This window comes from Rhinoraja longicauda, chromosome 9 (genome assembly GCF_053455715.1).
Source record: "Rhinoraja longicauda isolate Sanriku21f chromosome 9, sRhiLon1.1, whole genome shotgun sequence".
Taxonomy (NCBI): domain Eukaryota; kingdom Metazoa; phylum Chordata; class Chondrichthyes; order Rajiformes; family Arhynchobatidae; genus Rhinoraja; species Rhinoraja longicauda.
Window position 1 is genome coordinate 55,889,548 of NC_135961.1, and position 222,796 is coordinate 56,112,343.

At 44.5% G+C, this 222,796-nt stretch overlaps 1 protein-coding gene across 5 annotated transcripts; it reads left to right on the forward strand.

The window, feature by feature from the left end:
• The first annotated feature begins 29,881 nt into the window (after positions 1–29,881).
• Positions 29,882–211,045, forward strand: LOC144596773 (pleckstrin homology domain-containing family G member 1). Of its 5 annotated transcripts, none has more exons than XM_078405543.1 (19): positions 29,954–30,015; positions 79,552–79,626; positions 92,210–92,367; positions 150,947–151,482; positions 168,813–168,913; positions 171,866–171,935; positions 173,355–173,401; positions 176,039–176,189; positions 177,462–177,593; positions 180,326–180,508; positions 181,774–181,869; positions 183,906–183,992; positions 186,813–186,846; positions 194,477–194,566; positions 195,593–195,628; positions 195,777–195,793; positions 198,244–198,465; positions 203,477–204,812; positions 209,726–211,045. In XM_078405543.1, the coding sequence occupies exons 3-19, from the start codon at positions 92,313–92,315 to the stop codon at positions 210,670–210,672; spliced, it is 4,140 nt and encodes a 1,379-aa protein (XP_078261669.1). In that variant the 5' UTR covers positions 29,954–30,015; positions 79,552–79,626; positions 92,210–92,312; the 3' UTR covers positions 210,673–211,045. The 5 variants fall into 5 exon arrangements, with proteins under 5 accessions (XP_078261671.1, XP_078261669.1, XP_078261670.1 ...); XM_078405544.1 differs by lacking the exon at positions 29,954–30,015 and adding an exon at positions 32,751–32,780; XM_078405545.1 differs by lacking the exon at positions 92,210–92,367 and having other exon boundaries at positions 29,882–30,015.
• The last annotated feature ends 11,751 nt before the right edge of the window (positions 211,046–222,796 follow it).

Sequence of the window (222,796 nt, forward strand, 5' to 3'; positions counted from 1 at the left end):
CGTCAGGTCTCCCCTCAACCGTTGAAATTCCAGAAAAAACTATACAAGTTTGTCCAACATCTCCTCCTAATTGATACACTCTAAACCAGCAACATTCTGGTAAACCTGTGCCTTCTCAAAGCCTCTACATCCTTCCTGTTATGAGTCAAACAGAACTTTATATTCAATGCCCTGACCTATGAAGATAAGCATACTGTAAGCCATCTTTACCACTATCTGTGTTACCACTTTCAGGGAACTATGGACTTGGACCCTAAGATCCCTCTGAGCATCAATACTATGAGGGGTTTTGCCATTAACTGTATGCTTTTCCCCTTCCATTCAACCTCCCAAAGTGCAATGCCTCACACATGCTTGGACTAAACTCCATCTGCCACTCCTGTAGCCAATCTCTTATCCCTTTGACAACCTTCCTCACTGACTGCAGCTTCACCAATTGTGTCTACAAACGTACCAACCAACCCACCTACATATATTTAAGTTCAGTTTAGAGATACATCACGGAGACTGGCCCTTTGTTCCACTGAGTCCGCACCGACCCCACATATTAAGACTACCCTTCACATAGTAGGGACAATTTTACATTTATACCAAGCCAATTAACCCACGAACCTGTATGCCTTTGGAGTGTGGGAGGACATCGAAGATCTCTAAGAAAACCGATGCAGATCACGGGGAGAATGTACCCGTTGTCAGGATCGAACCTGGGTCTCTTGCGCTGTAAGGCAGTCGCTTTCCGGTCTCGCCCGTGTCGCTTATATATCCCCCACTACAGGAGTCCCACCACAGTTCCCAGCGGAACTCCATTGGTCACAGACATCCAGCCAGAATAAGCCCAGTATACAAGCCTAGTCGCTCCAATCTTTCAACATATGACAGTCCCGCCATTCCGGGAATTAACCTAGTAAACCTACGCTGCACGCCCTCAATAGCAAGAATATCCTTCCTCAAATTTGGAGACCAAAACTGCACACAGTACTCCAGGTGCGGTCTCACTGGGGCCCTGTACAACTGCAGAAGGACCTCTTTGCTCCTATACTCAACTCCTCTTGTTATGAAGGCCAACATTCCATTGGCTTTCTTCACTGCCTGCACCCACCATTCAATGTGATCATGGCTGATCATTCTCAATCAGTACCCCGTTCCTGCCTTCTCCCCATACCCCCTGACTGCAATCCTTAAGAGCTCTATCTAGACAGATAACAAAGATCATTCAAGTATCAGCATTAAATAGTAGCACAGGTTTGAGGAGCTGAGTTCCTAGATTCTCAATTTATGGAAAAATTCCAAGTCATGATGCTGTTAGGAAATATTCTAGGGAGAATTCCTCATGCCTTAATGTTTTTTGTATGAATTAGTGCATATGGAATGTAGAACAGTACAGCACTGAACTGAACAGGCCCTTTGTCCCACAATGTCTGCGTCAAACACGATGTTAATTAAATTAATCCCAATTGCCTGCAGATGAACCATATCCTTAACTCCCCACATATTCATGTGCCTAGTTAAAAGCCTCTTTAATGCGTCGATGGTAGCACATTTCAGGCGCCCACCAGTCTCTGTATTTAAAGAACTTACCCTGCACATTCCCCTTCTCACTTTAAAGCTATACCCTCTGGTATTTGACATTTTCACACTCGGAAAAGACTCTGACTGTCCACCCTACCTATGTCTCTTAATTTTACATAATTTGATCAGGTCTCCCCTCAGTCTTCGGTCTTCTAGAGAAAACCAAGTTTGTCCAACCTCTTCTTATAACTAATACCCTCTAATCCAAGCAGCATCCTAGTAAGACCTCTTCTACACTCTCTCCAAAGCCACCACAAAGCCTTCCTGCAATTGGGGTGACCAGAACTGCACACAACAGTCCAAATGTGGTCTAACCAAAGGTGCAACATGACTTTCTGACATGTATACTCAATGCCCCGATGATGGCAAGCATACCATACGTCTTCTTCATCATTCTATCTACTTGTGTTGCTACTTTTAGAGGGATATGGACCTGGACCCCAAGATCTCTTTGTACATAGATACTGCTCAGGCTCTTGCTATGAACTGAATACTTTCACCTTACATTTGACTTACCAAACGCAATACCTTGCACGTGGCTGAATTTAACTCCGTCTTCCATTTCACTGCCAATATTTGCAACTAATCCCTATCCTGCTGTATATTTTAACAGCCTCTTTACTGTCCAGAACTCCACCAATCTTTGTGTCATCTGCATATTTACTAACCAATCCATCTCCATTTTTGTCCAAGTTATTGATTCTCAAATAACATAGGTCCCAGGACAGATCCCTGCCGGCACCAGTGGCTGCCACCACTAACTTCAACCACTACCCTCTATCTTCTATGGTTAAGTTAAGAATCCAAAACATCGGGAATAAAGTTGCTTCCATGTACGGTATGATACAGCAGTTTGAGCAGTGGAATCCTCACTTCCAGAACCGTAGATTCCAGAACATAGGCAGGATTCTGCTGTGTCAATGTGTAATGTCTGAAACGATACACTCCCCTCCAGATGGCATCTAACCAGGCTTTTTTTTAAAAATGTATCAAAACTTACCCTTTTGTTTATTTTCACTCCCATGGAAAATATGGATAGGTGACGTTTCAGGTCAAGACTCTACTTCAGTCTGAGGAAGAGTCTCAACCCAAAACTTCACCTATCCGTGTTCTTCAGGGATGCTGCCTGACCTGCTGAGTTACTCCAGCACTTTGTGTCTTTTGTGTATTAACCAGAATCTGCCGTTCTTTGTTTCTAACATTGCTAACTGTTTCCTGCCCTCAATTTTTTTTTCTTTTAAAGGAAACTATGCTTGACCTCCTATCTATACAAAGTACTGCACTATGTTTGATCTCTCTTTTCTCACTTGTCTTTCCATTTACTCCTAATGCTTTTAACTGTTTGAAATACAACTCACTAGGATGTTCCTCCTCATCTGTCTAAGCCTGTCATTAGTCTTGAAGCAGCTGACCACAGCATCCATCTCCAGTGCCTCCCCACCATTGTTCAGCTACTCATCTGATTCCATTCTATTCTATAAGATTAGGCCAGAGAATCACCTGCATTGTACTTTTTCTACTCCCATATAGAACATAGAACGGCACAGGAACAGGCCCTTCAGCCCACAATGTCTGTGCCAAACATGATGCCACCAAGCTACACTAATCTCTGCATGTATCTAGACACAAAATGCTGGAGTAACTCAGCGGGTCAGATAGCATCTCTGGAGAGAAGGAATGGGTCTGAGTTACCACAGCATTGTGTGTCTACCTTCGATTTAAATCAGCATCTGCAGTTTTTCCTGCACTCTGCCTGTATATGATCGAGATCCCTCAATTCTCTGCATATCCATGTGCCTTCCTGAAGAAGGACCCTGACCCGAAATGTCACCTATCCATGTTCCCCCGGCGATGCTGCCTGACCTACTCCAGCACTCTGTATCTTTTGCCTATCTAAAAGCCTCTTAAATGCCACTATCGTATCTGCCTTCACTAGCACCCCTGGCAATGTGTTCCAGACACCCACCAACCTCTGTGTAAAAAAACCTGCCCTGCACATCTCTTCTAAACTTTCCCCGTTTCACCTTAAAGCTATGCCTTCGACTTTGAAATCTGTCTATCCAACCTCTCCCTCTAGCTGAAACCCTCTAATCCAGGCAGTGTTCTGGTAAACTTCTGCACTCTCTCCAAAGCCTCCATATCCTTTCCTGTAATGGGGTGACCACAACTGCACACAATAGACAATAGACAGTAGGTGCAGGAGGAGGCCATTCGGTCCTTCGAGCCAGTACCGCCATTCAATGTGATCATGGCTGATTATTCTCAATCAGTACCCCGTTCCTGCCTTCTCCCCATACCCCCTGACTCCACTATCCTTAAGAGCTCTATCTAGCTCTCTCTTGAATGCATTCAGAGAATTGGCCTCCACTGCCTTCTGAGGCAGAGAATTCCACAGATTCACAACTCTGACTGAAAAGGTTTTTCCTCATCTCAGTTCTAAATGGCCTACCCCTTATTCTTAAACTGTGGCCCCTTGTTCTGGACTCCCCCAGCATTGGCAACATGTTTCCTGCCTCTAATGTGTCCAACCCCTTAATAATCTTATACGTTTCGATAAGATCTCTCATCCTTCTAAATTCCAGTGTATACAAGCCTAGTCGCTCCAGTCTTTCAACATATGACAGTCCCGCCATTCCGGGAATTAACCTAGTAAACCTACGCTGCACGCCCTCGATAGCAAGAATATCCTTCCTCAAATTTGGAGACCAAAACTGCACACAGTACTCCAGGTGCGGTCTCACTAGAGCCCTGTACAACTGCAGAAGGACCTCTTTGCTCCTATACTCAACTCCTCTTGTTATGAAGGCCAACATTCCATTGGCTTTCTTCACTGCCTGCTGTACCTGCATGCTTCCTTTCAGTGACTGATGCACTAGGACCAAATCTCGTTGTACGTCCCCTTTTCCTAACTAGTTCCAAATGAGGTCTAACCAAAGTCCTATAGAGTTGCATCATGACTTCTTGGGCCCAAATTCTCTTACAGGTCAGGTTATGAATTCGTGTACATCCATCTCAGTGGGCTTGTTTGGTGCATAATCTGAAAGAAAGCATTTTAGGTCTTAACATACATTCAACGATGGTGCTAGGTGCTAGTTGAAGGCAACCTCATCAACACTAGTAAGGGAGGTAAGATGTGCAGGAAAAAGAAACTGCAGATGCTGGTGATCATTCTGAAGAAGAGTCTAGACCCAAAATATCTCCCATTCCTTCTCTCCAGAGATGCTGCCTGACCCGCGGAGTTACTCCAACGTTTTGTGTCTACCTAGTAAGGGAGGCTGTCAGAATGTAGGTGGGCGATGGAGTTACCCTTTGTATTCCAGCTTCCCACAACCTCGACCAAATGTGCAAAAAAATGTCTTCCATGACTTCACAGCAAGCATGCTAAACCACTGTTGGAGCCAAGTTCTTTTCTTGTGAAGTATAGCCAGCGTTGCAACATAGGAAATGTGGCAGTCAACCTGAACTCTGCAAGTTCTTGGAAAGGATACACAACGAGATAATCCATTTTAGTGATATTAAGAGATTAATACAAGATACTGTGGTATCAGGCCTGCTCTTCTTTGAAATATTATCACTGAATCTTTTATGCCCAGATGAGAGAATTGACGAGGTGTAGTTTAAATGAATCACCTTAACGGTTATCTTTGTGGTTGTTGCATCCCTTCAGTATTGCACTGGAGTGTCAGCCTAAATTTTAGGCTTACTTAACTCTTTGGAATGGAAAATCAAATACACTTCAGATGTTGGAAATTTAAAACAAAATGCAGGAAAAACTTCTCCAGTCAGGCAGTATCATGGCAAGAGTATTTGAAGAAGAGATTTTTTATCTTAAACCAACTCAGTTCCGCTTTCCACAGATGCTGCCTGGCTACCTGAGTATTTCCATGATTTTTTGTTTTTCATCTATGGAAGGGAATTTAAAACTCAGGATCATAATCTATCTACACATGAAACAAAAAAAACTCAAACTGAATCACAGATGTAAAGGTTAAAAAAAACTTCCCTGAGATTAGTGCGTCAAATAATTATTGATTGCTGGTGTTTTCTGGAAATGTAGTCCTAATATGTGGCAAGCGAAAGACGAGGGTTTTTGGACTTGAACTGAACACATTTTCTCTAGTCCTGGCAACGAGGATGTTACCAGGACTAGAGGGTCTGAGCTATAGGGAAAGGTTGAGTAGGTTGGGACTCTATTCCTTGGAGCTCAGGAGGATTAGGGATGAGCTTCTTTAGATGTATAAAATCATGAGAGGAATAGATCGGGTAGACGCACAGGGTCTCTTTCCCAGAGTAGAGGAATTGAGAACCAGACGACATAGGTTTAAGGCGAAGGGGGGAAGATTTAATAGGAATCTGTGGGGTAACTTTTTCACACAAAGGGTGGTAGGGTGTATGGAATAAGGTGCCAAAGGAGGTCGTTGAGGCAGGACTATCCCAACATTTCAGAAACAGTTAGACAGGTATATGGATAGGACAGGTTTGGAGGGATATGGACCAAATACGGGCAGGTGGGACTAGTGTAGCAGGGACATGTAGGCCAGTGTGGGCAAGTTGGGCCAAAGGGCCTGTTTCCACACTGTATCACTCAATGACTATAAAGATCCCAAGCAAGGTTTGAAAGTTTATGAAGTTTGCATAGACAATTTTAAAATATTTTTTCTAAATGACTTAAGCAGCCAAATAAAGGAGGAAAGTTTTTTTTCTGGCTTCAGATCAAGAAATAAAAAAGACTGGATTAAGTAAAATACCTTGTGTTTAAAATGTCTTAGATTTTCTTTCTGACCAACATCCCATGATGATCAAGGCACCAGTTTGATACCCTTGCAGCTTGCAGTTTCACCACCATGGTCATGAATGATGTGATGGAAGGTTTCAACAGCATTTGAGCCAAGGCAGAGATAGACCACATTGTGGATGGTAATGGGGGGGGGGTCTTCTTAACGTTGGGAATATATGGCGAGTAGTTTGCCTTGATCAAATAAAAATATTGTTTGCAAAGTGAGTCTGTTTGAGCAATGAGGGAGAAGAACAAAGTCAGTGGCTTGGGAAAGAGTTTGTGGAAGGGGCTGAAGACAATAGCTCCTTGTCTTTCTCCTATTTAGTTGGGAACGTTTTTGGTCACCTAGTACAGGATGCTGGATATGTAACATGACAATTTAGAGGGGTAGTGGGGAGATATTTCTAGGCACCGTTAGTGCACAAGAGATTGTGACACCGTGGTTAGGTCGCTGTTGGTGAGTGCAACATTCACAGGCAATGATAGGTCCGGAGGTTGAGGGAAAACTTGGTAGAAGTATATAACATTTATCGGGTACACATTCAGAACCTTTTCCCAGGGTGGAAATGCCCAACACTAGAAGGCATAGTTAGGTATAGATGAGAGAGGGAAAGTTTAATGGAAATATGCAGGACACATTTTTTATACAGAGAGTGGTGGGGGTCTGGAACGCATTGCCAGGGGTGGCAGGGGATACAGATATGATAGTGGCGTTTAAGAGGCGCTTAGATTGGCACATAGAAGTGCATGGAATAGAGGGATATGGATCATGTACAGGCAGATGAGTCCAGTTTAACTTGGCATCTTGTTCGGCACAAACATTGTGGGCTGCAGGGCATGTTCCTGTTCCTTGTTCTATGGCACTCTTTCAAAGAAAAGGAGAGTTCCCTGGCGACATGAGGGACTTGTTTTCAAGAGAGTTCAATTTAGCTCTTGGGGCTAAGGGAATCAAGGGATATGGGGGAAAAGCCAGAACGCGGTACTGATTTTGGATGAACAGCCATGATCATATTGAATGGCGTTACTGGCTCGAGGGCCGAATGGCCTACTCCTGCACTTATTTTCTATGTTTCTCTGAGAGACTTCAGATGCTGGAATCTTGAGTAAAAAAAACAAAATGCTGAAGGATCTGAGGAGAGAAATGGACAGACGATGTTTCTAGTCGGGATTTTTTATTCTGAAGAAGGCTCCCAACCCCAAACCTCGTCTGTCCATTTCCCTCCACAGATATTGCCTGATCCACTGAGTTCCTCCAACACTGTTTTTCACTCACGAGTTCCCTGCTGTCAGGGTCAATATTTATCCCTCAACCATCACCACCAGAAAACACAAGAATTAACTCAAGCTTCATGTCACCTGTTACTTCAAGGATTATATCACCTTTGAACTGGTCTCACTGTTCACCTGCACCACTTTGTCCCAAGTCTCCCATTGTTCCAACAGATCTCAATCAAAACTCAAGGAATGACACCTAATCTTCAGACAATCACATTGTAGCTTCTAGACTCAACAATGAGGGTAATCTTGAATGTTTTTAGTATTTTTATATCTGATTTTCAACAATGACTCCACATTTTTCTGGAACTGTTATAATTATACTCCACTTACACCATCTCCAAAAAAGCCTTTTGTATTCTTAAACCACTGTTTTTAATTTTTTTTTAAACTTACTCTATATCAAATTTCTGTTCAGATTGAATGTTTCTGCCATTTGCTATTTTATTTTGCTTTTGTACCACCAGAAAACAGTTGATCTGGTCATTAACTGATTGTTATCTGTGGGAGCCTTTGTGCACATATTAGTTGCTACACTACAAGAATAACCTAAGAAAATTGTTGCAACAGCAGTCCTGGGGAAATTTCTGGTAACTTTGCAGCTGTATTCGCCTAGAATAACTGCAGGCACCGTATGCCAGGTTTCAACTGGTGCACAATGGATGTGGCATTTGTGACACTGGATTCTGAGGGAAGGCAAAACTTTTTTGGTCAAAGTGTGGATCATTTTGTTGTTTTCCTCTGTATACAATACCCTGTGAGTCCTGCGGGTGGCAGTGTGTGCCTGATGTTGGCTGCTTCCTGTCTAGTTTTCCCTTTGGTAATGGCAGTGAGAAATAGTTGAATCTTGTTCGGAATGAGGTTGAATTTGGGATATGAGTAACAGCAGCAAGCCTGGCATTTTGTTATACAAACGTTAACACGCTTAAGATAATGTGCCACTTTTCTGATGCTGCATTTTATACACACACCATGCGATTTTAGTATAGTTTTTTCAGTTTTTAGATACAGCATGGAAACAGGCCCTTCGGCCCACCGAGTCCACACTGGCCTTCGATAACCTGTTCACGCGAATTCTATGTTGTTCCACTTTCTCATCCACTTCCTACACATTTGGGGCATTTTTTTGTACAGAGACAAATGGACCACACGGTCTCAGGCACAGCATGCAAACTCCACACACTCAGCATTCAAGGTCAGATTTGAACCAGGGTCTCTGACGCTGTGGGGGCAAAGCTCTACCAGCTGTGCCATTGTGCCACCCTTTGTACTGTGCCGGTTTGGTAGCAAGATCCAACAAGTTTGAGACTGATTGCTCTGGTCTGCAAAGAATTATAAAGCCATGCAGAACAGTAATAGGTCATTCGGCCCACCATGTCCATGACCATGACCATGAATTATTCATCTGCACTAAAACTATCTACCAGCACGTGGTCCGTAGGCTTCAATGCCTTGGCAATTCAGATGCTCATCTAGATATTTCTTAAATGTTATGAAAGTACTGCTTTCACCACCCAGTTAGAACTGAAAGTTAAAGTTGTCATCCTTGTTATTTAACAGATGGTAGCTCAAATCAGTATCCAAGATGTGTTGGCCATCAAATGTATTGATTTTAATGCCCATTCTTTGCTCCTGGTCCATTTACACTAGCCTTCACTTCCTCCTCCCCCATTCCTACTCCACCACATACCGTGGACATTTTAAATATTGCCTGGAGAAACAAGGAACTGCAGATGCTGGTTTACAAAAGAAAACAGTGCTGGAGTAAATCATTGGATTAGGCAGCAAAGTCTGGCAAGCAAGATGGATACAGGTGAGGGAGCCTCCTTTGGCAATGTATTTCACAAGGTCCCATGTGATAGACTGGTCTGGAAGGTGAAATTGCATGGGTGTGGGGCCAGGGAGGTTTCTCGACTCTGACAGTCTTTTCAGGTTAGGCAGAGGTTCACTTGCACCTCCTCCAACCTCATCTACTGCATCCATTGTTCAAGTTGTGTGGACCCTTATACATCGGCGAGACCAAACTTAGACTGGGCAATCATTTCGCTGAACACCTTCGTTCAGTCCGTCTGGACCTACCTGATCTCCCAGTTGCCAAACATTTTAATTACCCTTCCCATTCCCATACTGACCTTTCTGTCCTGGGCCTCCTCTATTGTCAGAGTGAGGCCAAATGCAAATTGGAAGAGTAGCACCTGATATTTTGCTTGGGCAGCTTACAGCCCAGTGGTATGAATATTGATTTCCCTAACTTCAAATAACCCTTGCATCGCCCCTCTTTCCATCCCTCCCCCACCCGTCATACTAGCTTCAAAGTCATCTTGTTGAGTCTCATTGTCTGTAACTCATTTTCACCTTTCCCCTCGCTAACAATGGGGTGTTTCCTTTATCATTGTTACTTTTTTGCATAACTTTCATTCATTTATTCTATAACTCTCTATATCACCATCTGTATCTCATTTCCCCTTTCCTCTGATTCTCAGTCTAAAGAAGGATCTCGACCCAAAACGTCATCTATTCCTTTTTTCCAGAGACGCTGTCTGACCCGCTGAATTACTCCAGCTCTTTGTGTCTATCTTAGGTTTGTTTTCAGATTGGAAGCATGTGACCAGTTATCGCTACAGGTATCAGTATTGGATTACCTGTTACTAAATTTGTGGATGACACCAAAATTTAATTTGTGGTGAATAGTGAAGAAGTTATCAAAGATTACAACAGGATCTCAATCAATTGGACAAAAGAATGACAAATAGAAATTAACTTGGACAAGTGCGAAGTGATGTATTTTTGATTGCTTGATTGAAAGATACGGCATGGAAACAGGCCCTACGGCCTATTGAGTCCACACCAATCATCAATCACCCGTTCAAACTAGTTCTATGTTCTCTCATTTTCTCATTCACTCCCTGATCATCAGGGGCGATTTATGGAAGCTAATTAACCTACAAACCTGCATGTCTTTGGGATGTGAACGGAAACCGGAGCACCCGGAGGAAACCCATGCAGTCACAGGGAAAATGTGCAAACCCCACACAGACAGCACCGGAGGTCAGGATCGAACTTGGGTCTCTGACGCTGTGAGGCAGCAGCTCTGTAAGCTGTGCCACTGTGCCGCCCTTTTGGGAACTTAAATCAGGGCAAAAGCAACAGTAAATTAGAGGGCCTTGGGGAATGATGTAGAACAATGACACCCAGGGCACAGGTTGCCTGAAACAGCTAATACAGATGGTGGTAAAGAAGGCATTTGACACACTTAATCAGTGGGACATTGAGTACAAGAGTTGTGATGTCATGTTACAGCTGTACAAGACGTTGATGAGATTGCACCCGGAGTGTTTTGTGATGTTTTGGTCATCGTACCACAGGAAAGTTATTATTAAGTTAGAAAGAGTGCAAAAAAGATTCACAGGAATTGACTCGAGTTACTGAATAAGGAGCAACTGGGTAGGTTGGGAATGTGTTCCGTGCAGGGTAACCTCATACAGTTTTATAAAATCACTAGACCAAGTGGACCCGTTGGGCCCAAACCTCTCCTGCATTGGTGCAGCACCCTCTCCTCCCGCCCTCCCTCCTCCCCCCCCCCCACTCCCATTTCCCCTCCCCCCGCACTCCATCCCTCTCCCTCCCTCCCGAGGAGATGGATTTAAACTTTAAAATGTGAATAACTTGAAAAATATAACACCAATTTCAATAAAACTACCATTTTTACCATTAAAGTGACGACGCTGAGTAAGGTGGGCCTAAAATTGTCGCGCTATCGTGTACCGTTTTGGCTGAAGTTCAGTCACAAACAAGATAACAAACGAGAGTTTTAGTATATTGGACTAACTTGGGAAGGCACTTTGGTCGGCATGGGTCAGTTGGGCCGAAGGTCCTGTTCCCAGGCTGGATGATGCTATGATTTTAGCTCAGGTTTCCAGCTGCTGCAGCTTTATCAATTCCATATTAATAAATATCTCTCACCCATTATTTGTTGTTTGCTATCCCTATGATAAGCCCAACTGCAATATTTCCATTCTCCAATTTTAGGTAACTACAAACAACCCCCCATTTCTTCTCTCACACCCCTTTCTTCAACCTCTCCCCTCTACCCCTCCTGGACTTGCACCTATTTCTCCCCTCCCGCTTCCATTCCACCTAGCCACCTACATTCCTTCCTCCAGCCTCACAATTTGTAACTTTTCAATCCTTTTGTGTCATACATTTCATCTTCTCATCTCTGGCCCTTGTCCAACCATCTGCCTATCAAACTTCACCCCACCTATTACCTGCCAGGTTCTGTGCTGCCCCTCCTCGCTTCCTTCCATCTTTCACTCCCCTCACTACAATCAGTCTGACGAAGGGTCCCGACCCGAAACGTCACCTATCTATGTTCTACAGAGATGCTGCTTGACCCACTGTTACTCCAGCACTTTGTTTCTTTTTTGTTTGTTTTTTAACAAATTTTCCTCCTTTTGAGGTGCTGTTTTCAGCAGCACTGCCTACCCCTACACTCCACAGAGCAGGATTTTATAACCCTGCATTTCTCTCTGGAGCAAATACTTGGCAATCCTCCCTCTTCCCTCTACCATAATGAACAAGATTTCCAACCCAATGCCTTGCTGGCTGCTAATTATTTCCCCCTGACTGCCATTCACTCCAACACTTTACTTTTGCTCTCAAGTTCTGCTTTACTAAACCCAGTTCCATTTCTTATCTGAATATGTCATGGGTGGCACAGTGGCGCAGCGGTAGAGTTGCTGCCTTACAGCGCCAGAGGCCCGGGTTCTATCCTGACTATGGGTGCTTCTCTGTATGGAGTTTGTACATTCTCCCCGTGACCTGTGTGGATTTTCTCCAGGAAGCTCTGGAATCCTCACACACTCCAAAGACGTACAGATTTGTTGGCTTATTGACCACACTCAAGTTAAAACCTTTAATAACCTAAAGTTGTAACTCTCTGAACTAACATTTTAAGATCTGGCAACTCCTCTGGTCCAACATCTTGTGAGTCTGTGGTACAGATCTGTACTAATTAACTAATTCAAATTAAAGATCTAAAGTTAACTGAGACCTGTACTAACCTGTAGCTAATTAACCTACCAGTACAGTTTTTGCAATCTCAGACGACAGTATTTCTGACTTTGGGTTATGGACAGGTGTGGAACCCTTGCATCACCCCAGGGAGTGTCTGTACTTAGAAAGAACAGTTCTGTTGCTCAGAGGAAGATGATAAGGGAACAATTTCTCTAGTCTAGATTTTCTGTGGTCCGGTAAGTGCCATGAATAAGTACCAGGCTAGTACTCATATTGTTCCTGTCAACAAGCTTTTGTACATTGGTGATGACATGGCTGTGGGAAGATATATCTGATTATGGCAGTATGAAAGTCTTCACGAGTGAAATGATGTCAGTGTTTACAATGCAAGTCTGTGAGAGGTTTGATCACAGTATTTGTAAGTTCAGCATTGAAGATGTGTGGGAATGATGATGGACTTTTGGAGGTGTGGTTTGATAGTTGTGTGCTTTCCCTGTGAGAGTGTTTCCCTCTTTTCACTGTGATGTTTAACAGCTTTGAGAGTTGAAGTGAATTAATAATAGTTTTTTGTTAGCTTGAAGGTATGTGTGGTTCATTGATGATGTTTCCAGCTGTTAATTAGTGTATCATTTGTGGTGCTATGTTTTGTAGGTTTTGTTTTGTGTGTGTTTCATTGATAAATTTAACCGTGCCTGTGCCTGTGCACGTGATGTGGGATTTTGTGTTGCACCAATGCTGTGTACGACTGTGTATGCGCGTGTGTATTATTTCATGGAGGTTTTTTTAGCAGTATAAATATAAGGTTCCCAGGATGGTATCTTCCGCAGTATTTAAGTTGCAGTGTTTAGCTTAGTTTAGAGATGCAGCATGGAAACAGACCCTTTAGTCCATTGAGTCCACACCGACCATCAATCACCCATTCACATTAGTTCTATGTTATGCCACTTTCTCATTCACTCTCAGCACACTCTGGGCAATTTTACAAAGGCTAATTAACCTACAAACCTGCACGTCTTCGGAATGTGGGAGGGAATGGAACCCCCCCCCCCAGAGGAAACCAACACGGTCACAGGGAGAATGTGCAAACTCCACTCAGACAGCACCCAAGGTCAGGGTTGAACACTGGTCTCTGGTGCTGCACCACTGTGCCGCCCTTGTTCTGTTGGTGCCTTGCGGTGTGAGTATATGTGTGCCCTGCAGTGCAAGATTCTCAGGATCGTACCTTTGACTGCTTGAAGATTTGCACTGATGATGGCTTGGCTTATGATATTGGGCAGGGAGGAACTGCAGATGCTGGTTCAAACCGATGATAGACACAAAATGCTGGAGTAACTCAGCGGGACAGGCAGCATCTCTGGAGAGAAGGAATGTGTGACGTTTTGGGTCAAGACCCTTCTTCAGATGCTGCCTGTCCAGCTGTGTTACTCCAGCATTTTGTGTCTATCTTTATGATATTTGGCAATAGCTTCTAAAGATCCAGTGAGATCATAGTTTTAACACAATGGTAGCTTTTTACAGTCAAAGGGAGTGTTTATCCCAAGTAGTCAACGGTCTTCAGATCGGCCTTGAATAGGTTGCACGGCTACTTTTGTGAAAGAGAGAGAGAAGTCACACCTGACATGGTCAAAATAAAGTTCTCAGTTTTAGCTTCATTGAAATATTCTCCCTTGTTTCAGAAGGTCACAAGTTCATCAACTGCAAAATTCTTTGGAATATTGTGAAAGGTGCCAGGTAAATGCATGTTCTTGTGCCTTTTATTTGGTCCAGTATATATACATACATCTTTGGGTAGCCACTCATAGGCACTTTCTACAGTAGCTGCTGAAGAAGTCCAAAGAGACCAAAAGAATCATGAACTTCATTAAGGCGGCATGGAAAGGCACAGGGCATATTCAGAAAGGCTGATGAAAATGTTGCCTTTATATAGAAAGAACTGTTCCTGGAGATAAAAAGCTATAGAGCTGAACTTCCTGAGATCCTGCAGTTTGGATGAGATATTACATTGTCGTTTTGTCTGCTTCTGTCATGTTGGGTAAAGAATCCCCGGTGCAATTTCCTCGTCAATATTTATTCCCCCACGAATGCCTTTGATTTGCTGACTTGGTGGCATTTTACATTGCAGTCTGCGGGAACTTGTCGTGTGCTATTTTACTACCATCTTTTCACGTAACAACAGTAACCACACCTCCAAATACAGTAAACGCTTGTTACAATGGACCATAGGAGGTGAGGGAAGGAAATGATGTCCGTTATTGACGATTGTCCGCTACAATCGAGTAAGGGGGGGTAAATATTAACTAGTTTAACCCAAGGGTGGGTGGGAAGAAGTGCGGCATGGTGGTTGGTGGTGCTTAAACCAGAGGGAATTCACAAATTCACAGGCAGGGAATGTGGTGTTCTACCCTACATATGGTGTTCCAGGGATGGGTCTGGAACTCACACCGCCTTCATGCTGCTTGCTCTCTCCACTCCCGCAACCGGAAGCACGCCAGAAGGCGCCAGCTCATTGGGTAACCAGGTGGAAGCGGGGTCGGTGCAACGGGAGCCTTGCGCCGCTACCAGGCAACCGAGGTATACGTTGCCAGGGCGACGCCGGTGCAGTGGCGCACGCTGTGTCTGCATCCAGCAGCCGGGGACCCCTCGTTGTTGCAGCCGCTGCGAACCTGTGCCCAGTTCAACGCTCTTCAAGAATGTTTTACTGCTCACTCTCGCCCACCTGCCACCTTTCCTCTGCCCAACACCGCATGCGCTGTGTGCTGTCGGCTAACCACCACCATGAACAGGCCCCTCAGTCCGCAATAACCAAAATCCATTATAAACAGGTCCACAATAACGAGGGTAGACTGTATTGCTTTGTTCGCTGCAAAGTGTATCAAGATATTCCAAAGTTGTGAAAATTGCGATGTAAATGTAAGATGCAGGCAAGGTCATTGATTTTTCATCAACCTGAAACATTAATTCTCTTTGTCTCACCTCAGATACCGCCTGACCTGCTGGGTATTTCCACTGTTTCCTGTTTTAATTCACGTTTCCAGTAGTTTATTTTCCTTTTCAATATAAATGTAAGTACATCTTGTTTTTGACAAGAAGAATTTGTTCTCCATTTTCCCTCTCTTTATCGCTTTCTAGATCTTGTTTTTGCCTTTAAGGTCAGGCATCTTGAAAGATGAGGAAGTTTTGGGGTCTATTTGTTTTATGTTTACGAGCTGCTTATCTTTCTTTAGTACACAAGTGTTGTCTTTCCTGTAATGCAACTGGGCCGGCACTACTTGTACGAGCCAGATGGGAAACAAGTGAGTGGTGTCTTGCGATAACATATGGTGAGGAAAAGGAAGCATCTGAGGCTCTTACTATGATTGTTATTATTCTAATTACATCTGCAGGCTGTGAATGGATCGAACTTCCCTTCATCCCCCTTCCTTGTCACGGAGCCCCCATCAGCATTTCTGTCTTCATAATTTGTTTTGTTCAGGCCAATTCAGCTCCTATCTTCATCTCTCAGGATGATTGATTCCATGAGGCATTTCGCTGGGTATTTCTTTTGTCCCCTGCTCTCCTCTTTGTTGCGCACTCTTCAGACACAACCACTGTGAATGGGAGGAACAGAGGCTTGGCCCTCGCTTTGTGTTTGACTGAGGCAGCCATTCGCCTTGACATAAATCAGGGCTGGACTACGGAACGGGAGTTTGGGAGGGGTGAGGGAAAGGAAGCATCTGGCTCTCAATCAGCGCCAAATTGAGAAAAGCAAGCCATGCGTGAACCGAGGAAAGAATAGGTAATTGTTCTGGGATAGATGGATATTTGAAAGCTGGTGCAGCCTTAAGCAAGGACCCTTAAACAAAAATGCTTCTCTGAAGATAAGAATCGGTAAACTCGCTTCTGTGGTGGAAACAAGTTCCCCGTCAATTTCCAGGTCCAATTCTCACCACGAACATCAGTCATTTAACTCTTGCTGGTTCCTATTGTTCTGTACTGTGGCTTAAGGTTTCTTTGCTAAGTCTGCGGTCTGTTAATTGGAGCTGTTTCCAGCTTCATGCTTCTGATTAGCAAAGTATAAATCAATCTAATCTGGAGGGTCTCAGCAGAAGGCAGAAATTGTTTCCATTGGCAGAAGGGTCGGTAGCTAAAGGCTGCCGATTAAGATAAATGGCAAAAGAACCAGAGGGAAGATAGGGTTTTATTTTGTATTAAACATGTTATAACAATCTGGCATGGGCTGCCTGAAAAGTTTGTGAAAGGGGATTTCATAACTTTCAAAACTGACTGTTACAGAGTCTAACAAGGAAAATTGTGATGGCTCAGAGGAATAACTGCGGGATTGAGGCTTATTGGGTTGCACTTTCAAAGAGGCAAAATCAGGTAGATGGGCCAAATATTTGGCCTCTGGTTTAGGAGCACAGGAACAGTTTGAAGAGGAACCGGTGTATAAGTAGGTCATTTAGTTAGAAAATAAATATGCCAGTAACTTTAGAAATATATTGACAATTGACAAAGGAAATCCTTGATGGCACAATACACCTATCACAAGTAAGCAAGGCCTTGTAAATAATCTGCAGCTCTACATAGTCATAGTCTATGTGGTCTACAGCCTCTTGAGGGTCTATCTGAATACTTCAAGAGTCAAGAGTGTTTTATTACCATATGTCCCGAAACAGAACAATGAAATTCTTCTTTGCAGCAGCAAAACAGACATGTAAATGTAGTTCTCTGTAAATGTTGTAAAAATATTTCCCTCATTATCCATTCTGAACCTAGAGATGTGAACTTAGAACTTCACAGACTAATAGAGATGGAATAACAACTGAATGCTGTTCACGGCAGCCACCACTTAACTCAATCTAGTCTTCCCTAGTGAGGAAGAAAGTTCAACACCAAATTCACCTCTTGGCCTCGGAGATTGTGGAGGACAGATATCCTTTGGTAATTGTTGATTATCCTGGTAATTAAAGTGACATCTAGGATTCCTCGCCTCCACAATTGACTGCATTCATCCCCATTAAGTGTTTGGTTTAATTAACCTGGTAGTTATCTTTTGTCCAAGTCAGAAGATTGTGGGTTCCCAGCTAGTTGTGGGACACGAGTCCACATCATCCAGACTAACAGTCTGCAGTACTGAGAATGTTCTGCACTGCCAGAGCAACAGTCCTATTGATGAAGCTTTAAATTGTCTGTGTGCTGAGGTTGAAGCTGAAGATCCCATGGCAGTATTCAACAAAAGATCAGAAGTTTAGATGTCCTGACAATGTTTCAATGGTTCAATGGTTCTTTTATTGTCACGTGTACCATTTTTTGCCTATAGATCAGGGAGATTATTGCGATACATGAAGGCAATCCCCGATTAAGTTCCCCATGCATGGAAACAGCCCACTGAGTCCACATGCATTAGGTGCCAGCTTTTGACGCCATTTTACACAGTGCAAGCTGCAGTTGTCCGGAAAGGCCTGTTGCACCCATCACCTCATTCGGATCACCAGCAAGCCATCCTTCTCATCTCTCCAGGCCTTCAGCCTTTGTGCCCTGGGATTAATTAACAGTTTCAATCCTGAGGTGGATAGATTTTGTTAGGTGGTGGGATCAAACTTTACAGCAGTGGTGGATAAATCGGGTTGAGTCTTAATTGTCTATGATCCACTACTAGAAGAGGCACTGAATGTTTAAGGTTGCCAACAATGCACAAATCCTAAGAATGAATTTTAAAATTTGCATGTGCTTAATTGGAGTTTTCACTGCGCTAATCCCATGCTGGTACATCCCTAACTGGTAATTTAGTTTAGTTTAGTTTGGAGACACATTGTGGAAACAGACCCTTTGGTCGACCGAGTTCATGGTGACTAACAATCACCCGTACACAAGTTCTATCCTACACACTAGAGACAATTTACAGAAGCCAATTAACCTATAAACCTGCACGTCTTTGGAATGTGGGTGGAAAAGGGAGCACCCAGAGGAAACCCACACGGTCACAGAGAGAACATACAATCTCCTGACAGATAGCACCCATAGTCTGGATTGATCCTGAGCCTCTGGTGCTGTAAGGCAGCAACTTTACCGCTGTGCCATTGTGCTGCCCCTGCACCACCATGCCAATTGGAAAACATAATCATAGAGTGAGAAATGCACCCTTTGTCCCACTGCTGCTGTGGTGGCCATCATCTGTACTATTACCATTTCTCAACAATCGGCCCATGATGTGCTCTGCCATTGCATTTTAATGTATTGCATTGTAAAAAAAATTTTTTTTTAATTTAATTGCATTGTAAATACTTAAATGATATGAGAGTACCTGCCTCCACTATCCCCGCAGGCAGTGTGTTACAGGTTTCAACCAACTGCTGGATGAAAATAAATTATTCCTCTCATCCCTTTTAAAACTCCTCCTCCTTATCTTAAACCTTCACCCTCTGGTCACAGATACCTCCATGAATTTCCTCATTATCTGTCCTACCCATGCCCTCAAATTTTGTATACCTCATTGGTCTCTTTTCAGCCTGCTCCACCCGAAGGAAAATAAACCCAGTCGCTTTGTAACTGAAACATTCCATCTCAGGCAACATGCTGGTGAATCTCTTCTGCACGCTCTCCAATGGAATCATGTTTCTCATCTAATGTGGTAACCAGAACTACATGCAGTATTCCAGCGATAGTCTACCGAAGTTGTACCATAGCCTTTTATTCACAAAATGCTGGAGTAACTCAGCAGGTCAGGCAGCATCTCGGGAGAGAAGGAATGGGTGACGTTTCGGGTCGAGACCCTTCTTCAGACTGATGTCGGGGGTGGGACAAAGGAAGGATATAGGTGGAGACAGGAAGATAGAGGGAGATCTGGGAAGGAGGAGGGGAAGGGAGGGACAGAGGAGCTATCTGAAGTTGGAGAAGTCGACGTTCATACCACCGGGCCGCAAACTGCCCAGGCGAAATATGAGGTGCTGCTCCTCCAATTTCCGGCGGGCCTCACTATGGCACTGGAGGAGGCCCATGACAGAGAGGTCAGACTGGGAATGGGAGGGGGAGTTGAAGTGCTGGGCCACCGGGAGATCAGTGGCGTTAATGCGGACCGAGCGCAGGTGTTCAGCGAAGCGATCGCCGAGCCTGCGCTTGGTTTCGCCGATATAGATGAGTTGACATCTAGAGCAGCGGATGCAATAGATGAGGTTGGAGGAGGTGCAGGTGAACCTCTGTCTCACCTGGAAAGAATGTTTGGGTCCTTTGATGGAGTTGAGGGGGGAGGTAAAGGGACAGGTGTTGCATCTCGTGCGGTTGCAAGGGAAAGTGCCCGGGGTTAGGGTGGTTTGGGTAGGAAGGGACGAGTGGACCAGGGAGTTGCGGAGGGAACGGTCTCTGCGGAATGCAGAGAGGGGAGGGGATGGGAAGATATGGCCAGTGGTGGGGTCCTGTTGTAGGTGACGGAAATGTTGGTGGATGATATGTTGGATCCGCTGGCTGGTGGGGTGGAAGGTGAGAACGAGGGGGATCCTGTCCTTGTTGCGAGTGGGGGGATGGGGAGCAAGAGCGGAGCTGCGGGATGTAGAAGAGACCCTAGTGAGAGCCTCATCTATAATGGAGGAGGGGAAGCCCCGTTTTCTGAAAAACGAGGACATCTCGGAAGCCCTAGTCTGAAACACCTCATCCCGGGCACAGATGCGGCGTAGACGGAGGAATTGGGAGTAGGGGATAGACTTTTTGCAGGGGACCGGGTGGGAAGAAGTGTAGTCCAGATAGCTGTGCGAGTCGGTGGGCTTGTAATAAATGTCCGTCACTAATTTTTCTCCTGTGATGGAGATGGTGAGGTCCAGAAACGGGAGGGAGATGTCAGAGATAGTCCAGGTATATTTAAGGGCAGGATGGAAATTGGAGGTGAAGTGTATAAAGTCAGTGAGTTCTGCATGGGTGCAAGAGGTAGCACCAATGCAGTCGTCGATGTAGCGGAGGTAGAGTTCGGGGATGGGGCCAGTGTACGTCTGGAACAGGGATTGTTCGACGTACCCGACAAAGAGGCAGGCGTAGCTAGGGCCCATGCGAGTGCCCATAGCTACGCCTCTGGTTTGGAGGAAGTGGGAGGAGTCAAAGGAGAAGTTGTTGAGGGTAAGAACCAGCTCTTATATACCTGGACTATCTCTGACATCTCCCTCCCGTTTCTGGACCTCACCATCTCCATCACAGGAGAAAAATTAGTGACGGACATTTATTACAAGCCCACCGACTCGCACAGCTATCTGGACTACACTTCTTCCCACCCGGTCCCCTGCAAAAAGTCTATCCCCTACTCCCAATTCCTCCGTCTACGCCGCATCTGTGCCCGGGATGAGGTGTTTCAGACTAGGGCTTCCGAGATGTCCTCGTTTTTCAGAAAACGGGGCTTCCCCTCCTCCATTATAGATGAGGCTCTCACTAGGGTCTCTTCTACATCCCGCAGCTCCGCTCTTGCTCCCCATCCCCCCACTCGCAACAAGGACAGGATCCCCCTCGTTCTCACCTTCCACCCCACCAGCCAGCGGATCCAACATATCATCCACCAACATTTCCGTCACCTACAACAGGACCCCACCACTGGCCATATCTTCCCATCCCCTCCCCTCTCTGCATTCCGCAGAGACCGTTCCCTCCGCAACTCCCTGGTCCACTCGTCCCTTCCTACCCAAACCACCCTAACCCCGGGCACTTTCCCTTGCAACCGCACGAGATGCAACACCTGTCCCTTTACCTCCCCCCTCAACTCCATCAAAGGACCCAAACATTCTTTCCAGGTGAGACAGAGGTTCACCTGCACCTCCTCCAACCTCATCTATTGCATCCGCTGCTCTAGATGTCAACTCATCTATATCGGCGAAACCAAGCGCAGGCTCGGCGATCGCTTCGCTGAACACCTGCGCTCGGTCCGCATTAACGCCACTGATCTCCCGGTGGCCCAGCACTTCAACTCCCCCTCCCATTCCCAGTCTGACCTCTCTGTCATGGGCCTCCTCCAGTGCCATAGTGAGGCCCGCCGGAAATTGGAGGAGCAGCACCTCATATTTCGCCTGGGCAGTTTGCGGCCCGGTGGTATGAACGTCGACTTCTCCAACTTCAGATAGCTCCTCTGTCCCTCCCTTCCCCTCCTCCTTCCCAGATCTCCCTCTATCTTCCTGTCTCCACCTATATCCTTCCTTTGTCCCACCCCCGACATCAGTCTGAAGAAGGGTCTCGACCCGAAACGTCACCCATTCCTTCTCTCCCGAGATGCTGCCTGACCTGCTGAGTTACTCCAGCATTTTGTGAATAAATCGATTTGTACCAGCATCTGCAGTTATTTTCTTATTGTACCATAGCCTTCTTGATTATCTGCTTTGCCCAAGCTAATGAAAGCTTGTCTGGCCAAAATTATCACTGCTACTTGTGATGAGCAGTCAGTAACATTGCTAAATATTAAAACATAGAAACATAGAAAATAGGTGCAGGAGGAGGCCATTTGGCCCTTCGAGCCAGCACCGCCATTCATTGTGATCATACATGACTGATCATCCACTATCAGTAACCTGTGCCTGCCTTCTCCCCATATCCCTTGATTCCACTAGCCCCGAGAGCTCTATCTAAGTCTCTCTTAAATTCATCCAGTGAATTGGCCTCCACTGCCTTCTGTGGCAGAGAATTCCACAAATTCACAACTCTCTGGGTGAAAAAGTTTCTTCTCACATCAGTTTTAAATGGCCTCCCCTTTATTCTTAGACTGTGTCCCCTGGTTCTGGAAGTCTTACCTATATCTGACAGCACTAATAACTTCAGGTTTTATAAGATATTATGCAGCCGCTTCACTTAAGCTGCCTTCCAGGTCTGACATCAGAGGTTATATTCTGTGATTATTTAATGGTGGTTTAGTTTGAAATTTGTGTTGTCTTCTCTACTTTGAGGTGGGAAAGAATTTAAGAAGACACAAACAAATTCCACAATCTCAGGATATCCCAAGGTGCGTCGGAACCAGTGAAATACTGTATTCTTCAAAGAATAAACTACTGGCAGGTCTCAATGGGCTCAAAGCATCTGTAGACGCAGATGGATGGTGGATACTCCAGGTTAATGCAGGGCTTTGATCTGAAATGTCCATCATCCTCTCTCTTCATAAACGTTGTTTGACCCGCTAAGTTTCTCCTGTTTGTATGTTTGCTCCAGAGTACAGGATCTGTAGTCTTTTGAGTATCAAGTATTTTTCAAATGTATTTACTTATATTGTAATGTTGGAAATACAGCAGCCAGTTTGTGCATTGCAAGGTCCAACAGATAATGTGATAATGATCAGACAATCTGGTTTAACTGCGTTGATTAAATATTGGCCAGGACACAGCATAATTCCCTTCCTCTTTGTTGAAACAGTGCCATTGGATCTTTTACTCCAACTGACTGGCAGACAAAGCTTTGGTTTACTGTATCATCCACAACACAACGTCACCCATTCCTTCTCTCCCGAGATGCTGCATGACCCGCTGAGTTACTCCAGCATTGTGTGTCTACCTAGTATCACACTCTCTCTGTACTGTACTCATTCTAGCTTGGGTTATCTGCTCGGGTCCCTGGAGTGGACCTTGTTCCTGAGACCTAGAGTCAAAGAGAATGGAAACAGGCACTTCGGCCCAACTTTCCCACACTGACCAACATGTTCCAGCTACACGAGTCCCATCATTTGGCCCATATCCCATTAAACATGTCATGTACCAATCTAAATGTTTCTTAAACATTGCGATAGTGCCTGCTAAATGTTGCGATAGTACCTGCTAAATGTTGCGATAGTATCTGCAAAATGTTGCGATAGTACCTGCTAAACGTTGTGATAGTACCTGCTAAATGTTGCGATAGTGTATGCAAAATGTCGTGATAGTACCTGCTAAACGTTGCGATAGTGCCTGCTAAATGTTGCGATAGTATCTGCAAAATGTTGCGATAGTACCCGCTAAACGTTGCGATAGTACCTGCTAAATGTTGCGATAGTGTATGCAAAATGTCATGATAGTACCTGCTAAACGTTGCGATAGTATCTGAAAAATGTTGCGATTGTATCTGCGAAATGTTGCCATAGTATCTGCAAAATGTTGCAATAGTACCTGCTAAAATAGTATCTGCAAAGCCAGGGGAGCAACAAGTGACCCATCACTGACATTTGAGTTTCTTGCAGAAGTACCTCATTGTTGAAATTATAATTGAAAGATCTTGGGTTTGAAATTGTAGCAGGAGACTCCAATGATTCCATCAAATTATGAGGTGCATTGTAGGCACAAGGTGGGTCTTAGGATCATTGCAATGTCCAAGTAGCTCACAGACACAGAACATGGTCCAATTTCCAAGCATTTCGTTCATAAATCTGGAAAATGTAAACTTCTGACAGTCCATATTCCATCTCTTAATAGGTTAAAAACTTCGGAGAAATCCTGCTTTTAGCTGCAGTCCAGGAGCTGGGAAGTTTGTTACATGAGCATATTCCGGTACAGTTGCTGCTTCATTGTCCCAGGGGCATTACTAGGATGCAGCTTTTCCAGTTCCCTTAATACACGTGGCCCTGTGCACATCCTTCAGCACTTTGTCAAGGCAAGGTTGACAGGCATACTTGATTCAAGCAGCAGCGATTTGGCTGGAATTTTGTTCAGTGGGATGGGTGGTCATTGGAACTAAAAATGACTCACTCTCTACTGCTGGTGTACGATGACTAAAACTCATGTGCAAAATGCTACGTAATATATAAATTTGGGGACAATCCATCAAAGTATACAGTGCATGCCAGCAACATCCTGGACAAGTTGGCTTTCTCATCCTCAAAGCAGACAACAATTGCCTGTGTTGTAATTGCTCCGGTTATTATCCATTTCAACCATCGTGAATTTACCTTAAACACGAAGCAGATTCTCAAAGAATCGTAGAGCAATACAGCATGGAAACTAGCCCTTGAGCCCAATGAGTTGGCATCAATTATCAAGCACCATTTACACAACTCCTACACTAATTCCAATTTATTCTCGCCATATTCCTACTAACTCTACCACTCACCTACACGGTAGACAATTTACAGTGGTTAATTAACCTACCAACCCACTCACCTTTGGGATGTGAGAGGAAACTGAAGCACCCAGAGAAAATCTACACAGTAGCAGGGAACGTGTGCAAGCTCCACACAGGCGGCACCCAAGATTAGGCTTGAACCCACGTCTCTGCTGCTGTGGGACAGAGGCTTGACTAATGCACCACTGTGCTGCACAACTGAATCACCTGCCATGCCAGATTTATATAACAGCACACAGTGTCCTATTTTCTATGAGATGATACAGTTTGGAATGTATTGGCAGAAAAAGTGTTTGTCATGTTCAAAAGGGATTGCATATTTAGTTGGAAAGTAAAAGATCTTTAAGTCTATGGGGAAACTAAGAAAGGGCTTCTCTTTCAAAAAGCTGCACTCTAAATAATAGATTTTAAAAAATATTTTCTTCCTAATCTTATTCCACAATATAGTAAGAGAGTTTCATTTTATTTTTCGTTGTTGGTATGTATCAAGTCATTGATGAGCCGAAGATGAATCTATAATTGACAAGTCTATAATTGTTGAGAAGTCTCTGGGCTTCATGTTCTTCCCAATCACCTTATACTGGGCATTCATAACATGCACTGGCGAGCAAAGAGCAACAATGGTATCAACCATTCGTGAATGATCATGATGTGTGGGACAAGATAACAGATTTTAAATTTAACATTTCACACTTCACAAAATGACTGCTCCACAATTATGACATTCCCAACAGCACAACGATCCATCATTGCTGCACCGGCAGTGCCAGGAGTCAGTTCTCTCGGTCATGGGAACTGGTTGAAATGCTGCAGCTCCCAGGGCATAGAAACATAGGTGCAGGAGTAGGCCATTCGGCCCTTCGAGCCAGCACTGCTATTCCATATGATCATGGCTGATTATCTAAAATCAGTACCCCGTTCCTGCTTTTTCCCCATATCCCTTGACTCCTTTAGCCCTAAGAGCTAAATCTAACTATGTGCTACTTGTGTCTCAGAGGAGGTAAGTGTGGGGTTGTTGACAATAAGATTGGAGATGGAGAGGTGAGAGGGGCAAGATTTAATATGAACCTGAGGGGAAACTTTTTCACACAGAGGGTGGTGGTATACAGAATGAGCTGGCAAAGGAGGTAGTTGGGACAAGTACTATAAAAGCATTTAAAAGACACTTGGACAGGTACATAGATAGGAAAGGTTTTGAGGGGTATGGGCCAAACGGGGGTAAATAGGACTGGCTTAGATGGGGCATCTTGGTCAGCATGGATGTATTAGGTGGAACTGTCACTGTGAAGGCCACTGAAATTTAAGTAAGGGAATGGGAAGGCACAAGAAAGTGATACTTCAGTTCCACGGTGTGATTTGGATTCTGTATTCAGCTCTGCATACCACAACTCAGGAAGAGAATAGAAATGAAAACAAGGAACTGCAGGTGCTGGTTTACAAAAAAAGGCACAAAGTGCTGGAGAAATTCAGCAGGTCAGGCAGCATCCCTGGAGAACATGGACAGGTGACGTTTCGGGTTGGGACTCTTTGATGGGTCCCGACCCAAAATTTGCCTGTCTGTGTTCTCCTGGGATGCTGACTGACCTGCTGTTACACCAGTATTCTGTCCTTTTTTTCAGGAAGGATATATTGGTCTTCGGAAGTGCAATAATGATTCCTGGACTGATATCAGGACTCAAAGGGTTAAGTTGTGAATAGAGATACCATAAGCGTGGAATTTATTCCCATGAGTTTATAAGGTCAAGGAGGAATATGATTTTGGTGCTCAAAATTATAAAAAGATTGATCAGGGGAAGTGCAGCGGAATTATTTTCTCTCGTGGGGAAATATCCAGGGCAAGATGTCACGATCCTAAAATTAGAGCCAGTCCTTTCAGAAAAAGGTTACTGAAAATGTGGAATTCTTCCCTAAAAGGCCATGGATGTTGATAGGTAATTGGAGCTATCAAGATTGAGATGTTTGTTAGGTTAGGGTATCAAGGATTTTTTTTTTTTTAAAGACTAGGAAGCACAACTGAAGTATAAATCAACCATGACCTCATGGGGGAGGTGGCTAAGGTCCAAGAGACCGATGGTGTGTTCCTGTTCCTGTTCCTGTTTCTGTTCCTGATCATCAATGGCACTTTGGCATTACTGATACTTCAAGCATTTGGAAAATTTGTGTAAGTCTTTATTCTCTGTCGGATGTGATTCTCTATAGGTTGCATTCTTTAGTTTAGAACACATTTAAGGAAGAGGCATTTCCATAATTGGGCAATGACCACCAAACAATGATGTGCTGTGTTATCCTGTGAGTCACCTCCGCAGAAGTCCCTCTGCTACCTGTTAAATTACAGGACTGTGAATTGGACCGTAAAATCCTAAATTTGGTCACTGTAGTGCAATTTTACTATCAATTACCTTTCAAAAATTGAAAGTATTCTCAAGCACAAGAACTAATTAGAAAAACTAAATTAGTGCAGTGATTTACATTTTGTGAAGGTTATGGTGTGGAATAGCTACGAAGGACTGTACCTCTACCTGTTTGAAACTGAACGGCATAAGTCCAAAAAAAGAAACAGTGCAGGAGAAACTCAGTGGGTCAGGCAGCATCTCTGGAGAATAAGGATGGGTGATGTTTTGGGTTGGGACTCCTCTTCAGACTGAAAGTAGGGGGTGGAGGTGAAGAGCTGGAGGTGAGAAAAGACCAGGATCAATCAAGGCCAGCCACAAATGACCACAGGCGAGGCAGTGCCGTACGTCCATTGTAGTCTGGAGAAGGTGTGATCTCAAGAGGCTTGCAATGTGGAGAACTGTGGAACTGCTAAAACGACCAAGGTGGATAAAGGTATTTATTCACAAAATGCTGGAGTAACTCAGCAGGTCAGGCAGCATCTCAGGAGAGAAGGAATGGGCGACGTTTCTAGTCAAGACCCTTCTTCAGACTGATGTCAGGGGGGCGGGACAAAGGAAGGATATAGGTGGAGACAGGAAGACAGTGGGAGATCTGGGAAGGGGAAGGGGAAGAGAGGGACAGAGGAACTATCTAAAGTTGGAGAAGTCAATGAGAAGACAATTTTCTTACACAAGGTGGATAAGAGGGTGAGGGGGAGGGGAGGGAAGTGTAAGGAGAAGTTACTTTAAATTAGAGAATTCAATGTTCGTACCACGGTTGTAGGCCACCCAAGTGAAAAACATGGATAGGTGACATTTGGATTCTGAATGAGGGTCTCAACCTGAAATGTTCTCCAGAGATGCTGCCTAATCTGCTGAGTTACTCCAGCACACTTTGTGTCCTTTTTGTAAACCAGCATCTGCAGTTCCTTGTGTCAACATAAATCCAAAGACTATCAGGCCCAATTCCACTCCAGAGGTCAAAGTGCTGAATCTATGATTTCTCCTCCTTGCGGAAGTGAAGGAGTGACAATAGACAATAGACAATAGACAATAGGTGCAGGAGTAGGCCATTCAGCCCTTCGAGCCAGCACCGCCATTCAATGCGATCATGGCTGATCACTATCAATCAGTACCCCGTTCCTGCCTTCTCCCCATACCCCCTCACTCCGCTATCCTTAAGAGCTCTATCCAGCTCTCTCTTGAAAGCATCCAACGAACTGGCCTCCACTGCCTTCTGAGGCAGATAATTCCACACCTTCACCACCCTCTGACTGAAAAAGTTCTTCCTCATCTCCGTTCTAAATGGCCTACCCCTTATTCTCAAACTGTGGCCCCTTGTTCTGGACTCCCCCAACATTGGGAACATGTTATCTGCCTCTAATGTGTCCAATCCCCTAATTATCTTATATGTTTCAATAAGATCCCCCCTCATCCTTCTGCATTGCAGAGATAATTGAGACATTGAACTCTGAGTAAAACAAAGTCAGTTTCCTGGCCAACATTTATCTTTCATCCACCATTCATGAATTTAATAATAAGTTCCCTGCAGTTTTGTGGGATCTCGTTATGCGCAAAGTGGGATAACATAGAACTGGTGTGAACAGGTGATCGATTGAACTCTGGGCTACTTCCCATTAACCACCATGTTCTTGAACCACCCTGCATCATATCCCAAACTCAGCATTGAATCACCACCACTCTCCACACTAGTAAGGTGTTCTATGCACTTGGATCTTGCACTCCAAAGTGCTGAAGTCATGATCCAGTTTACTTAGAATAACTGATTATTTTGTTGTATACCTATTTGTTGTTGTTAAGCTACGAGTAAGATTAACACTTCCAGTTCATATCTCGTGCAAGTGAGAAATTAACACGATAGGCAATGTATGTTCAGGTCGAGATCCTTCCTCAGACTTGTTTTGGGGAAGAAAGCTCGCAGGACAAAGCCTGGCGGGTAATAGGTGAGGAGTTATTTGATCTGCAGATGGTTGGACAAAGGCCAGAGATAAAAAGACAGAAGGTGTGAAACAAAAGGATCGAAGAGTTACTAATTGTGAAGCTAGAGAGAGGTATGTAGGTGAAAGGGGAGAAATAGCTGCGAGTCCAGGTGGGACACAGGGGAGAGAGTGGGTCGGGGAAGGGGGGGGAGGGGTTGTGTAGTTACCTAAAATTGAAGAATTCAATGTTGGGTAGTAAGCTCCCCAAGTAGAATATGAGGTCATGTTCCTTTGTGAAAGGCACTTTTATAAATGCAAGTATTTTATTAACACAGCGTTTACTTCCTCTCGAAGAAGTGTTCGCCGAGTAAACATGCATTCGCAGCGATTTTTTTCCTTCTCACATGTTTCTTTAGCCTCCTTGCTTCTGGTTGGCACCAGATCAAGACCCTTTGCAGTCCGCTATCTGAAATGTTGACAGCTTCTCGCTGTCGGGGAGCTCCAGCTGCTCACTTGCGCCTTCTAGTGCTTTGCAATGGCGCTGCAGCCTTCAGAGGTAACCTGGGGTAGCCTTGTTCGGCTACTTCTGCTCGCAAGCAGGGTGAGAGCCCGTAAATGGAGCAACTTAAAGAGAACACAGTGATTCCGATACAATAGGCACAACTGGTTGAGATTCCAGGGTCCAAAGACTCTTCTGCTGATGTATTTTAAAATATATATATATATATATATTATATATATAGATTTCCTGGTCTCAGGAAATAGTTGTGGAGAAAAGAAAGTGTTCAGGACCCAGGGACAATCATGCTCATTGCAGCATTGTGGTGATGTGACTGCAACTCAGACTCAGCTGTGCGGCTGGCTGAAGGCCAATCCAAGCCCTTTCTGGCCAAAGGCTGTGCTGTAGCTAGGGAGTGGCGTCAGTAGACTGGAGGGTATGTATGCACGGTGTGTTGGGACTCTGCTCTCCCACCATTCAGAAGTACCTCATTGTTAACCGTCTGCAGGAGCACGGGACGGAGGCTTTGCACGGAGTTTAAAGAGCTGGGTAAGTTCGCAGCGATTTTTTTCCCTTCTCACGGCGGCCGCTCGTCAAACCAACCAAGGCAGAATGTGAAACTTGCCACACGCGTGAAGCATTTTGCAAGGGGCGAGCGCTGAGCGGAGAAGTGCACTCTCAGCAGTAACAGGGAAGCTTTTCCTATCTTGGGAGTTGGTGCACTCGCTGGTTGGGGGTTTTGGGGGTTTTGGGGGGGGGGGGGGTCGTGGTCGGTGGGGAGCTTCGCTTGATGTCTGTGCTTACAAGCGGTGATTTCTTTTCTGAGAGGGCGGCAGACATCTCCCAGCAGGTCAGCGGATGTGTTAAATGAACGTCTTTCATGTTGAAGACACTGCGCGTTGACGGTTTTAGCACGACTCGCTTTTCAGAAGCCGAGCCTGGGATTTGTCGGTGCCCAGAAGCAAGTTGAACCAGCTGTAAAACGGTTCAAGTGCGTCGCTTGAATGATAAAGTTTGGAGCCCCAGACCAATTGCAGTTATCACTTCATTTTGGGTTAGCTAGGCTTCAAGAAACTGCTGAGCAATTTAAATGCATTTTTTTTAAAACTTCATTGATTTCCTCATTTTCATTGTTCAGAGGGTCTTCCAGATCAGATTCAGAAAGTTTTATTTGAAGTAGGTTTTGTGCTGTGGGCTCAGTTGGTCTCAGTCTTGGGTCTCAGAAAGTTGTGGGTTCAAATTCTACTGCAGACGCTTGAGTTCAGAATTTAGACGAACAAATCCTCCGGGTGACTCTCAGGTGAAACCTTAAACTCTTACCTCGCCTCATGTGCCTAGATTGGACAAAACTAATCCCATGGCAACAGGTAAAGTTGATACAAAAAAAAGCGGTTATCTGCGGTCTTAGCTAATATTTGTAACTCAGTAGCCTGTATAAAAAAAGGATTATAGGAGCAAGGAATTGCAGCTGCCGGTTTACCAAAAAAAACGACATAAAGTGGTGGAGTAACTCAGCGGGTCAGGTAGCATCTCTGGAGAACAAGGACAGGTGATGTTTTGGGTCGGGATCCTTCTTCAGACTGATTGTAAGGTGGGGGTGGGAAGGAAAGCTGGAAGAGAGGAGAGGCAGTACAAAGTCTAGCAGGTAGTAGGTTGACACAGGTGAAGGAAGTTTTATGATAGGCAAATGGTTGGACAAAAGCCAGAGATGCAAAGACAAGCTGTGAGACAAAAGATTAAAGCTAACTGAAGATTGCAGAAGGAATATAGGTGGGAGGACAGAAATAGGTGCAAGTCCAGGTGGGGTACGGGGGAGTGTGGGGGTGGGTGGGGGAGCGGAAGGGGGGTATGTGGGGGGAGAAGGGAGGAGGGCGTTATATAGTTACCTAAAATTGGAGAACTCAATGTAAATACTGTTGGTTTGTAAGCTATCCAAGCTAAATATGAGGTGTTGATCCTCCAGCCCCCCCCACCCCCAATCAGTCTGAAGGAGGGTCACGACCAAAAACATCACTATCCATGTTCTCCAGAGATGCTGCCTGATTCGCTGAGTTAATCCAGCACTTTGTGTCTATTAAAAAAAAAAAGAATAGTCTGGCCATGATTCGATTGTCATTTATAGTTTTTGCAAAAGTCTCCTTCCTACAAAAAAACTACAATCTTCATACCCCTCTTCATAGTGTCATAGAGAGAGTCATAGAGTGATACAGTGTAGAAACAGGCCCTTCGGCCCAACTTCCCCACACTGGCCAACAATGCCCCAGCTACACTAGTCCCACTTGCCTGTGCTTGGTCCATTTCCCTCCAAACTTGTCCTTTCCATGTACCTGTCTAACAGTTTCTTAAACGATGGTATAGTCCAACCCTCAACTACCTCCTCTGGCAGCTTGTTCCATACACCCACCATCCTTTGTGTGAAAAAGTTAAATCTTTTCCCCTTCATCTTGAACCTATGTCCTCTGATCCTCGATTCCCTGACTCTGGGCAAGAGACTTTGTGCATTTACCTGATCTATTCCTCTCATGATTTTGTACACCTCTATAAGATCCCCCCTCATCCTCCTGCACTCCGTGGAATAGAGACCCAACCTACTCAACCTCTCCCGAAAGCTCACACCCTCTAGTCCTGGCAACATCCTCATAACTCTTTTCTGAACCCTTTCAAGCTTAACAATATCTTTCTTATAACATGGTGCCCAAAACTGAACACAATATTCTAAATGCAGTCTCACCCACATCTTGTACAACCGCAACATGACCTCTCCACTGCTATACTCAATACGCTGACTGATGAAGGCCAAAGTGTCTAAAGCCTTTTTGACCACCTTATCTACCTGCGACTTGACCTTCAAGGAACCATGCACCTGTACTCCTAGATTCCTCTGCTTTACAACACTACCCAGAGGCCTGCCATTTACTGTGTTGGTCCTGCCCTTGTTCGACGCCCCAAAATGCAACACCTCACACTTCTCTGTATTAAAGTCCATCAACCATTCCTTCGCCCATCTGGCCAATTGATCCAGACCCTGCTGCAATCGTTCACAACCATTGTGAAGCAAAGCCACAACTCTAAACAACCTTTTGCTTCTTTTATATCTAGGTGTGATGTTCTAGTGTCCTACACCATCCGTCCTGCACTTCAGCACATCCAACATTCTGCTGCTCCTCCTCCCACATGATGCCCATTACCCATTCCACACTCACATTGTCACCCTTGCTGACCTGCATTGATTCCTGTTCCACACTTGGTGTTTCACAGTTGGATCCCTTATGGTCATACAACGTAAGGAATACAAGCAGAAGTAGCCCATTCAGGTATTGGATACAGTGGGAAATAAAATGGTTTAGGGTAGGGTTAGGGTAAATGGGTACGCTGTTTGGCACAGAGTCGTTGGAATAATTGGCCTCTTCCCGTGTTGTATCTCTGTGTAACTCTATGACTGCAATACAATCACAGCTAATCTTTTATCTCACTTTCCCTCTAGCCATTAACCCTATATCCATTGCTTCACTTAATATGTAAATTTCTGTCTTGAATATAGTCAGCAACTGACCCTCCAAGGATAAAGAAACCCAAATATTTACCATCCTCTGGGTGAAAATTGTCTCCTCTCTGTACTGAATGACTGACCTGTTGTTTTGAGACTGTGATCCCTGTTTCTGTACATCCCAGACAGGTAAACATCTAAGATAGACACAAGAATCTGGAGTAACTCAGCAGGACAGGCAACATCTCTGGGGTGAAGGAATGGGTGGAGACCCTTCTTGAGACATCTACCTTCCCCTCACCCCATCAAGCCCCATAAGAAACTTTCTGTGCCTCAAGATCACCACACTCTTCTCAAAAGAGCCTTGACCCAGTCCAATTAATCTCTCTTCATGTAATACTCACTCCATGCTTTGGTTGAGAGACCAGACCTGTATATTTCATATCCCAGGTGCAATCTCAACATGAGTTCTTTGGAATTGAAGCTAGGCATCTGTATTCTTGTACTCAAGAGTAATGTTGTGTGACTTCCCAATTACTTGTATTACCTGGCATGTTAGGAGATCCATGCATTAAGACATCCAAGCTACCCTGAACACCAACACCTTTGAGTCTCCCCCTCATCTCATCACATAATGTTTCCAGTCCTGCAGTTCCCCAAAGAGCTCTCCATTTTGCCCACATTTGTCATTTCACTTCCGATCTGCCTTTGGCAATTGTGCACCAACCTCTTTGACCACACGTTTGGTTATCTGTCCTAATAGCTAATTCTATGGCTGGTTGCCTTTTTTTTGTCTCATGCAAAGGGTATTGGAATGTTTTCCTATATTAAAGGTGCTTTAAGTATGCGCACAAAAACTATATTGGCAGTACTCGCTGGAGACTCTGAGTCTTGTGGCTTCAAGTCATTGAAGCTCCTCCAGAGACAAACTGCCAAACTGTCAATGTCTTTTGGATGAAATGTTAGATCAAGCTTTAATACTGCTTCTTTAGTATTTTGAAGTGAGCTGGAAGTTATTACTAATGGCCCACAATAATTTGACACCATCAAAATTGGTTTCTTCATAGAACACTCCAACAAAAAGCAAAATGATAATGACCTGATCACAAAGATCTGACCAATAGCTCAGTATCGCTTTGCTTTTTGTGAAGATGTCCCCATGCAAACCTGCCGCTATATTTCAAGGATAACCACTCCCTGTTGTTTCATTGAACTTCACAAAGTATTTTGTGAAGTTCAAAGCTTAGAGCTATATTAATGCACTAAAGGGCCTTCTGGTGTCAAGTTAGGAAGAGGGGATGTTCAACGAGATCTGGGTGTCCTAGTGCATCAGTCACTGAAAGGAAGCATGCAGGTACAGCAGGCAGTGAAGAAAGCCAATGGAATGTTGGCCTTCGTAACAAGAGGAGTTGAGTATAGGAGCAAAGAGGTCCTTCTACAGTTGTACCGGGCCCTGGTGAGACCGCACCTGGAGTACAGTGTGCAGTTTTGGTCTTCAAATTTGAGGAAGGATATTCTTGCTATTGAGGGCGTGCAGCGTAGGTTCACTAGGTTAATTCCCGGAATGGCGGGACTGTCGTATGTTGAAAGGCTGGAGCAATTAGGCTTGTATACACTGGAATTTAGAAGGATGAGGGGGGATCTTATTGAAACATATAAGATAATTAGGGGATTGGACACATTAGAGGCAGGATACATGTTCCCAATGTTGGGGGAGTCCAGAACAAGGGGCCACAGTTTAAGAATAAGGGGTAGGCCATTTAGAACGGAGATGAGGAAGAACTTTTTCAGTCAGAGAGTGGTGAAGGTGTGGAATTCTCTGCCTCAGAAGGCAGTGGAGGCCAGTTCGTTGGATGCTTTCAAGAGAGAGCTGGATAGAGCTCTTAAGGATAGCGGAGTGAGGGGGTATGGGGAGAATGCAGGAACGGGGTACTGATTGAGAGTGATCAGCCATGATCGCATTGAATGGCGGTGCTGGCTCGAAGGGCTGAATGGCCTACTCCTGCACCTATTGTCTATTGTCCCCACTTAGGCGATTTTAAGGCGAGTGCCGGCGACTAGGCTGTCGCCGGGGTGTCGCGGGCATGATCGTGAGGAGTCTTCAATGAACCCTAGCGTCCCAGAATTTTTTTACAGATAGAAATTTCTCGGCGACAGCTGGCTTGCCGCCAGGTATTGTGGAACAAATGGCACTTGTATAATCTGTTTAACAGAACAAAAAGGCTTGCAGCACATAACAGGATCTCAACAGACAAAGTTTTGACATCAAATCATGTGTTATTAGAGCAGGTGACCAAAAGCATGGTCGAAGGGCTGAGTTCAAGGATGGTCTTGAAGGTGTTCATGGATAAGAACATTACATGACCACACGTGTCCCATCCTCCCACACCACAACAAAGGCAATGGGTTTTCTGCTACGCATTGATTACCTTTGGGATTATGGTAAAAACAACAATGTTTCTCTCATGAAAGTACAGATATTTTCAGCAAAAATAATTTATTTCAATGATTTGGATTATTTTTTTTCTCCAAACTAGTCCAGGCTCACCCTGGAAAGTCACCAGACAATGACATGGTGGTGGCCAGGGGTGGGCTGATTCCCATTCAGGTGATCTCTGAAGAATGTTAAAGCATTGGGCTTCTACATTATACCCACTGAGCCCTCCCATACTTTCCTTATTGAAAAATGGCCAAGAGAAGGAATGTGAGATCCATTCTCATTCAGTTCAAACATCAATCTTCATATACACTCCATGTACACTTCACAGTCTCGGCAATGCCACCAGCAAAATCAAAGATGAGTCTCGCCCCGGTCACTCTCTCTTCTCTCCTCTCCCATCAGGCAAGAGGTATATGCAGTAAGTGTGAAAATTCATATTTCCAGATTCAGGGACAGTTTCTTCCCAGCTGTCATCAGGCAAGTGAACCATCCTATCAATGACTAGAGTGCGGTCCTGAGCTACTATCTACCTCATTGGACACCCTCGGACTATCTTTAATCGGACTTTACTGGTCTTTATCTTGTACTATACATTATTCCTTTTATCCTATATCTGTACACTGTGGACAGCTCAATTGTAATTAGATATAGACTTTCTGCTGACTGGCTAGCACACAACAAAAAGCTTTTCACTGTACCTCGGGACACGTGACAATAAACTAAACTAAAACCAAGCTATGTACCAAACTCTTTTGTGTCTGTCGGTTTTGTAAATAACATGAGGGTCACAATTACATCAAATTTGAGACATTATCTTCATCGTGACGAAAGAACGGATTTGTATTTAGACACTTGTTGTTGTGCCTGTGCAATACACCAAAGAACACCACAGCTAGTGATACACTTTTCCATTGTAGTCCCTGTTGTAATGTAGCAGCTGCCAAGGTTTCGCAACCAGTGAATGAGATCAGTGACTTGCTATTTAATCCAATGATCTTGGTTGAGGATTCATTGTTGACCAGAACACGGAGAAATACGTACCAACAATGTGCAGGTTGGTAGGTTAATTGGCCTCCGTAACTGGTTTACACAGAGACACAAGAAACTGCAGATGCTGGAATCTTGGAGCAAAAATAAACTGCCAGAGGAACTCAATGGGTCGGGCAGAATTGTTGGAGGAAAATGGACAGACCCTTCTTGGAACTGATGAGTCTGAAGAAAAGTCTGAGTCTAAAATGTCATCTGTCCATTTCCATAAGACAGAGGAGCAGAATTAGGCCATTCAGTCCCTCCAAATTTTACCCACCAAAAATTCTGCCTGACCTGCTGAGTTGCTCCAGCAGTTTGATTTTTGGACTGTAAATGGTCCTTGGAGTGCAGGTGAGTGGTAGAATCTGGGAGGAATTGATGGAAATATGGGGAGAATAAAATGGTATTAGAGAAGGATTAGTATAAGATAATGGTTGATGGCCAGGACAGACTCGATGGAGAGGGGGGGGGGGGGGATAGGCTTGCTTAAATGTATCTCCCCATAACTCCATCTTCCAATAAGAACACCAAATCTGGACTTCCATTTCCAGTGCTGCTCTGAGGGAGTGCTGCAATGTCGGAGGGTATAACTTTATGATGAGCCATTAAACCATGGTTCTGTGAGTCATATTGCTGGAAATTAACTTTGGTGTATTTGGTATAGTGGCACGGGGGGGGTAGCATTTCTCCTTGCCTTCTGCGTGGGGGAACAGCACAGTTGTGCAGCGGTACAGTTACTACCTTACAGCGTCAGAGATTGTACGTTCCTCCCGTGACCACTTGGGTTTTCTCAGCATGCTCTGGTTTTCTCCCACATTTCAAAGACGCACAGGGTTGTAGGTTAATTAGCTTCTGTAACTTGTCCTTGGTGTGTCGGATAGTGTGTAGAAATTGGACCGAAGGGCCTGTTTTCCACGCTATGATAGAACAAATGTATGGGTGATCGATGTATGGTGGACTCGGTGGGCCAAAGAGCCTGTTTCCATGCTGTATCTTTAAACTAAACACTAAACTTCTGGTCAATGTTGATCCCTCAACTGAAATTATTCAGACAAATTACCGGAATGATGTTTGTGTGAGCATGCAGTCCCAGGCTGGTTGCCACATTTCCTCCAACAGTGAATGCACTTCAAATAAATAGCCCACAGAAGTCAAATTTAAAATTTTAAAAAAGTCTTTCATGTTTCCCGTATGAAACATCAAGATTTGATTATTTTCCTTTCAGTATCAAGTTACACAAATGGTAGGTGATCTCTGAGGGTAATCTGTCTGAAAATGATTCCCCAGGTCAGGAGTATTTTGTTTTCTCGCTGTCTACAGATTCAGCCTATAAATTCCTAAACAGCTATGTAATCACAAACCAAGGATTTCTGCCTCTGATCCCCATGGGGGTTCCAGTGATAAGCTCCCAATTATTTGATCCAAGCCTATGTTCCTTTCCGTGAAGTTCTGTGAATTATTTTACTTGGTAGCATTTAATCCGAATGTTCTTTTTCTCTGAACTGGATAAGAGTCAGAAATTAAACCACCGCTCCACCTGGGCAGCCCCGTTCCCGATGTTGAGCGGTGTTTGTGTGTGTCTGTGTGTGTGAGGGAGGCTGGGCAAGTAGGAGAACGCAGATGAAGGCTGCTGTGAAGTAAAAGAATTTGAAGAATTGGGTTTTGCTACTCTGGAAACTGATGCCAAGCTTTGAAATAAATCTGCCCACCCCCCACCAAGGTGCGTACACATTTCTCCCACCATCTCCACTCCAAAGATGTACAAGTTTGTAGGCTAATTGGCTTGGTATAAATGTAAATTGTCCTTGGTGTGTGTGGGATAGTGTTAGTGTGCGGGGATCGCTGGTGGGTGCTTATCGGTGGGCCGAAGGGCCTGTTTCCGCACTGAACCTCTAAACTAAACTAAATTTTAGTCACGCTACACTTTTCCCCCTCCTTCGTATGCTCATCCCCTACCTCCTCATTTCCCCCTCCCTCTCTTTCCACTCCTATCTGTCCTCTTTCACCCCTATCCCTCCCTCCAGCTTTACATGTCACCTCTCGTATGACACCCTTTTGACGCCTTTCCACTTTTAGCCTTTGTAACTTACTCTGCCCCTCTTCCAATCACCTGCTCCTTTGCCTGTATCCCCAATGTGCCAGGGTTTGCCTCACCTCCACCTCTCTTTTCCAGTTCCCCCCCCCCACCCCATCAGTCTGAAGAATCCGAACATGAGACGCCGCCTGTCCTTTCCCTTCCCAGATGCCACCTGATCTGGTGGGTTCCTCCAGCACCTTGTTTTTTGCTCGTGATTCCACCATCTGTAGTTACTAGAAACATAGAAAATAGGTGCAGGAGGAGGCCATTCATTGTGATCATGGCCAAAATCAGTAACCCTTGCTTGACCTCTCCCCATATTCCTTGATTCTGCTAGCTCCTACAGCACTATCAAACTATTTAAAATCCATCCAGTGAATTGATCTCCACTGCCTTCTGTAGCAGAGAATTCCACAAATTCACAACTCTCTGGGTGAAAAAGGTTTTTTTTCTCACCTCAGTTTTAAGGTACACTCAGTCTTTATTCTTAGACTTTGGCCTACTGGAATAAATTTTGCTTGTTTCTGGTTAAGCAATGCATGATTGGTTATTTCTCTTGAATATTAGCCCTGGCATCTTCCAGGAGCAAGTCTTTATTTCAGGGGGACGAGTCTACAGGAACTGTGTTTACAGGCACTGTATTCCAACAATAATACCGCACATCATTATCCCATTGTACTTTAAGGATAGTGTTCCCCATGCCTATTGGGGATGGGGGAAACAGAGAGAAAATATAATAAATGAGAGGAAGATAAACAAATGAAGACTTTGTATGTACTGAGTATCCTTCTTGGTCTCAAGAGTGTTTCAAACTGCTTTAAAGCCAATTAAAATGTATTTAAATTTTGCTTGTGTAGTTTACACCCCAGTGGTATGAACATTGACCTCTAACCAGATAGCCCTTGCTTTCCCTCTCTATCCCCTCCCCCTTCCCAGTTCTCGCATTAGTCTTACTGTCTCTGACTACATTCGATCTTTGTCCTGCCCTCTCCCCTGATATCAGTCTGAAGAAGGGTCTCGACCCGAAACGTCACCCATTCCTTCTCTTCAGAGATGTTGCCTGTCCCGCTGAGTGACTCCAGCATTTTGTGTCTACCTTCAATTTAAACCAGCATCTGCAGTTCTTTCCGGGGATCGCTGGGCGGCACGGACTTGGAGGGCCGAAAAGGCCTGTTTCCGGCTGTATATATATGATATGATAAATATATCTGAAGTTGATCTCTGTGATATTGCAGGGGGATACAGCCGCAACTGTACACAGCTGAATCTCACAAATGGTGTTGATTTACATCAAAAACAGAATGTTGGAAATATTCAGCAGATCAGGCCACATGTGGGAAGAGAAACGGAGCTAACATTTAAGGTCGGAGACCCTTCATCAGAACTGCAAAGCTGCAGTGTAGACAGAAAATGCAGATGCTGGTTTCTACCGAAGATAGACACAAAGTGCTGGAGTAACTCAGTGGGTCAGGCAGCATCTCTGGAGGAAAAGGATGGGTGATATTTCTGGTCGGGACCCTTCTTCAGACCTGAAGGTTTCTCCAGCGATGCTGCCTGACCTGCTGAGTTACTCTCGCACTTTGTGTCTATCTTCTGCAAAACTGCAGGAAGGGTGGGAAAGGGGGAATTCTCTGATGGGGGTAAACTTATGTGAACATGGAGATTAGTTATGAACAAGTTTAGCCAATCGATGAGTAAATGGGGCGAAAGGCAAATTGCCGGAGGACCTCAGTGGGATGAGCAACATCTGTGCGGGGTGGGGGTTGGTGGGGGGGGGGGGGGGGGGGGAGGAATTATCAGCATTTCAGCTCAAGAATCCTGCATCAGAGCAATGAGTGAATGGAAGCAATTAAAAAAAGGGTGAAAATAGATATAAAGAGCCCAGACAAAAGAGTGTGGGAGCTGTGTGATGTAGAGCAAGAGGTCAGAGTGGGAATGGGATGGAGAATTCAAGTGGCAATAGACAATAGACAATAGGTGCAGGAGTAGGCCATTCAGCCCTTTGAGCCAGCACCGCCATTCAATGCGATCATGGCTGATCACTCTCAATCAGTACCCCGTTCCTGCCTTCTCCCCATACCCCCTCACTCCGCTATCCTTAAGAGCTCTATCCAGCTCTCTCTTGAAAGCATCCAACGAACTGGCCTCCACTGCCTTCTGAGGCAGAGAATTCCACACCTTCACCACTCTCTGACTGAAAAAGTTCTTCCTCATCTCCGTTCTAAATGGCCTACCCCTTATTCTTAAACTGTGGCCCCTTGTTCAGGACTCCCCCAACATTGGGAACATGTTTCCTGCCTCTAATGTGTTCAATCCCCTAATTATCTTATATGTTTCAATAAGATCCCCCCTCATCCTTCTAAATTCCAGTGTATACAAGCCTAATTGCTCCAGCCTTTCAACATACGACAGTCCCGCCATTCCGGGAATTAACCTAGTGAACCTACGTGGCACGCCCTCAATAGCAAGAATATCCTTCCTCAAATTTGGAGACCAAAACTGCACACAGTACTCCAGGTGCGGTCTCACCAGGGCCCGGTACAACTGCAGGGCCCGGTACAATTGGCTGAGAAACAAGCAACAGGAAGCTCAGGACCACCCTGCGGTCTGAACGCAACTGCTCCACGCACCAAGCACCAATCTGTGCTTGGTTTTTCAGTTCTAACAAAGGGTCTCCGAACTGAAATATTAACTTGGTTTCTCTTCCCACTGATACAGCCTGACCTGCTGAGTATTTCTTTAGATTTTAGAGATACAACGCGGAAACAGGCCCTTCGGCCCACCAAGTCCGCGCCGCCCAGCGATCCCCGCACATTAACACTAGGGACAATTTTTTTTACATTTACCCAGTCAATTAACCTACAAACCTGTACGTCTTTGGAGTGTGGGAGGAAACCGAAGATCTCGGAGAAAACCCACGCAGGTCACAGGGAAAACGTACTAACTCTGTACAGACGGCTGAGTCTCTGGCGCTGCATTCGTTGTAAGGCAGCAACTCTACTGCTGCACCACCGTGCCGCCCCACTTCCAGCATTTTCTACTTTTGTTTTGGATTTCCAGCAGATTTGTTTTTGTTTTTTGAATATCACATTGATTTAAATATCCAGATCAGTTATTTTGGAGGAATAAATATTGTTCTGGTAGCTGGGAAGAACTCCAGATTTGTCCAAAATCGTACCATCATAACATCCCTTGGGTCCAACCATGAGAGCCGATTGGGTTGAGGTCTCTTCCTAATGATGGGATTTCCAACAGTGCAGCATTCCCTCACTACTGCACTCAATAATTGGCTGAGAAATAATCAAGTCTTTGGAAAGGAAATGGAAGTCCCAACTTTTCCACATAGAAGTAAACATTCTTCCCGAGGATTACTGAAACCAAGACGTTGCAGAAAATCTAAACATCTAAAAGCTGCACATGATAGAAATCTAAAACGAAAACAGAAAATGCAGGAAGCACTCAGCAGGTCAGGCCGCATCTGCAGGAGGAGAAACGTTGATTGTTCAAGTCAGAGACAGTTTAGTGTTTACAGCTTTATCTTTCTTTGTTGAAGATAAATCTACAATGTCTGGAAAGTTTTACACAGTACAAACACTTGTTTTGTCATATCTACTTCTCATGTTACTTTCTGGACTACTCTTTGGTAATCATAAACCAATTGCAGTAAAATATATTGTCATGGTAAGTTGCTAGTATTATGCAAGACCAACAGGTTTCGGGCAGACCAAAGTGTGTCTTTCACTGAGTTGATGATCTTCCACCAGCATTTGATGTCTGTCTCGGTAGAAATCCCTGGCAAACCATTGCCACACATCTAACTTTCATGGAAAAGTTATTTCAGAAAAATAAGTCATTTGAACAAAACCTGGCTTTTGTCTCATATAGTCATTTACTTTTAACTGTGCAGCTACAACCTTGCAGCAAAGATCGAGGCCATTTGGTCCGTCATATAGTGCTGATTCACTCACGGAGCTATCCAAGTTGATCTGCAATCCCTCAAGGGTTAATGTGTACTGCGGTTAACAATTGTCATCTCTAAAACCTTAGATATGAAAATTGAATTGTTACACTGTGCATACGAATAATTTGCATAACTGATTTTCAATGATATTATCTTCCTGCTCTTTGTGCATTCTATACATTTACATATATTTAAAACGATTGGTCTTGTTTTTGTCCATATGTGTTCTCCCTTTCGTTGCAACAACTTTTGGCCAAATTTCCTGGTTGTCTGTAAACTTGCAGCCCCCCCCCCCAAAAAAATTATATTTCCTGGGCACCAGCTACCACTTTGACTCTGTGCTCCTCGTCTATTTTGGTTTCTGGTTAAAAAATGCATCAACGTCTAATGTTATTGGCACTGTTTTGAGGTATCCGCCTCTGTACTTACCAGCTCTCTGGAGTTGGTGGCAATCCTCCAGTTTTGATCTTGTAACATACGTTGTATCTGTTGCTGTGATGCCTTTCAGGGTACTCAACTCCGAACCTTTCTGGTTCTCTACGCCTCCTAATTCAAGATGCTCTTTAAAACCTCCCCTTAGATTGAGTTTTATGCTACCTGCTCTCATATGGCTCTGTGCTGCTTGACAGCATTCCGATGAACATCTTCAGAGTATTTTGTTCTGTCAAAGAAGCTGTAGAAAGGTGCTTTGTTATTGATAGGCACAGGGTTAAGTGGGATTGATATGTCAGTGATTGGAGTAGACGCCTCCAGAATTTTCAAGTGGTTTCCTTTTTGAGATCTTTTCAAAAGTATTCATTTTACATATTTTTAAATATATATTTATTTTTGAGGTCTGTAAGAGCAGAATAAAATAAGCTTTCACAACTCGAGACAACCAACTTTACGATCAACAATCTACTCTTGCAATTAATGTCTTTGGAAAGGAAATGGAAGTCCCAACTTTTCCACATAGAAGTAAACATTCTTCCCGAGGATTACTGAAACCAAGACGTTGCAGAAAATCTAAACATCTAAAAGCTGCACATGATAGAAATCTAAAACGAAAACAGAAAATGCAGGAAGCACTCAGCAGGTCAGGCCGCATCTGCAGGAGGAGAAACGTTGATTGTTCAAGTCAGAGACAGTTTAGTGTTTACAGCTTTATCTTTCTTTGTTGAAGATAAATCTACAATGTCTGGAAAGTTTTACACAGTACAAACACTTGTTTTGTCATATCTACTTCTCATGTTACTTTCTGGACTACTCTTTGGTAATCATAAACCAATTGCAGTAAAATATATTGTCATGGTAAGTTGCTAGTATTATGCAAGACCAACAGGTTTCGGGCAGACCAAAGTGTGTCTTTCACTGAGTTGATGATCTTCCACCAGCATTTGATGTCTGTCTCGGTAGAAATCCCTGGCAAACCATTGCCACACATCTAACTTTCATGGAAAAGTTATTTCAGAAAAATAAGTCATTTGAACAAAACCTGGCTTTTGTCTCATATAGTCATTTACTTTTAACTGTGCAGCTACAACCTTGCAGCAAAGATCGAGGCCATTTGGTCCGTCATATAGTGCTGATTCACTCACGGAGCTATCCAAGTTGATCTGCAATCCCTCAAGGGTTAATGTGTACTGCGGTTAACAATTGTCATCTCTAAAACCTTAGATATGAAAATTGAATTGTTACACTGCATACGAATAATTTGCATAACTGATTTTCAATGATATTATCTTCCTGCTCTTTGTGCATTCTAATACATTTACATATATTTAAAACGATTGGTCTTGTTTTTGTCCATATGTGTTCTCCCTTTCGTTGCAACAACTTTTGGCCAAATTTCCTGGTTGTCTGTAAACTTGCAGCCCCCCCCCCCCCCCCCCCCCAAAAATTATATTTCCTGGGCACCAGCTACCACTTTGACTCTGTGCTCCTCGTCTATTTTGGTTTCTGGTTAAAAAATGCATCAACGTCTAATGTTATTGGCACTGTTTTGAGGTATCCGCCTCTGTACTTACCAGCTCTCTGGAGTTGGTGGCAATCCTCCAGTTTTGATCTTGTAACATACGTTGTATCTGTTGCTGTGATGCCTTTCAGGGTACTCAACTCCGAACCTTTCTGGTTCTCTGATAGTGTTAATGTACGGGGATCACTGGGCGGCACGGACTTGGAGGGCCGAAAAGGCCTGTTTCCGGCTGTATATATATGATATGATATGATATGAAGATGCTCTTTAAAACCTCCCCTTAGATTGAGTTTTATGCTACCTGCTCTCATATGGCTCTGTGCTGCTTGACAGCATTCCGATGAACATCTTCAGAGTATTTTGTTCTGTCAAAGAAGCTGTAGAAAGGTGCTTTGTTATTGATAGGCACAGGGTTAAGTGGGATTGATATGTCAGTGATTGGAGTAGACGCCTCCAGAATTTTCAAGTGGTTTCCTTTTTGAGATCTTTTCAAAAGTATTCATTTTACATATTTTTAAATATATATTTATTTTTGAGGTCTGTAAGAGCAGAATAAAATAAGCTTTCACAACTCGAGACAACCAACTTTACGATCAACAATCTACTCTTGCAATTAATGTCATGTAGGAAACAAATCAGCTAACTTGTGTTTGGCATATGCCCACAAGCAACAGGGTGATAATCTTCAGAATATCTCTTTTTTGGTTATATTGGCCACTAGACAGAAGGAAAGAGGGGGAATAAAGGGATGGTTCTCAGGTTAGCAGGTTGCTACTGGTGGGGTTACACGGATGTTGCTGCTTCAAGCCCAACCATTGACATTTGGCTGAGAGGACCGAATGGCATCATTCCAGGTTTGCTGACGATACTAAAGTAGGTGGGATTGTGGATACGGAAAAATAAGTATTGAGGCTTCCAGGGGATATGGAAAAGATGAGTGAGGGAGGTGAATGACATGGCAGATGAAATATAATGTGGGGAAAATTGGAAGTGAACCACTTTGGAAGCATGTAAGAGATAAGGAAAGTGTTGGTTCAAAGGTGAGAGCTTGAGTTGTGTTGATGTTCAAAGAGGCTTGGGTGTGCGTGCACACAGATTACCGAAGGCCAGCGTGCAAGATGTAATCCCAATCTTCCAATCCACCTCATTGTGGCCCTTGCACTTTTAAAAAATCTGCATTTTCTCTGCATTTGTAACACTATTACACGATAACACCATACTCTGGTATCTATCTCTTTGCACTACCTATTGTAATTGTGTTTGGCTTGATTGTACTTGCGTAGACAATGATTTGGCTGGGTAGCTCGCAAACAAAGTTATTCGCTGCATCCCGGTACATGTGACAAATGTAAACCAATACCAATACGAAGTGACTAGGAGGGCAAATAATTTGCAAGGCTTTATTAGGAGAGGCATGTGCAGAATACAGAAGTAAAGGATTCTTATTGCAATTGAGATCAAACTTGGGGGATGGCCATGTAAAAGGAGCAGAATTAGGTCATCAAGTCTAATCTGCCATTCAATCATGGCCGATCTATCTTTTCCTCTCAACTTCATTCTTCTGCCTTCTCCCCATAACCCATGCCATCTGAGACAATGAATTTCACAGATTCACCACCTCTGACTAAAGAAATTCTTCCTCATCTCCTTTCTAAAGGTACATCTTTTTATTGTGAAAGAAAGAACTGCAATGCTGGTTTCAATCGAAGGTTGACACAATGCTGGAGTAACTCAGCGGGACAGGCAGCATCTCTGGAGTTCCAGGGTCAAGACCCTTCTTCAGTCTGACTACTGGTCCTAGACTCTCCCACTAGTGGAAACATCCTCTCCACATTCATTCTATCCAGGCCTTTCACTATTCAGTAAGTTTCAATGAGGTCCGTCTCATCTTTCTAAACTCTAGCGAGTACAGTGCCCAGTGTCATCAAACGCTCATCGTATGTTAACCCAATCATCCCTGGGATCATTCTCGTAAACCTCCTCAGGACTTTCTCCAACACCAGCACATTCTTCCTCAGATATGGGGCCCAAAACAGCTGGTCAGACCCAAATGCATTCTGACCAGTGCCTTATAAAACTTCAGCATTACATCAATTTTGCACAGATCCTTGCCTAAGAAAGAGTGGACTTACATGGAGTGATAATTCGCCAAACTGTCCCAGAGACGGCATGTTTAACATTTGAGTGGAGATTTAATGGACTGTATTCACTAAAGTTTAGAAGAAGGGAGAGGAGATTCATTGAAACTTAACTTTTGAATGGGCTTGACAAGCCTGATGCAGGGAGGTTGTTTTATCTGGCTAAGGATTGTGGGACAAGACTGAGGGGTTGCCAGAGTTTCTGAACCAGGAGCATCAGTCTGAAGAAGGGTCTCGACCCGAAATGTCACACATTCCTTCTCTCCAGAAATGCTGCCTGACCTGCTGAGTTACTCCAGCATTTTGTGATACCCTGAACAAGGAGCAAGTCATTTGGAACTGAGATGAAGAGAAATTTCTTTACTCTGAGGACGTGAACTGTTGACAATTTCTGCCATGGACAGCTGTGGAGGGTCAGCTGTTGTGTTAATTCAAAACAGATTGAAAGATTTCTGGACATGAAGGAAATGAATGGATATGGGGATAACGCTTCCAAGTTGTACAGAAGATGAGCCAAGATCTTTATAATTGCTGGAGTGGGATCGGAGTAGTGGGTGATCTTCGCTTGCTTCAATGTCCTCTGCTGGTTGAGGATAAAGATTGGCAGGGACATCAAAGGAAAAACTCGCCTGTTTATCAAACCAGGATCATAGTGTTTTGCTTGGATAGGGTGGTCTTGCTTTAGATCTGTCTCTGTAAAATGCCACCTCTGACAGTGTGGCATTACTGTGCACACCTCGAGTATCAATCTGGATTGCATGTTCAGATCACTGGATCCAGACTCAAACTCATGTCTGAAGGAGGCACAGTGGCACAGCCAGTGGATCCACTACCTCACTGCTCTAGTTTCCTGGGTTCAAACCTGATCTCTTGTGCTGTCTGTGGGATTGACAAGTTCTTCCAGGGACCATGCTTTCCCCCCGGTGCTCCAGTTTCCTCCCACGTCCCCAGGACTTGCGGGTAGGTAGTTTAATTGGCCACTGTAAATTGCCCCTCCTGTAGGCACGTGGTACAATACTCTTTTGAACCTCCACAGGTTTACAGAAGAGAGCATCTTGACTGGTTTGCATCACTGAGTTCAGCAACTCAAAATGCCCAAGAACGAAGGAGATTACACAAGGTGATCGACACTGCCGTCATGGTCACTGACAGACTATCACGGCCACTGACCTCCCCACCATTGATGGGATCTATAGGAGGTGCTGCCTCAAATATCAATGACTGGCACCAACCACCCTGGCCTCTCTATCATGTCACTCCTACAATTGGGAAGAAGGTACAGGAGTCTGAAAACCATGACCATCAGAAATTAGAGTAGCTTCTTCCCATCAGGCTCCTGAACACCACACAACACTGTCTTCAGCTATGAACCATGGATTGTCTTTGATTGCACCAAGAACTTTGAGGTTTTTTTTTGCATAAGTTCTAAGTTTATTGATTGTTTTTTTTCTGCTTATTATACATTATCAATATGTGTTGTTTACAGGCTTCTTATGCTGCTGCAAGCAAGAATGTCATTATTCTGTAGTTGGTACATATGACAATTAAACATTCTTGACTTCTCTCTCTTTTCTCTTGAATCTGGCTGGAGCTGATGGGAATGTGGGGAGAATAAATTGGGATACGATACGATAGAACTTTATTTATCCCAGGAGGGAAATTGATCTGCCAACAGTCACAAAACGCAAAATACATGAAATGTGAGATTACAATGGCAAGTGGAAAGGATTGGGGATGTGCAAAGATTGGGGAAAGGGGTCAGTCTACACCCTACCCCCCCCCCCCCCCCCTATGGATGAGCAGTCAGTCTACCCCCTATGGATGGGCGTAGGATTAGAGTGAAGGCGGTGATGATATGGTATTACTGACTTTGACCCCTCTCTGTGGGAAGGCCTGAACAAGGCAAGTGTCTGCCGGGTTTATGTAAGCAGTGAACCAGTTGCCTGCCAATACTGTCCCGTCAATGGTTTATTCGTTTTTTAATTTATTGATGTTTTATTATTTACTTAGCACTGAGGCCCTTGGTGTTTGCTTGGCCAAGGATGAAATATTTTTCGATGCCGATTCTTTTGCAGGTTTACCCAGGTAATTTGCATACCTGTTTGTCCTGTGTCCCATTAACGCTGACGGCTCTCCAAATGATTACCATATCCATCTCATTTTTCATGAAGCAGGGGATTTTTTTCACATAAGTCCTTTCCAAGTGAAATTCTTCTCACAAACTTACCTCCTGGCTAAAATGTCCTGTGCCTTTTTTACATCTGGCGCCTCGTAACCGTGGTAACTGCAAACCTGAAGTTGCATAAAAAATACCTCCAGGTACAGTTCTGCGTAAGTAAAGGTATTCTTTCCAAATTGTCCTCCAACGTTTGGAGTTTAATGAAAGAACTGGGTGGTGGTGGTTGTGACTGGACTGAAGCAACACACAATTAGACTGTAACATAAGCTCCCCCAACATCTTGAGGTCATCGGGCGTCTGTGACGATGGGTGTTTGCTTTCAGGAAGGATGCTACAGTAGAAGTAATAGTTGATGCCAACTTTAGATGCTCATTTGTTCATTAGAAGGAGCAGGAAGAACAGCAACCAGGCTGCTTGCTGCCTCTGATGGAGAGGGGCAGATCGACAAGATTGTTTTAATTGTGTAAAACAGAGCAGAACATCTGGTTTCCTTCTGTTGCCAAAGAAAGGCTGTTGGCGGGGGTGGCGGCGAGGGAGAGAAGCTTGTTAAATTGCTCGAGTTGATTATTAAAATGTTTTGCACAAGGGGAAAAGAATACAAAGAGGGAGGGTGTGGGCCTGACTGCACGATGCTGATACAAGCTGGAGTGATGAGGAGCAGAGGCTGATAAAAGTTAAATAAAGGGCTCGCCAGTTAAATGCTCAAGTCTGCTTGCCTGCCTTTACAAAATGGATTCATTCACAGCCCACCCTTCTGCTGCTGGTAAAAATAGACTTTTGTTTTGAATTACTTTGGGAGTAAGAAAGCGGTCCAATTTAAAGACCGGTAGAAACAAGAAGCATAATCAGGCCATTTCCGACTGAGATTGCTGAAACGGCTGCAAGAAGCCTGAAGTTACAAAACTGAATTAAACTACGACATGATGGATTAATCTTGTTTGACTTTGTTCCATAAGTAAAGAAAGGGCCATTGAGGGAAAGTTCTAATGGAAGCATAGCTGTAGGCCATTCGGCCCCTTGAGACTTCCCACTGCACAGTTAGCCCGTGGCTGAAATGTATTCCAACTTCATTCACCTACTTTGTTTTTCAATTGCTTTATACCTTTGCTCAATAAAAGTCTGTTTGTCTTATGAGGAACACAAAGTGCTGGAGTAACTCAGTTGGACAGGCTCTAATGTAGCTTGTGGTAACCAATTTGTGCACAACATTTTCCATAGAAAGCAATGAAATGAGTACCAGAGTTATCTGTTCCTGTGTTGGTAGTTGATGTTTGGGGCGATCCTTGCAGTTATCTGTGGGTTCATCTTAGATTAAATTATACTGGAGGTTCTGTTCCACAGAAGCCTTGTGCAGGAGTCAGGAACCAGGTATGAGTCTGGAAGTATGGCTGAAGACTGCAACAATATTTTTGGATGACGGGCCAACAAGTGGGCTCTGTAATAAGAGCAGAAGCATGGAAGCACTCGAGGTCAGACAGCATCTGTGGAACGAGAAACTCTTAACATGTCAGGTCAGACACACTTTGTCACAATTGAGAAAGGGAGAAAAAGGGGCGGCACGGTGGCGCAGCGGTAGAGTTGCTGCTTTACAGCGAATGCAGCACCGGAGACTCAGGTTCGATCCTGACTACGGGTACTGCACTGTAAGGAGTTTGTACGTTCTCCCCGTGACCTGCGTGGGTTTTCTCCGAGATCTTCGGTTTCCTCCCACACTCCAAAGACGTACAGGTATGTAGGTTAATTGGCTGGGTAAATGTAAAAATTGTCCCTAGTGGGTGTAGGATAGGGTTAATGTACGGGGATCGCTGGGCGGCACGGACTTGGAGGGCCGAAAAGGCCTGTTTCCGGCTGTATATATATGATATGATATGATATGAAAACAAGTTAGTCGAAGCAGCAGAGAAGGTGGGGGAGGAGCAATTGGTAGGACAAAGGGAATTATTTTGACAGACTGAAATAATCTAACCATTATGAAGCTCCTATGTCTGTAATGTTAATGCTGTAAAGTCAATGATATTGTCTCATCTGGGCTATTGGGACATGCCCAGCAGACCAGACTATACAAATGAATGGAAAAGTTTAAAACGTTTAAGAATTTTATGTTTCTATAAAATCCCCTCTCATCCTTCTAAATTCCAGTGAATATAAGCCCAGTCGATCCATTCTTTCATCATATTTCCGTCCCGCCATCCCGGGAGTTAACCTGGTGAACCTACGCTGCACTCCCTCAATAGCAAAAATGTCCTTCCTCAAATTAGGAGACCAAAATTGCACACAATACTCCAGGTGTGGTCTCTCCAGAGTACAACTGCAGTAGGACCTTACTCCTATACTCAAATCCTCGTGCTATGAAGGCCAACATGCCATTGGCTTTCTTCACTGCCTGCTGTACCAGCATGCTTACTTTCAGTAACTGATGTACAAGCACACCCAGATCTCGTTGCACCTCCCCTTCTCCTAATCTGACACCGTTCAGATAATTTTCCTTCCTGTTCTTGCCACCAAAGTGGATAACCTTGCATTTATCCACATTATACTGCATCTGCCATGCTTTTGCCCACTCACCCAACCTATCCAAATCATCCTGCAGCCTCATAGCATCCTCCTCACAGCTCACACCGTCACCCAGCTTTGTGTCATCCGCAAACTTAGAGATGTTACATTTATTTCCAAAATTGTTAATATATTGTAAACAAATGGGGTCCCAACACCGAGCCTTGCAGCACCCCACTAGTCACTGCCTACCATTCTGAAAAGGACCTGTTAATTCCTGCTCTTTGCTTCCTGTCTGCCAACTAGTTCTCTATCCATGTCAATACCCTACCCCCAATACCATGTGCTCTAAATGTGCACACTAATCTCTTGTGTGGGACCTTGTCAAAGGCTTTTTGAAAGTCCAGAAGCACCACATCCATTGGCTCTCTCTTATCCATTCTACTTGTTACATCCTCAAAAAATTCCAAAAGATTAGTCAAGCATGATTTCCCCTTCATAAATCCATGCTGACTTTGAGTGATCCCATCACTGCTTTCCAAATACACTGCGATAACATCTTTAATAATTGACTCCAGCATCTTCCCCACGTCCGATGTAAGGTCTCTCTCCCTCCTTTCTTAAAAAGTGGAGTTACATTGGCTACCCTCCAGTCCACAGCAACTGATCCAGAGTTGAGAGATCATTCAAAAATAATCACCAATGCATCCACGATTTCTAGGGCCACCTCCTTCAGCACTCTGAGACACAGACCATCAGGCCCTGGGGATTTATCTGCCTTCAGTCCCAACAGTTTGCCAAGTTGCGCTCTTTGAAGTGGCTTCAGTGGGAAGTCCTGCTGACCTGTGGAACTGTTCTAGGGCAGAGAGGTTGTGGGACATGGACATGGGCATCGCACAATTGAGGCGGTGCCAGCCTTCAGAGATGGGCATGTAGAAGGGATGATGGGGATTGGAGCAAATAGAGCACAATCTCACCAGAGATAGAATGACCCATTCTGAAGGCATTTTTTGATGCTGGACATCCCAGCAGCATTCAGGTAGGTAGAGAACTTTCAGGAAATGCAGGACCAAACTTTAACCCTAGAGGTGAGTAGACCATTGCACATTTATTGATGTCACCAAGCAACTTCTGTAAACTCTTTAGGGCTTTCTCCTCCTTCCAATGTGTAATGCCAAAAATTGGACCATGTGCCCCAGTTAAACTGGGTTTGACAGAGGTTTGTTGTAATATCCTTGCTTTTGCATTCTGTGCCACCATTTGTGGCCTTGCAAGTTTCTTTTGAATAACCATGTCAGTTTATTCTTCCACCTTCAAAAGTTTGTTTAAACATATTGCCCCAGGTCCCTCCATCGATATGTGTAGGATGGACAGCGAATATATAGACATAAAATGCTGGAGTAACTCAGCGGGTCAGGCAGCATCTGTGGAGAATAGGAATAGGAGATGTTTTGGTTCGGGATCCTTCTTCAGACTGAGAGTCAGAACTTTGGACTTTCAGTCTGAAGACGGGTCTCAACCTAAAATGCCATCTCTTCCTTTTCTCCAGAGATGCTGCCTGACCCACTGAGTTACTCCAACATTTTGTCTCTCCATCCACATCATTATTTAAACTTGTACCACCTAGTTAATAGTATGCCCGATGCTCCTTTAACCCTACATTCCCATTTCTGCAGTTTTCCCATCCATTGTTACAAGCACTGCCTGTGTTCCAAACAGACTCCATCATTGTATCTCACACTGCAGCAAGCTGGCTCGTTGTAGTGAATGTCTGGGAGAGAATCAGTGTCTGTCTCCTAAATCCTGTTACTAATTTAAAGGGAATAATGTGAAACCACCAACGGCCGTTTCCACCCCCTCCGTTTCCCGATTCAGATCTGCTGTGGGTCTCTTCAGTCGTGTCAGTATGCAAACAATTATTGAGTATTTTTGCATAATTACTCTGGTGTTTGCTTAACTTAGTTATGTGAAGTTGTACATGGCTGTAGGAAGGGTTCAGATTTGCAGGCTGGAGCTGAACTATAGCCAGCCTTCCAATCTTTAAAGTGAGCTGAGTGCTGGGACTGCATGATTTATTTATAAATGTTTATAAGGATGAAATGAGACCCAGGAGGTTTTGATTATTAGTTAAGGATTGAGCACACTGGAGCTATTTTTCTTCTACAAAGAGACGAGGGATGCTAATAGATGTCTTTAGAAAGGATGTGTGGTTTGATGGTGTACTCAGAGAGAAAATGTTTCAAAATACATGAGAGTCCAAAATGAAGGCTCAGAAGTCTGAAGAAGGGTCCCGACCAGAAACATTCTCCAGAGATGCTGTCTGACCCACTGAGTTTCTCCAGCATTTTGTGCCTATCTTTGGTATAAACCAGCATCTGCAGTTCATTGTTTCTACGGTCCGATGTGTTAGACCTACAAAATGCAATGGAGAATTTGTAGTTGCCACCAAACTCGATGAAAAACTGGTAGTGACCATCAAATCCAATGAAGAATTGGTAGTTGCTACTGAACCTAATGCAGAAATGGTCATTGCTACTAAACCAATGGAGTTTTGGTAATCGCCATCAAACCTGATGGAAAATTCAGGAGAAACATTTTTTTAAATGCAGGAGTGGAGAGAGGGTGGCACAGTGGCGCAGCAGTAGAGTTGCTGCCATACAGCGCCGAAGACTTGGGTTTGATCCTGACTAAGGGTGCTGTCTGTATGGAGTTTGTATGTTCTCCCTGTGACTGCGTGGGTTTTCTCCGGGTGCTTCAGTTTCCTCGCACACTCCAAAGACGTACAGGCTTGTCGGTTAATTGGCTTTGGTAAAATTTTCCCTAGTGTGTAGGATAGTGCTAGTGTATGGGGTGATCACTGGTCAGTGTGGACTTGGTGGGCCGAAGGGCCTGTTTCCATGCTGTGTCTCTGAAGTAAACAAAAAAAAAGTGAAACTTGTAAAAGGATGTTAATATTGATTTCTCTAACTTCAAGTAACCCTTGAATCCCCTCTCTCCCATCCCTCCTCCAACCACGTTGTACTAGCTTTGTTGTCTTTTTGAGTCTCGTTGTCTGGAACTGGTTTTCACCTAGTCCTCGGCTAACAATGGCCTGTTTCCTTTATCATTGTTGCTTTTTTGTATATCTTTCGTTCATTTGTTCTATATCGCTCTATCTCACCGTCTATATCTCTCATTTTGCTTTCCCTTTCCTCTGAAGAAGGGTCGTGACCCAAAAAGTCACCTACTCCTTTTCTCGAGAGTTGCTGCTTAATCCACTAAATTACTCCAGTTTTTTTGTGTCTATCTTCAGGTTAATAGCATATTTGGAAACAAGGGAAGCTGGGTGAGCAAACATGGGAGAAAGTTGCAGAAATATATAATATAGGTTAAGGTGAGGATGGATGCACATTATGGAGCATCTGGGCTCTATGACTTACTTCTGTGGAGCACAGTTCAAGTGTGTGTGTCTGTGACCCATCTGATTGCTCATATGGACTCGCATTGCTCAAAGAAATGTGGTCTCGGCAGAAGGTCAGAGGACAGTAAATGATCAGAGCAACGGCACACAGACATAATTCTGTCAGAGTGATGTTCATCTCTGCCAAGAAGACATTAAATCGATGTTAATGTGAAAAAAAGGAATATTAAGAAGGATGTAAATGGCCTGGAGAGAATGAGTAATGGGATTTACTAGAATGGTTCTAGTGTTGGAGAAATTGTAAGATGATTTACACTGGGACACTGGATTAAATGGATTTCTTTTTCCAGAGCAAAGGGGAGAAATAGTTATGTTCTGAATTATGAGGGGATTGTGAAAGGGTAGACAGGGAGCAATTGTTTCCACTGGCTGGAGTGTGGTGGAACACAGAACACAGATTTAAGGTTTTTGGCAACAGAACGGAGGCAGAAGAATAGTTATTTTTTACACAGTAAGTTTCTATGATCTGGAATGCTTGGCTGGTGATGTAGCACTGCCAGTAATAAACTTTCGAAGAGGAAATTGATACATGGTTGAAAAAAAAACCCCAAAATGAAAGTCTATTGAGGAAGACGGGGGAGGGCAGTGGGAATAATTGGAGAGCTTTAGCCTCTATCAAAGCAACAGCTCAGTTACTTTGGGTGAATTACCCCGCCTGCATTCTGTTTCTAATTTATATTTGGGGTTTCTCCACACTGTTTAATGCAGGGGTGTCAAACTACCGGCCCACGGGCCTCATCCTGCCCGCGAAAGGGTCCAATCCGGCCAGCGGGATGATTTGGGGACAGGCTATTCGCTCCAAACATGCTGTCTGTCTTGGAGAGATCCTCCAGCAGTTTGTATTTTGTTTGTTCAGATCTTTATATAAATGCAGCCAGCGCTGTTAGATTGTACAGAGAAAGTGAGCTACATGACCGCTTAAACTCGCGGGAAATATGAATTTTACGCAGAAGGAAAATGCAAGTCCGATCTGCTGCTGTCACCTGCCCACTCCCCAGCTCCTGGGGGTGAGTGGAAGTTACGCCCATATCCGGCCATACGGTGACTTGGGCGGGTAGGGGCTGGGGTAGTGGGGAGTCTCAGCGTTGTTGTGGACACGGAGAAGTGCCTGGGCTGCCGCCACAGAGACCACCACCATGTACTCGAGACCCAGGTGAGTGCGTGGATAGAGGCTGGTGGGAAGTCGCCGCAGTGTGAATGGGGCCCCAGCCAGCGATCCAAAATCTGAGCTGCTCTCCAGGGTGGGGGCTCTGGGTTTGGGTTAAGGTTGGGTGGGATGTGAAGACGTGCTGGCAGTTATGCCGGAATAAGGAAGAGAAGGGAGAAGGTGGTGGTAAAGGAAGGGGAGGGGGAGCAGATGAGGGAAGGGAGGGTTTTAGGGATGAGCAAGGGAAGAGAGGGTGTCGAGGGAGGGGAGTGGGGGAGTAAAACATAGAAACATAGAAAATAGGTGCAGGAGGAGGCCATTCGGCCCTTCGAGCCAGCACCGCCATTCATTGTGATCATGGCTGATCGTCCCCAATCAATAACCCGTGCCTACCTTCTCCCCTTATCCCTCAATTCCACTAGCCCCTAGAGCTCTATCTAACTCTCTCTTAAATCCATCCAGTGATTTGGCTTCCACTGCCCTCTGTGGCAGAGGATTCCACAAATTCACAACTCTCTGGGTGAAAAAGTTTTATCTCACCTCAGTTTTAAATGGCCTCCCATTTATTCTAAGACTGTGTCCCCTGGTTCTGGACTCGCCTATCATTGGGAACATTTTTCCTGCATCTAGTTTGTCTAGTCCTTTTATAATTTTATATGTTTCTATAAGATCCCCTCTCATCCTTCTAAACTCCAGTGAATACAAGCCTAGTCTTTTCGATCTTTCCTCATATAACAGTCCCACCATCCCAGGGATCAATCTCGTGAACCTACGCTGAACTGCCTCAATTACAAGGATGTCCTTCCTCAAATTAGGAGACCAAAACTGTACACAATACTCCAGATGTGGTCTTACCAGGGCACTATACAACTGCAGAAGAACCTCTTTACTCCTATACTGAAATCCTCTTGTTATGAAGGCCAACATTCCATTAGCTTTCTTCACTACCAGTAGGTGGTAAAGAAAGGAAGTAGGGAGGGAGGGGGTGAGGAAGGGAGGCGATGAGAGAAGGAATGGTGTTTCAGGATGAGGGAACGGAGGGATTTAGGGACGAGGTAAAGAAAGAGGATGAAGTAAGGGAGGGGAGTGGGGGAGTAGTTGGAAGAAGGGAAGTGGGAATGAGAGAGGGGCTAGGCTGAGGAAAGGGAGAGGGCAGGTGAGGGAGAAGGTGAGGGTAGGGGAGGACAGGAGAGGAGAGAGGATGTGAGGCGAAGGAAGAAAGACATAAGGAGAAGGATGGGGAGCAGGGCCTTCAGGTGAGACGATGGACAGACCATCTTTCACCACGCCAGATAGTTGCTGTTTGGCTGTTTACCACCCAGCCAGCCCATCGTGGGCAAAACATAAACACTGTGGGAAGACTATAAAATGGGAACAGAATTAGTCCATTTAGCCCATCAAGTCTACTTTGCCATTCAACCATAGCTGATCTATTTTCTCTCTCAACCACATTCTATTGTCTTCTTTCTCCCTGTAACCTAATTAAGACCTAACAATCTCTGCCTCAAAAATACCCAATGTCTTGGCCTCCACCGCTGTCTCCAGCAATGAATTCCACAGATTCACCACCCAGTCCTCATCTCCATTTGGGTAGGGTGGGGGGGATGGAGTGGGTGAGTGGGGGGAGGAGGTGGGGGGATTGAGTGGGGGGGTGGAGTTAGGGAACTAGACCAATACAGGAGAGGCTTTGGGTCCATAGCTCGCTCTGGCTGCAGCGCTGGTGCCACGGGGCTGAGGTAAGTGACAACTTCTCCCCTATCTGTCCCCCCTCTACGAAGAATGGGCCCAATGAGTCCACTTGGTCTAGTAGAACATAAAACAGTATTATGTTCAGCCCACAGTGTCCATGCCAATCCTGATACTAAGTTATGGAACAGGACACCATGTTCAGTTTCTCAAATCCATATTCCAATCCTCAGTAGAATGAAAGAACAAGATTTTTTCCCCACACAATAGCATGGCATGGTGGTGCAACATAGACTTGCAGCGCAAGAGACTGGGGTCGATCCTGACCACAGGTGCTGTCTGTGTGGGGTTTGTATGTTCACCCTGTTTCCGCACTATATCTCTAAAGTAATATTCTATTCCTATTTATGAATTGGGGTACAAAACAGAGATTATTTAACACATCAAGTACTTCCATTATTTCGGATAAACTTTGTGGTCGTTCCTGTGATAATGCTACACTGATAAAGCTGTAGCTATTGTATTCCTTAGGAAAATAAAGATTGAGGCTAGAGCATGTGGCTGGTATAACGTGCAAAGGAAATAATGTGCAAAGGAACCATGTGGCACAGTGGTGCAACTGGTGGAACCACTGCCTCATGGCAGCTGAGACCCGGGATCCATTTTGAACCTGGGTGCCGTCTGTGTGGCACGTTTGCATGCTCTTCCTTTGAATGTGTTGCTTTCCTCCGGGTACTCTGTTATCTTCCCGCATCCCAAAGACGTGCAGGTTTGTAGGGAGTGGATGCGGAAGTGGGGTAACACAGAACTAATGTCAATGGGTAATCAATTGTCAGTGCGAACTCGGTGGACCAAAGGGCCTGTTTCGATGCTGTATCTCCAAAACTAAAACTAAATAAAACGAAATTAAATTGTTTGCTATCAGCCCTGTATGAAATAAGCCGATGGTCTACTTATGAGTAAATATAAATGTGACATTGACATAAAGATGGATTTGCTCAGTAGTGCTATTCAATGTCTCAAAACATAAAATACTTTCCAGCCAATGAAGTACATTCCTGAAGTATTACAGCCTTCAAGTATTAGCATTGTTGTGAAGTCGGAAGCCCTTTGGTAAATATGTGCACCGAAAACCCCTTTAAAAGGCAGTCAGATGATGCTAAAATAACCTGTTTTTGTAATGATGGTGATTGAGGGATTAGTTAGAGAGCCAGGGAAAGCTCTCCTGCTCATTGATATTGTGCATTGGGATTAAATGCAACCACCTGAAAAGATTAATGCCTTTTCCAAAGTACCACTCTACTGATTTATTATTGGGCCAGAATGGCAGCCTGGATTAAGTGCTTAAATCTCTCTATCTCACAGTGGACACTTTAGGTTTGGATAAAGGAAACCAGGGTTATAATCTCAAGGGTGGTAGAGGTGGGGTAGAGGCAGTCTTGGTGACGTGCTTGCAAAGCAATGTTTGTGCTGCAGTTGGGAAAGTGTTTAACATTCTTCATTGCAGGTGATGATTACCAGGGCACCAGGTCAGTCTGAAGAGTGAATGGAGGCTGGAGGAAGCTTTAGACACAACAGCTGATAGCGTTAAACTCCACTGCTGCTTCTAACTAAACAGCTGTGCAATGTGACAATGTTAGAGATAAGAGAAAGCAACATTCATTGGAATAAGTCACACACATTGCTTTGTACGTTTAAAAACTGCCCCCACGCTCGTTTACCTGAGTAGATGTTCGCACGTTACTGTGAACAAGCAGCAGGCAAGGGTGCCTGGTATGATGGTTTAGTGAATACTACCAAATATAAGGTCATAAGGAATAGGAGAATTAGGCCATTCAGCCCATCAAGTCTACTCTGCCATTCAATCATGACTGGTCTATCTCTCCCTCCTAACCCCATTCTCCTGCCTTCTCTCCACAACCTCTGACACCTGTACTAATCAAGAATCTATCTCTGCCTTAAAAATATCCACTGACGGCCTCCATAGCCTTCTGTGGCAAAGAATTTCACAGATTCACCAAGCTCTGACTAAAGAAATTTCTCCTCATCTCCGTCCTAAATGAATGTCCTATAATTCTGAGGCTATGACCTCTAGTCCTGGACTCTCCCACTGGTAGAAACATCCTCTCTACATCCACTCTATCCAAGCCTTTCACTATTCTGTATGTTTCAATTAGCCCCCCCCTCATTCTTCTAAACTCCAGCGAGTACAGGCCCAGTGCTGACAAACACTCATCATAGATTAAACTACTAATTCCTGGTATCATTCTTGTAAACCTCCTCTGGACCTTCTCCAGAGCAAGCATATCCTTCCTCAGATATGGTGACCAAAAATGTGGATTCCGCTGTGGTGGATGTTTATGTTAAATTTTATTTTATGTGGCTGTGTGCCTTGTTGCTTTTTACTCAGTATGGCTGTATGGTAACTCAAATTTCACTGTACCTTAATTGGTACGTGTGACAATTAAATTGAATCTTGAAAATTGCACACAATATTCCAAATGCGGCCTTACCAGCACCTTAGAGCCTCAACATTACATCCCTGTTTTTGTATACAAGCCCTCTTGAAATAAATGCAAGCATTGAGCATGCTTTCTTTGCTACTGATTCAACTTGCAGTTTAACTTTTTAGGAATCCTGCATCAGCACTCCCAAGTCCCTTTGCATCTCCGATTTCTGGATTCTCAACCCATTTAGTCTACGTCCTTATTCCTAATGCAAATTATAATGCTAATAAATGTATGTATAGCCGCTGAGAATGTCGGAGGAGATTTTGCACAGTTCTTGTTTTGTATATATTTATTATTCTGAATAAAGTTTACTTTTGGGGGGAAAAAAAGTGGGCAGACATTTGTCTTAATTGTGATTTAACCAGAGTTGGCAGTGTTTGTTTACATAATGGCAGGCTTTGTGAGCTGTATAACTGTCTTGACCTTTGTTGTGCTTTCACTTTCTTTCCTTACTCAACAACTTGTAGTGCTGGATGGATTTACTTGATTGATTTGATTCATTCATTCTTTCTTTCACAATGTCTTTCTGGCTTTCCAAATGTTTTTTTCTCTGTTAAATAGACTGCTCTATGACTCAGTTTGCAAAAGACTAAACAATAATCCTGAATGTGGTCATGTGTAATAAGGACAATGTACTATTGACCATCATGCAATTGTTGAGATTCCACGAACTGATGAGGTTACTAAACTTGAACAATATCCCCTGAAAGAGTACGTACTAATACTTGTGTTCTCAAGGGAAAGCATGAGAGAAATTGTGCATCATTTGTTTGCAACGTTTCTTTGACACCACCTTCTAAATCCATGACCTCTCTCCCGAGAAGGACAAGAAATTGGTCCTTAAATATTCACCAAGCCAAAGGTATGGGGTTGGTGTGGGAAAGTGGCACTGAGGTCACTCAGTCATGATCTTATTAAATGGTGCAGCAGGTTCAAATTGCCAACTATTATTCTATTTCTTCTGTCAGAGTGGGCATTGAGTATAGCTAAATTAGTGGTTCAACTGCAGACGATAACGTGTATATAAGGGACTCATTTATATTCGATCAAGGTGTCAACTTACTTGCTCGGGACTACTGAATAACTTGTAAATCAGAGGCAATTAAGGATTTAAGGGTGCAGGTGAAAGGTACAAAATGAATAAATGTCATCAGTGTGACCAAGAAAATATTTGATTTGAAAGTATTGTTCTGTGCAAAGAGATGTAGCAAAATAAGTACAGAATTGGAACAGGTGAAGGTTTGCTATCTATTCCTGTCAAGGTTGCAGAAGTAGACAAAGTGCTGGAGTATCTCAGTGGGTCAGGCAGCATCTCTGGAGGAAAAGGATGGATGACGTTTCGGGTTGGGACCCAGAGTAGCTGCCTGACCCGTTGAGTTCCTCCAGCACTTTGTATCTCTCTTTGGTATAAACCAGCATCTGCAGTTCTTTGTTTCTACAAAGTTGCATAAATTCTAAGTCGGATGTTTTTGCTTTACTTTCACCACGGAGAAGTTGGGTAACTTGAAACCTAGAAAGGAGCACCATATCCGGGAGTTGATTTGTGACGCACTGTTACCGGAATGGTTGCGGAACATCTCGACAATTTTTTTAATTTAAAAATTCTCATGGGCCAGATAAGGATTGTCTGATTATTATTGAGGAAGTATGAGAGGAAATTGCAGTAACATTTTGTACCAACCTCCAAGATATCGCTGAACATTGTAGAGGGAACTGGAAGTGACAATAGACAATAGGTGCAGGAGTAGGCCATTCGGCCCTTTGAGTCAGCACCGCCATTCACTGTGACCATGGCTGATCAGTCACAATCAGTACCCGGTTCCTGCCTTCTCCCCATATCCCTTGACTCTGCTGTCTTTATGAGCTCTATCTAACTCTCTCTTGAATGCATCCAGAGAATTGGCCTCCACTGCCTTCTGAGGCAGAGAATTCCACAGATTCACAACTCTCTGAGTGAAAAAGTTTTTCCTCATCTTCATTCTAAATGGCCTGCCCCTTAAACTGTGGCCCCTGGTTCTGGACTCCCCCAACATCGGGAACATGTTTCCTGCCTCTAGCGTGTCCAATCCCTTAATAATCTTATGTTTCCATGAGATCCCCTCTCATCCTTCTAAATTCCAGTGTTTTCAAGCCCAGTCGCTCCATTCTTTCAACATATGACAGTCCCGCCATCCTGGGAATTAACCTCGTGAACCTGCACTACACTCCCTCAATAGCAAGAATGTCCTTCCTCATATGGAGACCAAAACTGCACACAATACTCCAGGTGTGGTCTCACCAGGGCCCTGTTCAACTGCAGATGGACCTCTTTGCTCCAAAACTCAACTACTCTTGTTATGAAGGCCAACATGCCATTAGCTTTCTTCACTGCCTGCTCTACCTGCATGCTTACTTTCAGTGACTGATGAACAAGGACACCCAAATCTCGTTTTTTCCTAACCTGACACCATTCAGATAATAATCTGCCTTCCTGTTCTTGCCACCAACGTGGATAACCTCACATTTATCTACATTAAACTGCATCTGCCATGCATCTGCCTATTCATCCAACCTGTCCAAGTCACCTTGCATCCTCATAGCATCCTCTTCACAGTTCACACTGCCACCCAGCTTTGTGTCATCTGCAAATTTGTGAATGTTACTTTTAATCCCTTCATCTAAAAAATCATTAATGTATATTGTAAATAGCTGCAGTCCCAGCACCTTGCAGTACCCCACTAGTCACTGCCTTCCATTCTGAAAGGGACCCGTTAATCCCTACTCTTTGTTTCCTGTCTGCCAACCAATTTCCTATCCATGTCAGTACCCTACTTCCAATACCATGTGCTCTAATTTTGCCCACTAATCTCCAATGTGGGACCTTATCAAAGGCTTTCTGAAAGTCCAGGTACACTACATCCTCAAAAAATTCCAGAAGATTAGTCAAGCATGATTTTCCCTTTTGTAATCGACGCTGACTCGGAACAATCCTGTTACTGCTATCCAAAATGCGCCGCTATTTCATATTTTATAATTGGCTCCAGCATCCTCCCCACCACCGATGTCAGGTTAACTGGTCTATAATTCCCTGATGTGAATTAGTCTTTTTCTCAAAATAGTAAAATGTGGTTAGTTGGGCAAAGACATTGATCAATTTGGTCTCCATTGATCAAAGTTCTGAAATCCCTCATTATTGATAACAGCATGGTAGTAAAAGTATTAAAGAAATCCATCATGGTCACAGTCTTGCTAATGGTTCAATGGTACTTTATTGTCACAAGGTTCCACATGGAAGGTTGATTAAGAAGGTTAAATCGTTGGGTATTAATAGTGAGGTTGCAAGATGGATTCAACAATGGCTGAATGGGAGATACCAGAGGGTAATGGTTGACAATTGTATGTCAGGTTGGAGGCCAGTGTCTAGTGGAGTGCCCCAGGGATCTGTGTTGGGTCCACTGTTGTTTGTCATTTACATTAATGATCTGGATGATGGTGTGGCAAATTGGTTTAGTAAATATGCAGATGATACTAAGATAGGTGGTGTATTTAGTAACGAAGTAGAGTTTCAAAGTCTACAGAGAGACTTGGGCCTTTTGGAAGGGTGGGCTGAAAGATGGCAGATGGAGTTTAATGCTGATAAGTGTGAGGTGCTGCATTTTGGTAGGACAAATCAAAATAGGACGTACAGGGTAAATGGTAGGGAATTGAGGAATGCAGTGGAACAGAGGGATCTGGGAATAACTGTGCATTGTTCCCTGAAGGTGGAATCTCATGTGGATAGGGTGGTGAAGAAGGCATTTGGTATGCTTGCCTTTATAAATCAGAGCATCGAGTATAGAAGTTGGGATGTAATGTTAAAATTGTACAGGGCATTGGTGAGGCCGAATCTGGAGTATGGTGTGCAGTTCTGGTCGCCAAATTATAGGAAAGATGTCGACAAAATGGAGAGGATACAGAGGAGATTTACTAGAATGTTGCCTGGGTTTCAGCACTTAAGCTACAGAGAGAGGTTGAACAGGTTGGGTCTTTATTCTTTGGAGTGTAGAAGGTTGAGGGGGGACTTGATAGAGGTTTTTAAAATTTTGAGAGGGACGGACAGAGTTGACGTGGGTAAGCTTTTCCCTTTGAGAGTGGGGAAGATTCCAACAAGGGGACATAGCTTCAGAATTGAGGGACAAAAGTTTAGGGGTAACATGAGGGGGAACTTCTTTACTCAGAGGGTGGTGGCTGTATGGAATGGGCTTCCGGTGGAAGTGGTGGAGGCTGGCTCGATTTTATTATTTAAGAGTAAATTGGATAGGTATATGGATAAGAGGGGATTAGAGGGTTATGGTCTGAGTGCAGGTAGATGAGACTAGGTCAGGGAGAGTGGTCGGCGTGGACTGGAAGGGCCGAACGGGCCTGTTTCCGTGCTGTAGTTGTTATATGGTTATATGGTTATATGTACTTGGGTACAGTTAAATACCTTTTATGCATAGTTCAGCAAAAAATTCATACTAGACAAAAGCGCAATCATGCTTAAGTACAAGAGTGTAGAAATAATAGATTACACAGAGACCGTACACAAGTTTCCATATTTCTGACGCCATCTTGTAAGATTTAAGTCCAAAATTGTTGTGAAACATCGAGACTTAACTTGGCCAGAAAGGTTTGCTGTCCTGGCGGCGGCACTGGGTCGGAGTTGTCGGATTTGACTATCCTTGGTGTTGTTGCTGTCCCCCACCGCACTGTGTGACATCCAACCCATGCGCTCGGCTTCTTGGCGTGCCGCTGATCTATTCCAGCCCCAGGCTGCGCCAGGGCCTCTAGCGGCCCCCTCAACCCACACCTCGATTCAGATGTCTCGACCCTCGAATGTGCTGAATCTCACCTCGCACGGCCAACACTCCGACTCCATTCACTGGTGGGGCTGCTTGCAGCCAACCTCTGAGCACCCAGAGAACCACCAAGAGCACGGGAAGTGAACGCCCCAACTCGCTCGCCAGTACTGGTGTTCTCCTGACGTGAAGAGGGACCGACAGATCTAGTTTGGTTTTCTTTTAAAGGGTAGACTTCTCAATGGTTTTCTTTTGAAGTAGATACTATTGCAACATTTAAGAAACATTTAGACATGGATAGGGTAGGTTTGGAGGGATACAGGCCAAACACAGGCAGGTGCGACTAATGAGGATGGGATATGTTGGTCGAGATGGGCAAGTTGGGCTAAAGGGCATGTTTCCATGCTGTATGATTCTCTAACTCTGAGGATGATAAAGAATTCTCAGAGGGGAGATTAGAGTAATTGTCCTTGACATCAAGGCAGCATTTGACTGAGTACGAGTCCTGATCAAACTGATATCAATGGGCATTGAATGGAAGGAACTCCAGCAGCTGTGGTCATACCTTGTACCAAGAAAGATGGTCAAGATTCTTTTGCCCTCAGTCACAATTGTTAAATGCATTCTACCGTTTTATGTCCAACACCAATGACCATCGTCAGATCTGAAGCAGGAATGTTTGCTCCTGACTGAACACACTTCTAGTCCGAGCAGCTCAGATAATTAAGCAGTCCTTTGAAATCTTTAGCAACAACTAGACAACATAAAAGCATGGAATGTTAAGTGGCAAGTCACACTTTTGTTCCACAAATGTAAGATAATTCTCATTCACAGCAAATCTGGTTATGAAGCCCATAGTCGGTGAATCAAGAACCAGAGGACATAAGGTGAGAGGGGAAAGATTTAATAGGAACCTGAGGGGTAACTTTTTCACACAAAAAGTGGTATGTGGATGGTACCTGCTCCAGAGGAGGTAGTTGAGGCAAGGACTATTGCAGCGTTTAAGAAACAGTTAGACATGTACATGGATAGAATAGATTTAGAAATGTATGGGCAAAATGCAGACAGGTGAAACTAGTGGGACATATTGCCTGGTGTGGTCATGTTGGGCTGAAGGGCCTGTTTCCATGCTGTATGACTCTATGGCTATACTATATTAGAGCACAGGCCATAACCCACTCATTAAATTATTTCCGCATGTAGCTTAACAACATAAAGCTTATTAAATGTACAGCATTCTCACCATGGTGTCAGACAGAGAGATTCAGAAGCTGTATGTAGTGGAGAAATCATTTTTGTAAACTAACCCAAGAAGGCCCTCACCTTCAACACCTCGCCCTCTGTCTGGGCCCATTGCAGCCTTCTGGGTTCAATATCAGGTAACATGATTTCTGTCCGTACAACTTCAGGTAACTTAATTTCTGCCTGTACCAAATCAATTGTCCATCTGTGAGATTGGCTCAGCCTTTATCCCTTCCATGGAAGTGGAGGTCGTGCCCACCCTGATCTAATGGGCAGGTCTTCTTGCTCAATATTTCATAACTCCATTCTTTTTTTAATGTTATATTGTTTTATGTCCTCGCTCTCTACACACTCCCATTCACTCATTGATCACATGATTAGTTTACAGTTTAACCCCATGGTCACTGTGATTTTGTCCTAATAGAAAAATCCCCCTCCCTCACCCTCCCTGCAGTTTAACAACCGTTACTCTCTGTTCTAATGAAGGGACTCCAATCTGAAACATGGACCCAGTTTCTCCTCCCTCAGATCCAGCTTGACCTACTGAGCATTTCTCGCATTTCTAACATCCGGAGGCTGCAACGGATCGTTCGCACAGCTGTTGGCTGCAACCTTCCCCCCCATTGACGAACTGTACACTGCAAGGACCAGGAAGCGAGCGGGCAAGATCATCTCTGACCCCTCTCACCCTGGCCACAAACTCTTTGAAGCACTTCCCTCTGGAAGGCGACTCCGGACTGTCAAAGCAGCCACAGCCAGACATAAAAACAGCTTTTTTCCACGAGTGATAGTTCTACTCAACTGTAGTCTCTTTTTTGCTCTGGTTTATTTTCACTCACATGTTTAGACCGTAATGTTGTATCCTTATTGTTTTGATGTGGTTATACTTTATTCTTAATTGTTAACTGTATGTTTGTGTTGTCATTTGTGAGTGGAGCACCAAGGCACATTCCTTGTATTACTTGGCCAATAAACTTATTCATTCATTCATTCATTCATTCATTCATTCATTCATTCATTTATTTTCTATGTTAGATATCCAGCAATTCTTTTTAATTTCCACCTTATTCTCTCGTACTAGACTGGTTGTTTTCCTTTATGCTTGTTCCTCTTCGTCAGATACCCGCTCCCCATATACTTAAGATAGACACACAAAGCTGGAGTAACTCAGTGGGACAGGCAGCATCTCTGGAGAGAAGGAAAAGGTGACGTTTCGGGTCGAGACCCCATATACTTTATTTACAGCTTAACAAACACTTGGGTCTCCTTCCGGCGTCTTATCTTATTTTGCTAAACTTAATTAGTTGAATAGCCTTGGTTCCCATAAGCAGATATCAGATGGGGCCATTGTTTAGTCCTGTTGCTTTGCTGATTTCAGTCCTTTTTCAAATTTGCAAAGACGTAGACTGAAGGTTCCTTATTGTGTTTGAGTTTATTTTCTCCTCTTGCTTTGTCTGATTCTCAATCATCTGTGTTTCCTCAGCAAGGGCATTTACGCAGGCCTCTGTGTGCTCAATAAGGGTATACACCAAGCTAATGGTGTGACTCCTACAAACCCCAAGCAATCTAAATACATCTGTTCATGCTTTGACAGTATTTCAATTGTGCAAAAGCCACAATTTGGTCAGCTGGCTACTACTCTGAGCTCATTTCTCACACAGTGCCGTGTAATATCATCATATCATATCATATCATATCATATATATACAGCCGGAAACAGGCCTTTTCGGCCCTCCAAGTCCGTGCCGCCCAGTGATCCCCGTACATTAACACTAACCTACACCCACTAGGGACAATTTTTTTTTTTTTACATTTACCCAGCCAATTAACCTACATACCTGTACGTCTTTGGAGTGTGGGAGGAAACCGAAGATCTCGGAGAAAACCCACGCAGGTCACGGGGAGAACGTACAAACTCCTTACAGTACAGCACCCGTAGTCAGGATCGAACCTGAGTCTCCGGCGCTGCATTCGCTGTAAAGCAGCAACTCTACCGCTGCGCTACCGTGCCGTGATCATCTCCAACGAGAGAGAGCTTAACCACCTCACTTTGTCATTCAGTGGCATCATTATTACCAAAACCTACATACCTGAAATAAAATCTGAAAATGCTGGAAATATTCAGCAAGCCAGGCTGCATCTGTGAGAGGAGGAAAAGAGTAAATGTTTCAGGTCAGACCCCCTTGTCAGAAGTGGGAAGGACGAACAGAAGCTTGTTAAGCTTCACTTGTGCCAAGTCCCCCCACAACTGAGATGGATCATGGCTGTAAAAGCAGTTCAGAGGCTAGGTCTTCGGAATGCTGGAATAACCTAGTGGGTCAGGTAGCATCTCTAGAGAAAAAGGAATAGGTGATGTTTCAGGGCAGGACCCTTCAGATTGAAGAAGGATCTCGATCTGAAACATCACCCATTCCTTCTCTCCAGCGATGCTGCCTGTCCCACTGAGTTACTCCAGCATTTAAAGTCTATCTTTGGTGTAAACCAGTGTCTGCAGTTCCTTCCTACGCATATTTCCTTTTTATTGATGTTAGCCATCGGTTCTCTGTGCAGGAGTTTGTAATGGTCGAGCTGTGGGTGACTGAAAAGGTAATCGTCAGTAATTATTGCCCCTTCTCCCACAACATCTGATACTCCAAAATCACACACAAGTGATCGTCCTGTGTTAGGACAAAAGAGGATTAGAAACGATTGAGGCTGCAAAACGGACCTGGGGTTCAAGCTTAAATGGCAATTGTTTGGAAAGTAAACGACTCTTTTTTTTAAGCAGGCTTTATCCGGGGATGTGCCTGAGGTGACTTTTTTTTTCTTTCTTTGTAAGTTATTGGTTGTGAACAGGAAAAGAATGCTTAAAAGGTGTGTTTGTTTAATGGGTTAATTGGTTGTTTATCTCTCTTTAAAAGGCCTCTGTGATTGTCAAGGGTACGGTCATCTCAGGTTACAGGGGATGAGGATTAAAACTGCTGGAGATGTTCACTGTTGCTGCTGGTAATGGGTTTGGTGAACCTTCTGTGAGTGCAAGAGGGGGGAGGCAAAGAGATCACCTGAGTGTCGTCATTGGCTTTATGTGTAGGGAAATCTTTTATGTATTGCAGTGGGAGGAGAAAGTTCTGCAGGTGGTTCCTTTGTTTTTTTTAAAGGTGTGGAACTGTATCAGAATTGGTACAGTTTCAAATTACTTTTAATTTACTTAATTAATCAGAACATACTGAAATTTGCTGGGTGGGAGATTTCAAAAGTCATCGGTAAATGCATCACGTAAAGATTGTCATCCATGGCCTAAATCTAATGTTTGCTGGTTCTGTTTCAAAGCTCGGTTGGGAGAGCATTAGACTGAAGATTGAAAGGTCCCTGGTTCAATCCTGGGGTGGGTCGGTGGTGCAGCAGTCAAGCAGCTGCCTTACAGCGTCATAAACCCGGGTTCGATCTTGACTATGGATGTTGTCTGTACGGAGTTTGTTTGTTCTCCCCATGACCTGCGTGCGTTTTCTTCGGGTGCTCCGGTTTCCTCCCACAATCCTAAAACATACTGGTTGACAGGTTAATTGGCTTTGGTAAAATTATAAATTGTCCCTAGTATGTGCACGATAGTGTTAGTGTACAGGGATCACTGGTCGGCGCGGACTCGGTGGGCCATAGGCCCTGTTTCTTTGCTGTATCTCTAAACTAAACTAAGCAAAAATAAACTGCTCGGTTGTATGAAAACAAAAATCATTAAAACTGTCTGGGTGCTACAATAAAATGAATCTGCTTGAGAGCTGTGAATTATTTCTTTATTCAAGTCCACACACATTGGAGCACCTCCTGAATACAGTTATACTAAATTAAACCAGGCTGCTTAAAGTTTGCCTGCAATCATAATAAATTTGTTTCAAAATGATGTAAAGCCTTTTTGTGTACGTGCACCAACAGATGGTGTTTGATTTAAAGGTAACTGTACACTCTGTGCCCACAGAATGTAGCCTGGTGATGCCAGCAGCCAAAAACTAAACAAATAGTTTAGAAGTAAATTATTCGAGAGACTGGTCAAGCATCCTTTGTGAATGTTATTGAGCCATTAGTAAATGGAAATCCCCCTTTGACATATCCAGTTGGCTGTGTTCCTAGAATGATTTGTGCTATTGGAACAATAGTCTTTTAACATACAAACTTCTCCAAAACAACTTCTTTTTATTTTGCTGTAGAGAACTGTTTCCGTTCCAGTTGATGTTGCCAACTCTCTAGGATTGTACACACATCTCCAGGAATTGGAGATAAATCTCCTAGCTACTGTTGTCGCAAGGCAACTGGAATCGTTGGGCCGTTTTATGGAAATATAAATTAAAATAATTTACTGATGATTGGCTTCTGGTTAAGCGATCTCTTTTTAATTCTCATTATTGTTTTCACATCTCTCCAGAGTCATCTCTGCTCCATTTCCGAAACCAAATTGAGTTCAACAATTCAAGCCGCATGCTTGAAGCTTTCCTGTCTTGCACATTTCTGAATTCAAAACTGCCATCAGTGACATTTGTGCTTCAAGCTTTCAAGCACTTTCTACTTCACTTTGATTTACTTAATGTTGATGAATTTTCTAATCATCTTCGTAATTGTCATGCTACATGATTTTTATCATGTGTCTTTTTTGACCTTAATTTTAGTAATTTAGAGATACAGCACTGAACAGGCCCTTCGGCCCACCGAGTCCATGCCAACTACAATCACCCATACACTAACACTATCCTACACATTGGGGACGATTTACAGAAGCCAATTAATCTACAAACCTGTGCGTCTTTGGAATGTGGGAGGAAACCGAAGCACCCAGAGAAAACCCACACGGTCACAGAGAGAATGTACAAACCCCATACAGACAGCACCCGTGGTGGGGTCTAACCTGGGTCTCTGGTGCTGCAAGACAGCAACTCTACCGTTGCACCACTGTGCCGCCATTTGGTTTTGCTATGTTAGAGGTGGTACATAGAAATGGACATGGCTCTTGTTCTTGATGGTGTGGGGCTGTGATAGCTGATTGTTAAATCCATCCAGCTGGGTTTGTTTCAAATTGGCAGGGAATTTGATCACTCGTGGAGATGCCAGCTGGCCAATGATAGCAGAATGCAGAGAGAGAATCACAGTTGGAGATACTGGGCAACCGGAGTTGACAAAGTTAGGTTCACAGCACTTAGGAGTTAAGTTTCCATTATCGTTCATTTGCACTTCAATCTTCTCTGGATCTGTGCGATTTTCCCACTGTGTTGTTATAGAATTGGTTGCTTGGAGTATTTTGAAGCAGCTTCTAGCCATCTTTCTGTAAAGTCATTCCTGGCTTCCTTGATGTAATGGGTTGCCCCCGACACTTGGAATTCCCAGTGCCTTGTTAAGCCAGCCTCAGAAGACCCTCGTTGCAATTAAGCTATGGCGAGGGATTGAAATTGCTTAGATCAGATAAACTAAGGTAGACAAGCATCTGATGATTTAATTTTTTTATCGCTTTCAGAGGTTTTATTACCAATTACTGCAACTGTTAAAATCTCTGTCAAACCGTCTTAAATTTGGATTCCAGGAACACGGGAATGTCACCAGTACCAACTCTCTTTGCCCTACTCAGTACTGCCTCCTGCTGGCGGCCTGAGAACAGGAAATGTGCAATAAAGGCTCGAGTTTGAATATTGTCTCTTTACTTGCTGCATTTATTGCATTAACCTTCAAGTGTGTTTGTGTGTGTATAAAGATGATACTATGTATATACTTTCCGCAACAAGGAGCATATTTAGTCAGAGGACAGTTAATCTGTGGAACTCATTGCCACAGAAGCCTGTGGAAGCCAAGTCAGTTGATATTTTTAAGGCATAGATAGACAAATTCCTGTTTAGGACGGGTAGAATGACCCTCTTCTCTCACTCGTGCCCATCAATTTGCATCGCTATCCCCCTTACCTACACACTGGGGCGAGATTTACAATAGTCAATTAAGCTGCCAGCCAGCACGCCTTCAGGAGATGGGAGGGCATAATCATCCAGAGGAATCCAGTGTGGTCATGCAGACTCCACATTGATATGAAGGCCAGGCAAGAACCCAAGTCTGCAACCCTTATGGCAGCAGATACAGCTGCTGCATCACTTACTCTGGTATCAATACCCCGCAATCACTTACTCTGGTATATTGAATACCCCGCAATAGCCTATATTGGTCCCAACACAGGAGCGTCTGATCTTGTGTCAATGTAACAAATTTGATTTATATAATCCCATTGGTAAACATCCTAAGGCATTTCTCAGGACGAGCTAGCAACAGAACGTTTACAACCGAGCCTCCCTAAAGTATTGAAGCAACTGATCAAAGATGTAGATATTAAAGGTAGAGAGAAGGAAAGTTTTGGGGAAAGAATTGCGGAGCTTTCGATGTTTGGCAGCTGAAGGGAAGTGGTGGTAATCGCTTCTTTATAAATTGGATGTGGCAGAATTCAAATATCATGGGCTTCAACGTGGACATGGGCAAAGGCAGGTGCCAAGGGGGCTTTGAATGCAAGGTTGAGAATTTTAAAGTCAAGGCATAACCTGGGACAGAGGAAGTGGGTGAAAGATATGGGACGCATGTAGCAAGGTTTTAGATGACGTTGTTTACAGAGGACTTGAGGCAAGATGCAGAATTCTTTGGGTGATGTTATTGCGATGGCACCAGCAATCTTGGTGGTGATGCAGCAATGTTGACCAAATTTCACTTTTTGAGGTTAATTATGCTTTGTGGTATGCAAAGAAAATTGGTTCAATCTGCGAAGACTTTTCGCATGGCCAGATTGAGGGGTTTCCCCAGTATTTGGTTGGAGGAAACATTTGGCTCATCTCGTACTGGAAATCCATGAGGCAGTCTGACAAGTTGGAGATCCTGCAGGCATTCAATGTTTGCAAAGTCAGCAGGTTCTTAACTGCGGATGAAATCTTTTGCTGGAAATAAAATAAGTAGATGAGAAATGCAGTACGGACAAGTTGGAAGAAGTCATAGTGCATGAGGAAACTGCTGTGCTTTTGCATAACATTGGGACAACATGGGTTCCTAGAAGGTATAATCTTTCTTTTCCAAAAATAAACTTTCTTCAGAATAAAAAATATATAATCTTCCATCATTCTCAATCGCTATACATACATTCATTAGCATGGTATTTGGTGGTGTTCACAAAAGCTATCATTATACCAGGCACCCTTGTCACCCATGTGGCCCCTGGGGTGATATCCCTTCCCTTGTTTGAGGGGCATCTCCATCGCATTCTGTGTGGTCCACAGAGTCTTGATGTTGGCTGCACCAAGCCACAGTGCGTCCCTCAGCACGTACTCCTGGTAGTCTGGAATGGGCCAGTCGGCAACATTCCCTGAAGGACACCTTGCTCTGCTGGGAGATCAATAAGGTTCGGGGAGACCAAAGGCTGTCTTTCAGCAAATTGATGACTGGCGACAAAGTCATTACAGGTGATTGTGTGACTGGAAGCATAATGAAACTGAGATGAGGAAAAACTTTTTCATTCAGAGGGTTGTAAATCTGTGGAATTCTCTGCCTCAGAAGGCAGTGGAGGCCAGTTCTCTGAATGCATTCAAGAGAGAGCTAGATAGAGCTCTTAAGGATAGCGGAGTCAGGGGGTATGGGGAGAAGGCAGGAATGGGGTACTGATTGAGAATGATCAGCCATGATCACATTGAATGGCGGTGCTGGCTCGAAGGGCCGAATGACTTCCTCCTGCACCTATTGTCTATTGAAACCAGGGAGATTGAGTCCTATGATGCTGGATTACTGTGGGGAAGGGTTTTCGAAGGATTAAGAGGTGAGCTACATTAAAGTCTGCAGCAGGGGTGAGGTAAGTTCTCTTAATCACAAAACTCCCAATGCATGAATGTTTGTACTTCTGTTACTGCAACAAGTTGGTATATAGTTCTTTAGGCTTGATGGGGCACTTTGCATCAGTGACAGAGGCAGTACATTTGGTGATGGGACGGTGAGAATGGATCTAATGGGTAACGGCGTTTTGTAGATTTTAGGAGAGGAAAAGGGGATGGGAGCTCCAGCAGACGTTTGTGGAGGTATCAAAGTTTTTCTTATCAATCAAGCGGTTAGAAAAGGATAACAAGTGCTGGAGTAACTCAGCGAGTCAGGCAGTATCTCTGGAGAACATGAATAGGTGATGTTCAGTTCGTGACCCTTCTTGAGACTGGGTCTGTCTCTACTTCTTGAGTCTGAAGAAAGGTTTCAACCCAAAACGTCACCTATCCATGTTCTCCAGAGATGTTGTCTGACCTGATGAGTAACTCCAGCACCTTATGCCCTGTTGTGTATTAACCATCATCTGCAGTGCTTTGTTTCTAGCTTATGATTTCAGATTTGGAGATGGGCTGAGTATCTAGAGAAGGTTTTTTTTCAATAAAGGGTTGATTCGTATTCTTTCATTGTGGTAGAATCTGGAAGTATCAGTACCTGGCGCAGGTTCCAGGATGTAATACATCAATTGATCTTGACTTGTAATATTAAAAAGTAAAGATTTTTCGAAAGATTTTTTCATCAACTTTTTCAAAAAAATTTCATCAGCAACTTCCTTATTGCTATATTCTACAACAAATGGACTAAGGTTGTTTTATTTAGTACATGTATTTCTGAATGTTTTTTCCTGGTTACTTACAAAGTCATAGATGTCCTGCTGACTCTGCATTTTAATGACACTGCAGATGTCTTTTAACACCTTGCATGCACTGCAGCCAAATTAAAGCTTATGATTGGATAGTGCCCACTTTTGTTACCAGTTGGAAAGCTCTGATTGAATTGTTGCCAAATTCACAGCAAGCTGCTGAGCTTGCTCGGATTTACAGTTCGGGAGGTACAATGGGTGCATGTATTCTTTTTCCATGCAATAGTTTTTTCTTCCTTCTGCTAGTCAAATTTACATTTAATCCATTATTATGTATTGGTGCCTTATTGGAGTCATGGAGAGATACAGCAGGGAAACAAGCCCTGGAGCCCACCGAGTCGGCACCGACCCTCCATCTGCATTAAACCTACACTAATCCCATTTTGGTCTTCCCACATTCTCCTCAACTCCCCCAGATTCCATTGCTCCCTCCACTCCAGAGGCAAGTTGCAGTGGCCAATCGAACTGCCGATTTGGACATCTATGGGATGTGGAAGGAAACTAGAGCACATGGGGGAAACCCACACAGTGATAGTGAGAATATGGAAACTCCACATGGTCAGCATCAGAGGTCATGACTGGAGGCCTGGCCACTTGTGCTGTGGGGCAGTGGCTCTACTGCACCACTGTGCTGCCCACCCCAGTGGAGTTTGACGAGGGGAAATCCTCCCATTTTAATAAGAGTTGGTGTTGCAAACACCAAGCTGTTTGTGGTACCTTTCCGAAGTGTATCCCATCTTATTTATGGGGGGAAATTGGCTAATTTTCACGCATGTCCCACTGTATGTTACTGACTGTTGGTCATTTATTCACAAAATGCTGGAGTAACTCAGCAGGTCAGGCAACATCTCAGGAGAGAAGGAATGGGTAACATTTCAGCTCGAGACCCTTCTTCAGTCTGAAGAAGGGTCTCGACCCGAAACATTACCCATTCCTTCTCTCCTGAGATGCTGCCTGACCTGCTGAGTTACTCCAGCATTTTGTGAATAAATACCTTCGATTTGTACCAGCATCTGCAGTTATTTTCTTACACTGACTGTTGGTCAAGTCAGTTGGTGATCAAGTCATAGTCTGTTGGTGAAGTCAGCTGGGGGATCAGTGTTGGCCAGGAAACCTGTGGGATTGGGAGGTGGGGATAATTTCCCACAGCAGTGAGTACTTGTGGACTTGGTGCAGCTGTGCCAAGCAGTGTTTCCCTTGGCAAGACAAGGTGAACTATTTTGCTCCTGCATCATATCATATCATATCATATATATACAGCCGGAAACAGGCCTTTTCGGCCCACCAAGTCCGTGCCGCCCAGCGATCCCCGTACATTAACACTATCCTACACACACTAGGGACAATTTTTACATTTACCCAGCCAATTAACCTACATACCTGTACGTCTTTGGAGTGTGGGAGGAAACCGAAGATCTCGGAGAAAACCCACGCAGGTCACGGGGAGAACGTACAAACATTTAGCAAATCTATGGATTTAGCAAATCATGGGATCCCTTGCAACCATGTGAGGTGGGATGGTGGAGTCCTTGTTGGTTTAAAAAAAAATAGATGTCCTTCTGATAAAGAGTGACATTTATGCAGAAATGAAGTCTGCATTCAACCATCAACATTTCGGTCAGTGGTTCTGATGAAAACGTGCATTTGGGAATTAATTATCTTCTTATCATCAAGTAAAGAGTTAACTGTATTGCACTGTCCTGTTCTACCCCTGTGTAATGATTGCAAAGTAATGAGCTCAATTATATATGTAACCTATTTCATTTGAGTCAGCAACAAGAATATGCTAGCGTTTGTGTTGTTTCATTTAATTTTTCCATTCATTAGGTCTGAAACCAATCAATATCATCTCAAAAATGCAAAACAAGGAAATCTAAAGTCAAAGATTCAGGAGCCAGGCCTTTCAACCCATCACATCCATGCTAACCATTGAACCCCCATTTATTTTAATGCCATCCCATACTCACCTGTCATGAATGTTTTCCCAGTTTAAAAAAATCTTCATAGAGCCATAGAGTCATACAGCGTGGAAACAGGCCCTTCGGCCCAACTTGCTCACACTGTCCGACATGTCCCATCTACATAGTTACACCTGCCTGCATTTGGCCCATATCCCTCTAAATCTGTCCCATCCATGTACCTGTCTAAATGCTTCTTAAACGTTTCTTCTCCTTATGGTCAAACATGGTCAAAAGCTAAAATAGTTTCAGTTTAGTTTATTGTCACCTACCAAGGTACAGTGAAAAGATTTGTTGCATGCTAAACAGTCAGCAGAAAAACAACACTTAATTACAATCGATCCAATTACAGTGTATAGACATACGATAAGGGAATAACGTTTAGTTCAAGGTAAAGCCAGCAAAGTCCAATCAAGGATAGTCCGAGGGTCATCTAAGAGCACTGCTCTCTGGTTGTAGTAGGATGATTCAGTTGCCTGATAACAGCTGGGAAGAAACTGTCCCCGAATCTGGTGGTGTGCATTTTCACACTTCGATACCTTTTGGCCGCGGGGAGAAGAGGGAGTGGCCAGGGTGCGACTCGTCCTTGATTATGCTGCTGGCCTTGCTGAGTTAGCGTGAGGCATAAATGGAGTCAATGGAAGGGAGGTTTGTTTGTGTGATGGTCTGGGTTGCGTCTACAATTCGCTGCAATTCCTTGCGGTCTTGGATGGAGCTGTTCCCAAAACAAGCTGTAATGCATCCTGATAAAATGCTTTCTCTGGTGCATCTGTAGATAGTTTTGCCAGCAGTTGAATAGAAAGAGGAATATTATTTTTGAGTTTGATTTGAAAACAAATTTGAATTAGCAGAACATTATCTTTTTTTAACCACGTGCTCTTCTAGATTTTCTGGAAAATTTTGAGGATGTAACTAGTAAAATGGATAAGGGAGAGCCAGTGGTTGTAGTGTACCTGGACTTTCAGAAAGCATTAGATAAAGTCCCACGCAGGAGATTAGTGGGCAAAATTAGAGCACATGGTATTGGGGGTAGGGTATTGACATGGATAGAAAATTGGTTGACAGATAGGAAATAAAGAGTAGGAATTAACGGGTCCTTTTCAGAATGGCAGGCAGTGACTAGTGGGGTGTTGCAAGGCTCGGTGCTGGGACCACAGCTATTTACACTATTTATTTTAAATGATTTAGATGAAGGAATTAAAAGTAACATTAGCAAATTTGCAGATGACACAAAGCTGGGTGGCAGTGTGAACCTTGAAGAGGATGCTATGACGATGCAGGGTGACTTGGGTAGGTTGGGTGAGTGGGCAATTGCATGGCAGATGCAGTATAATGTGGATAAATGTGAGGTTATCCACTTTGGTGGCAAGAACGAGAAGGCAGATTATTATCTGAATGGTGTCAGATTAAGAAAAGGGGAAGTGCAACGAGACCTGGGTGTCCTTGTACATCAGTCACTGAAAGTAAGCATGCAGGTACAGCAGGCAGTGAAGAAAGCTAATGGCATGTTGGCCTTCATAACAAGAGAATTTGAGTATAGAAGCAAAGAGGTCCTTCTGCAGTTGTAAAGGGCCCTGGTGAGACCACACCTGAAGCATTGTGTGCAGTTTTGGTCTCCTAATTTGAGGAAGGATATTCTTGCTATTGAAGGAGTGCAGCGTAACGTCACGAGGTTAATTCCCGGGATGGCGGGACTGTCATATGATGAAAGAATGGAACGGCTGGGCTTGTATTCACTGGAATTTAGAAGGATGAGAGGGGATCTTATAGAAATATATAAAATTATTAAGAGATTAGGCAAGCTAGAGGCAGGAAACATGTTCCCGATGTTGGGGGGAGTCCAGAACCAGGGGCCACAGTTTAAGAATAAGGGGTAGGCCATTTAGAACTGAGATTAGGAAAAACTTTTTCACCCACGAGAGTTGTGAATTTGTGGAATTCTTTGCCTCAGAAGGCAGTGGAAGCCGATTCACTGGATGCATTCAAAAGAGAGTTAGATAGAGCTCCTAGGGCTAGCGGAATTAAGGGATATGGGGAGAAGGAAGGAACGGGGTACTGATTGTGGATGATCAACCATGATCACATTGAATGGCGATGCTGGCTCGAAGGGGCCGAATGGCCTACTCCTGCACCTATTTTCTATGTTTCTGATCCTGATCTTTATGTAGTTGCCTTTGCATGTTCTTTCCATTTGGGTGCTATGGTTTCCTGCCATGGCCTAAAGATTTGTAGGTTGTTGGGTTAATTGGTGACTGTAAATTACCCCGAGCCTGAGTGGGTGGCAGGACAACCAGCCAAAGTTAATAGGCAAGTGGGAGAGGATGAGTTAATGGGGGAGCAATATTGATGGGCTTCCGCTGAGAACTGATGTAGACTCTGAGGGGAATGATCTTCCTCCATGTTGTTTAAAAAAAAAAAAATCTTAACATCCCAATAACCCTTAGGGTAGAAAATATGATCCAACAGAACAAGTGACAAAGTATCATTTGTTCATTCATAAAGTATCATTCATTCATTCATTCATTGATTCATTCATTCATTCATTCATTCATTCATTCATTCATTCATTCATTCATTCATTCAAGTGTTAGATAGATCACCATCTCAGATCTTCTCTGCTTTAGGGGACCTCTTATATTGACCCACAGTTAACACAGTTGGTTTAGCAGCTTTTCTGAGAGCAGGTACCTGTCAGTGCTGCACTCTTCATGCCAGCTGGAGTCTTCAGCTGAGATGGTGCTTAAGTCTTTGTAGTGAGCTTGATATTTTTCTGACTGTTAAGATGAGAGTGACAGAAACTGCATCCGTGTGTAATGTAAAGAGCTTCTCTCGCAGGCCGATACGAACTATGTTTAAGATCTCTACCCTGTCTTGCCTTCAGGTTCCATTAGCTTGCTGTGTGCTGAGATGCCAGATAAGGCACTGGAGGACATCGAGGCCATTTCCAGAAGTGAAGGTCAGTACTCGGTGGGCCTCTTGGGTTTTTGATTGTCTTCCTATGTTTGCGAACAGCCAACGTTCCTTTACTTTTAAGCGGCAGAGAGCAGGATCTCTAAAACAGTGGGTAGCAACCGGACCATAGTTTCACTGCTGCTTGGTGTATAAAGCTGGGTTGAGTTGGCAAGTTGAGTTAAGTGCAGAAAGGAACTGCAGATGCTGGTTTATATCGAACATAGACACAAAGTGCTGGAGTAACTCAGCAGGTCAGACAGCATCACTGGAGAAAAAGGATGGGCGACGTTTCTGGTTGGAACCCTTCATCAGACAGTCTCCTAAGATGCTGCCCGACCCACTGAGTCATTCCCGCACTTTGTGCCCATCTTGAGTTGGCAATAAGTTTTGACAAATTCACTGTCTTTATTTTGGAATGATCTCTCAGTAAGTGAAAGTTAAAGCTAAGTGTCCACTTCAAATAAAATACAAGTTTAAAAAAAAAAGTTGATTTGTAATTGGAGGGTGCCTTCAATTCTACTGATAAATGGGCATGTGGTCATTTGTTTGTGGGGGAACTGCCCTGTGTTGAATGATTCATTGAGTACTTTTGGAGTTTGTATGGCTGTGTGAAATGTTGTTTCTATGGCATGACAAGCTAAATTGTTTTGCAACGGCTTACAGCTTGATTGTTTATCGATTCCACCTTGTCTTCATGAGCTCAATGTCAAAGTTGGTTGTTTCTTTGATTGCCTAACCATTGAGATGATCTAATTTGTTCATTAAAGTTGTAGAGGTATGCAGTGTGGAAGCAGACCCTTCGGTCAAACTCGTCCATGCCAACTAAAATGTCCAAATGAAGGAGTCCCACTTGCTTGCGTCTTGCCCACATCCCTCTGAACCTCTTCTATCCAGGTCTTTTAAGTGACATCTTGTACAAGTCCACCACTGATGTTCGAGCACCCTTGGTTCCCGAGGCTTTCTGGATGAACCGTTTTGCTGGACGAACAGAGGTTATGGTCTCTGAGTGGAGTCCAATGGCACTGGAACGGTCTGCTCATGCCGCAGAGCAGCCGAGATACTAGCCCGCAAAGTCGGCCTCGGAAGTCGGCTATGGGACCGAATCTGCCGGCCCCTGCCGGGCTGGTGTTCCAAAGCCTCGGCCACAGGGGGCATATTTGACACACCAAATCAGTGCGGAAGTCCTGATAAGGTCCAGATCGGCCGTCTTACCCGGCCTCGGTGCCTCATTTTCGGGGGGGGACTTCCGGAGGGTGGGGGATTTCAAATGTGCTCCCGTAATTTTGTCTGGATTAAAGGAGGTGCCGGATCACCGGTTGATGGAAAATCGGTGGTGGACCTGTACCCACCCCCTCACTTCCTTTGGAAGCTCATTCCACATGCCCGCAATGCTCTGTTTAGTTAGTTGTTTAGAGATACAGCGCAGAAATTGGCCCCCAGGGCCCACTGAGTCCGCACCGACCCCTGCAATCCCCACAAATTAACACTGTCCTACATGCACTAGGGCCAATTTACACTTATACCAAGCCAATTAACCTACAAACCTGTACGTCTTTGGAGAGTGGGAGGAAACCGAAGATCTCGGAGAAAACCCACGCGATCATGGGGAGAACGTGCAAACTCCGTACAGACAGCACCCGCAGTCAGGATCGAATCTGGGTCTCTGGCGCTGCAAGCGCTGTAAGGCAGCAACTCTACCGCTGCGCCATCGTGCCGCTCTGAGTGGATAAAGTTCCCCCTTGCGTCCATTTTAAATCTTTACCCTCTCACCTTAAATATATGCTCTCTGGTTTCAGACTCCCATACTCTGGGGGAAAAGTAGCTATGACTGTTCACCTTATCAATGCCCCTCATTATTTTACAAACCTCCACAAGGTCACCCTTCGGTCTCCTATGGTCCAAACAAAATAAGTCCCAGCCTCCCCAACAGCTCAAACCCTCCAGACCTGGTAACATTCTCGTGAATCTTTTCTGTACTCTTTCCAGCATGCATCATGGGAAAAGTGTACAGTAAATGGCAAGACCCTAAACAGCTTCTTTGCACAGATGAATCTTGGGGTCCAAGTCCATAGCTCCCTGAAGGTGGCAACACAAGTAGATAGAGTGACGAAGAAGGTGTATGGCATTGCCTTCATTGGTCTGGACATTTAGTATGAGTCAGGAAGTCCTGTTGCAGTCTATCTTTATGTTTTCAAATCTATTGAAGCTGTGGGAGAGGGATAATCTTTCAGAGGAGAGCAGCATCCAGGTCAGTGCACTAGGACTGGCTTTGATGCAAACCAGTGGAGGGTGTGGAATCAAGAGCAACTATATCATGGGAGACTCAATACATAGGACAAGATCGAGACTTCAGGATGTTAGACTTCCTCCAGGGTCCAGGATTTCTCGGAGTGGTTGCTGAATATTCTGAAGCAGAAGGGTGAACAGTCAGAGATTGCTGTACACCAAAGATGGGCATAGCGTGCTGGAGTAACTCAGCGGGTCAGGCAGCATCTCTGGAGAAAAAGGATGGGTGACGTTTTTCAGGTTGGGACCCTTCTTCAGACTGAGAGTCAGGGGAGAGGGCGGAGAGCAGGAACAGCAGGAGGCCGGGGAGAGGGCGTGGAGAGATGCATGTTCGTGCGGGAATGGCCACAGGGGAACGCTGTATACTCCGCTAATCCCCTTTGCTTTACCTGGTGGTCCCCCAACTATCTGCCACCTGCACCTTTGGCATGAGCACCGCACTAAAGCTCATGTTTGCGATGCTCCTGAGTAAATCAAAGTGCAGCCCCAGCTGCTCGATACAGGGGTCAACAGTTTTGCTTTGTTCAGTCAGTTCCCTGCTGAATACACTGCTAATATTTCCTGTTTCCTTGCAGGAATCACAATTGCTTGTGATGTTGCAATTGATATCAAAGGTTGACAATTGCAAGGATTCCTTGCTCTTAACTCTGAATTAAAGGGGCCCGGCTTGTATTGAGTGGAAAAGATACAGAATTGGCTCTCAGCTGCCGTGCATTGCGACCTACTCCTATTTTCAGTCTAAGACAGTAAGGTTGTGATGGGTAGATACAAGGAACTGCAGATGCCTGGTTAATGCAGAAAAGGACACAAAGTGCTGGAGTAACTCAGCGGGTCAGGCAGCATCCCTGGGGAACATGGATAGGTGAAGTTTTGGGTTGAGATGCTTCTTTGGGCTGATTTTAAGGGGGGAGGGGAGAAGAAAACTGGGAGGGGCAGGACAAAGCGTGGCATGTAATAGATTTAAATAGGCTATTACTTGTTAAATAGGGAGGGGGTTGATAAAGGAGGAGGAAGCAGTGAAAAAGGGTCTCACTGAAACTCCATCGGAGAGAGGAGGAGAACTTCTTCAAAGTAGGTACACCTTGAGGAGATTTTTCAGTGGAGCACTCAAAATGTAATTGGCTGGGTAAATGTAAAAATTATCCCTAGTGGGTGTAGGATAGTGTTAATGTACGGGGATCGCTGGGCGGCGCGGACTTGGAGGGCCGAAAAGGCCTGTTTCCGGCTGTATATATATGATATGATGATATGATAATGAACTGCAGTTGCTGATTAATACACAAAAGGACCCAAAATGGTGGAGTAACGGCTCAGGCAAGACGACTTTGGACAAGCTGGAGTCGGGGATGATATCTGCCAACATTTTAGAAGGAGACATAAATGTGGGGCAATGGAGGAAGAGAATGGTATTGGGAATAGTTGACACTCCAGGAAGGAGTCTGCACAGTTATGATGGGCAGGATGTTTGCTTATCACACTTGCCCTCACAAATGAGGCAGCTTGATAAGAATCTGAAACGTCCTCTGCCATTCTATGTTCTCTTTTCTTTATTTCTGGTAGGCTGCTATGCACACATATCATATGTTGATGGGGGAAATGTAGGAGGGATGGAACTAATTCCAAGCTGCTGGGCAGGAATATTTGTATCATAATTTAATAAACGCCAAATGCCTGAGGTTCTCTCAGGCATACTTCAGCTGCAGAAGCCCAAAGCATCGGTCTAAAAGACATTACAGACACCACCATTTTAATAACCCCTTGTTAGGGGTTGTTAAAATGGTGGTGTCTGTAACGTCTTTTAGACCCAAGCTCTGGGCTAAACTCCACCAGATGTATTTCTGAATGAACTGAGGGCCACGGGAGTTGGGAGCTGAATATGAAGTCTGTTCTGTTTGAAATGGGAAATTGCGTTGAGGACAAAAGAAGATTGTGCCCCAGTGCCGGGGCTGCAGTTGGTTGTTGATCTACATTAATGACCGATCTCGGCTATAAAGGCCTGCCTATTTCTACCTCTATAACATTAGTTAGCTTTTTGTAAGGTCTTGTGAAAAGTCTTAGTTGCATGCAAACCAGTCAAGACTGGAAAGGCAATACATGATTACAATAGATCCATCCGCAGCCTTAACAGCGCCAGAGACCCGGGTTCGATCCTGACTAAGGGTGCTGTCTGTGCGGAGTTTGTACGTTCTCCCTGTGACGGCATGGGTTTTCTCCAAGTGCTCCAGTTTCCTCCCACACTCCAAAGACGTACAGGTTTGTAGGTCAATTGGCTTCTGTGAATTGTAAATTGTTCCTCGTGTGTAGGAAAGTGCTATTGCACGGGGTGATTGCTGGTTAGCGTGGACAAAGTGGGCCGAAGGGCCTGTTTCCGCACTGTATCTCTAAAGTCTAAAGATAACCCAGATGACCCAAGTCTAAAGATGACCCAAGTCTAAAGATGATCCAGAAGATGTCATCCATGCGTAGGTGTAAAGTTAAAATCTGCTCTGTTTCCATGCTGTAGCTCTAAAATAAAGTAATCTAAAGTCAGCCAGCATCTGTGGAGGATTGCTGTGGCAATTTGTATTCCTCTGTTATAAATTTATAAAATTTTCCTTTCTATTTTGTAATATTGCACAAATTGGTCTCATCAGTGGAGAATATCTCCAAATCCTACAACTGGATTGTTAATCTCAACTGCGGGAAGATATGACCAAGTCAGCTTCAATCCAATAAATCCATCATATATTGCAAAACAAATGCAGTCAATTTCTCTCTGTGATAGTTTCCTTGACTCTGAGTTGTTGAACTCCATTCCTCAATGGCTCGGTTTGTCTGCACAGGAGGTGGATTTGCTTTTGTTTGCAGTGCTTCTCATTTCTGCAGGTGAGCGACTATGTAGAACCTGAAATGTGCAGAGATGTAATCTAAAACCAACTCGTGGGAGGGAGGGGTGAATTAATTTTACCAAAATCATTGAAGTTGTCTTGTGATCAATGGTGTTGGGTTACAATGCCTCTCAGCATTAGAGCTACCACAATGAACAGCTTTGCAAGTCCTGAGCTGCAGATGCACCAGCTTCATCAGCAGGAGTCGAGAGAGATTTGCATCTATAAAACGTCCTTCACATTTTCGGGACACTTTCCTCTTGCACCCAAGTGCTTCTGAAGTTCGGTTGCTATTGTAACGTCAATGTAAGAGAGATTAAGTAGCTTATATTCCACAGCCAGCTCTCACAAACCAAGGGAATAATGGTCAGTGATCTATTTTGGGTGATGGATGGCTGTGGTCAGAGAACAGGCAAACTCCCCTCCTCTTTCGAATTGCAGCATGGAATCTTGACATTCAGCTAAGTGAGGCCCTGGTTTATTAATCATCCAACAGAGAACTCTTCCAGTGGATGAACGCGTTCTCTGACCTTCACACGAACACCCATGATCTTAGTAATAATACATTCCTTTATTCGTCCCACACCGGGGAAATTTACAAAAAAAAATCTTTAGTTTAAGAAAGAAGATAGACACAAAAAGCTGGAGTAACTGAGCGGGACAGGCTGCATCTCTGGGGAGAAGGAATAGGTGATGTTTTGGTTCGAGACCTTTAGTTTAGATCAGTTTAGTTTAGTTCAGTTCAGTTCAGTTCAGTTCAGTTCAATTTAGTTTAGAGATACAGTGCGGAAACAGGCCCTTTGGCCCACTGCCGGCCAGCGATCCTTTGAACATTGGTTTCTCTAACTTTTGATAGCTCCTCCGTCCCTCTCTTTCCCCTCCCCTTCCCAGTTCTCCCACTGTCTTCCTGTCTCCAACTACATCCTTTCGTTGTCCCGCCCCCTCCCCTGACATCAGTCTGAAGAAGGGTCTCGACCCGAAACGTCACCCATTCCTTCTCTCCTGAGATGCTGCCTGACCCGCGGAGTTACTCCAGCTTTTTGAGATACCCGCATATTAATACTATCCTACACACACTGGAGACAATTTACAATTTTACCAAGCCAATTAGCCTACAAACCTATACGTCTTTGGAATGTGGGAGGAACCTGGAGCTCCTGGAGAAGACCCTCGCAGGTCACAGGGAGAACGTACAAACTCCATGCAGACAGCACCCATAGTCAGGATCAAACTCTGGTCTCTGGCGCTGTAAGGCAGCAACTCTACCGCTTTGCCACCTTACTTTTACTTTTTCAAGATGAATGCTATCAATGATTTAATATCTTGGAGAAATTGGGTGGAAAACCTGAGCTTTCTTTCTGTTTGTGTGGAATTGCAAGTTTGTTCTAATCCCACGGAGCCATTACACAAGACTAATCTTCCTCAGTGCAGAAGATGTTGGGTATGAAGTGCAGAATTGGAACAGCCTTTGAGGAAATTGAAACATTTAAATTTTGTAGCAGTTTATCTGTTCCATAGTCGTATTTCCATAACCTGGTTTAGGTATTCAGAATCAGAATCAGAATAGCCTTTATTTGTCATCCAAAAAACATGTCCTTTGGACGAAATTCCGTCACCCACAGTCCAACAATAAGAAGCAATAAAAATAAAGCAATAACACACACGATCACAAAACCAACACAAAACAACAACAAAAACATCCATCACAGTGAGTCTCCTCCAGTCACCGCCTCACTGTGATGAAAGGCCAGAATGTCTTTTCTCTTCCCTGCCATCTTCTCCCGCGGTCAGGTGGTCGAACTTGCCCCTTCGGGGTGGTCGGGGCTCCCGACATTGAAGCCCCCGCCGGGCGGAGAAAATTCCGCGGCCTATTACAGGCCGCGCCGGACGGTGAAAGGTCCGCAGCGGGCCGACCCAAGCCCCGCGATTCGCTAAGACGCTGCCGGTGCCGGAGCTCCCGATGTCGGCCCCCACCTAGGGGCCTGCGAGCTTCCGATGTCCACGCGGCCCGCAGCCGAAGCCTCCGAGGCCTCCGAAGGCGAATCGCAGCCGCACTCGCAGTGCTACCACAGCCTCCGAAGGCAGCCAGCTCCGCAGATGGTAAGTCCGGTCCGCGGGCTCTGCGAAGCAGAGCCCCAGGTGGTTCCAGCTGGAGGCCGCCAGCTCCAGGTGTTTGGCCGATGGTGGGCCGCAGCGGGAGAACGGAGACACGACCCAGAAAAAAGGTTGTGTCTCCGTTCGGAAGAGACAATTTTATAGTCCCCCCCCCCCCCAAACATACATAACACGCAACCACAAAAAACACTACATCACATCTAAACACTTAAATTAAGACAAAAAACAACAAAAAACACAAAAGACTAACGGACTGCAGGCGAGCCGCAGCTGCTGCGCAGTGCCGCCACTTCCTGTATGGGTGAGGTCGATCCTCTGGATCCAGGTAGCTGGAGCCAGTGTGCAGAGAGGTTCCACGCTCTGGTGCCACTTTTGTGCTGTACCCAGCAAAAATCTATTGAACTTGCTCTGAACATTTAATTGATATATATATTAAGTTCCTGACTTGTCCTCTGTATGGAAATGATGCTCCAGATTTCAATGCTGAGAGAGTCCCAGCCTGTATTTATTACCAGCACAATGTCATCTGATGTCCAGATGACAAGGTAGGTTACATAACTGACAGCAAGCTGTCTTTTGTGGGAAGCTAATTCTCTCAAATAATCTGTTTAGAGAGAAGAGGAAACAGAAAGTACAGCAACTTGCTGCAATAATAGCCAGGTAATTTCTCCTGTAAAGTGCAGTAAGTGGAGAATAGTAGGGGTGTGTGTAAAATTAATTTTGGTCACCTATAAGGCAAGGCAAGTTTATTTACATAGCACATTTCACACAGCAATAACAGTATCATATCGCATGGAAACTGGCCATTTGGCCCAACTTGTCCATGGTGACCAATGGTCCCCCTTGTGCCATCACCCAGCACTGAGTCCATAATCCACTGTGTCTAAATAACTCAAGTGCTTGTCTAGATACTTCTAAAATGTTGTCAGCAGCCCAGTTTCAAACGATCACCCAGGTACTTCCCATTCCTGAGGTGAAAAAGGTCCCCGTCATATCCCCTCTGAATCTCTTTTCTCATTTCCATTTGGCCAAAACGAGTTCTTCCCCACTGTTATCAGACTACCGAACAGAACTTTCATAAACTGAGGACACAGTCCCAATCTCCCAGCCTACCTCATTATAGTCCTTGCACATTTTTTAATCTGCACATTCTGTAAATGTAATACTATATCGCTGCAACACTTTATTCTGCACTCTGATGTTTTTCTCTTTGCGCTACCAGTTGTTCTTGTGTATGGCTTGACCGTACTCATGTATAAAATGATTGGACGGGACCCAACATTTTTCCACTTTTTCTTGGCAAATGTGATATAAATAAACCAATACCAATAAAGCTTTGGACTTGAGTTTTATCTGATTTGTCTCTTACTCCTGGTAAGATTTTAAAAAAAGATTTCCAAAAAGAAACCTTTTTTAAAATTAAAAAACCCCCAAAACACAACGCAAAAATAGTGCAAAACCTCTTCCGACAATGTCAAATGCCATATTCAGTAGTGTTCATAACTCTCCTTAAACCAAGAACCCTTGCCACTATTGCCCCCTGGGGGGATATCCATTCCCTTGTTTGAGGGGTGTCCCCACCGAACTCTGTCCCTCAATGTCCCGCAGTGGAAGGACCCTAGACTTTGGTCCTCCCCCCAGAGCCTTGGCGTCGGCTGTACTAAGCTTCAGCGCGTCCCTCAGCAAGTACTCCTGCAATCTGGAATGGGCCAGTCATCAACATTCCCTGATGGACATTTTGCTGTCCTGGGACGCCAACAAGTTTCAGGCAGACCAAAGAGCGTCTTTCGCCGAGTTGATGATCTTCCAGCAGCACATGATGTCCATCTCTGAATGTGTCCCTGGGAACAGCCCGTAAATCATTGAGCACTCTGTTATGGAGCTGTTCGGGATGAACTGTAACAAGGACCTTTGCATCATTCCAGACCCTTTTCACAAAGCCACACTCTCTGTGGATCAGTAGTTGCTCCTGGTGAGATACCCAATGTCAGACCAAGTATTGACTGTACATGAATTGGGTCTGAATTTGCTTATTTTTCCATTATGAGGAATCTTCCCAAGACCAGGATGAGACTAAATCACATTATTCATGTGATTTTTTTTCCCCGTTTGCCTGTCTAAAATTAGTGAATTCTAACTCGCCAAAGGTGATCCACCTAATTACATTTCTGTATAATTCCTTTCACCTCGTGGAGAAGGGAAACTCCCTGATTAAAGCTGTTCATGGATCCTCACTGACTAATTCTGACACTGTATTTCATCACCCTGTTTTATATTGTTGCCTTGATTCACAACCTTAAATATATTTGTATCCTGTTCTTTTACTAGGTTATCATGTATCTATACACTCTAAATGACTTGATTGTAATCATGTATTGTCTTTCTGCTGACTGAATAGCACGCAACAAAAGCTTTTCACTGTACCTCAGTACATGTGACAATAAACTAAACTAACTAACTAAACAAATGTGTGTAGAGACAGCAAACTCTTTGCACCTTCATCCTTCCATTTCCCATTGCCTGATTTCTATTGCTGGCCCAGGTTTTAATTCATCGTTGGCTTTTGCATGCTTGCATGAATACAAGTATGGTTTTGAGTTGTTTATACCATCTTTTAAATAGGATAATTCAATCTACAATAATTTCCTGACTGGATCAGAGATTTCAACTTTCTATTAGGTATTCAACTCTTCAAGATGAACTCAGTGTTATATCCAAGATAGACACAAAATCCTGGAGTAACTCAGCGGGGTTAGGCAGCATATCTGGAGAGAGGGAATGGGTGACGTTTTGGGTCGAGACCCTTCTTCTGGCACAAACGGTCTCGACCCGGAACATCACCCATTCCTTCCCTCCAGTGAAGCTGCCTGTCCCGTTGACTTACTCCAGCATTTTGTGTCTGTCTTTGGTTTAAACCAGCATCTGCAGTCCCTTCCAACAGTGTTATCTCTATCTTGACTGGATTTTTAAAGGAGGGACTTTACTTTGTACAGCCAATGCTACCGATGCTTTCAAAACTTTTAAGCGTGTTAATTAATTCAAAAATTGATGATTTTGCGGGCGAGAAAGGGAGAGGGTTGGAATTTTATTCCATTATTGACTCAGGCACATTCTTATTGCTCTCACCCTCTTGGCCTGTAATATTCAATTTCATACCACTTTCTTTCCATTTCTTGGTGCTTCTAAGGAATTGAATTCTAATCTAATTCCTTCTGACCCCAATGGAAAGTTTTGCGTGATAATTTTAAAATAAATATTAAGATAAATGAGTCAAAATGGCACACAGTGTTCATATATAGCCTTGCCAAAAAATAATTCTGGGTCAAATTGCCATCTGATTTTATAATCAATGCCCTTGAGATGCATCCTAGTGCTTGATTTAGTAATAACTTGACATTGACCAGAAACTTGCTGTAGATAAAATGTCTTTTCTCCGCCACCCCACCCCCATGGATTGATTCTTCAGTCTCACTGTCAGTCTTTATTCGTGGTGTCTCCTTCAATCCATGACTGAGCTTCAAGCCAGCCACAGCCATCCACAATCCCATCCATCACTGAGCCTCACAAACTGCCCATCCACGCCTCTCCCCACAACATTTGCCACGCCCTAGATTTCTCAAATCCCCGATCCTTTGCACCAACTCTGATCTGTCCATAAGGAGGTTGTCCTTTGCTGAATTCTGCTTGATCGTTCCTTTTGTTGCCCTTTCATGGTCCTTGATGTTATAAAGCGGAACTCCAACTCTTTCCCATGGCCATGCTTCCCCCAATGCAATCCTCTTCAGGAATTATTATGCTTCAAATCTGTTTGTTTTTTCCTGACTTCCCTTAAAATCCTTCATTGATGTCTGTGGCATATGCCATCTTGACCCTAATTCCTGCCTTCCCAAAGAATTTCACTGTGCCTTGTCACATGTGACAAGTGATTATTCCATTCCAGTTAATTCCATCCTTGCATCTTTTGGATGCAAGCACCTCTGGATGAAGATTGTTCCTCTGACCAAACCTTTGGTTACTTCCAATGGTGCCAGATTTGATTCTGCGTCAATTTTTCTCCAATTATTCTTGTGCTAAGTGTTTGTTCTGGATTGTTTACTGCCATTAAAGTCGCAATGTAAGTGCACGTTGTTTAATGTCACAGGCAGGCTAGGTCCCTCAAACAATGAAATAAGACGGGAACTGTGATAATGAGATGCTCTTGGGTCAAAGAACACACACGGTCATGATAATATAGGGACTTTCCTCAGATTAGTCCCTTCCTCAATACTCAAGCAAAATGGCCGCTCAGGTTAGTAGTGGAGTGCCTCCAGTGAGAGCTGCACTGTGATACTGCAGCTGAGAGGCTCAAGATTTTACACGTAACTAGGACATTTAAATCGATGGTCATGTTAAACGGTAACCTATTTATTAACTAGGTCGACACCGGCAGCGGCCTATTTTTTATTACTTTATGGATTTTTAAATTACGTGAACATTTGAACCAGTGCAACATTTCAAATCCTGGCCTCCTGACCCAATGAGGAAGCTCTCTCTCGCCATTGGGTGACTTTGTCAAGACAAACCCACTGTGTGCACTGTGTGATGTACCCACGCAAGGGAGAAAGGGTGCGTTGTTTGGTCTGAGAGCCTCAGTTTGTAGCTATTGATGAAAGCATTGGTGAGGTTAGTGGTGCTTCTGCACATTGGGTATTTAAAACTCCCGTCCAAACATATGGATGCAAGCACCTCTGGTTGGAGATACCCTAGACAAGGGAAATATTGTGCAGGTGTTTACACTGTCTAACAGGATTTCTGCAGGGCTCAACAAGATCACTTCCCTCTTTCGTCTCCTTTTTTGTAAGTATTCCTTTTGAACAAACAAATCTAATCAAGATAGAGAATATTGCAACTCAACGCATTCCTTCTGTTCATTTACTACACCTACCCCCCCCCCCCCCCCCCCACCCACCCACTTCAATATGAAGTGTCCCGACCCGAAACGTCATCCATACTTTTTCTCTAGAGATGCTGCCTGACCTACTGAGTTACTCCAGCACTTTGTGTCTATCTTTGGTATAAGCCAGCATCTGCAGTTTCTTTCTACACAATCATTGACACAGAGGGCTGTGGAGGCCAAGTCAGTGGACATTTCTAAAGTCAGAGATAGACAGTGATTGGAATGGGTGTCAAGGGTTATGGGGAAAAGGAAGAAAAATGGGATTAGGAGGCAGAGATCAGCCATGATTGAATGGCGGAGTAGACTCGATGGGCTGAATGGCCATATTCCACTCCTATAAACTGGTGAACAATCTAATCAGGACCTTTGTTTCCACATGACAGTGACCTCAGCCTTGCTACAGTGCTTCCGGTCACAGGGAAGGGGTCCTCAATGCACCAGGACTGATGTCGGCGTCATTTGTGAAGGCAACAAAGGGCTTGTGAAATGAAACCAAATGAAAGAATTTTGGCAGACCTGGACAATATGGCCACCATGTTCAGTAAGTGCCTCATTCTCACCTCTAGACTTTTCTTGCACTGCTGTTTTGTTCATTGCTCTTCAGTCTCCGGGAGATGTGTTCAGCTAAAAGAAAGCTTAGTGTATTTAAGATAAACCGGAGTAAATATTGAAACAGGAAGGGGGGGGGGTGGAGATGGGAGGGGAGGGGAGGGGGGTGGGGTAGTAGGTGGGGTCAATGAGCAGAAGGAAGGGGTTGCAAAATTCACTGCCTGGCATTAGGAAGGAAAGGTGGTGTTTGGTCATTTAGTTGGTCAGTGGTTGGTAGGATTAGGGAGCGGCAGGTGAATCTTGAAGCATTAAAAGCAAAAAAAAGAATTTTGGGAAAATGGTAAGCTTTGGTTGTTCCTTGGCAAGAGGAGAGAGAGATGTGGCAATTGAGCCCAGCTTTTTGACTTTGTTCTCATTAACAAAATAGACCGTGAACGGCCCACAGCTGGAAATGTGGGAGATTTCTGAAGATGGGTCTAGCTCTGTTTGGAAATGTGGTTGGCATGGATGAGTTGTGCTAAAGAGTGTGTTTCCATGCTGTTTTGCTCTGTGTCTCCTTAATGCTTGGGAGTGGTGCAAAGCTGGCCATTACAATGGATCCAAGGTGATCCAGGAACAATGAATAGGTGCTGCTGGAATATCGAAACTCAGTGAAAGATGCACTGTGGTCTACCTGCAATTTGCTGACTTCCAAAGTAAGAAGATGTCTGGAGGTACAAGCTCCTGACTGTCACAATCCTGGATGCAGGAGTACATGTAAAGGGATGCACTGAGCTCCATAAAGCCACCACAAAGGCTCTGTGGGGAAGGTCTACAATGTAGGAACCTGTCAAGTGCCTCCCATGCACTTCAGCGCCAATTGTTTAAGGAGTTTTAAGTGAGTGGTGTTAATGCATTAGAAGAAAATGTATTGAATCAATGAATCTAATGCAGAGAAACACATCAGTTGTATTTACTGTGTACATATTATGAATAAAATATGCCTTTGGAAATAAATAAAAAGATTTTAGCAAAAGATAGCTCAACCTAAAATGCTTGATGTAGTTAAAGTTGATAATCGATTAAAGCAGTTGTGCGCCGAGTACATTAAGATCTCTGGTTCTTGAGCAATGAGATGAAGGTGTGAACCTTACAATGAGAAGAATTGTGTGGAAGCATTGCATTGAGCAGGTCCTGGGGGTTCTTGGTCCTCCAAAATATTCCAAATGGAATTTAAACTGGAGGTGGCGGAGTATGGACTTAAGCAAGAAGGGCTTCTTGGAGAAAAACTGCCTTAAAAATTTAGTTGCGTCTGGTTGAATAACTATCGTAGGGCGAAGACTATTCCATGCTTTAATTGTGCAAGGAAAGAATGAATTGTTATACACACCTGTCCTGATAGCTGGTATCTCAAATTGAATCGCTTCTGCTTCTTTGAATTGAATTGGTTCTGCTTCTGGAAACGTAAGAAGGCAACCATTGTCTATGTGAAACGATCATCCAATGACCAATCGAAGGGGCAGTTGTTCCACTGCACGTTTAGTTCAGAGATACAGTGTGGGGGACGGGCCTTTCGGTCCACCAACTCCGCGCCGACCAGCAATCCCTGTAAAGTACCACCATCCTACACACCAGGGACAATTTACAATTTTTACCAAAGCCAAATTAACCCACAAACCTTGTACGTCTTTGGAGTGTGGGAGGAAACCGGAGCATTCGGGGAAAACCTAGGCGGTTACAGGGAGAACGTATAAATTCTGTACTGACAGCACCCGTAGTCGGGATCGATCCTGGGTCTCTGGTGCTGTAAGGCAGCAACTCTACCGCCACACCAGCTACACTGCTGACGTTCAGATCAGTGATGAAGAATTACTTTGGTGCTATGGAATGCAAATTCATTTTTCTCACCTGTTTGCCTTCAATGTACTTCAGTGCAATATTTATCTTTGCCATCAAAATATATTTACATTGCAGCTTATCTGTACAAAGATTAATTACTGAATGTCAAAAATTTTGGGGTAAAGAGTTTCACCAGTTTAAATCAAATGAAATTGGAAAATCCACCTTGGAAACTTGACACAAAACCTCACACCTTCCCATTTCCCTCTGCTTAAACATACCCTAAAGTTGGAGTTTTTACTTTGTTTCCACCCCACCTACCTCAAAGCAGACCATTTATATAATACATAAAATAAATATTTTCGTTAAATCCCTTCTGAACTGGCTATTAAAAGATGTCTAACATTTTCTGCATTCTGTCAATTACGTCATTTTTATTGGCATTTGTGTGGGAAATTCCTGAGAAATGTTATCATTCCCTTTTATTAGTCGTATGAATGATTTAGATTTGCATTGTTCTACGTTACCTCCACCCTTAAAGCATTCCTTCAGGACTTCTCCAATTCTGTCTACATGGACATTTCTACTTCCAATTATCCGTCTGTGGCTCTGTATTACACCACAAAATGTTAACGCATTGGAATTCCTTGGCTTGATTTCTTCCATTTTTTTCTCATTTATAAGTTATTCCTTCATTTGTTTTTGTCCTAATACATTTTAGGAATCAGTCCATTGTATCTACTCTCCTGTGACATATTTTGCAGTGCTATTATATTAAATATGACTTTATATATAAAACGAGAGTTTTAGTATATAGACACGCGCACACACACACACACACACACACACACACACACACACACACACACACACACACACACAATATATATATATATTAAACATGTTAAATGAATGTTGGTCATTCCATTCCTAGCACAAGGGAGGTTTTTGAGTTTGTTTCATTGGAATTTCTGGACATAAATAGCTGTTCCTAATTATTTTGTTCATTCACACACCTGTGCCCCAAGGTCATGTTAATTTGAATTTTATTAAAAAATGTTTAATGTTAGCTGCCCTGCCTTACAGTTTGACATTGGCAGAAGGATCTGCTTGTTATCTGGCAGGTGGGTGGAGAGGCAGTGGATACAATAGCTTTGCCTTTGCTTTTCTCCTTGGAAAAGGTGCTTCCTTTCCTCCCCATATTCCCATTGGTTCAGCTAACATTGAGAACATGTTATCTGGAAGAATTGCCTATCCCTCCGATGTGCCACAAAGAACCAGTATAAAGAAAAAAAATTAATTGGATTTTTAACAATAAATCTTATTTTCGTTTTGAGCTAGTGTTTGCTGGAGTACAAAAAGGTGTGGACCAATCCATCCAGTCATTAATTTTGTACAGCTGAAATTCATGTTTATTGCCTCTTGCAATTCAATAGACAGTTTGATATTCCCAACAAATATCTTATGTTCACAGAAAGCCAGACAAATTGTTTGGGAAATTGCTGCCACATCAGTCCGTTCTCAAGTTATCATTAATATCGTGATGGCAGATATAGTCAATTAATACTTATCTACCAACAACCAGTTCACTGGCCATTTTGGATTTTATCAGGGTCACTTGGCTCCAGACTTTGTCACAGCATGGGGTGAAATGTAGACTAAAGAGCTAAACTGCAGAATTGGGATGAAATGCCCGAAACATCAAGGCAGCATTGGACAAAGTGTGGCATCAAAAATCCCTGGGAAGACTGGAGGCATTCGGCATCAAGGGGTGAACATTTCCAATAACTACTCAACATGTGAGTTGGAAATTGTGGACTCTTGGACACTCTGTGATGAACACCAAGACTTTTATTGGGAGAAGTCGAATAATCTTCTTAAAGATTGCTTGAATCAACAAGAGGCCATGCTTGTGGCTGTGGGAAATTGAAATCCCAGCCACAGCTCAACAATGTGTGAGTTCATCAGGGCAGTGTCCTTGGCCCAACCATCTTCAGCTGCTTCATCAATGACCTTCCTTTCTATCAACAGGTTGGAAATTGAGATGTTTGTTGATGATTGCTCAAGGTTCAATTCAACTTGCAACTTCTCCACAACCGCTGGGTGTAGCATAGGCTGGTCAGTGTTTTGGGCATGGTGCAGATATTATTTGCAACGCATACTATCAGACTCTTTGAGCTGCCATTAACATTCATGCAAAAAGGTATCTAACCACCCTTTTCATTACCATTGTTGAATCCCCTTCCATCAATATTCCTGGGGTCCCTCATTGACTAGAACTTCAATTGGATTTGTTGCATTGATACTTTGAGTATAAGAGTGAATCAGAGGCTGGGTATTGTGTGGCAAGTGAATTTGCATGACCCACAAAGCATTATACACAAGGCAGAGGCTGGGATGTGTTTGGAATGCATTCCACTGACCTGATGAGATCAACAACGCTTGATTTTGACACCATCCAATTGATAGCATGTTGCGTGATGCGTACCCTATCCTATACCAAATATACCGTGAGGCTACATAGTGTGCCATCTACGTCGCAACAGTTACTGATTTTGGATGATCAGCCATGATCATATTGAATGGCAGTGCTGGCTCGAAGGGCCAAATGGCCTCCTCCGGCACCTAATTTCTGTTTCTATGTTACCATATAAGGCTACTCTGACAGCACCTTCCAAACCCAAATTTCTTAACATATAATATTCTACATCCTAAGAAGCCGATTCAAGATAGAGATATTATTTTTGATACAGAGGAATTTAGAGTTATGGGAAGTGAAGGCTGGCTCTGAAGCCAAGAAGATACCAGCCATGATTGCATCAAGTGGCGGAGCAGAGCTGAGGGGCAGTGTGGCTGATTCCTGTTATTTTGTAAGTGCAGAAAGAGCTAATATACTGCTATCTGATTTGATGGTTTGTTAAATAGCTTAATTCCACATTTCTAATATTTTATGTTTGATTCACATAAGACGCCAAAGAAAACCAGAAACATATGCAACTGCCATCGTCTTAATTCTGAAAGGAATGTCCTGGCCAGTTGGCAACGCCAAAGCCTGCTGCTGCTTGTATCGTCCATATCATATCATATCATATATATACAGCGCGGAAACAGGCCTTTTCGGCCCACCAAGTCCGCGCCGCCCAGCGATCCCCGCACATTAACACTATCCTACACACACTAGGGACAATTTTTTACATTTTACCCAGTCAAATTAACCTACATACCTGTACGTCTTTGGAGTGTGGGAGGAAACCGAAGATCTCGGAGAAAACTCACGCAGGTCACGGGGAGAACGTACAAACTCCTTACAGTACAGCACCCGTAGTCAGGATCGAACCTGAGTCTCCGGCGCTGCATTCGCTGTAAAGCAGCAACTCTACCGCTGCGCTACCGTGCCGCCCATTAGTGTCCATTACACTATTATGCTCAAATACCCTAGGGGTATGGGAGCCTGCCCATCAGATAGACAACACTGTATGTACAAGAAGACCATGTTTTGAGTATTAATCCTCGGGTAATGAACCAGAACAAGTGTTCATCACTCAGTTACCCAGGATTGGGATCCCCCATTACAGCATTCATTGCTGGGTTCTGATTTGTCAATCAGTACCTGCTTTGCTAATCCACTAGTACCAGGAATTTATCATTGCAGAACATGAGCTTCTACCATTCTCCTCAACCCCTGCCTTCATTTCCTTGTCTTATCCGACTTACCGGTGCTTTCTTCAGTTTTGGCCTTTGTCCAACATTTTCTCTAAGTATTATTTCAAGACGTTGCCTGATGTTAAGGTTGTCCTTGTATTTCAGTGCAATAGCATTGCTCTTTATAACGTTGATATTTAATTTCTCCCCCATCCCGTCGCTGTGCCAGCAAACAGAAAATCCCTCTTCTGGTGTGAGTTAAGTGACTCAAACTTAATTTTTTATTCTCCAATAAATTAGAGATGAAATTATTATTCCTAACAATGGGAAGGGGATAAAAATTCAGCAGGATCCATTGTTTTGTATAGAGTTGGACTTGATCTCATTTAGTTCCGGTTTAAATTCCATTTGGAATATTTTGGAGAACCAAGAACCAAGCCGCAAAGTTTTATTTATCATGATAAATGGAACCATGAACCAAAAAAACTGCTAGTAATTATCTATGCTTTCCAAGCAATTGAATGTAGATGTAAATACCAAACATATTCCAAAGCTTGGTGTACAGAGTACAAGAAAGCCAGGATCTCAAAGTTGGCTTGGTATAAGTTTTTTGTTTAGAAAATCAGTAATTAAAAAACATAAATTATTGGAAGAAATGCATATGAGCACCAAATATTCATTTTCAAAGAGGAATGGGGAATTAGCATGCATTTTCACTGATTGTTCATTGTTGGATTTTGGACCATTAGCTTTGATAAATTAGGTCTTCCCTTTCACTGTGAGGATGTCTTTTTAATTCATTGCACATGACAGTCAGAACCTTTTCCCAGGGTGGAAATGTCCAACACAAGGGGGAAAGTTTTGCGGGGTGGTGTTTTTTCTTTTACACAGAGAGTGGTGGAATGCATTGCCGGGGGTGGTGGCAGAGGCAGATACGATAGTGGCATCTAAGAGGCTTTTAAGTAGGCACATGGAAGTACAAGGGCTATCGGGATATGGATCGTGTGCAGGCGTATGAGATCAGCTCAACCAGGCATCATGTTTGGCGCAAACATTGTGGGCTGAAGGGCCAGTCCCTGTGCTGTACTGTTTATGTTCTACGAAATTGCTGAATTCATGCTGTTAGATGTGATTTCTGTGTTGTCATTTTGGGTGGGTAATGCATGTCATCAGGAGCATCCTGTTAGCGTGGTTGCGACTCTGACGTACCATTCAAACTTGAGGAGTAAATCATTCTGGGGATTTTCTTTTAAATCTATTTCTCACCCGAAGTGTGGCAAGAATCTGGAGTTTGCTTCCTGAAAAGGGCAGTTCTCACCAAAAATGTGTGGACTTCTCTGGACCTTGTGCTGGAGGCTGGGATGAGAGTGGGGGGGCTTTTTGTTGGACTCAGTGGTAGTCTCTGTAACAAATCTAATTCTAAATGTTAAAGTCGCTTTGACAATTGGAAAGATAAAGTGAATATTTTCAGAGATATTAGAAGAAGGGTCCTGACCCGAAAAGTTGCCTGCCCATGTTCACCTGACCTGCTGACCTACTCCAGCAATCTGTCTCTTCTTTCCAGAGATATTGTTGGGTCTGACAATTATAACTTGAGACATTATCTGTTAAATGTTTGGAGAATGGTAAATTTAGACAATAGTTTCTCTTGTGATTTTTGTGTATACTGTAAACCAAGATTGATTGTCATGATTAGCTTTCCATGTTCACTGATATTACTGGCTAACAGAAGGCAGACTCGATTGATTGTAGTCTTTTATTCTAACAGTTTGTATGTTCAGTGAAAGTGGAACTACTTTTGGATTGCATAATTTTTACATGCCTACTGTCTGAGTACTGCCATGCATTCTTGGTATTTCTATTAGTTCCTCTCTCTCTTCTGTATCCTTAAGAAGATATTGGGTGCAGCCTTTTCTGTGTTCTGATTCCATACTGACATGCTGGGCTGTTATTAATTTGGGACATAAATGTGGGGTAATTTAAACACAAGAATGCAGGAGGTCACCTTGCTCTTTGCATCTACATCTGCAAGGTGGCGCAACGCTCGAGTTGTTGCCTTACAGCGCCAGAGACCCTGGTTAGATCCTGACTATGGTTGCTGTGTGCATGGAGTTTGTATGTTCTCGTGACCTGCGTGGGTTTTCTCCGTGAGCTCCCGCTTTCTCCCACACGCCAAAGACGTACAGGCTAGCAGGCTAATTGGCTTGGTAAAATTGTAAATTGTCCCTCGGGTGTGTAGGACAATGTTAGTGTGCGGGGATCTCTGGTCGGCACGGACTTGTTGGGCAGAAATGCCTGTTTCCATGCTGTATTTCTGATTTAAACAAATCTAAAATCTACCCTGTCATTCAAACAAAATGACTCTCTGCCCCAGGCCTCAACTCTTCTTCCATGCTAGTTCTATTCAATTTGAATTTTCTTAGTCTTTCAAAAATGTATCAATTTCCTCCTAAATACCTCCAGTGATCCACCTTCCACAGCTCCCCAGAAGAGATAATTGAAAAGATTCATCGCCCTCTGCGAGACATTGCTGTGTACCTCAGTTTTACCTCAGTTGCCTGATAGAAGTATATAAACATATGAGAGGCATCGATACGGTAGACAGTCTGAACCTTTATCTGAGGGTGAAACTGTCAAGTTCCAGGGTGCATAGCATGTAGAGCATGCTTTTTTACACAGGGACTGCTGAGCACCTGGAACCCGCTGCCAGTGGTGGTGGTGGAGCCAGATACAGGAAACACAATTTTCAGGTTGTCTGCCCCGTAGTCTTGCTGGGAAAGGGGCGCCTCGGCCCCGCCCGCGTCAGGCCGCAAATCTCATCGGGACCTCCGAGGGTAACTCGCCAAACATGGCCGGATATGGAAGGATGGAGGGATATGATTGCGTGCAGGCAAAGGAGATTAGTTTAACTGGGCATCATGCCCGGCATGGACAATGTGGACCGAGGGGCTTGTTCCTGTGCTGTACGGTTATATGTTCTATATGACTGAACCCTAATCTTTTATATCTGTCCCATCGTGCAAGACTCTCCCACAAGTGGGAGTATCTTAACTTTTACAATCATTCCCCCTTAGAACTGTACCCTTCTATTAAAATCTCCCCTCCCCCTTTTAAACGCCAGTGAACACGGAACCACATTTTTTTTTTAGCTGTTGAGAAGCCAACCGTCTCATTCCTGGAATTAGCAGCAGATCCCTTTCTGTTCTGACCTCCAGGTGCATCCTTCCCACCAACAATTATCATCGTAACTATACTTTGCAATTTCCAAATTCTAGCCATCTGGCAATAAACATCAATGTGCCATTTGCCTTCCAAAATACCAACTACATTTTAACTTTTTTTAATTTTCTCACACAAGAACACATATTCCCCACTCTTTGTAGTCTCTTTCCTTTAGGTCAGTAGTCTGCCTTTTGATTCCTCCTATTCTCATGCATTTCCTCACACTTTTTTAAAATGCCTAAATGTGCCAAGTTTTCGCCCACTCCCTCAACTTGTCTCTATCCTGTTGCAAAGTCGCGCCCCAATAGCATGAGGTATAATCTGGTGCACCAGGCCTTTATGCAGCGCTTTAACAAATGCCTTCTGAAAATACAAAATACAACAGGTTACCTTCCATTAACTCATGGCATCATTTGGGGCGGCATGGTGACACAGAAGTATAGTTGCTGCCTGGGTTCGATCCTGACGACAGGTGCTGTCTATATGGAGTTTGCACGTTCTCCCCGTGACCTGTGTGGGGTTTCTCCGGGAGCACTGGTTTCCTCCCACACTCCAAAGACGTACACATTTGTAGGCTGGTTGGCTTGGGAAAATTGTATATTGTTCCTAAACTAAACAAAATCTTTAATGAGTTTGAACAAATTTGTCACACATGATTTTTCTTTCATAAAACCAGGAAGATGATGCTTAAACTCACTCCACTCTTGGCCTAACTTTCTCTTTTGTTTTTAAAGTTAACGACAAAAGCTGAAAGTTATGGTCATTTTTTTGCGTTGGGAGGTTGTGTTGTGGCTTTGGTGCTGGTTAAAGTTGGTGTCTTTAGACTGAGCTGTTGAAACAAGTTTGTGAGTTTCCTTCTGAGGCCTTTGTTTGCAGCAGCTTTTGATTTCTCAATCTCCCTCTCCCTTCCTGATGTTACTCGGCAGAGAACATTTGTTTCCTATCTTCATTGATTTGCTTCCAATTTCATGGCTGTTTCTTCTCCTCATTAACTTTTACAATCCCCCTGCTTGGTGCCAGTTGCTTTAATGTAAACGTGTCTCCAGTCTCAGTGGGACTCCTCTCATGCCACACCGGCCTGGATGTCATTATAATAATGAAGCACCAACCAGTTATTTTCCCCAAAACCCCCACCAGTTCTTGTTTGCAGATCTCACAATGTAGAAGGTAAATTGATTAATCATCAACCTGCAGAAATTCATGTCTATCCATCACACTCTTGTGTCCATGCTTCCCAAACCAGCAATTTCTCAATTCCCATCCTTATTTTCTTATGCCTCCAGAACGGCAGTTTTGTCAACAACAACTCAGCTTACATCAGGCATTCCTTTCATATTGCTGGCTCCTGTCAACTCTCTTTACAACCTCAGCCGACAAGTAAAATGCTGCCTCTTCCAGTTGCAGAATAGCGTCGCTTCCTGAGCTCGTACCTCTCTGTCCACAATCCTGCCAAATCCTTGCTCGCTTGCAGTACTGCCCTGTAGGTTATCCTCATGCTCTTTCTCTTCACCATTGGATATCACTCTCTGTGTCTTGCAATCCCCTCCCTTCCTCCCTGACTTCTCCATTCCGAGAACACCTTTTACAACCCACCTCTAACCATACTTTTGATCACCTGTGCAAATATCAACTTATCTGGCTGGGTGTCAAATTTTATCTGCTAACGTTCCCCATGTGAAACATTGCCAAGCATAAATTTTGTTATAAATCTCCTGTAGCAGAGATCAAACACATTGTCAATTTGATGTGGTCTGGTTTCCATTACAGATGGAGGTCAGAGAGAAGAATTTTCCAGTTTTTGGTTTTGCTGCTTTGTATCAGGTTATTTGCCAAATCCTTCTTTACAAGTTACACCTGTTTTGTAATTGTTGACCCCCGTTTTCCTGCTTGTCCCTCCCACATTTCCATTGCATATTGCAGAATGCACCATTTCCCAAGAGTCAGGGCACAAATGCTGGATTTTTTTAAGAAGTGCTTTGTGAAAATCAAACCTCTCGTGATTCAGCTTGGAAAAAGCAATTTAATCAAACAATCCTCCATCATTGAGCAACAAGTTAAATATATATTGAAATATACTGTTGTCTACGGACATGCTAGTTAGTTTCTCAAAATTAAAATTAAAATCACGTAAAATCTCTTGTTGGATCCCATCTGACATTGTTAAAGCCTTGCTGGAGCTCTGCAGAAGAGCGCAATTAGTGGAAGGTTCCAGTGATCAGTTGTTTGTCCTGGGCTCATGGCCAAACTTGTGGATTGGCTATGTTTGTGATGCAAAAGATTGCAGGAGCACGTGTTTCTGCTCAAAAAGCATTCCTATTGTTTGGATTTTGGTCAAGTTGTAGCAAGGGGGATCTCCGTGCTTGCGTGCTGTGGGGTGGATTGGTTGCAGTTAGGGGAAGGGGATGTTGAGAGCCAGCCAACAAGCCTGAGGCATTGGGTGTGTTTCTCCGACCAAACGCTTTCATCTCTTGTACTCTGAGAAGGGTGTAAGCAGAGGCACTTGCTGAGTCAGTAGTTTGCGCCACGGACTCTATTCCCTCAGAAAATATTTGCCGATAATTGCACAGTCTGAGGTGTGGACTGCACACTCAATAAATTTCCCACATTTATTCCGTTTTTATGACATTGGCTGGTGATCAAAGGATCCTGATGTTTCTAAAATGTTGGGAATTTCCTTGAATTGCCAAACTTCTGCAATTGTTCCGAAGGTTCCAGCAATATGACCTTTTTAAATCGCCACCGGAAAATAAAATTAGAAACAGTATTGGCATTGGAAAAACAAATTATTGATTTTTGAATGCAAATTTAAACAACATTACTTTGCATTAGAATCTGTATGGAGCAACAGGCTAGGCCAACTAATTGCATTGTTTACCTAACACACGACTTGTGCAGGACTCCTCATTCTGATGATGATGAAGCACGTGGAACTACTTAGCAAGGACAGCAGTTGGACCAAGTCACGAGTTCAAGAGCAACTGTTTTTTTCTTGCAGCTCGGTACTGCAGACACTGGAAAGCTGCAATAAAAGCAAAATGCTGGAGGTCATCAGGAAGTTTAACAGCATCTGTGGAGAGAGATTCATGTTAATGATTCTTGGATGAAAGGGGTGAAGTAATCTGTTGTGCATAAAGACGTGGAATAAATTGCAGTGTCGGGTGCTTTTCATTGCAATTACACTGAATCTGAGCAATCCAAGCCAGTTTACCAGGCTGGGAAAATGATGGGATTTTTTTCCTGATATAAGTGGGTCCCTCACAGTTAATTCAAAGTAATATTTACGTGGGTTTGATGAACATTGTGTCTAATTGAAAGGAAAATCATTCATCCTGTGGGTTTAACACCTGTTAATGGTAGGTTCCAAATGACCAAAGCCAGTCCCTTTGGTAAAGCAATAATGCAATTTGTTTGATGTATCATAAAGACTTGAGTGGCAACTGATTGACTTTTATGATTATAATCAATGAATCACTCTTTGGATGAATACCAAAAAAAGAAGACAGAGGCAAGAACTTATTTTTAAGGTGTATAGTTTAAAATTTTAAAAAACATTGGCCTTGGTGGAGTCTATTCAGCTGCCTTGGCCTGTTTTGCTTTTGTAATTATAGTGATAACTGATGTGTACCTCAAATCCATTTACCTGCATTTCACATCCCATGGGCCTGTTTCTATCATCTTGTGTTCCTGAGTATCTCAAAACAAATCAATCTGCACTTGACAGCTTTAATGGTTCCCTGCTACCACATCTTTTTCTCAGGATAGAGTTCTATGTTTTCTATTAGCCTGTGCGTGGAAGAATAATTTCAAATTATACTTGCTCCCTTGCTCAAATTATACTTGCTCCCTTCCTCTAACTTCATTGGGTAGGCCAAAGTGAGAACTTCAATTGTTTTAGATGTTTCAGTCTTCTCTCCCATTTTATTTATATCCTCATAATTCATTAACCTGCTTCATCCATTTGACAACATTGCTCCTGCTCCAAAGTCGATTATGCACCAGACATTATGCCCAAAACAGAAAGCAAAGCTCCTGATGTGGTGTAGCCAAGACCCATTCTCGCTGATACCCAATTTTCTCCAGCATTTTCTTCTTTGTTATTAATTCACTTCTTGCTTTGTATTCAAGTCTGTTTTAATGAATCCCCATTGTAATGATTTGCTCGCACGTTAGCCTGGGTGCAAGCCGCCAAATGGCAGCTTGATTTACGTTGGGAAATTGAAACACAGTGATTCAGCTAAACTTGCACCCACACTCCCCACCCCGACCTTAACCTTGACGTGACAACCACAGTTGGTTGTTTCCATTCCATCATTTATATTATTTAAATTATTATTGTGAGCTCCAGGGGATAAAAAGTATCTTAAAAGTTAAATTCTCTTCTATTATTTGCGGGTGTGAAAAATAATTTCCTGGGGTATGAGTATGTCCACAACACACAAAGGGAAAGATAATGCACACCGTCCTCGGATATATTTGTGCTCTCTACCAACAACTAGAGAGCAGTCCTGAACTGCTGTCTACCTCACTGTAGACCCTTGGACTACCTTTGATCGGATTTTACTGGGTTTATCTTGTACTAAACGTTATTCCCTTTATCATGTTTCTGTACACTGTGGATGGTCGATTGTAATTATGTGTTGTCTCTCTGCTGACTGGTTATCACACAATAAAAACTTTCCACTGTACATCGATACACATGACAATAAACAAAACTCAGACTCAAATAGCATGAGTATTTTTTTTCAGATGAACCTTGAGCTTTTATGTTTTTAATACCCCCCTCTTCAGACCATTATTACTTGTAATTGTTTTGAAGAATGCAAGCAGCCTGTGATTGAGAGACCCCTTGTAGGCAAGCCATTATGGCTCTCTCAGCCTGTGGTCTGGGATCCAAGACATCTTGAAGTCATACTGAATTAAGTACTAAGAAAATATTTTCGCAAAATCTGCACAAAGTTTCTTTTTTATCAAGCAATAGGCTTGGGCCCAGAAATTTCAGACAAAATAATGGCAAGTCAAAGGCACGTTCTGTTATTGACTGGTAGATGTTTGCTCTCCAAAGAAAAAAAAACAGCAATTTGTGGTGAGGGAGTTGCTGTGTCGAGAATCGCCACTGTTTACAGGAATGGGCTTGCTGTCAACCTCTCTCAGGAGCTTCAAGAATTTGTACGTTGCAAATGCAACAAAAAAAAGGCTCTGGTATTTTATGAACCGAACGATTTGTGTTCCTGCAAAGGAACTCGATCTAAGAAAGAAAGCAATTTGAGTCTGCCATTCACTGCCAGCAGTAAGTAATTGTTTTGGGATGTTTTCTGTTCTCTGATTTTTGTGTTTTTCTGTGTTCCGCAACATGAACTCTAATTCATCTGAATTTAGCACTGTTTCTTTAACCCGAGGTAACCATTGTTCCCATGAGTTTCCCCTCATGCCCTTTGACCACGTAGCTCTGGAGCTGGAGGATGAAACAAAACATCCAACCTGTCACTGCCGCAAGATATCCTGCCTCTGGACACCTGTTACACTGGTCATGGTATTGAAACAGTAACTGAGTATTTTTATCTATACTGTTGGTGATGTTCGGGTGGAAATTTGTCTTCCATCCCGAGTTCTGAGACTTTGGAGATGTTGGAATTACATTGGAGCTCCTGTTTCCCTTCAAAATCTTGAAAGTGAACCCAGGTTCAATCAGGGATCCCTCTGAGGTTTTCCCACGGTGATATCATGTCCATCATTTTAGCAATTTGCACGAAAAGCGCGGTTTAACCAAGGAACAGAAGACTTAAGCAGTCCACCCGCTGAAATGTTGGCAATCCACCGGTGTAACATCGTACGATCCTCTTGGACAGTTTGGGAGAGTGGTGAGAGAAGTGGCAAATGGTATTCAGCACAGCAAATTGTACAGTCATGCACTTTAGCAGAAGAAATAAAGGCATCGACTATTTTCTCATGGGGAGAGGATTCAGAAATTGGTGGTGCAAAGTGCATTGGGAGTGCAGTTGCAGAAGCACATCCTCACAATACAGATACACTACCGATTTTCTGACAACTGGTGGTCCCCTTTAATCAGGAGAAACCCCCCCCCCCAACCCTTTGGAAGTCCCCCAGAAAATGTGGCGTGCGATGCCTAGGCTGGATGAGACAGCCGATCTCGAACTCATCAGGATATCCGCAACAATCGGCAGGCCGAATCGTCCCCCTACGACAAGGGCTCTGGAACTCCTGCCCAGCCGGAGCTGACAGATCCGTTTCCAAAGTCAACTTCTGCAGCCGACTTTGCAGGCCGGTATCTCACCCCCCCTCCCTCCCAAGGCTCTAATCTCTGTTTGGTCCAGCAAAATGGATAATTCAGAAAGGCTCTGGAAGCAAGGGTGCTGGGAAATTGGTGGAGGACCCTAAAAAAGGACATATCTTTAGAATGAAGATGAGGAGGAATTTCCTTTGCCAGAGGTTGGCGAATCTCTGGAATTCACTGCCACAGACGGCTGTGGAGGCCAAGTCATTGGGTATTTTTAAACCGGACATTGATAGGTTCTTGATTAGACAGAGAGAGAGAGTCGAGAGTGTTTTATTGTCTTATGTCCCAGATGTTACTTGCAGGAGCACAACAGAATATGTAAACGGAGTGCACAGTAAACAATATAATAAAGGAGAGAGAAAAAAGAGTTCAGTATGTGTGTGTAAACATACTCACAAATACACATATATGGATCATATATAGATCATATATATATATATATATATATATATATATATATATACACGCACACATACTTACACACAAAAAACAGACAATAATTGTGCAATAATAACAATAATAGTCTATTGTAGTTCAGAGCTTATTTGAGGTTGTAGTGTTTAATAGCCGAATGGCTGTATGGAAGAAGCTGTTCCTGAACCTAGATGTTCCAGTTTTCAGGCTCCTGTACCTTCTTCCCGATGGCAGGGGTGAAATGAGTGTGTGGCCAGGGTGGTGTGGGTCTCTGATGATGCTGGCTGCCTTTTTGAGGCAGCAACTCTGGTAAATCCCTTCGATGGTGGGGATGTCAGAGCCAGTGATGGACTGGGCAGAGTTCACAACTTTTTGCAGTCTTCTTCGCTCCTGGTTATTCAAGTTGCCGAACCAGGCCGTGATGCAACCAGTCAATATGCTCTCTACTGTACACCTGCAGAAGTTCAAGCGAATCCTCTCATACCAAATCTACGTAATCTTCTCAAGAAGTAGAGGCATTGATGTGCTTTCTTTATTACTGCATCAATGTGCTGGGTCCAGGAAAGATCTTTGGAAATATGCACGCCCAGGAATTTGAAGTTTTTGACTCGCTCCACCATTGATATAAACAGGTTTGTGGGTCCTCATCCTTCCTCTTCCAAAGTCCACAATCAGTTCATTGGTCTTACTGACATTGAGACCATTTGGTTAATTGATCAATCTCACTTCTATACTCTGATTAGTAAGGGCATCAATGGTCACGGGAAGAAGGCAGGAAAATGGGGTTGAGTGGGAAAAACAGATCAGCCATGATCGAATGGCAGAGCAGCCTAGGCTGGATGAGACAGCCGATTCAGGAAATTCATATTTTAAGAAAGGGGTATAAGGGTTTGTATTTTTTTTAAACATGGAAGCAATGTAATCATGTCATATATATACAGCCGGAAACAGGCCTTTTCGGCCCACCAAGTCCGTGCCGCCCAGTGATCCCCGCACATTAACACGATCCTACACCCACTAGGGACAATTTTTACATTTACCCAGCCAATTAACCTACATACCTGTACGTCTTTGGAGTGTGGGAGGAAACCGAAGATCTCGGAGAAAACCCACGCAGGTCACGGGGAGAACGTACAAACTCCTTACAGTGCAGCACCCATAGTCAGGATCGAACCTGAGTCTCCGGCGCTGCATTCGCTGTAAAGCAGCAACTCTACCGCTGCGCTACCGTGCCGCGCAACATGCCTGACAGGGACTTGAGGCTGTTTGTGCTGAAAGCTTGAGCAAAAAAACACTTCAGAGGAACTCAGTAAGTCAGGCAGCCTCTGTGGAGGGAAATGGACAGATGACGTTTTGGGTCAGGACCCTTCTAGCTGATAAAACTTCTACATGCCTGTGCCTTTGCCTAATCTACAGAACCAAACGGCCAGTGCATTGGATGGGGCCTTGCATTTAACTGGCACTGGACACTGGGGGCTTTCTTCTTCCATTGCAGGGAATTGCAGGATATGGATCACTTGCAGGCACAGGAGACGTGTTTAACTCGGCTTCATGTTCAGCACGGATATTGTGGGCCGAAGAGCCTGTTCCTTTGTGCAACTCTTCTGTGTTCTATGATCCTGTGGGCTTTCTAACATTTTCTCTTCATTCTTTTCCATCCCCTCTTAATGCTGGGCTTGGGACACCCCACAGTGCGGTGATGGAATAAAGTGACAGATGAGATGCCATTTGTCTTTTAGTAAGACTCTGGCATAAACATTTAAAAAATGTGTGGGGTGGAACTACTTATGGCTGAGCTCCGACACTTCGGGTTGGAACCACCAGCAAAACCATGATATGTTTTAGTTTTAGTTTAGTTTAAAGACACAATGCGGAAACAGGAACTTCGGCCCACTGAGTCCGCACCGACCAGCAACCACCAGCACAATCCGACACACTAGGGACAATTTACAATTTTTAAAAAAATGGAAACCAATTAACCTACAAACCTGTACGTCTTTGGAGTGCGGGAGGAAACCGCAGCATCAGAGAGCATATAAACTCTGTACAGATGACACCCATAGTCAGGATCGAACGTGGGTCTCCGGTGCTGTAAGGCAGCAACTCTACTGCTGCGCCCCTGTGTCACCCACGGTGTTGTCTTTAGTTGCCTTGAAAAGTGTAGTGATGTATGTAATGGTTAGTCTTTCGTTCGAGGTGCTTTTCAAACTTATCGAAGAGAACTTTTGTTTTCTCTCTGTCCTCCTCTTGCTCAAATGTCCCAGCTGTTGTACAACTCTAGTCGCTTCTCTCCTGTCCAGAGATACAGGTAGTCATGCAGCCATGTCTGTTGCAATGCGGCAATATTACATTCCAATTGTACGTGACAAGTCAATAACAGATTCAACCAGCCAAAAGCGTTGATATAAAATGTCCCTCCGTGTACAAAGTTTAGATGGAAGATCAACCATTTGCAAAGTAGATGTCTATGTGCACAATGCATGAGTAACTTGAGAGGCGGCATATGGCAAGTACTTAATATGAAAAGGTGTCTTTGGTTTGCAAAGCTTTCCTTGCCTTGTACCCGAATTTGTTGTGGTTTAATAGACTGCTGTACTTATCATGCAATGATAGAACTGAGCTGGATCGACCTTGATCATCACCCAGCAATTATCTTTTGTGCCCTTTCTCCATGAAGCTCTGTCTTGTAACAAAGCATCACATAAGACTTGCTAAATCTCCCAACTGTATTGAATGCATATTAATGTAAATAAGTAGGGAGGAACAGCAGATTCTGGTTGAAACCGAAGACACAAAACGCTGGAGTAACTCAGCGGGCCAGGCAGCATCTCTGGAGAAAAGGGATAGGTGACTTTTCTGGTCAGGACCCTTCGGACTGGGAGAATGTACTTGGAGAATTCCGAATGCAAATGATACTGGCCCTGCTTTCTGATATCCTCGCCCATGAATCTATGTTTGGTCTCTTTCACCTCTGGGTTAACATGTTCAGTCCCTGGTGGAGGCCTGTGAACTTTGCCAGGGAGTGGGTTACAGTTCCCATTCCAGTTCTGCCCTCCTAAATGGAGAAACAAGACATACCCAGAACTATAAATAGACTAGAAATCCTATTTATAATACATTTGGGGAAGCCAGGGCAAATCAGTCTGGAAAGATCGGTTGTTCTTCCAGATGTGTTACTTCTGCATTCCCCAAGCTCATTACGTTGACAGTTACTCTCTCAACAGTCCTGTCAGCTATAGTTCAGCAATTTGTGCTACCGCTTTAGATAGAAGTAAAGGAACACTTTTAAAACTTTTTTAAAAACTTTTGGATATGCTTTAGATAATGTGATTTTCACCCCATCTCAAAATAACAGGAACGTGATTCTCAATGATGAGCATCTTAATTTCCATTGAATGGAGATCTCGGGAAACCGTTTCTAACAGCTGTGAACATTGTTTATTACAGTGGAGGTTTGATGAAGCATTTCTTTTTTTTTTTTAAATCACTGTTCATATGCATCAGGTTCCAAACCTTGCTGCATTTGTTTCCTGTTGTGGTTTGAGAGAAGGAGAAGAAATAACTTGAAATGAATGTTTTAGGATACCGGGCCTCTAGACTTTAACATTCCAAAGTAAGGAATAATCAGGAAAAGTTCAAAAGACATAAGCACGGAAAAGATGAGTTAGTTAGATATATAATGCGAGGGCCACAGAAAGGAAGTTTGATATTTATCGGATTGCATGTTTGAGTTCTGAAGATAAACTTTTTTACGGACTGCTTTTAGTAGCTCTTTAATCTAAACTACATGAATGTCTGGGCTGGATCCCTTTCATAAGTGGTGAATTCTTTAACTTGGCAAATGGTTTGCTCTGAAGAGATTCAATTGCTTCTCCCCAAGGGGTCTGCTGTTTGAGCAATTTATTTTTTTTAGACAGAAGAAAAAGTAGTCTTGTGTTTAAACAGGGCCCCTTGCATCCTTGTGCTTGGGATTTACTTGCGGCCTCATATCCTGGAGACTGGTGTTTACACAGACCCTCCTGTGTATTGCATTGGTATTCATACAATGCTAAGCTTGTCCTCCCCTAAAACCTGGACAGGTGCGAACAGAAAAACCTCAGCATGTGCGGGGTAGTCACTTACTCCAGAGTTTGTCTGATCCACACTAATGCCTATTTTTACACTCCCTTGCTTTGGTGCCCTCTGCCTCTCAATCATTGCGTAATCTGTGTTCTTTGTATTGAGCTTCCCACATCCCATTTTATTCTGGTTGTTGTGTCGTAAGTACTCAATGTCTTGTACCAATCCCACTTTCTTTCCCAGTGCACCTATGGTCCTTTCCGTGTCCCGGATCCTAGGCCATTAAGGCGGCACTTGGTTTAATCTGCTCCTCGTTCTCTAACTTGCTCTTTTCATCATGTGGTGTTCAATTATGGATTCAAGTCAAGTCAATTTTATTTGTATAGCACATTTAAAAACAACCCACGTTGACCAAAGTGCTGTACATCTGTTTAGGTACTAAGGAAAAAAATGAAACATACAGTAGCACACAAACATAACAGCACATACAAAACAGTTCACAGCGCCTCCTCAGTGGGCCTCAAACGCTAGGGAGTAGAAATAGGTTTTGAGCCTGGACTTAAAGGAGTCGATGGAGGGGGCAGTTCTGATGGGGAAGAGGGATGCTGTTCCACAGTCTAGGAGCTGCAACCGCAAAAGCACGGTCACCCCTGAGCTTAAGCCTAGACCGCGGGATAGTGAGTAGCCCCAAGTCGGCCGACCTGAGGGACCTGGAGTTAGAGAGGTGGGTTAGAATATTTTTAATGTAGGGGGGGGAATGTCCATTTAGGGCTTTATATGTGAATAGGAGGAGCTTGAAGTTGATTTTGTACCGTACAGGGAGCCAGTGGAGAGAGGCCAGAATCGGTGTGATGTGGTCCCTTTTTCGGGTACCCGTCAGGAGTCTCACTGCGGCGTTTTGGACCAGTTGCAGGCGGGACAGGGATGATTGGCTGATCCCAGTGTATAGGGAGTTGCAGTAGTCTAGGCGGGAGGAAATGAAAGCGTGAATTATTTTTTCAGTGTCGTCGAATTGGAGGAAAGGTTTGATTTTAGCTATGGTACGAAGTTGGAAGAAGCTGGCTTTTACCACAGCGTTGACTTGCTTGTCAAACTTTAATGCAGAGTCAAATATCACGCCGAGGTTTTTGACATGCGGTTTGACTAGGCAGGATAGGCTTCCAAGACTGCCTGTTATCGATTTGATGGAGTCGGGGGGGGGGCGAATAGGATGACCTCAGACTTGCTCTCGTTTAATTGGAGGAAGTTCTGTGCCATCCAACATTTTATGTCCTCAAGGCAGTGTAAGAGGCTGTTTAAATTTGATTGGTTGTTGGGTTTCAGGGGGAGGTAAAGCTGTGTGTCATCGGCATAGCAGTGGAAATGCCGTGCCTTTGAATGATTTGGCCAAGGGGGAGCATGTATAGAGAGAAGAGAATGGGGCCTAGGATGGAGCCTTGTGGAACTCCGCAGAAGAGGCTAGCTGGAGAAGAGGAATAACTGCTTATGTTGATGGCGAAACTCCTATCTTTGAGATAGGGAACGAACCAGCTCAGGGCAGTGCCATCAATGCCAAATGCGTACCGGAGAGGGTCAATAAGGATGGTGTGGTCCACTGTATCGAACGCTGCGCTGAGGTCGAGAAGGAGCAGGATTGCACAGTCGCCGGTGTCGATGGCGAGAAGCAGGTCGTTGTGTACCTTCAACAAGGCAGACTCTGTGCTGTGGTGGGCTCTGAAACCTGACTGGAAACTTTCCAGGATGGTGTTTTGGTGTAGGTAGGGCACTAATTGGTTTAGAGTTGCCTTTTCAAGGACTTTTGACAGGAATGGCAGTTTGGAAATGGGTCTGTAGTTGCTAGGCAAGGTGGGGTCTAGGTTAGGTTTTTTCTGTAGGGGCTGGACCACCGCGTGCTTGAAACAGGTTGGAATAGTGCCAGTGGCCAGAGAACTGTTGATAATAGAGAGGATGCTGGGACCGGCTATTGCAATGACATCCTTCAGAAGGGCAGTGGGGGAAGGATCAAGGGGGTAGGTTGCAGGTTTCATAGCGGAGACAAGCTTTGCAAGGGAGGATAGAGTGACGGGTTGGAAACAGTCCAATTTAGATGAGCAGACCAGTGAGACAGCTAGGTCACGGGTGGGAGGGGAAATGTTCATTCTAATGTTCCCAATTTTGCTGGTGAAAAATTTCGCGAATTCTTCGCACTTAGCAGGGGACCCAACTAAGCTGGTACTGGGGGCGGGACATATGACAGAGGTAATTGTTCTAAATAGGACCTTGGAGTTATGAGAGTTTTTGGAGATAAGGTCGGAGAAGTATTGTGCTCTCGCAGACTTTACTGCTTCCTGGTATTTGAGAAGATTGTTTCTCAGAATTTTGAAGGAAATTTGAAGCTTGTCACATTTCCACCTCCGTTCTGATTTTCTGCACTCCCTTCTTAGGGCTTTGGTGGTGTCATTGAGCCAAGGCCGACCTTTGGGCTTAGGCTTTTTCATTTTAAGGGGAGCGATAGAATCCAGAATGGAAGTGCAAGTGATATTAAATAAAGAGGTGAGATCCTCAGTGCTGAGATGGGGGGGGGGGGGGAAGAAGCCTCAATAGTGCAGATGTTGGGGGCAGCTGTAAGAGCCTCGGAGAACTTACTGGCAGTCAACAAATTTATGTCGCGGGAGTAACGAACAGGGAGATGAGATTTTGCGGGAGATAAAGGCAGAGATGCGTCAAAAATGATAGCGCTGTGGTCCGATAGACAGGCCTCAGTAGTTTCAATGTTGTAGATTGGGAATCCGGACGATAACACTAGGTCGAGAGTATGGCCTAACTTGTGAGTGGGTCCCGTGGTGTGAAGAGTCAGATTGAAGGACTCTTCAATTGAAGGATTGAAGGATTGTTACCTGACTAACTTGTGTGTCAAAGTGGTCAACGATCCCAATGGGTTAAGTGTCGTTTATATTCTGTGCTTCTGTAACCTTGTAATTAGGTTCCAACATTCTGGTTGAGTTCAGATAGTTTTGTTTTATAATCGTGAAGTGTTCTGAGGGTCTCAGTGCAATATTGAAGCTTCTTTCTTCACCCCAGAGTGAATATTTTTACATTTGCAACAGGCTGTGCTTGAGATAGACACAAAAAGCTGGAGTAACTCACCCTTCTTCAGACTCAGTCTCGACCTGAATTGTCATCCATTCCTTCTCTCCAGAGATGCTGCCTGTCCCGCTGAGTTACTCCAGCTTTTTGTGTCTATCTTCAGTTTAAACCAGCATCTGCAGTTCCTTCCTACACAGGCTTTGCTTGACGATTGTTGCAATGTTTTAACGACGCCACGGTGGCGCAGCTGGTAGAGCTGTTGCCTCAGCGCCAGCGACCCAGGTTCGATCCTGACCTCAGGTGCTGGCTGTGTGGAATATAACGTTCTCCCTGTGACTGTGTGGGTTTCTTTTAGGTGCTCGGGTTTCCTCCCACATCCCAAAGATGTGCAGGTTTGTCGGTTAATTAGCCTCTGTAAATTTCCCCTAGTGTGTAGGTATGACACAGTGGGAGAATATAGAATGGATGATCGATGGTTGGCATGGCCATGGTGGCCTGTAGGCTCTCTTTCCATGCAGTATCTCAAAACTAAACTAAACTAAATGAGGAAACAAGGCAGCCAATGTAGACAGTTCATCGCTGCAAACAATTGGAATAAAAGGTGTAAAGACATCTTTAGTGTGGATTGCACAAGAGGAAGAGTTAGGATTGGGCAAAAATGGTTCTCCAAGGACTGCACAGAAGATAAAACCAGTGATGCTGTCTGCATCTGAGGAGAGGGAAAGCGTTAACATGTTGGGTTATTAATCCCTCACCACCACCAACTATCAGACTATGTTGGGTTCTCAAGTACCCCTGGAATGACTTGAAGGTACGAGTCTCTGGCTTGATAAGACAATTTCAGATGATCCCTGGGGTCTTTTGAATGTTTGCCGTTTCCCACCATTACGAAAAATATCTTCAGCCGCACTATTATTTTCCCAAGCTGGGAAATCCCTCTTCTCAAAACTTCAGTCCTCCTTTCTGATTAGCTTCACATTTTCATTCACTTAGTTAGCATTTATCTGTGCACCGTGTGTTTTTTATGTTAAGGATATGTGACTGTAAATTTACGCCTATGCCTTGGTCCTTGAGCTCTGTCCTGTTGTCACAAAGTTCATTCCCAGAGTCAGACTGATGGAAATCTCCTGATTATCTCAGTGCTCCTTTGCCACATGATTGTTGTTTATGTCAACAGTGGGTGGGATCAGGGCATTGAGCTGCAGGACTCAGTGCTCAAAGGACCAAAGTGAATTAACTTTGATCTTCTCCCGAGAGTCTCGGTCACCGTGTAAATTGCTGCAGTTATAAGTAGATATCAGCCGTGACTCAATGGCAACACACTTGCTCCAGTGTTATTCAGTGACTCGGGCATGTTATCTACTGCGTGATTGAGGAAGTATTCCACTCCTGTCATAGGTTCCTTTTCATCCACCTTAGGATGGATAAAGAACTTATGACATAGAAGAACTTATGGCATTACTTTGAAAGAACAAAGGAGCTCCCCTCTCTTTTTTGACCAGTGTGACCAGAATGGAATATTAGCCAAGTTTGAGGAGCAAGATGGCCTTGTGGGCCAGTCACACGACAAACCAAAGGGTTTACTGGTAACGTGATGTACCGCCCAAACAAAACCTGCATCCTCAGAAGAGTTTGAAAGGCAAAGGATTACCTGGACATGATTGTCTCATTCCGGCACCGTGGCTTTGTCCGTATTAAATGTTGCACAGCTCGTGTTTCAATACTTCATTGGCTGTTGAAACTGTTTGAAGTTGTAAAAGTAGCTGTATCAGCGCAAAACCTTATTGACAAGGATGTGGTGAATGCAGTTGTGTAAATATTGCTGGACATCTTTAATGTACAAATGACATTCACCTCAAGCCATCCTGGCATTAATGCATTGTAAATGATGCACTTCCATTCATTAATCCATGCATTACTTCTCTTATTTGAATAAAGATACCTCCTTGGTCCATGCTTTCTAGTGTTTATTGTATCTAATGGAATTCTCCTTCTTCACAACATGGTGTAACAATGGCACTTGAGAAAGAACTAGTCTGCTGCCACAATTGTTTATTTTTATAAAAGCAGTCCTCTATTTTAATAGTCCAACTGGAGGACTATTTCTTCCCCGGTCTCAAAAACAACAGGCATTCATTAATTCCACGAACATCAATGTGAGATGATCAGATGATCTTTGTGACTATCCTTTTTTCTCCTCTTCAAAATGGTCGCAAGGGACCTTTTTACATTCGCTTTGGCATTCGAGGCCACTTTAAAATAGATGGTGTAGTGCAATAGTGGCATTCATCTTGGTGCATACTCAAGATCATGGAGAATAACTAGGATATCGGGGGAAATTAGCAAAATTGTAGGAATAATTGCTTGACGTCAAGAGAAATGTTGCTTTCATATAAAGGGCTCGGAGAGCTTAGGGTCCAGGAATGTGAACAGTCCATCAATAGACAATAGACAATAGACAATAGACAATAGACAATAGGTGCAGGAGTAGGCCATTCAGCCCTTCGAGCCAGCACCGCCATTCAATGCGATCATGGCTGATCACTATCAATCAGTACCCCGTTCCTGCCTTCTCCCCATACCCCCTCACTCCGCTATCCTTAAGAGCTCTATCCAGCTCTCTCTTGAAAGCATCCAACGAACTGGCCTCCACTGCCTTCTGAGGCAGAGAATTCCACACCTTCACCACCCTCTGACTGAAAAAGTTCTTCCTCATCTCCGTTCTAAATGGCCTACCCCTTATTCTCAAACTGTGGCCCCTTGTTCTGGACTCCCCCAACATTGGGAACATGTTATCTGCCTCTAATGTGTCCAATCCCCTAATTATCTTATATGTTTCAATAAGATCCCCCCTCATCCTTCTAAATTCCAGTGTATACAAGCCCAATCGCTCCAGCCTTTCAACATACGACAGTCCCGCCATTCCGGGAATTAATCTAGTGAACCTACGCTGCACGCCCTACATCACTTGTAGCTTCCCAAGCCACTTTACTTCTGTATCTCTCATGCACCACACACCTTCCCTCTGCCCCTGTGAGTGCCAGCCTACCCAGCCAAATAACCCACCTCCCCCCTTTCTCTCACCTCCTTCAATGCAATGCTGCTGTCAAAGTAACCTACTGTAACTACCAGTCAAATCCAACCTTTGCCCTCTCCCCTGTCCCCAACAAAATTTGAACCAAAGTGGTGGGGGACAATCTATGGGGCTCATCATTCACAGTTCCTGCACCATAGTGGTGGAGCTGGAAGAACTGCTCACCTCAGAGTGCCAGAGACACTGGTTTGAACCTGTCCTTGGGTGCTGTTTGTGTGTGGAGTTTGCACATTCTTCCTGGGTTTCGTCCCACATCCCAATGATGTGCAGGTTTGTAGGTTGATTGGCTTCTGTAAAGTTACAGAAGTGGAGAATGAATGGGCAAGTGGGATAACGTGGAGCGAGTGTGACCGTGTGGTCGATGGCCATCTTGGAGTCGGTGGGCAGAAGGACCTGTTTCCATGCTGTATCTTTCAATCAATTCAAATGTGCTTTTTTCCTTTAGTTTAGTTTAGATATACAGCGATCCCCACACATTAAAACTATCCTACACACACTAGGGACAATTTTCCATTTATACCCAGCCAATTAACCTACAGACCTGTACGTCTTTGAAGTGTGGGAGGAAATTGAAGATCTTGGGGATCTTTGTTAAGCATTGCTTCACTTGGGTATATAAACAAAATGATGGAAATAGTTGCTCAGGCAGCATCTGTCGAAAGAGGAAAGGTTAACGTTTCACACTGGGATCCTCGCTCAGAAATGGGAAAGAAAGAAAGAAAAAGGCATTAAGTCCTAGAGTGCATCAGCGGGGCAGGCAGCAGTTATCCATGTTCTCCAGAGATACTCCAGAGATACTCCAGCACTTTGTGCCTTTGTAAATAAACCAGCATCTGCAGTGCCGTGTTTCTACAACAAAGAAAACAAGTTAATTTTAAGTTATAAGATAGTATGTGGTGGTGGGGGGGGGGGGGGGGTGGGGGGGGGGGGGGGGGGGGGAGAGTGGATAGAGCAAAGGGATATCTCAAAAGAGTCCCGGGCTGCTGAAGGAATAATGTTGGAATTTATTTCATCTGGCTTATAGGTTAATGAGGGCAGTTGGAGAGAGGGAGATCTTGGGTATGCTATTTTTGAAACAATTTTGGGTAAGTTTAAGTTTCTGCTTTCCCTTCCCCCACCCTCAAACTCGGCCAATGCAAACGTGCATCTCTGTTCAATGTAATTCCTTCAGCAGAAATGAGAATGGTGAGTTGGGAGTGGCAGGGAAATAGGTTAAATGCAGGAGAATTCCCTTAACCAATATTGCTGGACCTTATCTACTGAAGAGGTACAATGATCCATTTCAATTCTCTTTCTTGTTAGCTGGGATCTTCAGTAGTAGAATGTTTCTGAGATTTCATTTTGGGGATGCAAGCATGGCAAACTATTGGCCATCTCAGCTTTCCTGTGTTCAATCAACTGAGGTGAGAAAAAACTTTTTCACCCAGAGAGTTGTGAATTTGTGGAATTCTCTGCCACAGAGGACAGTGGAAGCCAAATCACTGGATGGATTTAAGAGAGAGTTAGATAGAGCTCTAGGGGCTAGTGGAATCAATGGATATGGGGAGAAGGCAGGCATGGGTTTTTGATTGGGGACGATCAGCCATGATCACAATGAATGGCGGTGCTGGCTCGAAGGGCCAAATGGCCTCCTCCTGCACCTATTTTCTATGTTTTTAAATGGCTTGGAAGTACAATTAAGAATTAATCATGTTGAGAGGGCTGGAACAGTGGCCAGTTCTATTTTAGCTATCAACCAAGATATCTTCACAAGTTAGAAAATTGTCAAAAATGGTAGCAAAACATCCCATATCCCTTCACTTGCCAGAAACTACTCTATCCATTTGGGCATGGTTAGTGGTTATAAATGCCAGCACAACCTGGGCCAGGGTACAACAAAAGAAAACTATCATGTTTTTCTCCTGAAACATTCAATTTCTGACAACTGGTTTAGATTCATCTACTCCGTTGAACCACTTTGCAACTTTCACATATTTTATCAGGTCGTCCCTCAACTTTTATATTTCCGGAGAAAATAACCCCAGTGTAGCGCGTCGATAAAGGCAAGGAGCCAAGTATTTCGGGAAGGTATATTTATTGTATCGTGGGTCTCAGACGGGTCTAGTCTGCCGGAATGGCTTGGCGCCCAAACCTTGTCCTTATATACCTGAGTCCAGGACCGCCTCCCGGGACTGGTCCATTCCCGTGCCGAGGGGTCGGTAGTAGTATGGCCCGACCCTTGGGAGCCGCCACAGTACCCCCCCCCCCCAGATCCGGAGGCACGAAACGCACTGGTGGTCGCACAACCCGACCGGACCGCGTACGGTAATCGGTCGACAGAGGGGCCGGCGGAGGCACAGTTGGAGGGACAGGCGGTGGGACCCGCAAAGGGGGGCGACCTCGTGGCCGAGGCTGGGCCACCCGCACCGGTTGGTCGATGTCTAAGTGGGCCGGCTTCAGGCGGTCAATTGACACGGCCTCCGGCCGGCCCCCCATGTCCAAAACAAAGGTTGTCTGTCCGTGCTCCAGCACCCGGTACGGGCCTTCATACGGCCTCTGGAGTGGCGTCTGGTGGGCGTCACGGCGCAGGAACACAAAGGCGCAGTCCTGGAGGGCCGATGGCACGTAAGGGCGGAATGTCCCATGGCGCCCAAACCTTGTCCTTATATACCTGAGTCCAGGACCGCCTCCCGGGACTGGTCCATTCCCGTGCCGAGGGGTCGGTAGTAGTATGGCCCGACCCTTGGGAGCCGCCACACCAGCTTATTTTTTTTAATTAAAATTTATTACTTCCCCTTATTTTATTCCGCCAAGACAAAGCATTCTAATCGAGCTCTAGTGATTTCCTGCTGACAAATCAATTCATTTAATTGTAAACTGTTCTCAGTGAGGAATCATTGCCTCGTTTTAATCGAATTTTGTTAAGTTGTTTGAAGTTGGATAGAGAGAAATGGGGCCTGGTGGGAAGGGAGATGTGAAAGGGTTTTATTTTTAGTTGTTCTCCATTTATCTAGGTCGGCAGCATGGATGAAAATATATATTGCCAAATCAGATGACTCCTAGCTTCTGTGGACAACTGTCTGTGGATAGCTCAGGAATCAGTGGGCTGACTGAACAGGGTGTGTGAATGTCACTCTGGAGGTCATTTCATACATCAACACACATCTTGAAAACAAACCCAATTTTGTGAATCTGAAACTCCTTCCTTCTCCCCACCTCCCCCTCCCTCACCATCTGTATGATGTTCTGGAATGGAATTCATGGTAGAGTCAACACAACACACAAAACCCAAACAGACTTAATTCAGGGTCAAGTGTATGAGTAACTTGCTGTCTCTCCTGATTTCAATCCAATCTTTACTAAGTGGGTCAACATCAGACTATCAAACCCACTGCCTAGTTGGTCAATCCCCCCCCCCCCCCCCCCCCCGAGAATTTAGACAACTTAACATCCCTTCTTGTACTCCTTTATATTCCTCTCCTATCCTCAGTGTCTCCACAATTTTGGGCCCCTCTCCCACGATCAGCATCATCTTCACTTTCACTCTTACTGGAAACCAGCTCTGTTCATTTTACATGATGCTTATGCCATTTGGAAGGCCAACATTGTGACCGAATTGCCCTTCAGAAAAGGTGGCACTGAGCCAGCATCTTGAACCTTTGTGAAGGGGAGGTCTTGCTGACAAATTTGCTGGAATTCTTTGAAAATGTAAATAGCAGGATAGACAAAGGAGAGTCAGTAGACTTTCAGAAACCCTTGGAAAAGGTGCCACACCTGAGGTTGCTAAGGTAGATGAGAGCCTATGGTATCAAAGGGCAGATACTTGCCAGGATAGCAGGTTGGCTGGACGGCAGAAGACAATGAGTGGCAATAAAGGGGGCTTTTTCTGGTTGGCTGCCAGTGACTAGTGGAGTCTCGCAGGGGTCGGTGCTGGGGCCCCTACTCTTCACGTTGTTCATTAATGATTTGGACGAGGGGATTGAAGGCTTCGTGGCCAAGTTTGCTGATGATACCAAAATAGGTGGAAGGGCAGGTAATGTAGTGAAAGCAGGGACTCTGCTGAAGGACAGGTTGAGAGAGTGGGCAGAGAAGTGGCAGATGGAATATAGTGTAGCAAGATACGGGGTCGTGCATTTTGGTCGTAGGAATAAAGGCGTAGACTATTTTCTAAATGGGGAGAGAATCCAGAAATTGGAGGTGCAAAGGGACTTGGAAGTACTGGTGCAGGATTCCCAAAAAGTTAATTTGCAAGTCAATTCGGTAGTAAAGAAAGCAAACTCAATGTTTATTTCAATTTATTTCAAGAGGGCTTGTATACACAAACAGGGATGTAATGCTGAGGTTCTATAAGGCGCTGGTCAGGCTGCATTTGGAATATTGTGACCAATTTTTAGCACTATATCTGAGGAAGGATGTTCTGGAGAGGGTTCAGAGGATGTTTACAAGAATTAACCCAGGAATGGGTAGGTTAACTAACCTATGATGAGCCTTTGGCGGCACTGGGCCTGTACTCGTTGGAATTTAAAAGAATGAGGGGGACCTAATTGAAACACACAGAATAGTGAAAGGCTTGGTTAGAGTTGATGTGGAGAGGATGCTTCCATTAGTGGGAGAGTCTAGGACTAGTCATAGCCTCAGAATTAAAGGACGTTCTTTTAGGAAGGAGATGAGGAGAAATTTCTTTAGTCAGAGGGTGGTGAATCTGTGGAATTCTTTGCCACAGAAGGCTGTGGAGGCCAAGTCAGTGGATATTTTTAATGCAGAGATAGATAGATTCTTAATTAGTACAGGCGTCAGAGGTTATGGGGAGAAGACAGGAGAATAGGGTTAGGAGGGAGAGATAGATCAGCCGCGATTGAATGGCGGAATAGGCTTGATGGGGCGAATGGCCTAATTCTACTCCTATCACGTATGACCTTATAATCACTGCAGTTTGTTGTTTTCTTACACAAGGCTATTTGGGAGTGTGGTTAGGAGTCGACCATATCATGATGGTTCTTGGGTTTCAGATAGGCCAGACAAGTTAGGATGGCAGTTTGTCCTCCATGAAGTACTGGGGCGGATGGATTTAATGTTATCTGAGTAGTTTCATATTCGTCATTATTGAGTATCTACTTAATTCCTGATGATTTAATAATTAAATCTGAATGTGCTTCTGGATTACTAGAGTGGTAATTATAACCACAGCTTCCCCGTTCATTCCTTTTTGCCTCCCACAGTGTTTCTTCCTTCCAGTCCTCCCACACCTCTCCCTTCCTGTCCCTGGTACATTCAACCACCAGTCAGTCCCAATTTGAACAGTTTTAATGAGGTTTTTCTGCATCTATTTATAGTCCGACCCAAACTCCGGAATTATATTTGACTCTGGAGTAAGACATTCTGCACCCCAAGCCACCAACCATTTAAGTGTATGAAATGTGAGCAAGTAATGTGGAACAGATGGCATGGAGCTAAATTTAATTGCAAGGCTAAGGAGTGGATGTAAAATAGTTTTAAGAACATGTTTGTACAAATTTGGGTGTAGTATAACATGTTGCGTTGCATTATATTTACAATGAGTCTCGCCATGTGATAATTATAATGGTTTCTAAATGGGGAGCCTCCTTAGCTTTTCTTGGGCTGGGGGCAAGGAATTGGAGATTGGCCTTTCCCATGTTATTCTTTCTTGTTTCTGCCTTGGCATGAATCTCAGTTACAGCCGTTCTTATAAATGAAAAGATAATCAGGTTCAAAACCACCACTCGGTTGGACTAGTGCAGTCTGAGGGTCCAGCGTTGAAATCCTCCTTAAAACAGGACCATGCTGGTTATTCTCTGCACACCAGGCACCATCTGTGGCAAGAGAAACATTGTTGGTGTTTTAGGTCAATGGCCTAATTGTCAGAATGACAAAGTTAGAAAGTAAACATGCCGGCACATCCCAACAACTCTCGCCAATTTTTACAGGTGTGCTGTGGAGAGCATCGAGGATGTATCACAGCCTCATTTGGGAACAGCTAAATCCAGCACTCCAAGAAAATGCAGAGTTGTGAACATAGCCCAATTATCATAAAAGCCAGCCTCCCTTCCGTTGACTCCATTTACACTTCACGCTGCCTTGGCAAGGCCGCCATCATAATCAAAGACCAGTCTTAGCCCGGCCACTCCTTCTCCACTCTCTCATGAGGCAAGATGTACAGAAGTTTGAAAACACAATGCTCCAGATTCGGGAACAGTTTCTTCCCAGCTGTTATCGGGCAATAGAAAGATTCTCTCATCAGCCAAAGTGTGGTTCTCTCCTACCATCTACCTCATTGGAGACCTTTGATTTATCTTTAATCTGACTTTATCAGACTCTGGTGTTATATCTTGCACTGAATGTTTTACCCTTTATCCTTTGTCTGTGCACTGTGGATGACTTGATTGTATTCATGTATTGTCTTTTCTCTGACTGGATAGTATGTAAAACAAAAGCTTTTCACTATACCTTGGTGCATGTGACAATAATAATAATAAAAAACTAAACTAATGTTTTAGTTATAGAGAAGAAGGGGGGGGGGGGGGTTGCTGGAGAGGACAAATTGAATCTTTGTGACAGGTGGAGACCAAAAACAAATAAATAACACTTGTCTTGTGTGGTAAGTAGAGGGGTGGCTGCAGGGGGTGGGAGGAGAGAATGTTGTTAAATGTAGCCGATTTATCTGGGGGAATGTAAAATGTTGGAACTAAGACCCAAAACACAGCAGTCGATGCTGTGTATTGGTCAAACCACCCTTGTTGGCTGGGATGTAGATAGTAATTGCAATGGTGAAGCTTTTGGTAAAGGGTTTACTAGCTTGTTAAATCAGCCTGTAAATTGCCCATTGTTTCACAATGTCCTACAAGGAAATCATATTAGAAAATGGTGGTGGGCGGGAAGAGAGAAAAAATCCTTTACATATATATCACATTCTACAACAGATCAGCAGAGGACTGTATTCTCTCTTCAGACTGGTAATGGCTTATTGCTTCTGACTCACAGTCTGAAGACGGGTCTCGACCCGAAACATCACCTATTCCTTTTCTCTGCCTGACCCGCTGAGTTACTCCAGCATTTTGTCTCTATCAATGGCTTATTGCTGGTTGTTCCAACTAACCTGATCCTCGGTTGTCTAATCTTCCCAAGCGATTCCATTTCACTCCTCATCCGCCCTGTGATCCACAGTTCCTCCCTTTCCCACTTCCCAGGTCGGGAATTGTGGTTGGGTTGGCTCAGGTTGTATTACTGGGAGATTGATGCCACCATGTAGATCACGATGGTATGGGTCCTGTATTTAATGGGATCTCCCATATTTCAGTGGGAGATTATCCCGTGTGAGATGCTTTACTTTTCCTCTTCAGGGGCCAGGCCTTCGAGGGTAGAATCCCACCAGGGCCACGCTCTGTTGACCACACATTTACACGGTACCTCGGTACACATGACAATAAACTAAACTGACTGATCAGCAGGTGTACATAGAATCATCCACTGAGAGACACAGGAGACTGCAGGTGCTGGAATCACGACCAAAAACAAAGTGCTGGAGGAACTCAGCCAACTAGATGCTGCCTAGCTTGCTGAGACTGTCCACGAGGGACTTCTGGAACCTCCTGCATGAATCCAGTTGGTGAGGTCGCATTTGCAGTATTGTGTTGAGTTCTGGTCACCCTGCTCTGAGAAGAATGTTGTTAAGTTGGAAAGAGTGCAGAGGTTTGTGAGGATGTTGCCAAGAATTGAAAGGCTGAGCCATAGGGGGACGTTGGGCAGGCTAGGACTATATTCCTTGGAGCGCAGGAGGATGAGGGGTAATGTTGTAGTGGTGTACAAGATCATGAGGGGGAATAGATAGGGTCTTTTAACCAGAGGACAGAGGTTTAAACTGAGATGGGGCAATTGCCCTCAGGGGCAATGTTTTCACACACAGGGTGGGGGGTATGGAACCAGCTGCCAGAGGAGGTAGTTGAGGCACGTACTATAACATCATTTAAAATAAAATTGGACAAGTACATGAATAGGAAATGTACCTATTCCTATACATTAGGAATCTTGGCCGAACGCAGGCAGGTGGGACTATTGTAGATGGGGCATCAACGTTGGCAAGTTGGGCCGAAGGGCCTGTTTCCACGCTGTATGACTCTAACCCTCCCGTGGGATCACTGGGTCTGTCCAAACTTCACAACGGAGGTTTGACAGCTGGCTTTCGTGGCTGGCTCGGTTGTCAAAGGTCCGCTCTTGAGTCGTTGTCCGTCCAATGTCTCCTCCTCAATGGGTGTCTGGATGGGATGTCTATGTGTGAACTGAGGGTTGACTGCCCCGTATGAAATGACGACTGGAGTAGACCCCAGCCGGACACCGCGTTGCACGGCTCCTGGGCGGTATCGGTCCCAAAGAGTGGTCTGCACTTGGGCAGTTCACCGCTACCCTCGGGGAGATGGTCAGTGAGGATTTCCTTGCCCCCCCCGGCCGACACATTGACCTCCTAATGCCACAGCTGACGGCTCGCCCAGAATCGGTGGTGACCCAATTTCTGGGTCAAGTGAGTTCGTTCTCCCTGCCCTGCTCTTTGACAATAGACAATAGGTGCAGGAGGAGGCCATTCAGCCCTTCGAGCCAGCACCGCCATTCAATGTGATCATGGCTGATCATTCTCAATCAGTACCCCGTTCCTGTCTTCTCCCCATACCCCCTGACTCCGCTATCCTTCAGAGCTCTATCCAGCTCTCTCTTGGATGCATTCAGAGAATTGGCCTCCACTGCCTTCTGAGGCACAGAATTCCACAGATTCACAACTCTCTGACTGAAAAAGTGTTTCCTCATCTCAGTTCTAAATGGCCTACCACCTTATTCTTAAAACTGTGGCCCCTTGTTCTGGACTCCCCCAACATTGGGAACATGTTTCCTGCCTCTAACGTGTCCAACCCCTTCGTTCGTTCGTTCGTTCGTTCGTTCTCCCTGCCCTGCCCTGCTATTTGAAACGTTGTAAGGCGAGGGCTCCTTTAAATGCTCTTGCGGGGAGAATGTGGCTTGAATCGAGACTCTGCCTGCAGTGCTGGCGTGCTGCCACCTTGTGTTATCAGCCCTCACTTGAATCCTCTCGCCTAAATTTAAAGCGCTGCCGATGGAAGTGGGCTGTCCTGTCCGTCCACCTTCCGTCCGAGTGGGCTGGCTGGCTGGCAGCGAGGACCGTGCACTGAGCGCGTCCCCTCCTCTCCCGTCTCTTTCTCTATCTCCCACACAGTCGGGTTGAAGAAAACCTCTTGGCTTTTTTTTGATTGTTTTCTCTCCCCTCTGCGGAGAGTTTTTCTTTTTTTCTTTTGCTTCTAATTCCCTGAGTGCAAAACGAAGCTTTTGCTTTGAGCTGAAAATGACAAAATAAACGCCATGCAGTATTTCGCATCTCAGGGGGTCCAACTGACGACGTGTGGTCAGGTTGCAAGGATGCCGATCCATAGGTACGTGTGCATTTGTCTGTTTTTCTTCAATCGTTATGTTTTGAGTGGATGAACGAAGTCTCGTATCTGTTTCCCTTTAAAGGCTCGCGTTGAGCTACCAAAGTAAGTAACAACTAACTGCCCGAGGCGTGCTCCCAGCCTGAATAATTGCCCCTTATTCTGGGTTCATTATCCTGCGAGATATTGCACGGATGAATGATTGAGAGGAATGATGTAAAGGGGGCTGTTGTTTTTTTTCTTTCATTTTTGTGTGTGGGTGACACTGTGATTTGAGGAAGCAAATTTCATCCGGATATTTCACACTGCATCGAGCAATCAGCTGGAAAACCAAGCAATCTGCTTTGTCGCATCTTAGCTCGCAAATAGGGACGTACAAAAGGATTCCTGAACTTTTAGATTTGTTTCTGCTCACCGGTGTTTCTCCTGGTTGTCAGAGATTTGCAAAAGTACAGTGAGAAGCTGATGCTAAACCGTCTAATTCTCTTTGCACCCCCTCGTCCTACATTGCTTTATTGCAGTGGGAGGTGATCCTGTTATTTCTAGTCCTTCAAATGTCATTTGTTTTGTTGGGAAGATTATAATTCAACATAAACTGTGTGAATTCCATCCTTCGGGCATCGATGACGGGGGAGGTGACTCACTGCAGAAGTCACAGCCTTGTGACCGGGAGGAAAAAGGAATTGCAGACTTGAAACTTGCCAAAGAGGGCGGGAAAAGGAAGGTAATGACCTCGGAGCAAGTGCACGGCTCCCATTTCCATCTGTATTGTCAGAAGGAATGTGCACGTATGTCCAATCCTTGATCTGTGATCAGGCGCAGGGCAGTACCCTCACACAAAACTTCATTGTGGCCTTAGTTCAAGAAGTATTTGATGGTATGAACCGGTGATACGGAGGAAATGAAATGCATCTTAAAGTGAAAAAAGTTTATACATTTTTCAGAACCTTAATAAACACTAGGCTGCTTGCTAGACCTGCTGAAAGATCCAGGGATTGTTTTGAATTGATGCTTTTTGATGGTACTCATCGTTGGGTTCGGCTAGACTTTATTTTTGTTGGCTTCAAATACTTTGGAAGGTGCCCAATATCAATGTCAGTCATGGTTCAGCAGGTCATGACTTTGCTTCAAAGATGAGGGTTCATGTCCTAAGTCCCAAGACTTAAAAAATTATTTGGTATTTGGTATTCTATCGTCACAACTTTGGCACCTCGCGCTCCACATTGAGAGCGAGAGAGAGCTTCCAGATTTCACTACCACCGAAGGGAAAAAGTAGCTTTTAAAGTGAATTGACACAAAATGTTGGAGTAATTCAGTGGACCAGCTAGCATCTCTGGAGAAAAAGGATGGGGGACCTTTCTACAAACCCAAAATGTCACCCATACTTTTTCTCCAGAGATGCTGCCTGACCCTCTGCATTACTCCATCACTTCGTGTCTATCTTTGGCATAAACCAGCATCTGCAGTTCCTTTCTCGCCAGCTTCTTGAGTGGACTTTGGCGGTTAAAATTGAAAAATTAATGCTCAATTTAATCAACAGATTCAGTACAATGATTTTTAAAAGAATTGCCTTTTATTCAATGTCATTTGTAAATTTGTGAAGAAGACACAAAGTGCTGAATAGATCAGCGGGCCAGGCAGCATCTCTGGAGAAAAAGTATGGGTGACATTTTGGGTTTGTAGAAGGGCAGCGCCAGGAGAACATGGATAGGTGATGTTTTGGGTCGGGATTGGGTCAGATTGATCCAATTCCTTGTTTCTTCAGTAAATTGGTGTGGAGTGGAGAGAATCAATCAGAGTGGATGGAAGAAACTATAACACTGAAGAAGGGTCTCGACCTGAAATGTCCCCCATTCCTTCTCTCCAGAGATGCTGCCTGTCCTACAGAATTACTCCAGCATTTTGTGTCCATCTTCGGTGCAAACCAGCATCTGCAGTTCCTTCCTAAACAAGTACTTTTGAAGTGCATGCGTTGCAAAGAAGGGGGTATTGCAGGCAAGCTGTACACAACAAGATCTGACAAAGAGTGAAGTGATAATGATCAGATCATCTTTATTGGTAACCAAGGAATAAATTATAGCTGGGAATAATACCCCTATGCTTGAACTCTTGGGATCATTTACAACTCCCTTGGGGAGTGGGGGTTGGAGAAGCAAGCAGAGTATTGAATTAATGTCTCATTTAGAAGGCAGCATCTTTAAACAGCATTGAACTCCCTTGGCATTGGATAGGAGAAGTTGTCCTAGATTTTATGCACAAAGTGCTGGAACGGGTCTTGCTTCAGGCACTTTGGGTTTGCAGAAATTGGCTCTTAAATCAGGATTAGTTTGGAATCTCCATAGTCAGTATAAACTTGGGACTTTTGCATTTTGATTACCAATTTATGAGTTGCTGAGGACAAGTAGCAATTGGGAGAAATGGCCAGTAATAAAGAATAGCGTTAATGTCTCATGTTAACGTTGTGCGAATTGGAAGTGATATCATCAATCTTCTTGCTGGCAGAGATTCTGGGTTTGAGGATATAATGTAGAATCTGCTTCCTTCTGGTCTTCGTCTTCCACCAGCACAGTGGCGCAGCAGTAGAGTTGCTGACTAACAGCGCCACAGACCCGGGTTCGATCCTGACCACGGGTGTCTAAAGTTTAAAGTGCAGAACATTAAAAAATGCCAGGCTACCCGCTGATTGTGGCATGGCTGTCGGTACTGCTGGTTCAGTCCTCCTGAGGACCAAGGTTCGATCCTGACCTCCGGTGCAGTCTGTGTGCAGTGCACTTTCCTCAGTAACCAGTGGCTTTCCTCTGGGTGCTCTGTTTTTTTCTCTCATGGCAAAGATGTGGTAATAGGTTAATTGATCACTGTAAATTATCTCTCAGTATAGGTCATCGATTGCAAGAAGTGCATAAATATTATGCAAGCAGCATTTGACTCCTGTAAATTCAGCTAGAATTTCTCCTTTTGGTCGGGGCAGGGCAGTGGCGCAAGGGTAGAGTTGCTGCCTTACAGCTCCAGAGACCTGACTACAGGTGCTGCCTGTACGGAGTTTGTATGTTTTCCCTGTAACCATGTGGATTTTCTCTGGGTGCTCCGGTTTCCTCCCACACTCCAAAGATATACTGGTTTGCAGGTTAATTGGCTTTGGTAAAGATTGTAAATTGTTCCTAGTGTGTACGATCGTGCAAGTGTTTGGGGATCACTGGTCGAGCGGACTCGGTGGGCCGAAGGGCCTGTTTCCTCATATTTCTAAAATAAACAAAAAAAGGTGAGAGAACAAACTGCAAAGTACAGGGAACAAAGGTGAGTGAAACTGTTGGTATTGTTCTTCTGGGAGGTCTTGTGAATCCAAAAGGTCTTTGTTGCATTATAAGCAAATAGTTTCTCAGTACACCTGTTGAGTTGTTGGCATTTTGTAAGGAAAGTTGACCTAAGTGACTGATGGAGATTGTGGCCTTTCAGAATCTGTTGCTTTGGTCTCTTCTGTCTCAAATGTTGCATACAGTGATTCCCAATTTGTACTTACTCCCAAAGGAAGTCAGATAGAACCCAGGTGCTCCCTGGCTCAGCCTTATTTTTCTTAATAGTACCTGGTTTCTGAAGGTGCATGTAGTCTATTAAATGGCAGATGATAATACTACAAATGGTGCCTGCAGCTATTATTTAATATATCAAATGCATGCACTAGCTTTTAATTTGATGATCTCATTTGCAATGTTGCTGGTGCACTATAAAAGGCACAAAATATTAGTGCAGCTTGCACTCTGAATTGGTTCCCAAATTTCCAATAACTGCATCAAATTGGCAGTTAAAATTTTAAATATTCCATGAGTTTTTTTTAACCCATTATAAATAGTTTTCCTGCTGGAGGAGCCATTTCATTAATTTGTAAGTCATCAACTGCAAGAAGTCCATAAATATTATGTCAGCAGCATTTGACCCTGTAAATCTAGCTAGAATTTTTCCTTTTGATTGGGGTTGTTATTTTGAGATTGTCATTGATGTCATTGATGCCAATGATGTCATTAAGATGTCTACCTTGAGTCATTTTGGTATCTTTCATGTGTGAACTGGATTACAGTCAAATAGGACAGTTGAGACAATCCCACTGTTAACCAGTTGAGGCACATTTTTTGCATTCTACGTCATAGATTATAGCGATAGGGGTGGCACGGGGAAGAGCTGCTGCCTTACAGCGTCAGAGACTGGCGTTCGGTCGTGCTGTCCGGATGGTGTTTGAGCGTTCTCCCTGTGACCATGTGGGTTTTCTTGGGTGCTCCAGTTTCCTCTCGCACTCCAAAAGATTTGGAGGTTAATTGACTTTTGTAAGTTGTCCCTAGTAGGATAGGGTTAGATCGTCGGGCTGCGCGGATTCGGTGGGCCAAAGGGCCTGTTTCCATGCGGTATCTCTAATGGGTAGTAAAGATGTACAGCACAGAAATGAGCCCTTTTGGCCCACCTTTTGCATGCTGACCAACTTGGTCCCATTTGCCCCAAAGGCTTCTAAACCCTTCCTATCATCGGACAGGACAGTACAGCGCAGAAACTGGCGCCCTGGGCCAATGTCTGTGCCTGACATGATGCCAATTTAAGCTAATCTCCTCTGTCTGGATGTGATCCATATCCATCTTTTCCCTGCATATACATGTGCCTATTTAAAAGCATCTTGAATGCCACTATCATATCTGCCTCCACCATCATCCCTGGCAGTATGTTCCAGGGACCCATATATATCTGTCCAAATGTCATTTAAAAGGAGTAATTGTACCCACTTCTACAGCTTGCTCGCGCAGCTCATTCCAGATATGGATTACTCTCCGAGTTGAAAAAGTTGCCCCCGAGGTCCCTCTTAAATCTCTCCGCTCTCATCTTAAGCCCACGCTCTTTAGATTTGGAATCCTTTCTCTTGGGTGTGGGTTTTCTCTGGGTGTTCCAGTTTCCTCCCACACTCCAAAGATGTACAGATTTATAGGTTAATTTACTTCTGTAAATAGTGAATTGTCCCTGGTGTGTAGCATAGTGCCAGTGTACAGGCAATCACAGGTCGTGGAGGGCCGAAGGGCCAGATCCCATGTTGTATCTCTAAAGTCCTTTGAAAAAGACTGAATGTTCACTCTATCCATGTCCCTCATGATGAGGTGCCCCTCAGCCTCCCAGTGGTGCCAACCCATCCCTGCATCTCAAGTCCAGGTTAAATCCTGGTGAATCTTTTCTGCACCCTTTCCAATTTAATAATCATCCTTCCTATACCTAGGCAACCAGAACTGCACACATAACTTCAAGTGTGGTGTAACCAACGACTTGCATAACTGCATCATGATGTACCAACCTTTGTACTCTGTATCCTTCCCAAAGAAGGCAAACATGCCACATGCCTTCACCACATTCTCCATCTGACTCGTCACTTTTAGGGAACCATGCAAAAAGCTCGAGATCTCTCTGTTCTGCAACAATCTCCAATGTTCTACCGTTTACTGTACAAGTCCTGCCCTGGTTTGAAAACCCTCCCGAGTAGCATGAGTAAATCTCCCTCCCAGAATATTGGACGCCTCCAGTTCAGGTGCAACCCGTCTCTCTTGTACTCGTCCCCTCAGCCCCAGTAGAGACGCCAATGATCAAAAAAAATTGAACCTCTGTCTCTTGCACAGTTCCTCAGCCATGTATTCACCGTACCTATCCTTCTACTCCTGTCCTTACTAGCATGTGGCACTGGATGTAATCCAGAGATTACCACTCTTGAGAATGTGCCTTCAAACCACTCTCAGCTCCCTATATTCCCTCCACAGGATCTACCTTTATCTACCTATGTCGGCGATAGCTACACACCAACAACCTCTCGTTGCTCAACCTCCCCCTTGAGAATGTTATGCAGCAGCTTTGAGAAACCTGCTCCCAGGCACCAGGGAGGCAACCACCATCCTCGAGTCCCATTTGCAACCACAGAATCTACTGCCTATCCCCCGACTATAGATTCTCCTATCTTTACAGTTTAGAGATACAACGTGGAAACAGGCCCTTTGGCCCACCAGGTCTGTGTACACTAGCATTATCCTACACACTCGGGACAATTTACAATTTTCGCGAAGCCAATTCGCCTGCAAACCTGCACGTCTTTGGAATGCAAGAGGAAAGATTATTAAGGGGTTGGACACGTTAGAGGCAGGAAACATGTTCCCAATGTTGGAGGAGTCCAGAACAAGGGGCCACAGTTTAAGAATAAGAGGTAGGCCATTTAGAACTGAGATGAGGAAAAACTTTTTCAGTCAGAGAGTTGTGAATCTGTGGGCCGAATAGCCTCCTCCTGCACCTATTGTTTATTGTCTATTGTCACCCAGAGAAAACCCACGAGGTTTCAGGGAGAACGTACAAATTTCGTACAGACAGCACCCACAGTTAGGATGGAACCCGGGTCTCTGGCGCTGTCAGGCAGCAACACAACTACAGCTCCACTGTATTGCTATAGCGATAGGAGAGTGTATAGTCAGGGGGATTAATGGCCACTTGCATATTTCCTATTTCCATTGCAATCTCTCTACAGCCATCTCTGCCCCGAACGTCTGCAGCCATCTGACCTACCCTGAAAATGGTCTTTTTGCTAACTTTTGGTTATCTGCAAATTTGTTTTTGACCAAGTGCCAATTTTGCATATGGGCCTTTGAAGGCTCATGGGATGGTTTGCAATTGGTTTCTTGCTTACTTTCAGGTTTTCTACATCACCAAAAGACATTCCAACATTCATTGTGATAGCAAATGCTCAATTAAAAATGGCGGCCTATTCTGCTGATAGAGGGCTTTCGCAGTAGCAGTGGATGCTGGGTTTCTCCACTTCCATAGTTGCACAATAATAAACGCAATGCACCATTTCCCTTTTCTTTGCGATTTTTTAATCACCAAATGGAGACCAAATAGATTGTCATTGTTGGATCATGTTATTAATTCATCTTTTTTCATTGGGCCTAAAATTAGATTCCCAGCCACTAGGTTCTTTGGATTTATCTGTTGCCTACTACTCTGGATACTGCTGAGAAAATTGTGGACCATAGTCACCTTGGCAACACTAAATTTAAAAACTGGAACTGTAGTGATTTACCATGTGTTTGTCGACCAAAGAGACATGGTGAAAGAATACATTGTACCTATATCAAATGATTATGCTATAAACATTGCTCTTTAAACCCTGGCAAACAATTTCATCCAAATAGCTCCAGTGTACGGGTTAGTTTAGTTTAGTGATACAGCATGGAAACAGGCCCTTTCGGCCCACCGAGTCCGCGCCGACCAGCGATTCCCGCACATTAACAATATCCTATACCCACTATTTACATTTACCAAGCCAATTAACCTACATACCTGTACGTCTTTGGAGTGTACGAGGAAACCGAAGATCCCAGAGAAAACACACGCAAGTCACGGGGAGATCGTACAAACTCCGTACAGACAGCACCCGAAGTCAGGATGGAACCCGGATCTCTGGCGCTGCATTCGCTGTAAGGCAGCAACTCTACCGCTGTGCCACCATGTCGGGGGTACTGGGGGTGCAGAGGGAATGTGTATGTCAACTTCCTTTGAACAAGCTATCCACCAGAATAGAGATCAGAAGTGTTAGAGTGGAAGGCAAGAGGTGAATCAAGAAAGAGTAGAATGAAGTAATTGCAGATGCTGGCTTACACAAAAGGACACAGAATGCTGGAGTAACTCAATGGGGTCAGTCTGCCTTGGCCATCACGATCTTCTGGTTTCCAAACATTTTAACTTCTCATTCCCATACTGACCTCTCTGTCCTGGACCTCCTCCACTGTCAGAGTGAGACCACATTGCAAATTGGAGGAACAGCATCTCATTTTTCTCTTGGGCAGCTTACAACCCAGTGGTATGATATTGATTTCTCTCATTTCAAATAACCCTTGCATCCTCCCTCTCTCTCACTCCGTCCCTCCCCCACCCACCCACCCACCCTAGTCGTCCTGTTAGTTTCACTATTTGTATCCTTTCCTTCTCACCTCCCCAACAGCCAACAATAAAGCATCGTGTAGGAAAGAACTGCAGATGCTGGTTTAAATCGAAGGTCAGACACAAAATGCTGGAGTAACTCAGCGGGACAGGCAGCATCTCTGGGAAGAAGGAATGGGTGACGTTTCGGGTCGAGACCCTTCTTCAGACTGATGGTCTCGACCCGAAACGTCACCCATTCCTTCTCTCCTGAGATGCTGCCTGACCTGCTGAGTTACTCCAGCATTTTGTGAATAAAAACCATTGTAGGCTCCTTGGCCACCAGTGCCGGCTCCGATTTGTTCTGTACCTTTTCATACCTCTAGTTTCCCTCTCCCCTGAATCTCAGTTCGAAGAAGGGTCTCGACCCAAGTCAAGTCAAGTTTATTTGTCACATACACATACACGATGTGCAGTGAAATGAAAGTGGCAATGCCTGCGGATTGTGCACAAAAAAGAATTACAGTTACAGCATATAAATAAAGTTAATAAAGTTACTATAGTGTAAACAAAATTTAGTCTCTGGAGTTATAAAAGTTGACAGTCCTGATGGCCTGTGGGAAGAAACTCCATCTCATCCTCTCCGTTTTCACAGCGTGACAGCGGAGGCGTTTGCCTGACCGTAGCATCTGGAACAGTCCGTTACTGGGGTGGCAGGGGTCCCACATGATCTTACTTGCTCTGGATCTGCACCTCCTGATGTATAGGTCCTGCAGGGGAGCGAAACGTTACCTAATTCCTTTTCTCCGGAGATGCTGCCTGACCCGCTGAGTTACTCGAGGTTTTTTTTGTGTGTCTATCTTCGGTGTAAAGTGTCAATCTTCGGTGTAAACCAGCATCTCTGCAGTTCCATCCTACGCATTTTGTCAGGCAGCATCTCTGGGGGACATGGACATGAACACGACGACCCCAAAGCGCCACCGATTCACGTTCTCTGCAGATGCTGCCTGACCCGCTGAGTTACTCCAGCACTTTGTGCCCCGAGCCGGGAGGTGAATCGATATTGAGGTGAGGAGATGAGTCACAACGGGCATGTCTAAATGGGGTTGCATCGGCCCTCTCCCCGTCCCCAAAAGCATCGGGGGGGGGGGGAGAGAGGACGTGCAAATCTGGCGTCGATCCCTTTTACTCCTTTACATCGTGGAGAGAAGACACTCGTTATTTGTACCAACCGAAAAGCAAACTTCCCCCCTTAAATTATTTTGCAAATGACAATCAACAGTTTCAGATTCTGTTCTCCTTTCCAAGTTGACTTAACTTTGCCCTTTTCCCCTCCTCTGGGCGAGGTGAGGGGGTGGGGAATGGTGCTCTCTGATTTACCCTCACCGCTGTGCGTTAGTTAGTTAGCTGGAGTTGTAGCTGCCACTGTGTCGGTGCCACTCCACTCCGTGAACTTCGTCCCGTCCCAAACATCCGCAGTCCCCCGTCGCCAGTGGCAACGGCTACATCGCTGCTCTTGAGGCCAGCCTTTGGTGCTGGTGCTTTTTCCCCTCCCTCCCTCCCTCCCTCTCTCTCTCTCTCTCTCTCTCTCTCTTCCTCCCTCCCTCCCTCTCTCCCTCCCTCTCTCTCTCCCTCCCTCTCTTCCTCCCTCCTTCCTTCCCTCCCAGCCCTCCCTCCTTCCCTCCCTCCCTCCCTCTCTCTCTCTCTCCCTCCTTCCCTCCCTCCTCCACTCCACTCCCCCCGAGTCCTGGTGGGACCGTTGAACAAAAGCTTCCAGACCCGACGAGGTGTTGCTTTTTGTTTGGGTGATCCCCGGCGCCGGCTGCTCATTGTGTGGAAGCACCACGTGGGATGAGTGCGAGAGACAGAGGGGGGGAGAGACAGAGGGGGGGGGGGGAGAGACAGAGGGGGGGGGGGGGGGAGAGACAGAGGGGGGAGGAGAGACAGAGGGGGGGGAGAGACAGAGGGGGGGGAGAGACAGAGGGGGGAGAGACAGAGGGGGGGAGAGACAGAGGGGGGGAGAGACAGAGGGGGGAGAGACAGAGGGGGGGGGAGAGACAGAGGGGGGGAGAGACAGAGGGGGGGAGAGACAGAGGGGGGGGGGAGAGACAGAGGGGGGGGGAGAGACAGGGGGGGGGGAGAGACAGAGGGGGGAGAGACAGAGGGGGGGAGAGACAGAGGGGGGGGAGAGACAGATGGGGGGAGAGCTTTGGTCAACAGATGCCATTGTCCGCGAGGGGGTTCTTCAATGTTGTGTCTTCTCCCCACAAGTTGCGTTGCTTCTTTCGATAAACTGAAGGCGTAGATGGTGTGAGGAGACGTCAGCTTTCGTGACAGGTGGTCGATTTAGGCAAGGGCATCACAAGAGACTGACTGCCTCTGACTCGATTACCATTATTGCTGTCGCAGTTCTTTGGTTGTGAGCATGTCTTAACAGTCTAAACGGGACGGCACAGCCGGAGACTTCTCAGCCTCTGTTCAAGGGGACTCCATTTCCTGCACTTTCCTCACAATGCTGTTTTAAAACAAAATCTCACATTATTTTCCCAAGCCACCTCTTAAAAGGAGGTTTCTATTGAAGTTTCTATTGAAACTCCTGCCACTCGCTCGCCTGCCACATCCTTCTCGGCAGTGCATTCCAATTTATTATTCCGTTCCCAATCATCCGATGTTCTCTGACTCTGCTACAAGCAGAATCCACTCGTACCACCAGACTCAGTAACAGCTTCCCCTCTGTTATCAGTCTTTTGAACGGTCCAGTGCTGAGGCAGTGTCTGATTCACCACCTCCTCATTGGACTTTGTCTATGGAACTAGTGCATTACCGTACTAAAAACTATATAGAACTTGCTATTGAGGGCGTGCAGCGCAGGTTTACTAGGTTAATTCCCGGAATGGCGGGACTGTCATATGTTCAAAGACTGGAGCGACTAGGCTTGTATACACTGGCATTTAGAAGGATGAGAGGAGATCTTATCGAAACGTATAAGATTATTATGGGGTTGGACACGTTAGAGGCAGGAAACATGTTCCCAATGTTGGGGGAGTCCAGAACAAGGGGCCACAGTTTAAGAATAAGGGGTAGGCCATTTAGAACTGAGATGAGGAAAAACTTTTTCAGTCAGAAAGTTGTGAATCTGTGGAATTCTCTGCCTCAGAAGGCAGTGGAGGCCAATTCTGTGAATACATTCAAGAGAGAGCTAGATAGAGCTCTTAAGGATAGCGGAGTCAAGGGGGTATGGGGAGAAGGCAGGAACGGGGTACTGATTGAGAATGATCAGCCATGATCACATTGAATGGCGGTGCTGGCTCGAAGGGCCGAATGGCCTCCTCCTGCAACTATTGTCTATATTCTGCACTCTGTATCTTCCCTTTTGCTCGTTCTATAGAACTTGGTTTCGGCTTGATGTATTTATGTATAGTCTTATCTGATTTAATATGTATAAACATTTAGACTATGTTTCCATGTTCTGTTGTGCTGCTGTAAGTAAGAATGTCATTGTTCTGTATGGGACAAATGACAATAAAACGCTCTCTTGACTCTTCACATGATTGGATAGCATGCAAAATAAATGGTTTCACCGTGCCTCAGTGCGCATGACAATTATAAAATTAAAGCTAAACCTAAATCTGTTTCATTTTACTCAATACACCTGAATATTTCTCCAAAATAACTGTTGCAAGGAATGGGTGGGTGGGAGGGAGGGGGGGTCAGGGTTAGGGGGACTACTATTCACATGCCCAAATCAATTAACAATGCCTTTGCCTTGTTACCGATGACTGAAAAATAAGGCCTCGGGCAGGCTTTCTACCTGAGTGCACTTTCAGGAATAGAGCGCCTCGAATCATTGTCAAACTACGCAGGCGAGAGTGAAAAGTGGTCCGATCAGCTGGAGGGAGGTTAAAAGGCTGAGCAGCTACCTTTCCTTCACAATAGGAGGTCGGGTGTTGAAGGCAAATGTCAGACCTCCAGATTGGTATGTTGCTCTCCAGGGCACTGCTTAGGATCTGTAGAATATTTCTTTGTCAATCGGTTTTGAAAGCCTGTAGTTTTTTGGGGAATATAGAAACTGTTACTTTGGAGGAGTCTGGAAAATAATGCTCTTCTGTATCTGTACACCGTTTCTAATGTGAAGAGAGCTTTTGTACATAGTCTCATTAGGAAATGTGTCATTTGGCATCGGGCAATTCTGCTACTGGTGGCAGCTGACAATGACAGTGCAATGATTTATCTGGTAAATCAGTTTTTTTTGTTTTAAAAAAAACTGGGAGTGCAGTTTCCAAAAGTCTGCCTGTTTTTTTAAAAGACACTTTCTATTTCAGGATTAAAAACTAGCCACTACCTTGGCCCAGTAATGCCATAATGTCTGAAAAAGGGTCTCAACCTGAAACATCACCCATTCCTGATGGTCTATCTTCGGTTTAAACCAGCATCTGAAGTTTCGTCCTACACAATGCCATTCAAATGCAAGTTGGAAGATTGAGTTCAAGTCACAATGTGGGTGACTGGACTTGACAGACAGATGTGTTGCAAGAATACTTGTTGCTATAGTGACTTGCATCTCATTTGATCAAAGTTAAACACAAAGTGCTGGAGCAACTCAGCAGGTCAGGCAGCATCAGCGGCACTGGGCCTGTACTCACTACAGTTTTGGAAGGATGAGGGGGGACATCATTGAAACTTAATGAATAGTGAAAGGCCTGGATAGAATGGGTGCGGAGAGGATGTTTCCACTAGTGGGAGAGTCTTGGACCAGAGGCCATAGTCTCAGAATAAAAGGATGTACCTTTAGAAAGGAGAAGAGGAAGAATTACTTTAGTCTGTGGGTGGTGAATCTGTGGAATTCTTTGTCACAGAACACTGTGGAAGCCAAGTCAATGGATATTTTTAAGACATATATAAGTTGGGAGGTCATGTTGCAGTTGTATAAGATGTTGGTGAGGCCGCATTTAGAGTATTGTGTTCTGTTCTGGGCACCATGTTATAGGAAAAATGTTGTCAAGTTGGAAAGGGTACAGAGAAGATTTAAGAGGATATTGTCAGGACCAGAGGGTCTGAACTATTGGGAGAGGTTGAGTAGGCTGGGACTCTATTCCTTTGAGTGCAGGAGTTTGAGGGGCGATCTTATAGAGGTGTATAAAATCATGCAAAGAATAGATAGGGTAGATGCAGAGTCTCTTGCCCAGAGTAGACGAATCAAAGACAAGAGGTCATAGGTTTAACGTCTATTTCAGATAAGTGTGAAATGTTGCATTTTGGGAATTGAAACCAGGGCAGGACCTTCAGAGTGAACTGGGGAGTGTTGAGGGATTCCGGAGTACAGGTGCATAGTTCCCTGAAAGTGGCATCACAGGTAGAGAGGGTGGTTGAGGTTTTCAGTACATTGGCCTTCAGCATTAAGTATAGAAGTTGGGATAAACACAAAGTGCTGGATAAACTCAGCAGGTCAGGCAGCATCTCTGGAGAAAAAGGATGGGTGACGTTTCGTGTCGGGACCCTTCTTCAGACTGGAATATGGTGTAAACCATCATCTGCAGTTCTTTGTTTCTACATAGAAGTCAGGATGTTATGTCAGGTGTTGTGTTCAGTTTTGGACACTTTGCTGTAGAAAAGATGTTATTGAGCTGGAAAGAGTGCAGAGAAGATTTACAAGATTGTTGCCAGGACTCAAGGGTCTGAGCTTTAGAGAGGTGTTGAGCAGGATAGGATTTTATTCCATGGAGCAAAGGGGGCTGAGGGGTGATCTATGGAGGTGTATAAAACCATGAAGGGAATAGATAAGGTAAATGCACAGTCTTTTTTCCAGAGTAGGCGAATCAAGAACTCGAGGGCATAGTTTTAAAGTGAGACTGGAAATATTTAATACGAAACTGAGGGGCATCTTTTTCACTCAGAGGGTGAGGGGTATATGGATTGAGCTGCCAGAAACTGTAGTTGAGACAACATTTAAAAGACATTTGGACATGTACATGGATAGGAAAAGTTGAGAGTGATATGGGTCAAATGGTTCTAGCTTAGATGGAGCTTCTTGGTCAGCATGGATGAGTTAAGCTGAAGGACCTGTTTCCATGCTGCATGCCTCAGTGGCTCAACCCAGACATGGCTCTAATCTGCTGCATGAGGTTGAAATGCTGGAATAAACTATTCCTGTCTCACATAGCAGCTGCCATTTGTTTGCCTCCTGATCCACATTTGCCTCTGTGAATTGGAAAAGCAAAGTCTTAACACGTCCAGATCTTTCTCATAACATACGCCCATTGAATTTTCAATGCTGACGGGTTGCAGATCCAAATAAAGGTGGCAATGTGTTTAGATGTAAGGGCCGATGCAACGCAGCTGTGTTTTAATAAGCATTGCTCCTTGGGAATTAAAGATGCCCTTTGCATCAAAGGATTTCGACACTTGAGGATCTTGTGTTCAATGCATTTCATTTCTCAGATGCATTTCATTTCTTACTAGCAAGGCCATTATTTTACTGATCCGCCCCAGGTTCCTATCCCAGATTTATTACCCGAGCAGTTCGCAAGTCAGAAATGTTGTCGCCTGGCAATATATTTAAGTAAAAATATTGGCCAGTCAAGGATACTGGATAGTTAAACCAGGGCATTTACCTCAATCATTCAGATAATGCTGAGAACTGAGTTTCCACACAGCAGAAGACGTCTGCAACAACCAGCAAATCCATTCCGTCGGTCTCCCAAATGTTCGTTAGCTTGTATGGGCCTTATGTAAGTCAGGTGTTTGTAACCTGGGTGGACTTGTATTGTTTTAACTCCAAGTTCCCTAACGTGCCATTGATCTGCTTCCTTAAACTGCTGATTGATAAATACATTTCTTGATGCTCCTCAGCACATCATCAGTGATGTAACCTGGGGTCATTGGGTGTTTCGGGTCTTTCAACATCAGACACCCTCGCCTGGGCGACCCAGCCGTGGTTGATCAGACCACGACTTGTGTTCATGTGGCATTCGCTCCTCCCCATGGACCTCCTCTCCTGATCCAGAGCCATCTCGAGGCTTTCTCCGCTGCCTCCGTGGTATTCTGCAGTCCTTCTGGTGAAGATTCTCCCACGGCTCTATTGAGAAGGGAGTTCCATGATTCAGACCCAGGGATTAAAACATCAGTAAATTAGAATGGTGCACGACTTGGAAGGAAACCAGCTGGTTGTGGTCTTTGCATGTGACTGCTGCCCTTGACCTTCTAGGTGGTTGTGGGTTTGGGAAGTGCTGAAGGAGTAGTTTGGGTGAGCAATGTGGTGCCTTTGGTTGATGGTGTGCATCACAGCCATTACGTGCTTACGGTGGAGGGGATGAATAAGATGGAGGATGAGGTGCTGTTCAAGGGCTGCTTTCTCTTGGATAATGTTGAGTTTCCTGTGTCGTTGGTACTGCACATACCCAGGACAGCAGAGTGTATTTTACCATGCTCCTGACTTGCCTTGTGGAAGGTGGGAAATGCTGTCGGTTTTGTAGCTCGTCCAGTTGAGTTCCTAGTCAGTGGTAACTCCAAGGATGCTGATGGAGTGCCCTTGGCAATGATCACCCTCTGAGTGAAAAGGATGCTCCTCCGGTTCCTATTAAATATTTCCCATCTCACCTTAAGCCTATCCCTTCTAGTACTTGATTCACCTACTGTGGTGGGGGGAAAAGACTTCATTTAGTTTATCTATTTCCCTCATTATTCCAATTGAAGTTCAAGGCTAAGGTTAGATTCTCTTGCTAAATTGTTTGTTGCCTGGCATTTTTGTGATGTGACTATAACTTGCCATTTCAGCCCATGCTTGTTTGCTATCTAGGCTTTGCTGCTTGCGATCTAGGCTTTGCTGCTTGCAGGCATGAGTTACTTCATTTGCTGAGTTGCAATTAGAATGGAATATTCTACCACGTCTGGCCTTGTGGGGGAAGGGAGGTTATTGAAGCAAATAGAGATAGTTGGTCCTGGGGCATTGCTTGCGGAATGTGAAGATTTACCCAAATATCATCCTTTGTGCAATGTACGATTCCATTGATTGGAGTGTTTTCTCTTTAATGCTTAATTAGATTTTAGATTTAGAGATACAGCGCGGAAACAGGCCCTTCGGCCCACCGAGTCCGCGCCGCCCAGCGATCCCCGCACATTAACACTATCCTACAAACACTAAGGACAATTTTTACATTTACCCAGTCAATTAACCTACATATCTGTACGTCTTTGGAGTGTGGGAGGAAACCGAAGATCTCGGAGAAAACCCACGCAGGTCACGGGGAGAACGTACAAACTCTTTGCTATGTTATGCGTCTTCTCTTTTATTTTTATACTGTCCTTGACTTCCCTTTTCAGCCATGGTCGCTTCTTACACCCCTTAGAATCTTTCTTCCTCTTTGGAATGAAATGATCCTGCATCTTCTAGATTATTCCTAGAAATACCTGCCATTGCTGTTCCACCATCATCCCTGCTAGGGTATCTTTCCAGTCAACTTTGGCAGCTCCTCCCTCATGCCTCCATAGTCCCCTTTGTTCAACTGCAATACTGACACTTCTGATTTTACCTTCTCTCTCTCAAATTGCAGATTAAAGCTTATCATACTATGGTCACGACTTCCTAATGGTTCCTTTACCTTGAGATCCCTTATCAAATCCGGTTCATTACACAACACTAAATCCAGAATTGCCTTCTCCCTGGTAGGCTCCAGTAAAAGCTGCTCGAAGAATTCATCTCGGAGGCACTCTACAAACTCCCTCTCTTGGGGTCCAGTACCAACCTGATTTTCCCAGTCTACCTGCATGTTGATATCTCCCGTAACCACCGTAGCATTACCTTTGTTACATGCTAATTTTAATTCCTGGTGCAATTTGCACCCTATCTCCATGCTACTGTTTGGGGGGCTGTAGATAACTCCCATTAGGGTCTTTTTGTCCTTACAATTTCTCAGTTCTATCCACAATGACTCTACATCTTCTGATTCTGTGTCACCCCTCGCAACGGACTGAATTTCATTCCTTACCAACTGAGCTACCCCACCCCCTCTGCTCCACCCGTCTGTCTTTTCGATAGGACGTATAACCCTGAATATTCAGTTCCCAGATCTGATCCTCTTGCAGCCATGTCTCTGTAATTCCCACAACATCATACTTACCAATTTCTAACTGCTCTTGCAACATTGAGGAATTAATACTGTTCATACTTCCATACTTGGAAGGGTGGTAGATCAGTTATGAAAGAAGTGGTAATGGCATTCCCATTTATATCTGCTGCTCTTGGCTTACTAGATGGTGATGGTTGTGAGCTTTCAAGGTTTTGTTGAAGTTGGTGAGTTGCTGCAACATAAAAACATAGAAAATAGGTGCAGGAGTAGGCCATTCGGCCCTTCGAGCCTGCACCGCCATTCAATATGATCATGGCTGATCATCCAGCTCAGTAACCTGTACCTGCCTTCTCTCCATACCCCCTGATCCCTTTAGCCACAAGGGCCACATCTAACTCCCTCTTAAATATAGCCAATGAACTGGCCTCAACTACCTTCTGTGGCAGAGAATTCCACAGACTCACCACTCTCTGTGTGAAGAAATGTTTTCTCATCTCGGCCCTAAAAGGCTTTCCCCTTATCCTTAAGCTGTGACCCCTGGTTCTGGACTTCCCCAACATCGGGAACAATCTTCCCGCATCTAGCCTCTCCAACCCCTTAAGAATTTTATATGTTTCAGTAAGATCCCCCCTCAGTCTTCTAAATTCCAGCGAGTATAAGCCTAGTCTATCCAGTCTTTCTTCATATGAAAGTCCTGCCATCCCAGGGATCAATCTGGTGAACCTTCTCTGTACTCCCTCTAAGGCTAGAACGTCTTTCCTCAGATTAGGAGGAACATTTAGTTTATTTTAGAGATACAGCGCGGAAACAGGTCCTTCGTTCCACCGAGTCTGCACCGACCAGCGATCGCTGCACACTAACACTATCCTACACACACTAGGGACATTGAAAATTGTCAGCGCTCTAGGTGGTGACTATTTGCAAACCTTGGGTATGCAAGCTAAGAATTTCACTGTGCCTTGTCACGTGACAATAAAGTATTCCTCTAACCTGTACGTCTTTGGAGTGTGGGAGGGAACCGGAGCACCCATAGAAAATCCACACAGGTCACGGGGAGAACACCCAAACTCCGTACAGACAGTGCCCGTGGTCACGATCGATCCTGGGTCCCTGGCGCTGTAAGGCAGCAACCCTACCGTTGTGCCACCATGCCGCCCCGAATATACGCCCCCCTAATATACTGTAAATAACAACCACAAGAGGATGGAGAGAACATTTAATGGTTCATTTAATGCTCTGTCTCAGGTTTTGGATGACTAATCTGCAGTTAATGTGTCTCACTTCTCCATATTATAAAAATAATGAGTCAGTTGAGAATTTACAAGAAATATGTGCAAAGATGACACTGTGGTGTCCTGCCATCTGGAGACACAGAACAATCTGGGCCTTTTTACTTTTATCAGAGCATCTGCCTTATTTCTAGATGGCTTCAAAATGATGCAAGGATTTTAATCAGGCAAACATTTCCGTGCTTCCACTTGGATAGCAACCAAACTAGGAATCATAAGTATAATTTATTTTTTCTACCTTGTGACATAGCTGGAAGCCATGTGGCCCATTAGAAGCATGCAAGCTCTCAGAAGTCTCATCAGTCCCATTCGCCACTTCCCCGTAACATATTTTCTCTTGCTTGTTCATCAACTCTGCCCGCCACCCAATTCAGGCAATTTACTGTAATCCAGTCAACTACCAACAAGATGTTTTTGGGGTTCCGGGAGGGAACTGGAATATCCAGGAGAAACTCATGGCTTCACAGAGAATGTGTAAACACCCCATGGAAATTGCTTGAGGACTGTGTCATGCATTCAGTGGTTGTGAATGAATCAGCGCGAAATCGGGAGAACTTGGAGACGAGTGAATGTTGAAAAATTGCTACCTCCTGAAGTTGTCGAGGTGAATGGTAATGCATTGATAAGAAGAAAGGTTCAGGATATTGCATTGAATATTTAGATAGTTCCTCTGTCCCTCACTTCCCCTCTCCCTTCCCAGATCTCCCTCTATCTTCCTATATCCTTCCTTTGTCCCGCCCCCCTGACATCAGTCTGAAGAAGGGTCTCGACCCGAAACGTCGCCCATTCCTTCTCTCCCGAGATGCTGCCTGACCTGCTGAGTTACTCCAGCATTTTGTGAATAAATACTTTTGATATATGGAGGTCTGTGCCAATCACTGTCGGGTAAAATCTAACTTGTTGGAACAATAGATCCAAGTGAGTAGGAGCAAGTGACTTCTGGCTGATCTTAAGTAACTGGAACAGTGGAGCTTTCTTTACAAAATAGTTTTCTATTCTTGTAATCCCTATAAGAATAAAGCCTTCCAGTTTATCCACCGATTTACCAGGTCACACCAGGTTCAATCCATGGTGTGCATTTAGTTAGCTGAAATCAGGTGAGTCAGTAATTTTGTAGAATTGTGCAGCATGGACATGGGCCCTCAACCCCCAAAGCAATCATGCTGACTAATATAGCTATCTAAACTAATTCCATATGCGTTTCCTATCCATGTACTTATCCGAATGATTAGTGTACGTTGTAATTATACCTGCCTCTGCCACCTCCTCTGGTGACTTATTCCATTAATCCACCACTTGTGATCTGAAAACTGCAGCAAGCAACCCTCTGAGGTCGGGAGGGTGGGAGAAATTGCCAGGCATTTTCAAGTCACATTCAATGATCCAATCTGCAGTCAGTTGCACTGGTGACAAGACGAGCAGTTAAGCTGTTGAAGTTTGGCAGCTGAGCTGGCACTGTATCCCTAAACTAAACTCAATGCTGCAGTGACTCACTAACTTCGACAGAACCTTGAAAGCTCACAACAACCACCATCTAGTAAGCCAAGTGCAGTAGATGCAAATGGGAATGCTATTACCACTTCTTTCATATCTGATCTCCCATCCTTCCATAATGTTCTTTTCTCCTGAACTATGGAAAGATAGGTTTATGACAGTGCAACAAAGATTGACCAGATTGACTCTTGCACTAGCTTCTTCATTCAGTGAGGAGACTATAGATCAGTAAGCCTGACATCTATGGTAGGACATTTGGAGAGGAATCTGAGGGGTAAGGTATCTATGCAATTGGGAAGGCGTGGGTTGATGAGGGATAGTCGGCATGTTTTTTCGTGTGAGAGATTGTGTTCAGGAAAGGTTTAGAAGCATATGGACCAGATGTGGACAAATGGAGCTAACCTTGATGGGGAGTTTTGGTCGTCATGGACGAGGCTGTTTCTGTGCTGTGTGTAACTTGCTGTGGCACAAAGAGACAAGGCCTGTATTGTTGAACTTACAATGACGTAAGGTGATACAATTGAAATACTGTAATTTCTTACAGGGTGTGACGTTAAGGTTGGAATGATATTTTCAAGTCAAGTTTGTTGTCATATGCACAGGTATGGTGAGGTACAGGTACAATGAAAATCATGCAGCAGTATCACAGGCACATAGACCCAGACAACACGTAAATTATACATAAATTACACACAAATTCTGCAAGACCATGAAAAGGTCTGACTGTGGTTTGACTGTGTCAAAGAAACAAGACATCAGAGAAAAACACAATTAGAACAGAAAGTCGATGACAATTGAACAAATGGTCTCGACCCGAAGACCTGAAGAAGGGTCTCGACCCAAAACGTCACCCATTCCTTCTCTCCAGAGATGCTGCCTGGCCCGCCGGGATACTCCAGCTTTTTGTGTCTATCTTTGGTTTAAACCAGCATCTGCAGTTCCTTCTTACACAAATGGTCCACAGTGTTCTGTTGCTGAGATAGGATTAGGATTGTGCAGATTGGTTCAAGAACCAGTTAGTTCTTGACAGGGGTGAACTAGGGGCCAGTGTCTAAAAGCAAGTGACTAGCTGTTCGGGACTGAGGTAAGGATCAGTTTGCATCCACAGAGTAGTGAATCTGCAGAATTTTCTAGGCCAAGGGTGCCGTGGAAGCTTTGTCATTGAGTAGGTTTGAGCCAGAGATTGAATGAGTGAATGACATTGAAGAATGTGGAGGAAAATAACTGCAGATGCTGGTTCAAATCGAAGGTATCTCAAAATGCTGGAGTAACTCAGCGGGTCAGGCAGCATCTCAGGAGAGAAGGAATGGGTGATGTTTCGGGTCGAGACCCTTCAGACTGATGTCAGGGGAAGGGGCGGGACAGAGATAGGATGTAGTGGGAGACAGGAAGACAGTGGGAGAATTGGGAAGGGGGAGGGGTAAGGGAGGGACAGAGGAACTATCTGAAGAATGTGGGATCAGTTTAGGAATCTTGTCCTTGCGTAAAAGAGCAGCAGTGGGTTTTTTTATTGAAGGAGCAGATACCAGGGTTTCTTGCATTCTTTTGTACAATCTGGATATGAAGCATCAACGGGCTTCAGCTGCGTGCGCGAAATTGGATCGGGATACAAAGCCCATTGTAGTTCAGTAGCTGGCCACCACTGGCTGATGGTGGTGTATGAGTAGATAATGGTCATGGCTTAAAGTACTAGGGGACAACCATAATTAATCAGGGAGTTAAAGCCTTTTGAGAGCAGCAAATTGTCCCAAAGGACTTGGTCCAAAGCACCTTATTGCCTTGTCATGATGCTGTGGAAAAATTGGTAATCCAAAGGAGGCACAAAATGAACTCCTACAGCTGATCCCAAGTGGAAGGTTAGAGTTTTGCCACACCAGCGAAGGTGGTTTGGCCCTTTAGCTAACTTTAAAAAGATGAGCAGCGATTTGTCTCATTGCTATTCTTTCCCCATTGCTTGAATTCGATACGACATATATACAACCTAAAGATGCAGGTTTGTGGGTTAACTGGCCTCTGTAAATTTCCCTTGGTGTGTAGGGAGTGGATGCAAAAGTAGGATAACGTAGGACACATGTGAATAGATTATCAATGGTCGATGTGGACTCAGTGGGCCGTAGGGCCCGTTTCTATGCTGTATCTTTCAATCAAAAAAAGCCCCAGATTTTCTGGGAAACAATATGCTGTTTAAGTATAATTTTAATTAGGAAAACCACATTTTGCTCCTCTGGTTTCTTTACTAATTTAAAAAAAAAATCTTGTGATCTGTATGTTGCTGGTAAGGCAACGTATTTAATCATTCCTAATCCTCCTTGAATGTGATGGTGACCTGTTGCAGTCTTTCTGGGAAAGTCTACAATTGAGTAAGTGGTTAAATTTTGGTTAGGATTTGAATGGTGGTGATGAAGGACTTGCAAATCACAATGGCGTGCAACTTTGGAGGAGGTCCTTTTTAGGTGGGGTTTAAGCCATTGTGAATTGTTGGTGCTGTACTCATCCAGATTAATGGAGAGTATTCCTTCACGCTCCTGACTTTGTAGATTGGGGAAAGGTTTTTGGCGTGTCAGGAGGTGAGCCGCTTGTAGCAGGGCTCCCTGCCCCTGACCTGCTTTGCAGCCATAATGGTCATATAAAGGGATAGCTCAGCAGGTCAGGCAGCATCTCCGGTGAACATGGATAGTTGAGGTTTTGGGTGGAGACCCTTCCAGCATTTGCAGTTCCTTGTTTCTACATGGTCAAGTACAGGTCCAGCTGAGTTTGTATTCAGTGGTTGTGGTCAGGAACTTGCTATGTTAATTGGCGATGATCGTTGCCTGACACTTACGGAATGTATGTTACATGGCACTTACCAGTCCATGCCTGAACGTTGTACGCCATTATGATTTGCGGGTCCTTCATTACCATCATCCAAATCCTAGGTGTAGTTGCATCAGGCATGGCCTACTTCATTTGCTGAGTACGACACCAAACATTGGCTTGTTGTTCCCTTCGAACGTCAATTTTACAAGGGCTCCTTGATGCCACATCTGGTCAAATGTTCTTGATCTGGAACTTTCTCCATGTCTGAGATTAAGTTTTCCACACCGTGTTGAACCAAGGCCTTGTTGGAAACAAGAGCAAAGTGATCCTGATAAAATCCAAAACGGGCATTGGTTGTCACTTAGTAGAAGTAATGATGAAGATGGCTTCCACCACTGTGAGTGGGAATAGATGGGGTGATAATTAAACAAATTGGATTTGTCTTATTTTTTGTGAGCAAAGTGTATCTGGGCAATTTTGTACTTTGTCAGGGAGATTCCATTGTTGTAATTGTGTTGGAGCAGCCCAGCGAGAGGTACAGATGGTTCTTCAGTTACTATAGCTGGGATGTTTTCTGGACTCGTAACTTTGTTGCATCCAGTAGTCTTTGATATCTCCTGATGAACTGAATCAGTTTGTCTGTGAAGACCAACTTCTGTGATGATGGGCAACTCCAGGAGGAGACTGAGGTGGATCACCCACTCTACACATCTGCCTGACTTGATGTAAGAGCTCTTCCATTGATTGTTTGAAATTGTACATCTGCCACAAAAGCTCTTGGTTTTATTAGAAACAACATAATTGAAATTGCCTCGAGCATGATTTGTTGGACGATCGTTAAGTACACACTAACCTGTTTGGATTAAATTATACATACTTGACATTTTCCTTCCATATCTTCTGAATAATGGTAGTTGACGTCCAATTATTCTGCAAACGTCATGGCTTTTTTTTCTTTCTCTCCTCTTGCAGATGAGTACCATGAGTTCCCAGATATCCTACCACCTGTTCGAGATACTCCCTCCCACAGAGCAGCCTTGACTGGACCCAGAGAGAATCGACGCTACTTTGGAATGAGGAGCATGGATTCGTATGATCGCGACCGCCCAGTCAGCTACAGCTCCACGTCGTCCTCGGCCTCCTCCAGGGATAGCCGCTGCTCCTTAAGCAGTGGAGTGACTCTGGTCTCCAACAGTCACTTGGGCCTCGCAGGCCAAGAGAAGGAAGCCGGAGCCATCCGGTTGGAGTTGATCCCGACGCGGCAGTTGTCCGCGGAGGAGCCGCACGGAAGGAGCAAGGCGGGGTGTGGGAATCCTGGGGAGGTGGTGGAGAAGAGGCCGGCAGTCTGTGGGATTAAGAGACTCGACTCCAGGGGAATCCAAAAGAACCGCGCAACTTCTCCAGGGGCGGCATCTGGAAGTCCCAAGCTCCTTTACGTGGATAGGGTGGTGCAGGAAATCCTGGAGACAGAACGGACCTATGTTCAAGATCTGCAGAGCATTGTCAAGGTATTTAACTAATTGCTGATTAAAAGTGAAACTACGGTCATTGGTCTCACTTCCTCCCAGGCTGGTTGTTGATTAGCTTATCGGTCATATACCCTTATACAAATGTCATTGTGGGATCATTCTCCTTATCAATATTAAAGGGGTATTAACTGAGACATTTCCAACCTGCTACTTCACAGCTTGTAATGCCATTGGCAGCCAATTAAATGTTAAGCATGAATAGTCAGGCCATAAATCGAGGAAGAGAGGCCTGCTGATTGTAGGGCTGTAGGAGGTTACTGACAGGGTCATGGCAACATTTCAGAACAGTGGTGGGACTTCTGGAACTGATGTGCTTGATAATCAGGAGCTATGAGGATTGGGAGAACGTTTTTTCCGATCTCTGTGTGATCGATGCCCACTTGAATGAGGGTTGGAGACGTGATCTGGTAACCGTCCACAACTACAGGAAGGGAAGCGGTATATGGTAGGGTGAAGGGTGGATGATGGGCAGTAGTTGCACAAGTAGTGTAAACGTGAAGGATTTAAAGTGCTGTTGGCAACTGTCATGATCTGGTATAATGATCAGCCATGATCACATTGAATGGCGGTGCTGGCTCGAAGGGCCGAATGGCCTCCTCCTGCACCTATTGTCTATAATGAACTCCCGTCACTGCCTCCACCTTCCTCTGTAGGATCACCTGCGATGAGTTTTAGAAACATAGAAACATAGTTTTAACGTAGATATTGCCAGCCTTGTTCTTTTAGAGATACAGCGCGGAAACAGGCCCTTGGGCTCACCAAGTCTGCTCCGACCAATGACCCCCACACATGTTTTACACGATGTTTTACACGATCCTACACACACTTGGGACAATTCACACTACACCGAGCCAATGAACCTACAAACCTGAGTGTGGGAGGAAACCAAAGATCTCGGACAGCACCCGTAGTTGGGATTGAACCCGCGTCTTGGGCGCTGCAAGTGCTGTAAGGCAGCAACTCTGCCGCTGCGCTACCGTGCCGCCCAATGCCGTTCTCTTAGTACAATTATTGGGAAACCAGCCCCAGGTTTTGGTTGGGTGCTGAATTGACTAGATCAAATCTTTATGCTGCTGGAGCTTGTTTTTGGACTATGTGGAAATGTTCTCTGCTGGAAACTTAATAATTAAGGCTTTGATGCAATACAAGTGTGCAATGTGTTTTCTAATTCCACAAACATCTCATGATTCTTATAACTTATAATGTACCATCCCAAATTGCTCTTCCCTCACTCCATAGTAATGTTGGACTTACTATATCTTATTAACATGTTTCTCACTGCAGATACCTACATTTGAGATTTTGTTCCATTCACATTACGAAGAGTGCACATGTTCGCTCTCTGAATTAAGTTTTTCAGAATCATCACTGTGACATCGCCTATTCTCCCCTCCTTTCTCTCCCTTCATTTCTTCTTCCCTCTGCCCCTCCCCTCATCAAAAAAAAAGGGATGGTCACATTTGCAGGCATTTATTGGGAGCTAGTTGAAATCAAGGGGACTTCTTTCCTCTGATTTTAATTTGAAAGGTGACAAACCTTTGCAAGGAACCCTGCCATTGTTTTGCTGGGGCTCCATATGGTGGCTGCAATTAGTGAAAGTATCGTAGCAACCCACTTGGATGAAGTTTCGTTTTGTGGTCAGCCCAACAGGTGGTGTTTGTCTCGAGAGCCCTTCACTGAGCTGGTAGTCTGCCTGCCTCCGTCTCTGGGCAGAGCAACGCAAGATGTGCAGGACAATAACCTGACTGATCTTTCTTGAGTTATTAACCTTTGGGAAGAATGCTTGATTTTTGGTGAGCCCTCGATGTAGTTAGTTGAGTTTAGTTTATTGCCACGTGTGCTTATTTTTAAGAGGAAATGTATACAAAAACAGGGATGTAATGCTGAGGCTCTGTAATGCGCTGTTTAGGCCGCACTTGGAATAATGTGAGCAATTTTGGGCACCATATCTGAGGAAGGATGTGCTGGCTCTGGAGAGGGTCCAGAGGGGGTTTACAAGAATTACCCCAGCAATGAGTAGGTTGACCTATGACGAGCGTTTGTCGGCACTGGGCCTGTACTCACTGGAGTTTAGAAGAATGAGGGGGGGGGGCTCATTGAACCATACAGAATAGTGAAAGGCTTGGATCGAGTGGATGTGAGAAGAATGTTTCCACTAGTGGGAGAGTTTAGGACTAGAGGTCATAGCCTCAGAATTAAAGGACGTTCTTTTAGGAAGGAGATGAGGAGAAATTTCTTTAGTCAGAGGGTGGTGAATCTGTGGAATTCTTTGCCACAGAAGGCTGTGGAGGCCAAGTCAGTGGATATTTTTAAGGCAGAGATAGATAGATTTTTGATTAGTACAGGTGTCAGAGGTTATGGGACAAAGGCATGAGAATAGGGTTAGGAGGGAGAGATAGATCAGCCATGATTGAATGGCAGAGTAGACTTGATGGGCCGAATGGCCTAATTCTATTCCTATCACTTATGACCTTATGACCTTAAAAGCTTTAGGTGCGTGCTAACCAGTCACCAGAAGTTACTTCAGATGTGAAGTGGTTGGCACTTTGTTGTTTGTCTGAGCAATTATCTTGTGGAATGAATTGTGGACTGTGAATTTATTCAAACAGTTGTGGCACAGCAGGTGGCTAGTGTTTCTGCTGGCTATCTGAAAAGTCCATGTAGACCCATTCCCTTTCGCATGCTCTTTCTCAGTGTTTGTTTGTAACTTTACCTCAGTTGCTGGCAATCTTGTTGAGTCAGAAGATCTTTTGTGTTGAGTCCCTCAGCAGACACTTGGGGATGAGAGCCCCGTCTTCCAATGCTGTTCAGAAGTGCTGCAGTTTTGGAGGTGCGCCTTTTGTGCGAGATGTTGAGCTGAGGTTTGATCCTGACTGCGGGTGCTGGCTGTATGGAGTTTGTATGCTATTCTTGCTATTGAGGGCGTGCAGCGTAGGTTTACTAGGTTAATTCCCGGAATGGCGGGACTATCATATGTTGAAAGACTGGAGCGACTAGGCTTGTATACACTGGAATTTAGAAGGATGAGAGGGGATCTTATCGAAACGTATAAGATTATTAAGGGGTTGGACACTTTCGAGGCAGGAAACATGTTCCCAATGTTGGGGGAGTCCAGAACAAGGGGCCACAGTTTTAGAATAAGGGGTAGGCCATTTAGAACTGAGATGAGGAAAAACATTTTCAGTCAGAGAGTTGTGAATCTGTGGAATTCTCTGCCTCAGAAGGCAGTGGAGGCCAATTCTCTGAATGCATTCAAGAGAGAGCTGGATAGAGCTCTTAAGGATAGCAGAGTCAGGGGGTATGGGGAGAAGGCAGGAACGGGGTACTGATTGAGAATGAATGGTGGTGCTGGCTCAAAGGGCCGAATGGCCTCCTCCTGCACCTATTGTATGTTCACCCTGTGACCTGCGTGGGTTTTATCCGGGGGCACCGGTATTTCCTCCCACACTCCAAAGACATACAGGTTTGTAGGCTAATTGGCTATTGGTAAAATTGTAAATTGTCCCTAGTTTGTGTAGGATCGTGTTAGTGTGCAGGAATCGCTGGCCAGCACGGACATGGTGGACCGAAGGGCCTGTTTCCACGCAGTATCTCTAAACAAAAAAAATGAAACTAAACTGATTGAGTGCCTCATTTCGATTGAAAATTGGTTGTAATATTGTGTGTGTATTACACATTACATTTTATACATTTTTGTAGGAGAAATTGTAAAAACGAAGTCGGTCCCACACAAAGCTATAAATTGTCCTGCCAAGTGTGCTGTTATTTAGGAATAAAGAATCGCTGTCCTTTGGTCACGAGCGCCACCACAACATCCATATGACTCCCAGACAGAAGTTTTAAAATTACTCAGAGGGTAGTAATCTCTATAATTGGGGGTTGAGGCCAGATCACTGGATACATTTAAGATAGTGATAGATAAACGTTTGAAAGATCGAGAGTAGTGGGGAACTGGCGCAGAAGAGGAGTTGAGGCCTGTATAGATCGGCCATGATCATACTGAAACATGGGCAGGAATTAGGGGCTGAGTCGCCCACTGCTCCTACTTTCTTGTGTTGTGTATGTTGTGTCTCAAAAAATGTTAGTTGCTGTGCAAAAATCATTGCGGCAGCTTTGTATTTAATTCTGGGAATCTGGTGTGACTCCTCGTCAGGTTTTCTGGCTTCTAAAAGCAAACTGCAGACCCTGAAAATCTGACATAGTCTTAAACAGGAAATGATGACTGACCTGTGGCACCAATTCAGGGTTTGGATTCACACCTATTTCTCTCCTCCTCCTCCTTCATTCACATTCTTCCCTCTGACATCATAATTCACAACTCTTCAATTCTTTTCTTTCACACTCTCTGCTTTATCACCTCTGGCCTTTGTCCAACCATCTGCCTATCAAATGCTCCTCACCTACGTACACCTATTACCTGCCACGCTTTGACCTGCCCCGTCTCTGTTCCAATTTTCTTGCCCTCTTTTCCCCTCCCCTCACAACCAGTCTGAAGAAGAGTCCAAACCCGAAACTTGAGCTATCCATATTCTGCAGTGATGCGACCTGACCCATTGAGTTACTTCAGAATTTGTGACTTTCTTTTTGTGAACCAGCCTCTGCAGTTCCTTGAACATATACTAGGTGGGAAAGATAGTACCGTCAACTGGAGTATAAGAAAATAACTGCAGATGCTGGTACAAATCGATTTATTCACAAAATGCTGGAGTAACTCAGCAGGTCAGGCAGCATCTCGGGAGAGAAGGAATGGGTGACGTTTCGGGTCGAGACCCTTCTTCAGACTGATGTCAGGGGGGCGGGACAAAGGAAGGATATAGGTGGAGACAGGAAGATAGAGGGAGATCTGGGAAGGAGGAGGGGAAGGGAGGGACAGAGGAGCTATCTAAAGTTGGAAAAGTCGACATTCATACCACCGGGCTGCAAACTGCCCAGGTGAAATATGAGGTGCTGTACCTCCAACTTCCGGCGGGCCTCACTATGGCACTGGAGGAGGCCCATGACAGAAAGGTCAGACTGGGAATGGGAGGGGGAGTTAAAGTGCTGGGCAACTGGGAGATCAGTTTTGTTAATGCTGGGAGTATATTGTTGCTGCCAAGATTCCTCTGAATATCCAAAGCTTTCCTGGGCAAAGTGATTCATATGGATGGTCTCGAGGCTTCTGGGGACAGTGAATCCAGTCACCCAAAATGAGTGTTGTGAGGGCTGACTCTCTTGAGTATAGAAATACCCCATCTATTGATAGATTGACAAATATGATATGATAGAGAGATACCATCAAATGGATTTCTAGGAGTCGCTGCCTCAAAAAGGCAGCCGGCATCATCAGAGACCCACGCCAGCCTGGTCACACACTCATTTCATCCCTGCCATCGGGAAGATGATGCAGGAGTCTGAAAACTAACGTCCAAGTTCAGGAGCTGCATCTTCCCTCCAACCTTCAAAACACTCCAACCTCCAAATAAACTGAACTACATAGAATTGCGAGCAATTGTGTTTTTGCACTATTATGTTTGTTTATTTTATATGTGAGTGTGTGTATATATATGTGTGTGTGCGTATGTGTGTGTATATTTGTGTGTATACAGATAGATAGTCCGTCTGGACTACTGCAACAGCCTCCTCTATGGCGCACCCTCAAAAATCATCAGTAAACTTCAATACATTCAAAACTCCGCTGCCCGTCTACTCACCCACACCCCGATCCGTGACCATATCACCCCGTCCTTTACAAACTCCACTGGCTCCCCATCCCCCAAAGAATCCAGTACAAAATCCTCCTCATAACCTACAAAGCCCTCCATAACCTGGTCCCATCCTACCTGACCGATCTCCTCCACAGGCACACTCCCACCTGCACCCTCCGCTCTGCTGCTGCCAATCTCCTATCCCCCCACATCCGGACCAAACTCAGATCCTGGGGGGACAGGGCTTTCTCCATCACTGCTCCCACCCTATGGAACTCACTACCCCAAACCGTTAGAGACTCCTCCACACTCACCACATTCAAAACATCACTGAAGTCTCACCTGTTCAGTACTGCCTTCAACCACTGAAGGTCACCTCACCTTCTATCTCCTTTCTCTGTTCGTTTACTTATTTACTTATTTATCTATTTATTCATTTCCCTATGTTCTCTAAATCCCTGTAAAGCGTCTTTGAGTATATGAAAAGCGCTATATAAATGTAATGCATTATTATTATTATTATTATTATATATAAATATTGTGTGTGCACACACACTGCACACATTTATACACTACACACACTGCACACTTGTACACTGCACACACTTGTAGTAAGAATTCCATTAATCTATTTTGACAGTAAAACATATGACAGTAAAACACTCTTGAATATGCCTATGACATGCTGGATGTGCCAGGTAACAAAATAGGTCTGCTCTGGAAGATTCCTCCATCTCTATCATTGTGGTGTAAAATAATTTGAACTGAAGATTTTATGATTTGATGTAGGTCGATTAACACGTCCCATTATCTTGCGTTTGGCTTATGAAAACCAGACCCAGTCATGGTCACGTGTGTACAGGGCTGCCGGTTTGCAAAGCTGTCTTTTTAATCTCAAATTGATAACTGCTTTCAATATACATTAGAACAGATTCGGAGGACTGGTTCTTTTGTTTTTGAATTGATGGCCACTGCTGCCACACAATTCTATAACTGCTGAATAATCCCCAACAAACGCCAACTGTGATGGGCCACTTCGGTTTGGCTTTTCTCCATCGGGTGATGAGAAGGTGGGGTGGGGCAGTTGTGACAAGGATGGAACCAGAAGTTGAGATTTCGGGTTAGGATCGCACTTGCAGATCCATAACTGCAATAGATATTGCAAAGAAAGGGAGACCTGAAGTATTTTCAGAGACAATTCCTCAATCGTGTGGTATTTTAAGGATAAGGGGGAAGTCTTTTAGGACCGAGATGAGAACGTTTTTTTTCACACAAAGAGTGGTGAATCTGTGGAATTCTCTGCCACAGAAGGTAGTTGAGGCCAGTTCATTGGCTATATTTAAGAGGGAGTTAGATGTGGCCCTTGTGGCTAAAGGGATCAGGGGGTATGGAGAGAAGGCAGGTACGGGATACTGAATTGGATGATCAGCCATGATCATATTGAATGGCGGTGCAGGCGCAAAGGGCCGAATGGCCTACTCCTGCACCTATTTTCTATGTTTCTATGTATTGCGGGCAAGGTGACCTTGAAGCTGTGTTGGCATTGTTACTTGGCGCACGGCAGACTGTGGTGAAGATGCACCCATGCTGCTTCTGGGCGGGAAATTCCAGAACTTGGAGCCAGAGACGATGAAAGAAGTGGCAATATATTTCCAATCTGAGGCGCTGCTTTTATTCAGCTATGTCCATTCTATTTCCTTCACTTCTCACTACCTCCCAGAGCAGAGTTCCCCAGATTCTTGCTCACCCTCCATCCCTTATCTTCATCCTCCATTTCCAACAACAACACCACCAAACACCATCATCTCTGGACATTCTGAAAGGACATCTTGTGTTATCTAAATTACTCCCCATTCATTCCTGATTCCTGATGATTTGTGGCAACATCTACCGTAAGACTGATAAAGGACCTGGGGATCAGCGGACAAGCCCTACGCCAGGCTATCAAGGAAACATCACGGGTGGCAGAGCGGAGTAGCCAGTGGCTCTGGCTGAAGAGGAAAGACCCCATCTGGTCTCCCAAATAAGCTGGCTAGGCAGATGCAGAGGGGGGTGGTTCTGGGATGCCAGAATGCACTGCTGAGCCTACTGGAGACGTCGTGGGTCCAATCAGCGAAACATCGATGAAAGTAGGTGCCCACTTGATAACCCCAATGACGTGTCTGCCTAGCCTTTCTCAACATCGGAGGAGCATAGGTGAGTGCATAAGCCTCCCATCACCACTGGGAGCAAGTTGACATTTGGCACTTTGGATTTCTAACATCTTGTCGTGTGTATTTGGAAACCTGATCCCACTGCACCTTCCTGTAGGCACAAATTGAGGAAGCACCTGCCCATTCACCTAGTTGTAACATTGCCCAGGGCCTCAATGCTTTACAGTGCATGGGCGCTGTTGCGGGGAAGGAGGAGGTAAAAATGATGAAGTAACAAAGAACTGCAGATGCCGATCTACCAAGGAAAGAACCAAAATGCTGGAGTAACTCAGTGGGCCAGGCAGCAGCGCTGAAGAAGGGTCTCAACCCGAATTGTCACCTATTCCTTTTGTACAAAGATGCTGCCTGACTCGCTGAGTAACTCCAGCATTTTGTGTCTATCTTTAGCATCTGCAGTTCCTTCTTACACATATATATTTTGTCTGATTATCACTCCCTTTTTGCCTCATGCCATCAACAAACCCTGCCTCCAATCTTGTCAAAGACATTCCCTGTGTGTTTATCATCCCATCCCTGTCTTTTCTTTCGATCACAATTCTCTTCACATTTCTAACTTTTCTAGATCTGGAGAAAGACAGTTGACTTAAAATATTAACTTTGTTCCACAGATCTGCATGAGCATTTTATTTTTATTTGTAGCGTCTGCAGTATTTGGCTTGTGCATTTAGAATGGTGTTGACATTTGCCAGTCGGCACTGCAAAGTCCTTAAGGGGGTCAGATTGTCAAGAGTTTCACTGCATTTTGGAAGAAGTGCAGATTGTCTCATCATTTTGAGCTGTAAACATGCATTGCCAGCTTGATGCAGACACAAGTGAACCTGGCGTGGTCTGGAGCCGTGTTTGTTTCTAGCAGCGACATGAACACAAATTTGTATTTTGATCTTCAAATGAAAATAAGGGCATTGTTTTCATTTTCTAATTCTTTCCATTATACCCAATAAAATGTAAATGGATCTTGTGGGACAAGGCAATTATAATGGCACTTGTGTTTTAGAAGTAGAAGCATGGTTGATTAAAATCCGAATGTTTTAATTTAATACTTAGTTAATCCTGTCTCCGTGTCTGTGTATCTGGACATTTGGTTAGTGGTGTACAGTATACTGTTCCCCAAAGAACTCAGAATTTCCCTTCATAGTCTTTAGGTCTGGACAAAGAATTGTTATTGAGCAGCAGGTTGAATCCTATCCAGTCTAAGACTGGATGATTGTCCTTTTGGCACCTCGATTCCTCTAGTCCTCATTGGATGCCAACAGTCTGGTTTGGAATTGAAAGTTTTCCATTTTGTCACCTCAATATTTAAGGACCTAGAAGAAACTTCTTACGAAATGGAGTTGATAAATGAATTTACATTACCTTAAAATGGAGGAGGAGACCTATCCTGTCTAATCTGACTGCTGATATATTGATGTAGTTCCCTATTGCTGTTACCTTGGAATATGTTCTTTGTGTATAACCGGATCTCTTGCAAATCCTATTGAACCTGTTCGCATTATCATTTGTCAAAAAGTGAATTCAATGGTTTTAATTCTCTTCTTTTAAGTGCTTGTCCCTTGTTTCTCCCCAACCTCTCAAGAGGCCTTACAATCCTTGCCCAATCCTGACTCTTTCTAATCTGTCTGATCTTTACCGAGTTTCCTGCCACCGAGAGTTTGCTTTGTCTATGCTATCAAAGCCATCATTAGTGGAGAAATAACAAAATATACAGAAATCCTGTTCCTCCCCTCTGTATCTGGCTTTGACATTAGCCAGATTGAAATCAGTGGAAGCCGGGAATGCTCTTGAATTCCTTTCTCCTTGTTTTCTCCCTGCAAATCACTCGGTCGGCAAGCCTGTTCACTTGAGCTGCATTGAGTTTTAGCACCCAGTAGTTTATCAGCATGGTTGGATATCTGTGAGGTGATAGATGGTGTCTTTATATACAAAAGGTTTGCTAAAGCCACCGCATTACATGCAAAGCTGATGAACTACCAGTTCAAATAAGTTCAACTGTTACATGCCTGAGTTTCAAAATTAGCAAGGTTGGATATTGGGCAATGTTGGCACAATCCTTGATCCAACTTGCTCGGCACAAAAGAGGGTCCAAAACAGCAGTACTTCTAATATCCCAGGCAATGATTGAATCTTGTAATGGACCCACCACACCTGTGTTCGTGCTTAATCCTCGGCTAGAACTCTGTATGCTCCAGATCCTGTTCCTAATTCCATTGCCTTGGCTTGGATCTCAATGGTTAAATGTTTGAATAATTCCTTTTTGGATTGCCTGCCAGAACTATCTGCTAATGCACTCAGTGTCATGGAGACAGGCAGCATGGAAACAGGTCTTTTCGGTTACCGTGGCTGCGCTAATCATGTACAGTAATCCTACATTAATCCCATTTTGTTTCTCCCCACATTCTCATCATCTCTACCTCCCCCAACCCAGAGTATTCTTACTCACCAATGTTTTGGGGGTAATTCTACAGTGGCCGATCAATAACTATGAGAAAACATTTTCTTCTGACCTGTAATGAAGGTGGTAATGCTTGCCCTTGGAAAACAATTCTCCATTTGAAAACTTGGAACAAGGGTTTGTTTTCCACCAGTTCCTAGCTTTCTGTTGACCCTTCATTTGACTCGCTCCTGGCTGTTTGAATAACACCCCTCCTTTCTGTCCCCCCCCCCCCCCCCCACGTTCCCATTCCCATACCCATCCACCTATAATTGTATGCTCAAAATGGCATGCAATATTCCAAAAGAAGATTCACCAATTTTTCTATACATTCAACATACTTTCCATTCTTACACATGTGAATTAAAATTGTGAATTAAAATCCCAGACTGGTTTATCAGCTGTGGATCAGTTGTAGCACTCCTGCAAACTGGAGTTGTAGGTTGTTGTGCAAAAACCACAAACTTTGGTTTAGTTTATTGTCACATTTACCAAGGTACAGTGAAAAGATTTTGTCGTGTGCTAACCAGCCAGCAGGAAGAGAATACATGGTTACATTCCAGCCATCCACCGTGTACAGATACATGATAAAGGGAATAACGTGAGGGGCAACGTTGAACTGCATTAATGAGTGCATGTGGCTCTCTTGGCATTGGTATCTTTAGAATGGGAGTTTAGTTTAGTTTAGAGATACAATGTGGAAACAGGCCCTTCAGCCCGCTGAGCCCATGCCGACTTGCAATCCCCTTACACTAGCACTATCCTGGGGACACTGGGGACAATTTACAATCTTTACCTAAGCTAATTAGCCTCCAAAGCCGTATGTCTTTGGTGTGTGGGAAGAAACCGGAGCACCCGGAGAAAACCCACGCGGTTACGGAGAGAACGTGCAAGCTCCGTATAGACAGCACCGTCAGGATAGAATCCGGGTCTCTGGGGCTGTAAGGCAGCAACTCTACTGCCGCGCCACCGTGCCGCCTCAATATCATAGACATATTGGTCAATCGCTCATTCTTAGGCCTCCTCGATCATGGCTGACCATGGGTGTTGCATCCTAGTTGGCTGCTTGCTCCACACCTCGGCTAGAGCAGCGTCGCTTGTGGCTGAAGAGACCAATGCGGGAGTGACAGTCTCTGTCGCAAAGGTCACATTTGTGTGTGGTCTCTGGTCTGTTGAAGTTGCCTCGCTCCTTTCTGCGTGCCCGCTTGTCTGCCGCTGCGTTCATCAGTTTCTCTTCCCCCGTTTTGAAATGTCAATCTATCGATAGATGGGGTATTTGTGTACTCAAGTGAGTCAGCCCTTACAACACTAATTTTGGGTGACTGAATTCTCTGCCCTCGGAAGTCTTGCGACCATTGATATGAATCACTTTGTCTAGCAAAGGTTTTGGATATTCAGAGGTGTCTTGGCAGCTACAATATGCTCCCATTGTAAATATGTACTTCTATGAGGTTTACTTGTCTACAATCAAAATGTTAAGGCAGTAGACAATTAGAGCCATTGAAACTGTAGTTAATCATTTATTGTTGTCTTTCTGTTTAAAATATATGTGAACTCAATGTACTTTGAATTTGGAGATTATACCGAGTGGGTCTCGAAGAGAACATTTAGTCAGGATCGAGCCCGTCTCTGGCGCTGTAAGGCAGCAAATCTACCGCTGCGCCACCGTGCTGCCCTTCAATAGTGTGGTGGGAGCATCCACATCCTTTATGTCTTGACTTGAAAGCTGGGCCTTACTGGATCTGAAGCTTGTGCAGGTTAGTTAGCGAGGATCAGGGATGGGAGGAGAATGGGTCGGCGGCATGGTGTGATGTCAGAGTGCAGGGTGCACTAATTCTGAGAGAATCCATCTATCCAGCTGTTCTATTTGTTTTTAGTTGGCTCCTTGCCTGGAATAGATGTCAGTTGGAATGTTTGACATAAATGCTTTTGTTTTGGCAGCATAGACAGATTGAATCCAATGTTTTCATTACACAGCTATGGCATTTTAACCCCTTAATTAAGGACACTTTACTGGAGACTGCAAACTGTTAATGAGCGACATCTAAAGCGGAGGTTTTAGACTGCATAGCGCATGTTAATGCTCACCAGAGCGGCAACTGGGGTATTTATGTGGTCTTTGGATGGCTGAACTTTAGCGTTGCAACATCTCAGTTCAGTTTATTTTATTTTCACGTGCACCAAGGTACAGTGAAAGGCTTTGTGTTGCGTGCTAACCAGTCAACCCAAAGACAATCCAAGTTTACAATCAATTAATTTACAGAGTGTAAATACATGATATGGGAATAACGTTTAGTGCAAGGTAAATCCAACAAAGTCCGGTCAAGGATAGTCCAAGGGATATCAAAGAGGTAGATAGATCTGGTTGTAGTAGGATGATTCAGCTGGGAAGAAACTGTTCCTGAATCTGGTGGTGTGCGTTTTCACCTTTTGCCGGATGGGAGAGGGGAGGACTGGCCAGGGTACGATTCGTCCTTGATTATGCTGCTGGCCTTGCCGAGGCAGCGTGAGGTGTAAATGGAATCAATAGAAAGGAGGTTGGTTTGTGTGATGGTCTGGGCTGCGTTCACAATTCGCTGCAATCCCTTACGGTCCTGGGTGGAGCAAGCTGTGATGCATCCTGATAAAATGCTTTATATGGTGCATCTGTAGAAGTTGATGAGAGTTACATACATACATAGATACAAGGCGCAGGAGGAGACCATTTGGCCCTTCAAGCCAGCACCGCCATTCATTGTGATCATGGCTGATCATCCACAATCAGTAACCTGTGCCTGCCTTCTCATATCCCTTGAATCCTCAAGCCCCTAAAGCTCTATCTAGCTCTATTTTAAATTAATCCAGTGAATTGGCCTCCACTGCCTTCTGTGGCAGAGAATTCCACAATTTCGCAACTCTCTGGGTGAAAAAGTTTCTTCACACCTCAGTTTTAAATGGCTTCCCCCTTATTCTTGTACTGTGGCCCCTGGTTCTGGACTCCCCCAACATTGGGAACATTTTTCCTGCATCTAGCTTGTCCAGTCCATTTATAATTTTATACGTCTCCATAAGATCCCCTCTCATCCTTCTAAACTCCAGTGAATACAAGCCCAGTCTTTCCAATCTTTCCTCATATGACAGTCCTGCCATCCCGGGGATTAACCTCGTGAACATATGCTGCACTGCCTCAATAGCAAGGATGTCCTTCCTCAAATTAAGAGACCAATACTGCACACAATACTCCAGATGTGGTCTCACCAGAGCCCAAAACAACTGCAGAAGGACCTCTTTACTCCTACACTCAAATTCTCTCGTTATGTAGGCCAACATGCCAAACTTCCTAAGCCTTCTAAGGAAGTAGAGGAGTTGGTGTGCCTTCTTGCTCGTTGCTTCAATATGGGTGGTCCAGGAGAAGTTGTTGGTGGTATTGACTCAGCGGCATTTGTATTTTTCGGCCATCTCTACTTTGGCACCATCAATGCAAACTGGAGTATGTGTACTGTTTAGCTTTCTGAAGCCGATCACTATCTCCTTTGTCTTGCTTACATTGAGAGAAAAGTTGTTGTCTCGACACTAGGTCACAAAGTTCTCAATCTATTTCCTGTACTTTGTTTCATCATTATTTGATATTTAGTTCAGTGGGCAGCTCCATGCCCAGAATATCATGGCTTCAAGCTCCACAAAACAAATAGTTAAGAAAGCACACCAACACCTCTACTTCCTGAGGAGGTTTGGCATGTCCCCAACAACTCTCACCAACTTCTAGAGATGTCCCGTTGAAAACATTTTATTGGGATGCATCACAGCTTGGTTTGGGAACAGCTCCATCCAAGGCTGCAATAAATTCAAGAGAATTGTGGACACAGCGCAGACCATCACACAAACCAACCTCCTTTCCATTTACTCCATTTACACTTCACGCTGTCTCGGCAAGACAACCAGCATAATCAAGGCTGAGTCACACCCACTTCTCCCCTGTCCCATCAGGCAAGAAGTAGAGAAGTATGGAAATGCACACCTCCAGATTCAGAGACAGTTTCTTCCCAACTGTTATCAGGCAACTGAACTATCCCATCAACAACTCAAGAGTGCTCCTGAGCTACTATCCACCTCATTGGAGACCCTCAGACTTTCAGTAATCATACTTTACTGGACTTCATCTTGACGGTATTCCCGTTATCATGTGTCTGCACACTGACGTGGTGTACAGATGTCTCGATTGTAATTATGTATAGTCTTTCCGCTAGCTGGTTAGCACACAACAAAAGCTTTTCATTGTACCTCGGTGGTCCAATCTGAAGAAGGGGCCTGACCTGAAACATCACTTTTCATGTACTCCAGAGATGCTGTCTGACCCGCTGAGTTACTCCAGCATTTTAGGTTATTTTTTCTACATGACTGACTCTCAAAATCTTTTTAAAATCGTTGATCAAATTAAAATGCACTCTTGTGCATTGTTCAATGAAGCAGCATATTTGTCAACAAATGGGGTAAATGTCGTCAGCATAGTTGGTTTTGATCAGTGTAGAATTAAAGCAAAAGCAAAAAGTTGCATCAAAACTGGTAAATTCATTGTGAATTATCACTTATAGCAACTGGCTGCATGTTGTGGATCATCTTCTAAAATGCCTGCTGCAATGTAGACCACGCAGTTATAAAAGTTGTCAGAAATTGCCCTTGGTAGTTGTAATGAACTCAAATCAGAATGCATCATCTTATTTTGGTCCTATTTACTGCCAACTCCACGACACTTTATAAACCCAGAACTGCTCTTTCTTTTAAAAAAAATCTTTATAAAGAACATGGGGGAAATCAAGTAGAGAAAAGAAGTTTGGCAAAAAACTGAGAAAGGAATAATGTGGAATGATTGATGTTGAATTGTTAATCAAAGACTCCCAGGTTCAATACTCAGAAGCCACCGAGGAGTCTAGACACAGTTTGCAAATGATAAACTAAACCTAATGTTGATGCATGAAAGATCTTGTGCATTACAAGTCAAATTGATGTGGAAGAACACCTGTAAAAGATGTGGAAATAATTATAAATCCTGGATGAAATAAGTTGGGAGGGAAGAATTTGTTATCAGAACAGACGGCTAGGCTGTCATCTCTGAAACAATAATGCAGACTTAAAGCCTTGTGTCTTGTGCAGTGCCTTTCATGGTAGCCCCAGAGTGCTTCACCGCCAATGAAGTACTTTGAAGTGTACTCACTGTTTTTAGGAAGGAAACATGGTAGCTAATTTATACGCAGCTAGCTTTCCAAAATAAGGCAAGATGGTGCCCAGATCAAGTGTTGGTTCAAGGATAATAAGTTGTTGCGAGGACTTTGAACTGTATCAAGGGATATCTTAGATCCATGGAGGGGAGATGAATGTCTTACCAAAAACTGACATGTTGCTTGTTGCTGCGTGTTGCTTGCTCGTGAGTGCATAATGAACCCGGGTTGGGTACTGAGAAGGCAGGGGGACTGCTCGGTGAACTTTTGTAACTTTGTCGCCGCCAGAAACGTGGCTAGGTGAGGTCTGCTATATGATTTTACTAGGTTGTATGCAAAACATGAATAATGGGGTGACTGCCTGGTTGCATAATAAAATTGTGTGTTTACTTCTGCTCCATACCAATCCTCAGCCCTTGGCTCTGGGCCCTGCAAGAACCCCCATTGTTGTGTGCAGGCCTGATATGCTTCATCATTGCTTGCTCGTTTCTGCACTGATTGGCCTTTATTTCTATCTTGGCAGCTACCTACTTCCACTGGACAACTCGTAGTATAAGAAGATAACTGCAGATGCTGGTACAAATCGATTTATTCACAAAATGCTGGAGTAACTCAGCAGTTCAGGCAGCATCTCGGGAGAGAAGGAATGGGTGACGTTTCGGGTCGAGACCCTTCTTCAGACTGAAAAACGTCACCCATTCCTTCTCTCCCGAGATGCTGCCTGACCTGCTGAGTTACTCCAGCATTTTGTGAATAAATCCACTGGACAACTCATTGGATTACTCTTCAGAGAGCCAACACAGACCCGATGGGCTGATTGGCTTCCTCCTTTTCTTGTCATTCTATTTTGGGTTGATGCAGTAAATTAAACCCAGCTGTGTCATCTGGAAGCAAACATTGAACCTTGGCGAGCTCTTGAATACTCTGCATAGTTCTGGTCTGCAGATTTAATAAAGGATATAGAAGCAAAAGGAAGTTGATTCACAAGGGCCAGGCTGCTTGTAACTTCTTGATTCCAGCAGACAGCAACTGAACACGCTGGGGCTTTGTTTCTCTGGATTTTCTTTTAAAGGTTATCTAAAGAATTTTTAAATTATAAAAGGATTTGATTGACTGGACATTAAATTCCTCAAGTAAATTGAAAAGTATTGCTAAAATTAGATGCAGGAGAAGCTCCTCAATTCAGAATGGGGAATGTAAAAGTTGTTAATTTTTAACTGTTGGATAAAGCAAATAGTATCAATATGTTATTGAAGAAAGTGGGCAAATGTGTGGAACAAAGAAATAGAGGGGTGTGCAGACAAAGAATGGGAGGTTGCTGGTCTGAACATAAAAACAGATCAACCTGTTGGTTAAATAGCCTATTTCTTCAGAATAAATTCTATAATACTGCAAGTTCAGGATGGACTTAATCTCTTTAATTGATGTTTGAAATTGGTTCCAGTCGGGTAGAAGGATGAAAACATTATTGGAGACGGGAGGGTGGGGGGGGGGGGGGGGGGGGGGGGGGTGAGGAGGAATAGAAGAAAGTTTAAAGAACTAATTTCCCATTTGTTCGGGATAGGGATGGTAGAATGCAATTTGGAAGAAACCAGGGTCATTCGTTCCCAGTCTAAAGAAGGGTCTTGACTTGAAACATCACCTATTCCTTTTCTCCAGAGATGCTGCCTGACCCACTGAGTTACTCCAGCTTTTTGTGTTTGGGAAGACAGCCTTGTTAGGTTGGGCCTGGGTAGCGCCATGGTCTGTATGTTGTTTTGTTGTAATATCCTGTTCTTGTGTTCTTTAGGACTATCTAGACTGCATCACGGAACAATCAAGACTCCCCCTGGGGACAGAAGATTGCTCGGCCTTGTTTGGGAACATTGGGGACATCTATCGATTCAACAGGTAACCTATTCCTGATCTAACAATCCGCAATGCACTTTTCAAGTCCTAATTACATTGAAGGAATCAACAGCTAATTTGGGCAGATTATGGTCTTGCAAACAGCATTAATCATGCTGGTAAGAACACCAGGGACATCGGTGTGGGATGGATGGTTTTGTGGGGTCTTTTGCATCTCCTTGAACACGGAACAACCCATCACACAGACCCTTCGAGCCACGATGCCTGTGCCGATCAAGATGCCAAATGAAGCTAATCCCACCTGCCTATCGAACATAGAACAGTTGCGTCTCAGATTAAAGTCTTTTTAGAAAGACTCCTCCACCTGCTCCCACACACTTCCTCACCACTGCACTTACACACGGAATCAAGTGTACAAGACTAATGGAGCAACGATTGAATTTGCAATTTTGTGATTCGGGTGGGAGAGTGGGGCAAAGCTGACGCTGAAAATATAAAGCGTTTTGTTGTTTTGAACATGTTGATACATGTGTAGAGCAGAAGACTGGAACATTAAATAACAGACTGAGAGGCACCTGATTCCACCAATATAAACTGTTATAATCAATTGGAATTGGAGCACAGCTTGGAAAGCAAACACATTTGCAGCTGTGCCGTTTTAATGGTGGCAGTTTGTGTTCTTTCACGATCTGTTTACAGTTGCACTTCCACCAAACCTTTTATTAAAGTTTTCTGCAGTCTGCGAAGCCTGTGTAATAGTAACAGCACCTCAGCTGGAAACCTGGCTCCCCTGAAGAATAACACTGGGTGGGGTGGAAACTTAAAGAGTTAGAGCTTTAATAGGTTCATTCACCAATTACACGAGGCACAACAAACATCTGTGCTGGAACCTCAGGTTTTCACAAGTGACTTAAACAAAAGAATGGAAATGGCAGGTATAAGTCTGCCGACATCACAACAATGGCTGTTCAGTAGTGAACGTAATGGGCAAAGAAAGTAACGAAGCAGCGTTATAGATTTGTGCATGCAGAAAATTATAACCAGACATATTCTTTATGGGCAGATGCCTTGGAGCTGAAGTTGGCTGATTTCCACTGCAGTGCTCAGTTCTGAAATGACTGAAGGGGTCCTCTGTGGAGCTCTGCCTGAGGTGCAGCCTCACAGGAGTGCCTTCTTGAACACCTGTGATTTGAGCGATTGCTAAGAATCAGTTGTGCTGTGAAGATAGAGCGTACTATTGACGTCTGGAAGTGAGGTCGTGCACATGCCTCCTTCAGTGTCAATCGTGCCAAAGTGGAGATGAATGAGAGCTTTCACTTAACTAACCAATATCCCTTTTTGCAAGTTCTTTGTTTCTTCTCACAACTTGCTAATCCATCCCTTTGTGCCAAATATTGATTGAGTTAACTCATGAAGGTAAATAGTATTTCATTGCGAATCTTTGTCATTGGAAAGGGATTTATTAATTTTTCAGGGAAATGAATGTGGGAATTACTCCAAAGGCTGCCATTTTTTTTTTTTTTTTGCTGAATCATAATTGCCCTTGAGAAATTGGTGGTGACCTACTGCTTTATACTGTTGTGGTCCTTTTGGTGAGGATGCTCCAAGGATGCTTTTTGATGTGGTGTCCCGTGGTTTAAACCCAGCAGTAACAAAAGAACGGATAATTCTATCCAAGTTGGGATGGTGTGTAATTTAGAAGGGAGCACAGGTGGTGAGGTGTGGTATTCCTTTCCTCCTGCTGTCCTTGTCCTCATTGACGGTCGAGTTTATGGGTTTGGGAAACGCTGTCAATGGATGGTGCTTGGGCAAATAAGAGCAGTGCATTTTGCAGATGGTGCAGTCTGCAGTCGTAGTTCGCTGGTGGTGGAGAGGATGGTGGATGGGGCGCCAAACAAGGGGCTGTTTTGGGTTGCGTGATGCTGGAATTGAGGTCATAAGGAATAGGAGTAGAATTAGGCCATTCGGCCCATCAAGTCCACTCTGCCATTCAATCATGACTGATCTATCTCTCCCTCCTAACCCATTCACCTGCCTTCTCCCCACAACCTCTGACACCTGTACAAACAGCACAAATCAAAAATCTATCTGTCTTAAAAATATTCGCTGACTTGGCCTCCACAGCCTTCTGTGGCAAGGAATTCCACAGAATCACCACCCTCCGACTAAAGAAATGTCTCCGCATCACCTTCCTAAAAGAACGTCCTTCAATTCTGAGGCCATGACCTCTAGTCCTAGACTCTCCCACTAGTGGAAACATCCTCTCCACGTCCACTCTATCCAAGCCATTCACGATTCTGTACGTTTCAATGAGGTCCTCCCTCATTCTGGAGTTGCAAGTGGCGAGCTGTCTTTCATGCTGCTAATTGGTGCCTTTTGTAGATGGTGGGAAGGCTTTGGTGTGATGGAATACCCAGCTGCTGAACTGCTGGTTCAGTATCCCTTTACAACTCAGCATATGAATCAACCTCGAAGCCTTCTCACTGCATTGACTGCATTGTAGTCACTGCACATGTGACTGACCTATTGAGTTTTTTGGGCAATGTTGAGCCCCCCCCCCCTCCCCCCAGGATGTTGGTGTTGAGAACTTTGGTGATGCTATTGTTGTCAAGGGTCAATGGGTAGATAGTTCTTGTTGGAGATAGTTATTACCGCTCACATTATGCAATCTTGAGTGATCTAATATTTAGCAAGCACATTCCCTCCTATCTTCTGGTCAACATTTCTCGCAACCAAATGGTTGTGAAATGATCGATGTTTGTGAAACTTGTGGCCTGCAAATTGGCAGCATGATAACACAGCTGTACTTTCAAAATATTTCGGGATCACAAGGACCAATGGCTTCCTTGAGGTTGTGGAAAAACGCAGCAGTCGTATTTTTAAGACGGTGCTTCAAGCATCTGACTCAGCACTGAGCGACAGACTGCTGATCAGGAGCCACCTGCAAGATCTGTGGGTATTCATTTAAAACGTGGCTTTGCTTTCTATTTACAGTGAACTGCTTCGAGATCTGGAGAGCTGTGACAGTGACCCAGTTGCGATTGCGGAATGTTTTGTCGCGAAGGTAAATGCCAGCGTGCCTTCAGATTCAGCGTGCAAGCTGGAAAGAACAACAAATCCTACTTTCAGGTTCACTTTACCTTATGTGTGTGCACAAGACTGCCGATAAGGGTTATTTCTTGTGCTTCCTACATGAATTTTACCACCCTATAACAACACAGAAGAAGGCTATTGATCCAACGTGTTCGTGCTGTTTCCAAAAGGGACAATGCCATCGTTCTCGTTTCCCATCTCTGTTCCTTGTGGCTCTGCAACGTATTATTCATAAGTGACAGGAGCAGAATTAGGCCGTTTTGCCCGTCAAGTCTACTCCGCCATTCAATCATGGCTGATCTATCTTTGCTTCTCAACCCCATTTTCCTGCTTTCTCCTCGTAACCCCTGATACCCTTTTTCTCATTGATGCCTTTTATTTTTTTAACCTTGACTTGCACGTTTTCATTAGCTACCAGCATGTCTGGGAAGTGAGGGAAAACTGGAACACCGGGAGGAAACACAAAATCACAGGGTAAGAGATGTAGACTCCACATGGTCAACATTCATGGCCTGGATCAAACCTAGATCCTTAGAGCACTAATTGGTGCTCTCTGTGCTGTTACTCCCTGTCACACTTGAGTCAACTGAATATCTGGGGATCTCCTTATGATTTTTAAATCAAAACGAAATTCTATTTGCTTGGATTGATTATTAAGGAAACATATTCTGATTTAACAAATTTCTACTTTAAAATATTCTGTCAACTGGAGTCTTGTCTGGTTGAAGATATCACAGCGAGGAAGAAAGTCAAAGTCTCTGGGTATAGAATTTATTTACCAGAAGGTTTCCTGGTTTGATTCTGTTGGGGTACATATAGTACCAGTTCAGGCAAGTCAAAAAGCCCAATTTGCTGATAATGTACCTGAATCTTAATCTGAACTTAATCTGAAGCCTTGGTGTTAACCTATGCCTTTCCAGTGTTGCATGAGACCAGTTGCAGCTAACAAAATTGTATTGATCTTGGTTTGATTTTCACATGCCCACTCCCTCCCCTCAAGGTGTTTGAAACAGTATTTTCCCATACTTTATAAGGAAACGTTTACTGATATTACCCCTCAACACCCTATCTCTAATTCATAAATAATGAGCCTATGTTCTGAATTTGCCTACCAAAGGTGATAGTATTTTCTTCCCACCGCAATGGGATTGTGTTAACCAACTTCGGCACATCAGTTTAATGTTGAAGCCTATTCTATCTAGCCTGTTGCAAGTCCAGTATTGCTGAACTGACTGAAATCCTGGCCGTCTAATCTTGATGTGGCCAAGTCTTCACTGACAGTAGTTTGTTTAAAACCTGTCATTGCTGATCTGCCAAAACTAATCTAACTAGTGTTGGAGCTTTTGATAAATGAATAGGGTCTGATGTGTTTGTTTTTCTTGATTTTCAGAGTGAAGAGTTCCACATTTATACACAGTACTGCACAAACTACCCCAGGTAGGTCAGCATCACAAGTGTGAAGGCCAAGCATGGTTTGCACTGAAGCTTTGAAATCATCAGATAATGCTGAGGTTGTTTTGTTAGTTTGCTGGGAAATTGTAACATAAGGAAACTGCTTTTTATTCGTGTCATCACACAACTGTTTGCCAATAGAGAGCAAATTTTGGTGACACGTCGTTGGCCTCTGCAAGACCCTTTACAGTGCATGTGTCATGCAGCGTGTCACAGCTCAGGAGATGTCCCATAGTCTGGAGGCCCCGTCCGCACTCGCAGTCTGCCGCATCTTCAGTACATCCCCACTTCAGCACATTCGATTTGCTCCTCCCCATGCCTGTCCGCAGTCTGTGGAGACTGCGCCAGGTTATCCACGGTTGGTCGGAACCTGGTGGGAGTTTCTCAGAGGCATCGATTGCCATGTAAATGTCTTCCGGAGATTTCTCTAGTCCCTCTTCCCAGAGTTTGAGCCTTCTGGGACGATGCACTGCAGTCCAGGGGATGGGCAGAAGAGAGGAAACTTCCTGCGTGATTTCAAACGCTGAGGTAGCAAAGTGTGGTCATGTAGGGGGTGTCTTTCATCAAATGATTGTCTGAGGCGTTCATTTTGACTGGCTACAGCTCTTCTGATTCCAGGAGGTGCAATGCCAGAGAGGAAGTAGATGTTGTCAGTCTTGGTAGGTTTCATGCATCCACTGATGGTAGCAGGATTTGCAGATACTTGTAGAATCTGACAGGGACCGCGACGAGAACGGTCCTGCTTTGGCCCCCAGGAAACTGGTGCATCAGTGGATGCTGGTTTTAATATTCTACCTCGTTTTGATTTAATGATGAGTATTATTGTTTCAACCTGGGTCAAAACCAATCTTGTGTTTCCCAGCCATTCAATTAGATTAAAATTGCCCTTAAAAGTATCAAGGAGGCATTCTGTAATTTGAGCTGTACATCGGTTTCTTTTGAAGAAATAGTGAATTTGTCCATGTGAGCTGTGCCATCATTTATCCTGCATCCTTTCGATTCTCTCTGTACTGCACTGGGGCTAAATCTGGCAGTCAGCTGATAGGATGATGATCGAATCTGGAACAGTTTGATTTCATATTCTCAAAAATGGGAGGAGGCCATTTGGCCCACTGAGACTGTGCTGACTGTGGGAGCAATCACACATCCCCATACCTGCACTCTTCCCTTTGCGACTTCTTTCTTGCATGTCCATCAACACCCTTCCCCCTTTATTCGCTTGCCGTCCACTTACATTAGGGGTAATTAACAGTGGCCAAATAACTACCATCATGCCTTTGGGGTACGCGAGGATGTGCGGGGGAGTACTACACATTCACAGGGAGTACACGCAGACAGCACCTGAGATCGAAGAATAGATTGAACAATGCGTCTACATCCTATCTTTGTCTTCCTGTCTCCGTCTACATCCTATCTTTGGCCCACCCCCTCCCCTGACATCAGACTGAAGAAGGATCTCGACCCAAAACGTCACCCATTCCTTCTCTCCTGAGATGCTGCCTGACCCGCTGAGTTACTCCAGCATTTTGTGTCTACCTTCGATTTAAACCAGCAGATGCATTTTTTTTCCTACTAATGCTCACTAACTACTGTATCACTGTGCAATGATTATATGGTTGGTTGGCAATTATCTAATTTATAGTGTCATACAGTGTGGAAAAAGGCCTTGTGGCCCAACTTGCCCACACAAACCAACATGTCTCACCTACCCGCACACGCTTGGCCCATATCCCTCTAAACCTGTCCTATTCAGGTACCTGTCTAAATGCTTCTTAAACATTGCGATGACCCTTGTTTCAACTACTTCCTCCGGCAGCTCACTCCATATACTCGCCAACCTTTGTGTGAAAAAGTTACCCTTCAGATTCCGATAAAATATTTCCTGTTAACCTTAAACCTATGCCCTCTGGTTGTTGATTCCCCTAATCTGGGCAAGATACTCTGTGTCTACACAATCTATTCCTCTCATGATTTTATTCACCTCTATAACATCACCCCTCATCCTCCTGCGCTCCAGGGAATAGTCACAGCCTGCTCAACGTCTCCCTGTAGCTCAGACCCTCAAATCCTGGCAGCATCCTTGTAAATCTTCTCTGTACCATTTCCAACTTGACAACATCTCTCCTGTAACATGGTGCCCAGAATTTGTAATATTTAAAAACAAAACAACTGATACAGCACGATGTTTGTTAAATAAGTGGTGGAAAATATTTGGATAAATGATCAATATGCTGATCTATCAAGGTCTTTAATTGTGCACTCAGAGTTTAGAATGTGCACTCTGCCATGGATTTTGCCTGATTTGGAACTTGATGTTCTGCAGCTCTTGAGGGAACAGTGGCATAAGAGATCCGGCGTTCTCCTTACTCATGAGCAGCAATGATACTGCTAATATCATTTAATGTATTTATATCTGGTGTTCCATGACGCAGCAACAAAGCAGAATATCGAAAGAAGGAAAACAACTAAAAAAATTGAGGCAAAGGTGCAGCGTCTCTGGAGAGCAGCCATCATTAGGAATCATCATGACATTCAGCACTAGAATGAAGAAGATTAGTCCAGATATCTTGTACAAGAACCAAGGTTTTCCCAGAGCCTCTGATCATTTTATGTTACTTGCAGGTCCGTAGCCGTGTTAACGGAATGTATGAGGAACAAAGTGCTTGCCAAATTCTTCAGGGAGCGACAGGAGACTTTGAAACACTCACTTCCATTGGGATCCTACCTTCTCAAACCTGTGCAACGTATCCTCAAGTATCATCTTCTCTTGCATGTATGTGGTTACCACGTGTTCTTTGTCCAAGTCCAACACGTTGCGATGACTTTAGTGGCAATTCATGCTGCCTTTCATTTATAAGTTATCTTGTCATTAGAAGCTTATGAGGAACAGGCCCAAATTAATCATTGTCTACCTCTTCTTCCCTGTTAACATACAGCATTTGTAAGGGTTGTACAATGTTAATAGTACAGGAGGTCACAAGAGCCTAACTTAATTTGCCTCATGTATCCTTGTATGTTCAGACAATGTCTCTAGAGCTTTCATCTGTTAGAGATTTCAATCAAAATCTGGGTATCGATCCTGTGTGTACAAATGTTTAATATGACATGTCAGTACATATCCTTAACATGAATCAGTCTGTCGGCAGCAAGAATGCAAAATCCAAAATGCTATTTGTGTTACTTATTGAAATGCTTAGTAACAGCCTCATAAAAAATATCTTCAGAAGACCATAAGACATTAGGGGATTCGACCATCGAGTCTGCTCTGCTATTCAATCGTGGCTCGTCTATTTTCCCCTCTCAGCCCCATTCTCCTGCCTTCTCACCGTAACATTTGATGCCCTTCACCGACTGTCTATGGCTTCTGACGCCTGAACCAATGTCATTTGTTAATGGGTGGAGATAATTAGTTGAGTTACCCTTGAAGATTAGTATGACAGTTTGTAACAAGGTCATATTGCCTTCATGGAGATGGGGAAGTATTTGGATTTCCTTGCTTTTGAAGTAGAAAAATTATTAACCACCAAAGTGGAAATTGATTTATTTGTGTGTGGTGCTGTAAAGGGAAGACATTTATTTGATATAAAAAATGTCTGCACTTCCACATAATCTTTTTGAAAGCATATACCTTTTGCCAGATTCTACTTAAGAGTAGACAGTGATCCTTTAGGAGTCTGTTCTCCAAATGGAAGTTGGCTCCATGATTCTAGTGGCCTGTTATTTTCTCTGCATCTGCCTACCTGGTCATCCTCAAATTTACCCCTGCCACCGCCCACCCCCCCCCCCCCCCCCCCCCCCCCCCACCACCTCTCTCCAGATTCCATCTCCATTTTAAACCTATTCTTGGTTATCTGCAACAAGCATTTTTCCCTTTGAACATTTGAAGTAAATGTCATTATTCATGGGCAAGCCTCAATAGTGTAAGTCATCCTGGATCGAACACACACCATGATAAATTGTCTGAGAACTGGGTTGTCATTGATTTCAGTTCTATGTTGTGATGTTTCTTTAATGATCTGTTTTATCCTTTGGCTATTGTTTACAGGAAATAGTTAGTCATCTGGAGAAGGATACAGAGTGCTATGATGTGGTGCAGGATGCCATTGACACAATGCAGAGGGTGGCTTGGCACATTAATGACATGAAGAGGAAACACGAGCACGCAGTAAGGCTGCAGGTAATCGCCAACAGGATTTGAAGAACACATTCAATATGGGAGGAATAATGCTGCAGACAGAGTTCATTGCCCATACCCATGCCCCAGAAGCCAATTGTTAATTTAGACGTTGTCGCTTTGCTGAAGATTTAATTCCCAGTTTGTAGTTCAGGGTGGAAGATACTTTGATGACATGCAGGTACAGCAGTGAAGAAAGCTAGTGGCACGTTGGCCTTCATAACGAGAGAATTTGAGTATAGGAGTAAAGAGGTCCTTCTGCAGTTGTACAGGGCCCTGGCGAGACCACATCTGGAGTATTGCGTGCAGTTTTGGTCTCCTAATTTGAGGAAGGACATCCTTGCTATTGAGGAAGTGCAGCGTAGGTTCACGAGATTAATCCCAGGGATGGAGGGACTGTCATGTGAGGAAAGATTGGAAAGACTGGGCTTGCATTCACTGGAGTTTAGAAGGATGAGAGGGGATGTTATAGAAACATATAAAATTATAAAAGGACTGGACAAGCAGGAAAAATGTTCCCAATGTTGGGGGAGTCCAGAACCAGGGCCCACAGTCTATGAATAAAGGGGGAGGCCATTTAAAACTGAGATGGGAAAAACTTTTTCACCCAGAGAGTTGTGAATTTGTGGAATTCTCTGCCACAGAAGGCAGTGGAGACCAATTCACTGGATGATTTTAAAAGAGTTAGAGTTCTTGGAGCTAGCAGAATCAAGGGATTTGGGGAGAAGGCTGGTATGGGTTACTAATTGGGGATGAACAGCCATGATCACAATGAATGGCGGTGCGGGCTCGAAGGGCCAAATGGCCTCCTGCACCTATTTTCTATGTTTGTATGAGCCTCAGTGGCCATAGGGATTGAGGGAAAATTAAATCAACCAGAGACAACCTCCTATCCGAAAGATGTTGTCGTTTTGCTGAAATGCTGTTATTTTGCCAAAATGTCTCAGAGTGGCAGTTACCTGAGAGATTAATATTTGGCTGAAAAAACTTTTGTTTCATCATTATTGTTGATCTGGCAGACAATAGTGGTATCATAGGTGCCGCTAAAGATAAAGTTGGCGTTGTACTTGGCCACACAGTTGGTGGTGTGAAGGGAGTTGATCAAGGGGCTGAGCACACAATCCTGAGAGGCACCCATGTAGAGGGTCGGGGTAGAGGAAATGTTATAATAATAATAATAATAATAATGCATTACATTTATATAGCGCTTGTCAAACACTCAAAGACGCTTTACAGGGATTACTAGAACATAGAGAAGAAAATAAATAGATAAATAAGTAAACGAACAGAAAAAGGAGACAGAAGGTGAGGTGACGGTCAGTGGTTGAAGGCAGTGCTGACAGGTGAGACTTCAGTGATGTTTTGAATGTGGTGAGTGAGGAGGAGTCTCTGACGGTTTGGGGTAGTGAGTTCCATAGGGTGGGAGCAGCGATGGAGAAAGCCCTGTCCCCCCAGGATCTGAGTTTGGTCCGGATGGGGGGGGACAGGAGGTTGGCAGCAGCAGAGCGGAGGGTACAGGTGGGAGTGTGTCTGTGGAGGAGGTCAGTCAGGTAGGATGGGGCCAGGTTATGGAGGGCTTTGTAGGTCATGAGGAGGATTTTGTACTGGATTCTCTGGGGGATGGGGAGCCAGTGGAGCTTGTAAAGGACGGGGGTGATATGGTCACGGATCGGGGAGTGGGTGAGTAGACGGGCAGCGGAGTTTTGAATGTATTGAAGTTTACTGATGATTTTTGAGGGTGAGCCATAGAGGAGGCTGTTGCAGTAGTCCAGACGGGAGGTGATGAAGGCGTGGATGAGGGTTTCTGCAGCTGTGGAGGAGAGGGATGGACGGAGATGGGCGATGTTTTTGAGGTAGAAGAAGGCTGTCTTGGTGATGTGTTTGATGTGTTTGTCGAAGGAGAGGGTTTGATCAAAGATGAATCCAAGATTCCGGATGTGAGGGGAGGTGGATACTGGGAGACTATCAATATTGAGGATGAAGTTTTGGGTGGATTTGGTGAGCGTTTTTGGACCAATGATGATGATTTCGGATTTGTTGCAGTTGAGTTTGAGGAAATTTGATTGAAGCCAAGATTTTATTTCAGTGATGCAGTTTGTCAGTGTAGAGTGTGTGGTGGGGGAGATTGACTTGGTGGAGATGAGGAGCTGGATATCATCAGCGAAGCAGTGGAAGTTGAGACCATGACGGCGGATTAATTGACCAAGGGGGAACAGGTAGAGGATGAAGAGGAGGGGGCCAAGAACTGAGCCTTGGGGGACACCTTGGGGGAGGGGAGCGGTGGAGGATTTACAGTTGTTAATGGAGATGAACTGGTGCCTGTCGGAGAGGTAAGATTTGATCCAGGATAGGGCTGTGCCGGTGATGTTAAAGGAGGTTTCAGGTCGGGTGAGGAGAATGGAGTGATTTATGGTGTCAAAGGCGGCGCTGAGGTCGAGTAGGATGAGGATGTTGAGGTTGCCAGCGTCAGAGGAGAGGAGAAGGTCGTTGGTGATTTTGAGGAGCGCAGTTTCAGTACTGTGGTTGGAGCGGAATCCGGATTGGAAAGTTTCATACAGGTTATTGGTAGAGAGGTGGTATTTGAGTTGAAAAGCTACAGCTACAGTTATGAACAATTCTAACTGACGAAGGTCAGCTGGTTGGGAAGGGTTACTCCAGTTGCAGTTTTTTGACTGCATTAGATGATCTGTTTTATTACTGCTGTTGTTTGATTATTTGTCTGTGTTCTTGTTAAGGAGATACAAAGCCTACTGACAAATTGGAAAGGTCCAGACTTGACCAGCTATGGAGAGCTGGTCTTAGAGGGAACATTCCGCTTTCAGCGGGCCAAAAATGAACGCACTTTGTTTCTTTTAGATAAACTTCTTCTCATCACTAAAAAAAGGGAAGAAACTTATGCCTATAAAGCTCATATTTTGGTAAGAACTGTTTTATTTTAATATGGCTCCTTTGCTTTTTACCTGAAAGTTCTCTGGTTTGCCTTTGGAAGTACTATGCTGAACTAGAAATGTTCCCCTGAAAGGCCTGCTTTGCAGCCATCTACAACATCAGTAAGCAGAGTTCCACCCTCAATTATTATTCTTTCATCCTACGTTATCCATTTAAACAATAGATAATTCACCAGCTTCTGGTAACTGAACGCCTCAATGCCCACTAGCAGTACGATGTAGGAGGAGACCATTCAGCCCAATGAATCCATGCTAGCTTAGAAAGTTCAGGTACTCTCCAGGTTACAAATGCACAACTTGTGTACAGCCCCTACATATGAACAAACTCTTGAGGGACCATGGGATGGATTACTGGTTGCTTTACGCTTGCAGACAACTTCAGCCACATGGGGACACAGTTTGTGACTGCATTGCCGACTTGGATTACAAACAGCTCTCAGGAATGGAATCCTGTTGTGCCCCGGGGAGGACCTGTGATACTATTCCTAGTTTACCTATTCTTCCTGCATCCTCACCCATTCCCCTCAGATTCTACCACCCATCTACATAGGGTGATGTACAGCGACCAATTATCCCACCGACCCACACATCTTTTGGGATGTGGGAAGACACTGGAACACCCAGATGAAACCCACGTGGTTACAGTGGGAGAGTGCAAAACACCACAAACATGGCTTTGGAGCTGTGAGACAGCAGGTCTGCTAGCTGTGCTACTTTGCCACCCAGCCCAGTAAAAACCCAAATTTATGATTTCCATCCTTTTGTTCAAATGCTTGTTGCACCTTCAATGACTTGTATCAGAAATAACTGTGAGGTCTGAAATGTTCTGTGATTCTTTAATTTTGGTCTCTTCTAAACCCACAACTTTATATGCCACCATTGGCAGCCATGCCATTAGCCATCTGCACTTTCCTCCTGGAGTCCTGGCTCTCCCTCCTTCCCCCAAACACAAAATCTACAGAGGCCGAGTCAGGTCACGTAGTCTAATGTGGCTTGGAGATGACTTTGGTCTGATTGCTCCTCCTAATGACACGCTGGGATATGTAAAAGCACAATGTAAAACCAACACTTTTGACCTGATACTGCTTGTTGGATTTTTTTTTCTCAACTTCCAGTTGAAATGTGTGTGTGGGTGTGTGTGTGTGTGTGTGGGGGGGGGGGGAGCTAATAAAATGTGTAAATAAAAGATTGAGCTCTGGTTGAATTAAAGTTGCCATGATTTCTTCCTTTTGCAGTGTTGCAACTTGATGCTTGTGGAGGTGATACCGAAGGAGCCTCTTGGTTTCAGTGTTTTCCACTACAAGAATCCCAAAGTGCAGCACACAGTCCAGGTAGGATAATCTCTCGTTGCGTTCTACAGGGTAAGCGTGGCATGGCTTCATGAATAGACAGCAGGCATGAGATGAGGAGGTGTTTCCTGGCAGCAGATGTCGATGTGCCATACAAACATTGTCGCTACAGCCAAGAAAGCACACCAACGCCGCTTCTTCCTCTGAAGATTAGGGAGATTTGGCATGTCTCCAATGACTCTTACCGATTTCTACTGATATGCTGCAGAACGCATCCTATCGGGATGCACCACAACTTGGTTTAGCATCTGCTCTGCCAAAGACTGCAAGATTTTGCAAAGTATGCAGCCACCCACCCCCCTCAAAGCCATCTACATTTCACGATGCCTTAGGAAAACAGCCAACATAATCACAGATCACTTACACACCAGTCATTGCCTCTTCTTCTTACTCTCAACGGGCAGAAGGTGCAAAGCATGAACTATCAGATTGATGAAAAGCTCTTCCCCGCTGTTATCGGACTATTGACAGGACCCCTCAAGCTAAGTTCTGATCTCCCAATCTATCCCACTGTAACTCTTGCTCTTCTTTCTACTGCACTTTCTTTGTGGCTTGAAACACTATATTCAGCACTGTTTTTGTTTTTGTATCTTTTGCACTACCTGATGTACTCATCAGGTGATGAATCACTCATGAATTATTCACTCACTTGATCTTGCACCCAAATCAGTTTTTCATTGTATCTCAGTACATGTGACAGTAATGAACCGACACCAATATTGGAAAGCGTAAATTACTCACCCTGAAGCATGCATAATAAGTTCCTTCTCCCCGCATTTCAGCTTGTTTCTCCAATCTTTTTTTCTGATTTAGTGAGGTTAAATTTTGACATTTTTTTGTAATCTTTCTAATGTATGCAAGTTATTAAAAAAAAAAAAGAGTGTCCTCTTACATGGGTTAAAGTACGTAGATTCAGCTACCAGTGCTTCATGAAGTGGAAAAGGAAGTTCGGATTGGGTTCCAGAAATAGGCCAGGCAATTTCTTGAATGTATATTTTTAATAATAATAATTCAAATCATAAACTGGGGGAACTCAGCAGGTTAACTGTGGAGGGAAATGGACAGACGATGTTTCCAATCAAGACATTCAGTCTGAAAAAGAGTTTGGACCTGAAATACCATCTGTCCATTTCCCTCCTCAGATGCTGCCTGACCTGCAAAATTCCTCCAGCACTTTGTTTTTTGCTTAAGATTCCAACATCTGCAGTTCCTTGCGTCTCTCTACTTGAAATCACATTTGCGTAAGAATAAGAGCAGGGTATTTATTCCCTCTGACGTGCTCTGCCATTGATTAGGTGGTGGATGATCTGTTTCTCAAATCCAATTGCCTACTTTTTATCTACAATCCCTTGGTATACTGGTGGAAACAAGGATCTGTGGAAGTTGGTTTTCCCAGGCGGCACGGTGGCGCAGCGGTAGAGTTGCTGCTTTACAGCGAATGCAGCGCCGGAGACTCAGGTTCGATCCTGACTACGGGTGCTGCACTGTAAGGAGTTTGTACGTTCTCCCCGTGACCTGCGTGGGTTTACTCCGAGATCTTCGGTTTCCTCCCACACTCCAAAGACGTACAGGTATGTAGGTTAATTGGCTGGGTAAATGTAAAAATTGTCCCTAGTTGGTGTAGGATAGTGTTAATGTGCGGGGATCACTGGGCGGCACGGACTTGGAGGGCCGAAAAGGCCTGTTTCCGGCTGTATGTATATGATATGATATGACACAGAGTTCCAATCTGAAACGTCACCTATCCATGTTCTCCAGAGATGCTGCCCGACCTGCTGCAAAGTCCAGCACTTTGTATCCTTGGTATGCTTGTAATATCAAAAATATACACGTCTCTGTCTTAAACGTTTGTGTGGGGCTGTGATTAGTAAGTATGAGGAAAGGGCCAGTTGAAGAGCCCTGAGTTGTGATAAAATGTGATGTGGAATTATGAATGAAGTTAGATCCTTTCTGAAGGTGTTTCTGTATGACATCAAGTCATCTCAAATTCTCTTCATGCTTGTCATATTTTGTTACAGGCCAAGTCAATGCAGGACAAGAGGCTTTGGATTCTTCACCTGAAGAGGCTTATTCTTGAAAATCATCCAGCTAAGATCCCTGCCAAGGTGTGAAGTAGGATAACCCTAGGTTTTCATATTCTTTAGGGACCTTTTATACTAATTTTAAAGTTAATAAACTGTTCTGACACCAAATGCATCGAATAGTCTGAATGTTGACAGTAGGGTTTAGTTAAATTTATAGATACAGCACGGAAACAGGCCCTTCAGCCCACCAGGTCTACACTGACCATCGATTACCCGTTCATACTAGTTCTATGTTGGACCACTTTCACATCACACCCTACACATTCGGGGCAATTTACAGAAGCCAATTAACCAACAGACCCGCACATTTTTGGGATGTGGGAGGAAACTAGGAGCACCCAGAGGAAAGCCACGTGGTTAAAGGGAGAACGTGCAAACTCCACACAGATAGCACTCTAGGCCAGAATTGAACCCGGGTGTCTGGCACTGTGAGGCAGCAGCTCTACCAGCTGCACCACTGTGCCGCCCATGTTTTCTGGAATAGAGTTTCTCTTTGATTCTTTTCAAGCTTAGCGTAAAACATTCCTCTAATTACTGTAAACGGTAGATAATTACTGTTTGATAGATACCGGCTCTGATCTATGCTCAGATGAGGCAGCTTGTTCGTGTAGTGTTCCGCAGTAACCCATTGAAATTTCACACCTTTGCACTGAATCCAAAGTCAATTCAGCTGTAGGACAGGGTAATTTTGACACGGTTCAGCATGGTAGGCTGCTCTGGAATGTTAGATCGCATTGGATCCAAGGTGAGCTAGCCGGCTGGATAGAAAATTGGCTTTGTGGAAGGAAGCAGAGGATGAAGGTGGAAGGTTGTTTTGCCAGACTGGAGGCCTAAGACTTGTGGTGTGCCAGGGTTCGGTGCTAGGCCATTGCTGTTTGTCATCTATATCAATAATTTGGATGAGAACATACAGTACCAGGCATGATCAGTAAGTTTGCAAATGATACTAAAACAGGTGTTATTGTAGATGGTGAAGATGGTTGTTAAAAATTGCAGCAGGATCTTGATCAGTTGGACAGTTGAGCTGAGGAATAGTTGGTGGAGTTTAATACAGAGAGGTTTTGCATTTGAATGACAGCGAATAGCAGTGCGAATTGTTGTAGAACCAGAGGGATCTATGAGTGCAGGTGCACAGTTCCATTAAAAATGGCATCACAGGTAGATAGGATGGTCAAGAAGGCTTCAGGCACATTGGCCTTCATCAGTCAGATTATTGAGTGTAGAGGTTGGGAGGTCATGTTATAGTTGTATAAGAAATTGGTGAGGCCAAATTTGGAGTATTGTGTTCAGTTTTGGTCACCCTGTTATAGGAAAAATGTTCTTAAGTTGGAAAGGATCCGGAGAATATTTACGAGGATGGTGCCAGGATTAGGCGGCCTGAGCTATAGGAAGTTGAGCAGACTAGGACTTTATTCCTTGGGGCACAGTAGGATGAGGGGTGTTCTTATAGGGGTGTGTATAAGATCATGAGAGGAATAGAAAGAGTAAATGGTAGAGTTGGGGAATTGACAACCAGAGGACATAGGTTTAAGGTGAAGGGGGACAGATTTAATAGGAACCTGAGGGGCAACATTTTTACACAAATGATGGTAGGTATGTGGACGAGCTGCCGGAGGAGGTAGTTGAGGCAGATGCTATCACATTATCACAATGTTTAATAAACATTTGGCAGGTACATGGATAGGACAGGTTTAGAGCGATATGGGCCAAACGCAGGTAGTTGGGACTAGTGTAGACGGGGCACATTGGTCATTGTAGGGAAGTTGGGCCGAAAGGCCTGTTGCCACGTTGTATGACCGTATGAGGGGGCTGACCTGGATCAGACTTCAACTGCCTGGTCCTCATTGATTTGCAGGTACCATGTTATTTATGTGAGCCATGAATACCTGTGTATCTAAGAGCCAACAATACACCCAATATGGTGAATAATTCTGGCTGCAATCACTGGATACTAGCCATTAGACGGTGTGGCCAGTTTTTTGTGTGCAGAACCTGCCTCTGAGAGGGACCTTTTGTACCAATATAAAATAGCTTGGGAACATTGGCGTACGGTAAAGGTCTTACCTCACTCACACTTAAAATTCCACAGTCTTTCGAACAATTGCATCTGTTCTCTTGCAGATGTCGCTGACAGCCATTAATTAATCAATCGTGTGGAAATGTTATTACCTGGCTTGCAAATGACAGGTTGATCCAGATTAAGTCTTTCTGGAATCCTTGCCTTGAACCTGGTGGAAACCGCAGATTGAGTTTGCACGTAGGCCATTTATGCTGTAGGAATGAAATTAATCCACTCTGCACCAAGACCACAGGCTCTGGCATGAACGCAGGCTGAAAATGGTGTCTGGAGTCTCAGTTTGTTATTCCAATTTGTGAAATGATGGCTGCTAATTGCGCAGCCAAAGGCAAATTATTTAGGAGGCCTTTGTTCCACATGGGATTAGGTGTCTGCCGCATCCACCTGGCTACAACCTCTGGTTATAGTTCACCTGGTAATTATTTTTGTCACAAACTTGATTTATTTTTAATTCCACATTGCTGGCTCAGTGTCTTTGTTGTGGATAGACAAAATAATCAAGGTTGATGCTGATACTTCTCAATGGTTTTTGAAATTGTTCACCTTTTTAAGCTTTGTTTCCATTCAAGTCTGGCCTTGTTTCCTGCGCCCTGTTTACTCACTTCAAACACTTGCGTCTCTTGTTTGTTTCTGAAGGGTGGGATCTGCACAGATGTAACTATACGGCTGCTTTCAGCTGCTCCCGCTTCTGACGTCAGCAACTTGCAGTTGATAGTTGGCTCAGTTTTGTTCAGTGGCTAAATAATAAATGTTTTTATTTACAGGCTAAACAAGCAATTCTGGAGATGGACGCCATCCGTAAGTATTGTTTGAATCGATTTGATTGAGGGCGCTGCTAAATTATTGGTTAATATTGATTGGCCTGTACTTTAATGTTGACCTGGTTTATGCATTGAAGGTGAACAAGTAAGCCCCTGTTTATGTTACGCCAGAGTCACATCTGAACTGTCACACAGCCTGACTGCAATACCCAATTCTCAGAATACACAGGAACATGCTCTTGGGGAAACCTTTTCCTTAGGAGTGAGACTTAGTTATGCTTGGTTGAGATAGAGCTGTAGAAAAAGAATAACCATGTCAATTGGGTGGTCCATATATTTAATGCACAAAATGCTGGAGGAACTCAGTGGGTCAGACAGCATCTGTGGAAGGAATGGACAGATGATTTCAGGGCGGAACCCTCCTTTAAACCGATGAAGGGTCCCAAACCAAAATGCCGTCTGTCCATTATAAAAGACGAAATTGCTGAGCATTTGGATAGCAGTAACAGGATCATTCCGAGTCAGCATGGATTTACGAAGGGGAAATCATGCTTGACAAATCTACTGGAATTTTTTGAGGATGTAACTAGGAAAATTGACAGGGGAGAGTCAGTGGATGTGGTGTACCTCGACTTTCAGAAAGCCTTCGACAAGGTCCCACACAGGAGATTAGTGGGCAAAATTAGGGCACATGGTATTGGGGGTAGGGTACTGACATGGATAGAAAATTGGTTGACAGACAGAAAGCAAAGAGTGGGGATAAATGGGTCCCTTTCGGAATGGCAGGCAGTGACCAGTAGGGTACCGCAAGGTTCGGTGCTGGGACCCCAGCTATTTACGATATACATTAATGACTTAGACGAAGGGATTAAAAGTACCATTAGCAAATTTGCAGATGATACTAAGCTGGGGGGTAGTGTGAATAGTTTTAAATAAGATGCAATAAGGCTGCAGGGTGACTTGGACAGGTTGTGTGAGTGAGCGGATACATGGCAGATGCAGTTTTATGTAGATAAGGGTGAGGTTATTCACTTTGGAAGTAAGAATAGAAAGGCAGATTATTATCTGAATGGTGTCAAGTTAGGAGGAGGGGGAGTTCAACGAGATCTGGGTGTCCTAGTGCATCAGTCAATGAAAGGAAGCATGCAGGTACAGCAGGCAGTGAAGAAAGCCAATGGAATGTTGGCCTTCATAACAAGAGGAGTTGAGTATAGGAGCAAAGAGGTCCTTCTACAGTTGTACCGGGCCCTGGTGAGACCGCACCTGGAGTACTGTGTGCAGTTTTTGTAGATCAGTGCATGTTCCTTTAACATAGTGACCTCACCACTACTAACCACTCCCCATTGTCTCTGGTATAATTGTAACTTCCCCACCTCCAGCTCGCTCTCTAGTGCCAGTGATGACCACGGACAGCTAGGGCATAATGTATGTGTAGTGTCATTAATAAACTTATATAGTAAAAGACTCTGCCTACGAGTGGCATCCTTTTACATGGTGTCAGAAGTGGGATCTCGGCCGGCGCCCCAGGACATAAATTTCACCGGCCGCCGGCGATTGAATGACCCGCAGACCCGGGTCGCCCCCTCCGCGCCCGCTATGGTCACCCCTCGCAGATGCCCAAACTGCAACTTCTCGTCACACAGGTATAACGTTTGCCCAGCGCAGGGCAAAACTTGTAATTCCTGCGGGAGGCAGAACCATTTTTCTGCAGCTTGTCGTTCTCGTGGGAGACCTGTCCCTGTTCCTAGAGGGAGTCTAAACAACCTTGCCAACGATGATAGCGAAACCGGTTCCCGGAACCAACATGAGGTACTCCATGGCTCAGATACGACTTCCTCCCATGGAGACTCTCTGGTGTTTTCGCTCTTGGGAGCACCTGCATTGATAACGGATCCATCCGTGCATGTTACAGTCAATGGACACTCCTTCCCTGCCAAGGTCGATACTGGGGCGTTTGCAAATGTTATGTCTGTGCGCCTCTTCGAGCAGATAAGTTCGGGGGAGAGGGTTACTCCTGACAACTCCCGCCTCCATGCCTATGGGGGAGGCGTTCTGATTGCCGTGGGAAAGGCAACGGTTATCTGTACTGTTCTGGAGACCTCTCGGCCCCTCACGTTCCTCCTGCTAGCATCTGAAAACGTCACCCTGCTGGGCGCCCGTGCATGCCAGGACTTTGGTTTGGTCTCATTTCACCGCGACATCCACCTGGTGCAGGCCCCCATGGACCCCCTGATCGAGTACCCTGACCGATTTGATGACGTCCTGGGGAAGCTGCCCTGTGCCTACAAGATCGTTGTGGACCCGGGGGTCGACCCAGTGGTCAGACCGGCCCACCGTGTGTCTTTTGCCATGAAGGGCCGCGTGGAGTCCACACTACGTGGCATGGTGGACATGGGCATCCTCAAGGAGGTGAGTGCCCCCACCCAGTGGGTCTCCACCATGGTGGTCGCTGCCAAGAAGGACGCGAGCGAGATCAGGATCTGCATCAACCCCAAGGACCTGAACCTGGCTATTAAACGCCCGCACTACCCCATGCGGACGGTGGAGGACGTCGCGGCACAGGTCGGTCCAGCCACGGTTTTCTCGGTCCTGGATGCCAAGAGCTCCTTTTGGCAGATACCGCTGGATGCACGTTCCTCCTTCCTGACCACCTTCAGCACACCGTTCGGCAGGTTCCGTTTCCTCCGCATGCCTTTTGGGATCAACTCGGCAAGCGAGGTTTTTCAGCGTACGATGGAGCAGCTGTTTGCTGGGTTGCCGTGCGCCATCATCGTGGATGACATCTTGGTGTACGGGAGGGACGTCGCTGAGCATGACCGACACCTCCGCCAGGTCCTGGACAAGGCTCGTGAGATCAACCTCAAGCTTAATCGAAGGAAGTGTCGGTTCCGCGTTGAGGAAGTCACCTACGTCGGCCACGTTTTCACGGCGGGTGGCCTGAAGCCAGACCCCGCGAAGACGGCGGCGATCACCGAAATGCCCGCTCCCACTGACGTGCCCGGCCTGCAGCGCTTCCTGGGCATGGTCAACTACTTGGGTAAGTTCATACCCGACCTCAGCGAACTGAGTGCCCCCCTGAGGGAGCTGACCAAGAAGGACAATGCCTGGGTCTGGCTCCCGCACCACCAATCGGCCTTCGTGGCCCTGAGGTCCAGACTCGCACGGACCCCGACTTTGCAGTTTTTCGACCTGAACAGGCCAATTGTCCTCACCTGCGATGCATCTCGGTTCGGCCTTGGTGCTGCCTGCCTGCAGCTCTACGACGACCGACAGCTGCCCGTCTCCTATGCCTCTCGCACAATGACCCCTGCTGAACAGCGCTACGCGCAGATTGAAAAGGAGCTCCTTGCCGTGGTGTTCGCGTGCTCCAAATTCAGAGACTACGTTCTGGGAAAAACTTTCACCATCGAAACAGACCACCAGCCGCTGGTCTCTATTTTAAACAAGCCCATCCACGCAGCCTCGTCCCGCTTGCAGCGAATGATGCTGCAGCTGCAGCGTTTTACATTCGAAATCGTGTACCGCAAAGGCAAGGAGATGTTCGTGGCAGACACTTTGTCCCGTGCCCCACTACCTTCCATTTCCCGCCATCCGTACGAATCGGCTGACCTGATGGTGTTGAACGTCAACATCGTTCCATCTTGGCAGATGCAGTCCCTGGTCACACACACTGCCGCTGATCCGAACCTTCAACAGCTTAAGGGCGTCATCCGCCGTGGCTGGCCTGAACGACGGTCTTCCCTGCCGGCTGGTGCCGTGCCCTACTTCCTGGTTCGGGATGAACTGGTGCTGCACGCGGGCGTGGTGGTGAAGGGTCACAAGGTTGTGGTGCCGGCTGCGCTGCGAGATCACTACTTCCACACTGCCCACAACGGACACCCAGGGGTGGAGGCCACGTTATCCCAGGCCCAAGCACAGTTTTACTGGCCTGGCATGGTCAAGGAGATCCGGGACAGGGTCTCCGCCTGCGCTGCCTGCAACAGCCTATTACCTCATCAGCAGCGCCAGCCTCTCCTGCAGCAGCCGGCTCCCGAGTTGCCATGGATGGCTGTTGCCGCCGATATTTTCGAGTGGCGTGGCAAACACTACCTGGTCTTGGTGGACTCCTACTCCAGCTGGTTCGAGGTGGACCTGCTGCCGTCCCTCACGTCTGCTGCCGTCATCGGGAAGCTTCGCCGCCACTTCTCTACCTTTGGTTCCCCGGCATCTCTCCAGTCCGACAACGGCAGCCAGTTTACCAGCGCCGAGTTTGCTGCTTTCGCCACCCGGTGGAACTTTCGCCACATCACCAGCAGCCCCGAGTACCCGCAAAGCAATGGGCTTGCAGAGCGCGCTGTCCGCAGCGCTAAGGAACTGATGGAACGTTGCCGGCTTGACAGTTCGGACTTGTACCTTGCCCTCCTCAACCTCCGCAACATCTCCCGGGACCCCGCGCTCGGTTCCCCTGCCCAGCGCCTCATGTCCCGCACCACTAGACCCCCTATCCCCGTCTCCCAGCAATCCCTGCAACCCACGGCTCGGAGCCCTGCCGCTGTCAGGGAGCGCATCACTGAAAAGCAGCTCATTCAGAAGCGCTCCTTTGACAGGTCGTCCCGTCCCCTTCCACCTTTGTTCGCTGGCCAGGTTGTCCGGATGGAGTCGACCTCCGGTCACCACCGGCTGGCCGTGGTCGTCGGCAATGCTGACTCTCCACGGTCGTACCTGGTCAACTACGAGGGCACCGTGTACCGTCGTACCCGCCAGCACCTGATGCTGGTAAACGAGCCTGCACCGCCTCCCGCGATGCCGTATTCACCTCCCGTCCAGTCCGCGGTGCCTGATGTGCCTCCTGCTCCGGTACATCCGCAGTCGCCCCAGCCACCTTCCCCTCCCTCGCCTGCGCGTGCATCGCTTCCCAGTCCTCCTCCTTCCCCTGGTTCCCCAGCCTCTGTACCCGCACCCGTTCATGCTGCTCCTTCGACCGGAGGGGATGGTGGGTTGCGCACCCGCTCTGGGAGAGTGGTCAGGCCGCCTGTCCGGTACGGTGTGTACGAGTAGTCTGCTTGTAGTTTGAGCCTAGCGCATGAGCCGTGGTCACTTTGTTTCCAAGAGGAAGGATGTAGATCAGTGCATGTTCCTTTAACATAGTGACCTCACCACTACTAACCACTCCCCATTGTCTCTGGTATAATTGTAACTTCCCCACCTCCAGCTCGCTCTCTAGTGCCAGTGATGACCACGGACAGCTAGGGCATAATGTATGTGTAGTGTCATTAATAAACTTATATAGTAAAAGACTCTGCCTACGAGTGGCATCCTTTTACAGTTTTGGTCTCCAAATTTGAGGAAGGATATTCTTGCTATGGAGGGCGTGCAGCGTAGGTTCACTAGGTTAATTCCCGGAATGGCGGGACTGTCGTATGTTGAAAGGCTGGAGCGATTGGGCTTGTATACACTGGAATTTAGAAGGATGAGGGGGGATCTTATTGAAACATATAAGATAATTAGGGGATTGGACCCATTAGATGCAGGAAACATGTTCCCAATTTTGGGGGAGTCCAGAACAAGGGGCCACAGTTTAAGAATAAGGGGTAGGCCATTTAGAACGGAGATGAGGAAGAACTTTTTCAGTCAGAGAGTGGTGAAGGTGTGGAATTCTCTGCCTCAGAAGGCGGTGGAGGCCAGTTCGTTGGATGCTTTCAAGAGAGAGCTGGATAGAGCTCTTAAGGATAGCGGAGTGAGGGGGTATGGGGAGAAGGCAGGAACGGGGTACTGATTGAGAGTGATCAGCCATGATCGCATTGAATGGCGGTGCTGGCTCGAAGGGCTGAATGGCCTACTCCTGCACCTATTGTCTATTGTCTATTCACAGATACTGCATGACCATTGAGTTCTTCCAACACTTTTGTGTTTTGCTCCAGACTCCAGCATCTGCAGTTTCTTGTGACTCTAGCATGAGTGTTTATCTGTGTGTCTCACAATCAGTCAGTAGACCCTTATGAGTTTATTTGGTTCTAGGTATTACATTGTTCCTTTCACATTTGTGGGAACCAATTTCAGCTGCTACAGGGGCAACATGATTAAAACCTGCTTCGTATTTATTTAATTTCAATAACAGTTTCCCAAGTAGTTGTCAGATTGTAGAAGAGAATATTGGGAGAGGGATACATAGCAGAGTCTCAAGAGGACTTGTCCAAATAGTAGTTGAGGTTGTGTGGTTTGGTGTGTAGTCTTCTACTGAAGTCACAGTTGCCAGTGATTGGGCAAAAAGGTTACGACATTAGGGTCAAGAGTTGGGGGGAAGCTTATAGGATAGAAGAATCGGAAGGGGTTAGTGACTTTTTTTGGTATGGGGTTGTTGCAAGGGGAGGAATGAACAGCCCTAAGCAAGAGGACTAGAATTTGAGATTTTGTATTCTATCCCTAAAGGGATTATCAAGAAGAAAACTAGTCTCCGATTTATAAAGTGTTAAGGGCAAGCAGTCTGGACAATGTGCTTCCAGCTGTATGGAAAGAGGCCGGGCCACTTGGTGGGTCTTTTTGTTCCGCAGAGCAACAGCCACGGCAGACTTTGCCTGATATGGAGGTCAGTTAACCTACTGCCTAGATTTTATTTTTGTCAGAACAATTCGAAGCTGATTATCCATTTCTCCCAGAACTGGGTGTCTTCAATACATATCTGCCCAGCGGTATGACAGTGTTTCCTAACTCTTATGATATGAAAATAAGTATACATGAGCAACTAGTTACTATTGAACCATTAGATGATAGATAACCATCACCATCGCCTTGTTCACCATCAAAATATTATGGTCACAAGAGAGCAAGAATTAGAACAGCATCAGACTTGCTGACTAATCCATCTTGATTACTAGCTACTGAAATTTATGGCTGGTAACAATGGCAGAAACATGGATTCAAAGTCATTTGTTTCTTTCAAGCTTTCTATATCAAATATATATATATAATCTATGTATATGCTATACATATCAAATCAATTGATGTGTTGATCAATTATCAATACATAACATATATAGACACACAATGCTGGAGTAACTCAGCGGGTCATGCAGCATCTCGGGAGAGAATGAATGGGTGGCGTTTCGGGTCGATACCCTTTTCAGACATACACACACATATATATATATATATATATATATATATATCAAATCAATTTCCTGCCTCCAATTAAATTTTCATTGATGCTGTCTACTTCTAATCCAGTGGGGTTTAGTTGGTCTTTTAACCAGGGCAGTAGTAGGTGACAAAAGATTAAGCCAACCTGGGCTCTTCTTGATCATGATTCAGCCACAGGTAGAAAGTGCGGGTGAGTTGGATGCAGGATAAGAACAACACCAGGTACAGCTGCAATCTGCAACCCACTGTTGAGGGTCCCACACAAAGGACCCTTGAAAAGAAGAGGGAATTATGAAAGTGTTTCTCACTTTGGTTAGTAGCTTCCATTTGGGGATGAGAATGGAAAGTTACAGCACCAATTTCCATCCAGTTTGTGGATTTCCAAACATCATTTCTTTAACTCTGTTTAAACGTTACTTAACTTTTTTTTTCTGCATGCTCTTCCTAAGTTTAAAAAAAACCTGTGGAGGGGCCCAGCTTGGTACATGAGTTAAACTGGAAGGGAGAAATCAGGAGTAAATTTATTCACGACAATATTGTTTCTGTTGCAGACCACCCTGGTTTCCACTACAGCCCAGAGGGTGAGAGGAAGGCAGACATGGAGGACAAAATCACGCCTCGCAGAGTCCGAAGGAAGTCCGGTATAACACTGAACTCTTGCACAAAATAAGGAGTGTTTGGGGTGGCATAATCTGTTGTGTACTTAAAGTTGATTCTGAAGTCTTTGGAAGACTTGGTCTTGCTACTTTCTGGCTCTGGTGAGAGGGACATCTCTGAGTCAAGTGAGACTTAAGAGGTACTGCCCTCTGTACTGCCAAATGGTTGAAAATGGTTTGTGTAGCCATGGCAGTCACCATAGTATCACGGTACTGCCCCAAACTCATGAACTCCATCAATTGGGCGAGTAAAGATAAAAAATACTTTACTCTCAAATTTGCAGCAGAAGCTCAAGTGATAGGAGCAGAATTAGACCATTCAGCCCATCAATTCTACTCCGCCATTCAATCCTGGCTGATCTATCTCTCCCTCTCACCCCATTCTCCTTCCTTCTTTCCATCACCCCTGACACCCATACTAATCAAGAATCTAACTATCTCTGCCATAAAAATATCGATTGACTTGGCCTCCACAGCCTGCTGTGGCAATGAATTATACAGATTCACCACAGATTCAACAGGTAGCATCTTGATTTTATCAACTGTCTTGAATCAAATAATTTTAACTGGAATTTCAAAATTCAAAGATGTATCATTTAAAAATACTTTGCATAATGGCATTAAAAAATCCTGACCTACCCAGAAACCAGACAAGACAATTCGTCAATCTCTTTATCATTGCTGGGCCAACATCCTGGAGGAGCTCCCTCGTAATCTATTGCATGCAACAGCATTTGCAATGGTCAGCAGTTGACAAATGTGTCTTGCCACCAGAATGAGTGTATATAGGAATGGGCAGTAGTTAACAGTCATGCCAGTGATGCTACGTTCCTTCAGTGCATTTAAAAAAAAAGATGTACAAATCCTCCCAGTGAAAGTATATGACTGTAGAAACAGCTGTACGTGACTGGGAACTTTCTGCACTTGACTGCAGATGTGGATGTGTAATGGAGCCGGTGCATTAAGTTGCATGCAAGTCCCTCAATTGATTCTAATTTTCTTTCTTTGCAGAACCATCAGCAAGAATGAAGACTCCCAAACAAGCAGGTCAGTCACAAAACTTCTAATTCGTTTGCAAAATTGTAATCTACAGTATCTTCTGCTAAACAGGTTTACACTTGTAAGCAGTTAGATGCTTGAACATATTAAGCCTTCTAACAATTCCTCTTTTCCTTTTGCCCTTTTCCTAATTCAGAAACCAGACAAGACAAGGTAGGCCTGTGTTTACTGATTTATTGAGTCTTTTAAAAAAAACAGTAAACTGGGGAGGTCAGGATTTTTTTTAATGCCATAATATGAAGTTTCTTCAAAAGATGCACATTTGAATTTTGACATTTTAGTTAAGATTGTTTGATTCAAGACAGTTGTTGCTATTTTTCAAATAGTATAAAGCAGTGGGGAAAATAAAGATGATTTGCATTTAGACTTTACTTTAGAGATACAGCACAAAAACAGGTCCTTCATCCCACTGAGTTTGTGCCGACCAGCAATTACCCCATACACTAGCACTATCCTACAGACTAGGGACAATTTACAATTTTACCAAAGCCAATTACCCTACAAATCCGTATGTCTTTGGAGTGTGGGAGGAAACCGGGACACCCGGAGAAAATCCATGGTCGCACGGAGAACATACAAACTCCATACAGACAGCACCCTTCGTCAGGATCGAACCCGGGTCTCTGGCGCTGTAAGGTAGCAACTCTACCACTACACTACTGTGCAATGTGGAACTTTTCATAACTTCCAGCTGTGCTAAAAACCCATAATAATGCAAGAACCCCAGCTGGGCACTTGGAATTGCTGGTATTGAAAGCAAGTTGGGACTAAAATTTAATGGGTGGAGCTGCATCTATTTTAGAAATTAATGAGAATTCCATATTGGTATTGAGATGCCACAAAATCTCTTGTAGATTGTAAAATAGTTGATTTTGTGTGAAGATATTTTCATGCCAAAATTTGTATTGATTGTCCTGTGACAGTTTCTCATTTCTTTCCTCATTCTCCATTCCTCCTCCCTTCCACTGTGGTTCTTTTATTAATTGCCTCTGTCTTGCTGTGCAGTGCTCACTTCTCTGACTTTATTCTGCTCGCAACACTTTCATACACTCTGTCTTCCCACAGCCTTGGGGACATGAGGGGCGCGGCCTGCAAAGGAAGCAGGAAGGTGGTATAATGTGGTTGAGAAAATAAAATTGTTTGTAGTTGGCCTTTCACTATCTTGATGACCTTCAGTGTTTTAGTCAATGGAGTATTTTGAACTGTGATCACTTGTTGAAGGAAATACCGCACCCATACTCACACAGCAGTGTTTCAGAGGCGGCAATGTGATAATAGCCAGATAATATGTTTCAAAGATAGCTAAATAATAAATATTGCTCATTTATAGAAATAAATGTTGCTCATAGAAAAATAGGTGCAGGAGTAGGCCATTCGGCCCTTCGAGCCAGCACCGCCCATTCTATATGATCATGGCTGATCATCTAACATCAGTACCCCATTCCTGCTTTTTCCCCATATCCTTTAGCCCTAAGAGCTAAATCTAACTCTCTTGAAAACATCCAGTGAATTGGTCTCCACTGCCTTCCGTGGCAAAGAATTCCTCAGATTCACAACTCTCTGGGTGAAAACGTTTTTCCTCATCTCAGTCCTAAATGGCCTACCCCTTATTCTAAACTGTGACCCCTGGTTCTGGACTCCCCCAACATCGGGAACATTTTACCTGCATCTAGCCTGTCCAATCCTTTAAGAATTTTATATTTTTCTATAAGAAATAATCTATATAGATAACTTTCTATATAGAAATTATCCTTTGGATTTTACTCATCCCATCTGAGAAGAAAGTTGATGTTTTCTGGTTGAACATCCAATACGATAGAGCTTTATCCCAGGCGGGAAATTGGTCTGCCAACAGTCATAAAATACAAGAAGATACTTGAAACATGAAATTAAAGTGACGAGTGAAAAATCCAGGATTGAGGATGTGCAAAGATTTATTTGGGGGGGGGGGGGAGAGCAGTCAGCCTACCCCACGACAGAAGGGGGAGGAGTTGTACACATCTCCTGTGGCGTTTTGTGCCAACATCACCTCTTTTATGAGTAAATAATATGGGTTGACTAATCAAGTCTCAGATATAGGCTTTGTCATCTGAGATTTTGCAGCTTGTGTCATAATTGCTGCCATTTGAAGTTGACATTATTTTATTTAAATAACCTAGTGCACACCAACTTGAAGGCTGATGATAGTGATGTTATAGAAAAAAAAAACTTAAACTCTTTAGGATATGAGAAAAGAGGAAATTATGTAAGTAAGATGGTTCCCAAGCATGGTTATGCATCCATGCTGATTTGTCAGATAAATCTATGTACAGAACTACCTATCCTTTGAGAAATATTCAGCATTTACATCATTTACTTTCTCTACAATTCAACTTGGAGATGTTCAAAGAGTAACTTGCTTTTACGGATTTTTTTCTCTATTTGGAAATTGAATGCTCCCCATGACATCTTGTTCATTCTCTCTGGTGTACATGCACAATGTAATGAATGTTTGAACAGCGTGTGACAGATATTTCCTCCCCCCCCCCCCAACAGCGTAAATTTATAATGTAATGAAGATTTGAACAGTGTGTGATGGATATTTCCTTACCCCTCCCTGACAGCGTGCAAGTGTTGAAGGATCCCTCCTTTCTCCTTCTGCGGAAGCATTATCCAATGAAACTACTCCTGACTGCAAGAGTGAAGTCAATGCCCTCTCCCGTGGTGACACTGTCAGCCAATCACAGGAGTCCTTGGAGCCGGCCTATCCAAGCGACCTCGAAGAAAGCCTCCATCTACGCACCTTGGACCAGACTGATGCTGACGATGAAGAGGAGGTTGAACAGGTTAAGAACTGCTTTATTGTTGATGATATCCAGATAATTACTCCAGCATGTTGTGTCTATCTTCGGTGTAAAGCAGCATCTACAGTTCCTTCCTACACATACCTGATAATATCTAAGCTTTTTCCTCATAGGAGCTGTCCTATGATCTATTGTGTTGGTGATGGCTATTCCCCTGTGGTAGTCCTGTGGTATTCACTACAAGCTGAGAATGACTGGGCTGAATGCTTGAACAGAACTTTAGAGTCATCAAGCAGAGAAACCGGTCCTTTGGACTAACTTGTCCATGCTGACCAAGATGTCCCATCTCAGCCAGTTCTATTTTCCTACAGTTGACCAGCAGAACAATTGGGTGCTTTGAGCTCCACTGCACAAAATCTGTGCTTTGTTTAGTTTGGAAATACAGCATGGAAATAGGCCCACTGGGTCCACACTGAACATTGATCGCCTGTTCACTCTAGCTCTTTATTATCTCACTTTCTCATCTACTTTCTTCACACTAGGAGCAATTTTACAGAGGCCAATGAACCTACAAACTTGCATGTCTTTGGGATGTGGGAGGAAACCAGAGCACCCGGAGGGAACCCATGGGGTCACAGGGAGAATGTGCAAACTCCACACAGACAGCACCCGAGGTCAGGATTGAACCTGGGTCTCTGGCGCTGTGAGGCAGCAACTCTACCAGTTGCACCACCGTGCCATCCCCTTTGCACTCCCTGGGTTATATTTGCTGGAAAGCTGTCTTGTTGGATCAACACATTAGATGAGATTACACTATAAATGGAGATCTTCTCCCCTAGTTGAGCCACAACAGATCCCAGGTCAAGGAAGAGTGGTTGAAGTGCCCCTGCATCTTAGCCAATGTTCAGGCCTTAACCATCAGAACAAAAAAAAAAAACATTCTTGTAATGAGGACTTGTATTGAAATTGATTGTCATATTTCCCTTGTTTAAGTAATTTATTGTTTGCTTGCGGCTGAGAACTTCATCCTCGTTTGCTGGTGCTAAATGTGCTATCCAACAGCTGCTAAGGCCGAACGTCGCAAGTAGAATGTGCAGCTGCTACAATATACTGCATTTAGCGACATCACCCAAGGATGAATGTATGCACACAGACCCTCCCCTATTATGAGTTGCAGTCAAATATATCAAGGTGCTACGCAGACCTGTTCCAAAACAGTTTTACACTGAGACACAAAGGCTTGATCAAAACCAGTGGCTTTAAGTTCAAGGAGAGAAGGGTTTAGGGAGGGAATTTGACAGTTTGAGGCTTCAACAGCTGAAGGCAGAGCTACAAATAGTGGGACCATAATAATCAGGATTGCTGAGAACTAGAGGAATGTTGTAGGAGCAGCGAAGGGATGAGAAAGAATTGGAAAAAGTGGGTGACAATTTTAAAGTTGAAGTTTTGCTCTATTCGTTATGTCTTCTTTGATTGAAGCATTTAAAAAGAGAGACGGAGAGACATCATGGAAACGGGCCCTTTGGCCCACCAAATCCGTGCTGTCCATCTTTTAATCCCATTTTATTCTCCCCACATTCCTGTCAACTTCATCCAGATCCTCTCCCTCACCATCCACATTCTAGGGCCAATTTACAGCAACCAATTAACCCACTGGCCTGCACGTCTATGGGATGTGGGAGGTAACCGGAGCACCTGAAGGAAACCCACACTGTCAGAGGGAGAACGTGCAAACTCCACACAGATAAGTCCTGAGGTCAGGAACGGACATGGGTCCCTGACGCTGTCAGGCTGCAGCTCTACCCCCTGAGCCATTGTGTTGCCCTTGCACCACAGAGCCGCCCAAAGGCACAAAACATGTCATCCCCCTCATTAAATGAATGCCTTTCTCTGTCACAAACCTCTTGCTCAAACTGAGTTGGTTCTCAAATACAAAGTACAGTACACTGAATTTAGTGCATTGGTGACACCTAGTGGTTGAAACCCCACTGCAGAAAAAGTCTGGGACGCTGGGACCGTCCTGTGCAATATCTTTCTTCGGGTTACAGCATAACTTAGAATTCAATGAATTTAGTGTATGGGGTGATCGCTGGTCGACACGGACTCTGTGGGCCGAAGGGACTGTTTCCGCACTGGATCACGAAAGTCTAAAAGTCTAAATTGACTAGAATAAACCAGTTGAGGTCGAATCATTATTTTATAAAGGTCTGGCATGACTTGCCTGATTTTTGTACTCTATTCCTCTTTCGAAGAACTTGTACATCTTTCTAACCACCGCAATCTGCCCTACTGTTTCAAATATCCTCCTAGATCCCTTATTCTATATTGTTTCTCATTCTTCTTACCAGAATGCAAATCATTAAACTTAATCTGTCATTAAGTTCTCTCCTGATTTGCTGCCTGACCCGCTGAGTTACTCCAGCTTTCTGTGAAGCCTCTTCAAGCCTATTTATATCTTTCTCCAATTTTTAATTATCCTCTGTATTGTTCATCATAATACCATTTTGTGTGATCTGACAATTTAAAATTTGTTCTACCCACCCCCCACCCTACCAAGTCCAAAACATGTTCTCTTCGATAACACATAGTGTGTTTCTGATTCCCTTTTGAATTTTGCTCCTTCATGAATTCCCTGCACTAGTCATTCCTCCTGAATCACCATGAATATCGATCCTCCTTCCTATATCCATAGAAATTCCTTGCAGCCTTGCCATCTCATGGCTCCTCCATTCCCACCAAAAGCCACTTCCAATTCCATTGTTACTTTCACTGTACCTGGAAGGGATGTGGAGGAGGTAGGAGAGTAAAGGATGAGGAGGAATTGTTTGCTACCAGTTATGCCATGGAGTATACTCAATCACACCTTTATTTTCACCTTTTTCACTTTGCCTACATCAATAAAACTGCTAGCCTTTACCATTCTCCTGTAATATCCATAGACTGATCCTCATTTGTCCTTTAAATCAAATAATGCAAACTAAATATACTTATGGTGAATAATTGATAGTGTGAGAAAATAACTGCAGATGCTGGTACAAATCGATGGTATTTATCCACAAAATGCTGGAGTAACTCAGCAGGTCAGGCAGCGTCTCGGGAGAGAAGGAATGGGTGACATTTCGGGTCGAGGCCCATCGGTCTGAAGAAGGGTCTCGACCCGAAACGTCACCCATTCCTTCTCTCCCGAGATGCTGCCTGACCCGCTGAGTTACTCCAGCATTTTGTGAGTGAATAATTGATAAATTATTGCCTTGTATGGCTTGACTGTATTGAGCACTATCAGATCCTCCCAAAACAGCTCTCTCCTCTAAATGATCATATGAAGGAGGCTTCACAGAAAGCTGGAGTAACTCAGCGGGCCAGGCAGCAAATCAGGAGAGAAGGAACCCATTCCTTCTCTCCTGAGATGCTGCCTGACCCGCTGAGTTACTCCAGCTTTTTGTGATACCTTCGATTTGTACCAGCATCTGCAGTTATTTCCCTACATATGAAGAAGACTGGTTTGCAAGATTTATTAACCTGGCTAATTAACGTCCTTGCTTTTGCTACAAACCTGAGCACATCCAGAATTGTGTGACCTGCACCTGGACACTCACCAAGAGACTCAGAACTGTTGTTGCTCTGAGTCTTTCCTTACCCCCACCCCCCTCCCCGATTTAAGATTAAAGATGTGCCTCCCTCCTTCCCTGTCTTTAAATCCTTCATTGACATACTCGCAGTCCTGGCTCCCCCCCCCCCCCCCCCCCCCCCAACATGCCTCTACCTACACGAAGCGATCTGGTCTTCAAGTCTCTGGTCCCCTGCCCGGGAATTTTAACTGCGGAAACTCTGCTGACCCCTTCCGAGGTTGCAGAAGAGGTTACCTGGTATGCTGCCTGGATCAGAGGGTAATAGCTAAAAGGAGAGGTTGGACAAACTTGGATTGTTTTCTGTGGAGTGTCGGAGGCAGAGGGGAGACCTGCTGGAAGCATATCAAATCATTAAACTTAATCTGTCATTAAGTTCTCTCCTGATTTGCTGCCTGACCCGCTGAGTTACTCCAGCTTTCTGTGAAGCCTCTTCAAGCCTATTTATATCTTTCTCCAATTTTTAATTATCCTCTGTATTGTTCATCATAATACCATTTTGTGTGATCTGACAATTTAAAATTTGTTCTACCCACCCCCCACCCTACCAAGTCCAAAACATGTTCTCTTCGATAACACATAGTGTGTTTCTGATTCCCTTTTGAATTTTGCTCCTTCATGAATTCCCTGCACTAGTCATTCCTCCTGAATCACCATGAATATCGATCCTCCTTCCTATATCCATAGAAATTCCTTGCAGCCTTGCCATCTCATGGCTCCTCCATTCCCACCAAAAGCCACTTCCAATTCCATTGTTACTTTCACTGTACCTGGAAGGGATGTGGAGGAGGTAGGAGAGTAAAGGATGAGGAGGAATTGTTTGCTACCAGTTATGCCATGGAGTATACTCAATCACACCTTTATTTTCACCTTTTTCACTTTGCCTATCATATCATATCATATCATATATATACAGCCGGAAACAGGCCTTTTCGGCCCTCCAAGTCCGTGCCGCCCAGCGATCCCCGCACATTAACACTATCCTACACCCACTAGGGACAATTTTTACATTTACATTTACATTTACCCAGCCAATTAACCTGAAATGATGAGAGGCATAGATAGGGTAATCAGTCAGGACCTCTTTCTCGGGGTGAAAATATCAAGGACTGGAAGTTATAGCTTTAAGGTGATGGGGGGCAAAGTTTAAAAGAGATGTGCCGGGCAAGTGTTTTTACACAGAGAATGGTGGGTGCTTGGATCGTGCTGCCAGGGGTGGTGGAGGAAGCAGGGACAATAGTGACATTTACGAGGCTTGTAGTTAGGCACAAGAATATGCAGGGAATGGAGGGAGATGGAGTATGTGTAGGCAAAGATTAGATAAACTTGGCACCATGTTCAGCACTGACATTTTAGGCCAAAAGGCCAGTTCCTGTGCAGTACTGTTCTACGTTGTAACCCATGGGTTTTTGTTTCTACTCTTTTAGGTAGCGTGCAAATCTCTGGTGCAAGAAAGCCCCCGTTTCCCCATTCACTCGGTGGGCCGACCTGCGGGATGGGATGAGGATGTAACCGTGGCGCCAGGCGGTGGAGTGGGGAGAAGCGATCGTTCCCAGCCCCCCGCAGGACGGGCCTCGCTACCTGGCAGGACGCTGGGGAAGAACAATCGGCGGGTGTTTGCTCCGGCCGCCTCTGCCCCAGAGCTTCACTCCACGCCGGTCAACCCGTCCCGAGGGGCCTGCGGTCGCCGTCTCCCCCCAGGGGTCCGGGAGCATCAGGCCGTGGGTCCGGACCGCAGGGTGGTCAGGCGGGCCAGCAGCGCCGGAGAGAACCACACGACGTACCGACAGGCGGCTCAGGGCAACAGGGGGCGCCCGGCCACGGACCAAGGCTCGGTAACACCGGCAACCGGCAGAGCGCAGCCCCGGTCAGGCCCTGGGCCGGCGGGCGAGCAAGAGCGAGACCGCACGGAAGTGGGGATCCCGGCGCTGCCCGTCACCGCGGCGTCACCCAAGCGGGAGCTGCCGGTGGTGGACCGGAGGCCGGCCCCGTCCCAGACGGCCCACAAGAAGCTGAAGAACGACTGGGAGGGCCGCAGCGACTCGCCGGGCCTGGACGTCGAGACGGCCTGCCGAGGCCTGGGCAACTTCGCCTCCGAGGAGAGCCTGCGGTGTAGCGGCGACGAGGCCTCGGACCGCAGCCGGTCGCCGGCCAAGAGCGGAGCGGCCTGGACCGGCAGCTCCTCCAATTCCAACTCGGCGTCGCGCGAGTCAGTGCCCGACCGTCTGTCTGAGGAGGTGGACGAGATCTGGAACGACCTGGAGGACTACATCAGGAGGAGCGAGGAGACCCGGCGCGACCGACTGCCGGCCGCCTTCCCTGTCAGCCAGGACGACCTGGGAGCGCTGGCCCGCCGGAGGCTCAGGCCCTCCGCTCGCTCGGCTGCAGAGTGCCCGGCGGCCCTCCAAGCGGAGGAGTGCAGGCTCGGCAGGATGAGCATCGAGGCAGACGGCGGCGAGCCGAGCGAGCTGGCCTCGCTGTTGGGCGCCGGAGCCGCCTCCTTCCCCGAGGACAAGTGGCTGGAGGCGGACAGCCCCCTGGGCAGCACGGAGGCGGTGGGTCCGCAGGAGCTGGACCTCATGGACCGCACCAAGCGCAAGGTCTACAACATGGCCCGGCAGTACAGCCAGAAGATCAAGAAGGCCAACCAGCTGCTGAAGATGAAGAACGTGGGAGAACAGTCACCGTCCGATCAGCCCAAGAGGAAGTGCAAGGACCTGGCAGCTATTCTGGAGGAAAAGAAGCAAGGAGGCTCTGCCATTGGTGCGTAGAATGTCCCTCTGACTCTGAGTTGTGCTTCACAGGTCTCAAATATCAACAGCTCACCTCAAGAATGTAAAACATAAAAGTAGTAGGTTACCCGATCATTCCAATGTCCTCCACTGTGCTACAAAATTGTGGCTTATCTTTTTCCCCTGTGGTACTTTACTACACCGTTTTTCTATCCCCTATATGCACCCTATATATCCAGAGATATATCAAATTCCACCTTGAATATGCACAAAGTACAAGGAAATAACCGCAGGAGTAGGTCGCCTGGACCCTCGTATAATCGTGGTACGAAATCTTTACTCTTTCATTCAGGTCTACTTGCAATGAAAGCCAACATACTGTGTACCATTCCTTCTCTCTAGAGATGCTGCCTGTCCCGCTGAGTTACTCCACCATTTTGTGCCTATACTGGGTACCTTTCCATTTCTTGGCGTACTTGCAATTTTCAGAGCTGGGCGTGTTTTTAACCAATTGCCTGCCCGCTCTCTTTATCAGGTCCACCCCTCTTTCTCTATTTTGTTCATCCCTTCTTTAAGTAACCCAGAATAATTCCAAACTAGGCATGAATCTGCTAAGACAATTAAATCATTCCCATTTACATCTGTGTGATCAATTCACCTCTTGTAATGAATGCTGTGTTCATCCAAATACAATCTTCATTTTTTTGTCTTTTTTATCATCTTTCCCCGGTCTGGCTCTAATTAGAGTATATAATCTTGTACTGAAAATGCTATCCTGACAGTCGCGTTTAAATTCTATTTTGCTTCTATTTTGTTATCTTGTATTATTGTCTCGACCATCAATTTTCTTCAGTTCGCCTTGCCAGACTTATCTCTCCCACCACCACCGGTTCTATGTAATTGAAAGTTTGGAAAAGTAGGGTTTGAGTGAATAGACTATCAGATGTGAGACGCTCCAACAACACATTGTGGTCCAGGGCACTATTTGTTTATCTAATCTCACAATTCCCCAGAGAGGGTGCAAAAAGCATATGCTGACAATGCTATTCCAAGAATAAGAGGCACAATTGGGTAAAACAATGACTAATCAAGCCTGCTGAATGTGTAGATGTTAGCAACTCGGTTTAAACGTGACAATAAATTACCTTTGAACCTTTAAACTCAACACATAGGTTCTGTGTAACTATTCTCCATTTGATGTATTTCTATTGAAAATAGCTGTAAGAATAACAGGGGAGTACTGGTGGGAGATTTCAACTTCCCTGATATTGACCATGTCTCCCACAGTGTATAGTGTAAACTGTAAAGGGTTTGGACAGAATGGACTTTGTTTAATGTGTCCAAGAAAGCTTCCTTAATTCGTGTAAAAGGGACCCTACTGGAGAGGGTGCAACACTGGACCTCCTCTTGGGGAACAAGGTTGGGGAAGTGACTGAGATGTCAATGGGGGAGCACTTTGGGACCAGTGACCACAATTCGATTAGTTTAAAGGAGTTATGCTGTTGTCAGCTAACAATGGCCTGTTTCCTTTATCATCGTTACTTTTTTGCATGTCTTTCATTCATTTGTTCTTTATATCTCTACACCATTGTCTATATCTCTCGTTTCCCTTTCCCCTGTCTAGTCAGAAGAAGGGTCTTGACCCAAAATGTCACCCATTCCTTCTCTCCAGAGATGCTGCCTCCAGCATTTTGCGTCTATCTTTGGTTTAAACTAACATCTGCAGTTCCTTTCTTTAGGATGGGTTTAGAGATTAAATGCATGCAATTAGGACTAGTCCAGAATCCAATTTGGTGGGCATGGACAGGTTGGGCTGAACAGCCTATATTCATGCTCTATGACACGATTAGTCTATTTAGATTAGGAGAGGTTGTATGATTTCTTCTGGAGATTGTAAAATTGTTTGTTGTAAAATTGATTTGTGAGCCGAGCGGTACACCCTGCCCCAATCCAGATTGCTTGGTGAGACTTGTTACGATAGGCAGACAAGAAGTGTGAAGAAAAAAAAACTCTAGCAATATTGAAAATTACTGACGTCTTAATTGAGCTAACCAACAATAAGTTCTTTATGACAGAATTTATTTATCTTAAGACTTTTGAGCTAAAGAAATAGAAGCAAGAATAGGCAATTTGGCCCCTTATGCTTGCTCTGTCATTCAGAACGATCATAGGTGATCTTTTACAGCTGCATCATGTTCTTGCATGGGCCCAGTCAGGTTTCCTCGCATTAAGGAGTGGTTAATCCTATTACATTTCTTGGTAATTTAGGCTATAATGTCATCTCTTCTTTGGTACGTCTTTGATCCTGTTTTATTAAGCTTGGGGCAGTGATGATGTTATCATTCCAGTGCAGATGTGCAGGGTTGCTTTTTAAGGAGAGAATGTGCAGTTTATTTTCAGAAGGCATGAACTCGTGTGACTGATTGCAAATCAAACTGGCCTGTGGAATAAAATATAGTTCCAATCGAGAAGTAAATTGATTACAGTCCTAAATATAACTTTTAAAAAACTGTATAGGAAGGAACTGCAAATGCTGGTTTAAAATGAAGATAGACCCAAAATGCTCCAGTTACGGGCAGTATCTCTGGAGAGAAGGAATGGGTGACTTTTCGGGTCAAGACCGTTCTTCAGACTTCTTCAGAAAACTGTACATAGACAATAGACAATAGACAATAGGTGCAGGAGTAGGCCATTCAGCCCTTCGAACCAGCACCGCCATTCAATGCGATCATGGCTGATCACTCTCAATCAGTACCCCGTTCCTGCCTTCTCCCCATACCCCCTCACTCCGCTATCCTTAAGAGCTCTATCCAGCACTCTCTTGAAAGCATCCAACGAACTGGCCTCCACTGCCTTCTGAGGCAGAGAATTCCACACCTTCACCACTCTCTGACTGAAAAGGTTCTTCCTCATCTCCGTTCTAAATGGCCTACCCCTTATTCTTAAACTGTGGCCCCTTGTTCTGGACTCCCCCAACAGTTTCCTGCCTCTAATGTGTCCAATCCCCTAATTATCTTATATGTTTCAATAAGATAACATGTGCCTTAAATTCTACTTATCCTATTTCTCTAAATCCAGATTAGCACATGGTTTAGGGGAGAAGATAGGTTAATGTTCTAAATCCACTCATGGTTTGAGACAAGAGTTTGGTAGATGGTTTAATGTAGGGAAGTAGAGGAGTGTGTTGGAACTAGGAAAAGGACCGTGCCGGACCTTGATTTCAGAAACTAGCCTGGCGGGTGACTCGTGTATCAATGGAAGAGCACTTTGGAAATCATGATCACAACTCCATATAGGTTAAGACTATTTTCAGCAAGGATAAGTCTGGACTTTGCAGGAAAATACTAAATTGGGGTAAAGCAGATGACAGTATTGTTAGGCAGAAGCTAGGGAGAGTAAATTGGGCGCAGTTGTTATTTGTGTAAGTCTACATCTGACATGTGGGTGTCGTTTAAAGTCCAATTGATCAGAGTTCAGGACAACATGTTCCAGTCAGGAGGAGGAGGAATAAGGGCGACAGGCATGGGAACCTTGGATGACTAAAGACGTTGTAAATTTGGTCAAAAAGAAAAAAGGGGCATATGTAAGATTTAGAAAGAAAATCAGACAAGGCCTTTGAGAGATATAAAGCAAGCAGGAAAGAACTTGAGTGGGCAATTAGAAGGGCCAAAAGGGCAATGAAATATCACAGACAAGTCAGATTAAAGAACATCCCAGCAATTTTATATGTACATTAACAACAAGAGGGCCATGGGCGGCATGGGCGGCACGGTAGCACAGCGGTAGAGTTGCTGCTTTACAGCGAATGCAGCGCCGGAGACTCAGGTTCGATCCTGACTACGGGTGCTGCACTGTAAGGAGTTTGTACGTTCTCCCCGTGACCTGCGTGGGTTTTCTCCGAGATCTTCGGTTTCCTCCCACACTCCAAAGACGTACAGGTATGTAGGTTAATTGGCTGGGTAAATGTTTTTTTTTAAATTGTCCCTAGTGGGTGTAGGATAGTGTTAATGTACGGGGATCGCTGGGCGGCACGGACTTGGAGGGCCGAAAAGGCCTGTTTCCGGCTGTATATATATGATATGATGATATGATAAGAGGGTAACCAGGGGAAGGTAAGACCACTCGAGAAAGAGGGAATTTATGATGTAACTTTATGAAGTAAAATCAGAGGATGTAGGCGAGGTATTAAACGAGTACTTTCCCTCTGTTTTCACCAAGGAGAAGGACATGGAGGACAGTGAGATTAGTGTGGAGAATACTCATATACATGCTTGGGCGATTTCAGATCAAGGAGAAAGTGTTGGGGCACTTGAAGAGCATTAAGGTGGATAAATCGCCAGAGCCTGATGGGGTCTATCCTGGGTTATTCAGAGATTTGACAAACATCTTTGTATCTTTTCTGGCCATAGGTGAGGTCCCAGAAGATCGGAGAGTAGCCAATGTTGTTCCTTTGTTTTAGCAGGGAAATAGAGATAATCCATGAAATTATAGGACGGTAAGCCCCACGTAAGTGTAGGGAAGGTATTGGAGAGGATTCTTCGGATTTACACGAGTATGGGCTAATTATTATGGTTTTATAGACAATAGACAATAGGTGCAGGAGTAGGCCATTCGGCCCTTTGAGCGTTTTGTCTGCAGAAGGTAATTTCTTACAAACTTGAACGAGTTTATTGACTACGATGCCTTTAACAAAGATAATTGATGAGGCCAGTGGATGTTGGCCACATGGATTTTGTCAAAGAGTCTTGGTAAACAGTCATATTTTGTCATTTCATTTTTTAGTGTGTATTAGTTTAGGATTAGGTTTATTATTGTCATTTGTACCGAGGTACAGTAAGCTTTGTTTTGTATGCTGTTCAATCTGATCAGATAATACAATGCAATCAATACAATAGGTAGAGCAATCTGTTTAATGATCTAACATTCCCTTTTCTGTTCTCTCAGGTGCTCGAATCGCTGAATACTCCCAGCTGTACGACCAGCTCTTGTTCCGAGAAACTCCCCCGAGGTTATCCACTGCGTTGACGGACAGTCAGGTGTGGGCGAGGAGCACTCCTCAGGGGCTGCTGTCCTCCTGCAGCTCCCACGGGCACAGCCTGGACTCCGAGGACTGGCTGCTGCACTCCACCTACAGTAACGGGGAGCTGGCCGACTTTGTCGCCTGGCCAGACATCCACGAGCTGGCGGCCAAGTACGCCTCGCCGGAGATGAGGGCGAGTGTGGGGGCGCGGCTGCAGGCCAGGGTTGGGCTGGCCAGCCCGTCCGCTTCGTTCGCCACCAGTCACCCCCCAGAGCAGCGCTGGAGCGCCCTGGTGGTGCCGCCCAACGCGCCCAGCTGCTCGGCGCTGCGGGGCTACGGCACGCTGGGGCGCCTGGCCAGCGACGGCGGGGCACGGGGAGTGTCGCTGTCCTCCCCCTCCGTGGCGGTCAGCCACTCCATCGAGGTGCCGCGGCCCGAGCTGACCCTGCGCGACCCGCGGCAAGTGGTGCTGGCGGGCGCGACCCCAGCACTGGACGCCCGCTCGGCCGCACGCAACTACCTGGCCAACTTCAACGACGCCGACGAGGACGACGAGGACTACGTGGAGATCCGCTCCGAGGATGAGGACTACGAAGACCTGGACGAGAGCTGCCTGACCGCCGAGGCCGAAGCCGAAGCCGCCGCCGCCGCCATCTTGCGAGACGGCGGCACGGCGGAGCCACAGCCTTGCACCCCGCTGTCGGGCGGGGGTGGGGGCGGTGGAGGGGGTGCTCCTGACTCCGTGTCTGCACCGGCCGAGCCCGACCAGCTGAGCAACTACCTCTGGCGGGAACCCTCCCCCAGCCAGCAGAACATTGTGCAGACTCTGCGCGACAAGTTTCAGTGCCTCAGTTCCAGCAGCTTCGCCTAATGGGCAGGATGGTCCGGTGGCGCTGGGCTTTATCTGGGGAAAAGGGAAACAATGACGTGTTAAACTCAGCTCTGATAGATCTCTCTGGTTGCACTCCCTGACCGAGTCGTAGTGTTAAAATAGTATCTAGGTTCGGGGAAGGTGCAAGTTTATCAAAACAAAACAATGCAAGTAAATGTTTACTTTTGTATCTATAGGGAATCACTGGCAGAGCAAAAGACACAATCACAGTGCAAATGCAGTGAGAGTCGTGGGTGATCTGTTCTTATTGAGGTGGGAATGAATGGTGGTGGTGTTCCCTGCTGGTTTTGGCTAAGAACCGTTATTGCCCCCTCTAGTGTAATGATCGTGCGTTCACCATCTCTCTCGGGGCACTGTGTGTGTGGGTGGGTGGGTGGGGGCGATGGACTGGTGGGGAGAAAGCGATCCAAAAGAACGATCAATCGCATCCTAGGCTGCCCGGCCCCCAAGACTGAAAGTATAAGTGATCCAGTTACACAGAGTGCATGGACAGTTTATTCGGGCCTTGTTTTAGCCCCATGCTTTGAGACTGATGTTGAAATTGAGGAGAAATTGAAGTAACGGCAATTAGCGCGGTAAAGGAGAAATGTGTGGGGATGCAAAATGGATCTTTGGCATCTGTTGGGAATAAAACCACATTGAGGAAGGAGGCACGCACTTACTTGGCTCTTGCCTCCCATTCCCCAACAACCCAGTTGTGCAACAATTAAAACAGATAATGCTGGAAATACTTAACGCATTTGGTAGCATCAGTGAAGAGAAAAGTAATTGATGTTGCACTGGGTGACTATTGAAACATGGCTGTTTTTCTTTCCACTGATGATTAACCAGCATTTTATTTCAGATTTCCATTGTCTGCAGCTTCACATGACTAACAAACTATTTAGAAAGTAGTCTGGCTTCATGTTCAAACCTGCACCAATAGGCATCCCATGCAGTTATTGCCAGATGCATGCTTGCAATTAATCTTTAATCCCATCAAACCCAGTCGTGCCCATTGCCTCCAGAATACGAGGATTCCTCTAACGCCAGAACTCCAATAACTCTTGCTGCCATTTACCTCCAACTCGCTTGTGCTACTAGCCGTTCTGCTTTGCCAACGTAATCAATGAGCATTCCAAAACTCCCATCATTTAATTACTTTTAAAAGGATGGCAGCCAGAATAAGCAGAACACCCATTCAAACGATGTGTTTTGTGAGCATGGCTGCTGAAAACTAACCTTGGATGGAGAGGCATGGTATTCCCTCGATGGTAATTGCAGGACAGAAATTGAGATGCTGATACCTTGAGATCTGGTGGTTAATAACAATCTACCTTGTGGTCAGGACCATCATCTGGATGTGTGTAGCTGTTGCACATTGGAACAGGGTCATCTGGCTCAATGCAGGCAATGTCACCTTTTTGGAAGCTTAAGAGAATCCACCATTTAGAAGTCAATTTTGAAATTGGTTTATGTTCTGGAACAAGACATTAAATCTTGTACATTTTTGATTTGACATGTACCTTGCTTCTTGGTTCCAGTAAGAACATAATGGAAAGCTGGTCGCTGATCCAATTTTTAAAAAACTGACCACCTGTTTCATCTGTCTTTTTCCTGTACAGTCCATTAGATAACCAGGTGCGTAAGTATGAAACTTGTCTTCATTCTGCCTCTCTACAACAGTCCATCCACTTTCATTCAAATTGGTAGTTTAACTATTGGCCCGTGGAGCAATCTCATTCAGATTAATTTCTCAATATAATTTGTCCGCTTTAAAACTCAGTGAAGGGTATGATTTTGAATCATGATCAGTCCAAACGTGTCTCCATCCATTGCCGGAAATGCTGAAAACTAACAATTTATACATGTTCACAATAAAGAGAGTTCAATTGAGAACAATCATGTTCCAGTTTCAAGCTTGGCATGCGAGCCACCAAGCCTAGTCACCAGTATGAAATTGAGAAGAATTAAAATGTTAAGACCCGCAGCATCTTGTTCATTGGAGCCCACTGTGTACAAATCTGTTCAACGGAGTTGTGTTTCTGTATGTCTCCCTATTGTTTGGTTCAAGGAATTGGAAGGTGGGGATATTGGTCACTTATTCATCAGCTCTGTTGGTTTATTGATGAGCAATTTAGCTTTCGGGCTTCTTTCAGAGGCTGGACCATAAACCTGCTCAAAAGGATTGTGAGAATGTGCACAAGCTTGATCTTCAATGCACAAAATGCACCCACTTAACCTGTGTGCTCCTGCTATATGTCTGTGTGCTTCATTTAACTATGCAATAAGACTCCCAATGCTTGGTTCCTCTTGTATAGGTACATTTGTTTCATCGTGTATGTTGAAAAGCAGACAAACAAATTGACTCTTTTCCCTAAACAAAATACATTGCTTTTTTATTTTAAGCAATAATGAAATGCACTTGATACAGTAACTTGTGTGAGGTTTCACTGACTTCTAATTGTAAAAATCAGTAGATGGGAACAGTCTTCACAAAGTTTAAAGCTTGTAAATTTCATATACATATATTTTTTAAATAACAATAGGTCAATATTTTATTGTATTGCTCCATTATTGGAGGCTTGCTGTAGTTTAAAATGTTAATTCAAGAATCATTGAACTGGAGAGAAGAGATCCTGGTGACGTATTTCAGAGAAACTAGCAGGATTTCCCATTACCTGTTTAATTCTCTGTCATTCCATCAGAGGCTTTACTGTACAAAATGCTTTGCCAAGAGCTGATCTTCAGTGGTAAGAGATTATTGGCCAAGTTCACTTTCAGTTCTGACATTTGGTGCGTGGGTACATTTGTCAGTTGAAACTGAAGTGTTGTGGAGCTGACCAACCTGTTAATGAAAAATGTAATCTTTCTCAAAGACTACAGTTCTTAAGTCTTATCCCATGGATGAGAATTTGAGCTGGAAATGACTTCCAAGAATAAATTTGCACTTTTTATGGATATTTTGTAAAACAAGATGAATGTTGAACATGTAGCAAAATTATGAAAAAATGATGCTTGCTTCATTAATTTTACTATGCTCTTAAAGTTGAGCCTAATGCATGCCAAATTGCCAGGAATAGTTTGAACATTTCACGTTTTTTTAAAAAATGAATGTGTTTTCTGTGTGGAGGGACATAGTGCTGTACAGAAATGAATTGTTTGAAATAAATAATTGAACCATTTGGGTATTTGATGTATTTTTGTTGCAAGTTTTTGCTTTACCAGGTTATGAAGAAAGTTAAGTGGGTAAGAATTAATGACATTACAGCAAATGTAAACATCTGAAGGCAAAAAGTAACCAACCGTCTGTGACATTCTCCACAGTGACCACGAGGAGGCTGTTATGGTTTAGTTTATTATTGTCCTGTGTATGGAGATACAGTGAAAGGCTTGTTCTCAATGATCACAATGAATGGCGGTGCTGGCTCGAAGGGCCGAATGGCCTCCTCCTGCACCTATTTTCTATGTTTCTATGTTCTGCATGCAATCCGTTCAAATCATACTCTACATGAGCACAATCATACACAAGTAAGTGTGAACTGATTGTGAGCAGATCATCTTCTGGAACAGTGCACAGAGTGGCCACGCTCCAACGCCATAAGTTCATTAGTGATAGGAGCAGAAATAGGCCATTCGGCCCATCAAGTCTACTCCACCATTCAATCATGGCTGATCTATCTTTCCCTCTTAACCCCAGTTCAGTAGTCTGCTATGAGTGGGGAAGCTGTTCCTGAATCTGTTAGTGCATGTTAGTTTCAATTGCATGTTAGTGCATGTTTTGTATCCTCTGCCTAACGGGAGAGGGGAGTAGAGGGAATGACCGGGGTGTAAATGGTCCCTAATTATGTTGGTTTATTTTATGAGGCAGCATGATGTATAGATGGAGTCGATGAGGGAAAGGCTGGTTTGTGTGATGGACTGGGCTGTGTGATAGACTGGGTTAATGGAGCATAAGGGTATGTGAGACCTTGGCTGGTGAAGGTGGGAAACATCCCTCTAGCTCTGTAGACTCAAGGGTTTAGAGGTAGAAGTGACATTAGTTTTTAGTTTTCGTTTTAGAGACACAGCGTGGAAACAGGTTTTTGGCTTACCAAATCGGTGCTGTCCAATGATTATCCGTACACCAATTCTATCCTACACCCTAGGGACTATTTACAGAAGCCAATTAACCTACAAATCTGCACGTTTATGGAATGTGTGTGGAAACCAGAACACACAAACTCCGTACAACCAGCCTCTATCTGTAGTCAGGATCGAAACTGGGTCTCTGGGGCTATAAGGCAGCGGCTCTACCGCTGTGCCACCCTGACTGTTACGTTTAATTCCAGTGTGAGTGTTTTGGTCGAGGAAGTTGACTTTGCAAACACTATTGCACAAGGATAAAATGAAAAGCTTGAGAAGACTCCCGAGTTTTGTGGCATAATGTGGTGCATTATTAATGAATCCAGCATGAGGGCAAGGCAAGAAAAGAGTTTGAAGTAGGGTCTCATCCCGAAACGTTGCCTGTCCATCCTCTTCCCAGATGCTGCTGGACCTGCTGAATTCCTACGTCAATTTATGCTTTGAAGAAACCAAGGGCAGTAACTTTAAGCAATGATTATTTTTGAAAATGTGCATATTATAAAGCATAAGAAGTCTGAAGAAGGGTCTCGACCCGAAACGTCACCCATTCCTTCTCTCCCGAGATGCTGCCCGACCTGCTGAGTTACTCCAGCATTTTGTGAATAATATTATAAAGCATTCCTGGTTGCTTGGGAAAAATAACAGTGAAGCACAATTTTCAAATGCAATTGCTCTGAAGAAGAGTATAAAAGATATTATCCTCCCCCTTACAAATAAATGTAGGTAATGGTTGTGGCTTTGGACGATGGTCACATGAGCTTGCCATCCACATTCTATGAGATCCCCATGCTAGATTTGCTGCCACTGTTATCTGTATTGGCTCTGTAATGTGATTAAATGTCACACAGAATCCCTCAGTTTGCTAGTATTTGAGCAATTAAAAGAGCAATTAAAGTTAAGTGCTTGCTTCACGTCTCATTTTGAGACTGGAATGTACAAAATCTAATTAAGTGAATATGATGAATAGTTTTGACTGATGGACACCATGATGTGTAACACGGCATCTCACACAGGCTAGAAACAAGCGAATGCAGATACTGGTTTCCAAAATAAGACACAAAGTGCTTTTGTAGCTCAGCGGGCCAGGCAGCATCACTGGAGAACATGGGTAGGTGATGTTTCAGGTCGGGACCCCAGTCTGAAGAAGGGTCCCAACCCGAAACATCACCTATCCATGTTCTCCAGTGATGCTCTGTGCCTTATATGACAAAGGCTGCACAACGTTAGTGCTGAAATGCTTGGTTTGTGTCTTTCAGCCTCTCCCATGGTAAATGTAATGGAAAATTATCCTGCTGTAGCTTCTAGCTGTCTTAAGAACATATGTGAAACTACCCTCGAGGGCCTGATTTACCAGCTTCACATATGTTCTCAAGACAGCCAGACTATTGCGGTCATTTTCTTTTCTTCTCAGGCGTGTAGAACAAAACTTTTTGCAAAAAGAAAGAGCCAAATTAGTCCAATGGTCTTGTGCTGATTATTTAGGTGGCAGTGTTTAGTTTAGTGATACAGCACAAAACAGGCCCTTCAGCCGACCGAGTCCGGGCCAACTAGCAATCCCCACGCACTATCACTATCCTACACACTCGGGACAATTTACAATTATACCAAGCCGATTAACCTATAAACCTGTACATGTTTGGAGTTTGGGAGGAAACTGGTGATCCCGGAGAAAACCCACGCAGGTCACGGGGAGAACGTACAAACTCCGCACAGACAAGCATCCGTAGTAGGGAGCGAACCCGGGTCTCTGGTGCTGTAAGGCAGCCATTCTACCACAGTGCTACTGTGCTACCACAGTGGTGTAGCAGGCAGAGCTAGTGTCTCTAAGCTCCAGTGATCTGGGTTCAATCCTGACCTCCGGTGCTGGCTGTGTGGAGTTAGTGTATCTTTTCCCCCATGACTGCTCCCCCTGACTTCCCGGGTGCTCTGCTTTCCTCCCATATCCCAAGGATGTGCAGGTCAGTAGGTTAATTGGCCACTGTAAAATGCCTCTAGTTAGGTAGGTGATTGGGGTTGAGTATGGGGAAGTGGATGAGAAAGAAGGGAGAATAAAAATGAGATTGAAGTAGGATTAGTATAAATGGGTGGTCAGTGTCAAGTTGGTTTAGCTGTTTCAATGCTGAACGACTAATTCTTTGAACCATTAATTGCCCTTTCCCTGTTCCTTCCTCATTTTCGTGCACATATTTTTCCTTTTTAACTCTATATCCAAATTCGATTTAAATTATTGAATCTGATTCTACAATGACATTTAACCAATAGGTTTTCAATGATATACAATGCAGAAAGAAATCTCACTCTCTCCACTCTGGCTCCTTTGCCAGTTAACGTTGCGATGTTCCACTGGTGGGAGCTTTTCTTTTGCTGATTAGTTGATGTCCGCTGCATCTGAACACGTCTATGAAATTATTCCTTAATCTTTTCCCAAAGACAGCAGATGCCATAAGCAGGAAACAAACAGAAAATGCTTGCAGTGCTTTAGGATTTTTGGCTTTAGAGATACAGCACAGAAATAGGCCCCTTAGCACACAGAAACCACTATTCCATACACTATCACTATCCTACGCACTGGGGACAATTTACAATTTTACCAAAGCCAATTAACTACAAACCTGTACGTCTTTGGAGTGTGGGTGGAAGCCAGAGCACCCGGAGAAAACCCACGCGGTCACGGGAAACATAGAAGCATAAAAAACAGTGCAGGAGTAGGCCATTCAGCCCTTCAAGCCAGCACCGTCATTCAATATGATCATGGCTGATCATCCAAAATCAGTACCCCATTCTGGCTTTTTCCCCATATCCCCTGATTCTCGTAGCCCTAAGAGCTAAATCTAACTCTTGAAAACATCCAGTGAATTGGCCTCCACTGCCTTCTGTGGCAGAGAATTCCACAGATGCACAACTCTCTGGGTGAAAAAGTTTTTCCTCCTCAGTCCTAAATGGTCTACCCCTTATTCTTAAACTGTGATCCCTGGTTCTGGACTTCCCCCAACATCGGGAACATTTTCCCTGCATCTACCCTATCCAATCCTCTAAGAATTTTATATGTTTCGATAAGATCCCCCTCATCCTTCTAAATTCCAGCAAATTATAGGCCAGTCGACCCATTCTTTCATCATACATCAGTCCCGCCATCCCGGGAATTAACCTGGTGAACCCATGCTGCACTCCCTCAATAGCAATAATGTCCTTCCTCAAATTAGGAGACCAAAATTGCATACAATACTCCAGGTGCGGTCTCACCAAGGCCTTGCATGACTGCAGTAGGACCTCCTTGCTCCTAAACTCAAATCGTCTCGCAATGAAGGCCAACATGCCATTGGCTTTCTTCACTGGCTGCTGTACCTGCATGCTTACTTTCAGTGACTGATATACAAGTACACTCAGGTCTCGTTGCACCTCCCCTTCTCCTAATCTGACACCATTCAGATAATTACCTTGTTCTTGCCACTAAAGTGGATAACCTCACATTTATCCACATTATACTGCATCTACCATACTTTTGCCCACTCGCCCAACCTATCCAAGTCACCTTGCAGCCTCATAGCATCCTCCTCGCAGCTCACACTGCCACCCAGCTTTGTGTCATCCGCAAGCTTAGAGATGTTACATTTAATTCCCTCGTCTAAGTCGTTAATAAATATTGTAAACAGCACCGAGCCTTGCAGCACCCCACTAATCACTGCCTGCCATTCTGAAAAGGACCCGTTAATTCCTGCTCTTTGCTTCCTGTCTGCCAACCAGTTCTCTATCCATGTCAATACCCTGCCCCCAATACCATGTGCTCTAATTTTGCACACTAATCTCTTGTGTGGGACCTTGTCAAAGGCTTGTTGAAAGTCCAGATACACCACATCCACTGGCTCGCCCTTATCCATTCTACTTGTTACATCGTCAAAACATTCCAAAAGATTAGTCAAGCATGATTTCCCCTTCATAAATCCATGCTGACTTTGACCGATCCTGTCACTGCTTTCCAAATGCACTGCTATAACATCTTTAATAATTGATTCCAGCATCTTTCCCACTACTGATGTAAGGCTAACTGGTCTATATTTCCCCGTTTTCTCTCTCCCTTCTTTCTTTAAAAGTGGAGTTACATTGGCTACCCTCCAGTTCACAGGAACTGATCCAGAGTCGAGAGAACATTGGAAAATGATCACCAATGCAATGCGCAATATCTAGGGCCACCTCCTTGAGTACTCTGGGATGCAGACCATCAGGCCCTGGAGATTTATCTGCCTTCAGTCCCAACAGTTTACCTATCACCATTTTCTGACTAATGTGGATTCCCTTCAGTTCCTCCCACTAGACCCTCGGTCCCCTAATATTTCCGGGAGATTGTTTGTGTCTTCCTTAGTGAAGATAGAACCAAAGTACTCATTTAACTGTTCTGCCATTTCCTTGTTTCCCATTAAAATCACCTGTCTCTGACTGTAAGGGACCTACATTCATCTTCACTAATCTTTTACATACCTATAGAAACTTTTACAGTCAGTTTTTATATTCCCCGGAAGCTTTCTTTTATGCTCTTTTTCCCCCACTTAATTAACCCCTTTGTCCTCCTCCGTTGAGTTCTAAACTTCTCCCAATCCTCTGGTTTGCCGCTTCTGGCCAATTTATATGCCTCTTCCTTGGCTTTATCCTTGACTTCCCTCGTCAGCCACGGTTAAGCCGCCTTCCCAGTTTTATGTTTTCGCCAGACACGGAATGTACAGCTCCATACAGACAGTACCCAATGGTCAGGATCAAACCAGGTGCTGTAAAGCAGCAAACTCTACCACAGTGCCATTATGCTGCCCCCTCTCGCAGAATGGTCTGCATTTCAGTTCATTGTCTCTTCAGGGGAACACTGCTCTGATGCAAAGTACTGAGAAAAGATAATTGACTGCAACTCTTAACATTGTTTCCCTCTCAACAGATGCTGCCTGACCGGCTGAGTATTTCCTGCACTGTAATAAAAAACATTACTCTCATTTAATGTCAATCTTTCCAACAGCCATTTCAATTTAAAGAGAAACCTTAAATGCCTCCCTACTCTTTTTGGATTCCTTTGTGCAATAGCATTGGAGAGGAAAATATAATAGGTTAATTGGCTGGGTAAATGTAAAAATTGTCCCTAGTGGGTGTAGGATAGTGTTGATGTACGGGGATCACTGGGCGGCACGGACTTGGAGGGCCGAAAAGGCCTGTTTCCGGCTGTAGATATATGATATGATATGATATGATAATGGGAAATTCAGAAAACAATATTGCCTGTTTCTGACCTATCTCCTGTGCCATTCATTGCCTGCTGCCCTTGAGCGCATCTTCAGATAGAATATGTTGCTTATATTTCATGAGATGCAAAGACTGTTTCCTTTGTCAATCTGTAACAGCCCATGCACCTAGTGGGTTGCTAGATTGCTTTGGAGACAGTTAAGCCACCTAAGGTGAAGACACATGATTGCCAGGTTGCCTCCCCTAAATGCTATTTATAAAAGCCCATCTATCACAATTCAACCCAGTAGTTTTACGGACACCAGTGCTGCTGCTGGCTTTTATTTAGCTGTTATTATTTAAGTAACTTCTTGGATTTGAATGAACACCTCAGGATTATTAATTTGAGTCTCTGTGCGACTAGTCCAGTAGTATCACCATCGTATTATGCTTGTACTTGTCTGGGGCAGCAGGAGGAGAGGAAGATTTACCATTGCCCTACCCAAATGGGCAATATTTTCTGGTCATAAAAATGGCTCCATCAACTACAATAACTTCATTCTTGAAGATGCTCAGATTTTGGATTTGTATTCTGTTCCACTAGTGGGTTAGGATAAAGAAATTCTTCCAGCTCATTTTATCCACCCAGAGTGAAAATATTGTTACATTTCTCCCAACATAATTAGGTCTCTCTTGAATGGGGTGTGTTCAAACTCACGTTACTCCATCATTTAATTTTTTAAATCCTATGCTATTGCACGTGGGGGGTAGAAAGGTCATATGATCAGCGTTTAATGGCACTGGGCCTGTACTCGCTGGAGTTTCAAAGAATGAGGGGGGGACCTCATTGAAACGTACCGAATAGTGAAAGGATAGAGTGGATGTGGAGAGGATGTTTCCACTAGTGGGAGAGTGAGTCTAGGACTAGAGGTCGAAGCCTCAGAATTAAAAGACGTTCCTTTTGGAAGATGAGGAGGAATTTGCTTAGTCCGAGGGTGGTGAATCTATGGAATTCTTTGCCACAGAAGGTTATGTCAATGGATATTTTTAAGGCAAAGATAGATAGATTCTTGATTGGTACAGGTGGCTGGGGTTATGGGGAGAAAGCAGGAGAATGGGATTAGGAGGGAGAGATAGATCAGCCATGATTGAAAGGTGGAGTAGACTTGATGGGCCGAATGGCCTAATTCTGCTCCCATCACTTATGACCTTATGAACCTGTGCTCTTTAGAGTAATTTCTAAATTATTTGGGATTTATTTTCTCCATTTTAGCTGGCTTTTAACATAGGATAAGGAATAAGACAGTGTGGCCCTCATGTCTCATCCATTATTCAATCAGATCATGGTTGATCCACATGTCAATTCTATTTAAGCTATCTATTGATTTTAAAGAGATTTGGCACGGCACTGAATGCTCTGACAAATTTCTACCCATGCACCCATTGTATCGTGGCCTGCTACGGAAATACCAAAGCACATGAGGTTGCAGAAGAGGCTGCGGAAAGTAGTGGACTCAACACAGCCCATCATGGGCAAAGTACTCCCCACCATTAAAAGCAGCCGCATTATGTCTGCCTCAAGATGGTGGCATCTATCATCAAGGATCCGCACCATTTGGGCCAGGCCCTTTTCTCACTGCCATTGTTGGACGGGAGGTGCATAAGCCTGAAGTCCCACACCAGGTTCTGGAAAAGCTACATTTCTACCACCATCGGAATCTTGAACTAACCTGCACACCCCTAACTAACTCGACAGCAGAACACTGGGCACTCTTGCACTATCATGGACTTGTTTCTAATTTGCATTTTTGCGTTAATGTCTTGTTTTTCTTGCACAGTCTTTTAACTGTCCTATAGAATTTGCATGTAATCTATGTATGATTTATGTTTCTGTGTGTCATCTGAATCTATGCCTGTGAAGTTGGTGCAAGCAAGATTTAAATTATAACCAGCACCTTGGCCTACTTTGGCGAATGCCAACTTGGGTTGGGTTGGGTTGACTTGACAACATAAATATTTCAGTCCTAACTTTAATTTTTTTTTTCTTGAATGGTCCCACTTATGAAATATTTGGACAGGTACGTGGATGTGGTAGGTTTAGAGTGATATGGGCCTAATGCAGGCTGGTGGAACTAGTGTCGATGGGACATTGTTGTTAGCATAGGCAAGTTGTGCTGAAAGGCCTGTTTCCATGCTGTACGACCCTCTAGCCCTTGTTCTGTAATTCCCCCATGAGACTCAATAATTTCTCTGGTCCTTACGTATCAAATAATTTCACAATTTGGACATGTCTACTAAATCATGTTTCAATTTCCTAAACTCGAGGAACACTGCTGTCTTCCAAGTTTAATCTTTAAAGTCCTATAAGTATTCTGGTGAATCATTGCACACCAGTCTGTAGTGAGGTGTCTCGAACTGAATACATTTCTAGTCATGATGAAGCCTCTGTACAGCTGAAGACATGTTTCTTTGCCTTTGTCACTGGCCCTGATCTCGTGACTTTCCAAGTGTTAATGGCATTATGAATACACCGATCAAAGGTTATTCATCTATTTTTATCTGGACTTAATTTGGTCAGATGAGAAGACTAATCAATCAGCTAATCAATCACAGGATACGAAATGAATACAGTTCATTTATTGTAGCCACTTTGAGATGTCTCAATGGCTGGATAAATGTCCCCTTTATAACCATAGTTTTTTTTTAACATCAACATTGCTGTTATTAATAAAATGCCCAACTGGTGGTGGGCTGGGCTTTAGAAGATTATTAAGGGGTTGGACACGTTAGAGGCAGGAAA

Bases quoted from the DNA above. Each gene is read 5' to 3' on its own strand.
- LOC144596773 (XM_078405543.1), top strand. From the start codon at position 92,313: ATGAAACCAAATGAAAGAATTTTGGCAGACCTGGACAATATGGCCACC. The intron at 171,936-173,354 runs GTAAATGCCAGC...CTTGATTTTCAG, and splicing joins CGGAATGTTTTGTCGCGAAG to AGTGAAGAGTTCCACATTTA. The intron at 186,847-194,476 runs GTAAGTATTGTT...TTTCTGTTGCAG, and splicing joins TCTGGAGATGGACGCCATCC to ACCACCCTGGTTTCCACTAC.